Source organism: Bos indicus x Bos taurus, chromosome 3 (assembly GCF_003369695.1).
Source record: "Bos indicus x Bos taurus breed Angus x Brahman F1 hybrid chromosome 3, Bos_hybrid_MaternalHap_v2.0, whole genome shotgun sequence".
NCBI classification, from domain to species: Eukaryota; Metazoa; Chordata; class Mammalia; order Artiodactyla; family Bovidae; genus Bos; species Bos indicus x Bos taurus.
The window spans coordinates 78,453,262-78,706,807 of record NC_040078.1 but is presented as its reverse complement, the minus strand read 5'-3'; the positions used below and the strand labels follow the sequence as shown (position 1 = coordinate 78,706,807).

The window sequence follows — 253,546 nt, the reverse complement described above, 5'->3', positions numbered from 1 at the left end:
GTGAGTCAGCTCTTCGCATGAGGTGGCCAAAGTATTGGAGTTTCAGCCTCAGCATCAGTCCTTCCAATGAACACCATCAGCATGGACTAGTGTAATTCCAAGAGAGCTGCACCAATTTTGTTTTTGCATTTTTTTCCTCAAAATTATCACAGTCTGTCAATTAAAGTTGAATGATACGGGAAAATGTACTAAGGAGATGAGTTTATGGTTTGTTGGGGGTTTTTTTCTTTCTTTTTTTCAAAAGATGATGCATTTGAGCAAAATCTCATTCAATCTAAATGTATTCTTTTTGCTACATAGTTTTCTGATCAGGATTTTTTTTAAATGGAAGCATAATTTTTTATGATATGAAAACTAGGATTATCTCTAAATACTGCTTTCAAAGTTAATGTAAAGTCAACATGATTCTTCCTTAAAATGAGTCAAATTAAATTGTTGATGTGAATAAAAAAAATCAGTCTTTGTTACACTGATTAAAGAGACTGTTCTGGTGAACCACCCCACCTCCTTTAATGTGTGTGCTTCTCTCTTGAGGCTTTCTTTTTTTTCTTTTTTTTTCCCCCTCTTTGGCAAACAGTAGTTAAATGCCATTTGCTCATTGGTGAATCAAGCATGACTACCATTATATTACTTTTTGTCCATTGAATACATGGAGGAAAAACGAGATATGAATGCAATGTTTAAGTTCCCAACTATAAAAACAAACAACAAAACCCACTAGCATTTCTATTTGTTTGATATTCTGTCATCTGCTATAAGCGAGAACTGCATTTTAAATATGTAATTGAATACTAAACATCCTTTTTGAAAGAATGTCAAATTTTAGGGTCTATTGACTAACATTGGTCAGACCTCTTACAGTTGCTCATGTTTAATATCTGATTTTTATCCAAAATGAGTATTCCTAGGAGAGAATGTCACCTCCCTATTTGTTGACATTCACCACAGGGATAACAACTTATTCTCTAACTTCAACTTCTAAAGTTATTTTTCCTTTGTTTTACAGTATTTCTAATTATCTCCTTCTGACTCTAAGGTAGCACATTGCCCATTCTAAGTACATCTTTAACCTTATGACAAAAGATGTTTCAGAGAAAAGCAAACTTTATGTGTCCCTTAACTGGTAAAAATAATAATAATAATAAGGAAAGGGTAATTTTACTTCATTCATCATATTCTGGTATTTCCCAAATCATGTTCAACACTGCTGCTTCTGGCAAGTGTTCATTGTGGTCTGAGAATAAATGATCCTAGACCATAGACCTCACTCCTTGGACATTGTTAATTAATGTTAGTGCTTTAATGAAGCTTAAAGTTTTGAATCAAGAAAAAACAGTTTTCTAAACACATCTTGAAGAAACTTTAGAAAAGTTTTGTTTTACATATCTTTCAGCAACTTCAAATAATATAACCAGGAATTCTTTGAAAAAGATGCTTCTGGTTTTTTGTTTTAACCCTAAGGAAAACTTATGCCACTTTAAATGAATCTACTTTAAAGTTAATTAGTATATCTTAGTGAATTTTATCACCTAATATATTCAAAACAGTAAAATTGTTTCACCATTTAATTTTTTTAAGTATAATTTTTAAGATCTGCACCTATGGGTATCACATCATGCTGCAATCTGTTGAAGATGGTCCAGATTCTTTATTGAGTATAATTAATACTCGTGAACAATCCTTGGTAATACTTTATCTAAACGCTTCAAGAAATTGAATCATGATGAATTGATACTCACAGCATTTTTACATAAGCTTGTTAGAAATTATATGAAAAACATTTCAGTTAAACCCAAGAAAAATGTGCTATTTAGTATAGATTTTGCAATACTCCTACATTCTGTTACAAGCAGAGCATTACATAGTACTTTTTGCTTTGCTTTATTTTGCAAATCAGTTGTTTTCATGAACAAAGTTTCTTTAAAAATTCCTGGGTAAACTGTCTGTGATCAGAGAGAAAAGCATAAAGCTGAATCACTTTACCTTTCTCTAAATACAGTTCAATTTTTAATTCAAAGTGTGTGAATCAGCATGATGGATTATAAGCCATTTATCATTTTTAAACATTCCATTGAATGAGTATATCATGCACATGTTAATTCCATCTTATTTGTTCAGTTGTTTATTACTTCACTGACCTTTTCTTTTGGAAAAACAAATTTTAGTATTTTTCATACGTCTCCACTTTAAAATATTTTCAATAATACAAAAAATGACTAGCACTGGGATCACTGTCCCAAGGTCCAATGTCAGGTTTTTCCTTGTCCTTATGAGATGATAGGATGATAATTTTTAAGCTGTGATTTTGCAGGTCAGTATTTCAGTTTTACTTTCTTAATATATGCATGAGAGAGACTGACCTCTGTTTCATCTCCCTCTCTGTGTTTGTCTCTCTCTCAGTCTAAGAGAGTTGGAACATTGCTGCTGAATAATTTTTCTTGAAAAAGCCAAGTGTTGGTATGATATGTAACTCTCATCCAAAAGCAGGGCTTCACTACAGGTCAAGCAGTCATTTGAAGAGCTGGATTTTAAAACTGTTTGAAGAGTACTGGATTTCAATATACAGAGGATTTTTTTTTTCACTTTGGATGGGAGAAGATCTAAAATGGTCAAATTTTAATTTTTGTGCCTGCTAAGTAGCAATGTAAGGCATTTTTTGTACTTTTAACAGTAAGAGAAACTAGGGAAAGAATCTCAGAGAAATTTAGCTGTATTTCTAAAAGTAATAAAATTCAGTCAGCTGTCTTTCTTAAGGAAAATGCTATTAGTGTATACTTTGAGTTGGTGGTAGCATTTATTTAAAGATCTCCACAATATCTATAGCAAAAGTAAGCAATGTCTTTTTGACCTTGGATGGAGTACATATTTTCACAAAATACCTTGAGCATAAAATATTTATAAAAAGAATTGTGGGCTAAAAGACTCAAATATACTTTGAAAATCAGTTAAAATGTTGATGACTGGCTCTTTTTCCTACATGTGTAATTCAACAGAGAATACTTTATTCTCATAGCCGTAACTGCTTTGTCTGTGATAAAATCTCTATTGCTTCTGTGCTGTGCTCAAGAAAAAACCAGCAAAAGAATCATGGGTTTGTTCCTTTACAGAACTGCCCAAAGCTCTCTGATGAGCAATGGTGATATGAATGTGTAATACTGACTTCTTGAAGATAATCATGAGAACATTTTAATGTTACTTGCCTTATACATTAGAAAAAAATGTGGGTATCATTTTTTGTAAATAATGATTTTTACAAACGTTTTTTCCTTCATAATTTTCCCAACACCCATTTCACAAAATTCTGAATATGCAATTATCATGGCACATTACTGCAACTAGGGTTCCCATTTCAGGACAAAGTTTAATTATATGTGAGAACAAAATCAAATATCTCAGTAAATTGTTATTTCAATGTAATTTTTTCTGGAAAATAAATGAAAAACAAAAATAAATTGAGTTGTGAATCTCTTTTATTACCAGCCTCTTAAAATTTTACCACATTTCTGGAAAAGTTATTGCATATTTAGGGTGGGCATGGTGGGCAGAAGTGGGGGCACAGTGCAAGGGCTTTAGAGTTGGACAAATCTTAGCTCTATAACTATAGTCTTGAGTATGTTACTCAGTGATTCTTCATTTCCTTAAATAAAGTTAATAACCTCTTATCCTGGGGTCATTGAACAGACTAAATGAGATAATACTTACCAGCCACTTAATTCCTATTACAAAGATCGAAGGCAAATGGAGAATTGGGTGGCAGAGGATGAGATGGTTAGATAGCATCACCAACTCAATGGACATGTATTTGAGCAAACTCTAGGAGACAGTGAAGGACAGGGAAGCCTGGCGTGTTGCAGTCAACAAGGTCACAGAGCTGACTGAACAACCACAACAACGGTTACATAGTGAATAGCCACAGTCCTCTCCTGGGCTTAGTTCTCTGTGAATAGCAATTGAGATGGGCCAGAAAATGTGACTGCTCTTTCTCCAATACTATCCTAACCCTTATGTGCTCTATCCTTATCCAGATGTATTGTGATTGACAGGCAGTTCTAGCTGCACTGGGCACTCATCAAAGGACCTGCACCAGGCTAGGTGCTCAGAGGCACCATCTTATTTCTGGCTCCAATGATTGCCCACTTTGTGAGGGTCCCTTCAAGGTCTGGTTTTTTCCCCTTGTGATGGGGGAGAGGTTCTGCGGTTATAAGGGGGATAGTTATTAAGGAGAAGGGTCTAGTGGTTGTGTCAGGTAAGTCCTCAACCCCAAACAGTCTCCGTTTCAAATCTTTTTAAACTTTAAGGGCTGGGGAGGGTGATGTTAAGGAAAGAATAAAAAAGTACAAAAGTTTGTAATGCATGAAAGATAAGCCTGTGAATTCCAAGGGGTCTTGAGCATATTATTTATTATCTCAGAATCTCAATTCTCTAAATCTGTAAAGGAATAACAACCCTTTCTTGAAAGAGTTGTTGGGACGACTGGGTAAAACTAAAGCTGTTTGCCAGTACCTGGTAAATGTAATTATTCCTATTATCAATCACACGGTGGAATGCGGGGTCAGGAGTCAGGGGTCAGGTGAGGGGATGGGGGTGCTTTACTTTCTCGCTATGCCTCGCATTTCCAGTCCTAGGAACCGGCGGCATTTCCCATCCCTGTCCCCGACACCTGCGAAAAGAAACCGAGGAGGGCTCTCAGGGCGGCCTCTTGAGTCCCCGATGTCCCCCTCGCTATAGAATGACCCGGCTCCTCCGCAGCTCGTGGCCACACCCACGGCACAGCCAGGCCCAGGGCAGCCCGCTCGGGCAGTGCCGAGGAGCTCCTTCACATCCTTAGAGGACCACGCCACTACTATGCCTGCCTGGGGCGGGCCAAGGACTCTGTTTTCGAAGGTCACCTTGGAGACAAGTCGCGGAGTCCAGTGGGAGTGCGGGAGTGCGCGGGCAGAAAGGAAGCCTGGGAGGCGGGAGCCTTGCCAGGCGCCCTGCAGTGGAGGAGCCTGCGGTCTGGGAGGCCCCTGGGCTGAGCCGCGCCTGCAACTCCAGCTCCAGACCCGCCTTAGGTAAGTGCGCCCTTTCCGCAGAGCGCCTGGGCAGGAGCAGAGAGACCAAGGCAAAAAGCAAATTCGAGGGTCCGGGGGGCTAAGGAAGGAGAGCCCAATGTTGAGAAATGGCCTGCCTGCCTTGTCCACGACCTCTCTCTCCCATGCCTTATTCCTCCTCCCTCCAAGAAATTAGAAAAAAGTGACCCCAATTTTCAGAACTAGAAGCGTGCCTGGCTTTTGGTTCCCTGCCCGCCTGCATGTCTGGGCTTTAGCGTGATGCCCGTGCAGAACTGGCCAGCCGGGTCGGGCTGTGGAGCAACTTGAGTTCTGAGCAGTCTACCTGAGGTCTGCTTGGAGACACTAGCAGCCTCTGCCTCTCAGGACCTCTAGGTCTGGATTCTGGCCTGCCCCGCAGCTTTGGAAAAAGGTGAACAGACTCAGGTATGTGTGTGTCACTTTAAGAATGAAACCTGAATGACCGTCTTAAATAGGCTCAGTATGTCTTGTCCATGCATACACATGCTTAGACACTCTCATGTACACAGACACACTCCTGCACACAAACGCACACACATGCAGTACACAGACATGTCACACACAAAGGTGCACACACAGACACAGCAACACACGCTCAGGTACACAGATAATCATACGCACAAGTGCACACACACACAGATGCTCACACTGGCTCACATCATGGGGGGACACTCATGTTCATACACATAAGCACATGCCCACAAAGACACATGCTCACACAGAGATGCTCACACGCGTGTACACAGTCTCACGGGTCCACAGTCACACACACATCCCACACTGCCTCTCTTCCTGACGCACAGGCCCTCCATTTTCCTCTGTCTACCCTGACGTTGATTACACTGGGGTTCCAGGTTGTGTTCTTGTCGGCTCTACCCACTTCAATTGCCACCTTTTTGAAGGTAGGGATTGTTTCTGTCCTAATTTAATGCCTAGCACAGTCTATGAGTATGTACATGTAGACAATAGGGCAGTGGAATTCTAGTTCAAGTTCTGGGAAGTCCATTTCTACTTCCAGCTTTTTCACAAGCATTAGTGAAAAGAGGTAGGTTTTCCAATAAATTACTCTGTGAAAAGTTCTGTTTGCTCTTTACAAAGTAAATCACTGCTGCTTGGCTGTGGGGAATACCATTTGGAGAAGCAGTTCATCTTAATTTTTAAACAACAAATATTAATTAGCAAGTTTCATTGAGATTAAATTTGAAGGGAGGCAATAAAAATATTGTTTTCTGGTGTGATGGTATCTTTCTTGTACATATGGCTCTCTTCTCAGTAACTTTAACATCTTTTGCAGTTAAGTATTTTTGCTGCAGCATAATATCTGCAACCCATTCCAGTGTTCTTGCCTGGAGAATCCCAGGGACGGGGGAGCCTGGTGGGCTGCCGTCTCTGGGGTCGCACAGAGTCGGACACGACTGAAGCAACTTAGCAGTAGCAGCAATAATATCTGCTTATGTGAATTAAATATGCTATTGTATAAGTAAAAGTTATCAATTATCATTTTTCCAGCTATACTGACCAGAACAACAATATATACTAAATATCACTCTTAAGGAAACCCCACTTCCCTATTCAAAAATGGTTTAAAAAAAAGCATCTGTGTACTTTATTTAGAATAAGTCTCATGTTATACTAAAGTATTTTCAGGTGTTTTGTTCAATATTTTACAAAAGTTTTCCTCCATAGATTATGATGATGTCAGACATTGCTAAAGACAGAACCGCTCATTTGCTGAAGAAGAGGGGCAGTGTGTCTTCTCTAAGTAATCATGAATTCCGGCGGAAGGAACCTCATGGGCGTACCAAAGAGTGAGTAACTGAGTATCCATTAACAAACTCAATTATTGAATAAAAAGGCTCATGATATTTATCAGGAGGAAAAAAAAAGTGAGAAAAAGGGAGAAAAACGTGCAAGTACATGGTTTATGTCATCTTTGGGGGCCATATTTTTTTAAAAGAATAGTAACTAGATATATCATGGCAGTCATTTTGAAATGTACAGCAATATTGAATCACTGTATTATGCATCAAGAAAAAGAAGAAAGAGAAAAAGACCAAGAAAATTTAAGTGATAAGTTGACACAGCAGCATTTTTATAATTTCAGAGACCATCCCAAAAAGTCATCTACTGAAAAGAATGTCATATGCAGTTTAGACAAGCTACTTCTTCCACTGTCTCCTGAATTTTACTCTTCAATATTATATAAATACATCATTTTTGCATTTTTATAATCTCTCTCTATATACATACAATGCATTTAGCATTATTTTAAACAAATTTTGTAATGTATTGTCATAGTCTTTGCCCATATCCTTTTAAACAGTTGCATAATATTTTTGTCAGCCTATAATTCTGGGTTAGCTAACCATTTTCCAATTATTGAACATTTGTTTGTTTCCACTTTTTAAATTTGTTACTATGTAAGAAGTCTCTGCTTGTTTTCTTCCCAAAAGTATAATTAGTGGGTCAAAAAAATACATTTTTTGTCTTTTGCTTACAAATTGCATTTGCTCTCCTAAAAAAGATGAATTAATTTTTAATACTTTCATGGAATTTTTTTTAACTGCTATTGGGAAGAAAATCAAACAAATTATCCAATGCAATTTGATAATTTGATAAATTATCAAATAATTTATGTAATAGACTTTCCTTCTTAAGAGTTTCCAAGGGATTGAAAGATGTAGCATATTCATTTCCATGATTGTGAAGCGGGAGCTGGTGTGTCTGGTGGAACAAAGCCAGAAGAACTGGAAGAGACTTCCATTCAAATTCTGAAACCAAATTATTCTGCTCTCAGAATGTTCTAATGCACTTACTCAAAATTCCACTTTTCAACCCTGGATTTTGTGAATTACAAGTATTATACAATTTCTCTCTTACAGACAGGAAATATAAAGGAATAGCAACCTCAGTGTACGTTAGACGTAAAGATGGGTGAATAATTAACCTCTATAGGATCTTCTGATCCTAAGTCAATTTGGTTGCTATTTCTAACATTTGTGTAAGAGTTTTAAAAATTATTTTTAAATACTTGTTAGATCAAATTCAATTTTTTAGAATAAAATATTATAATAATAATCTGACATATATCCTGGTGCTATGATTTAAAATACACTATTCTCATCCAAAAACTAAACTACCATCCCTACTTGCATAATTTCATTCACTTCTTCTCCTTCAGAGCAAATTAGAAAGTCATGTAGAATCAGAACATGGCCCAATTTGGAGAATTAAAAATCATGGTAAAGAATCTTCCAGCAATGCAGGAGATGCAGGTTCAAGCCCTGGGTTGAAGAAAACCTCCAGTATTCTTGTCTGGAGAATCCCATGGACAGAGGAGCCTGGCAGGCTACAGTCCGTGGGGTCGCAGAGTTGGACACTACTAAGCAGCGAATACTTCCACTTTTCACTTTCATTATTTTATTGCTAAAGTATAAATATAAATTAAAAGGTAACAAGAACATGAAAAGAGTTTTAGCAACACAGTAGGAAAAAATTTTTACTAACAAAAACATTTCAGTGATCGTTATTTGGATATATTTCAAAGTTAGAAATTGGGACTCTCAAACAAATTATTCAGATTGGATCCTCTAATGGAGCTTTTTATTTCTTAAATAGCAAATGAACAGCTTCCAAGCACTCCTACAATGCAGAGGCCATTCAGGAGGCTGCCTGCCAACCTTAACTCCCACTTACTTTCCATGGTCTTCATCCTTGCAAGGGGCCAGATGTAGGGGTGATTCTTCTTCATGAAATAGGTCTTCAACTAATAGAAAAACTCTGAATGCTCAGTGACTATCAAATGCAATATTGTTTTAAAGTTGTTTTTGGAAATGCAGATGTCTTTCCTTTGAAAGTTATAGCAAAACAGTTTTTTGGATAGATTAATTTCAATAGTATAAAGCATGTGCTGAAGTATGCTGCTGCTAAGTACTAAGTATGTATATAAGTACCACTAAATACTAAGTATGCATATAAGTACTAAGTATGCATGATGCTCTTTCTATGAAAGAGATGCTATTATCATCTTCCTCTTACAAATGAAGAAACAAATGGTTAGAGAGTGTGAGGTTCCCAAACTACAGAATTAACAAGTGATAAAATGGGCTTTTGTTTATAGTCAAAAATTCTCATTCTCTCAAAATTGGCTATCTATGTGTAACTTGCATTAATGAAACTCTTCTACTCATTCACCAGAACCTTCTATTTCCCATCCATGGGTAAGAGTAGGTATTTACAATGACATCTTTCTTTTTGGAAGCAAGCTTTGGCAGCCTTCAACGAGTCCTTGAACAGATGTACTGCTCTCATGTCCGTAAAATGGAAATAGAGGCCTGAGGTTAAGTTACTTTCCCAGGATCATATGACTTGATATCCCAGCTTCTTTTCTCTGAGGCCAATAGTTCAACTGGTAGATCAGGCCTAAGGCTGAAGGCTGAAGAGTATGTCTCTTGCCTCAAACCAAAATTACATGATGTCATGAACCAGAGTTTTGATAGATCCCACATCCTTCTGCTTGAACCCACTGGTGGCATCTAACACACTAGTTGTCACACTAAATTCTTGCACTTATTCATTTATTCAAGGTTTATAAAGCTTCAACTCTGTGCCAAATGTTAGGTACATAAAGGTGACTAATTGTAGGGTTATTCTTCTCTGGAGAAGCTCACTTTTCACTTAAACTGAAAATCACCTGGTAGTCATTTTTCTGCAAAAAAATGGAAAAGATTTCATTCATTTCTTTATTTCAAATAAATGTTTTTTGAGCAATGAGTAGTTAGTAAATCACACATAAATAATCTGGTGGGAAAGGCAATGAACAAACCATTTTAGATGTGATGAATTTATTCTGTGATTCCAACCTATACTACTTGAGTCGCTATATGCAGTTAAAAATTATGTTGCCTGGCCTGTTTCTTCATTCTGATCAGTTCAGTTGCCATCTTAATCAAACTAAAGCTCCCAAGAAGATATGGATGAGACCCAGCTTCCCGCCAAAGAGAGAGAAGTTTGAGAAACTGCGTTGGCCATGTTCCTAAATTAAACTACAATAATAGCTAATATTGGGCTTCCCTGGTGGCTTCAGTTTGATGGCTCAGACAGTAAAGAATCTACCTGCCAATGCAGGAGACCTGGCTTCGATCCCTGGGTCCGGAAGATCCCCTGAAGAAGCGAATGGCAACCCACTCTAGTACTCTTGCCTGGGAATTCCATGAACAAAGGAGCCCGGTGGGCTACAGTCCATGGGGTCACAAAAGAGTTGGACATGACTTAGCGACTAAACAACATCAACAACAATAGCTAATATTATGTTATGCTCAATAGATACATCACATACAATATCCATATGAATCTCAAAAAAATCCTATTGGTTAAGTAAAGAAGATATTTTTATTATCCCCATTTATGTCATTTATTATCTTATTTATCTCAGGAGCAGAGTTGAGTTGAAAATATATGGCATTGCATAGCACATTGTCATCACCAGCATGAGTGGGATCCCTTGTTTCTTGTTTGCCTGATTTTCCCTCTTCTTCCTCATCTTCAGTCCCACTCTCATCTTCCAAGAGGCACCCATTCTGATGTGCAAAATACTCAGTATGCTACAAGACTAGTGGTAAGTGTTAAGTCACTTCAGTTGTGTTCGACTTTGTATGACCCTGTGGACTGTAACCCACCAGGCTCCTCTGTTCATAGGATTCTCCAAGCAAGAACACTGCAGTGTATTGCTATGCCCTCCTCCAGGGGATCCTCTTGACCCAGGGATCAAACCCTCATCTCTCATGTCTCCTGCATTAGCAAGCAGATTCTTTACCACTAGCTCCACCTGGGAAGCCCCATACCACAGACTACAGATGTTTAAATATTATACTGTATATTTTTAAATTTTTATGTGTATTATGACATTTGATGTCTTAGAAAACTTTTCTGGCTAGGGAGAGATGAGACAGTTCAGTTGCTCAGTCGTATCCAACTCTTTGCGACCCCATGAATCACAGCACGCCAGGCCTCCCTGTCCATCACCAACTTCCGGAGTTCACTCAAACTCATGTCCATCGAGTCTGTGATGCCATCCAGCCATCTCATCCTCTGTCATCCCCTTTTCCTCCTGCCCCCAATCCCTCCCAGCATCAGAGTCTTTTCCAATGAGTCAACTCTTCACATGAGGTGGCCAAAGTACTGGAGTTTCAGCTTTAGCATCAGTCCTTCCAGTGAACACCCAGGACTGGTTTCCTTTAGGATGGACTGGTTGGGTCTCCTTGCAGTCCAAGGGACTCTCAAGAGTCTTCTCCAACACCGCAGTTCAAAAGCATCAATTCTTCGGCGCTCAGCCTTCTTCACAGTCCAGCTCTCACATCCATACATGACCACAGGAAAAACCATAGCCTTGACTAGATGAACGTTTGTTGGCAAAGTAATGTCTCTGCTTTTGAATATGCTATCTAGGTTGGTCATAACTTTCCTTCCAAGGAGTAAGTGTCTTTTAATTTCATGGCTGCCATCACCATCTGCAGTGATTTTGGGGCCCCCAAAAATAAAGTTTGACACTGTTTGCACTCTTTCCCCATCTATTTGCCATGAAGTGATGAGACCGGATGCCATGATCTTCGTTTTCTGAATGTTGAGCTTTAAGCCAACTTTTTCAATCTCCTCTTTCACTCTCATCAAGAGGCTTTTTAGTTCCTCTTCACTTTCTACTATAAGGGTGGTGTCATCTGCATATCTGAGGTTCTTGATATTTCTCCTGGCAATCTTGATTCCAGCTTGTGCTTCTTCCAGCCCAGCGTTTCTCATGATGTACTCTGCATATAAGTTAAATAAGCAGGGTGACAATATACTGCCTTGACGTACTCCTTTTCCTATTTGGAACCAGTCTGTTCTATGTCCAGTTCTAACTGTTGCTTCCTGACCTGCATATAGGTTTCTCAAGAGGCAGGTCAGGTGGTCTGGTATTCCCATCTCTTTCAGAATTTTCCACAGTTTATTGTGATCCACACAGTCAAAGGCTTTGGCATAGTCAATAAAGCAGAAATAGATGTTTTTCTGGAACTCTCTTGCTTTTTCGATGATCCAGCAGATGGTAGCAATTTGATCTCTGGTTCCTCTGCCTTTTCTAAAACAAGCTTGAACATCTGGAAGTTCACGGTTCAACAGATGAGACATCCATACCCCAACTCCCCTACCCCTTACCAGTCTAGTCAATAATTAAAAATAGTCAAGTTATCAACAAAGAATGTGCCTTTGATATGCAGATTAACCAGTCTAGAGCCTGACCTCTTCTCTCTGTTCCCCAACACATCCCAGGAGGCAGTTTTCCTAATCAGTAGGGGCTTTCCCAATGGTTCAGAGGATAAAGAATCTGTCCGCAATTCAGAAGACACAGATTTGATCCCTGGGCCAGGAAGATCTCCTGAAGAAGGGAATGGCAGCCCACTCCAGTATTCTTGTCTGGAAAATCCCATGGACAGAGGAGCCTCACAGGCTACGATTCATGGGGTCACAAAGAGTTGACACAACTGAGCATGTACATCCATGCACTAATCCCATTGCCAAGTACCAGGCAAGGAGGGGCCTCTCCTAGAGCTTCAGATCAGATCAGATCAGATCAGTCGCTCAGTCGTGTCCAACTCTTTGCAATCCCATGAATCACAGCACGCCAGCCCTCCCTGTCCATCACCAACTTCCGGAGTTCACTGAGACTGACATCCATCGAGTCAGTGATGCCATCCAGCCATCTCATCCTCTGTCGTCCCCTTCTCCTCCTGCCCCCAATCCCTCCCAGCATCAGAGTCTTTTCCAATGAGTCAACTCTTCACATGAGGTGGCCAAAGTACTGGAGTTTCAGCTTTAGCATCATTCCTTCCAAAGAAATCCCAGGGCTGATCTCCTTCAGAATGGACTGGTTGGACCTCCTTGCAGTCCAAGGGACTCTCAAGAGTCTTCTCCAACACCACAGTTCAAAAGCATCAATTCTTCAGTGCTCAGCCTTCTTCACAGTCCAACTCTCACATCCATACATGACCACAGGAAAAACCATAGCCTTGACTAGACAGACCTTTAGCTTAGAGCTCGCTGGAATTATTCAGACTCTCCAGTCCTGCACTGTTTCTCCTGCACAACTTTGCCTTTCCCTGGGGAACCCCAATCCTGTCTTCTGCTCACTGATCCTGTAGTGTTTTTCCACATGGTCTTGTGTGGCAGGTCATGTCTGTCCTGTCTAGGACCTGTGAATATAATAAACTGTATTTTCATGAACCCCTTCTCTGACTCCCTTTGTGACTTCACCAGTGCTGTGTGCTAATTCACTTCAGTTGTGTCCCACTCTTATGACCCTATGTACTGAACCCCACTAGGCTCCTATGTCCATGGATTTTCCAGGCAAGAACACTGGAGTGGGTTGCCATTTGCTTCTCCAGGGGATCTTCCCGACCCAGCAAGCAAGCCTGCATCTTTTTTGTCTCCTGCATTGCCAGGCGGGTTCTTTACCACTAGCACCACCTGGGACTGACTCTCATAAAACATTACAGAACAAGTACTTAACAAAGACATGAATGGTATTGTGCTATAAACCTCATTTTGTTTTCTCAATCTCATACCTCATTCAACATTTTTATTTTTCGTATTTACCCATGTCACTATGGATATCTAGCTCTTTGCTTCTTAATGCTGCATAGTAGTCCTTGATATTTGCATCACATATGTTCTTACACATTTCCCTAGGGATGAACACCCAAATTGGCTTTCACTCCCTGCCAAGATATACAGTCCCATGTGGGACATCTTTGTGCAAAACTCTGCATTGATATCTTTGTGAAAACTGTCCTGGGAATGTGATTCCAGGTAAAGGCATTCCCATTAAGGAAGATACGAATTACTGCAGAAATAATTCATAGGTGAAGCTGCTTAACACCAAAACACATCAGTAGTTCTCAAATTAATTTACAAATGCAATATATCTCAATCAAAACCCATTTGTACTTTTTGAGAAGCTCAATAAAGCATTTCTAAATTTTATAAATAAGAATTCTGAGTAACTAAGTTAACTTTGAAGAATGAACAGAGAAGAGGAATTTACTCTATCAGATATGATATACCACAAAGCTGTAGTAAGTAAAAATAATAAATGTAGGAATAAACAAACAGGTGTAAGAACAGACAAATAGATCAATGGAACACATAGAAACTTTAGAACTAGACCTATGAATATATAGAACATAGTATGTGAACAAGGAGAAATGCTGGGTTTTTAATAGATTGTTTTGGGAGAAAGCTAGCTTACTCTATGAAGGGGAAAAAATGAAGCTGAATTCTTACACCAATTAAATTGTAGACTCTAGGTGGAAGCCTGAAATGTGGAAAGATATGAAGCTAATAGAAAAAAAGTATAAAATATCTTTGTGTTCTTTGGGAAGGAAAGATTTCTTAAGTTCCAAAGTGAAAAACTAAAACCATAAAGCAAAAAGAGAAAAATGATAAATACAATTATATTAAAATTTAGCATTTCTCTTCAAAAAATAATACAATAGACACAGTTTATAGGCCAGTAAAAGATGTATATTTGTAAATTTATGCACATTAACAATTTAAAAAAAAAAACAGGAAAACAATTTTTAAATCATCAAAAGAGATAAATAGCAATTTACAGAAGCAAAGCCAAAATGGCAAAGCAGAATGTGAAGAGTTGCTTAAATTCACTTGGAATGAGAAAAATGCTTCAAAAAATTGAAACAAGATACCATATTTCACCCATCCAAATGGCAAAATATGAGAAGGTAGACTAATATCAAATGTTGGCATGGCTAGTGGGAATAAAAGCTTATATAGGCGTTCAGAGAAGAAATCTAACATTACTTAGAAAAAAATAGGGATATAAATTCCCTATTTTCCTTATATATTGAGGAAATTAAGGTTTTTGTGTGGTAGAGTGACTGGCCAGAGTATCACAGTTCCCAGATATCAGAGCAAATAATCTGTGATTCTCTGACTCTAGAACTTGGAGATCTCATGAAAGTATTTGTATTTGTTGTGGGCTAAATTGTATACCCCACTACTCCTGCCAAATTCATATGTTGAAGTCCTAGTCCGCAAACCTCGGAATGTGATCTTAGTTGGAAACAGGGTCTTTAAAGAGGTAATTAAGTTTAAATGTGTTCATTAGGGTGGGTTCTAATCCAATGTATCTGGTGTCCTTGTAAGAAAAGGCAACTTGGACACAAACAGAGTTGGAAGGAAATGAGTTACAGGGAGGGGACAGCCATCCACCATCTAAGGAGAGAGGCCTAGAACAGATCCTTCTCTCACGACTCTCAGAAGTCAGCCAACAATCCAGCCAACACCAATTCTCAAACTTCTAGCCCCCAGAACTGTGAAACAGCAGACTTCTGTTGTGTAAGCCACACAGTCTTGGAGGCTGGAAATCTGAAATCAACATGCCAGCTGGGTTAGGTTCTGGTGATGGCCAGCTTCCTGACTTGCAGATGGCCATCTTTTCACTGTGTCTTTGCATGGAGGAGAGAACCCTGCTATATCTTCCTCTTATATAAGGTCCCAGGTTCTATCAGTGTAGGGCTTCACCTTTAAGGCTTCATTTAACCTTCATCACCTCCTTAAAGGCCCTATTTCCAATACATTCACATGGGGGTGTTAAGGCTTCAACCTATGAATTTCAAAGAGACAGTTTCATTCATAGCAGGCACTGCCATCTCTAGCCTGCTGCTGCTGCTGCTGCAAAGTCACTTCAGTCATGTCCGACTCTGTGCAACCCCATAGACGGCAGCCCACCAGGCTCCCCCATCCCTGGGATTCTCCAGGCAAGAACACTGGAGTGGGTTGCCATTTCCTTCTCCAATGCATGAAAGTGAAAAGTGAAAGTGAAGTCGCTCAGTCATGTCTGACTCTTCGAGACCCCATGGACTGCAGCCCACCAAGCTCCTCCGTCCATGGGATTTTCCAGGCAAGAGTACTGGAGTGGTGTGCCATTGCCTTCTCTGCGTCTCTAGCCTAGATTACCATAAAAGCTTTCTAACTGGAATCCCTGTGTTTACAGGGATACCAGCCTGTTCTCGACAGAGCGTTTGGAGTTATTGTAAAATATAAAGTAGATTTTGCTATTACTCTGCTCAAAACTCTATAAAGGCTCCTACTTTATCAAAGTAAAAGCCAAGGTTTTAAGATGACCCACAAAACTACATGGTTCAGCTACCTGACTCATTGGAAACCCCATCCTTCCACCTTCCTGCTTGCTCCCTCCTCGCCAGCTATTCTGGCCTGTAGGCACTTCTTCAGAAATACCAGGCAGCCTTCTGCCTCAAAGTCTGTGCATGTGCTTTTCCCTCCCTCTGACACACCCTTCCCTCCAACATCCACATGGCTCATTTCCTCACCTCCTCCAACTCTTGGCTCAGGGAGATATATCTTGATCATTCTGTTTAAAATAAAACACAACCACCTCTCTCCCATCCGCTTCCAGCGTCCCTTAACAAATATCTCCTTTTCCGTGTAGCATTTATCATCTAACACAGTATATGAGCTTCCCTGGTGGCTCAGATGGTAAAGCATCTGCCTGCAATGCAGGGGACCTGGGTTCAATCCCTGGGTTGGGAAGATCTCCTGGAGAAGGAAATGGCAACCCACTCCAGTACTCTTGCCTGGAGAATCCCACAGACAGAGAAGCCTGGTAGGCTACAGTCCACGGGTCACAAAGAGTCGGACACTACTGAGCGAGTGCTTATGGGCTTCCCTGGTGGCTCAGTGGTAAAGAATGTGCCTGCCATTGCAGGAGACATGGGTTTGATCCCTGGGTCAGGAAGATCCCCTGGAGAAGGAAATGGCAACCCCCTCCACTATTCTTGCCTGGGAAACCCCATAGACAGAGTAGCCTGGAAGGCTATAGTCCATGGGGTTGCAAAAGAGTAGGATATGACTTAGCAACTAAACAACTTGTTTAGTATTTTATTCTATTCTTTCCGTCTCTTCTCACTAGGTTCCATAAGGGTAGAGATCTTAGTTTGATTGTTAATTTGTTTTGTTTATGGGTTTTTTTTCCTGCATCCCAAGGACCTAGAATGGTACCTGGCACATAGCCATCACTTAATAAATATTTTTTGATGGTAGAATGCATAATTATTATATTATTCCCTCGTAGCTCAGTTGGTAAAGAATCTGCCTGCAATGCAGGAGACCCAGGTTAAATCCTGGGTCGGGAAGATCCCCTGGAGAAGGAAATGGCAACCCACTCCAATATTCTTACCTAGAGAATCCCATGGACAGAGGAGCCTAGGAGGCTACACTCCATGGGGTCGCAAGAGTCGGACACAACTTAGCGACTAAACTGCCGCCGCCACCACCACCAGTTCCTGAACACAAACGGGTTAGGTTCACAGGTCCGTGTATGTGTTAAGTCCAGAGTGACAGAGAGCTTTCATCTTGCAGACATAAGATACATTTACAGAAAAAAAAAAAATTTGTTCAAATTTTAAAAACAAGTTATATGTTACTTTCTTGCTGAAACCTTCCATTGTTCACCTATTTAAAAAAGAAAAAGAAGAACATCATCATTTGTATTGAACCTTTGTTGGGTTAGATGATCTCCATGGGGTTGCAGAGGTAACCATGGCACCCATGCTCTCAGCCTCACCTCTCTGATGATTGCCAAGGGTAATGTGACTTTGAACTGTGAACTGTGCATTCATCCAGGAGCTGCATCACAAGTTTCATCAGCTGCTCTTGATCTTAACCTCACCTTCTCTTGGATGAAGGGATTCATCAATGGGCTTCAGACACAAACTCTGACTTTGTATTCACCCACTCAAAATTGTTCTACTTTGTCAGTCACCTTTCCTGGATCAATCACTCCAGAGCTAGAATTTTCACAGGTTGCATGGTTCATTCTTTGTCCTTCAAAATCATCCCTCCTCCTAAAATATGTATCCCTCGGGAACACATACCATGGCATTTTATCTCCTCTTTGATTTTTGGAAATATTTCTTGACTTTTGTCTCCATTATAACCTTTCTCTTGTAAGATAGGACCAATAATGTGAATAAAATATCTCAAAACTATGTAAAAGTCTGGCAACCTTTGTTTTTGTTCAGTCTGATGTTAAGTCATGTCCAACTCTGTGACCCCATGGACTATAGCATGCCAGGCTTCCCTGTCCTTCATTATCTCCCTGAGTTTGTTCAAACTCATTTCAATTGAGTCAGTGATGCCATCCAACCATCTCATCCTCTGTCATCCCTTCTCCTCCTGCCTTCAATCTTTCTCAGCATCAGGGTCTTCTCTAGTGAACTGGCTCTTTGCATCAGATGGCCAAAGTACTGGCAACCTTGCTACAAACTAAATAGCCACACAACTAAATCACCTTAACAGACAACTTGTACCTTCCACTGATGGGGGAAGACTTGTTATGCTTTTGATCTTAAGCATAACATTCATAAAAATATCAATAGACGTTTGAGGTAGAAGGTTCCCAAGTGAGTTTCAATGCATATTTTATTTTCTACATCTTGTTTCTCTAGCACAGGGACTCTCATTTTTTAAAAAATTTTACCAGTACTTCTCACTTTGCCTGCCATGTTATGGGCAATAAATATCTGTTGAAAGAATGAAGAAAATAAAAATGTACACGTTTATACCCTGAAGCCTTCTTTTTCTCTGTGCACTCTGAAATATCTCCACTGGGAGGCAGCACATGACTTTAATAACAGATTTTTTAAAAAGGCTAATGCTATGATACCATTCAAAATATGGTACTTTGAAGCCTTTCACAGTTACAAATTGAAGAACGAGATGATAGTCTGACCTTCTTAAACTACTAAACTAATAACTACAAGGCTGAGCTATCTATTCAAATATTATATCTTACTACAGCTTCAAAACACTTAATAATGTCAGTAGCAACAGCTGGAAATGAATTCTTAATAATAATTAGATGGTATTATAGCTGGTGAGATTTAATTGACATTATTTTTCTATCTCCAATCATCATAAAAATAAGACATGCCTTGTATTCTGTTTAATTCAAGAAATGGTCAGCATGCAAATTTGTAAGATGTCTTCAGGAAAACTGAATTTCATGAAAAATATAAACATTCTAACTCCTTAGCTATTTTGTGTGGGGCTCTTTTCTGCATAATCAGAACGCAGGCTCTTGGGTTGGCATGGGACGTTTCCAACGTCAATCAGTTACAATACAGGAGGGTTATATACAATATGGATTTCCCTGGTGGCTCAGCAGTAAAAAATCTGCCTACAATACAGGACACTTAAGTGACACGGGTTCAACCCCTGGGTAGGGCAGATCCTGTGGAGGAGGAAATGGCAACTGGTTCCAGTATTCTTGCCAGGAAAATCCCATGGACAGGGGAGCCTACAATCTATAGAATCATAAAGAGTCAGACATGACTCAGCTGCTGAGCACACACACACATATACAATGTAGGAGGATTACTTTTGTTACTGTGGACAAATTTCATGCAGCTGTTTCCACATTCAGGCTAATTCCAAGTCTATTCTGAGCAATAGTATATGTGATTCAAAGTATTAACTGACATTTACACTGAATACAAATTGTTACTCTTTTCTCTAGAATAATATTAGTTGATTTCTTCAGTGTTTTTACCAGCAGCTTATTCCAGACTTTCAGTTTTCCTGATTTTACAAAAACCTACCTTCTTTCCTAAAACTTTACAACTCTCGTGGATACATTTTGCCAGTTGAAATCCTTTTCCTCCATAAATGCAACACACTCATGAAACACATAGACAGCAAAAACATTTTTCAAATTAAAAAAATCAACTATAGCATTCCATTTGCAGTGAGATCAGGTATCTAAAAAGATTATTATTATAAACTAGGGAAGGCCTGGTCATAGATGACTGAAATTCATCCTCTTGTAACACTGTGAAATATACACAGTAAATTTGTTGTGCTGTGATACAGTACCGGTAATTAAAGTGACAAATTTGCTCTTTGAAGCATCTCACATTTTTATCTTAAAAATTTTCAGAGGGCTTGAATAAAGCTGTTTACCAACAGGAAATATGTACAAGTCCTTCTGAGTCAATGTTCTGAACTGACATTGATAACAGCAAGTATTTTTAATATTTTATGTCTTCTTTTGTCTTTTTCAAGCAGTAGATATCGTATTTTTTCTGTTCAGCATATTATTCTCTTTTCTCTCTCCCTTTTTCCAAACGATCTCCTTCTAATGTGAGAACTCTCAGGTATCAGTTTCAAAAGATATCATGAATAGGATTTTTTTTAAGTAAAATTTTCCTATAACTTTCCTTGAAGTTTTTGTCTTTCCAGTGTACAGAAATCAATAGACTAATATCTTCCTTCTGCATGATAAAGGAAGCCAGGTTTTCAGCAAAATATCTGAAATCTCATTCCTGAAAGCCCCGTCTCTTTCACAAAATTAACTCCAAGTTTTGTGCTCTGTTAATTATGACATCCTACTTCCAAACTCTGTATCAGTTATATCTAATGCTTCTTATAATATTTTTATAAAAAACATTGGCTTAAACAAAATAGAAATATATTTTCTCTTGCATTAAAAAAAAAAGTCTGGAAAAAATAATTCAGGAACCTAGTTTTCTAGCTTTTGTTCCATTATCCATAAGGTCATCCCAAGAGCCAAGATAGCTCCTGAGCTCTTGACATCATATCTATACACCAGTTATAAACAGGCCCCTGCTGTTTGAATTAGTTGCATTAATTCTCTCAGAATTTTTACCTATAACTTCTTCTGTGAGTTTTTAATATGGTGTTTTGTAGAGAAAAAATAGGGTCTTTATATGTTTGTGCAAGGTAAATTTTAATTGCAGCAATTAATTATTTCAGGAAGTCATTGCCCCTATTTCCATTCTATCAGATATGATCATATGTAAAACTTTGTCACTGAGAGGTAAATAGGATATGTGAAATTCAAGTCTGCTTTTCCTTTATGTATGGCATTAAGCCCTTTGTCTAGTTCTCTTTATCACTGAAATGGGCAGAAAAATGTCTTTCTTACTTACGTAAAGGGAATATTTTAAAGATAAAATGAGATAATTGATGGAAAATGTTTTGGAAAATAAAAAGTAGCATATACAATATTGGGGCAGCCTGGCTTATCTTAGAATCAAGGGGCTTATGCAACATTGGGTTTTCCAAGCAGAAGCTATCACTTTGGTGCTGCCCGCAACACCTGCAGCCAGTGTGGCTAAACAGGTTGGTTGCTACTTCAAAGGGCAGCAGAAAATTGAGGAAAGCAGGTGTTACAAGAAAGAAGACTAACTCTAATCCAGAAATCCCTCATGGAAAAGCAGCCATAATAATGTCTTGCATCACTTTCTTGGGCTAGATGGGTAAACCTTAATTTATTGTGTAAATTGTATTGTATTAAAGGATTTTTAAAATTTAATGTCCATGATTTTCTTAAAATAGCAATTTGCAAGAAGCTCACTAATTCCCAACACCTCAGAATTAAGTATTTAAAACTCCTTGCAGAGAGGAAAAAAAAGCCCCAAAGATTAAGAACAAATATCCTATTCTCATTTAATTAAAGCAAAAATGTAGCCTCTTAGAAAAGTAGTCACTCTGAAAGCACACACGCACACACACACACACACTATTATCTCATCTCCTTTGAAATGACATCTGTTTAACCTCCATTTTCACAGGTGGAGATTATTGGGGTAGAGACCTGAGACTGCCTTTAGTGACAGCTGAATTTCCTCTGATTAAGCAGTGCTGTAGGGCCTTTAGGAGTTCCTCTTCACTTGGGTCTCCTGTTCAGCACCTGGATAAGCTTATATTGCCTTGGTAACCAAGCCAAAACCCTTTCTTACTGTTGAAAGGGTGATTGATGCTTATTGATTATGATAGTTTGGGTGAATTGCGGTTTCTGTCATCATGTAGAGGGGTTTCTCAGTTTTCTTTCTTCTGCTAAAGGGATTTTGTGAGGTACATTTAATAATAAACTCTTTATAATCCCCCATGTATGTAGAGAACTTGTTTCCCAACATTTTAAGCTTCCCTGTATAATCCCCAGTCCCTTTGTGAGTTTTGTCCACTTTGAGGAAAGCCTTTGCACCTGTCATAGAAGTAATTGCCAATAGTTGTTTGTTTTTGAGACAGTCTCCTTTTTAAAAATTTATTTATTTTTAATTGAAGGATAATTTGCTTTACAATATTGGTTTGATTTCTGCCATATATCAACATAAATTAGCCATAGATGTACATATATCCCCTCCTTTAACCTCTCTCCCACCTCCCACCCTTTCCCACCCCTCTAGGTTGTTACAGAGCCCCAATTTGAGTTCCCTGAGTTATACAGCAAATTTCCATTGTCTATCTATTTTACATACAGTAGTATATATGAAGAAGATTGAGAGCAGAAGGATAAGAGGGGTCAGAGGATGAGATGACTGGATGGCATCACCAATGCAATGAACATGAATTTGGGCGAACTTGGGGAGTTGGTGAGGGACAGAGAGGCCTGGCATGCTGCAGTCCATGGGGTCACAAAAAGTCAGACACAACTGGGTGACTGAACGACAACAAAGTGTATATGGAGAGAGTAACGTGAAGCATATATACTGCCAGTAGCTTTCAAAACACATACAGGCATCCCTCGGTATCTACTGAACACTGGTTCCAGAAGCCCCTGTGGGTATCAAAATCTGTGGATGCTCAAGTTTCCTATTTTTGTTGTTTAGTTACTAAGTCATACCCAACTCTTTTGCAACCCCATGGACCGTAACCCACCAGGCCACTCTGTCCATGGGATTTTCCAGGCAAGTATACTAGAGTGGGTTGCCATTTCCTGCTCCAGAAGATCTTCCCGACCCAGGGATCAAACCTGCATCTTCTGCATTAGTAGGCAGGTTCTTAACCACTGAGTCACCAGGGAAGCCCAAGTCCCTTATATAAAATGGTGAAATACAGGTGGCCCTGCGTACCCATGGGTTCCATATCCGTGGATTTAACCAAACAAAATCCATAACTCTAGAATCCACAGATGTGGAGGGCCCACTGTACAAACTCTGTTACCCTGCGAATGGAACAATCCATGAATACTTTCATGATAATCAAAGGCCCCAGGCACTGAACTGGGTTTCTACCACTATATTGAGACTTGTTCCAAGTAACTCTCTACTCCAGTAATATTTCCATCTCTAAAATGTTTTAGACTTTAAATATTTTACCGGGATATATCTACATGAGACTTGCCGGAAATTTTTTTAGAGGAAAAACTTATAACTTTTTTGCTAAAAGCAACATTGTGTGTTGTTACCATTGTGATCATAACTGTTAAAATTTGCTTTCTCCTTGCTTTTAGCTCTGTGAGTACAGTGTCTTATATGGATGAACCTTGCCAGCCTGAAGATGCCTCTCGCCTCACAGTTCACATGGAAAACACTTACCAACTGGGTGTGTTATTTTATTATTCCTTCCAATTTAAAACTTCTACTTTCATGAGTGATATTTACTCAAAATAATATCTGATAACCTGGCATCATCTTCAATACTAGCACTATATAAGGGATCTTAATTAATTGGGTGATTTGATATTGTTTTAATTTCTTCCTCTGCAAAATTGGGCCAGTACCCATTGTTTACTTTTTTTTAATCAGTATTTTCCAAATACCAAGCAATTCATTGGCTGCAACTGAGGTGTAGTGTGTGTTACTGAATTAAGAAGTTCATTGGGTATTTCAAGGTTATCTTGTGGAGTTTTTTGTATCTACTTGAGTTAAATGAAACAGATAGGCATTAAGATTTTATTGAACAAAACCAACCAAGATTGCTAATGGATGGAGAAAAAAGCCTTCAAGGCAAAAGCAAATGATTCCTGGTCCCCTGTTGACAGAGGTGTTTATCTTTTCCCACAGAGGTTTTGGGTCTTTGAAAACAAAAATCCTTGCACCTGCCCCTGTTCTCCAGGTGGAATCCACAGTGACTATCATTCCTCCTCACATTTTCTCACAGAACTACTTCTTTGCTCCAAATGTGTACCTGCCCACTGTTATCTGGACCTATATATAATTATTGCTGTGTAGAAATTCCACAGAGACTTACCAGTAACCCAAGGAAGACGCAATGGGCCAGTGTGACTTAATCTGTGGCCAGTTAACCTTAAGAAAATTATAGACCATCAACACATCCCATTAGACCTTCTGGGCAGTTTTCTATGATAATCCCCAAGATGACATGGATTGTAAAGCTCCATAATTAGCCTGTCCACGGGTATTTTCACAGTGCCTATGGTATACGGATAACATCCTGCCATTCAATATGCCCTTATACTCCACCTGATAACCTTACCTTACCTTTGGGGGAGCACCACCACCACCATTATTCTCACTTTTGGTCCATAGCATCCTGCTGAAGCTGACACTGGCTTCGGAGATGTAACAGTGACTGACCTAGGGATTCGGCCAAGGTCATGAAAGCCTTTGAGAGTCAATTCAGAGAATATTGTTTGGGCTATTGAAGAAGTGGGTCAGCCTCTGAAACCTGCAAGGATGTAAGCTCTATGGCAGCTTTTGCCATCTTGCCCCCACACAAAGCCTGAGACCAAGTCCTAAATACCCTCTGTACTCTTAGGCTTTTTATTTAGGCAAGCTAAGCATGGGTCAACTTTTCTTGTAACTAAAAGATCTTCACTATTCAGTGCCTTGACTCTGGGCTCTGCATGCCAGAAGGGTTTGAATTGAAAGATATCGAGGGAAAGACATCATTTGAGCTAAACTCCCATGAGATGATTTCAATAAGACAGCATTTAAAATATGAAGCCCCACGTTTCTTCAAAAATACGTGCTTTCATAACTTATTTCCTCAAATAAGCTAAATTGTCTCATCAGTTTTAAAAGTACTGAGTGCTGAACCAAATTAGAAAAATAATTTTAAAAATACCTTAGTATAGAAAAAAAGTTTCCATATTTTCTTTCAAAAAGTCAAGCAAATTAGTTTTCTATGATTAGTCTTTTATACTTGACAATCAGTTTTATAAGGAGTCAGGTAGCTATTTTGTTAATAATCAAATATGTGTTTCTACTTCTACCTCTTTCTGGGTTTATTTTGCATCTGAAAGGTACTCTGTAGGCCTTTGGCAAAGATTTTCTCATATCTACACAGTAAATGGAGAAGGCAATGGCACCCTACTCCCGTACTCTTGCCTGGAAAATCCCATGGGCAGAGGAGCCTGGTAGGCGGCAGTCCATGGGGTCATGAAGAGTCGGACACGACTGAGCGACTTCACTTTCACTTTTCACTTTCATGCCTTGGAGAAGGAAATGACAACCCACTCCAGTGTTCTTGCCTGGAGAATCCCAGGGACGGGGGAGCCTGGTGAGCTGCCGTCTCTAGGGTCGCACAGAGTCGGACAGGACTCAAGCAACTTAGCAGCAGCAGCAGCACACAGTAAATACTGACTTGAGGAGTTAAAGCAACATCAGTCACCAGTATTACCGTGTTTAAGTTTTCACATTCTACCCAATAATATGTGCATCATTGAAACATATCTTAAATGTTTAGTATGGTTGTCCTCCCTTTATATGAGTAATTATAGCCACCAAGAATGAGATTAAACATGAGTATAATTAAAGAAAAAAAGAAAAAGGAAGAATGAAAAGATATTTCTTATAATTAAAAGCCCCTTATCTCCTCCCATTAATTGATTACTGAAACATGAGTACAGCAGAAAATACTGGCTGTAGGGGCCAACGTACATGAGTCTGAATACTTGTTTTGCCCATTCCTAAATAAATAATGTTTGAGCAGGGTATTCAGCATCCTTGAACCTCAGTTTCTTCCTCTGTAAGTAGGGATCATAGGTCACACATGGTAGGGATACAATGAGAATTAAATAAAGTATTATATTTAAACTGCTTCTCATTCAGTATGTTATTGCTTCTGACTATAGAACATCACCTTAGATCACTAAGAATAAAAGCCTTCCATGACATCCAATATAACTTCCTCTTAAGTATTGAATGAGTTCTCCACAGGACTTTTTCTGGAGCAATGACTATAGAGGTACCCGATTATTTAAACATTGACTGTAATCCCCACATCACACAGGGCTGCAGATGGCCATCCTTGCTGACACATCAAGACAGCGCACCTGAGATGCAGCCAATATAGTGAAAAACAGAATCGAAAGATGGCAAGAGAAAGGCATCATTTGAGCTCAGCTCCCATGAGATGATCAGGCCCTGTCACCAGATCATTTATTGGACACAGCCTGCCAGTCTCTCACCGCTCCCTCTTTGCTCCACCCTATAGGGGTCCTTCCTTCCTGTGGAGACCTAAACCGTCTCCCGCCTTACACCATTGTCCATCCTGCTGCCTTCTTCTGCTCGCAATGAGGAGACAACAGTAACAGCAGCAACACTATAATAAAGATAACGAGTAGCTTTTTGTGTGGCAGACTCACTATTCTGAGCACTTTAAATACTTCATCGATTTCATCCCAACAAAAAACAGTAGGTGGCAATTCTCATCACTATCCCAAGCTGGGACGCTAAGACACAGATATGTTAACTAATCAAATTTTTATCTATTCTCGCTTAAATCTGTTTTTACAGATAAGTTTTTCTTTCTTTTCTCCATCCTGATCCTTCTTCAGATCTTTGCAATTTGATTTATAAAAGCATTTTTTCCTCCTAAATTAGAAAAAAATTGTTCTAGAAAAGAAAAAAGGTTTCAGTTCAGTTCAGTCACCCAGTCGTGTCCGACTGTTTACAACCCCATGAGCCGCAGCATGCCAGGCCTCCCTGTCCATAAACAACTTCCGGAGTCCACCCAAACCCATGTCCATTGAGTCGATGATGCCATCCAACTATATCATCCTCTGCTGTCCCCTTCTCCTCCTGCCCGCAATCTTTCCCAGCAGCAGGGTCTTTTCCAATGAGTCAGCACTTCGCATCAGGTGGCCAAAGTACCGGAGCCTCACCTTCAACATCAGTCCTTCCAATGAACACCCAGGACTGATCTCGTTTAGGTGGACTGGTTGGATCTCCTTGCAGTTCAAGGGACTCTCAAGAGTCTTCTCCAACACCATAGTTCAAAAGCATCAATTCTTTGGCGCTCAGCTTTCTTTATAGCCCAACTCTCACATCCATACATGACCACTGGAAAAACCATAGCCTCGACTAGATGGACCTTTGCTGGCAAAGTAATATCTCTGCTTTTTAATATGCTGTCTAGGTTGGTCATAACTTTCCTTCGAAGGAGTAAGCGTCTTTTAATTTCATGGCTGCAATCACCATATGCAGTGATTTTGGACCCCAGAAAAATAAAGTCTGCAACTGTTTCCACTGTTTCCCCATCTATCTGCCATGAAGTGATGGGACCAGATGCCATGATCTTCGTTTTCTGAATGTTGAGCTTTAAGCCAACTTTTTCACTCTTCTCTTTCACTTTCATCAAGAGGCTCTTTAGTTCTTCTTCACTTTCTGCCATAAGGGTGGTGTCATCTGCATATCTGAGGTTCTTGACATCTCTCCCAGCAATCTTGATTCTAGCTTGTGCTTCTTCCAGCCCAGCGTTTCTCATGATGTACTCTGCATATAAGTTAAATAAGCAGGGTTACAATATACAGCCTTAATGTACTCCTTTTCCTATTTGGAACCAGTCTGTTGTTCCATGTCCAGTTCTAACTGTTGCTTCCTGGCCTGCATACAGGTTTCTCAAGAGGCAGGTCAGGTGGTCTGGTATTCCCATCTCTTTAAGAATTTCCCACGGTTTATTGTGATCCACACAGTCAAAGGCTTTGGCATAGTCAATAAAGCATAAATAGATGTTTTTCTGGAACTCTCTTGCTTTTTCCATGATCCAGCGGATGTTGGCAATTTGATCTCTGGTTCCTCTGCCTTTTCTAAAACAAGCTTGAACATCCGAAAGTTCACGGTACACATATTGCTGAAGCCTGGCTTGGAGAATTTTAAGCATTACTTTACTAGCATGTGAGATGTGTGCAACTGTGTGGTAGTTTGAGCATTCTTTGGCATTGCCTTTCTTTGGGATTGGAATGAAAACTGATCTTTTCCAGTCCTGTGGCCACTGCTGAGTTTTCCAAATTTGCTGGCATATTGAGAGCAGCACTTTCACAGAATCATCTTTCAGAATTTGAAATAGCTCAATTGGAATTCCATCACCTCCCCTAGCTTTGTTCGTAGTGATGCTTTCTAAGGCCCACTTGACTTCACATTCCAGGATGTCTGGCTCCAGGTGAGTGATCACACCATTGTGATTATCTGGGTCATGAAGATCTTTTTTATATAGTTCTTCTGTGTATTCTTGCCACCTCTTCTTAATAACTTCTGCTTCTGTTAGGTCCCTACCATTTCTATCTTTTATTGAGCCCATCTTTGCATGAAATGTTCCCTTGGTATCTCTAATTTTCTTGAAGAGATCTCTAGTCTTTCCCATTCTATTTTTTCCCTCTATTTCTTTGCATTGATCACTGAGGAAGGCTTTCTTATCTCTCCTTGCTATTCTTTGGAACTCTGCATTCAGATGGGTATATCTTTCCTTTTCTCCTTTGCTTTTCGCTTCCCGTCTTTTCACAGCTATTTGTAAGGCCTCCCCAGACAGCCATTTTGCTTTTTTGCATTCTTTTTCTTGGGGATGGTCTTGATTCCTGTCTCCTGTACAATGTCACGAACTTCCATCCATAGTTCATCAGGCACTCTGTCTATCAGATCTAGTGCCTTAAATCTATTTCTCACTTCCACTGTATAGTCATAAAGGATTTGTTTAGGTCATACCTGAATGATCTCGTGGTTTTCTCCACTTCAATTTCAGTCTGAATTTGGCAATAAGGAGTTCATGATCCGAGCCACAGTCAGCTTCTAGTCTTATTGTTGCTGACTGTATAGAGCTTCTCCATCTTTGGCTGCAAAGAATATAATCAATCTGATTTTGGTGTCGACCATCTGGTGATGTCCATGTGTTTTCTGTGTTTTACATGTGTTTACATGGTGATGTCCATGTTTTTCCACATGATGTCCATGTGAAAAAAGGTTTAGATCTTTGCATTAGTTGACTCTGAAAGTTTTGGGAGCTTGTTTTGGAAGTCAGTGAGTGAATGAAAGTCACTCAGTCATGTCCTACTCTTTGCGACCCCATGGACTGTAGTCCGCCAAGCTCCTCTGTCCATGGAATTCTCCAGGCAAGAATACTGGGATGGGTTGCCATGCCCTTCTCCAGGGGATCTTCCCAACCCAGGGATAGAACACAAGTCTTCCACATTGCAGGCAGATTCTTTACTGTCTGAGCCACCAGAGAAGCCCATTTTGGAAGTCAAGTGCTGATTATTGACTCTGTTTGCATCTCAGCATCCAAGCCTAAGTAAGACAATGGATGATTCTGCTATATAGGTCCAAGGTCACAAAGAAGTGAGAGAAGAAAAGTTGAAACTTTTTTCGGAATTGAATCTGGTTAATGAGATTTTTAAAAAATCTAAGGTAAGTGCAGAAAGGGCATTGGTACAGCTGGACAGCAGAAGCTATTGGAGACTGGGACCAGGTGCAGCCAGGACTCCATCTTTCCAGCCCTAACTGTGTGTGGGCTCCCTCTCTCGCTGTGGCTTGGCTTCCTTCTCACTATGAGGAACAGTTCCTGGGAGTCACATGTCATAACTTTTGACTCCAAAAAGAGACTGACTGACTTTTTTTTACCTAGTTCTAGTTTAGTATTAAAGTTCCAAGAAAGGATTGTAATTGGCCTAGCTTGGGGCAAGTCCACCCAGCGCCAATCAACCATGACCTGGACTTGGATCCTAAAGAACCACATGGTTAGAGTGGGAAGAGGACCAGTCCCTTCCATGTGGGAGATGCTGTTCCCAAAGGACAGGGAGGTGTACCAGGTGGACACAGGCACTGAAGGAACTTACTGTTTTCTGAAAGGACCAATGCTCCCTATGGGTGATACAGGTCAAACTTAGGTAAATGTGATATGAGCGCTTGGCAGGAGGGAATGAAAAGGAGAAGTACCTATCTAAAAGATATAATCTGTTTAATTAGGTCCAACCTGGTAGGAACATCTTTAAAATTTTTTAAACAGAAAGGGAGAAACCACCCTCACATTTAGCCTCATCTCACTATCATAAGCAAATGGAAATCTTCTAAAAGATCCACAGGACAATGACACAGTAGGTGTTTGGCCTAGGGGGGCTGGTGCTCCATCTCTGATCCCACAAAGCAAGAGCAATCAGGACCAACCCTTCACAGATTTATAACTGCTTGTCTCTCTCCTATAGAAGGGGAGAGATTTCTGCCAACTAAATATTTGGGTTAATTCTCATACTCATTGTCTCCAATGTCTCATTTTACTTGTCTGGATTCATTTCCCAGGCTGATTTAAATTTAATTGAACAATTCCTGTATAAGCATCACAATAAAAATACTATAAATTGAGACCCAGGAGGTTGACCTAACTGAATTCTAGGCGCGGGATATCACCTTGTGGTTAAGTTTAGCCACTGGGAAACTTCGGTGGGAAGTCAGAAGGGAGGAAGGAGTGTGAACCCCGCCTAAGGGCTCACCTTGTGCTCTTTGCATCCATCAGCAGAAGGACAAAGGCTGCTGTGGAGGGAGCCCTCTCCACATGGCTCTTCTGGGATCTCTCGTAAGAATTCCCTCCTCAGGTTGGGATGAAAATAACACCTTCTTTTTCACCAGCTGAGGGGGATAGAACATTCCTTCATGATTCCCTGAATCCTGCTCAGACCTCCCTAAGGAGTCTGTTTATTAAATCCTCTAGGAATTGTCCTAACTTTAATGCACGATATATTTCCCTAGTCCCTGACTGATACAGTCATTGAAAATAAACACTTAAAAGATACTGATGACTACTGAAAATAGAACTGGGTAGAATTCTTCATCCATATCAACTCAGCAAATAATGATCAAGCCTCTGTATACCAAGCACTGGGCACATAAACACGTTATTCAGTGACACTGGAAATCTAATTGGGACCACTTTTTTTCCTTCAATAGAGGCCACCCAGAAGATTAAATGTCTCCATGTTTTGATACTCTTTTGATTAAGCTATGGTGTGGGCAGATATGATTTGAAATTACTTCTTTGAAAGAAATTTCATCTGTATTTTCAGGTCCTACCAAACATTTTCCTGTGGTCATTGTCAATCATATTCTGAAAGATGTGTTAACTACCTACCTACAAGAAGAACAGTATGAACCAGAACTCTGTAGACAGATGACTAAAACAATTTCTGAGGTATACGTGTGATTTCCTAAAGTGTTAACTATGACTAGAATATTTGCTGAAAGCACAACCCGCCTATTTTAATGAAAGCAGTTAATTTGTAGTAGCAGTAAAACTGTTTATTTTTATCTTATGAAAATATTTATTAGGTCATATTCCATGTGTGTCTGTGTGTGTAAAAAGCCTTTGTCTAAAACAATTATTATGTGCATCACTTGCATGTATTCTGTTTTTAAAATGTATAAAACTGCCCCATTTATTTAAAAAATGTTATTATAAAAGATACAATATTTTAATGATCATTTTCTCTTCCCCAAAGAACCTTCTTTGAAGCGAAGTGAAAGTCGCTCAGTCGTGTCTGACTCTGCGACCCCATGGACTTGTCCGTGGAATTCTCCAGGCCAGAATACTGGAGTGGGTAGCCTTTCCCTTCTCCAGGAGATCTTCCCAATCCAGGGATAGAACCCAGGTCTCCCACATTACAGGTGGATTCTTTCCCAGCTAAGCCACAAGGGAAGCCCAAGAACACTGGAGTGGGTAGCCTATCCCTTCTCCAAAGCACCTTCTTTGCATGCCATCAAATAAAAACACTGGGGCCTTTAAAAACATTTCTATGTTTATCAACTAAAGTGCTGGCACTCCATCAACTTTTCTCTTTCTTTTTCATCATAATCTATCTAATAAGCATTCACAATTAGTCGTATTACAGGAGACTTCAGATGTATAGTCCCCTAATTAGACATGAACAAGATGGTATAATTGTAACGCCAGCATTCTTTGAAGGGAAGCCATTTCAACATAGATTTTCCAAGAACACAATAAATGCATTGAAAACTCTGCTCTCTGGATTATCATTTTTCCATGTGCCTTAGAAAAGGTACATTTCTTGCTGGGGCTATCATTTTGTCCCTAAATGTCCTGTCTTATGCCTGAAGGAAATTATAGCTACCTTTCTATAGCAATTACTGAAAGGATCCACAAGGTATCACGCTATTTTCCTCAATTAAACCCACTATATTTATGAGAAAAATTAAGACTTTTAAATTTCAATGTGACTAAGTGAGGACCTTTTGTTTTACCTTTTAATTTCTAGGTAATTAAGGCCCAGGTCAAGGACTTGATGATCCCACGATATAAGCTAATTGTGATCGTTCACATTGGACAACTGACTGGCCAGAGCATACTGATTGGAAGCAGATGCCTTTGGGATCCTAAAAATGATGCCTTTGCATCTTTCATTTTCAGAAATTCTTCTCTCTTTGCTCTTGCAAATGTCTACACAGTTTACTTTGAATGATTGAAAACAAGAAATCTAGTTCATACTCTTTAAATCAAGATATAGGGTATCTATGTACACAAGTTTCATTGCCCAAACATTAGAGAAAGACACAACACTAATATTTCAAACAATTGGAAGTTTGGGAACTTTTTCATACTCTTGTAAGAATTAGGGGAGAGAATATGGCACAAGAAAGAATCTTGTTTATCCAAAGGAGAAATGAAGTCTTGGTTCTCCTGGATTGTTTTTTCATAGACATAGATTCTTATTACACATTACTTTGGGTACTAATTATTTTAATTATGCTTTCATTAGAGAGTTAGAATTCCCTCCATTGTTTTTTAATGAAAATCTTTTTAAAAAAAATATGGCTATACACCCTGACCAATAAATGACGGTAGACTATTCAATATGGTATACACAAATGATAAATGTTACTACGTCTCAGTACTGCATATAAAAAAATATTGGTTTTCATTTTGCATTTAATAAACTGAGCAGCATTCATTAACTGCAATTTTTGTTATATGTACCTGACAGTTGAAACTGCTGAGGTAGAATTAATGATTTCATAACAATTATTGTAGTCCCACAGGACTGCAAGCTAAAACTAGACGCTCTTGTGGGTTGCCTGCACTTTACAAAATTGTGGGAGAACTGAATATTAGCTCTTCGATAATGGAAACAACAAATGAACAAAGGCTTTTTAGCACACTGAGGTGGATATTGTGATATTAAATATACATGATGCTTAATGGTAAGTTTGTCTGTAACACATAAATTCACGTATTGGAAAGAGACACTGCTTTTAAATATACACTGCCTGATACACCTTTCAATAGCTTTTCCTGGGCTAACAAACTTTTACACAAAATATATAGCTGGCAGCTTAACAAATAAAACATGTGTATTTACTATTTTGTTCCTATGAATTTAATACTAAAGTGACCCAGTGTGGTTTTGAATGGATGGCACTAAAATTTATAGGGCTGCACTAGCTTATTATTCTGTGGGTTAATGTAGCTTGTACCATGGATCATTTATTTTTATGGGGCTTTCAGCCCTTTGTATGCATGTAAAATTGTGAGTGGCGTTGTTCTTGGATGGTAAGTGGACCGCCTAGAGGACATTTGTTAAAGGTTAAAGACGAATTGTACACATATGGAGAAAATTAGCAACTCTATATTCCTAAGGAAAAAATGATGTGTAATTCATATCAAAACGAATTTAACAAATGGACAAGCAGTCAATGCTTTATAGTTATGTACTGATGTCTTATTTTCCCCTCAAGACAGTGCATATTTTTTAAGTATACTTTTAAAATCCCTTTTCTTCTCTTTGTTCTGGCGTTTAAAGTAGCATTTCAAAATGAACTCGTCAATTTTCATTGTTTTTTTCTGTTAGTGCCTTTTTTTCTGTTAGTGGGAATACATCTGTATAATAATTTATCACAACCAAAATTTGTCAATCTCCATAGCCAGTTTGGAATCTGGATTAGATCATTAAGTATAGTACATAAATGAATTTTCTATTTTCTTTGCCTATTTATGAACATCTCCCCTCTTAGAACAATAGCAGGGGAAATCATACAGCAATTTTGCATGAATAAATCATGTGAAGAAATTTTTTTTAGTATGTAGGAAGTCCACTATAAAAATTGCCTTATTTTTTAAAGTTATAAAATCTCAACCATGAAGTAATTTCTTACCATCTGTCCTAGGCTGTATTAGGATTCAAAACCTTACAACATGATGGCAGTTAAAAAGCAAAAAAGGAAGCAGTTTTCCAGCATATTGCCATATACTGTAACTCAGATAGTCAATGATGAATTTTAGCAATTATTATAACAACATAAGAACATATAGTAAAAGTTCACTAATTGTGACTATCTTGGAGGAATGCTGGTTAGTAAAAAACAGTTTTGTGATGGGAACTTTTGATAGATGTGTCAGCTAACACCTATTCCAATCTATAAATGTATCATTAATATGTTGTTCACCTTAAATTTATACAATGTTGTGTCATTGTATCTCAATTTTAAAATGAACATTTGAAGCCTACTGAACTTTCTGGGTGTTTTTCATATCAATAGACATTCCTAAAGTGCCGTCTCTACCTCACAGTGACATTGTATAGGACATGGTAATCAAAACCATCCCCAAGAAAAAGAAATGCAAAAAGGCAAAATGGTTGTCTCAGGAGGCCTTACAAATAGCTGAGAAAAGACGAGAAGCTAAGGGCAAAGGAGAAAAGGAAAGATGTACCCATTTGAACACAGAGTTCTAAAGAATAGCAAGGAGAGATAAGAAAGCCTTTCTCAGTGATCAATACAAAGCAATAGAGGAAAACAATAGAATGGGAAAGACTAGAGATCTCTTCAAGAAAATTAGAGATGCCAAGGGAATATTTCATGCAAAGATGAGCACAATAAAGGACAGAAATGGTATGGACCTAACAGAAGCAGAAGTTATTAAGAAGAGGTGGCAAGAATACACAGAAGAACTATATAAAAAAGATCTTCATGACCCAGATAACCACAATGGTGTGATCACTGACCTAGAGCCAGACATCCTGGAATGAGAAATCAAGTGAGCCTTAGGAAGCATTACTATGAACAAAGCTAGTGGAGGCGATGGAATTCCAGTTGAGCTATTTCAAATCCTGAAAGATGATGCTGTGAAAGTGCTGCACTAAATATGCCAGCAAATTTGGAAAACTCAACAGTGGCCACAGGACTGGAAAAGGTCAGTTTTCTTTCCAGTTCCAAAGAAAGGCAATGTTAACGAATGTTAAAACTATCGCACAATTGCACTCACAGAGTAATGTTCTCAAACGATAGCAAAGTAATGCTCAAAATTCTCCAAGACAGGTTTCAACAGTATGTGAACTGTGAACTTCCACATGTTCAAGCTGGATTTAGAAAAGACAGAGGAACCAGACATCAAATTGCCAACATCCATTGGATCATAGAAAAATCAAGAGAGTTCCAGAAAAACATCTATGTCTCCTTTATTGACTATGCCAAAGCCTTTGACTGTGTGGATCACAACAAAGTGTGGAAAATTCTGAAAGAGATGGGAATACCAGACCACCTGACCTGCCTCCTGAGAAATCTGTATGCAGGTCAAGAAGCAACAGTTAGAACTGGACATGGAACAATGGACTGGTTCCAAATTGGGAAAGGAGTTTGTCAAGGCTGTATATTGTCAGCCTGCTTATTTAACTTATATGCAGAGTACATTATGTGAAACGCCGGGCTGGATGAAGCACAAGTTAGAATCAAGATTGCTGGGAGAAATACCAATAACCTCAGATACGCAGATGACAACAACTTTATGGCAGAAAGTGAAGAACTAAAGAGCCTCTTGATGAAAGTGAAAGAGGACAGTGAAAAAGCTGGCTTAAAACTCAACATTCAAAAAACTAAAGATTATGGCATCCAGTCCCATCACTTCATGCCAAATAGATGGGGAAACAATGGAAACTGAGACAGACTTTATTTTGGGGGCTCCAAAATGACTGCAGATGGTGACTGCAGCCATGAAATTAAAAGACACTTCCTTCTTGGAGGTAAAGCCATGACCAGCCTAGACAGCATATTAAAAAGCAGAGATACTACTTTGTTGACAAAGGTCCATTTGGTCAAAGCTATGGTTTTTCCAGTAGTCATGTATGGATTTGAAAGTTGGACTATAAAGAAAGTTGAACCTGATGCTTTTGAACATTGGTGTTGGAGAAGACTCTTGAAGGCAGGAGGAGAAGGGGATGACAGAGTATGAGATGGTTGGATGGTATCATCAACTTGATGGACATGAGTTTGAGCAAGCTCCAGGAGTTGGTGATGGACAGGGAAGCCTGGCATACCATATATAGTCCATGGGGTCGCAAAGAGTCGGACATGACTGAGCGACTGAACTGAACTGAACTCAACTCAATTAATGATCCTTATAGCAAAAATAAATACAGCAGGAAGAATTAATACTAAAATACTAAATTTGATTTTGCACTTGTTGAATTTAAGTTAATAACGTAATGTTCAGTTGTACATTGCCTGGGGCAGCTGAAAAAGTGGGGTTGAAGCTGAGCTACAACAAGGTGAGAAATTTAGACTTGGCAGACATCCAAATCGAGACCTAATATCTTCCTCCTGCTTTATAAAATATTTATTAGCAGCTGCAGCAAGTATAGTCAGTACTAGTTGCAAGTTACTGAATATTCAGTTAACTCTAGGAACGTCAGCAGGAAACCTTTCCAAAAATCTATAGAGAAAAATTTTCCCCAAACAAAAATTAACTGATACCTTCCTTTTTTTCTTCATTAAAACAACAAAAAAAATTCTATATGATCCGATGCTGTTGTCAGATATCACAAGAAATACAATGGTTCAGTCCTAAATATATTGGCACCTTAAATCGAAGGGTCAATAATACTGTCATCTGCTGTCATCGTTAGTAAAAAAAAAAAAAAAAAAACCTTAAAGAAAACACATAATAAAAGGCCCTTACAACAGAGTCCAACAGATTACATGTCAGGTAATTGAGCTATCTCAGCTCATTGATTTTCTAAAAAACACTCTTGGGAATTATCCCATGGATAGGTTTAGCTTACCCTCCTTCCCCCCAACCCCCGCGCCCCCCGCCACCCACCCCGGCCAAAAAAAAAAAAAAAAAAGTTGAGAAATCAGAATTTTAAATCTAGCCATATTAAAGAATGAACGTCTTCCTTCTTGGCATTGTGATTTGACCATTGTGATTTGACCATAGATATTATCAAAAAATGCATCAAGAAAACTCAATATTAAATAGCATTGATAATCTACTACACTTTTGTGCTCCTGAAATTCTTAAAGAAGTGGCCTGCACCACTACATCCGGCTTCCTCGGCTGCTTTCCCTTTCACCTCCTGCAATCAGGATCTCAGCCCCACCACTAGGTTGCTTTCCCAAACACCAGAAGTGGTCCCCCGGGTCAAATGCACCAACCATTCCTCCAGCTGCATTCCACCTCAGCTCCCCTATGAATTCATTTCTTTTGAGCCACAATGTGAATAGGTTTGTTTATTTTAAATCACAGATTTCACAGACGTGAATCTCATTTTAGCTTCTAGACTTTATTAGCTGTGTGGCTTTGGGCAAAGTGGCTACTGCCTGGAGCCTCAGCTTTCTCAAAGGTAAAAATGATTGTAATAATGATTGCTACTTATCACAGATCAACAATCAGTGATCACTATTTCTGTTCTTGTTGTGAAGACCAAAAGGGAAAGTGTATATAAAACGTCTGACCCATCACAGAAGGCTCACTGTCCACCCCCAACTTCTTTGTGCAGAAATAAAGAAAGGATCATACGTTTTAACAATTTCTTCTCTCCCCCATAATGTAATATTCTAGATTACTTATATATTCTTTTCAAAGTTTTAATCACCCATTTTGGCTTTCTTTTGGGTCAGAAATATTGAATCATTTCTCCTCAAGTTCACATTTATTATTAAATAATCCTCATCCCTGAATTTATCTTCTTTTTGCTAACTTCTGCTTATTTTTTATTTTACTTCTGATTGAATTTCTTGTCTCCCACTTCAAGACTTTTTTAGTTACTTTTAAGGTTTTTGCTTACTGCTACTTATCTACTTACTTTTTCCTGTATTAGTGTCCATTTGAGTTTACATGGTCTCTTCCCTTCTTCTCTTACATGAACACAGAATACTAGAAGGCTTACTGAGGCTTTAACTATGCTAAAAGTTTTATTGAGGCTTAACTATGCTATGAAATTAAAAGACGCTTGCTCCTTGGAAGGAAAGCTATGACAAACCTAAACAGTATATTAAAAAGAAGAGACATCACTTTGCTGACAAAGGTCCATATAGTAAAAACTATAGTTTTTCCAGAAGTCATGTAACAAGAGTCAGACCATAAAGAAGGCTGAGCACCGAGAAATTAATGCTTTTGAACTGTGGTGCTGGAGAAGATGCTTGAGAGTCCCTAGGACTGCAAGGAGATCTAACCAGTCAATTCTAAAGGAAATCAACCTTGAATATCCATTGGAAGGACTGATGCTGAGGTTGAAGCACCAATACTTTGGCCACCTGATGTGAAGGGCCAACTCACTGAAAAAATACCCTGATGCTGGGAAAGATTGAGGGCAGGAGGAGAAGGGGGCAACAGAGGATGAGATGGTTATATACCATTACCGACTCAATGGACATGAATTCGAGTAAACTCCAGGAGATAGTGAAGGACAGGGTAGCCTGGCACCCTGAAGTCCACGGGGTCACAAAGAGTCAAACATGACTTAGTGACTGAACAACAACTATGCTGTGTCTGACTAAAGTTTCCTGCAATCTCTTCTCAGTTTCTTTCCTTGCCAATTTAACTACTGTGCACAATTTTTTACAATTTTATTTTAATGCAGGACATAACTAGAAACTTGAGGTTCTCTACCCACCCACTAGGCCATTTCTCTACTTAGGGAGGCAGGGAACCAGCATAACCAGTATGGAAAGCTCTAAGCTGCATATTCTATTGGTAATAAAAAAGGATAATCTATCGCTTCCCACAGCGATACGGGTGGATCTCATAACCATCAAAACACAGGATATCCAGCCTGATTTGTGCAGAGGGTGCTTAGAAATAATTTTTAAAATTCATATGAGAAATATTAACCTTAGAATCATTCCATTTAGGAAATAACAATACATGTTAATTATAGAAATACATTATATTTTCCCTTAAAGAAAAATATTCTATAGTAAGAACTTTACTTTGCTAGGACAGCTAAAAAATTAAACATATAGCTGAACTTTTATTTATATCCCAGTTTACAAGCACAAGCAAAAGCCTTCTAAGGACCCACTCTAGGGAGTTGCGTCAACCAGAGGATATTAGAATGTCCTTAATCACAGGTCAGCAAAGCATAAAGGACCAGACAGTAAATATTTTCAGCCTTGTAAACCATGCAGTCTCTGTCACAACTACTCAGCTCTTCTGTCAAAGTACAAAAACATTCAGGGACTATAAGTGTGGCAGCATTCTAACAAAACTTTATCTATAAAACTGAAAATTTGTGTATGCACATGTGGATGCTCGGTCATGTTTGACTCTTTACCAGCCATCTAAAAAGTAAAAACCCTTCTTAGCAAGTGATCCATAAAAATCACACAGTAGGACAGATTTGATTCCCAGGCCATAGTTTAACTACCCTACCTCTAAAGGATTCATCTTAGTGGAGGAGGGGAATTGGAATTACAATAGAGAGAAGTCAAGATTTTGTACATCCAAGAAGAAAGTGGAAAGTAACCAGCAAATGGAAAAGCACAGTAACATTTCTGAATTAACAAGTGAGGAAGGGGAATTGGTTATGCAAACAAAAGAATTAAAATTAAAATAAATACTTTGTATGGATAATAATCAAGATTATATAGAATATAATCAAGTATATTGTGTCACTCATTAAACATGAATTGGCTTAAGCTACCTGTGACTTTAAGAATCCATAATGAAAACCAAAAGACAAGAAAAATAGGAGTTGAAATTCAGTTAAGTTTGAAATTTTGGCCAAAGATATATCACAGAGACACAAGCAAATAGTCAATGTCAGTACTAATATTAGACAAAGTAAATTTCAAGACCAAAAGCATTAAATAGAAAAAGAATGATATCTGCTGTGGACTTAGTTGTGTCCTCTCCCAAATTCATACGTGGAAGTTCTAATCCCCAATGTGATTATGTTTGGAGATACAGATATTAGGAGGAAATTAACATTAAAATAGTGTTATCTTCTTTATCCAGAAGGCTTCCCTGGTGGCTCAGATGGTAAAGAATCTGCCTGCCATCCAGGAGACCTGAATTTGATCCCAGGGTTGGGAAGAGCTCCTGGAGAAGGGAACAGCTACCCACTCCAGTATTATTGCCTGGGAAATTCCACGGACAGAGGAGCCTGGTGGGCTACAGTCCTTGGGGTCACAAAAAGTCGGGCACGACTCAGCAACTAACACTCACTCCTTATCCGTTCACCTGTTGATGCACATTTAGGTTGTTCCCAAGTCTTGGCTATTGTGAACAGTGCTGCTATTCATGATATTCATGATAATACATGAATACAGGAGTGCATGTATCTTTTTGAATTGTAGTTTTGTCTGGATATATGCTCAGGAGTGAGATTGCTAGATCATATGGTAATGCTATTTTTAACTTCCTGAGTAAACTCCATATTGTTTTTCACAGTGGTTGCACCAACTACGTTCCTACCAACAGTGTAGGAGAGTTCTCTTTTCTCCATACCCTCTTAAGCATTTGTTATTGGCAGACTTTTTAATGATGGCCATTCTGACTGGCGTGAGGTAGTACCTCATTGTAGTTTTGAGAAGGTATAGTATATATATACAATGGAATGGAGAAGGCAATGGCACCCCACTCCAGTACTCTTGCCTGGAAAATCCCATGGACGGAGGAGCCTGGTGGGCTGCAGTCCATTGGGTCGCTAAGATTCGGACACGACTGAGCGACTTCACTTTCACTTCTCACTTTCATGCATTGGAGAAGGAAATGGCAACCCACTCCAGTGTTCTTGCCTGGAGAATCCCAGGGACGGGGGAGCCTGGTGGGCTATCGTCTATATACGACTGAAGCGACTTAGCAGCAGCAGCAGCATACAATGGAATACTACTCAGCCATAAAAAGAATAAAATAACACCATTTGCAGTGACATGGATGCAACTAGAGATTATCATACTAACTGATGAAAATCAGAACGAGAAAGACAGATACCATATGCTATCACTTAAATGTGGAATCTAAAATATGACACCAGTGAACTTATGTATAAACAGAAACAAAACTCAGGGAAATAAAGAGGTTGCCCAGGGGAAGGGAGGCATGAGAGGGTTGCATTGGGAGTTTGGGATGAGTATATATAGAATGGTATATATAGAATGGATAAATAACAAGGTCCTACTTATAGCACAAGCTTCCCATTTGGAACAGTGGTAAAGTATCCACTTGCCAGTGCAGGAGACATAAGAGACATAGGTTCTATCCCTGGGTCTGGAAGATCCCCTGGAGGAGGAAATGGCAATGCACTCCGGTATTCTTGCCTGGAAAATCCCAAGGACAGAGGAGCATGGTGGGCTACAGTCCATGAGTCACAAAGAGTTGGACATGACTGAGCGACTGATGTATAACACAGGGAATTATATTCAACATCCTGTGATACACCAAAATGGAAAAGAATATGAGAAAGAATGTATATATATATATGTATGTGTGTGTGTGCATGTGCGTGTGTGTGTTTGTGTTTATATGTATAACTGAGTCACTTTGCTGTATGGCAGTAATTAACACATTTTAATTCAATTATACTTAAATTTAAAAAAGACATTTTTTTAAAGAAATCAGGAGTTCCCAATCCATGGGCCACAGACCAATACTGATCCACAGCCTAGGAACTGGGCCACACAGTAGGAGGTGAGTGGCAGGCAACTGAAGCTTCATCTGCCACTCCCCTACACTCGCATTACTGCCTGAATCATCTCCCCCAACCAATCTATGGAAAATTTGTTTTCCATGAAACCAGTTGATGAAAGTGAAAGAGGAGAGTGAAGTTGGCTTAAAACTCAACATTCAGAAAACTAAGGTCATGGCATCTGGTCCCATCACTTCATGGCAAATAGATGGGGAAACAGTGGAAACAGTGACAGACTTTATTTTGGAGGGCTCCAAAATCACTGCATATGGTGACAGCAGCCATGAAATTAAAAGACATTTGCTCCTTGGAGGAAAAGCCCTGACCAATCGAGACATCATATTAAAAAGCAGAGACGTTACTTTGCCAACAAAGGTCCATCTAGTCAAAGCTATGGTTTTTCCAGTAGTCATGTATGGATGTGAGAATTGGACTATAAAGAAAGCTGAGCACCAAAGAATTGATGTTTTTTTGAACTGTGGTATTGGAGAAGACTTTTGAGAGTCCCTTGGATTGAAAGGAGATCCAACCAGTCTGTCCTAAAGGAAATCAGTCCTGAATATTCATTGGAAGGACTGAGGCTGAAGCTGAAATTCCAATACTTTGGTGACCTGATGCAAAGAACCAACTCACTGGAAAAGACCCTGAATGCTGGCAAAGATTGAAGGCAGGAGGAGAAGGGGACAACAGATGATGAGATGGTTGGATGGCATCACCGACGCAACAGACATGAGTTTGAGTAGGCTCCAGGAGTTGGTGATGAACAGGGAAGCCTGGCGTGCTGCAGTCCATGGTGTTGCAAAGAGTCGGACATGACTGAGCGACTAAACTGAACTGAACTGATGAAACCAGTCCCTGGTGCCAAAAAGGCTGGGGACCATTGGATTAAATGGGATCAAAAGGGCGAGACCTAATTTGATAGTATTAGTGGCCTTATAAGTAGAGGAAGAGAGGTGATTCTTTCTCTCTCTCTTTTACTCTCTCCTTTTTCATGACCACACATTAAGGAAAGGCCATAGGAGGATATAGGGAGAAGATGGCAGCCTGCAAGTTGAGAAGAGAGCTCTCACTAGAAACTGACCTTGTCAGACCTTCATCTGGGACTTCTAGCTACCAGAACTATGAGAAAATGAATCTTTGTTTGTAAGCCATCAGTCTATGGAATGTTGTTGTGATAAGCTGAGCTAACTAATACAATTTCATATAATAATAAAGGATATAGTTCATAAAGAAGGTAATCATCATGCTAAGTTGCTTCATTCACATCTGACTCTGTGCGACCCTGTGGACGATAGCCCACCAGACTCCTCTGTCAATGGGATTCTCCAGGCAAGAATACTGGAGTGGGTTGCTGTGCCCTCCTCCAGGGGATCTTCTCAACACAGGGATGGAACCTGCATCTCTTAGGTCTCCTGCCTTGGCAGATGGGTTCTTTACCACTGCTGCTGCTGCTAAATCACTTCAGTCGTATCCAACTCTGTGTGACCCCATAGACGGCAGCCCACCAGGCTCCACCGTCCCTGGGATTCTCCAGGCAAGAACACTGGAGTAGGTTGCCATTTCCTTCTCCAATGCAGGAAAGTGAAGTCGCTCAATTGTGTCCGACTCTTCGCGACCCCGTGGACTGCAGCCCACCAGGCTCCTCTGTCCATGGGATTTTTCAGGCAAGAGTGCTGGAGTGGGGTGCCATTGCCTTCTCCACTAACAATCATCAAATTTTATATATCAAATAACAACAAGAAAAGCAGTATTGATATAAGGAAAAGCAGATTTCAAAGTTTAAAAGTATCAGATGGAGCAAAGAAAAATAATATTTATTAGTAGAGATGGAAATTGAAGGGGGGGGTATAACAACAGCAAATCTTTATGTACCCAATAATCACAGTCATATATGTAAAGTAAAAATTCCTAAAAATAAAAAACCTGGTAAATAATGATTAAATTAGGAGATTTTAGTATTTATTGTATAGAATCTTTAAAAAGGGAAAAATAAGACATGGAGAATTTTACTAATTTTTTTCAAACTTGATTTAGCAGTTACATGTAGAGGGAATGACATATCCTAAAATAGAAAATAGATATTTTCATTTATTATGTTAGGTCAGTGTTTGGGATTGAACTGTGTCCCCAAAAGATATGTTAAGTTCCTAGCCTCTGGTACCTGTGATTTTGACCTTATTGGGAAATACAGTCTTCACAGATATCATTAAAATGTAAGTTAACATGAGATTATATTGGAATAAGGTGGTCCCTTAGCTTTTTTGAATTATGTCCTTGTAAGAAGAGGAGAAAAGACACAATTCTACCCCATACAGAGAGGAGAACACCATGTGGCAACAGAGGCAGCAATTAGAGTCATGTTTTTACAAGCCAAAAATGTCAAGAACTGCAGACAGCACTGGAAGCTCCCTCAGAGACCTCAATGTGCATGGCCCTCATGGTACCTTGATCCAGACTTTAGCTTCCAGAACTACAAGAGAATAAATGCCTGCTTTTATAAGCCTCTCAACTTGTGGCAATTTATTACAGCAGCCCTCAGAACAGTTGAGCTGAAACATTGAGGAAATGTTTTGAGGAGAAAGAGAGAAAGGAAAACAGCAAAGGAAGGAGCTAAGGAAACACACCTTAATACTGGGAAAGATTGAAAGCAAAAGGAGAAGGGTGCGGCAGAGGATGAGATGGTTGGATGACATCACTGACTCAACGGACATGAATTTGAGCAATCTCGGAAAGATAGTGGAGGACAGGGAAGGCTGGCATGCTGCAGTTTCATGGGGTTGCAAAGAGTCGGATATGACTGAGTGACTGAAAAACCGCAACAAACAAACATATGTTCTCAGCTGGAGTCTAGGTTCAGCCTGAGCCCCGGAGAAGGAGGTGCACCACGTTGCTGGTTCTGCTTTGACAAAAGGGGGCTAGCCCTTTGTCCTCTGTGTAAGTCAGTCATTATATGTTGCTGATGACTGAGTAGGGGAGGGAGGTCAGAGAGAGGGGCACATAAACTCCTTCGTGAGACAGCCCATTTGGCTAGGGCAATTCTCTGAAAAAGGAATAGCTGTGAGCTGTTAACAGCCAATACTCACACTGTCAACTATATATTCTGTACCTGGAAATTTTTTTTTTTTACTGTTTTGGCTCCTAGAAAAACTTAAATAAATTCCAGAAATTAGAGAATTTACAGACCTTAATCTTTGATCATAAACTTCTAAGTTTACAAATCAATAATTAATCGGTGCCTAAGAAAACAGAATTGTATGATTTTGAAATTATGAAACACTCCAAATAATTCTTAAGTCAAAGATGAAGACAAAACTAAAACTGAAAATAATTTAGAACATAGTAAGAAGGTGAATGCTTCATAATCAAACCCATAGCTGAAAAAATACTCAGAAATACATTTTTAGACTTATACACTAGTGAATAAAAAAGGAAAGAAAGAATGTTAGTAATTAAGAAAGCATTTCACAACAAACAAAACAAAGGGGAGATTTATACAGACAAACAGGTGAGGGAGATTTCTACAGACAAAAATGTGAAACATGAAATTAAAAAATTAAAAGCTAATAAAATATTTTCTTTCAAAAGACTAACAAAATAGAAGCATTGTTCTCTCCCAACTATCAGCAAGCTTGATTAAGGGGGAAATAGAACATAAATATATAATATTAAAATATTATATTCATTCATTTATTATTTTATTCATTCAATTGAAATATACTTATTGATTAGAAACTGTGTATCAGGAAGAAAGAGAAAATAGTGATGAGCAGTAATTCTTGTACTAAAGATTATGTACACTGAAATACAAATAAATGCTCATAATATGATCAGAATTTGTGTGTTAAATATAAATTCTTGAAACCAAGGACATATACTATGAAGGAAAGCCTAGTGATTGCTGTCATGCAAACTCCATAAGAAATTCTGAGTAATGACTAGCTACCTAGATTAACCCTCAAAATGATAGACTATCTGAAAAGGTCAATATCTACAAAGGAAACTAGAATAGTAAAGGTTTATCATGTAAAAAATGTCCTCCAGCAAAAAGATACAATGTTTTGAAGAATTTATGCCAATCAATTCAACTTAGATGAAATGGATAAATTAATTTAAAAAACACAATCGCTAAATTTGTTCAAGAAAAAAATACATAAAAATCTTAATATTTCTGTATCTGTACAATAAATTGAGTCTGAAATATTAAATCTTTCTACAAAGAAAATGCCAAGCCCTGATGACTTTGCTAGTGAAACCTCCAAACATTTGAAGAGAAATATGTCTTAAAACATTCAGAAATTAGAAAAAGAAGGAAGAAAGGGACAGAGGAAGGAAGAAATTTTTCCAGCTCATTTTATAGGGCTAACTTAACCCTGAAAGCACAATCACTTATGATTACAAAAAAGAAAATTATAGCAAGATACAAGTTTTTAAATGAAAATACATGCAAAAATACTAAGCAAAATTTTAGCAAATAAAATTCAATGATATGTAAAAATCAATAATATATTATTAACTGAATTTGTTCCAAGAATTCATAGGTGTACAAATAAGCAAAAATGTACTTTAAAGTTATACACTTAATTGTATATGTATTATACTTCACTTCAGCAAAATGTCACCAGGCAAAACATATTATAGCTGTTTTTTTGTTTTTCTTCCAAATGTCTAAGCAACAGGTGATGCTTTCATTCTATGAAGTTCTGTTAATCTTCATTGACAAACTTAGAGATCAATTTTATTTGTGAACACAAACTTAAAAATTCTAAATAAAAGATTAGCATATTTAGTCCTTCTGAGTATTGAAAAACTATTACACTATGATTATATCGGAGAAGGCAATGGCACCCCACTCCAGACGGAGGAGCCCGGTGGGCTGCAGTCCATTGGGTCGCTAAGAGTCGGACACGACTGAGCAACTTCACTTTCACTTTCCACTTTCATGCATTGGAGAAGGAAATGGCAACCCACTCCAGTGTTCTTGCCTGGAGAATCCCAGGGACGGGGGAGCCTGGTGGGCTGCCGTTTCTGGGGTCGCACAGAGTCAGACATGACTGAAGCAACTTAGCAGCAGCAGCAGCAGCAGTATGATTATATAGATTTAGTCTGAGAAATTTCAACATAAGGAAGGCTATCACTATAATTCTTCACCTTAACAAAAGACAGAAAATATTATATGATAAAGTTAAATAGATATTTGATAAAATTTAGAAGCCACTTATAAGTCCTTAAGCATTATGTAACAGAATAAAACTCTTTAAATGATCAACAATATTATTTCTATACATACGTATGCACATATGCACATATAAAGACTATTATTTGTTTATTATTTTATGTATATTTTGAATAGCAATTGTCATATTGAATAAAGAATGCTGAAACCATTTCTAGTAAAATCAGGAACATGAAAGAGATGTCTACCATTATCATCATCATTAAAAATTCTTATAATGATCATCTCTCCATTAAGGCCTTTCCTAGCTACTCTGTCTAAAATTCAGTCCCACCCTCTTTCCAAGCCTTTCTGTCCCCTTTGTATACTTTCTCTTCAGCCTCTATCATTATCCAATATTATCTAATATTTTTTTTGCTTATGTCTGTCTTCCTTAAGAATATACATTTTGTCTGTTTTATTCACAGGTATATCCTTAGCACCCACACAATGCCTGTGCATTACCTTCTCAATAAATAATTTCTGCATAATGAGTTATGTAACAAGACAAGATTATGGAGCAGTAAGCTTAAATATTGGAAGAGACAAAATTAACTTTTTTTATTAGTAGATGATAATATTGAATACCTAGAAAACCCAACATAGACTTATAATGTAACCATTAAATTTAATAAAATAATTGGACAAGGTGGCTGGAGATGAGTATATAAAATCAAGATTTTTTTCTTTGTATTGTAACATGCATTTAGAAATGAAGATGGGGCAAATTTCTCATTCATGGGGACAAATAAAAATTGCAAATACAAAGGTAACATAAAATTAAAAAGTAATGTAAAAAGACAGAACCTATATAATAAAAATTCTAAAAAGAAATAAAACACTATATTATTTTAGTAATATATTTTAGATATGAATTCTTAATATATTACAATATAAATGTTTTCTATATTAGTATAACTTTAAAACAGTTCATACTATAATTCCAATTTTTTTGGAAATTGGATTATAAAATTATAGAAAAATGTATGTCTCATAATATCCATGAAAAAAATTTTAGTCTCAATGTTGGAAAACTTTTATTAAGAGATAGTAAAATTTACTATAAAGTTATTGCAACCAAAATAATATGGGGCTAATTTGAGGAATAGAGCAAAGAACAAAATAAAGGGTCTACACTACCTCCAAACATAATGTGAAATAACATATGACTAAAATGGAATGAAATTTATATGGGAAGAGGCTGGTCTACTTAATAAATTATGCAGGAAAAAAATGTTCTGTTCATTTTAAAGAAAATAAAAAATCAAGCACCTCATACAATACAAAAACAAATATAAGATGGATTAAATTTAAATGCAAAGGATAAAAATTAAATTATTAGAATATAACTTAGTAGACTTTTTCACAACCACACTCACAGTAAGGGAGGTCTTCTAAAGTCAAACAGGAAATCCAGAAAACATAAAAGAAAAGACAGACATTGTATGCAATGACATTATATGCAAAAGACTGAGGCTAAGTGAAATCAATGCATACCAAAGGCTTAGGCTGGAGGATATTTTACTAAGGTGGCAGTCAAAAAATCAATATCTTTAATATTAAAAGCTTTAAATTTTGACAATAAATCTATTATAAATAAGTAGAAATAGCAAAATGGGCTAAGAATATGAACAGACTAATTTACAGAAGAGGAAATACAAATGTCCAATAAATACTAAAAGGCAATCATAGTCATGATAATGCATATACAAAAAAATTATACTCAATATCTTATCTATAAAAATGCAAAGTTTTGCAAGTGTAATAACATCATGGACTGGGGAGAATATAGAGAAACAGTCACTCTCATAAATTTCTAGTAAAAACATGAACTAATACAAACCTTTTAAGTGGTGATCTTTTGGTATGTGTTTAACATATGCCATACCTACTAGGATGTTATTGAAATAGTTCCAAGATGTACTAAACATAACAATGAGTGTGATTGCTTTCTGTGTAAAATAGGATGATAGATTTAGTACATATTGTATTAGAATAGTTTACAGCTATAAAAAGTAGAATCATAAAACAAGTCATATTGCTTGCTGAACTGAGAGGGAGGGAGAAAGACTTGATGGACTAGTCTTGGAAACAGCATGTATCGCTACTGCTGCTGCTGCTAAGTCACTTCAGTCGTGTCCGACTCTGTGTGACCCCATAGACGGCAGCCCACCAGGCTCCCGTCCCTGGGATTCTCCAGGTAAGAATACTGGAGTGGGTTGCCATTTCCTTCTTCAGTGCATCAAAGTGAAAAGTGAAAGTGAAGTCGCTCAGTCGTGTCGGACTCTTCGCCTCCCCATGGACTGTAGCCCACCAGGCTCCTCCGTCCATGGGATTTCCCAGGTAAGAGTACTGGAGTGGGGTGCCATTGCCTTCTCCGCATATCACTACTATTCACATTTAATTAGCTAGAACTCAGTCATGTGACCACATGAAATTGCAAAAGAGACTGAGAAAATGTAATCTCTCTGTGCCCAAGAGAAAGAGAAGAAGGTTTTAATGGACTGTTAAAAGTCTCTGTTATAGATAGAAATATATAGATGATGATATTAATAGATAATAGACATAGGGCAAGCTATCTGACTCTATCTGTAACTATACCACATAAATTCAGTATAACCATAATTTTTATTTCTGGCAGAAATTTTAAGAAATTCTGAATAAGGATTGTGCTATTATTTCAGGATCAAATAGAAGAGAGTAAGAGTTTTATTGTATTTTATACCTCTCTGGAAGTATACTCCCTAAACATATATATTTTTTACCCTTTTTCCCCCCAAAAAAGGGACTACAGGATGTAAGTAAAAAGACAAGATCCCATCTTTCTTCTTTGTTTCTCTATGCATTTAAACTGAATAGATGCATTTATAATAACTAATAAGCACATAACAAAAAATAATTACTAAAAGTATGCTGAAAAAAATACACATATTTTTCCACAAGCAACTTGACAAGCTATCCTATTAAAATGAAAAAGTCAGTATATAAAGATATATAAACTAGGCTGTTTATTGCATCTTTATTTGTCATGGCAGATGTAACAACCTGAACGTCTCTTGATGGAACCTGAAAAATTAGTGGCAAAACATATTATGGAAGAGCAATTCTCAGACTTTTTTGGTTTCATAATCTTTTCACACTTTTAAAACTTATTAAGGACTTCCAAGAGTTTCTGTTTATGTGGGTTGAATTTATCACTTTTTCATATTAGAATTTCACTAAGAAATTTAAATGTTTAATAACATTTGAAAATAAAAATAAACTTACCACATATTAACACATAACATATTTTATTTTAAAATGGATATTTTCACAAAACAAAAACATTTATTGAAAAGAGTGGAACATTTATACTTTTGCAAGTCTCTAATGACTGTCTTTATAAAATACAGCTTCAATCAGCTTTTACATTTTTAATCTGCTGCTGTGTGTTATGTTGGCTGATGTACATGAAGAAAACTCAGCCACACATAGATATTTGATTTCGAAAGGGGAGATTAGTTTAATAGCATTTTCAGATCATTTTTATGTTCTTCTTTGATATTATACCAAAACGTAACAAGTAACTATTTATTAAGGGTTAACTGCAATGTAAAATCTGAAATCTGTGTCAGTGAGTTTTTTGTGCAGTTAGATTAAAATCTTTATTTTGCACTTTAAACAGCTCTTTTACCCTTTTATGATTTTGAAGTATCATGCATTGATCATTTGGGAAATATTGGTTCATTAAGTTATAGCAGATCTCCCAAATGTTGACACATCATTATATAATATCAAAGAATCAACTCTATTAATATACCAGTGATGTTCAGGGTGGTAGATAAAAGTATTCTAAAATCGCTTATAAGCTTGAACTTGATCATCAACCAAAAAAATCATCAGTTGTTTTCCTTGAAGTGACAGGCTCACTTTGTTCATTTTTAAATCTTATTTCATTTAATTTCCAATACCCAGATCTAAATAACCAGTTTTTCAGTCTTTAGTTTTTCTTAAAAACGGTGCTTCCTGGAAAGCGCAGCTGCCTTTAAGCTCACAACTCGATTACAGATGAGCTTTTCCTTGAGGCAGCCATCATACTTCAGTCTGCCAGAAACATGCTTCATGCAGTCTTCTCATGATTCACCAGCCAGAATATTAAAGGGGCATATACTCAAGGGTTGAGATTCAATATTATTAATTTTTACTATCTCATCAAAAGACATTCTTCAGTGAAACTGACTTCAAACAGAGAGAGTCCGGTGGTAAAGAGTAATTAACTGCCAGTGCAGTTTAATGTGACTGCCTTGATTCATGCTAAGTGTCACTAGTGGTAAAGAACCCACCTGCCAATGCAGGAAACATAAAGATTCGGGTTCGGTCCCTGTATTGGTAAGATAGCCTGGAGTAGGAAATGGCTACCCACTCTAGTATTCTTGCCTGGAGAAATTCATGGACAGAGGAGCCTGGAGGGCTACAGTTCATGGGGTTGCAGAGTCGGACATGACTGAAGGGACTTAGCACAGTCCAAGTTTGGATCAGTGATATCAACTCTTTAGCTGTGTGACTTAGGAGACATTTACTTAATTCTAGAGAGACTCGGTTTTTTGTTTTGTTGTTGTTGTTGTTGTTGTTTTTATCTGCAAAAAGCAAAGCAATCACACAATTTAAGTGCCCAATACGTAGTTCACAAATTTCAAAAACAGACTGGAGTATTAATATGCAGCACCTCCGATGAACAAAGACTCGAACAGTTGTAAAATCTACTGGGGAGTTGGCTGGCTGACAGAGTTAGGAATAAAACCATATTTTGTGATATTTACATTGTCTTTTTATCTGTGAAGATATCCAATTATGACACAATGATTTGGCTATCTGAGTTTTAGTAGTTCGGTCCCCAGAATGAGAACAGCATGTCTTTTCATCTCAGTAGTAGCTGAAGGCAAAATCTAGGCTGTCCAGACTATAAGAATGAGGTAAAATACCCAAACATTTTCTGGATTTTGGCTGTTTATGGACCCTATTTGACCCATATATGCACCCAGCTATTCTCAAGTAGAATGTTGAAGAGCCGCATGATAGAAAACATGCATAGAGCACTCTTAAGAACTTTTGAAAAAATGTACTTTGCTTAGATTCTTATACTTGACTGTGAATCAGTTTAAATTTTCAGTAATAATACATAGTAACACAAAAGTAGAGTGGTTAGTTATTTCTAAATGATGAAGTAATCATTGGTTTTTATTTTCTTTTTATGCTTACTTTGTTTTTCTACCATTAGCATTTTTGTTTACTGTTTTAAAGTTATTTAAAATTGTTTTAAAAACAGAAAAATCACAGTGAGCTTGGTTTATGGCAATTTTATTGCAATTTTGCATAACATTTAAATTTTCAAAGGATTAGTTAAAATTTGAAAAGAACAGTGCATTTACCTTGGCAAAGGGAGAAAATAGACTTTGTGTGGCTAAAACGCCTTTCATCAACAACTTTTCGGAAAGAACTGCCTACCCAAAAGCCATTAGTTTAATGACACAATGTAAGTGTTATTCTGGGAAGTAAAGCGCTGTGATTAAACATGTGCTAAATCTCTGCCACCCTAGGGGATTTGCTCCCGTCCTAACAAAGAGTGCTCAAGTCAGACATGGAACAGCCTTCAGTGCAGCACAAGGTTTGCAAGTCTTGTCTTGACATCACCAAATGCTTCTTTGACCTCCAAAGCCCTTCCGTGGGCAGCTGCTCACCCTGAAGACTTTCCTCCCCTGCGAAATCCATCTTCGGAAGGTTGTGAGCTGCTCTTTCCTCAGAAATCTCCTGTTCATTTGGCAGCTGGAAGTGGTTTCCTCTCTCAGCTATAGAGAAGGGAAAAAATAACTTTCTTAGAGTGATCTGACAAAGGCAGCAACCAACTTCTACTTTGGGGGAAATGCATGAAAGAAATTGAATCCTGAAGATGACTTTTACTTTTAACGTTGGTCTGGGGCTTCAGAGAAATTAAATATTTTAGGGAGAACTCTCCTCATTTTACAGAGGAGGAAACGTGGGTGCAGAGAGGAGGAGTGACAGAGCCAGTGTCACTCAGCTAGTTCGCAGCCAAGTCAGGGCCTGACTTCAGTTGCACTGGGTCCTTCCGCATGGTGACCAGCGGCTTCCAAATATATTAGTTATACATTATCAACAAAAAACAATCAACCAAAAAATAACCCTGTGTACATTCTGCAAAGCTGATCAGTAAGGAAGGTAGTGGAGATTTAAATCTCTATATTTGAAAATTAAAAGTGGGTCCCACTGTTTTATCAGTGTTGTTCCCAGAGTCCATGGATAAGCCTCTCTCACTTTAACTTCATTCAGACTTACTTATCAGACACCTTAGCACACTGGCAGGCACCAGAAAAAATTTAGATGAATGAATACTGATTGGGAAGCCAGTAGTGGATTAAACATCTAATGTATGGGAAAGTACTCTGAAAGCCTGTGAAAGGTTAAATAACAGTATTATGAAGTCAGTGGTGTTAAAAGGGAATAGCCTTACACAGACATACATTCCATCGTCCCATGTCTTACAGATACTGAAATGTATATATATATATTTTTTACTGTATTTTGACTTGCTAATCCAGGGATTGATAAAATATAGTCAAAGAGGTAAATTATGTTTATTGTCTTGAGATTAAAAACCATTATTGTTTATTAACATCTAGTAACTATGACGGAGAAGGCAATGGCACCCCACTCCAGTACTCTTGCCTGGAAAATCCCATGGATGGAGGAGCCTGGTAGGCTGCAGTCCATGGGATCGCTAGGAGTCGGACACGACTGAGTGACTTCACTTTCACTTTTCACTTTCATGCATTGGAGAAGGAAATGGCAACCCACTCCAGTGTTCTTGCCTGGAGAATCCCAGAGACGGGGGAGCCTGGTGGGCTGCCATCTATGGGGTCACACAGAGTCGGACACGACTGAAGCGACTTAGTAGCAGCAGCAGCAGCAGCAGTAACTATGAACCTCTCATTATTAAAGTAGGATTGGTTGATTCACAATTTTTCAAGACATTGGCCCACCAAAATACAAAAACTGTAGATCATTTTCCAAAATCTTTTTGCTTACCAAAATCATTTTAAATCAAATTGAAACCTGTAAAGTCTTTATATCAGGTATGTGGTTACAACATTTATTATATAAGCATGCTTTCGTCTTTTACTTTTAATTATAAGACATAACAAATAAAATTATTAAAATAGAATCTTAAATAACATTTACCTCACACTTTAATATAGGATTAGTAGGAAATGGTCAACTTTGAAATTACCTGAGTTGAAAAACAGATAGAGTGAAGTCAGTCGCCTCACTGTTTCTGAAGCACACTAAGTTCACTCTCATCTTGAGACAATATCTACTCTCATCAGCACCTAATTATTACTGCTAGAATTCCCACCCCACTCCTCATAAGTCCTTAGAGCCTCTATCAAACATCACCACCTCCACAGTGCCATTATGTATTACGGCACACACACCCACCATCTTCTCGCCACCTGAAACGCACTGTAAAATAAGGAAAAAACCTCGACTCTTGTAGTCAGAAAGCCCTGGTTTTCTTCCCAACCACACTGCGAACCGGCTGGGTGAACAATTTTGTCCTCAGTAAAACTAAATGGTGGTAACATTACTTACTTCCAAAGATCCTTATCAGAAGATGAAATGTTACACATGAAACTGCCTGGCACATAATAAGTGCTCAATAAAAGTTAGATTATTTCCTCCCATTCTCATTTAGCAGCTGCCTGAATGCCAACTTATTATATTCTATAATTATCCAATGTGAAAATCTTGCTTCTACAACATGGCCCTTGAAGTCACCTGCTCCTCCCTGCTCAACCACCAGGACCTGCCATAGATGCTAAGCTCACCAAAGTAGTCACGCAGTCAACTCATTTCAAGCTGGGGCCTAAAGAATACAATGTCATATTTTTTTTAAACCAGCGGTTCATCTCTTTCCCAAGCCAAATTAAGCTTATTTTGATAATTAACTCCCTAGACCGAAATGGATGTGGCTTAGTAGTAGCTAGAGAAACAGTTATTAAGATAGATCTTCAAAAAAGTAATAATAAATAAAGAAGTCATGCGCATCCACGTTACCTTGCTGACCCTGCAGGAGTGCCCCCGCGTGCCGCCTCCACCTGGAGCTGGCGCAGATGTAGATGACTGTGCGTACGTACTCGGACCCGCAGAGCTTCCTGGATCCTTCACGCCTTGCTTCTGAAATGGCCAGCATAACAGAGAAGGTAAATAACATAAAGATGAAACCCCTCATTTTGCTGAGGACTGAATGAGAGTTTGATATGGTGAATATTGTCAAACCAAGTTTTGAAGTTGCCCTCCCACTCTCGGCCAATTTATATGAACTTTCCTGCCATTTAATTGGTCAATACCTCACTTTAACGATATTTGCTAAGCACATAGGTGATACCATGAAGTTCTGAAAATGAGTTTTTATGATTATTGCTAGTTATTCAGTCATTTCCGAACAGCATCACTTACTATTTAGCTGCATTCATGAGACAACAGGACACTTGGAAGACATCATGGAAAACATGGATTTTAAAAGTAGGCAAGTCTGAGTTTCAATGTCAGCCTTACCCCTTACTGATATAGGGCAAGTTTTAAACATTTTAAGCCTCAACAATCATGTCTATAGGGGTTTCCCTGGTAGCTCAGTTGGTAAAGAAGCCACCTACCATGCAAGAGACCCTGGTTCAATTCCTGGGTAGGGGAGATCCCCTGGAGAAGGGATAGGCTACTCTCTCCAATAATTTTGGGCTTCCCTGGTGGTTCAGACAGTAAAGAATCCACCTGCAATACGGGAGACCTGGGTGATCTCTGGGTTGGGACGATCCCTTGGAGGAGGGCATGGCAACCCACTGCAGTATTCTTGCCTGGAGAATCCCCATGGACAGAGGAGCCTAGTGGGCTACAGTCCTAGGGGTCGCAAAGAGTCGGACATGACTGAGAAATCAAGCACAATCATGTCTATAGAAGGGAAAACCTATCTCATAAGGGTTTTTGTAAGTATTGAAAGCACCATCTATTTCAAAGCAATGAGAATGCACACTTAAGAATTCAGGTTCTCATGTTTTGGGCTTGAATCCTGCTTTCCCACTTGCCAGATCTAGAATCTTAATCTTAATATTTAACATCTCCAAGCATCCTTCACTGTAATATTGCATTGATGACAGTGACTACTTCCTAGAGCTAATGAGATAATGTGTCTCCTGCTTGACAAAATAAACAGTCAATAATTATTGATTGTCTGCTTCTCTTATCATCCAGACAAAGTAGAAAGATAATGTTCCTTTAGAATTCAGGAGTGTTTCTCTGACTAGACGCTTCCTTGTTATCCTTCACCCTATGACTTATGCTAAGTCACTTCAGTTGTGTCCGACTCTGTGCGGCCCCATAGACAGCAGCCCACCAGGCTCCCCCATCCCTGGGATTCTCCAGGCAAGGACACTGGAGTGGGCTGCCATTTCCTTCTCCAATGCATGAAAGTGAAAAGTGAAAGTGAAGTCGCTCAGTCATGTCCGACTCTTAGCGACCCCATGGATTGCAGCCTACCAGGCTCCTCCGTCCATGGGATTTTCCAAGCAAGAGTACTGGAGTGGGGTGCCATTTTTAGGTATGCCTTTATCACCACATGTTTTTATAATAGAAAACTGAATTCATAATCTCAAACAGCTAAATAATGAAATTTCCCTTCCAGGAATCCTCTGAAAGCACTAGCTGTTGCAAAGCTTTTACCTGTACTGAAAATCCTAGAATTTGAGATATTAAAGAATTATTGTCTCCTTCTTTTAGGAAATTGGACAAATAATTATTTAGTTGATTTTGCTGAGTCTTTGTGATGGTGGTAGTATAGTTACTAAGTCATGTCTGACTCTTGCAAACCCACAGACTGTAGCCCACCAAGCTCCTCTGTCCATTGGATTCTTCAGGCAAGAATACTGGATTGGGTTGCCATTTCCTTCTCCAGTCTTTGTAATAGTTGAAAAAATCACTTGAGCCTGTGGATTAAGATCAATTCACCCATAATATTTGTGACATTGCCGTTCTTCTGTAGGGAAGCTAGAGAACATAACAAAATAATCTATGCTGCCACTGGACGCATCTCTGATTCTGAAAAATAGAATACTGTTTCAAAGAAGTGAGGCTTTCTTTGTCTCTCTGGCTGCAGTATAGGTAATGGGTTAAGGGAACAATATTTGAGGCAGGGGAAACAGAAAAAAGCTTTTGCAATACTTTAGATGAGATATAATGGTGTCTTAAACTAAGGTCCTGGTAGAGAGGATGGGGCAAAAGGATAATTAGATAACTGAAGGATTTGGTACTGACTGGGCAACAGAGGCAAGGGAGAGAGCAGCCATAAGTTGTACTTGGGTTTCTGGTGTGCACAGCTGAGAGGTAGAGTGCTTATTTGCTAAGAAAATCACCAAAGGTTCAGGGATGGTTTTGACATCAAGCAGAGCTATCTTATCTTTGATGAGCCAAAACTGCAGCTTACTCTGTGTCATTTGTCAACTCCAGAGGGGCGTCTGCATGACCAAGTCTAATACACTTACATCAGCAATTATCCAGCCATGTATTCCCAACTTTTTCCTTTCTCTGGAGACTTATACAGCTCAACTTGATAAAGCTAGTTTTCACAAAGCACTGCAGTAAAGCTGTAAATCAGTAAATCAGTAAATCAGCGGCTATGGGCTATGCTTCTGCAAAACCCAAAAGAAAATTATTCAGCCAAGGAATGACCCCTACCCTAGATATTCGATATACTCTGTTTTCTCTGAACTCTGCCATCACCCTTACTTGATCTCCTAAGGCTCAAAATAGTCTCCTCTTTTGCCAGCTCTAAAGACCTCATCAGGGCTCTTGCTAATCTGGGATGAAGATGAGAGGCCTGCAAGACCTGAGCTCAGCCTGTGACCAGATGCAGGCAAGCTAACCAGCCATGTCCATTATCCAGGTGAAAAAGCTACTGCCAAGAATGAAAGCCCCAGCTGCAGAGCCTCAAATTCAGGGGCTTACTTTGTTTTCCCCATTTGTGAGTTGACAGAGTAAGATTGAATTACTTAAAGAACTCTTTTGAACTTGAAATTCTAAGTCTTGCTATAATTGGCTGATTCTGTTACTCCCACCCCCAAAACGTTCAGTGGCTCAGCATTACCTGGAGAATAAAATGCAGTCTGGCATTTAAGGCTCTCCACTCAGGTGCCCAAATATGACTCCTTTCATACCCTTCAAGGTCCAATCAGAGAGGAGACAACCCAAATGAAAACTAATCTTTCTAATCTCTTGACCAACAACAGTTTGTTGCTTATGCCTCTAACTAGAGCCCTTACTGCATTTTGTTGGGAAGTTAACACAACTCTTTCTCCTCAGCAGCAGCAGCCTCAAGTTACTATCTGCATGGCTTTGATTGTGTAATGGCTTCTCTGAGCTTTAGTTTCCTCATCTGGGAGAAGATAATAATCTGCACTTTATGTTGTCTTAAGATGGTACCAACTGATATAAGTGAAGCACCTAGCATGATATATGATGTTTAATATATACTCAAGTAAATTAACAATTCATATACAAGAGATCAGAACATGTAATTTTGGGTCACAACTAGCTAAAAAATATAATTTGGGGTCTTTTATGCATAACTCTCAATCTCAAAGTTTATCCATAAATTTGCAGTGTTTTTTCCCCTTCTTTTATTCTTCCCTTTCCTTCTTTCCTCTCCTCTTTCCCACTTATTTCCTCTTTAGAAATAAATTCTAAAAAGGCAGAACCTTAGAGTACTCTTTCCTAAAGTGTTGTCTTCAGGACATGAGTCTTTTCAGATGATTTTTGGAGAAAAAAATACCCCATCACAATATTCCCTTTCCTGAAGATCAGTAAAGCTTACTAATATAGTCAGGGCTCAAACAAGACTTGTAGTTAGGAAACTTCTTTAACTTTGTTTAACTCAATGTTTCACAAATTTATTTGGCTCTAGAAACTTTCACTGTGAAATTGATTAATACCTGGGATAGTCATGAATTACTAGAGTAGATATGTCTCTGTGCTAAGTTGCTTCAGTCGTGTCCAACTCTGGGTGATCCCATGGACTGCGGCCCGCCAGGCTCCTCCATCCATGGGATTCTCCAGGCAAGAATATCGGAGGGCTTGCCATTTCCTTCCCCAAGACATGTTTCTAGTTCCTAGCAAATGGTAGGATTATATTTCTCTGAACTTTAAACTTATTTGTGGCCACGAGACATAGTTTAGCAAATAAAATGTGAGTGGAAGGGACACATGTCACCTCTTCCTGGCATTTAAGGGTCACTGCATGGTTCCCCAGTTCTACCACTCTCCTCCTGCCTTGGTGACCAACAACAATCCTGATGAAGGAATCTGGTCTCTGAGTCAGAACAATATGGATCAGGACCACCTGCTAACCTGTAATGAACAGGTAATATGAAAGAGAAATCCTTATTATTTAAAGCCACTGATATATGGCAATTATTGATTGCAGCAACATCAGTAAAGTAAGATGAATTATTTGGCCTTAATAATTGGCTTTAATTATCACATGCTCAAAATGATCAATTACATGAAGGTCCAGAATTAACATGACCCAAAATTTCAAATTAACAACTAGACAGTGAATTCAGTAAACTTTTCACTTATATACTGCTTATAGAGGAACTGTGGCAAGAATCTTATCCTCTGTCATCCCCTTCTCCTCCCACCTTCAATCTTTCCCAGCATCAGGGTCTTTTCAAATGAGTCAGCTCTTTACATCGGGTGGCCAAAGTATTGGAGTTTCAGCTTCAACATCAGTCCTTCCAATGAACACCCAGGACTGATCTCCTTTAGAATGGACTGGTTTAATCTTGCAGTCCAAGGGACTCTCAAGAGTCTTCTCCAGCACCACAGTTCAAAAGCATCAATTCTTCGGCACTCAGCTTTCTTCTTAGTCTAACTCTCACATCCATACCTGACTAATGGAAAAACCAAAGCTTTGACTAGATGGATCTTTGTTGGCAAAGAAATGTCTCTGCTTTTTAATAAGCTGTCTAGGTTGGTCATGGATTTTCTTCCAAGGAGCAAGCATGTTTTAATTTCATGACTGTAGTCACCATCTGTAGTGATTTTGGAGCCTCCCAAAATAAAAAGTCTGTCACGGTTTCCATTGTTTCCCCATCTATTTGCCATGAAGTGATGGACCAGATGTTATGATCTTAGTTTTCTGAATGTTGAGCTTTAAACCAACTTTTCAGTCTCCTCTCACTTTCATCAAGAGGCTCTTTAGTTCTTCTTCACTTTCCGCCCTAAGTGGTATCATCTGCATATCTGAGGTTACTGATATTTCTCCCGGCAATCTTGATTCCAGCTTGTGCTTCATCCAGCCCAGCATTTCTCATGATGTACTCTTCATATAAATTAAATAAGCAGGGTAACAATATACAGCCTTGACGTACTCCTTTTCCTATTTGGAACCAGTCTGTTGTTCCATGTCCAATTCTAACTATTGTTTCCTGACCTACACACAGATTTTTAAAGAGGCAGATCAGGTGGTCTGGTATTCCCATCCCTTTAAGAATTTTCCACAGTTTGTGGTGATCCACACAGTCAAAGGCTTTGGCATAAGTAAATAAAGAAGAAGTAGATGTTTTTCTGGAACTCCGTTGCTTTCTTGATGATCCAACAGATGTTAGCAATTTGATCTCTGGTTCCTCTGCCTTTTCTAAAACCAGCTTGAACATCTGCAGGTTCACGGTTCACATACTATTGAAGCCTGGCTTGGAGAATTTTGAGCATTACTTTGCTAATGTGTGAGATGAGTGCAGTTGAGAGGTAGTTTGAGCATTCTTTGGCATTGTCTTTCCTGGGGATTGGAATGAAAACTGACCTTTTCCAGTCCTGTGGCCACTGCTGAGTTTTCCAAATTTGCTGGCATATTGGGTGCAGCACTTTCATAGCATCATCTTTTAGGATTTGAAATAGGTCAATTGGAATTCCATCACCTCCACTAGTTTTGTTTGTAGTGATGCTTCCTAAGGCCCACTTGACTTCATATTCCATGATGTCTGGCTCTAGGTGAGTGATCACACCATTGTGATTATCTGGGTCATGAAGATCTTTTTTGTACAGTTCTTCTGTGTATTCTTGCCACCTCTTCTTAATATCTTCTGCTTCTGTTAGGTCCATACCATTTCTGTCCTTTATTGTGCTCGTCTTTGCACAAAATATTCCCTTGGTATCTCTAATTTTCTTGATGAGATCTCTAGTCTTTCCCATTCTATTGTTTTCTTCTATTTCTTTGCACTGATCACTGAGGAAGGCTTTCTTATCTCTCCTTGCTATTCTTTGGAACTCTGCATTCAGATGCTTATATCTTTCCTTTTCTCATTTGCCTTTCACTTCTCTTATTTTCACAGCTATTTGTACCTTCCTCAGACAACCATTTTGCCTTTTTGCATTTCTTTTTCTTGGGGATGGTCTTCATCATTGCCTCCTGTACAATGTCACAAACCTCATTCCATAGTTCATTAGGCACTCTATCTATCAGATCTAGGTCCTTAAATCTATTTCTCACTTCTACTGTATAATCGTAAGGGATTTGATTTAGGTCCTACCTGAATGGTCTAGTGGTTTCTCCTACTTTCTTCAATTTAAGTCTGAATTTGGCAATAGGGAGTTCATGGTCTGAGCCACAGTCAGCTCCCAGTCTTGTTTTTGCTGACTGTATAGAGCTTCTCCATCTTTGGCTGCAAAGAATATAATCAATCTGTTTTCAGTATTGATCATCTGATGATGTCCATGTGTAAAGTCTTCCCTTGTGTTGTTGGAAGAGGGTGTTTGCTATGACCAGTTCATTCTCTTGGCAAAACTCTATATTATCATTTGCCCTGCTTCATTCTGTACTCCAAGGCCAAATTTGCCTGTTACTCCAGGTGTTTCTTGACTTCCTACTTTTGCATTCCAGTCCCCTATAATGAAAAGGACATCTTTTTTAGGTGTTAGTTCCAGAAGGTCTTATAGGTCTCCATAGAACCATTCAACTTCAGCTTCTTCAGCATTACTGGTTGCGGCATAGACTTGGATTACTGTGATATTGAATGGTTTGCCTTGGAAATGAACAGAGATTATTCTGTTGTTTTTGAGACTGCATCCGAGTATTGCACTTCAGACTCTTTTGTTGACTGTGATGGCTACTCCATTTCTTCTAAGGGATTCTTGCCCACAGTAGTAGATATAATGGTCATCTGAGTTAAATTCACCCATTCCAGTCCATTTTAGTTTGCTGATTCCTAAAATGTTGACATTCACTCTTGCCGTCTCCTGTTTGACCACTTCCAATTTCCCTTGATTCATGGACCTAACATTCCAGGTTTCTATGCAATATTGTTCTTTACAGCATTGGACTTTGCTACCATCCTCAGACATATCCACAACTGGGTGTTGTTTTTGCTTTGGTTCCGTCTCTTTATTCTTTCTGGAGTAATTTCTCCACTGATATCCAGTAGCATATTGGGCACTTACCGACCTGGGGAGTTCATCTTTCAGTGTCCTATCTTTTTGCATTTTCATATTTTTCATGGTGTTCTTAAGGTAAGAATACTGGTTTGCCATTTCCTTCTCAGTGGACCACATTTTGTCACACTTTTAATCTATACTTCCATTTAGATTACAGCAATGGCTTCTCACTTGGCCTCACATCCTTCATCAATCCCTTCTCTGTACTGCTGCCAGAACACATGATGATTACCAACATTGAAGATTCTTCTATGATTTCCTGTTTTCCTCAGTAAAAAGTAAAAATTCCTTTCACATGGCCTGCAAGACTTTTTTATGATCTGGCAGTGCTCATATAGGTCTTTGATACCCTGAAACTGTAAATGGTCCATCTATAGCAAATATCTGAGTTTTTGGAAAAGTTTGTGTTCTCTACCTTTCTAGGCCTTTCACATACTATTTTCTTCATTTAAAACTCCTTCTACTCCCCTCTTTAAAACTGGTTAACTGCTACTCTACAAGTATCTGTAGAACCAATATTGAAATACCATTTATCTAGATAACTCTGCATAATCTTAAGGATAAAATTTTACCATTCATTTTAGTGATTTTTAAAATGCCCTATCAGTGAGAATTAAGTGAGCAGCTAAAAATATTTTTATTAGTAATCTTAGAAACAGTAATATATAATGCTTAATTTGTATTGACAGAGAATTTTTATTCTTTTTACGTTTGCATTATTATTTTGGGCTTTTAGAAATTGTTAAAGCAATCATCAGAATATGTGTAATAATTTAGAAAATTCACTAAAACTATTATTGAGTTATGACAAAAGGTCTCTAAAGTGTCCTGGGATCATTTGTTCTTCCTGGTATAATGACATCATATCTTTTAACAGCTGGTTTATCCAAAGAACACACAGACAAGGAGAGAGTACATTTTTCATGAGACATTACCGACGCTACCTGAATGTCTCATCAATTTAAAATAAAAAAGCAGTGCTCATTTTATAAGATTCATAACCATGTTTTTAACGGTTCCAATTTAGTGAGCATGTTCTGCTTTCTATTTAACCCAGAACTAGTTTCATGTAAATTGTTAGCCTTTTAGTTTTATCACCAACTGGGTAAGCCAACCTAAGCAAATGAAGACAAATAGCCTAGTAAATGTTCTATGGATCTGAGGGTGGATTTGAACATTGTACTATATCCTGAACAAACAAGACATGAAGCCCAGATGTTGTATTAAGGAACAAATGAGGTCATAAGCACAATCTGTATTTCCCGCAGGAGGAGTTGGGCCTTGGCAAGGACCCAGCCAGCTGCTAAGAGCAAAGAGGTTCTCAGACAAGAAGTGGGGATGTGGTCTGGGATCATCGAAGTGAGAACGACTATTTCTGAGGACCAACTTCACACCAGGTATCTTGCTAAGTGCTTTATGCTGAAGGAAAACTGCTCCAAATTGTCAGCAGAATACAATCTCACAAGAAGCAGCAGCAATGCTCACCCAAAGAAAGTGATCATAGATTTGTTTATACCTTTTGTCTTAAGGGAGAAGATGCATTTTATCTTGTTGTAGACAAAAAAGACCTTTGATCTATGTTTAGCAGCTTTCAAGGCTCATTTTATAAGTTTTCCACCATTAAAATATTCTTACCCTCTGTGATATTGAGACATTTTGTTAGGATGTTGAAGAAGTCATATTTAAGATATTAGATCATGTTATAATATAGGGAAAGCATGGCCAACACTTCTTACATTCATGTGATAATTCATTTACTCAGCAAATAATTGTGGTAATAATTTCCCTGTGGAGGTGCTGTTCTAGGTGTTGAACATACAGAAGTGAGCAAAACATAGTTCCTGCTCTCAAGGAGCTTACAGTCTAGGGAGGAGGCAGACACTATGCAAATGACCACAGAAATATTTAGCACAGCAGGTATGAATCTCAATTCAGAAATTCAGGAATCCAAGGAAAATATTTTCTATAATTCAGTTTCTAACTTTCATTTCACTCACCTGGCAGAAATAAACAACACACCAAAAAAAGTTAATGTTAGTATCTCTCAGAGTTGGTTTTATTCCATTTCCAGGGCATAATTCTAGCATTTTACTCTATGCCAAGGCCCATCTATCATCAAAGTGCTGCTTCTTGCTGGGTCATTAATCATCCTCTGTTGCTGGTTTTTCAGTTCCAGTGCTTCTTTGCTGTTTCTGCACATCATTCATCCCATGGAGAATGGTTTTTTGAGGTTGCCTACGGTCCCTCCTAGATCTTACTACTTCCTGAACAGTACTTTTCAGAAGTAGAACATTGGCCCCTGCTGCTTTATGAATCCACAGGTCTCTCTCTTTTCTTCATTCCCCTCCCTCTCCAGCCCTGAACATTCCCCTTCACATTAAAGATATTTGGAGCAAATTTAGCCTGGCTGGGTGGCAGGTCCTACAGGAGGGCACCCCAAAGTGTTTCTCCTGAGAATATGAGGTATGAACTGAGATCTGAAGTGTGAGTGAAGAGCTAACACATTGAAGAGGAGTGAGGAGCGAGGAGAGTGCTTCCAGCAAAAGAGGTCCATATGGCAAGATCTAATGACAGGGGATAAAAACTGAGAAAAACTGCTTTATTATTTGGAGATAAAACCTTAATTATAGAAGAATACATACTCTTTTATGTTTTGGTGTATAAGACCTCAGAAAAACCATATAGGCATGAACCACTGACTACACAATAGTGGAAAATGTACAAGAGCTGTTCAAAGCTTTAGGTTTAAGTTCAAGTCTCTAAGTGAAGCTCAAGTTGCCAGATATATGGTCTTTGGCAAATGATATCATCTCTTTAAGCCTTAATTATATCATCTGGAGGGCTTTCTAGGTGGCTCAGCAGAGAAGAATCCACCTGCCAATGCAGGAGACACAGTAGACAGGGTTTGATCCTTGGGTAAGGAAGATCCCCTGGAGGAGGAAATGGCAACCCACTCCAGTATTCTTGCCTGAAAATCCCATGGACAGAGGAGCCTCTCAGGCTACAGTCCACAGGGTCTCAGAGTCAGACATGACTGCGTGACTGAGCATGCATGCACATATCATCTGGAAAATACAGATTATGATAATAATACAACTTCTTGTTCCACCTGTCTCATAGGATCACTGTAAGGGTATAATGTGACAATGGACTTGAAGTTGTTTTGCAAAATGCAAAGAACTTTAACATGCACATTGTTACTGGGTTGATAGCAATCTATTCACAGTAGGGTGCAACATTTTGAGAGACTCCTACTGGGACAAAGTAGCAAATACTAGTGTTTTATCTCTCATTTATAATTGTAAGTAACTACATAGAGGTAGGGTGCTAGAGAAGGAAATGGCAACCCACTCCAGTGTTCTTGCCTGGAGAATCCCAGGAACGGGGAAGCCTGGTGGGCTGCTGTCTCTGGGGTCGCACAGAGTCAGACACGACTGAAGCGACTTAGCAGCAGCAGGGTGCTAGAGAAGACTCTTGAGAATCCCTTGGACAGCAGGGAGATTACACTAGTCAATCCTAGAGGAAATCAACCCTGAATATTCATTGGAAGAACTGATGCTGAAGCTGAAACTCCAATGCTTTGGCCACCTAATGTGAAGAGCCAACTCATTGGAAACAACTTTGATGCTGGAAAGATTGAAGGCAGGAGGAGAAGGGGATGACAGAGAATGAGATGGTTGGATGGCATCACCAACTCAATGGACATGAATTTGAGCAAGCTCCAGGAGATGGTGAAGTACAAGAAAGCCTGGCATGCTGCAGCCCATGGGATCACAAAGAGTTGGCTGTGACTGAACGACTGAACATCACTACCAACACCACCACCACAGAGATGAACCTAATGAACATACTAAGTATGATGTACAACTATATACTAGCAAATACAATCTTCCTTTCTTCCCTACTCAAGTTGGAAGAGCAGCTAACAATTTACTCTCAGAACTCTCAGTAAGTTCTTCATGGCACATGCCTATAGAGAATGACCAAATGAAATGATGAATACCTAGCACAAAAGCCTAAAGTTAGCCCAGTCACCACTCCTTCCTTAGGCCCTTAACTAGGATAAAATGAGTTGGCTAACAATTCTTAAAATTTTATGGTAAACTCTACAATATATCAGGAAGTGCAAATTAAAACAATAATGAGGTATCACTACACATCTACTAGAATGGCCAATATTTGGACCATGATGATACCAAAGCTGGCAAGAATATGGAGCAATAGGAACTCTCATAAATTGCTGGTGGGAATGAAAAATGGTATAACCACTTTGGAAGACAGTTTAGGGCTTTGTTTTTTTACAAAACTAAATACACTCTTACCATATGATCCAGAAATTGTACTCCTTGGTATTTTCTCAAAGGAGCTGAAAACTTATTCTACATAAAAACTTGTGCATGGATGTTTATGGCAACTTTAATCATAACTGCCAAATTTTTAAAGCAACCAAAACGTCTTTCAGTTGGTGAATGACAAACTGTGGTACAGACATTGGATATTATTCAGCCCTAAAAAGGAATGAACTATAAAGCCATCAGCAGATATAGAAAAACCTTAAATTCATATTATTACATGAAAGAAGTCAATCTGAAAAGGCTATGTATTGTATGATTTAATACAATGGAATAGATTCAGTTCAGGATCAGTTGCCTAGGATCCAAGAAGAATAAAATGGCTTTGCTTTTCATTTAGGCCTGATGAGCAATGAGAATAGAATATGTGAAAGTTTTCTAAAATATAAAATAAAAAGAGACACATTTTTTCAATTACATTTTTATTTTGTTATACAAAGTTTTATGGAAAGTCCAAACCTTAAAAAAAAAGACAAGAATTAATGACTTAAACCAGTAGAAAATTTATAATTTATAAATCCTAATAACCTGAACATTTATAATCCTTATAACCTTATCTAAGCTTTCAGTCCACCTAAAAATTGCCTTTCTTTGTCTAAAGGATGGCTCCAAAGAAATGAAGATTGTGAATGGATACTCGTAAAAGGTAATTCCCACTGTTGCACTGATTCCATCCTGTTTTTAATATATATTACTTTTCAGACAGTTTAGTGACTTTCAAGTGCCTTGTGCTCTCCTCTCCACTTAGAATGCTTTATAGAACAGGCTATACTGCCCTATGGTCTCAGTTTACAAACACCAGGACTTTTTAAAACAAACAGCTTGGGACTTTCATGGTGGTCCAGTGGCTAAGACTCTGCGCTCCCAATGCAGGGGGCCTGGGTTCGATCCCTGGACAAGGAGCTGGATCCCACATGCAGCAACTAAGACCCAGTGCAGCCAAATTAAAATAAATAAATGATTTTTAAAATTTTGAGAAAAAAAAATAAAACAAACAGCAAGGAACACACTGTTGCGATCTATATTTGAAGGAGTTGCTGCCTCCCACTCCTATTTCTATAAGGTTGCTCTAGAACTGTTGACAAAATAACATCCCAATGGAAACTATAGACCAGGGACTCTCTATATTTTATCTGGGCCTACTTAAGTCTGGGCTTAAAACCCAGAGCAGATTCTGAAGGATGCAGAGAAGAATGCCCTGATGTATCCCAGACTAATTCTTATCTCTGAATTGGGAGTGTGATGCTTGCTGGCCAAACAATGCAATTCTGACATTGGCTGTCATGTCTTTTGCTAGTCAAATAGTCTAACTCAGTTCTATAGCTGTACCTCTCAGATCTAAGAGTATAAAGTTCTTATTTAAAATTGGGTATGAATATCCAATATTCTCATAATGCTAACAGCCGCATAATTTATAAACACTGGAAAACAGAGTTTGGAAAGCAGAAATTTAAAAGTGTGTGGACCTTTTGTCTTAATAAAGATTCTGTTTTAAGTAATCCTAATACTTTACAAGCTTTGCTTCTAAAGGAATAACAATTTCTAACCTATTTGTATATTTTATAAGTACATATTTGTACTTATAATGTCCTTGGAATATGATGAAGAAAAAGAATAGAAATAAATTTCAAAAATTAAGAAAAATACAGTGAAACTCTTACAGTTAGCTCAAATAATAAAACTAATCACATTTATCTGAAGTAAAAGTTCATAAATTTATATTAACTTTAGATGGAGGTTATACATCAAGTAGTGTTTTCTAGAATAAAAATCCCAGCTTACTTCATACAAACCAGATATTGGTTATTAAACATTGTTCTACTACTGATGATGAATTATGCTTTGACTTGACTTGGGCCCAAGCAAAGACACTATTACATCTCCCTGAAAAGAAAAAAAGTTACACAATTAAAATGCAATAAAATACAAATTAAGAGGTAAAGTAGTGTTTAAAATGCCATTTAAAATTTATAAGCTAGTGATATACATATAAAAAGCATCCGGTAGGACTATAAAAGGAAACAAACCAAGTTAAATTTAAATAATAACATTTACTTCCTAGTATGAATTTGCTCTTTCCTTTGAGAGGCTCTCTTAATGAAGTTTGATAAACAATTTTATAAGGATTCAGTAAAGGGACAATTTTGGCAGCTCTTGTTTAGCTTTAATGCTTAATCCTCTGTTTTTTCATCCGTAAAATCACTTTTAGTCTTAATGGTATCTTAAGTTCTTTGTTGATCTGTAGTGTTTCATTAAAGAGAGTAAAACATCTGAATTTCTGTGTGGATTGGTATTTCATTTAATAATAATGATCTTTGTATCAAAGGGGTAAATGAAACCAAAGACGGGAGGTGAGTTTTCAAGAAAGACACAGTAAAAAGATGGGAACTTGAAGCAGAAGGCTAGGATTTTCTCTATCACATAGAAAAGTTGATCCTGAAGAAATCACTGATATCTGGGAATCTTAGTTTCTTTAAATGCATAATGAAAATATTAACATCCAGTTCCAAAGATTGTTGTAAGAGATGATGGAGCTAATGTCGTTGAAGGTGTTTTATAAGCTGCAAAGAGTTATAAGCACCATGGATAATGTCATGTAAGTCAATTCCTATCTTTTATCTTATACTATCCTCTCTTCAGCACCTCCCTATCCTTTTAAGCTCTGACACACCAAATCAATTGCTAAACTGGAGAGGGTGGGACAAACTGAGAGAGTAGCACTGATATATATACAATGCATGCATGCTGTGCACGCCTTCATACTAAGCCATTTCAGTAGTGTCTGAATCCTTATGATCCCATGGACTGTAGCCTTCCAGGTTCCTCTGTCCATGGGATTCTCCAGGCAAGAATACTGGAGTGGTTTGCCATGCCCTCCTCCTGGGGATCTTCCCAACCCAGGGATAGAACCCACGTCTCTTATACCTCTTGCATTGGCAGGCAAGTTCTTTACCATTGACCCACAAGGGAAGTCCACAATATATACATACCATTGTGGCTCAGCTGGTAAAGAATCTGTCTGCAATGAGGGAGACCTGGGTTCGATCCCTGGGTTGGGAAGATCCCAAGGATAAGGGAAAGGCTACTCACTCCACTATTTGGCCTGGTTGGGAAGATCCCATGGAGAAGGGAAAGGCTACCCACTCCAGTATTTTGGCCGACTCTATACAAAAAGTCGACGTGACTGAGCGACTTTCATACACTTGACTATCACACTATATATACAATATCATGTATAAAATAGATAGCTAGTGGAAAGCTGCTGTATTACACAGGGAGCTCAGCTTGGGGCTCTGTGAGGGGTAAGATGGGGGGTGGGAGGGAGGCTCAAACCTACCTAGATCTAGTTCAGTCTCTCACTTGGGCAGATTAGTAGATCATTACTATAGCTTGTTCACAGTTTTATTTTAGTGCCTAAAACAGACCCTGTCACATAACACATGCTCAGTAAATATTTATTGCATGAATGGTCTATCTTTTCTGCCTTCAATGTCTCTCAACATTAATTTATATATATATATATATATACACATATATATATATACACACACACACACATATATATACATACATACACACCCGTGTGTGTATGTATGTGAATGTGTTTGTATTTTTGAAGATTTCACTTCTCTTTTTGTTTTTCTCTTAATTTGGGGGAAAAAATGTACATTCAAAAGTATTGAGGAAAAGATGCAAGCATTAGCATACTGAAACATAAGAACAGAAACAGTATTTAGGAGTGATTCTCTACAGGCTGCTTCCAGAAAAGGAGTTGGTTCATGCCACTGAAATTGGCTTCTGCCAAGTGCTTAAGCCATAATTCTGTTCAATGCAAGACTTAGGCCCCCAGCAACCAAGCCCCAGTGCACCAAGAGAGGAGCTGGTGCTTCAAACAACAGTAAATGCTAATGTGGTGGTAAGTCCTGTTAACATCCAGCTACGTCTTAAACTTGTAACTGAAAGATTTGGACCCCAAGCTCCTGTTCATGTCAGGCACCAGGCTGATGCACCACCATGAACATGAGCTCTGAGTCAGTAGGATAGGGCTAGAGCCAGTGTCCCGCCATGTCCTATCACAATGATATTCTGACCCTTGGTCACATTGGGAGGGTCCAGAGTTTCAGAAAATTATGTCACTTAAAACCTCCACAGCCCTTTCTCCTTCTGTGCAAGGCCAGAGAAAGTGATGGGCAATGAGAAGATGAGCAGGTGTTGTGGTCCTAAAGTTGCTATTGATCCTTTCTCCATGGGTTTCCCTCAATGAACCCTGTTCCAGTACACTCGATGCATGGGCTGTCTGGTACTTAGCCTTTGTGAACTACATATTTCCCCTAAATCAACAAATGTCATCTTTGCCTTGAATATTTTTTAGTAAAATAAATAAAACTTTAATGATGAAGTTCTCTTTGTACTCCTCTCCAATTCTATTCTTCCTTCACCTTTCATTTCCCAGAGGCAGCCTTTATCATAAATTTGGCATCCATATTTCCTGTATGATGAAATCATATGACTTGCAAAATTTTGATTAACTCTTGGTTAAAATTAACAGAGAAATTGTAGGTCATAATGTTACATGGTAAGATATCTTTATGGGAAATAATGGTTTGACATTAATTACTTTGAGACTTTAAATTACTATTATGATTGCAATTCTTCACTGAAAAGCTAAGGAGGAAGTGTACCAGTTAAGCTTGTGGTCAGTTATAATTAACATAAAATCTGATTAGTGATTCTTTGTTTAATTTCTCAGAAATATAACCTCTTGAACCTTTAAAATTCAATGGCCAAAAAGAATGAAAAACTTATTTGTATTAGGAAACTATATTTATTTACTAAGGTATGAAATATATTTGTTAAAAGAAAACTTTTGCTTACCAGCATTGAAATCATTCACATACACACCCCTTCCCCACCACACACACACACAAACACACACACACACACACACACACTCGTTTTTTGAAAACATTCAGACTCTCTGATCTTAGCTTTCTGCTTACAGAGTATGCTGCTCAAAATAAAAGATGTCTCTAACTGATTGAAATCAAAACACAAAAATGAAAATTTTCTTTCACTTTCTAATCTATATTCTTTTCTTTTACTAACTATATATATAACAAGTAAAGGACATAATTTTGAGTTGTGTGTCTAAGTAATATTACATAAATCATAACATATTGTATTTACCTTCTGACAATTTGCTTTTGTCATGCAACACTATGTTTTTTAAGATTTGTTCAAAATTTGTCAAATTGACATATTGAAATATATATCAAACTTCTGTATTATAGTCATTTATGTGATTATGCCATATTTTATTTATCCAATATCCCACTGATGTTCATTTAGATTGATTCCAATTCATCAATATAGAAACAAGGCTGTTATGAGTGTTCTTTTCTCATTAGCACATCTTTCAGACCACTACCAAGAAATTGAACAAAGCCCTAGGAGATATACAGAATCCAAACAAATGTCATTTAAACATCTAGAACAATTATAGTTCTACAAGATAGGAAAACTGTTGTAATTTAGAATTAATGACACAGTCAGTAAATGAATTGAAATGAATCAAGATGCAGCAACACATTCAGAGTTGCAGACTTCCAAGAAAACATGTGATATGCAGGTAATATATAACCAGACTTGAAGAGAATGGGCTTTGAGACACCTCCATGTGGAGGGTGTTGACAAAAACACTAAAACAGGGCTCAGCATGTAGCCAAGGTAGTCGGGAAAATGCCCTTGAACATCTACTATCAATATGCATCTAGGCCAGTTGAGAAAATAATCTTCAAACCACTTGGGATGTTTCACTCATTTCTTTATTGGGAAAACATGTTTGCCCTGAGAAGAATAAAAACTGAGTATAGACACAATGCAGCAAATTAAACAGGTAATTATAATATTTTTGGATTAAAGCATTTGTACATGCTTGGTATTTTAAATATTCATTATATATAAAAGGATTTGTCATATTTGATTATCTAACAAATAAGTGATTCTAATGAAAATTACCTATAATGTAATTAGGTAATTGATTTAGACTTGTAATCATAGATTGAAATATTATTAATTTGTAAAAAGCATTGGAACATTTAGGAAAATTTAAGATTAAGCATATTCAATATTTTAAACTTATTATATTAATAGGAATTTCTTAAGTATCTGAGATTTGTTTGCCCTAAGACAATTGAAGTATTTAAAATCCAATATATTAAATTTATAAATGTAATTTAAAAGATTCAAAGAAACTTAATTTTTACAAAAACTCACTTAAAAGTATTTATTAAGCTTTCCTAGACTTAGAATAATAAAATATATAATCTAAGACTTTAAGGTGAACTAAGACTAAATTTTTTTTAAATTTTGTAATGTGAATGTTTTAAGTGAACCTGAACTGAGTTATCATCTCTGTCTGAAAGGAACATTAAAAAAAACTCATATTGCCACCTTATATATGTGCCTTAGTACATATGTGCAAGAGGATCTCATGGTATCACTGGCTTACATGATATCTGAATTTTCAGTTTTATTGAATTGCTCTCCAAAGAGGTCATGCTAATTCATATTCCCATGATCCCTGCATAAGAATTCCTAGTTCTCTACAACTCTGCTAATGCTTGATATTAACTAATATTTTAATTTTGGTAAACTTGATCAATAGGAACTGATATCTTGCAAAATTTTAATTGCACATTTCCTCATTATTCATGAGAATGAATGTAGCTTTTGAAGTTTATTTGATAATTTACTTTCCTCTACTCTGAGTTAATCAGAGAAGGCAATGGCACCCCACTCCAGTACTCTTGCCTGGAAAATCCCATGGATGGAGGAGCCTGGAAGGCTGCAGTCCATGGGGTCTCTAAGAGTCAGACACGACTGAGCAACTTCACTTTCACTTTTCACTTTCATGCATTGGAGAAGGAAATGGCAACCCACTCTAGTGTTCTTGCCTGGAGAATCTCAGGGACAGGGGAGCCTGGTGGGCTGCTGTCTGTGGGGTCACACAGAGTCGGACACGACTGAAGCGACTTAGCATAGCATAGCATACTCTGAGTTAACATTTTATATGCTGCCCATTTAAAAAATTGAGTGATTCTTATTGTTTTGTAGGAGTTTTTACATACACTGGATATTAAATGTCTTCCATATATCTTGGAAATTTCTTATTCCAATCAGTTGTTTTTAACTTGGAATGTGAAATCCTGGACAGAAAATATGAATTTTGACAAAATAATTATACAAAAAATAATTGAGATTTATAGAGAGTTTACTATGTGCCAGTAACAGTTCTAACCACTGCTGCTGCTAAGTCACTTCAGTCGTGTCCGACTCTGTGCGACCCTGTAGACGGCAGCCCACCAGGCTCCCCCGTCCTTGGGATTCTCCAGGCAAGAACACTGGAGTGGGTTGCATTTCCTTCTCCAATGCATGAAAGTGAAAAGTGAAAGTGAAGTCGTTCATTTGTGTCTGATTCTTAGCGACCCCATGGACTGAAGCCTGCCAGGCTCCTTTGTCCATGGGATTTTCCAGGCAAGAGTACTGGAGTGGGTTGCCATTGTCTTCTCCTTTCTAACCACTTTGTACATATTAACTCATTCTTTTTTTTTTTTTTATGTAGCAGACTTTATTAAACATTTAAGAAAGTGTTTGGAACAAGTCTGCCTGACAGATATTAAAACAACTTGAAATATAAACACCAGGGTACCTAAAAGGCCATGCTTTCCTTTCCTTTTTATTTTTTTTAACCGTTCTCACCTTCCAGACTGAAACATTTTCATTCTTTCTAACAACCTTTGATTCTAGTGCCAATATTATACCTATTTTACAAATAAAGAAAAGGAAAAAATTTGAAAAAAATTAGATTTGGGGTGGTCATTTTTTAAAAATCTATCCTGACTTTAAATTATTAACACATTACCCTACATTTTCTTTTAGGAGTTTGTTTATTTTCCCCCATAGTCTTCAATCCATTTGCCGTTCACTATTACACAAAATGTGAGATGGGGGTTTAATTTTTTCCCCCTTTGTCACTTCTGGAATTGTAAACCTTAAATACCTTTTAGTCATCTGTATGAAAGTGAAAGTCGCTCAGTCCTGTCGGACTCTTTGTCATCCCATGGACTATTCTCCAGGCCAGAATACTGGAGTGGGTAGCCTTTCCCTTCTCCAAGGGATCTTCCCAACCCAGGGATCGAACCCAGGTCTTTGGCATTACAGGCGAATTCTTTATCAGCTGAGCCACAAGAAAAGCCCAAGAATACTGGAGTGGGTAGCCTATCCCTCCTCCAGCAGATCTTCCAGACCCAGGAATTGAACCAGAATTGGACCGAGGTCCCCTACATTGCAGGCGGATTCTTTACCAACAGAGCTATCAGAGAAGCCCTGGTAATCTATATAATAAAGATCAAATTCCTTAACTTGGCAGTCGTACATTTTCTGGTCCTAAATGGCCTGACTGGTCCTTTTGTTGCTCTTTTCTCAAGCGATCTCTTTACCAGTCAAAAAGTCTACTCACAATGTCCTTAAAATGCCAAGTTCAGTTCATTTCAGTCACTCAGTCCTGTCCAACTCCTTGCGACCTCATGCATCATGGATGGCAGCATGCCAAGGACCTCTTCAATTCTATATTTTTGTTCAAGCCTTTCTCTCAGTCTAGAATAACAGTTCTACTCTCTTGTCTACAGGAAAAATCCTGATCCTCTAAAACATTGTTGAAATTCAGTCTCCTGTGTGAAAGCCTTCCCCAGAGCATTCTTATTTTTTTTTTCTTCTTCCTATTCTCCTTTCAAAAGTCAACTATTTTCCTGCTCTGTGTTCCTATGGGAGTTTGTTTATTATTTTGTTATTACCCGATTGTGTTTCTTAAGCACACATTGTGGTTTCTTTCTTAGAAACCATATGTCTTTTGTCTGTAGGTTTGTTCATTCACACATCTATTCAACATTTGCTGAATGTCTATTATGTGCTAGTGCTATGCTAGATACTTGAATATAAAAGTTTCAAACAGCTCAAATTAGTAAGATGTGTATACAAAATATTATAATTTATATTGACAAATTATTGTAGCATTTGATCGGTACTAGATAAAAATACATGTGATGAAAAGAATCGACATGCTAACGCTTACAGATTTCCCTCCAACCACTACACCAACATATACTAATAAAAATTTTGAAAAAATTCAAGCCCCCCTTCCCTACTGCCCCCAGTTCAGAGCTTGTGGACAAGTTCTTAGCACTGAAAGAATTACAGAGACAAAAAAGGATGGATTCAGGCCTTGAGTTTATATTTAGGATTTGAGAGCTATGGGTGGAAGAAGCAAAAGGAATACTATGAACTATATATTTGGATTCATTTTAATGTTTTTTTGAAATACTTAAATAAATAGAATTCTCTTTTAATTTCTTTTGGCTGTTGAGCTGTATATCTTAAACAAGGTTCACTATGAGCACAAACATCCCCATCCTGTTAAAATATCTTGTACTCAATGTGTAAGAAAATGAAAATATTAAAATAGTTTATATCTTGGAAAAAATAAGGCATTAGAGATGCATTCCTCAGAGCACACTCAAACTATTTTGTAAGGAGACCAATGCATTTATACAATTACTTGATGTACTATAATGACTTGTAAAACAGACAAGTATAAGACTAAAATTCCCTTATGATCCTACCTTTAAGAAACAATGCTTCTAATATGTGATTTTTTTTCTCTAGCTTTTCAATGCGTATTTATTCAAAAGCATTTATTGATAACTACTATAAGCCTGGCTGCCGTCTATGGAGTCGCACAGAGTCGGACATGACTAAAGTGACTTAGCAGCAGCATAAGCCTGACACTGTACTAAGACGTAGCCCAGAACAATAGAGACAAATTCAGTGTTTATGTAGAGCTTATAATCTAGCTGTGGGAGATGGGAAATTAACAAAATCAATCAATCAAAACTCCAGTATTCTTCCCTGGGAAATTCCATGGACAGAGGAGCCTTGTGGTCTACAGTCCCTGGGGTGTCAAAGAGCAGGACACCACTGAGTGACTGAGCGCACGTGTGCACACACACACACATACACACACACACAAAGACCAGTGTTATTAAGAAAATTAGTCATGGAAGAGTATTGAATAGGGAGTGTGGGGGAGAGTAGAGGCTGCAATTTTAAATAAGGTGGCCAGTGAAGACTTCACTAAGAAATTTGACATTTGAGCAAAGACTTGAAGTGAGTAGAGGATCAAACTGTGTATAAAGTCCCAAGCAAGCTAGTATGTATGTATGTAAGTAAGTATTTTCTGTCTGCTTGTTTGTTTATTTATAGTCCATATGGCTGGGTAAAACTCCACCTCTTACATGTAACCCAAATCTAATCAGCACTTCTGACTTGCCTAGTCATATTTCCCTCTGGTTGGATATTTAGATGGTTCCTTTTCCTTTTTTTTCTTTCCTTTTCTTTTTTGTCTCATCCTATCACAAAACATGCTATAATTTCTTAGATTGCCTTTATGAATATTTCTGTAAGATAGAGTTCCAAAAGTCAACAATTCTGGTTCAGATTGCCAAATTGCTCCCAAAGAACTTACACTAATTTTTATTTCAACTGTCAGTATAAGAGAGGACCTATCTTACCAAATGTCTGTCAGTAATAAGTAGTCCAATTAAAAGAATTTCTGTTAATTTGATATATGAGAATTCTATTAAATGAATGCTTTTCATTTAACTTAATTAAATATTTTTTGTTAATGAGGTTAAATTTTAAAATATATTTACCAGCCATATTTTGTGAATGACTGTTCCTGACCTCACTCACCCTTCTATTGGAGTCTTAGTATTTTTTCTTATTGATTCATGTATATTTTTAATATTGTTAACATGTTGATATATTCATGGTAATATTTACTAGATCATTCCTTAAACTAGAAATCTAAACATAAAAAGAAAAAAACTGAAAAGCTATCTTGAAAATAATGGACATCTATATAGTGTGTGTGTATATATATATACATGTATATAGATATATATGGAGAAGGCACTGGTGACCCACTCCAGTACTCTTGCCTGGAAAATCCCATGGGCGGAGGAGGCTGGAAGGCTGCAGTCCATGGGGTCGCGAAGAGTCAGACACGACTGAGCGACTTCACTTTCACTTTCCACTTTCATGCATTGGAGAAGGAAATGGCAACCCACTCCAGTGTTCTTGCCTGGAGAATCCCAGGGACGGGGGAGCCTGGTGGGCTGCCGTCTATGGGGTCACACAGAGTCGGACACGACTGAAGCAACTTAGCAGCAGCAGCATACATATATATACATGTATATATATACACACATATATATACACAATGGAATATTACCCAGAAATTTTAAGAAAGTGAAATTCTGCAATTTGCAACAACATGGATGTATTTGAAGGGTATTATGCTTAGTGAAGTAAGTCAGAGAAAGACAAATACTATATGTTTTCACATATATGGGAAATCAAAAAAGAAGATGAATGAGTGAACGTAACAACATAGAAACAAGACACAGATACAGAGAACAAATCAGTGCTTACCAGTGGGGAGAGGGGAGGAGAGAGTAGCAAGATAAGGAAAGGGGATTACGAGGTACAAATTACTAGGTATAAAATAAATAAGATACAAGGATATAATGTATAGCACAGGGAATATACCCAATATTTTATAATAACTTTAAATTAAGTATAATATATAAAAATACCAAATCACTATGTGATTTAACACTATAAATCAAATTTACTTCAATTTAAAAAACTTGTAAACAACAAATAAGCAAAAAATATATATATAATATTAAAAATAGTGGGCATCTAGTGATGCTGGTTTACTTGTCAAAGTTTTATAACAAAGCTTTGATAGCTGAAGATCAGAGTTAGGGAAGAGGATAATGTCAAACCAGTAGAAACAAATGGCAACCTTAGGAACACCGGAAAACATCTAAAAATATTATTTCCAAAAAAATTTAAAAATAAAAATATTATTTCTTTTTGCAGCCAGTTAGGCTGGCTGTGCTCTTCCTCATAGGGCCCCAGTGTGCAATCTCTGCAAACAGCAGCCTCCTTGGCTATTGCCTGTACAGGTTGCCCTAAGGGATCTTGGAGACAACTCTTTCTACTGGACCTTCATGACTGGCATGCTGTTCTGCCTAGGCTCCAGACAGGTATGCTTGGTGCCTGGGAGCAATGGCCAGAGTCATACGGCCATCCACACCTAACAGCAGAACAATAAGCCTGTGATTGAGGCCCTCCTCAGAGCCAAGTTCAAGTTCCCTGGACACCAGACGATCCACATCTCCAAGAAGTGGGGATTTACTAAGTTTAATGCAGGTGAATGTGAAAACATGGTGGTAGAAAAGCGGCTCATTTAGATGGCTGTAGGGTCAAATATATCCCTAATCGTGGCCCTCTGACAAATGGGTCCTGCACTCATGAGAGCCTTGGCACTGCCCCTCCTTACTCATGCTTACCCATAAATTCTACTTTCTTGACAAAAATAAATAAATAAAAATATTATATCTTGTAAAAGTCTTTGAATATTTGCAGAGAACAGTCACAACCATAAACTAGGGACAGTTTTAAATTATTTCATATAATATTTATAATTATTCTGCTCAACTCATTTTGATATTTGGCAAAACTAATACAATTATGTAAAGTTTAAAAATAAAATAAAATTTAAAAAAAAAGAACAAAAAAAAAAGAACGATGTTTTCATTTAACAGATAAAGACTGTGAGGCTCAAATAAAATAAGCCTACTAGGCACCATGCCACTTTGGGACTTATATATATATATCTTTCCACTGTGCCACACTTCAGATATTTGAGAAGTGTAAATCTCTTGTATGACACAAAACTACAGCTGAATAAAATCATAAAATGACATAAGATTTTGACTTTCAAGTCTTACCCTGTTAGAATCCAAAGTAGTGGGCATATTTTTTAATTCATATACAGCAACTTGTCCATCGCTATCTCCCACCAGAAGGCAATCTGTTTGCTTAGCAAAAAGAACAGTTGTGAACTTGATTCCAGGGTTAGCAACATTGACAATCAGAGGGTCCAAACTGTAATGAAATATTATATTTGTAAATTTAGTTATTGTTAATATATTCTTTTTACATACAGACTAAGAAGACCCTGAGATATTTGTGATTTCATGTAACAAAAACTAAAAGCATCTTTGTGTGTTTCCAAAAGCAAAATAACTACTTCTCACCCTTTATTCAATCAAAGCTTTCATTCTTTCAATAAACTAATTTCAATGAAATAAATTAAAGTATTAACAATTAAGATGTGAACTCATACTTTAAACTCCTGTGATGATTAATTTTATGCATTAATTTGGCTAAGCTGTGGTTTCCAGTTGTTTAGTCAAACACCAGTCTACACACTGATGTGAAGGTATGATATGATTAACTTAAATCAATAGAATTTGAATAAAGCAAATTATCCTTCACAAAGTGAGTCGGCCTCATCTAATTTGTTGAAAGCCTTCAAAGAAAAGACTGAGGTCCTTGAAACTGAATAAATTTCTGCCTCTATATTGCTTTGCACTCAAGACTGCAACATGGACTCCCCTGATGGAAATTCTGGCTTGTTACACTGTCAAGCAAACTTGGGAACTGCCAGGCCCCACAATCATATAAGCCAATATTTTTAAATCTCTCTCTCTCTTTCTCTCTCCCTTCCTCCCACCATCTCTATTTTATGGGTTCAGTTTCTCTGAGGATCCCTAGTACAACTTCTTAAATAATAAATGTCTTTTAAGGGAAGGATGTTTTGATCCAAATGAATCCCTAGACCATAAGTGAATCTGAACAATGAATCTTGTTTTAGATTCATTGAAGAATGAATCTTCTTCAGTGAAGAACAAGAACCTTCTCAACTCTTACTCATCCAAAGCAATCCATTGGCATTCTTATAAAAGAAGCAGTAACTTGCATACTTCTTCTGAAGAAATTTTGCCTGGGAACTACAATTTTACTAGGAAAAAAAAAAAAAGAGATGACACTCCTTTAAGTGACCACTTTCTATGTTAGTCATCTCATAGACAAAAATATATTGCTTTGTGTTGTACTCCTTGAGTTTTTGGTTCAAATTGTTTTATAGAATGAGTCGTGAAAAAATTTTAAAGTTACTAAACTATTAATCTCTAGGAAAAAATTTGCAATTATTAATAAACCCATTGAATTTTATATCATTTATTTCAAACAAGAATGTATTTCCATGCTTCTCTTCCTTAATAACTTGCCTAAAGGTCACAATATTTTCTAATATTGAAATAATGATTGAAGAAGTAGAATCATTAAACACAATTCCAGCACTTTATAAACTTTCATATTAAAAAGGACGGTCTATGGCCCTCTAATAACTTTGATGTAACACTTAAAGAAAAAAATTTTAATTAAACTGCATGTTTCTTCAAATATGTTTTAAAATGAGGTAAGAGAATAAGTAAATATCATAAAAAATACTTATTTTGCTCCCTTTATCTTACTAATAAAAGGTCTTCAGTTAAGAACAATTAGAAAAGTGCCTCTCTGCATTCTTCCATAAACCAGACAATGACAAAGAATTCAAGGTAGTTATGATATCCTATATCAGTCTATAAAAATTTGATGAGGGACTACCGTGGTGTTTCAGTGGCTAAGACTCCATGCTCCCAATGCAGGGGACCTGGGTTCAATCCTTGGTCAGGGAACTAGATCCCACATATCACAACTAAGTTTGCATGTCACAACTAAAAGATCTTACATGCTACAACTAACATCTGATGCAGCCAAATAAATAAATAAAAATTTTTTTTAATTGAGGAGATAGAGTAACCCATTTTCATTCAAATATTTTTAAACTATTAATACATATGATGTAGGTAATTAATATATTATCCTGGCACATCACTTTATTCATAAAGGACTCTCACAGTATGAACTATTACTTGTTTTAAAGTAACTACAGTTCTCTCTAACCAATGTCAAAACCATCAAGCATCATTTAGATGGAACTGCAATTATCTTCTACTTTTATTATCTACAATTATCTTCAAGAAAAATGTTAATATTTACGTGCTGATGTGAAGGTCCCAAATCTCCACTCTGCTCTCATTTGCAGCTGCAAATATGTAGGATGATTTTGGAGACCAGGCAATATCATAAACAACATAAGTAGTTGGATAAAAACTCAAAAATGGTTTGAGATTCTCATGTTGCCATATAATAACACCCCAATCAGCAGAACAGCTTAAGAAAACATCATGGCAAAATGGGTTCCATGCTATTTTATACACTGGTCCCTAGGATTAGAAAAATAAATTAACATATATTGTAAGTAGTATCTAATGTCTTATACTTTAAATTTGACCAACAAACTTAAAATGCTCAGATTTCTAAAAGCTTTATACACCATGCATTAATGTCTAAGTTAAGAATTAGATTAAGAATTAAGAATTAAAGTCTAAGCTAAGAATACTAGGTCAAAGTTGAATCTCTTCCCTAAATTATGGCATACAGAAGCATACAAATATAGTTGCTATAGTACTTACTAAATATTAATATATACTATAGTATTTAAAAATATTTAGGAATATTAAGAAAAATAAACAAAAATAAAGGAGAAAATGAAGAAAACATGGTAGGAACTAGCATTTTAAAATGTAGGGAATGCAAATATGCCAGAGTCAGTTTTACTTTGAGATCAGCATGTTAAATCAGCAGTCTTTCAGAAGCAAATATTGTGTCCTAATAACTTATGAAAAGAAATCAAGGATATCTAGAAGCCAAATTAAAAGCCCCGCATACTATGGGTGTTTTATATACAAATTCAAGCTTGTATTTTTAAATCTGAAGTTATAAATTATTGCATAAAAACACTGTGTCTAATGATACTGTTTTTTCAGAAATATAACAAGATAAAATTTTCCATACCTACTGTAATTAAAACTAACCTTATGTCCTCTGTAGGTATCTAGATATTGTTCATTATATGAACAGGAACACTTGTGAATATGACCTTCTTCAGTACCAGCCAAATAGATATTTGTGTCCTAATAACACCAAAAATCAGATTGCATTAACTTGTGATGTATTAGTAAATGTGCTAAACAGAAGACAGAATTCAAGATTTCTTAAAATATGTTCAAGAACCAAAACTAGAAATACTACCTTGTAGACAACTGACTGTTGTCTTTTTCTTTAGATCATGATTTTATAATAATTAAACTCCCTGAAGGATGGCTGTGCAAAGAAAATACAGATTCTTTTCTTTGCTAAAATAGAGTGTAGAACTTAGTATCCTATCTAGAAATTATATGGACAAACATTCACTTAAAATGAAGAAGAAACTTTCTAACATTTCAAGAGAGAGCTAACAGTCCAGGGAAACAGTATTATTTCACTGCTGCTAAGTCACTTCAGTCATGTCCAATTCTGTGCAACCCCATAGATGGCAGCCCACCAGGCTCCACCGTCCCTGGGATTCTCCAGGCAAGAACACTGGAGTGGGTTGCCATTTCCTTCTCCAATGCATGAAAGTGAAAAGCGAAAGTGAAGTCGCTCAGTCGTGTCTGACTCTTAGCGACCCCATGGACTGCAGCCTACTAGGCTCCTCCATCCATGGGATTTTCCAGGCAAGAGTACTGGAGTGGGGTGCCATTGCCTTCTCCAATTATTTCACTAGAATTAGTCAAAGAGAAGACAGATGACTTAACAAGAACATGATTTTTGCTGAGAATGAGAGATTAAACTAGACGGAGTCTCAGACATCTCAGATGTATGTACCAAATAGGGATTTAAAATGTGTTTTCTATACTGAAGTTATAGTCAGAAAGTCTGAAAGTCAGGGCTCTATGTGGAGCTATGTCAAGTCAGCATCACCTGGTAGTATTATTAGTTCAGTTCAGTTCAGTCCTCAGTCGTGTCCAACTCTTTGCGACCCCATGAATCGCAGCACGCCAGGCCTCCCTGTCCATCACCAACTCCTGGAGTTCACTCAGACTCACGTCCATGGAGTCAGTGATGCCATCCAGCCATATCATCCTCTGTCGTCCCCTTCTCCTCCTGCCCCTAATACCTCCCAGCATCAGAGTCTTTTCCAATGAGTCAACTCTTCGTATGAGGTGGCCAAAGTACTGGAGTTTCTAGAACTGCAGAATGTCAGGCCCGGCCCCAGACCTGCTGAATCAGAATCATTTTAACAAGATTCCCAGGTAAGTTATAAGAACCCTGAAATCTGAGACACATTGCTCTAGCATGTATCAGTACTTAAGAATGCAGTTACTAGATCATGGGGGTCTATGTAGTTTAAATTACAAAATAAAGTCCATTTTTCCCCCAAAGTAGTATTACCAATTTACATTCAGCAGTATATAAAAGTTCCTTTTGACACACATTCTCTTCAACAGTTTGGTTACATCAGAAATCTTAGATTTTGCCATCCTATTAGGTATTAACTTACACTGAATGGTTTTAAGTTTCATTTATGTGGATATTAACAAAGTTGAGCACATTTTTATGTTTATTGGCCAATTGAATCTCCTCTTCTGTTCATATTTCTTGACCATTTTACTAATAATCTTTCTTTTTCATATTCATTTGAATAAGTTCCTAATATATTCTATTACATATGCTTTGTCTATTATTAGGTTGCAAAAATCTTCTCCCAGCATACAGCTTATTTTTTTTTTTACAAACTCTTAGTGTCATTTAGTAAATAAAAGTTCTCATTTTAATGTAGCTGGTATTATATATTTTACATAATTAGGATTTTGTGTTTTAAGAAACTGTTCCTACTTTGAAGTCATAGAGATATTCTCCCATATTTTCTTCTAAAAGTTTTTGCCTATAAAGGGGTAGGGATCTAATTCCTTTTTTATATACGAACAATGATTATCTCAGTAGTATTTATAAGTAGGTCATCTTTCTCTGGGCTTCCCTGGTGGCTCAATGGTAAAGAACCTACCTGCCAATGCAGGAGACACAGAGATGTGGGTTCAATCCCTGGGTTGGGATAATCCCCTGGAGGATGGTATGGCAACCCACTCCAGTATTCTTGCCTGGAAAATCCCATGGATGGAGGAGCCTGGTGGGCTACAGTCCATAACGTCACAAAGAGTTGGACGTGACTGAAACAACTTAGCACACAGATAAACGTCTTTCTCTAGAGCTCCTCAAGTTTGCTGTAAAGCTGGGTTCCTCAGTATATAAACCTGAGATTGAGATTTCCATGCAAGAGGTTTATTGGGAAGTTCTCTCAGAATCAACCTCTTTGAGGGAACTAGGAACAGGCAGAGATATTTAAGTTAAACTATGATGTAGCTGCAACAGAGTGCTCAGTCCAACCTATAACAAGCTTTGGAGCTGGGATAGCCCTTCAGAGTCCTACCTCCAGAAAAAGGGGTGAAATATGTTTCGCATCTCTTTCCAAACATAAATTAGTCAGAAATGATGACAGACTCAAATCAAACTAAATCAACAATCAAACTAAAGGTAAACTGTGTAAATATCACAAAAGTCAGAGATTCTAGGACTGGATAAAAAAGCAAAATTCAACAATATGCTCCCTATAAGAAACATACTTTAACTATAAAGACATAAATAGGTTAAATGTAAAAGAATGTAAAATGATAAACTGTGCTAATATTAGTTAAAAGAAAGGTGCAGTGGCTACCTTAATGTCAGACTAAGTAGATTTCAGAGTAAAGAATGTTACCAGCTATAAATAAGGTCATTGTATAATAAGGGAATCGATTAATCAATAGAACATGACAATTCTAAACACTTACGTACTTAAAGATACATAAAGAAAAAATTGATAGAATTTCAAAGGAAGAAAAGACAAATTCACAATTATGGTCAGACACTTCAATACCTTTCTGTCAATAAATCACGGAAGAAACAGGCAGAAAATCAGGAAGGATATAGTGAACTTGAACAATATCATCAACCAACATAACCTGATTGATATTCACAGAACATTTCACCCAACAGTAGCAGAATATACACTTTTCTCAAATGCACAGGGAATATTTACAAGTAAACATCACATTCTAGGCTCTAAAACAAATCTCAATATATTCAAAAGGATTCAGTTTATAAAAAGTTTGCTCTCTGATCATGATGGAATTGAATTAGAAACCAACAGAAAGATGCTTAGAAAAAACGTGAATATTTGGAAACTAAATAACGTGCTTTATCAAAGAAGAAATCAAAGGGGCAATATTGATGTTTTGAGCCAGCTAATTCTTTGTTTGGGTGGGGAGAGGATAGTGGTTGTCTTGCGCAATGTAGAGTGTTCAGCAGCACCCCTGGACTCTGCTCGAGAGATAAAACTCTCCTCCCTACATCCCACCTCCCACAGCTGCAACAACCAAAAATATCTGAAGAAGACATTGTGAGATGTCCCTGATGGAAAGTACTCCCCTCCCTGCCCACATTGAGAACCACTCTTCTAGAGTCAAGGTGACAAGCAGATTATAGGAATTTGAGAACGAATGCAGTGAGAATATGACTGCAGTGATAAAAGGGCTTCCCTGGTGACTCAGAGGTAAAGAATCTGCTTGCAATACAGGAGACCAGGGTTTCATCCCTGGGTCAGGAGAGATCCTCTGGAGAAGGGATTGGCTACCCACCCCAGTGTTCTTGCTTGGACAGTCCCAGGGACAGAGGAGCCTGGCGGGCTACAGTCCATGGGGTCACAAAGAGTTAGACACAACTGATTGACCACATACACAGTGATAAAAGTGAAAAATAGTAAAAGCCTGAACTATATGAATAGTAGGCTTGGACTAAAAGAAGTAGGATGATAAAACCTAAATATCATTTGGGTGATAGAGCAGAATAGAGTAAGAACTCAAGTTTTGGTTTGCATAAGTAGGTGAATAATGGTATCATTAAAGAGATGATCATATTACATATAATAGAAAATATATAGGAAATGTTTTCTTATAAGAGTCACAGTGGTTGAATTTTCTGATTCCAAAGAGCCTCTAGGTAAAAAGAATTAGAGAAGCAGAACTTTACTAACAGTGCTCTGATTTCATTTTGGTCTTGATAGGCATAATCTGAAGTGGTCTTCCCAATCCCCAGAATCATGAGAGTCACCACTCACAGTGAGATATGGAAGACTATATAGTGGATTTGGTTTCTGTCACTATGACAGAGCAGGAGAGTGCCCAAGAGGGGCAAGGTTGGGCATTCAAGTTAAAATGAGCAATTGAGTAGATAATCCTTCTATTGTTGCTCAGAAAAAACAGGCCTTTCTTCTAAAATGTAGATGAAGGACAGCCAACTGGAAAGTGCCATTTCACCCTAGGCTAATACCTATGTTTGTTAGTTTTCTGCTTACAAGGCACAATATTTACTAACATGCTAACCTTTCATCTTTGTTTTTGGCCACGAGACATGTGTGATCTTAGCTCCCTGACCAGGGACCGAATCTGCACCTCCTGCCTTGGACAGTGAAATCTCAAACACTGGACTGCCAGGGAAATCCCAGCCTTATATCTTAATACACTTCAATGATTAGAAGTTGTATTGAAATAATTTACCTTGGGATGAAAAGCAAAACACATTCCAGGAGCCTGTCGAGATATCAAAGCTTCACCTTTCTTTTCCTTTTCCCCTCCTTTTTTGCTGGTGCTAGCAGTTGTTCGCCTCAAGCGCATCAAATCTTTAAAGAAAAAATAGATAGCTTATCTACCACGTGAAAAATATTGTAGATATAATATGTCCCTTCTTGCAAACAATATGAGTTCTGCCATTCTGTGCATGTCATTAGGTTAAAATAAGCAAATACCAGAGTTAGATGCTTAGCAAAATGATCAAGCCCAGTTTTTCTCTTATTTAGTCAAACCTAAATTTATCACCTTTTATACATTGTTCATTAGGAATTTTTAATTCAGCACATAACAAGAGAAAGATAATTTGTGTGTGTGGGGGTGTGTGTGTGTGAGAGAAAGAAAGAGTGTGAGCGTATTTATTGATTTTACCATGACAGTCCAGTCCTTTCCGTATAACCCATTTAGAGATCCTTCCATCCGCTGATATAGAAACTAGTATTTCTCTTTTGTCATCACCTGTTGTCCCTCGGTCTTGTTCTATCCACTGCAGTTGCCATACAGGTCCCAAGTGTTTTTGAGGTGATTCACTAAAACAAGGAAAATCACTAAGTAGAAAATCATAATTTTTAAAAAGACTTGCAATACTAAGTGATAAGGACAACTCCCTAAAGCATCATGACTTACTTACAGAATGATGTTTTTATTGTTCTGAACTTGACTTCAACTTTAAATATTTTTAAAATCAGGGGGAAAAAACCACTTTTCTAATATTCACTGATGTTTTTCTCATTTCTTACAAAAAAGAAAATTTTATTGCTATCATAATAGGACTATAAAAGCAAATATTTCTTTAAGAATCTACTCCTTTTACTCTATTCACTTACTTTTTCCTAGTTGTGTAAATTTAGTTTATTTAGATACACTGAATATAAGTATCTCCATTTTTACAAGGATATTTCTCATAGTTTAAATAAGTAAGTCATTTCAGTCCTATTCGAGTAAATAGTTACTTCACCCTTCTTCTTATATTTCAGCATTGTCCACTGGCTTGATTCTCTCTAAGGCTGAGATTTAAAATTTTTCTGAAAAATTAAAATCACTTCTCAGATTACTACTTTCCTGACTGATTAATGGGTTGCTTTGTTCCTAGTACTGACTCTCTTGATTTTTTTATGTGAATCCTCCAAAGCAATAGGGCTGAATACTTTTAAATCTAGATATATTTGATTATTTGGTAAAAATTATGAATCTTCTGCCCGGAAATAAACACAAGGCTCACACTTACAAAACTATGCAAATAATTTCAAAATTAAGCTAAAAAACACCTGCTTTAAAGGCTATTTCCAGTTCTTCTGAAGTTTATTCAAACACTAATATGAATATATGACCTCATTTTTGCTCCACTAATATCAGGTTTATTATAAAAACTTGAGGTATCTTTAGATCTCTTTCACTTTAAACTTTTTTTATTTTCTCAATATGTCGCATTAATTATTTCTTTCATTTATAAAATGAAAGTTCTTGAAATCTAATGCACATCATGGTGATTATAGTTAATAATACTATGTTGCATACATGAAATTTGCTAAAAGAGTAGATCTTAAGTGTTCTTACCACACCCAAAAAAAATGGTAACTATGTGAGGTTGTTGTTGTTGCTTAGTCACTAAGTCATGCCTGACACTTTGTGATGAAATAGACTGTGGCCCACCAGCTCCTCTGTCCCTGGGATTTTCCAGGCAAGAATAATGGAGTGGATGGCCATTTCCTTCTCCAGGTATGTGAGATTATGGATGCATTAATTAATTTGACTGCATTAATCATTTCACAATGATACATATATTAAATCATCACACTGTACACTTAATCATGTTGTACAACCTAAATAAACTCAATTTTTATTTGTCAATTATACCTCAATAAAGCTGGAAAAAATTTTAGCTTTTTAAAAAGCAGCAGCATACACCAAAAGAAGTTTGTTGGTGAGCAGGCAGAAAAGATGATAAAGAGATGTTAAAGCTGAGCATTCCAGTTGGAGAGACGTTATGAGGAATTATCAAATGTTTGAAAGATAATGGTATCACTCTCAATAACAGTATAAACATTCACTCAAAACTAAATAACATTAATTTTTTTGTTCTCCCAAAAAAAGTACATGTTATATATTTATCTAATTCTTGGATTTTCTCACCTACTATCCAGAACTGGAAGGTTACTGTTGTTCTGTACATTATAAATGGCGATAGTGCCATTGTGATAGCCAACTGCTAAAAGGTTAGGTGAGCCGATTGAAAAATCCACAGCAGTAACTCCATATGGACTCTGATAAGTACGCTCTGGCCACTGAATAAAAAATATATATTATATTACAATTTAAACTTGGTTTTATAGACCACAGTACAGGAGGGTGTGACAGTGACTAAAGACTAGGCTGACGGCAGTGGGGATGTGAGGAGAGTTAACCTACATTCAGTTACTCCTAACTTCCTATATACATGAGAACAAAACCTCAGTCAGTTCATTTCCTTTATTTTGATGAATCCTCAGAGCTCAGTAATTTTGCAAAATACAGCATGTAGCTCTACAGTAATTATCATTTTGGGTAATCTTCCAACAGGATTTTCCATCACAGGTCTACATTCTTAAAAACACAAATAATAGCCACCAAATAAATTATCCTGCATATATTCCTATCTCCCAGTATCTGTTTCTAATGCTTGTATTATCTAATCATTTCTAAATAAGGATAGAAGAGGCTCTAAAACTTTCTAAGTTACTCTTTTCTACAACTCTGACTAGAGTTTTGTTGTTTTGTTTGAATGTCCAATTCAAATCCTTTCTTGTTTCTAACAACCTATGTGGAAAAGAAGACAACTTGCTGTTGATGAATCCTGTCAATCCTTCCACATGTTTAGAATTGCTTCTTCCTTTCTTTTAGGCTATATAAACCCAACTTCCTACCAGATGAGGGTTATTTATAAGAACTCCAATTATTTTTGTATGCCTTTCTGATCTTTTTAAAGTAGTCCACTTTACATTTCTGTTGTAAAGTAAAAACTAAGGGTAAAGGGACCTCCCTGGGAGTCCAGTGGTTAACACTCTCTGCTTCCACTGCAAGGGGTGCAGGTTTGATCTCTGGTCAGGGTACTTAAGATCCCGCATGGTGCGATGAAAAAAAAACACACAAAAAACCCTAAAGGTAAACCTGTAAGTGACAGATTGACTAGAGCTATTTAGCAAAAAAATAACTGATTCTTGTTCATTTTCTTTAAAAATTCATAACAGTAAGATATTATATGAATCTATTTTACATCTATTGAGGATAACAGAAATCTATCTTATAAAGTGATGAGTTATTCATATACTGAAAAACAATCCAATAGTAAATGAAACAATTTTTAAAATTTGCACTTGCAAATATTTTTCTTTATAATGGGCAGTGATATACAATAATGGTTCAGCCCTGGATCGTCAGATCTAACAGCACATAGTAGTGAATTTACTGTATCCTATAAAGTATCAGAATAAGTTTTAATTATTTAATTGTTACAGATTTAAACCAAAGATAATACAGTCTTACATGATAAAACTTCCTTGACTTTGCTTAATTATCAAATACAACTATCTACTACTTTTCGAGAATTATGTCAACATTTAATTAAATAAAAATAGATCTTATTCCTGCTCGAGTTACCATGGGGTTCTTTATTGACCAACAGCAGGCCAATCCTCTTTTTTGCTCCTTAAATCCAAAGTGTCCATAGCCAACAGCCAAAAGATCCTGAAAACCAGAAAAATTCAAACTAAGAGAGGATAGCATAAAAATATTGGCAAATGTATAAAGATGTATATTAATGAACTGTGTTAAGAAGAGTGATGATATTTTAATTAAGGTTAAAAAAACACCATATGCCATTTTTTCACTCTACATTTCTATCATCCTAAGCAAAATCACAAAAATAATCACATTTTCAGACTAAAAAATAAGTACTCAAAAAGAACCAATTGCTAACAAGCTCTTTTACATATTGAGATAATCTTCAAAAATTGTATTATTACATTATAATCTCCTATGAAGGCAATGGCACCCCACTCCAGTACTCTTGCCTGGAGAATACCATGGACGGAGGAGCCTGATAGGCTGCAGTCCATTGGTTGCTAAGAGTTGGACACAACTGAGCGACTTCACTTTCACTTTTTACTTTCATGCATTGAGAAGGAAATGGCAACCCACTCCAGTGTTCTTGCCTGGAGAATCCCAGGGACGAGGGAGCCTGGTGGGCTGCCATCTATGGGGTCACACAGGGTCGGACATGACTGAAGCGACTTAGCAGTGGCAGCAACATGGGTTTTTTAAGGATGATCTAATTTTTTCAAATGTAAAATAGAAGACATTTAAATTTAAAGTGAGGTGCTATGGACTGAATTGTGTCTCCTCTCCTAAAAGTCATTTGTGGAAGTCCTAACTCCTAATAATATGTGATTATATTTGAAAATAGCTGTGAAAAGAAGAGAAGCGAAAAGCAAAGGAGAAAAGGAAAGATATAAGCATCTGAATGCAGAGTTCCAAAGAATAGCAAGAGATAAGAAAGCCTTCCTCAGTGATCAATGCAAAGAAATAGAGGAAAACAACAGAATAGGAAAGACCAGAGATCTCTTCAAGAAAATTAGAGATACCAAGGGAACATTTCATGCAAAGATGGGCTCGATAAAGGAAATGGTATAGACCTAACAGAAGCAGAAGATATTAAGAAGAGGTGGCACGAATGCACAGAAGAACTGTACAAAAAAGATCTTCACGACCCAGATAATCACAATGATATGATCACTGACCTAGAGCCAGACATCCTGGAATGTGAAGTCAAGTGGGCCTTAGAAAGCATCACTACGAACAAAGCTAGTGGAGGTGATGGAATTCCAGTTGAGCTATTTCAAACCCTGAAAGATGCTGCTGTGAAAGTGCTGCACTCAATATGCCAGCAGATTTGGAAAACTCAGCAGTGGCCACAGGACTGGAAAAGGTCAGTTTTCATTCCAGTCCCAAAGAAAGGCAATGCCAAAGAATGCTCAAACTACCGCACTCATCTCACATGCTAGTAAAGTAATGCTCAAAATTCTCCAAGCCAGGCTTCAGCAATATGTGAACCGTGAACTTCCTGATGTTCAAGCTGGTTTTAGAAAAGGCAGAGGAACCAGAGATCAAATTGCCAACATCCGCTGGATCATCAAAAAAGCAAGAGATTTCCAGAAAAACATCTCTTTCTGCTTTATTGACTATGCCAAAGCCTTTGACTGTGTGGATCACAATAAACTGTGGGAAATTCTGAAAGAGATGGGAATACCAGACCACCTGACCTGCCTCTTGAGAAATCTGTATGGAGGTCAGGAAGCAACAGTTAGAACTGGACATGGAACAACAGACTGGTTCCAAATAGGAAAAGGAGTATGTCAAGGTTGTATATTGTCACCCTGCTTATTTAACTTATATGCAGAGTACATCATGAGAAATGCTGGACTGGAAGAAACATAAGCTGGAATCAAGATTGCCAGGAGAAATATCAATAACCTCAGATATGCAGATGACACCACCCTTATGGCAGAAAGTGAAGAGGAACTCAAAAGCCTCTTGATGAGTGTGAAAGTGGAGAGTGAAAAAGTTGGCTTAAAGCTCAACATTCAGAAAACAAATATCATGGCATCCGGTCCCATCACTTCATGGGAAATAGATGGGGAAACAGTGGAAACAGTGTCAGACTTTATTTTTTGGGGCTCCAAAATCACTGCAGATGGTGACTGCAGCCATGAAATTAAAAGACACTTACTCCTTGGAAGGAAAGTTATGACCAACCTAGATAGCATATTCAAAAGCAGAGACATTACTTTGCCAACAAAGGTCCCTCTAGTCAAGGCTATGGGTTTTCCTTTGGTCATGTATGGATGTGAGAGTTGGACTGTGAAGAAGGCTGAGCACTGAAGAATTGATGCTTTTGAACTGTGGTGTTGGAGAAGATTCTTGAGAGTCCCTTGGAGTGCAAGGAGATCCAACCAGTCCATTCTGAAGATCAGCCCTGGGATTTCTTTGGAAGGGATGATGCTAAAGCTGAAACTCCAGTACTTTGGCCACCTCATGCGAAGAGTTGACTCATTGGGAAAGACTCTGATGCTGGGAGGGATTGGGGGCAGGAGGAGAAGGGGACGACAGAGGATGGGATGGCTGGATGGCATCACTGACTCGATGGACGTGAGTCTGAGTGAATTCCGGGAGTTGATGATGGACAGGGAGGCCTGGCGTGCTGCGATTCATGGGGTTGCAAAGAGTCGTACACGACTGAGCGACTGAACTGAAGACAATACTGATGTAGGCACTAACAATTCATCTGTTAAATGGATGACATACACTTAACAGTGTTGCTAAATAGAGTACAGTACTATAAATGTTGATCCTTTGATCTGTTGATCATAGAAAAAGCAAGAGAGTTCCCTGAAAAACATCTACTTCTGCTTTATGGACTATGCCAAAGCTTCTGACTGTGTGGATCACAACAAACTGTGGAAAATTCTTAAATAGATGGGAATACCAGACCACCTCATCTGCCTCCTGAGAAATCTGTATGTAGGTCAAGAAGCAACAGTTAGAACTGGACATGGAACAACGGACTGGTTTCAAATTGGGAAAGGATTATATTGTCACCCTGCTTATTTAACTTATATTTGGAGTACATCATGCAAAATGCTTGGCTGGATGAAGCACAAGCTGCAATCAACACTGCTGGGAGAAATATCAATAAATTCAGATACACAGATGACACCACTCTTATGGCAGAAAGTGAAGAACTAAAGAGCCTCTTGATGAAAGTGAAAGAGGAGAGTAAAAAGTTGGCTTAAAACTCAACATTCAGAAAACTAAGGTCATAGCATCCAGTCCTATCACTTCATGGCAAACAGATAGGGAAACAATGGAAACAGTGACAGACTTTATTTTCTTGGGCTCCAAACTCACTGCAAATGGTGACTGCAGCCATGAAATTAAAGGACACTTGCTCCCTGGAAGAAAAGCTATGACCAACCTAGACAGCATATTAAAAAGCAGAGACATTACTTTGCTGACAAAAGTCAGTCTAGCCAAAGATATGGTTTTTTCCAGTAATCATGTATGGATGACTATACATGACTATATGAGAGTTGGACTATAAAGAAAGCTGAGTGCTGAAGAATTGATCTTCTGATCTTTTTGAACTTTGGTGTTGGAGAAGACTCTTGAGAGTCTCTTGGATTACAAGGAGATCCAATCAGTCAATCCTAAAGGAAATCAGTCCTGAATATTCATTGGAAGGCCTGATGCTGAAGCTGAAGCTCCAATACTTTGGCCACCTGATGTGAAGTACTGGCTCATTGGAAAAGACCCTGATGCTGAGAAAGATTGAAGGCAGGAGGAGAAGGGGATGACAGAGGATGAGATGGTTGGATGGCATCACCGACTCGATGGACATGAGTTTGAGCAAGCTCCAGGAGTTGGTGATGGACAGGGAGGCCTGGCGTGCTGCAGTCCATGGTGTTGCAAAGAGTCACACACGGCTGAGTGACTGAACTGACTATAAATGTATTTTCTCTTTCTTATTATTTTTCATAATAATATTCTCTTTCCCCTGGCTTGCGTTATTGTAAGATTGCAGTTTATAATACATATAACATGTGTTCACTGACCGTTTATATTTGGTAATACTTTCAGTCAACAGTAGGCTATTAGTAGTTAAGTTTTGGGGTAGTCAAAAGTTACACTTAGATTTTTAACTGCATAAAAGGTTGGCACCCCAAACCCCCTTTTGTTCAAGGTCAACTGTATAAGTACATATGCACAAAAGTTTAATTATCAAACAAACCCAGACTTTTCTTTGTAATCAGAAAGAATACAAAGATAGTCCTCCCACCATCCTACCTCCCAAGCAACATCATGTCGCCACAGTTCTCTCTGTCTTAAAATATTCTTCATCACTACCCTTGACATTGACAAACTCTTATTTATCTCTTTTAGACTCAGCATAGACGTCAATTCCTCTAAGAAGCATTCACAACTCTCTCTTATGTGTTCCCATGGTATTATTTTTCCTTATTAAAGCACATAGGAAACTAGTGTATGGCCAGGGCCTACATGTGACTAAATTACTACTGTATCTCTAGTGCATTAACAGATTTTCTGCACAGAGTTAATACTCAACAAATATTTACAGAATTAATGAATAAATATGATGGATGCCATCTGTTATATTTTTAGCTTCATTCAAAATTAACTTTATTCTAAATAGCAATATATTAATTTTTAGCTGAGAGTATATTCAGTTTCTTAAAATGATTCATCTGTCTTTATTACCCAGTTATTATTGATTTATTAAATTTCACTTATCTACAACATGTTCCCTAATATAGTTTCATAAAGATAAATCCACACTAAAAGTATTTTATTTTATTCAAAATAATACACATAATTTAAGTAATGTGTTATTTCAGTCCAGTTCAGTTGCTCAGTCATGTCCGACTCTTTGCGACCCCATGGACTGCAGCATGCCAGGCCTCCCTGTCCATCACCAACTCCCGGAGTTTACCCAAACTCATGTCCATCGAGTCGGCGATGCCTCCAGCCATCTCACCCTCTGTCGTCCCCTTCTCCTCCTGCCCCCAATCCCTCCCAGCATCAGAGTCTTTTCCAATGAGTCAACTCTTCCCATGAGGTGGCCAAAGTATTGGAGTTTCAGCTTCAGCTCAGTCCTTCCAATGAACACCCAGGACTGATCTCCTTTAGGATGTACTGGTTGGATCTCCTTGCACTCCAAGGGACTCTCAAGAGTCTTCTCCAACACCACAGTTCAAAAGCATCAATTCTTCGGTGCTCAGCTTTCTTCACAGTCCAACTCTCACATCCATACATGACCAAAGGAAAACCCATAGCCTTGACTAGACGGACCTTTGTTGGCAAAGTAATGTCTCTGCTTTTGAATATGCTATCTGGTTGGTCATAACTTTCCTTCCAAGGAGTAAGCGTTTTTTAATTTCATGGCTGCAATCACCATCTGCAGTGATTTTGGGGCCCAGAAAAATAAAGTCTGACACTGTTTCCACTGTTTCCCCATCTATTTCCCATGAAGTGATGGAACCAGATGCCATGATCTTCGTTTTCTGAATGTTGAGCTTTAAGCCAACATTTTCACTCTCCTCTTTCACTTTCATCAAGAGGCTTTTTAGTTCCTCTTCACTTTCTGCCATAAGGGTGGTGTCATCTGCATATCTGAGGTTTTGACAGAAATGATTATAGTTTTACTTTTCATTTAAAAATTTTTATTGGAGTAGAGTTGATTTACAATGTTTTGTTAGTTTCAGGTTGATTATAGGTTTTTAATATCCATAACAACTATCATGTTTGCACACAGTACCTTATAAGGTATAGCGATAAAACAAGGCTAATTCTTAAAACATGCATAAAAAAATACAGTTTAAACAAATTAGTTCTGATGACTTTAAACATACATCAGGGACCTCCCTGGTAGTCCAGTGGTTGGGGGTCCACTTCCAATGCAGAGTATATGGGTTCAATCCCTGGTTAAGAACTGGAATTCCACACATTGTGGGACAACACAGCCTGAGCCAAACAACAACAACCAAGAAAAAGATGCTACAACTAGCACCCAGTGAGGCCAAAATAAATAAATATTTCTCAAAAAGGACTGGAAAAAAAAAGTTATTTCAGAAGCATTAGTTGAGAATCATGTCTTCAGAATCAGTTTATAAATCTCAGGAAAAAATAACTCTCATTACTCTATAATCATTCTTTTTTTTACAAGAAAACATACTGTTCCCCAACTTGATGATTCATCTAATTTTCCTCAAGATGATTTTTAACAGAGCAGTACTAAAGGGCGTCCCTAATAGCTCAGTTGGTAAAGAATCCGCCTGCAATGCAGAAGACACTGGTTTGATTCCTGGGTCTGGAAGATCCCCTGGAGAAGGGATAGGCTACCTACTCCAGTATTCTTGGGCTTCACTGTGGCTCAGTTGGTAAAGAATCCACCTGCAATGCAGGAGACCTGGGTTCGATCCCTAGGTTGGGAAGATCCCCTGGAGAAGGGAAAGGCTACCCACTCCAGTATTCTGGCCTAGAGAATTCCATGAACTGTATAGTTCATAGGGTCACAAAGAGTCGGACAAAACTGACCGACTTTCACTTCACTTTCACTAAAAGCAAGAACTCTGGAGCTGGATGTCTCGGTTTGAATTCTGTTTCACTTACTGGTTATATAACTTCGGGCAAGTTATCCTTTCTGTGCTTCAGTGCAACATAATGAGGAAAATAGTACTGTATTCATAGATTTGTGATAATACAAGTAAAACATTTACAATAGTGCCTGGTACATAGAAGGTGCTATTTAAGTATCCACTGTAGTGTTAGTTTCTTAAGGGATCTCAAAATTATTTTGCACTTTTACAGGGTCACTGGATTAAGATGTTGTAGTTGTTATTTAGTCGCTAAGTCATGTCTGACTCTTTTTCGACCTCATGGATTAAGTACATACTTCCGAATATGGTTTCTTTAAAGAGAATGCAAATTTGGGTGCATGAATTTGGTTAACATGTTAAATTAAATAAATATATATTATTTTCTTGTTCACTTCTCAACATCTGACATAGATTCAGCCATATTCCAAGTACATCTCTTAAAATAAAAATGGCGACATTTTCATATTAAAGAAGAAAAAACATTGTTTTCTAGCTGTTGCATTTCCCCCTTTTTAAAATATAAACTTGTTTTCAGAGGAATTTTAAAACTAGAGGTTATATTAATTTAAATCCCTTGCCTAACAGATGAGAAAAGAAAATCATTAATGTTATACTTGGTAAGTGCCCTTAAATGCTAGAGACAGCATTATTAAAACATTTGATAACTTACTGGATTTGCTTTATTCCAGGCAAGGCTGCTCACGTTAAGGCCTTTGGTTAGGTCACAGGAAAAGGACCAGAGTCGTTCCAAATTGGCTGGTATTGTTGATTGTTCTGAACTTATTTCTAAATCTTCTTCCTCTTCCTTCTTAGCCTCTTCTTCGACCACTTCAAGTTTTCCATCTACTAAAAAGTCTCCGGGCTCTTCAGGTTCTGGTTCTAAAATTAAATCAAATGAAAAGAAGATCATGGTGCTCTACACCCATCTGCTAAAGTTTCCGAAGAACAGCTCTATCTACCACTGATACTTCAGACACCACTGGACCTGCTAGGTCATAACGCCCAAGGGACAGGGCACCTAGAACAGCAGCTTGAACCTGCTGCAGAATCTTCTGTTGTTCTGAGCCCCACTCAAAGCTATTGGCTTTTCAGATCACTGAGTAAATGAACCAGAATAACATCCAAATGAGGAATGTGTTGCTTCTAAAATGCAAAGACGGCTTCCCTTATGGCTCAGTCAGTAAGAAATCCACCTGCAATGCAGGAGACCCAGGTTCAATCCCTGGGTCAGGAAGATGCCCTGGAGAAGGAAATGGCAACCCATTTCCTTCAGTATTCTTGCCTGGGAAATCCAGTATTCCTGCCTGGGAAATCCCATGCACAGAGGAGCCTGGTGGGCTATAGTCGAACACGACTTAGCAACTAAACCACCGCCAATGAAATGCAAAGAGATCCACTAGGAATGCGTCTCTCTCTCTCTCTCTTTTTTTTTTTTTCCGTTGCAGAGGACTCAGATGCAACTGCATATCTTTTACCTTAGAAGGTATATCTTGACATATTCTACTGGACCCTTGAAAATTTCACTGAGGTGGAAGGCCCCTGCAATTTTGTCAGATTTACTTCTCACCATCCGACATGCAAATGTCTTGCCAGTAAGTTTACTTCTTGTTCACTAGGTCCAATCAACATGATACCAGCAATGTAGTGGACCAGTGTGATGTCTTGCTGAAGGGAAAGCTTGCTTCAGACTAAATTATGACATTAAGCAGAACAGTGAAGGTATACTGCTGACCTGGCCAGCTGAGAGCAAATAGCTTTGGTTTTCCCAACAGGTACTGAAGGGAAAAAGCATCAGCATACACACACTGTGTACCACAAGCTGTGTTAGTTTGCTCAGGCAATGAGACTCTAACTGAAACACCAGCTTCAGCTGGAGTCACCCCTGGTTAAGCTTACAATAATCCACTGCTACTCTCCAAGAGTCATGTGTTTTCTGTGTAAGCCAGATAGGTGAGTTGAACGGTGGGAGTCAACATTCCTGCATATTTCAAGTCCTTGATGGTGGTATTAATCCCTCAGATCCCTCCAGAAAGGTGGCATTGCTATGGTTTACTATTTTCATAGGTATAGACAGCTCTAGGGGCTTCCACTTCACCCTTTCTTAAATTAGCTCTCATTCCACAAGCCAAGGATCACATGGGGGCTTCTGCCAGTTTCTAAATATTTCTATTTCAAGTATACATTCTGGAACAGGGAAAATAACTGCAAGATGATGGGTGGACACACTGTAGATGAACCTGAACTAAAATTCTGTTGTTCACCTGATTTTAAATCCTAGTGGACCCCAGTGATGTTTTCGGTCTCCCTGAGTTAGTGTGAACTCAGAGCCAGTGTTCAGTAATCCATGAAATTTCTGATGGTTTCCTTATCCACAGTGTACAGTCCTTCTAATAAAATGCTGTAGATCTTTATGGAGAAAGCTGGGATGAGTATTAACAGTACACACTCTTGGCAATGTAGCGTGAAACGTTCTCAAAGTGACCCAGTCTCCCCTTCATTCAAGACAGTCTGGTTCTATAAACTGGCTCAAGTCTAGAATAGGTTAAGGGGCTGTGACTTTGTTTTTTGGTGTTTCAAATTAGAAACACTTGACCTAGAACTTTATTGTTTATACAGATTAAGTGAGAATTTATAAGATGACTGTCTGTTATAGGATGAATTGTTTCTCTCCAAAATTCATATATTGAAGTCATAATGACTCAGAGGTAAAGAATCCACCTATGATGCAGGAGACACAGGTTCGATCCCTGAGTCAGGAAGATCCCCTGGAGAAGGGAGTGGCTACCCACTCGTCACCACCTGGTTAAGCTGGTGATGACTGGGAAATTCCATGGACAGAGAAATCTGTAGGGCTTCAGTCCATAGGGTGGCAAAGAATTGCACAAGACTGTGTGACACAAGTCTGTGTGACACACAGAGCACACACAAGAATGTAGTATGTCAGAATGTAACAATATTTTGAGAAAGGACTTTGAAGTGGTGATTACATTAAAATTAGACCATTAGAGAGGGTCCCAATCCATTGATTGATATCCCTATAAGAAGAGGAAATTTAGATACACCAAGAGAGACAAGGGATGAACATACACAGAGAAAAGACCATGTAAAGAGGCAGCAAGAGGGTGAACATCTGCAAGCCAAAGAGAGAGGCCTCAGAGGAAACCAACCCTGCTGGCACCTTGATCTTGGACTTTCTGTCTCTAGAATTGTGAGGAAGTAAATGTGTGTTGTCTAAGTCTTTAGTCAGATGTATATATTGCAAACATATTCTTCTAGCCTGTTGCTTGCATTTTTCCCTGCATTTTTTTCCTACTGTTAGCAGTGTTTTTCAAAGAGCAGACATTTTAACTCTTGCAAAATTCTTATTGATTTTTTTCTTTTATGCCTTGGGATTTGGGGGCCTCCCAGATGGCTCAGTGGTAAATAATCTGCCTGCCAATGCAGGAGATGCAGGTTTGATCCCTGGGTCGGAAAGATCTCCTGGAGAAGGGAATGCCAATCCACTCCATTATTCTTGCCTGCAGAATACCATGGACAAAGAAGCCTGGTGGGCTACCACCCATGGGGTCACAAAGAGTTGGACACAAATGAACACACCTGCACTTGGGACTTTTGTGTATGAAGTGAATCTTTTCTTATGCTAAAATCACAAATATTTTTTCTTTTATCTTGTCCTAGAACTTTATAGTTTTAATTTTTACATTTAAATCTATGGTCCATTCTGACTTAATTTATACATTTAATAGGACGTGAGGATTGAAGCTCATTTTTTCTCCCCATAAGGATATCCAGTTCTTTCAGCACTGTTTTTAAAAGATCAACTTCTCTCTATTGAATTACCTTGACATGTTTGTTAAAAATCAGTTAACCATATATGTCTGTGCTTATTTCTGGACTCACTAGTCTGTTTCAATCATCTATGTCTACCCTTAGACAAATACTCAGCTGCCTTGATTACTGTATCTTTATAGTCAGTCACCTGTAATATAGTAAAGTCCTTCAACTTCATTCTTCTGCTACAAAATTGACTTAGTTATTCCACGTCCTTTGCTTTACCATAAAAAACTAGAATAATATTGTTGACTTAATCATCTTTAAAGAAATTTCAGATGGTGGGAAATGTCTCTTACTTTTATTCACATTTTCAAATTCTAGCACTCTCCATTCTTTTCTGTAGATTCTAATTTCTGTTATTATTTTCTATCAGCCTGAAGAACTTCCTTTAACTTTTTTTTGCAGTGCTGGTCTGCTGACAATGAATTCTCTCAGCTTTTGTTTGTCTGAACATGTTTTTATTTCATCTTGATTTTTGAAGGATATTTTGTCTAGATATACAATTTTTAGCACAGTAAAAATATCATTGCATTGTTTTCTGGCTTCTGATATAGAAATAAGGGCATTATTAATTTTTCCCCTGTATGTAATGAATTTTTTCTGGCAACTTTTAATTTTTTTAATATAGTACTTATAATATACTTCAGTGTGCTTTTCATTGTGTTTATCTTGCTTGGGTTTCATTGAGCTTCTTATAATTATTGATTTAAAGTTTTTTCAAATATACAAAATTTCTAGCAATTCTTCCTTCAAATATCTTTCTGTTCTTCCTCTTTATTCTACTACTACAATTCTAATTACATATATATTAAACCACATGACCTTGGGACACAGGTCACCAAAGTTCTATTTTTTTAGACTTATTTCTGTACTTTAATTTGGAATGTTCCTCTTACTTGTCTTTTAGTATTCTGTCAAACCCAAGCAGTAAATTTTTTCATTTCAAGTACTAAGTATTGTATTTGATCTCTACAAGTTCCATTTTGTCCTATATGTAGCTTTCATTCCTATCATCATTGTATTCTTATTTTTTCCTTTAAATCTTTAAGCATATTTTTAGAATTTATTCTTTAAAAGACTTTTTTAAGAGTAGTTTTAGTTTCACAGCAAAACTGAACCCAAATGAAGAGTTCCAATATACTCACACCCAGATTTACACATAGCCTTTTCCAGATCAACATCCTGCACCAATAGTACAGTGTTACAATAAGTGAACTCCCAGTGACAAATTATTAATACTCAAAATCTATATAGTTCACTTTAGGATTTACTCTTGGTGTTGTACATTCTGTGATTTTGGATGAGTGTACAGTGAAATGTACCCACCACTAAGTATTATGCAGAATGGTTTTATTGCTCTAAAAATCGTATATACTCTGCCTATTCATTTCTCCCAACCTCTAATCCCTGGAAACGTCTGACCTTTTTACTGTCTCCAAACTTTTGCCCTTTCGAGAATGTCATATAGTTGGAGTGACAGCATATGTAGCCTTTTCAGATGGGCTTCCTTCACTTAGTAATATGCATTTAGATTTTGTCTGTGTCTGTTCATGGCTTGATAATTCATTTCTTTTTAGTGCTGAATAATATTCTATTGTCTGGATTTACCACAATTTTTTCATTCATTCACCTTCTGAAGAACATCTTGTTTGCCTCCAAGTTTTGGACCTTATGAATAAAGCTTCAATAAACATCTGTGTGCAGATTTTTGTGTGGAAATAAGTATTCAACTCCTTTGGGTTAATACCAAGGAGTTCAATTATGGACCATATGGTTACAATATGCTTAGTTTTGTAAGAAACTGCCAAACTATCTTCTAAAGTGGTTGAACTATTGTGCATTCCCACCAACATTGCATAAGAGTTCTTGTTACTCCACATCTTAGCCAGCATTTGGTGGTATCATGGTTTGGATTTTAGCTATTCAATAGTTGTATGGTGGTATTTCATTGATGTTTTAATTTGAAATTCCTTAATGACATAATGATGAACATCTTCTTAAACTTATTTGTCATCAGTATATCTCTTTGGTGAGGTGTCTATTAGGTCTTTTGTCTGCTTTTAAATTGTTATTTGTTTCCTTATTGTTGAGCTTTAAGAGATATTTGTATATTTTGGACGAGTTCTTTATCAGGTATGTCCTTTGCATATTTTTTTTCTAGTCAGGGACTTGACTTCTCATTCTCTTGACAATGTCTTTCACAGAGCAGATTTTTAATTTTAATAAAGTCCAACTTATCAATTATTTCTTTTAATAGATTGTGCCTTTGGTGTCAAATCTAAAAAATCATCACCATACCCAAGGTTATCCAGATTTTTTCCTATGTTGTCTTCTAGAAGTTTTATACTTTTGCATATTTCATTGAAGTTTATGACCCATTTTGAGTTAATTTTTGTGAAGGGTATAAGGTCTGTATCTAGATTATTTATTTTGCCCATAAATATCCTGATGTTCCAGTATCATTTGTTGAAAAGACTATCTTTTATTTCCTCATTATATTGCCATTCCTGTTTGGTCAAAGATCAGTTCAGTTCAGTTCAGTTTAGTTGTTCAGTCGTGTTGGACTCTTTGTGACCCCATGAATCGCAGCACACCAGGCCTCCCTGTCCATCACAAACTCCCGGAGTTCACTCAGACTCACGTCCTTCGAGTCAGTGATGCCATCCAGCCATCTTATCCTCTGTCGTCCCCTTCTCCTCCTGCCCCCAATCCCTCCCAGCATCAGAGTCTTTTCCAATGAGTCAACTCTTCGCATGAGGTGGCCAAAGTACTGGAATTTCAGCTTTAGCATCATTCCTTCCAAAGAAATCCCAGGGTTGATCTCCTTCAGAATGCACTGGTTGGATCTCCTTGCAGTCCAAGGGACTCTCAAGAGTCTTCTCCAACACCACAGTTCAAAAGCATCAATTCTTTGGCGCTCAGCTTTCTTCACAGTCCAAATCTCACATCCATACGTGACCACTGGAAAAACCATAGCCTTGACTAGACGGACCTTTGTTGGCAAAGTAATATCTCTGCTTTTCAATATGCTATGGTCAAAGATCAGTTGACTATAATTATGTGGATCTATTTCTGGGCTCTTTATTCTGTTCCATTGATCTATGTGTCTATTCTTTCACCAATACCACAATAACAACTGTAACTTAACTAACTTTTGAAGTTGGATGATGTCAGTCCTCCAACTTTTTTCTTCTTCTTCAATATGGTCTTGGCTATTCTGAGTATGATAGCTTTTTAAAAGTTCTTATCTGTCTTTTATCATCTCAGTCACCTTTTTATCTGTTTCTATTGACTGTCTTTTTTAGCTTTAGCTAACATTTTCCTGCCTATTTACACAACTAGCAAATTTTTATTGGGTGCTGTGCATTATAAACGTTACAGCACTGAATTTCTGCATTGTGTTTTCTTCGATACAATACTGTATTGAAGTTTGTTTTGCTGAGCGGTTAACTTACTTTCAGATTAGGTTGATTTTTAAAATTAGCTTTTAAAAATTAAATTTTTTAAATTAGCTAAAAAGTTTATTGGTGGGGAGGAGGGTCTAGACTAGTCTTCATTCTCGGGTTATTCTAGCTCTACTCTTAAGGTATGGCCATTCTGGATATTTACTGAATACCCTATTTCTACCCCTCTGGCCAGTCAGAAATCAAATGTGTCGCAGCCCTATGTGAACTCTGAAGACTTTTTCACTTAGAGCTTCCTGGTAGTTGTTCTTTCCTTGCCTTCTGGAGTTTTAGTCTAACATACACAGCTTATGTTTCAGCCAAAGATTTCTCTACATAATTTCCTAATATCTGATTATTCCAATTACAGTCATCTTAGCCTCTTTGATGGAGAAGGCAATGGCACCCCACTCCAGTACTCTTGCCTGGAAAATCCCATGGATGGTGGAGCCTGGAAGGCTGCAGTCCATGGGGTCTCGAAGACTCGGACACGACAGTGACTTCACTTTCACTTTTCACTTTCCTGCAATGGAGAAGGAAATGGCAACCCACTCCAGTGTTCTTGCCTGGAGAATCCCAGGGACGGAGGAGCCTGGTGGGCTGCCATCTATGGGGTCGCACAGGGTCGGACATGACTGAAGCAACTTAGCAGCAGCAGCCTCTTTGAACTCTTATCTGGATGTCATCATATGAGCAAAACTGCAACACTACTATAGTTCATCAGCCTGTCCTCTCCTATTCTCTCATAATTATTTACATCCTAACTAAAAGCAGAACTACTATTTTTTCTTTTTTAAATGATCAGTGATATGTTCCTGGGCTGGAGGAAGCACAAGCTGGAATCAAGATTGCCGGGAGAAATATCAATAACCTCAGATATGCAGATGACACCACCCTTATGGCAGAAAGTGAAGAGGAACTAAAAAGCCTCTTGATGAAAGTGAAAGAAAAGAGTGAAAAAGTTGGCTTAAAGCTCAACATTCAGAAAACGAAGATCATGGCATCTGGTCCCATCACTTCATGGGAAATAGATGGGCAAACAGTGGAAACAGTGTCAGACTTTATTTTTTTGGGCTCCAAAATCACTGCAGATGGTGATGGCAGCCATGAAATTAAAAAACGCTTACTCCTTGGAAGGAAAGTTATGACCAACCTAGATAGCATATTGAAAAGCAGAGACATTACTTTGCCAACAAAGGCCTGTCTAGTCAAGGCTATGGTTTTTCCTGTGGTCATGTATGGATGTGAGTGTTGGACTGTGAAGAAAGGTGAGCGCTGAAGAATTGATGCTTTTGAACTGTGGTGTTGGAGAAGACTCTTGAGAGTCCCTTGGACTGCAAGGAGGTCCAACCAGTTCATCCTAAAAGAGTTCAGTCCTGGGTGTTCATTGGAAGGACCCATGCTAAAGCTGAAACTCCAATACTTTGGCCACCTCATGGGAAGAGTTGACTCATTGGAAAAGACCCTGATGCTGGGAGGGATTGGGGCAGGAGGAGAAGGGGACGACAGAGGATGAGATGGCTGGATGGCATCACCAACTCGATCGACATGAGTTTGGGTTAACTCTGGGAGTTGATGATGGACAGGGAGGCCTGGTGTGCTGCGATTCACGGGGTCGCAAAGAGTCAGACATGACTGAGTGACTGAAGTGAACTGATGCAACTTTAGAAAGTTTCTATAACCTTCATTTCATTCATTCAAAAATTGAAAAGTTGAATTAAATAATCTCTCAAATCTTTAAAAATATTGTAGCCATAAGAACAGGAAGAATGCCTGTGTAATAAAATTAGGGAGAGGTAATAAAAGCTAGAACCTAGAAAGTATCGATGGCAATGGAAAGGGGTGTTTGACTATGAGAGAATAATTCAATATTGGAACAACAGAGAGGAAAGAGCTTATGAGGTTTTGAATCTACGAGACTATCTCTTTCTTTGGGCTTCCAGGTCTGGACTCTCCTGCTATTCCCTTTTAGTGCTGGAAACTATATAAAAATGTCTTCTGATAAGTGATGTGTGTGTATGTGCTAAGTCGCTTCAGTCACATCTGACGCCTTGCAACCCCGTGGACTGCAACCCACCAAGCTCCTCTGTCCATGGGGTTCTCCAGGAAAGAATTACCAGAGTCGGCTGCCATTTTCTTCTCCCTGATAAGTGATAACTCAGTTTAAAGACTGCATCTAGAAATAATAATACCATTTTATTTTTTTAATTACTTGAGCTTGTCTAAAAGTGATTATATTTAAATATCTTTTTTAAAGTATACAATCTTTATTTCAAAACAACACTATTTTTTTAAAAGATGTTTTAGTATATAATGTGTTAAATACCTTTTAAAATAGGAAGCTGACGATAAGCTGCAAGTTTTGGCTGAAATATATTTTCCATTATAACTCGTTCCATAAAAAATAAGTCCTGCTGAAACTTATCAGATTTAAATACTGCATCTGAGTTGTCTTCTTCTTCATCACGAACTTTAGCCAGAATTACATTTTCAATATCCATTAGAGAACTACCTTCACTAACTGTAAAATACAAATATGATGCAATGGTAACATAATTCAAATATTATAATATTAGCTGGTTTGTACATTCTAAAGATTTATCAATGACATTTTGCCATCACTCTTTGTATTCCTCCAGTATTCACAACAACTTTAATAGTTACTTATTGAATGTCTTGTAGGAACCAAGCACATGCAAGATATACATATATTATCTCATTTTGGAATCAAAAAATGTGCTGTTTTCAGAAAACAAGCAATGATAACTCATAAAGTAATTTGTATCTCCATATATTTTTATTCAAATTTAAATTAAATCATTATCAATCTTCATTACACCTTCAGATAAAGGTTTAATTTATTGCTTTATAGGAATACTACACTACTGTTGTTTATTAATGCTATAACAAATTACCAAAAATTTAGTGGACTAAATTTAAAGTTCTAGATTAAATTTAAAATTAAATTTAAAGTGGATAAAAATTTAAAGTTCTCTAGGTTAGAGATCAACCCAGGTCTCACTTGGCCAAAACCAAAAGGTTATTAGGGTTATGTTCCTTTCTTAAGGCTCTAGAGAATTAATTTCCTTGCCAATTTCTAGAAGCAACCACCAACCCGCCGTCCATCTTCAAAAGACAGCAGCATTGCATCTCTGTGATGGTCCTGCCATTATATCTCTCTCTGACCAGAAATGGAAAAATACTCCAAAGTACCCATTTGATAGGTTTGGGTCCACTCAGATAATCCAGGATAACCTCCCTCTTTTAGATCCTTAATGTAGTCACATTTGGATAGTCTCTTATCTCATGTAAGGTAACCTATTCAAGTTCCTGAGATCGGGATGTGTATATATTTGAGGAACAATATTCTACCTATTACTTAGTTAAAACAGAATGAAGGGGAATCCTGCATCCATGAAGATGGAGTAAACACACTTTTCCCTATTCCTTTGCTAAATACAACTAAAAATCTTGGGACATTAATTTTTTTTTTTTTTTTTTTAAGAGGAAGCCTTTGAAAGCCTTTGTCAGAAGAAGGCAGAGGAAAAAGATTGCTCAGGACCCAGGGAATGACACAGTGGTGCGTTTCCTGGATTTCTTATTACTGCAGATACTCCAGACAAACCTCCTCTCTTTAGCCAAAACCTAGGAAAACAACAACCTTGCAAGAAAGAAAACTTTTAGGATATAACCATTTCTCTCCAAGAAAAACAGAAAAAATTCTAGCCCCACCCATTCCACAAATACCACTAGCCAAGCAGGAAGTCTAGACTTCCATTCTTGCCAGTTCTAACAAGGCTTTCCAATCTCCCAGCCTTCCAGTGGGTGTGGTGTCAGAAAACGCTCAGTAAGGAGCTAGGACTTTCAATCCTACCCAAAAAAGAAAAAAGTGACTGTGCTGCCCTTTGTGCAATGTCAGTTAAGATCTCTTGGGAAACATGGAATTCCACAGCTATTTGGCAGTAACAAGGTTCTTCCCAATAGTCAGAGTTGGACTGGTACAGTCAGAACTTACAGAACTGTCCCAAAGTAAAAAAGCCAAGTTCCAATCCATGGTGTCAGGAAGTGTTAATGAGGTGCTCCTATCCCTCCCAGCCATGTAGGTATCAATGGAAGTTAGAGCTCACTATCTACCTTACACAAGGTTAGAGCTCCCCATCTAACATTACAGAACAGAAATGAGATGATCCCCTCTCTCAATGTAATTGAAGGGCAAGTGAAAAATATGGATTTCTACTCTAGTAATGGGTGCTTCCCAGGTGGTGCTAATGGTAAAGAATCTGCCTGCTGATGTAGGAAATATAAGAGACCCAGGTTCAATCCCTGGATCAGGAAGATCCCCTGGAGTAGGAAATGGCAACCTTCTCCAATATTCTTTTTTTTTTCCCCCAATATTCTTGCCTGGGAAATTCCATGGACAGAGGAGCCTGGTGGGCTACAGTCCATGGGATTGCAAAGAGTCAGAAACGACTGAGTGAACGTGTGCACGTGCACGCACGCACACACACACACACACACACACACACACAATGGAGCAGTAAACCCCACTTTTACTTTCACCTGGTGGTAATGGAGCAGTGAATTTCCCTGTCAAAATAGTGTCAAACAAATCCTGCTAAAAATGAAGTTTAAACAAGATCCAGTTCTCAAAACATAATACCCCAAGTCTCTAAATTTCAACTGAACGTCACTGATCAAAGAACCAAGAAAATCTCTACTTAAATGAAACAAAAAAACACACAAAATCAATAGAAACCAACACTAAGAGGACAGAGATGCTTAAATTATCTGACAACAGATAAAATATATCTAACATAAAAAATATCTGACAAAAAATTCAACAGATGGGCTCAACAGCAAAATGGAAGGGACAGAGAAGAGAATCAGTGAACTTGAAGAGAAAAATAGAAATTACCACATCTGAAAACCAGAAAGAAAATAATCTGCAAAAAAAAAAAAAATATATATATATGAATAGAGGCCCAGAGACCTCTAACAAGATATATAATATTCACATCATTGGGGAGAGAAGAAAAGGATGAGACCAAAAAAGTACTTGAAGAAATAATAGCTGAAATCTTCCAAAATTTGGCAAAGAAAAACATACAGAATTAAGAAACAGTGAATTCCAAAAAAGATAAACCTAAAGAAATTCACACCAAGATACACCATACTCAAGCTTCTGAAAACTGAAAACAAAACAAAAATATACATAGCACCAAGGAAAAAATACTGTCTTATATACAGAGGGAAATAAACTAAAAACCTTCTGCATAGCCATCAATAAAATGAAACCATCAATAAAATGAAAAGACAACCTACTGAATGGGAGAAAATATTTGCAAACCATATATCTGATAAGGGGTTAACACAAAGAGCTCAAAGAACACAATAGCAAAAAAAAAAAAAAAAAGACAGAAGATAAGCTAAAGAGACATTTTTCCCAAACGGCACATGAGATGTTCAATACCACAAATTATCAGGGAAATGCAAGACATTAAGTTAAGTGGTCCTTTTCATCATAGGGGACTAGAATGCAAAAGTAGGAAGTCAAGAGATACCGGGATTCAGGCAAGCTTGGCCTTGCAGTACAAAATGAAGTAGGGCAGAGGCTAAACGAGTCTCACCAAGAGAATGCACTGGTCATAGCAAACACCATCTTCCAACAACACAAGAGAAGACTCTACACATGGACATCACCAGATGGTCAATAGTGAAATCAGATTGATTATACTTTTGCAGCCGAAGATGGAGAAGATCTATACAGTCAGCAAAAACAAGACTGGGAGCTGATTGTGGCTCAGATCACAAACTCCTTATTGCCAAATTCAGACTTAAATTGAATAAAGTAAGGAAAACCACTAGGCCATTCAGGTATAACCTAAATCAAATCCCTTGCATACAGTGGAAGTGACAAGTAGATTCAAGGGATTAGATCTGATAGAGTACCTAAAGAACTATAGACGGAGGTTCACGACATTGTACAGAAGGCAGGGATCAAGAACATCTCCAAGAAAAAGAAATGCAAAGAGGCAAAATGGTTATCTGAGGAAGCCTTACAAATAGCTGAAAAAAGAAGAGAAGTGAAAAGAAAACGACAAAAGGAAAGATATACGAATCTGAATGCAGAGTTCCAAAGAATAGCAAGGAGAGATAAGGAAGTGTTCCTCAGTGATCAATGCAAAGAAACAGAGGAAAACAATTCCTTTGAGAAAATTAGATACCAAGGGAACATTTCATGCAAAGATGGGCACAATAAAGAACAGAATGGACCTAACAGAACCAGAAGATATTAAGAAGAGGCAGAAAGAATACACAGAACTATACAAAAAATATCTTAATGACCCATGAAGGTGTGATCACTTACCTAGAGCCAGACATCCTGGGATGCGAAGTCAAGTGGGCCTTAGGAAGCATCACTACGAACAAAGCTAGTGGAAGTTATGGAATTCCAGCTATTTCAAATCCTGAAAGATGATGCTGTGAAAGTATTGCACTCAATATGCCAGCAAATTAGGAAAACTCAGCAGTGGCCACAGACTGGAAAAGGTCAGTTTTCTTTCCAGTTCCAAAGAAGGGCAATGCCAAAGAATGTTCAAATTGCTGCACAATTGCACTCATGTCACACACTGGCAGGTAACGCTCGAAATTCTCCAAGCTAGGCTTCAACAGGATGTGAACCGAGAACTCCCAGATATTCAAGCTGGATTTAGAAAATGCAGGGGAAACCAGAGATTAAATTGCCAACATCCGTTGGATCATAGAAAAAGCAAGAGAATTCCAGAAAAAACATCTCCTTCTGCTTCACTGACTACACGAAATTCTTTGAGTGTATGGCTCACAATAAAATATAGAAAATTCTTAGAGATGGGAATACCAGACCATTTTATCTGCCTCCTGAGAAATCTTATGCAGGTCAAGAAGCAACAGTTAGAACCAGACATGGAACAATGGACTGGCTCTAAATTGGGAAAGGAGTTCGTCAAGGATGTATATTGTCACTCTGCTTATATAACCTATATGCAGATTACATCATGTGAAATGCCAGGCTGGATAAAGCACAAGCAGAATCAAGATTGCCAGGAGAAACAGCAATAAGCTCAGATATGAAGAGGATGCCATTCTTATGGCAGAAAGTGAAGAGGAACTAAAGAGCCTCTTGATGAAGGTAAAAGAGAGAGGGAAAAAGCTGGCTTAAAATTCAACATTCAGAAAACTAAGATCATGGCATCCGGTCCCATCACTTCATGGCAAATAGATAGGGAAACAATGGAAACAGTGACAGGCTTTATTTTCTTGGGCTCCAAAATCACTGCAGATGGTGACTGCAGCCATGAAATTAAAAGACACTTGCTCCTTGGAAGAAAAGCCATGACCAACCTAAACAGCAGAGACATTACTTTGCCAACAAAGGTCCATCTAGTCAAAGCTATAGTTTTTCCAGTAGTCATGTACAGATGTAAGAATTGAACCATAAAGAAGGCTGTACACAGTGAAGAATTGATGCTTTTGAAGTTTGGTGTTGGAGAAGACTCTTGAGAATCCCTTGGACAGCAAGGAGATCAAACCAGTCCATCCTAAAAGAAATCAACCCTGAATATTCAGTGGAAGGACTGATGCTGGAACTGAAGCTCCAATACTCTGGCCACCTGATGAGAAGAGCCAACTCATTAGAAATAAGACCCTGATGCTGGGAAAGTGTGAAGGCAGGAGAAGGGGATGACAGAGGATGAGATGGTTGGATGGCATCACTGACTCAATGGACATGAGTTTGAGCAAGCCCGGGGAGTTGGTAAAGGACAGGGAAGCCTGGTGTGCTGTAGTCCATGGGGTTGCAAAGAGTTGGACACAACTGAGCAACTGAACAACAATGTTAAGTGAAATAAAACAGAGAGAGAAAGACAAATATTGTATGATTTCACTCATATGCAGAATATAAAAAATAAAAACAAAACTCATAAACAAATTGATGGCTATTAGAGGGGAAGGAGGTTGAGGGGTAGGTGAAATGGCTAGAGAGGGAAGTTTATAGAGTGACAGTAACTAGACTTATTGTGGTGATCACTTTGTAGTGTACACAAAGATCAAATTATTATGTTGCACGCTTGAAACTAATGTAATGTTTTAATTCAATTATCCCAATTTTTAAAAAACTGAAATAAATGAAATCTTACTTTTTTCTAAATTACTCCCTGCCACCGTTTGTTCCCAGTCTTTTGAAGGTACATTTGCTTTACTACTTGAGTCAATCATAGACCGTTTTGGTGGTAAAGATGAAAGTTCCATAGCATTGTAAGAATCATACAAATCCCAAGCCGTGGACATTATACCTAAATAAAGAAAAGGAAGGTAAACATTACTTTAAACCAAATTATAATATTTTAGCTTATATATAGCTAGCTAAAGCAAAATCTAAGGTAAGAATATCTATTGTTCAGGGAAAAAACTATTGTTTTACAGCAATGGCAAGAAATAGTTAATGATGCCCATGGATTGTAGCTTGCCAGGCTCCTCTGTCCATGGCATTCTCCAGGTCAGAAAACTGGAGTGGGTAGCCAGTGATCTTCCCAACTCTGGGATCAAGCCCAGGTCTCCAGCATTGCAGGCAGATTCTGTACCATCTGAGCCACCATGCTAATGCTAAGTCACTTCAGTCGTGTCTGACTCTGTGCGACCCCATAGATGGCAGCCCACCAGGCTCCCCCGTCCCTGGGATTCTCCAGGCAAGAACACTGGAGTGGGTTGCCCTTTCCTTCTCCAATGCATGGAAGTGAAAAGTGAAAGTGAAGTCACTCAGTCGTGTCCAACTCTTAGCGACCCCATGGACTACAGCCTACCAGGCTCCTCCATCCATGGAATTTTCCAGGCAAGAGTACTGAGCCACCAGGGAAGCCCCAATTTTAGTTTTGGTAACATCATTACATTTGTTCATTGGATAAAATATAATTAACCTAAGAAACAGAAAACCTAGGAAATAGGTACTATGTACATGCCATAATTATGTATGTTAGAATAATAAATCAGGATTGTGACTTCCTAATTCTATACTATCATACACAATTGAAATCTTATTTTAGCTACTATCAGAAAAATGGTATTCCTAACTATACCTAAGTTTTGAGTATTTCTGAGTGTAAGATTGTGTAAATAGTTTTTAAAAGTTTTAAAACATTGTTTCTATCTACTGGTTTAATTCAGGCTATAATAACAATTGGCCATATAACATTAATAGAAAAATAATTTTATTTTAGCTGAGTAAAAAGACGTGATTACTGTAAAAGAAAAGGTAAATAAGACTTACATTTCCATAACCTAGAAACAACTGGTAACATTTTCATGCATGTCCTTCCAGATTGACATAAATATATATGTGTTAGCACATGAATAAATACATATGCATTTTTTAATTAAAATGATCTCATATCACACATACTTCTTAAAAGAGTTTTTACTATACTATATAATATACATAGAAAACAAACTGTCTTTATGAAATGTACCAACTTTTAGAATTTAACTGTATTTTAAAAAGTTAGCCAGGAACACTAATACATTCATTGAATTATCCATTTATTTGAAATGCAACTTCTATAATAAAGTATTGCATGTGGACTGTTAGGTAGGAAACTTTTTGTCAGTTTTTCTAAATCTTTACAGAGGCAACTTCAGCTAAATTGACATTTCTGGCTTCTCTATGTCCTTTATTCATACATTACCAGGCAAAGAGAAATGACTAATCCTACAGGAAAGTTTAGGAGATGGAATTACAATTTGGCCACTTCTGGATTCTTTTGTTAAGTCTGCTCATTTGCAGAAAGCATGAATTCTCATCTGTTCTCACCCATGCACAGAAGGTCTGCGCTTTCTAGCTGTGCCAATTATTGTTGGTATTCTTCTGAAGGGAAGAAATAGCAAGTCCACTCAGCTGTGGATGAAAGGCTACATGTTTCAATTAGCTTCATCAGTGGCAAAGGCACTTTTTAAAATTTCCATCTCTTCTATTGATCCATAGTCTCAATATTTACTTGATCTTTGTCAAATTCTTTAGTATAAACTGTAGCATTGGTTTTAAAAATTCCAATTGGAGTATAGTTGATTTACAAGGTTGTGTTAGTTTCAGGTGTATAGCAAAGTGAATAGGTTATATACACACATATATCCATTCTCTTTTATATTCTTTCCCCTTTAGAATTCCCTGAGCTAAGAAAAAAGTACTAATATCATATGAGAAAGAGAGGATGTCCCTGCAGATTCCATGAACATTAAAAAGATAACAAAGGAACACTATGAACAAACTATCCCAATAGATTTGACAATCTTGATGAAACTGACCAATTCCTTGAAAGACACAGTCTGCCAAAACTCACACAAGAAAGAATAGACAACTGTATAGCCCTATCTCGATTAAGGAAATGGAGTCATAATTAATAATCTTCCAAAACTAAAAGCACTGGGCTCAGATACAGGTATTGAATTCTACTAATAATTTAAGGAGAAAATTGCACCAATTCCCTGTAACATCTTTCAGAAGATAGAAATAGAGGGAATACTTAACTCATACTTTGAGACCAGCATTACTCCAATACCAGAAACAGACCATAAGAAAGGAAGATGGCAGACCAATAACTTTCATGAACATAGATGCAAGAATCCTCTACAAAATGTTAGCAATCAAATCCAACAATATATAAAGAGAATTACACACCACAACTAAGTGGAGTTTCTCCCAGATATGCAAAACTAGTTCAACACTGGAAAATTGATTGATGTAATCTATAATATCAGGCCAAAGAAGAAAAATGACTTGGTCATATCAACAGATTCAGAAAAGGCACTTGGCAAAATCCAACACTCATTCATGATAAAAACTTGCAGTAAACTAGGAATAGAGGTGGAACTTCCTCAACTTGATAAAGAACACCTACAAAACCCAATGAGTTTCTTCTAGAAACTAGGAAATATTTCACTAAGATCAGGACAAGGCAAAGATGTCTCCTCTTACCACTCCTTTCAACATCATACTGGAAGTCCAAGCTAATGCAGTAAGATAAGAAAAAGTAAATGCTAATAAAAGAAGTACAGAATGGAAAGGAATAAATAAACTGTTTTTCAACTCAGATGACGTAATCATCTATATAGAAAACCTGAAAGAATTAACAAAAAAACTACTGAACTACTAAGTGATTACAGCAAAGTTTCAGGGTACAAGGTTAACACTATGCAAAAATCAATCTCTTTGCTATATATTAACGATGAACAAAGGAATTTGAAATTTGAAACAATATGATCTACATTAGCACCCAAAAGCGAAGTAGGAATAAGTCTAACAAAATATGTACAAAACGTAAGGAAGACTACAAAACTCTGATGAACAAAATTAAAGAATGAAATAAATGGAGAGATATTCCATGTTTATTGATAGCATGACAACTCAGCATTGTCATGATGCCTGTCCTGCCCAAATTGATCTATAGATTCAATGCAATTTCAATCAAATCTAAGCAAGTTACTTTGTGCATATTAACAAACAGATTCTAGGGGAGACTCTCAAGATGGTGGAGGAGTAAGACGTGGAGATCATCTTCCTCCCCACAAATACATCAAAAATACTTCTGCATGTGGAACAACTCCTACAGAACACCTACTAAATGCTGGCAGAAGACCTCATGCTTCCAGAAAGAAACCAACACAACATTGTAAAGCAGTTTTCCTCCAATTAAAAAAGAAGCGAATTGACAAAAAGGAACTGATTCTAAAGTTTACATAAAGGGACAAAAGACCCAGAAAAGCCAGCACAATATTGAAGACAAAGAACAAAATAGGAGCATTGACACTACTCAACCTGAAGACTTACTACACTGCTACAGTAATCAAGATAATGTGCACGGAACAGAATAGAGAGCTCAGAAAAACACTGACATTAACATAGTCAGCTAATCTCTGTCAAAGGAACAAAAATAGATGAAGCAAAGATAGGCTTTTCAACAAATGGTGCTGGAACAAACCGGACATCCAAGTGCAAAAAAAAAAAAAAAAATCTAGATACAGATCTTACATCCTTCAGGAAAATTAACTAAAAACTTGTTTTAAACCTAAAAGTAAAAGGCAAAACTAGAAAACTCATAGAAGAAAATATAGGCAAAAATTTAGATGACCTTGAGTATGGCAATAACTTTTTAGAAACAACAGCAAAAGTACAATCTATTAAGCAATAATTGATAATCTGGGTTTCATTAAAATTAAAAATGTCTGCTCTGTAAAAGAAAATGTCAAGAGAATAGCAAGACAAGCCACACACTGGAAGAAAACATTTGCTAAAGATATAATTGAAAAAGGACTGTTGTCTAAAATATACAAATATCTTTTGATCCTTAACAATAAGAAAACAAACAACCAAATTTTAAAATGGGCCAAAGAACTTAACAGATATCTCATCCAAATAAAAAGGCATACAGGTGGCAAGTAAGTATAGGAAAATATACTCCTTATCATATGTCATCATGGGAAAATAAGTTAAAACAAAAAATGAGGGGAATTCCCTGTGATCCAGTGGTTGGGACTTGGCACTTTCACTGTGGGGATCAGGGTTTGATTCCTAATTGGTGAACCAGAATTCCCCAAGCCATGCAGCATAGCCAACCCCCACCCAAACAAACAAAAATAAGTTACCACTGCATACTACTAGAATGGTCAAAATCTGGAATACTGACAACACGAAATGCTAGTGAGGATGTGAAACCACAGTAACTCTCCATCACTGCTGGTAATGGTACAATCACTTTAGAAGGCAGTGTGGCTATTAAAAATAAATAAATAAAAATACTGTTTCCATACAATCTAATAATCACACTCCTCAATATTTACCCAAAGGACTTAAAAACCTATATCTACACAAAAACTTGCACATAGATATTTATACCAGCCTTACTGATAAGTGCCAAAACTTGAAACAATCAAGATGCCTTTCAGTAGGCAAATGAATAAATTAACTGTTGGTACATCCAGATAAAGGATAATTAAGAATCTGGCTACCTATGGTTTTATAAGCCTTCTATGAGGGAGGATAGGATTTCAGGGACTCTCTGTGTATAGAATTCAGTATGCATTGGGGGTATTTGTTTGGGGTTTTTTTGTAGTTTTTTTGTTTGTTTGTTTTGCTTAAGTATCCATTGTATAGTCAGCTATGGTTTTTCCAGTAGTCATGTACAGATGTGAGAGTTGGGTCATAAAGAAGGCTGAGAGCCAAAGAATTGATGCTTTTGAACTGTGGAGCTGGAGAAGACTCTTGAGAGTCCCTTGGACTGCAAGGAGATCAAACCAGTTAATCCTAAAGGAAATCCACCTTGAATATTCATTGGCAGGACTGATGCTGAAGCTGAAGCTCCAATATTTTGGCCACCTGATACATAGAGCTGACTCACTGGAAAAGACTCTGATGCTGGGAAAGATTGAGGGCAGGAGGAGAGAGGGGCGACAGAGGATGTTTTTTACAAAACATCACTGACTCAGTGGACATGAATTTGAGCAAACTCCAGCAGATAGTGAAGGACAGGGAAGCTTGGCATGGTGCTGTTCATGGGGTCACAAAGAATGATTCAGTGACTGAACAACAACAACCCATGTCTTGATCTGTGCCTGGTATTCTCCATCTAAAGAGCCTCTATTTTGTCCTCTCCAGAGTAGAAATTTTTGACATATTCCAGGGTAGAAGAGGGGTAGTTTCTCAGAGAAGGTACTTTATTCCTTTTGTGACTGAATTATATTCCATTATATGTATTTACGAGTCTTCCTGATAGCTCAGTTGGTGAAGAAACTGGGGTCTCAGTTGGAGACCCCAGTTCGATTCCTGAGTCAGGAAGATCCACTGGAGAAGGGATAGGCTACCCACACCAGTATTCTTGGGCTTTCATTGTGGCTCAGGTGGTAAAGAATCCACCTGCAATGTAGGAGACCTGGGTTCAATCCCTGGGTTGAGAAGATCCCCTGGAGAAGGGAAAGGTTACCCACTCCAGTATTCTGGCTTGGAGAATTCCATGGACTGTGTAGTCCATGGGGTCACAAAGACTCAAACATGACTGAGAGACTTTCACTCACTTCACATATGTATTTACACACTTTGTCTGTTCATTCATTCACTGATTGACATTTCAGTTGTTTCTACTTTTTGACTGTGGTAAGTATTGCTTTCAAGAACTTGTGTGTACATGTATTTGAGTACCTAGTTTCAATTCTATGAGGTATATACCTAGGAGTGGAACTGCTGAGTCATAAGGAAAGTCTTTCTCATTATTTGAGGAATTACCAAACTATTTTCCAGAGCAGCTGAACCATTTTACATTCCCAGCAGCACTGTATGGGAGCTTCAATTTATCAACTTCTTTGTCAATGCTTGTCCTCTGGTTTGTTCTTTTTAATTATAGCCATTTAATGTGGGAGAAGCAGCAACTCATTGTGGTATTTACTGTATTCTCTAATGACTAATGGTGTTTAACATATTTTCTTCTGCTTGTTGGTCATTTGTTTTCTTCCTTTGGAAAACAAGTTCAAGTTTTATGCCCACTGTTTTATTCTGTTGTCTTCTGGTTCTTGGATTATAAGTGTTTTGTATATAGTCTGGATACTAGACCTTAAGAGAAATACGATTTGCAAATATCTTATTCCATCATGTAAGTTGTCCTTTCACTTTTTTGATAGCTATTTGATGGACAAAGCTTTTAATTTTGATGCAGCTCAGTATTTTTTCTTTTGTTCACAATGATTCCAGTGTCATATCTAAGAATCTACTGTCAAGGCAAAGGCAAAAATATCTACCTCAAATTTTTTAAGAGTTTTATAATTTTGGCTCTTATCCCACGTCCAAGGGCAAAGGAGAAGCCCCAGCAAGACAGTAGGAGGGGTGAAATCACATATAGAATCAAACTATATACTTGCCAGAGACACTCAGAGGGCTCAAACAAAACTTGTATGCACCAGGACCCAGAGACCCCATAGAGACTGAGACAGAACTGTGTTTGAATGTCTCTTGCAGAGGTATGGGTCAGCAGTACATTGCTGCAGGGGTTATGGGTGCAGTAGACCTGGGTATGGCATAAGTCCTCTTGGAGGAAGTCGCCATTAACCCCACCATAGAGCTGCCAGAACTTACACAAGAATGGGGAAACAGACTCTTGGAGGGCACAAACAAAACCTTGTGTGCACCAGGACCCAGAAGAAGGGAGCAGTGACCCCACAAGAGACTGACCCAGAGTTGCCGATGAGTGTCCAGGAGTCTCCAGTGGAGGCACGGGTTGGTGGTGGCCTGCTGCAGGGTTGGGGGCACTGAGTGCAACAGTGCAAGCATGGGACCTTTCAAAGTAGGTCAAAATTATCTTTATCACCTCCACCATAGTTTGGCCTCAGGTCAAATAACAGGGAGGGAACACAGCCCCGCCTATCAACAGAAAATGGATTGAAGATTTACTGAGCATGGCCCCTCCCATCAGAACAAGACCCAGTTTCCCCCTCAGTCAGTCTTTCCCATCAGGAAGCTTCCATAAGTCTTTTACCCTTCTCCTATCACTTCATGGCAAATAGATGGTGAAACAGTGCAAACAGTGGCTGACTTTATTTTTGGGGGCTCCAAAATTACTGCAGATGGTGACTGCAGCCATGAAATTAAAAGACACTTACTTCTTGGAAGGCAAGTTATGACCAACCTAGACAGCATGTTAAAAAGCAGAGACATTACTTTGTCAACAAAGGTCAGTCTATTCAAGGCTATGGTTTTTCCAGTAGTCATAGATATGAGAGTTGGATTATAAAGAAAGCTGAGCACAGAAGAATTGATACTTTTGAACTGTGGTGCTGGAGAAGACTCTTGAGAGAGTCCCTTGGACTGCAAGGAGATCCAACCAGTCCCTCCTAAAGGAGATCAGTCCTGGGTGTTCATTGGAAGGACTGATGTTGAAGCTGAGGCTCCAATATTTTGGCCACCTGATGCAAAGAGCTGACTCATTTGAAAAGACCCTGATGTTGGAAAAGATTTAAGGCAGGAGGAGAAGGGGACGACAGAGGTTGAGATGGTTAGATGGCATCACCGACTCAATGGACATGAGTTTGGGTAAACTCGAGGAGTGGGTGATGGACAGGGAGGCCTGGCGTGCTGTGTTTTATGGGGTTGCAAAGAGTCAGACACGACTGAGCGACTGAACTGACTGATCAGAGGGCAGAAGAAATGAAAACCAGAATCACAGAAAACCAATCTGATCACATGGACCACAGCCTTGTCTAACTCAATGAAACTATGAGCCATGCCATGTAGGGCCACCCAAGATGGACAGGTCATGTTGGAGAGTTCTGACAAAACATGGTCCACTGGAGAAGGAAATGGCAAACCACTTCACTATTCTTGCCTTAAGAACCTCATGAACAGTATGAAAAAGCAAAAAGTTAGGACACTGAAAGATGAACTCCCCAGGTCAGGAGGTGCCCAATATGCTACTGGAGACCAGTGGAGAAATAACTCCAGAAAGAATGAAGAGACAGAGCCAAAGAAACACCCAGTTGTGGATGTGACTGGTGATGGAAGTAAAGCCCAAGGCTGTAAAGAGCAGTGTTGCATAGGAACCTGGAATGTTAGGTTCATGAATCAAGGCAAATTGGAAGTGGTCAATCAGGAGATGGCAAGAGTGAACATCAACATTTTAGGAATCAGCAAATGGACTTGAATGGGTGAATTTAACTCAGGTGACTGTTATTATCTACTACTATGGGCAAGAATCCCTTAGAAGAAATGGAGTAGCCATCATAGTTAACAAAAGAGTCCAAAATGCAGTACTTGGATGTAATCTCAAAAACAACAGAATGATCTCTGTTTGTTTCCAAGTCAAACCATTCACTATCACAGTAGTCTAAGACTATGCCCTACCAGTAATGCTGAAGAAGCTGACATTGAATGGTTCTATGAAGACCTACAAGACCTTCTAGAAATAACACCAAAAAAAGACGTCCTTTTCATTATATGGGATTGGAATGCAAAAATAGGAAGAGATAGCTGGAGTAACAAGCAAATTTGGCCTTGGAGTACAGAATGAAGAAGGGCAAAGGCTAATAGCATTTTGCCAAGAGAATGCACTGGTCATAGCAAACACCATCTTCCAACAACACAAGAGAAGACTACATGTGGACATCACCAGATGGTCAATAGTGAAATCAGACTGATTACATTCTTTGCAGCCAAAGATGGAGAAGCTCTATACAGTCAGCAAAAACAAGACCAGGAGCTGACTGTGGCTCACATCATGAACTCCTTATTGCCAAATTCAGTCTTAAGTTGGATAAAATAGGGAAAAACACTAGACCACTATGATATGACCTAAATCAAATCCCTTACAGTTATACAGTGGAAGTGACAAATAGATTCAAGGGATTAGATCTGATAGTGTGCCTGAAGAACTATGGATGGAGGTTCATGACATTGTACAGAAAGCAGGGATCAAGAATATCCCCAAGAAAAAGAAATGCAAAAAGACAAAATGGTTTTCTCAGGAGACCTTACAAATAGCTGTGAAAATAAGAGAAGTGAAAGGCAAAGGAGAAAAGCAAAGATGTACTCATTTGAATGCAGAGTTTCAAAGAATAGCAAGGAGAGATAAGAAAGCCTTCCTCAGTGATTAATGCAAAGAAATGGAGGAAAACAGTAGAATGGGAAAGACTAGACATCTCTTCAGGAAAATTAGAGATACCAAAGGAAACATCATGAGAAACGCTGGACTGGAAGAAACACAAGCTGGAATCAAGATTGCCGGGAGAAATATCAATAACCTCAGATATGCAGATGACACCACCCTTATGGCAGAAAGTGAAGAGGAACTAAAAAGCCTCTTGATGAAAGTGAAAGTGGAGAGTGAAAAAGTTGGCTTAAAGCTCAACATTCAGAAAATGAAGATCATGGCATCCGGTCCCATCACTTCATGGGAAATAGATGGGCAAACAATGGAAACAGTGAGAGACTTTATTTTTGGGGGGCCCCCAAATGACTGCAGATGGTGACTGCACCATGAAATTAAAAGATACTTGCTCCTTGGAAGAAAAGTTATGACCAACCTAGACAGCATATTAAAAAGCAGAGACATTACTTTGCCAACAAAGGTCCGTCTAGTCAAGGCTATTGTTTTTCCAGTGGTCATGTATGGATGTGAGAGTTGGACTATAAAGAAAGCTGAGGGCTGAAGAATTGATGCTTTTGAACTGTGGTGTTGGAGAAGACTCTTGAGAGTCCCTTGGAGTGCAAGGAGATCCAACCAGTCCATCCTAAAGGAAATCAGTCCTGAATATTCATTGGAAAGACTGATGTTGAAGCTGAAACTCCAATACTTTGGCCACCTGATGGGAAGAACTGACTCATTTGAAAAGACCCTGATGCTGGGAATGATTGAAGTCAGGAGGAGAAGGGGATGACAGAGGATGAGATAGTTGGATGGCATCACCAACTCGATGGACATGAGTTTGAGTAAGCTCAAGGAGTTAGTGATGGACAGGGACACCTGGTGTGCTGCAGTCCATGGGGTCACAAAGAGTCGGACACAACTGAGCGACTAAACTTAACAACACTTTTGAGTTAATTTTTCCATATAATATGAGGTCTGAATCCAACTTTATTCTTCACATGTGGCTATCTAGTTTCCCCAGCACCAGCTGACGGTCTTGGCACCTTCATCAAAAATCACTTAACTATATATCTGAGGGTTATTTCTGGGATCCCTATTCTATTCTTCTGGTTTATATATCTATCTATATGCTGGTACAACCTATTTTGATCATAACTTTATAGCAAGTTTTTAAACCAGGAAGTATGAGGTCTCTAACTCTGTTCTTTGTCAAGATTGTTTTTGCTACTTGGGGATCCCTTGATATTCTGCATAAATTTTAGGATGGTTTTTTTTCCTGTTGTTGCAATGAAGTCTTTGGGGGTACTTCCCTGGCAGTCCTGTGGTTAAGACTCTGTGCTTCTACTATAGCGGGTGCAGGTTCATCCCTGATCAGGGAACTAAGATCCCATCTGGCTTACAGCATGACCAAGAAGCAAAAATAAAAAAAAAAATTTCAAAGTCTTTGGCATTATTCTGGGTGGTATTCATATCTTAATAATCTTAAGTCAATTCATAAATACAGAATGTATTCCCATTTACTTAGGTATCCTTTACATTTTTCAGCAATGTTTTATAGTTATCAGTGTACAAGTTTTTCATCTCCTTAATTAAATTTATTCTGACATATTTTATTATTCTGACATATATTTATTTTTATTTTATTATTCTGACATATATTTATTATTTTGGATGCTATTAGAAACAAAATTACTTTCTTAATTTCCTTTTTGGATTGCTCATTGGTAGTATGTAGAAATACACATGAATTTTGTGTGTTAATTTTAAATCATGCAACTTTTCTTTTTATTGTAACTATATGTTTATTTAACATCCATGTTAATAAACATGCTAAATGTTTAAATAAACATTTTATTTAAATGGATATATAAACATTTTATTTAAACATTAAAAAATAAACATTTTATTTAAAATGTTTATATGTTAAATAAACCTGTTGTGGTACTCATTTCACAATACATGTAAATCAAACCATCATGCTGTACTTATACATTGATGCATATCAATTATTTCTCAATAAAACTGGAAAAAACAGTCTCTTGTTAGAAAACACATAGATGGATCATGGTTTTCTCTTACAGATTTTTTGATGTTTGCTGTCTTTTTTAAATCCATCCTGCCAACTTTTACTCTTTAATTGGAGTCTTTAATTCACTTATTTAAAGTAATAATTGTTTAGGAAGGACTTCTGATGCTTTTAATTTGTCTTCTTATGTCATATACTTTCTATATTGTTCAAATTTTCCATAACTGTCTTCTTTTGTGTTTGATATTTTTTATAGTGTATCATTCTTATTCCTAGTTTTCTTTTCTGCAATTTTTAAGTTATTTCTTGGTGATTACCTTGGGGATTAAAATTAATTTCTTAAAATTTCAACGATCTACTTTAAAATAATACTACCTTACTTCCATTATATAAACTGCTTCTATACAGCTAAATCCCATCCACTTTAAATTGATGTCATAAATTATATCTTTCAACTTTGTATGCCCAGTAGCATAGATTTAGAATTATTATTTAATGCATTTATTCTAAATCACATTGCAAAAACACAGGAGTTACAAATCAAAATTATAATACTGGCTTTTGTGTTTACCTATGTCGCTACCTTTATCAGTGTTCTTTATTTCTTTCTATGTCTTTGAGTTACTTTCTAATAGTGATAAGCATAATATAGTCTTTCTGAATTAGGCAAGAAAAGACAAAAGCCTTGAGTCAATATTCCAGGAAGCTCCTAGACATGTTAAAACATACACGCCAAATTCTTTGAGAATAAGGTCTGCTCTGTTCCTTCTAGAACCAAGGGCCAGGGTCTCACACTAGGAAGGCAGGCTTCTGTCTTTAAGACCACCACTGTATCTGGGAGGGGAGTGGGACAAGAGAAAATAAAGATGCCATAAATCTGCCCTTAATATGTAAAGAGTACAAAGTTCCATGATATAGTTTGTATAAAAATCAAGATTGATAATTATGCTATTCCAATCTTCTGAATCTGTATTTATTACTTATTAACTAAATTGTCAAATTTTGAAAGTTGCAGATCACAGTACCCAGCTATTGTGATTTGGCCAAATCATTTCGTTTTGCCTTATATACTTCATTATAATAGTTGTTAATCAACAGACCCAATGGATGTATATTAAAATATAGTAATTTACCAAGCAGAATATAACATAAATTACCTTTGTCTTCTTTCAAGATTTTGTCACATTGAACATCTTTATTTTTTGGTGCTCCATTAATAGTCTGCATCATCCTTTCTACGTATAAATCATTGCCCAATCTATTTCGACAAAGAGTCTCATAGTTCTTGTTTCTCTGGCTATAAAAAAATAATATATACTCAACTTACTGATAAAAATTAATTTTTACCACACATATCTTTTTATATTATACTTTTCTCAAAATTAATTATTTAATGTAGGTTGCATTAAAAAGTGATCAAAAAGTGAACAATCAAAAATCTTAGGAAAACACTGCATTAAACTACCTCCAAAAGACTCTTTTACACTATACTCCCCAACATCCCTACAACTTTGAGTACCCACCAATAGTGCAATTGGCCTTATACCATTTCCACATAGGTTTTATGAACTTTGATACAGACACTTGAAAAAACCACAAATTTCTCTCAAAGTACTACTTTTGTGTCATTCCATAATATGTATTGCATGTGTGTGTGTGTGTGTGTGTGCTCTGCTGCTGCTGCTGCTAAGTCGCTTCAGTCGTGTCCGACTCTGTGCAACTCCATAGACGGCAGCCCACCAGGCTCCCCCGTCCCTGGGATTCTCCAGGCAAGAACACTGGAGTGGGTTGCCATTTCCTTTTCCAATGTGTGAAAGTGAAATGTCAAAGTGAAGTCGCTCAGTCGTGTCAGACTCTTAGCGACCTCATGGACTGCAGCCTACCAGGCTCCTCTGTCCATGGGATTTTCCACGCAAGAGTACTGGAGTGGGGGTCCCGTTGCCTTCTCCGGTGTGGGTGCTCAGTCGTGCCCAACTCTTTGCGACCCCATGGACTGTTGCCTACCAAGCTCCTCTGTCCATGGGATTCTGCAGGCAAGAATACTGGAGTGGATTGCCATTTCTTTCTCTGGGGTTCTTCTTGACCCAGGGATCAAATCAGGGTCTCTTGCATCTCTTGCATTGGCAGGTGGATTCTTTATCACTAGCCTGGCCTGGGAAGCTCTGTACTATGCATTATTTTCATAATTATTTACTTCTGAGTATGTCTTTGATTTCCATTATGATTTGGTTCATGAGGAATTTACAAAATGCACTTTTTAACTTTCAAAAGTGTATGTGAATATGTCTCTATGTCTTAGTTGAGATTTATGCTATTAATTTTTAACTTCACTCCACTGTGCTCAGAGTATTTGTCAGATATCACTTCTTTGAAATTTTTGAAACCTTACTTCATGGCCTTGTACGTGGGTGAGTTGTATAATATTCCATGTGTGCTTGAAAAGAGTATGTGTCCTCTAATTGTTGAATTCAGAGTTCTATATATTACCATTAAACTATGGTTTGGGTTCAAATTTTCTATAACTAATTTTTTATCTGATTGACATCAGTAATTGAGAGGCATGTTTATATCTATTTTAATACTTACCAAGTTTCCGATTTTTGCCTCATATATTAAGAGGTTATTTTATTAGAAGTTTCATGTTTAGAATTATACCTCCCTTATCCTTATGAAGTGACTCTATCTCTAATAATGCTATTGGTTTATTTCTCTGTAAATGATATGTTCTTTACTGTTTTCTTCTGCTTTTAAAATCTTTTAGGGATTATCTTAGTGGTTCAGTAGCTAAGAATCCACTTTCCAATGCATTGGACATTGTTCAGTCTCTAGTCAGGGAAATAAGATCCCACATGCTACAGGACAATGAAGCCAATAGAGCACTACTACAGCATCTGTATGCTGTAATTGGTGAAGCCTGCACAGTGCAACTACTGAGTCCATGTACTCTAGAGCTCCTGTGCCACAAGACAAGCCCACGTGCCACAACAAAGAGCCCAAGTGCTGCAGCAAAGACCCAAGGTAGCAAAAAAAAAAAATTCTTCTTTTAATATTTGGTATTTTGGAGTATAATGTATCCATTGGTGTGTGTGGATTTCTTTTTTTTTTTTTTTATTCCTATTTCTGTGGAATGGTGTTTTTCAACAGTTTGGGGAAATCCTTACTGTCTTTGAATAGCAGCTCTCTTCCATTCTTTGCATTCTGCCCTTTTGGAAATGATTAGGTGTACGTTAGACCTTTAGCCTATTATCAATATCTGTTTAATTTCTCTCTGATGTTTTAGATATCATTTTTCTCTCCAAGATTTTGTATAACTTAGATCTAAGTTTTGATTTATTACATATCTATTCAATTATGTCTCGTTTAAATTTTAAATGCTTACTTTTTAATAACAAAGATTAAAGCTTTGTTTACTTTTTAATTTTAACAACTATATAAACTAAACTTTATTTTAAAATTCTTTTAAAATGTTTTTGCAATTATCAGTCATCATTTTGATAGTTTCTTAGGGTTAATGATGTTTTAACTCTATCTTATTTTTCTTCTAATATTTTTCGTTATTTTTGACTGTGCTAGGTCTTCATTGTTGTGTGTGGGCTTTCTCTAGCTGCAGCCCTAAGGGTCTTGGTTTAATATAAAAGCCTCTCTTTTGATTCTCTCAATTTGGGAGGGGGGTCCAAGACTTGCCGGTGGGCTCTAGATCCATGTGCTAATATTATCATTTTCCTCTAGCATCTCTCCCTGATTTTAAATCACTTATCTATCCCATTGTTATTCTTTTCCTTTTTCTGGTCCTAGGACTTTTCCCTTATGTCTCATGTACTTTAAAAAAGTATGTTATTCAAGATCTAATTGTATTGTATTTTATAGTCCAAACAATTTTACAATATTTTATATTTGGGTAAAAACAATACCTTAATTATGCTAGTGATGAATTTTTTAGTACTATGAATCATATTCAAATTATACTTGAAGGCAAATAATCTGAATAACTATATAAATACTAAATAATCTATTTATGTAGCTATATTCGGAGAAGGCAATGGCACCCCACTCCAGTACTCTTGCCTGGAAAATCCCATGGATGGAGGTCCCTGGTAGGCTGCGGTCCATGAGGTCGCTAGAGTCGGACACGACTGAGCGACTTCACTTTCCCTTTTCACTTTCATGCATTGGAGAAGGAAATGGCAACCCACTCCAGTGTTCTTGCCTGGAGAATCCGAGGGACGGGGGAGCCTGGTGAGCTGCCATCTGTGGGGTCGCACAGAGTCGGACACGACTGAAGCGACTTAGCAGCAGCAGCAGCAGCCATATTAATTTAGTCAGAGCACGCTTTGGAGCAAAGAAAATTATTTGAGATAAAGAGGGGTATTATATAATGATAAAGGGGTCAAGTCTACAAAAAGATGTAACAATCCTTTATGTATATGTACCTAACAGCAGAACTTCAAAATACATGAGTCAGAAATCCATTTATATTCATTAATAAAGAGAAATGGAAAATCTGCTCTCAATAGTAAATTCCATCATATCCCCATAACACATTTTCCCTTCTTAAGTTTAAGTTGTTTTGAATATAAAACTGGCAGTCATTTCTTTTTAAATTGAAAATAATTCATATATGTATAAAAGAAAAAAATCATTAAAACCTATACTGAGACTTAGAAGCTTCCTTTATTTCTTTTGTTATTTAACTTAGTAGCTCACCTATTTTTAAAGAATATGGTACAGCTATGAGTTACTCCTCTAGGAAGAACATACAACATATATACTTTACATGTAATTTCATGGGGTACAAATATCACTTTATAGGATGCAGTTTCACAAGGCACATATACCACCAGTGTTTATCCGGAAATCCTCAAAGACAGAAACAAAGATAGAGCCCTCTGATTTAGCATTTAAATTACAAAAGCAATGTAAATGATTAAACCACACATACCTTACTTTCTCAGCTTCTTCAGATTCTACAGAAAACATAACTGTTGGTAGATTTAAAAAGTTCATTGTTTCTGTCTCTGTGAGAATTATCTCTACAGTCTTCTCCAGGTCTTCTTTTGTTATAATTTTTCCAGGTGCTGTCCTCATAACTCGTAAATCTAAAATATATAATTTAATGAAAATAATCTATTAACTGCTAATTTTAATCATCACTTCATCAAAATGTCATGATGAGTCATACATTGCAGGTGGCTTTATATGCTCAAAGAATACGTCATGTTGTGAGATGTAGTCTATTTAAACTTTCTGAAGCCAAACTGGATCCTATGGCTCATAAACCGTCTCTGCTGCTGATACATCAAGCTTACTCCAATATCAAGTGTATAGTCATGACTACAAGGGCATCCCATTACATCTATCCCATAATATTAACAGGGAGATTAAGGTAAATGACTGTTGATACAACTCAAAAGGAATATGGACAAGTGTATTTCCCAAATAATATGCAACCCTTCTCCGAGTCCTGAAGCTAATTTCTTGTCTATATCTAATATCTTGTCTATATCTTCTTGTCCTTCTAATCTGTTGACTTTTGATTTAGATGATAGCCCACCTCTAATCATCTTCACCAAGAGCTCAAAAGATTCTCCAATGAAAGTTGTGGTTAAATACAGGAGAAAAACAGACTTAATATCCACACAAAAAATACATTGAAAAGGGTTAATCCCAAGTCTGTAGTCTAGTCAGAAGTCCAAGGTCCTTAAAAAATTTCACTGAGGACAGAGTTTCAGGGCTGGGAGTCTGCACTTGGTTGTGTGGGTAATAAAGGAGCCATGACAAGGATATATAGGTCAGAATTCAATGTTTTATGTTAAAAATTAGGGTGAGAAGCAGGGATCCATGAGATTCTGACATGGGTAAAGCTTGAATAGGCAAAGGGGATAAACTTTCCAGAGATTAAGGCTTAGTCTCCTTAAGAAGGCCCAGAGTATGAGAAAAACACCTTTTTCATAGCTTAAAAAAAAATACAAGCTACTAATTCCACAAATCAATCACCAACATTTGGAACTGATAAATAAATTAGAGTATACTCATCTATGAATATTAAGTAGTAATTAAATATGATATTAAAATTATGAAAATGTTTGTGATAAAATGTTAAGTGACTAAATAGTCCATGACAAAATCCACAGTATGATTGTAACAATTAAAATACTAGTGCCCATGGAGAAGCTGAGGAAACAAAATTTTAAATTACCAATCCTTTACAGTATTGGATAATTCTTTTTAAAAATGTTTTTAAATTTTTATTATTTATGCAATAAATTTAAAATGAGGGAGAAATGATTTATATAAGTAAATCTACCTACATAGCAGATATAGGATAAGTGAAAAAGTAAATAAAGTATCCACATGGACACAACTGGAGATATATCTAGTCCAAACTGTTAGTTTGATCAATGAAGAAAATGAGAGACAGGCTAAGTGAGAAGTTTAAAGTCACACAGGCAGTTTTGAGCTCTTCTCTAAACTTCCTTTCTTTAAGACCACCAGGTCTTCATCCAATATTTAGTTACATATACCTCAAAGTAGCTACGACAAAACTAGACAGCATATTAAAAAAGCAGAGACATCACTTTGCCAACAGAGGTCCATATAGTCAAAGCTATGGTTTTTCCAGTAGTCATGTACGGATGTGAGAGTTGGACCATAAAGAAGGCTGAGCACCGAAGAATTGATGCTTTCGAATTGTGGTGCTGGAGAAGACTCTAGAGAGTACCTTGGACTGAAAAGATATTTAAACCAGTCTATCCCAAAGGAAATTAACCTTGAACATTCATTGGAAGGACAGAAGGTAAAGCTGAAGTTTCAATACTATGGCCATCTGTTGTGAAGAGGCGACTCGTTGGAAAAGACCCTGATGCTGGGAAAGATTGAAGGCAAAAGAAGGGAGTGACAGAGGATAAGTTAGTTAGATAACATCAACAACTTAATGGACATGAATTTGAGCAAACTTTGGGAGATAATGGAGGACAAAGGAACCTGGTGTGTTACAAACAGTCCATGGGGTCACAAAGAGTCGGACATGACTTAGCAACAACCTCCTCAAAGTACCATTATGACACAGATATGCTAATTATAAAAATGAATGATCTTACAGTAGATGGAACCAATAGAGTAACACCTTAGTTACCTACCATGATTGAGGAAAGTCGTAGATTTCTTTTACTTAGTGGCAGAGGATCTACCACTCATAGACAAAACCCTAGGATGGCAGAAAGAATTTTTGTCTGGATCTCTCTAGCAACCTTTGCGTGAATGTTGGTTGAATACGTTATATATTGAGAAACTGCTTCAAACTCCACTATATACCTATAGAATTTGTCTATTTATTGACCAGACACCCTAACCCTAAATGGACTTTAAACCAGATTTAACTACATATCACTCTCCACCTAGAAACACATCACAATATATCAATCTGCCTTGCCTGTTCTTATTTACTGCTAATGATGGAGGGAACATAGTTCCACTCCTGACGATTCTTACAGAAGGAAGAAGCTCTAGAATGACAATCTTGGCTCTTCTCCACACCTTTACTCATGATTCCCATTGAGAGGGTTGCGGTAGGCCTGAGATGGTCTGATGTTTTATTGAATGGGTGGGTAAGTCTGTCAAATTTGAGAGTTTAACAGCAGGCCTTTATTCATAATGTGATATTCTGGCTCTAATATACCATATCTACATTTATTACATTTTTCAATTAATTCAGAACTGCATAGGGGAAAGGGATATCATTACTTGGCTACCTTCAAAGACTCCAGTAGCTAATCATCTATGAAGTCTTCCTTGGCCTCTGCATAAGCTAGAATTGGTGTGATAAAATTGCAGTGCAATTCAGTCACACAAGCATCTTATTCTCACCCTTCCTCACAAATTACATACGTATCAAGACACTTTATGAGTTCACGTAAAAGATAGCTATTATTATTCAATTGTTCTGTGAGACCACCCACAATCTATAGGTAAGACGATGTTTTGGCTCCTACCTTGCCATTAAAATCATAAGCTTTTGTAACCATAAGCCTCCTTTTGGTTGTACAGTAAAAACAATGGTTCTCAAACTTCAGCATGCAACAGAATCATCTGGAGAACTGATTAAAGACTGCTGTGACTCACCCTTAGACATTTTTTTGACATTTAATAAATATTAACTTTAGAATAGTTTTATATATACAGAAATCCACAAGAATATTACGAAGAGTTACTGTATACCCTGTACCCAGTGTTTCCTATTGTTAACATTACTTTGGTACCTTTATCACAACTAATAAACCCAAACTGATGCTTCATTATTAACAAAAGTGAATACTCTATCCCAATTTCCTTAATTTTTAACCAATGTCCTTTTCCTTTTACAGGATATATTGTAGGATATATTATGTACATGTATATACATGTAGGATATATTATGTCTATTGATTGTGTCTTCTTAAGTTTCCCTACACAGTGACAATTTCTCAAACTTCCTTTGTTTTGATGACCTTGAGTTTTGAGGAATACCGGTCATGTATTCTGTAGAATGTCCATCAGTTCAGTTTGTCTGATATTAGACAGGTTATGGATTTCTAGGAGGCAGACTACAGAGGTAAATTGTCATTCTTATCATATCATATCAAGGGTACATGTTATCAACATGACTTACTACTGATGATGTTCACCTTGACCTGAGGTAGACTTTGTCAGCTTTCTCTGCATTAAAGTTACTCTTTCCCTCCCCTTCTATATCCTGTACTTCTTAGAAGGAAGTTGATATGCAAAGCCCACATTTAAATGAGACAGTTAAGCTCCACCTTCTTGAAGGAGAAATATCTATATAAATCATTTGGAATTCTTTTGTATACATTTGTTCTCAATCATTAATTTAATCAGTCATTCACTTGAATCACTATGGACTCATGGATATTTACTTTATACTTTGGATTGTAATCCACTATTACATAACATATTTTGTTCTTGAAATTATTCCACCTATTACCATCGCAAGATGTTGGCTGCTATGTCCTTTTCACATGATTTTTTGTTTGTTTAATGTGGTTTTTTCTCTTTAACACTTATTTCAGTTCAGTCACTCAATTGTGTCTCTTTGCGACCCCCTGAACCGCAGCATGCCAGGCCTCCCTGTCCATCACCAACTCCCGGAGTCCACCCAAATCCATGTCCATTGAGCCAGTGATGCCATCCAACAATCTCATCCTCTGTCGTCCCCTTCTCCTGCCCTCAATCTTTCCCAGCATCAGGGTCTTTTCAAATGAGTCAGCTCTTCGCATCAGGTGGCCAAAGTATTGGAGTTTCTAATACTTGTTTACTTTCTGATTTACCTTATATATTCTCTGTTCCAGTCTAGAAGCAGTCATTTCTCTAAAGACCCCTGGTTCCTTTTATTGGAGAACAGTATCAGAAACCAAGATCTGGGCACTGGGTATGCTTGTTGTTATAGGGGTGTCATTTCTTCTAGGCTTTCTTAGCAGAGAGGGCTTAAGAAATATTTGTCTATAGTAAACCCCCCCAACCACACACATATAATCTACATATACATTAAGCTAAACATTAGTTTACTCTTTCTGACTCTCACTCAGTATCATATGGATAATTCTAACCTTCTCCCTTTGTTTGCCTGCAATCTCCAACTCCAATGACAGTGAAAAAATCTAGTGCGTACTATCTGCCTCCCACTTATTTACATGTTTAATATTAGTGCTGCTGCTGCTAAGTCACTTCAGTCATGTCTGACTCTGTGAGACCCCAGAGACGGCAGCTCACTAGGCTCCCCTGTTCCTAGGATTCTCCAGGCAAGAACACTGGAGTTGGTTGCCATTTCCTTATATATGTACAATGCTTCAGATTGTTAACTCACACTCCAGTGGAAAATGACTCTATCCAATAAGAGTATGGAGGCTATGTGTACCTCCATGCTTTTAATCTTCTAATCTCCATTCAATTTCAATGTTACTTAGAGCTATACCTCCTCTGACATCCCTGTCTCTCAGTGAAGTAGTCATATATTTCTAAAGCAGTTAGATTCTTATGTCACAGTTTGTATTTCATTCTGGGTGCTCTGATCTCTTGAATTTGTTTTTTTTCAATGTAGTATATTAAGGTTGACTCTTTGTGCTGTAAGAGTCTATGGATTTTGATAAAAGTATAATGTCATGTGTCCACTACTATGGAATCACACAGAATAGTTTCACCATCCTAAAAAATCCACTGCACATTTCTTTTCACATGGACTATTTCTTTGATGTTCAGGATTCATTCTATGATAATTAAATCAGAATTCTGGACATGTGATCTAGGTCATCAGTATTTTTAATACTAATTTATAAAAGTGTTATATATTAGAAGCATGTGGGAAATTTTTAAATATACCCAAAAGTGTGTTATAGCAGGACTGAACCAGCTTGCAAGGGGCAATTATTAAATTATCAGGAATTTTGTAAGCTAATCATTAAATAGTCATTATTCAAAATTAAATTATATAAACTTACAACTAAATACATATTAAAAACAAAGATAATAACCACTCAAAAATGACCACTTCCTATGTTATTAAATTTTATTATTCTCTAGACTCTTGAAGTTATTTATATTTATTGCATCTGTATTGTAAAAATACTGAATAACAATGTTTCACTAAGCATGTCTTGTAAGCTTCCCACTCAGAAATTTCATGTTGATAGCTTGAATTTGTTGGGGGTGAAAATATTTATACCACAGAAATTGGCAAATACTACAAATCAGGACTTTCTCTACTTCAGAGTAGGTTAGTTTTATACTTATCAGCACACCACTTCTTATGCCTAACCCCCTCTGCCAGATATTCCTATATTGTTGGCCTAGAGTAAGACATGAGTGTGGGAAATTTTTAAAGGTATATAGATTATGTTACTGTGCATTCAAGATTTAGAAATGTGAATCTAAATGAGTTGCCAGGTCATCAGTTCAGTTCAGTTCAGTCGCTCAGTCGTGTCTGACTCTTTGCGGCCCCATGGACTACAGCACGCTAGGCCTCCCTGTCAATCACCAACTCCCAGAGTTCACCCAAACCCATGTCCATTGAGTGGGTGATACCATCCAACCATCTCATCCTCTGTCGTCCCCTTCTCCTCCTGCCTTCAATCTTTCCCAACATCAGGGTCTTTGCAAATAAGTCAGCTCATCGTATCAGGTGGCCAAAGTACTGGAGTTTCAGCTTCAACATCAGTTCTTCCAAGGAACACCCATGCCTGATCTCCTTTAGGAGGGACTGGTTGGATTGCCTTGCAGTCCAAGGGACTCTCAAGAGTCTTTTCCAACACCATAGTTCAAAAGTATAAATTCTTCGGCACTCAGCTTTCTTTATAGTCCAACTCTCACACCCATACATGACTACTGGAAAAACCAGTTTGGTTTTGCCTCACTTACAGAGGCTTGATTTTGTAGTTAGAATTAGCCAGCAAACCAAGATGATATAAGCATCGATACTATTCTTCAACACTTCTGGAGGTGAAGTTTTGATACTTTTGATTGTTTTTGTTAGAAACAAGTAGAGGTAGTAGCTGTGCTGGGATTCTCCAGGCAAGAATACTGGAGTGGACTGACATGCCCTCCTCCAGGGGATTTTCCCAATCCAGGGATCGAACCTGTATCTCTTAAGTCTCTTACCTCGGCAGGTGGGTTCTTTACCACTAGCACCATCTGGGAAGTTCTTAGAGGTAGGCCTCAAGGCAAATTGTTACATAAAGATTATTGTCTTTTTCTTAAGAGCAATGAAAATTCATTGAAGGGTTTTAAGCAGTGAGAATGAAGTTAGATTGCTAAAAATATCATTGTAATAGGGATAGAGTAGGATAACTAAATGGTTTAGAAATCCCTCTAAAGGATTAAAGACAGAAAGGGAATTTTAAGGGAGTTTGGGGAGACTGTTATAAACTACTGACCACTCAAGAAAAGAATCTACTAATCTAGCAAAAATCCACACTACCTTGAAGAAAGACCAGGTGCATCTAAGCACCAGGCACACTCAAGCCACAAACTCTGATTGTTAAAACGCAAGACAAAATATATATAGGGTCTGAATCTTGTTATTAATACATGAAGTCAGGGAGTTAATGGTTCTTGAAAAGTAGCATTTCTGCATGTAGTCAAGACAGAAACACAGGTGAAAAGGGAAAGAAAGTAGGTGAAAGGGGACATTATACCAAAACCCGAGATGAATTACTATGTGGTGGTGGTGTAGTCACTAAGTTGTGTCTAACTCTTGTGACACCATGGACTGAAGCCCACCAGGCTCCTCTGTCCATGGGATTTCCCAGGGAAGAATACTACAGTGGGTTGCCGTTTCCTTCTCTAGGGGAACTTCCTAACCCAGGAATTGAACCCAGGTCTCCTGCACTGCAGGTGGATTCTTTACTGACTGAGCCACCATATGTCATCATCCTTCTAATAATATAGATCTGATTTAAATAGTGTCATGACAGTCCCCATTAGAACATATAGGGTCAAAGGAAGAACTAATGATGCAAGCCATGCTGTCTACCCAAAAATGAGGAAGAAGATGATCTTCTCTCCTGCCCACTTATTCTTTAACTCTAAAAAAACAAAAGCCCTTTTTGTTCTCAGGGCTGTGTTCCCTTGTTGGCCTGCTTGTAGTTCTCACAGGAATCCTGTGCTTATATAAATCCACTCTTGTCTATCTTTGCCTCACATTGAATTCTTTCTGCAAGGAGACAAAAGAGTCTGAGCTTCATTAAGTCCTGGCACAAGGTGAGCAGTATCAAATAAAAGACAGTGGATTTGAGTTCCCTCTCAAGTTAGGGAATTCTAGGTTCAAGCCCCAATATAAGGTGTGGCTTAGTTTGAGTCGCAACCAAGGAGTGTGGTTTCAACTCTGCATGTAGTTTGGAAAAAATTGGAAGGTGGCAAGAATATATGTAGAGACTGCTGGGGAGGTTATGACAATAATTTAATTCTCTTTCTTCCATCCTGAGAGGATGGGCTTCTTCCTACAACAGACATTCCTAATGTCTCAATTTTCACTGCTAAGCCTTTCTCTCTTCTGAGGCCTCTTTCCATTAATACTGCCTGAAAAATCAAGTATTTGGTTTTTCCAGCCTCTCTTGAAGCTGGTGGTTGCAGTGTGACACAGTTCTGGCCAGTGAGATAAAAGCAGAAATACACAGGAAAAAGGAAAGCTTCTGGGAAACGTTTACTCTCCTGATAAATGAGGGAGATGGTACTGGTGCCCAGAGTTGGGACAGGTATTATGAGGTCCTGTGGCAAGAAACGAGAAACGATGGAAAAAGGATAGCAGAGCTGCCAGTTCTGATTCTGATATAACTATGCCACAAACACAAAGCCAAAAGCTATCTACCTTTTAGTTCAGTTCAGTTCAGTTGCTCAGTCATATCCGACTCTTCGAGACCCCATGGACTGCAGCACACCAGGCTTCCCTGGCCATCACCAACTCCCAAAGCTTGCTCAAACTCATGTCCATCGAGTCAGTGATGCTATCCAACCATCTCATCCTCTGTCATCCCCTTCTCCTCCTGCCTTCAATCTTTCCCAGCATCACGGTCTTTTCTAATGAGTCAGTTCTTCTCATAGGTGGCCAAAGTATCAGAGCTTCAGTTTCAGCATCAGTCCTTCTAATGAATATTCAGGACTGATTTCCTTTAGGATTTACTGGTTTGATCTCCTTCAGTCAGTCCTAGGGACTCTCAAGAGTCTTTTCCAACACCATAGTTCAAAAGCATCAATTCTTTGGTGCTCAGCTTTCTTTATGGTCCAATTCTCATACCCATACATGACTACTGGAAAAACCATAGCTTTGACTATATGGACCTTTGTTGACAAAGTAATGTCTCTGCTTTTTAATATGCTATCTAGGTTGGCCATAGTTTTTCTTCCAAGGAGTAAGCGTCTTTTAATTTCATGGCTGCAATTACCATCTGCAGTGATTTTTGAGCTCCCCAAAATAAAGCCTGTCACTGTTTCCATTGTTTCCCATCTGTTTGTCATGAAGTGATGGGACCAGATGCCATGATCTTCATTTTTTGAATGTTGAGTTTTAAGCCAGCTTTCTCAATTTCCTCTTTCACTTTCATCAAGAGGCTCTTCAGTTCCTCTTCCCTTTCTGCCATAAGGATGGTGTCATATGCATATCTGAGGTTATTGATATTTCTCCCGGTCATCTTGATTCCACCTTGTGCTTCATCCCACCCAGCATTTCACACGATGTACTCTGTATATAAGTTAAATAAGCAGGGTGACAATATACAGCCTTGACATACTCCTTTCCCAATTTGAAACCGTCCATTGTTCCATGTCTGGTTCTAACTGTTGCTTCTTGACCTGGGTACAGATTTCTCAACAGGCAGGTCATGTGGTCTGGTATTCCCATCTCTTGAAGAATTTTTCACAGTTTGTAGTGACCCACACAGTCAAAGTCTTTGGCGGAGTCAATAAAGCAGAAGTAGATGTTTTTCGGGAACTCTTTTGCTCGTTTGATAATCCAATGGATATTGGCAATTTGATTTTTGGCTCCTCTGCCTTTTCTAAATCCAACTTAAACATCTGAAAGTTCTCAGTTCACATACTGTTGAAGGTCTGGAAGGAATAGCAACTCCATGTATATCTACCTTTAACTTCCTTTAATGTGGAAAAACTGTCTTCATTTAAGCTAATAGTAGTTGGGTATTCTGTTACTTGTCAGAAGCACCTGTTACATAGTCTAACACCAGAACAAAGAGTTCATTAAGCACTTTTCCTATAAATAGTTTAACTAATCCTTCATTGTCATCTCAGAGGAAAAGACATCCATACCACACTCCAGTGCAAATGTTCCTCAAGGAAATAGCCACTTCTTCCAGTGCTTTAGTCAACCACTATTTCCTCTTTGATCTTCACTCACATAATCCTTCGTATTATCTCATGTTTTTATCTTCTACCTGGACTGAGTCTCTCCAATTTGTTCTCCTGACAAATTACTAATTATCTTTAAAAACCCAATTCAAAAGTCAATAATGTTCTTTATGAATGTTCTCCTGCTTTTTACTTTCCACCTCATAGTAATCTTTTCTAAGTGTTTCCATCACATTATGTCTCACTATGGAATCGATCACAGTATATCAGAATTATTTGTCTCCTGAGTTAGAAGCTGAGCCTTTTTAAACAGGGTTTGTGATTACTGAGGCTGTTGGTGCAAGGGAGTCACTTGAGAATTTTACAAACTATATAAACATTACCCTGATAATTCTCATGTAGCTGTGGCACAAGCCAGCATTTCGGAGTGATTACCATAGTTCTTCTGTCTCAAACACCCAAAAAATAATGAGCACATTTACAAAGAAATAATGAAGTGTTACTTAAATAAAAGACTGGATTCTCATTACCTGTAAAACTAGACAATCTTTCCCGTTTAAAGGACGGTTCTTCTAGGTCTTCTGCCATTGATTCACTAGTGGATACACTTGACTTAGAAACTGTGCTGCTTCCTAAAACTGACCTTTAGCAATGAAAAACAACATTATTTATTTATTCATATGTCCTTATAGGCAATTAAATGTATAAATGAAAACTATCAGATACACAGAAATCAAATACACTGTAATCATATAAGCAAAAGTGATAAAAATAATTCTTTAAAAATTAAGTTGATGATTAGTGTTCTTTAAGTAAAAGTCTTAGTCCTTTTGTCTAAAGTCTTTCAATGTATTCCCAACAGTATGTTTAGGATAAAAATCTAAAATACAGCCTATCTACCGAGATTCTCCATCTCATCATCATATCACAATTCTTCTTTTTTTTAAAGTTCCTCAACCTTATGGAGCTCTCTTACCTCAGGGCCTCAGCCTGGAATACTCTGCCTTTAATCTTCACCAGGTTTCTGCTCATTATTCAAATCCCATCGTAAATGCACTTTTATTCAATTTGATAAATGTCTTCTCAAGATTTAATTTAAAATAAAGTTTATATATTTGGTGGGAAATCAATACATTGAAGAGTCCAAAAATAATTTCCTTTAAACATAGGAACTTAACATTACTCCATGATATTACATACTTTTTCCTTTCTATTTATAGTTTCAACTGGACTCCAAAAGGTTGGGCTCAGTTTATTGGAACATGCTTTATTTTGCACAGAACTCCCATGGTATCTGTATGGCAATTTGGAGGTAGATTCTAGACAGCATATTTTCTCCTAAAATTTCGTGCTTAGTTAACATCTAGAACTTTTAATTTGTCAGATTGAAAGTTACACACTAAAGTACTTCCCCATGATCTTTTAGATTGTTTTAGGAATACTGTTTTATTATCACAAAGATTGAACTTCTCTATTGGAAGCTCTAAAAATTTTCAATTATGTAAGTATCTGCATATGTAAAAGCAAAACAGATGATTTACCAAAAAAAAGTTCTAAAACAAGACAGAAATCAAAGCGTAGGAGAATAAGGATTTATATGGAAGAATAGGGAGGAAAAAAAGGGAAGCCCCTAATTGCAGCATAAAAGAAACTGAAGAAAACTAAAGAAATATGTCTGTAATGCTAGGTCCCATCTTTTTGGTTCCTCAGGAAATCTTGAGTAAAATCTATATATGTTTTCACAAATATATATAGAATATATATATTGGTAGGAGTTGGTAGGGGTATAGACGTAAGCCCCGCATCTCGTTAAAACACACGACGAACACGAGCGGTGGCACACTAGGATGAGAGAGCAGAGCTGGCAGACAGGACAACTGACATCTAACTTCCACAAGTGCAACTTAAATGGAAATATGTAGTAAGATATAAACACAAAGAAGCATAAAATAGTATACTCTACCTTGTAAACTGCCCTAACATACTAGGATTTATTGTATTTTGATAAAGGCTATAGGAAGCTATGAAGTCTGACGTATGTGATCCGTCTTGTGAAGTCAATAGTTTATTTGGCTTTCCTGTACCAGAATATGGATCTGGACGGTAAAGAGGTTTGGGAGTAACATCAACTCCGTGTATATCAGTCACCTGTAGAAAATAGTGATTTAAAATAAAATAAGTAAAAAAGATGCGGTTTCTGTATAACAAATTCTAAAACTAGGGATAAAAATGGTAGAGAAAAAGATAAAGTGTGTAGGATAGGACAAACATGAAAAATTGAATGATAAAAGATTTTATGTTTAAAAAACTTCTAAACTGAGGTAATAAAAGTTAAAAAAATCTCATTCATGTTTTATCTATATACAAGTAATACATATTAATTTTGAGAAAATTAAAAAATGTAGAAAGATAATTCTGATTGTTAATATTTTGGTATATTTATATATAATCTTTAAAAAACCCACAATTTTTCATTTAACATTTTATTAATATACATTACCCAAGTTACTACACATTTTTGGCTTATATGTTTTGGGCTAATTTTCAATTATGAAATTTAACACATACAGAAATGTAATTAAAACATAACAATATAGTTAAATAATACAAAGCAAACATTGTTATAATTGCAACTAAAGTAAAAAATTAGAACACTTAAAAGAACCTCTAGGAGACTTTGCTCCTTCTAGACAAAAACAGCTCCGCTGGTTTTTGCTCCTTCTGTGTTACTGCCTCTCCTTCCCTCCCAAGTGAATATAATTAACTTGATTTTGGCAGTTATTTTCTTTCTTTTTTTAATAGTTTTTTTAAGTATGCATTCCTAAATAACAGCATTTACTTTTAAAAACTTATATTGAAGTAATATATACATAGACTTATACACATAAATGATAGCTTAATATATTTTCATAAACAGAAGACACCCAGGTACCTACCATTCAGACTTAGAAAATTACCAGCATGTTAGAAGTTCCTTCCCTTAGTCGCCATCTCCTACACCAAAGGTAATGATTATTTTGACTCCATGGATTAGTTTGGCCTGTTTGTAAACTTTATTTTGATGAAATCAGGAAGCGTGTACCCTTGGTATCTGGTTTCTTTTGTTCAAAATTATATCCACATTTGTGAGAGCCATTCATATGGTTAAGTAGAGTTGCAGATGGTTAATTTTCACTGTTGTGCAATATTCCATTGTGTCAATATATCACAATTTATTTATTGTTCACAGATTTTCAGTAGTTCCCCAATTTTTGGCTAGTACAAATGATGCCACTATTAAGATGGATGTGCATGTTTTGCTGACTATACTGTATGAATTTATGTTGGGTGTATGCCTGAGGGAGATCCCTGGGTAGGGAATTATTTTATGTTCACATATAGTAGATACTGCTAAAAGGTTTTCCTCCCAAGTGGTTCCCACCAACAAAGTATGAGAGAATTCTGGTTGCTACAGATTTTGGTTAGCACTTAGTATTTACCTAGTTTGGCAAGGCAATTTAGTTTTTAAAATTTATAATAGTCATATATTATGACTGAATTATCTGACGTCTTCTGTTCAGCAGCTCATTTTTATTTCTCTCTCCATATTGTTGCATGTATAATTGTTTATAATCACCAATAATTTATTGGTGATTGGTTGTGTCTGTTGGATTAGCATATCATATTTTATTTATCCATTTTACTTTTAATTGACACGGAATTGTTTCCAGTTTTTGGCCATCATGAAAACTGTTTCAATAAATATTTATGTAAAAGCATATTGTTATACACAGAATGCATTTCTGTAAGGGACAGATAGATGTGGAATTGAAAATCCCATGGACGGAGGAGCCTGGTGGGCTGCAGTCCATGGGGTCTGGAAGAGTCGGACACGACTGAGCAACTTCACTTTCACTTTTCACTTTCCTACATTGGAGAAGGAAATGGCAACCCACTCCAGTGTTCTTGCCTGGAGAATCCCAAGGACGGCGGAGCCTGGTGGGCTGCCGTTTATGGGGTTGCACAGAGTCGGACACAACTGAAGTGACTTAGCAGCATGATTAGATAACACCAAACTCTTTTCCAAGTTGACTGTAAGCTGTTCATGATTACCAGCATTGTGACAGTTGCTGTTATTCTATATTCTCATCAACAACTAGCATTGTCAGATTTAGAAATTTAAACTAGTATGGGTATAGGTATACAGGTATCTCATTTTGAACTTTTCATAAAGTTGAACTTCTTGTCATATGCCTATTCCCATTCTGACTCCCTTTTTCGGAGGAAAATGTCCCATACATGTCCTTTGCACACTTTTCTATTGAGTTCTGTCTCTTTAAAATTTACATTAGAGTTCATTAAACGTCCTGCAGTCATGAAGTCAAATGACGGTTGCTTCTTGGAAGGAAAGCTATGATAAACCTGCTGCTGCTGCTGCTAAGTTGCTTCAGTTGTGTCCAATTCTGTGCAACCCCATAGACAGCAGCCCACCAGGCTCTCCTGTCCCTGGGATTCTCCAGGCAAGAACACTGGAGTGGGATGACATTTCCTTTTCCAATGCATGAAAGTGAAAAGTGAAAGTGAAGTCGCTCAGTCATTTCCGACTCTTAGCGACCCCATGGACTGCAGCCTTCTAGGCTCCTCCATCCATGGGATTTTCCAGGCAAGAGTACTGGAGTGGGGTGCCATTGCCCCCACTCCAGTGTAAAACACTCATTAGTGTAAAACACTAAGATCAACATTCAAAAAACTAAGATCATGGCATCTGGTCCCATCACTTCATGGCAAATAGATGGGGAAACAATGCAAATGGTGACAAATTTTATTTTCTTGGGCTCCAAAATCACTGCAGATGGTGACTGCAGCCATGAAATTGAAAGACGCTTACTCCTTGGAAGAAAAGCCATGATCAACCTAGACAGCATATTAAAAGCGGAGACGTTACTCTGCCGACAAAGATTCGTCTAGTCAAAGCTATGGTTTTTCCAGTAGTCATGTATGGATGTGAGAGTTGTATCATAAAGAAAGCTGAGCAGTGAAGAATTGATGCTTTGAACTTTGCTGTTGGAGAAAACTCTTTAGAGTCTCTTGGACAGGAAGGAGATCAAACCAGTCAACCTGAAAAGAAACCAACCCTGAATATTCATTGAAAGGACTGACACTGAAGCTGAAGCTCCAATACTTTGGCCACCTGATGAGAAGAGCTGACTCATTAGAAAAGACCCTGATGCTGGGAAAGATTGAAGGCAAAAGGAGAAGGGGATGGCAGAGGAAGATGGTTAGATAGCATCACCCATTCAATGGACATGAATATGAACAAACTCTGAGAGACAGTGAAGGACAAGGGAGCCTGGTGTGCTGCAGTCCACAGAGTCACAAAGATTCAGACATGACTTAGTGACTGAACTACAACAAAACGTCCTATGAATTTTTTCTGTTTTATGCGTTGAAAATGTCATCTTTTACTTTATGGCTTCATTTTCCTTGTTGCTGTTGTTCAGTCACTCAGTCATGTCCAGCTTTTTGCGACCGCATGGACAGCAGCACGCCAGACTTCCCTGTCCTTCACCATTTCCCAAAGTTTGCTCAAACTCATGTCCACTGAGTCGGTGATGCCATCAAACCATCTCGTCCTCTGTTGTCCCCTTCTCCTCCTGCCTTCAGTCTTTCCCAACATCAGGGTCTTTTCTAATGAGTCACCTTTTCACATCAGGTGGCCAAAGGATTGGAGCTTCAGCTTCAGCATCAGTCCTTTCAATGAATATTCAGGATTGATTTCCTCTAAGGTTGGCTGGCTTGATCTCCTTGCAGTCTGAGGGACTCTTAAGAGTCTTCTCCAACACCACAGTTCAAAAGCATCAATTCTTTGATGCTCAGCCTTCTTTATGGTCCAACTCTCACATCCATACATGACTATTGGAAAAACCATAGCTTTGACTATACAAACCTTTGTTGGCAAAGTAATGTCTCTGCTTTTTAATATGCTACATTTTCTTTGTAGTATCTTTTAATAAAAAGAAGTTCTTTTTCTTAGTGCAGTTGAATTTATCACATTTTCCTTTTTGGTTTACATCTTAGATTTTTCATCCAGGAAAACATTCCCAATCCTTAAATTATGAAAAATATTTTTGCTTTTCATGTTTAGAACTATAATACACCTGGAATTGAGTTTTGTGTATACTATGAGAAAGGAAGCCAATATGTTTTTATTCCGTATGAATACCCAATTGTTTCAACAAGAATTTTTTAAAACCCTAATATTTTCCCATTACTCTCTAGTGTACATTTATTATAAAACAAGTGTTTATATGTGCTTGAGTCACTTGTAGACTTTTTGTCTATACCTTTGTTAATGTTACACTTTTTATAAAATTTGTTACCTAGGAGAGTAAGTCCTTTCACATGGTTCTTATTCAAGAGTATCTTGGGGACTTCCCTGGTGGAACAGTGGATAAGAATCCACCTGACAATGCAGGGGACACAGGTTGGATCCCTGGTCCGGGAAGATTCCACATGCCAAGGAGCAACTGAGCCTGTGTTCTAGGGCCCACGAGCCACAACTACTGAGCCTGCATACCACAAGTACTGAAGCCTGCACGCTCTAGAGCCATCAAGCCACAACTAAGGAGACCTTGTGCCACAACTATTAAAGCTTGCGTGCCCTAGAGCCAGCAAACTGCAACTAATGAGCCCACATGCTGCAGTTACCAATGCTCATGCACCTAGAGCCTGTGCTCTGCCGCAAGAGAAGCCACCATAAGCCCATACACCGCAACTAGAGAGTAGTCCCCACTCTCCGCCTCTAGAGAAAACCCATGCACAGCAACGAAGACAGAGTGCAGCCAAAAATAAAAATAAATAAATGAAATCTTTTAAAAAGGGTATCTTGGATTTGCACCGGAGCGGCCGAGAGCTCTCGCAATCGGGCCCTGGATGCCAGAGTGGCCGCGCCATGAGGTCCCTCCGCCGCCGCCTGCTGCTGCTTCTGCTGGTGCTCCCCGCCACCCTCCTGCTCCGAGGCGGCCCAGGAGGCTCATTGGCAGTGGCTCAGGATCTTACAGAAGATGAAGAAACAGTGGAAGATTCTATAATTGAAGATGAAGACGATGAAGCAGAGGTGGAAGAAGATGAACCGACAGATTTGGCTGAAGATAAAGAGGAAGATGATGTGTCAGGTGAACCTGAAGCTTCACCAAGTGCAGATACAACCATCCTGTTTGTGAAAGGAGAAGATTTTCCAGCAAATAACATTGTGAAGTTCCTGGTAGGCTTTACAAACAAGGGTACAGATTTTATCGTCGAGTCTCTCGACGCCTCATTCCGTTACCCTCAGAATTACTAGTTTTATATTCAGAATTTCACTGCTCTTCCTCTGAACACGGTCGTGCCGCCCCAGAGATAGGCAACCTTTGAGTACTCCTTCATCCCCGCAGAGCCCATGGGCGGCCGGCCCTTCGGTCTGGTCATCAACCTGAACTACAAGGATTTGAACGGCAATGTTTTCCAAGATGCTGTCTTCAATCAAACAGTTACAATTATCGAGAGAGAAGATGGGTTAGATGGAGAAACCATATTTATGTACATGTTCCCGGCTGGTCTCGGGCAGCTGGTTGTCGTCGGCCTTCATCAGCTCCTGGAATCTAGAAAGCGCAAGAGGCCCATTCAGAAGATAGAGATGGGAACCTCAAGTCAAAACGACGTTGACATGAGCTGAATTCCTCAGGAAACTGAACCAGATCAATAAAGCTTCACCAAGAAGGTTGCCCAGGAAACGGGCACATAAGAGATCAGTGGGATCTGAGGAGTAAATGTTCCTTTGTGCAACAATTCGGTCTTTACTTAACCCGCCCTAATGTTTTTCGGCCTGATGGGAATTAGTGCAGAGAAGCCGTATCACCATAGAAGGCGGCTACTACTTATGTGTGGACTGAGCAATCAGTCTGTGGTGATCACATTGCTGAAAATGCACTGCATTAATTTTTCTAAAGTAACAAATTTGTTTTTTTTAAAACCATTAAAATCTATGTATGTGAAAAAAAGAGTATCTTGGTTATGCCTATGCTTTAGCAGTTTTATATAAACTTTAGTATTACCTTGATAAGTTCCTGGAAAAAATAAAAAAAAACAACTTTTGAGATTTTGACTGAAATTGCAAAGAACCTATAAATCAAAATTTGGGTAAAACTTATATACTTAGAATATGGGCTCTTATTATGCATAAACAGCTCTCTCTCCAATTGTTTGGGTCTTAATATCTCACAGCAAAATTTATAGGTTATATGTATCTTTGTTAAATTTATCCACAAGTATTTAATGCATTTTAGTACTATTATAAATGGCATCATTAAAAAATATGTAATTTTTGAAATATGTGCGGCTGGTATATACAAATATATATTTTTTGCTTTTGATTATTTTTGTTATCCAATAATCTTGCTAAGCTCTTACTAATTTGATAATTACTAGGTGATTTAAAATTTTATATGTAGATAATTGTGTCATCTACAAATATTCAAAGTTCTGTTTCTTCCTTTTCCATATCTTATACTTTACATTTCTTTTTCTTATCATACTGAAATGCCTAAGACTTCCAAGAATGTTGGATAGAAACGGTTCCTTCTTAGAAATGCTTTACCATTAAATATGATCATTGCTGTAGGATTTTATAAATAACAGTAAGGAAATGTCTTCTGATTTCATTTCAGAAGAATCTTTTAAATCTAGAATAAAATTTTTATCTTATCAAATACTGTATTGAGATGATCATACGCTTTTTTTCCTTTAAGCTATGAATGTGGTGAATTACACTGATGGATTTTTAAATGTTAAACCAATATTAATTCCTTGATATAAACTCAACTTTCTTACAATGTTTTGTCTCTATTGTTATTGAATTTTAATATTTTATTGAGGATTTCTCCATCTATGTTTCCAAGTGAGATTGACTTGTAAAGTTTATTTCTCATACTGTTGTAGTCAGATTTTGATATCAGGATAAGTCTAGCCTCATAAAATGTTTCACGGTATACCCACTTTTCTTGTTCTGTTTTTGTCCTTATGTGTTTGGCATGTATCACTAGTGAAACCATATGGGCCTGGAATTATCTTTGACAAAAGATTTTTAAATTACTCATTTCTTTAATAAAAGCTTCCAATTTTCATTTTTATTTTCCTCTTTTTAAAATGTTAATTTTTCCATTTTATATCAATTTTCAAATCTTTCAAAATTTAAAATTGGCATAAAGTTACATACAATCTGCAAGGATTATCTTTTTAAATAGCTTTGAAAGTGTACATGTCAGTGGTTTTTAGCGTATTCACAGATATGAGCAACCATCACCACAGTTAACTTTAGAACTACCTCAAGAAGAAACTCTGTATCCTTTGATTCTGACTCCCTAACACTTGTCTCTCCCAGTCCTTGTTATTGTTATTCAGTGGACAAGTCATATCTGACTCTTCAGACTGTGGACTGTAGCATGCAGGCTCTTCTGTCCTCTTCTATCTCCCAGAATTTACTCAAATTCATGTCCATTGAGTCAGTGATGCTATCTAATCATCTCATCCTCTGCTGCCCCATTCTTTTGCCTTCAGTCTTTCAGTCCAATCTCCCAGTCTTAGGCAACAACTAATGTATTTCATGTCTTTATAGATTTCTCCATTCTGGACTTTTATGCGAGTGGAATCACAAAGAGTGTGGTATTTTGTAACTGGCTTGTTTCATTTAGTATAATGGTTTCAAGATTCACCCACAATGCTGCATGCATCAGTAGTTCGTTCCCTTTTGTGGTTGAAAAATGTTCTACTGTATGAATATATCACATTCTGCTTAGTTATTTGCCCACTGTTGGATATTTGGGTTGTTTCCACTTGCTGACTATTATGAATAGTCAGGGTTTGAAGTTTCAGGGTTTGAAATATATCTTAATTTCTCTTGGGTGTATATATATCTAGAGGTAGAAGTGCCAGGTCATTTGGTAAGAGTATGTTTAAACTTCTGCTGCTGAGTCATTTCAGTCGTGTCCAATTCTGTGCGACCCCATAGACGGCAGCCCGCCAGGCTCCCCCGTCCCTGGGATTCTCCAGGCAAGAACACTGGAGTGGGTTGCCATTTCCTTCTCCAATGCATGAAAATGAAAAGTCAAAGTGAAGTTGCTCAGTCGTGTCCGACCCTCAGCAACCCCATGGACTGCAGCCTACCAGGCTCCTCCGTCCATGGTATTTTCCAGGCAAGAGTACTGGAGTGGGGTGCCATTAAACTTCTGAGTTACTACCAAACCATTTTCCAAAGTGTCAGGACTATTTTATATTCCTATCAGTAGGGTTCTGGTTTCTTGATATCCTTGCCAACAGTTGTCATCAGACTTTTTGATTCTAGCCATCCTAATGAGTATAAAGTAAAGATCTCACTGGTTTTGATCTGCATTTCTCTGATGACTAATAATGTCATGCATCTTCCCATGTGCTTTTTGACCATTTATATATTTGACTCATTTCTTTGGAGAAATGAGTATTCAAATTCCTTGACCAATTTTTAATTGGGTTATTTGTCTATTATTTTTAGTTGTAATTCTTTATATATTTCATATACAAATCCCTTAACAGATAGATCATTTGCAAATATTTTCTCCCGTTCTGTGGGTTGACTTTTTACTTTCTTGATTATGTTCTTCAAAACACAAATATTTTTAATTTTGGTAAAGTCCAATCATCTGCTTTTTTTTTTTCTTTTGTGGTTCACATTTTTGGTGTCATATCTGAGAATCCTTTTCAAAGTCCAAGGCCATGAAGATTTACCACTTCTAAGTTTTTTAGTTTTAGCTTTATATATATGTCTTTGATTCATATTGAATTAATTTTGATATGGTATGAGGTAAGGGTCCAACTTCATTCTTTTGAATGTGGCTATCCAGTCATCCCTACACTATTTATTGAAGACCCTCTTAAAACAGTCATCAAACCCTTATCAAAAATCAGTTGACCATTGATGTAACAGGTTTATTTCTAGACTCAATTCTATTCATTGATCTGTATGTCTATCCTTGTGCCAATCAATACCACACTATCTAGATTTCTGTTGATTTGTAGTAAATTTTGAAAATGGGAAGTGAGAATCTGCTTACTTTATTCTTATTCTTCAGGAGTATTTTGTCTATTCTGGGTTTCTTGAAATTCCATATGAATTATAGAATCAATTGTCAATTTGTACAAAGAAGTCTGCTGGGATTTCTAATAAGGATTGTGTTGAATCTACAGATCAAATTGGGGAGTACCGCCATTTTACCGATGGTAAGTTTTTCCACTCATAAATTTTGGACGCACTCCCATTTATTCAGATCATTGTTAATTTCATTCAGTAATGTTTTACAGTTTTTGGAGCTGAAGATGTCACTGCTATTATTAAATTTATTTGTAAGTACTTTACTGTTTTGGATGTGACTGTGAAATTGTTTCCTTAATTTTAAAATTATTCCAAATGTAAAAACTATAATTTATTTGTATATTGATCATGTATCCTGCATCTAGCAGAACTCATTGGTTAATTTTAATTGTTTGTTTGGCCATGCTGCAGCTTATAGAATTCTAGTTCCTTAACCAGGGATTGAACCTGGGCCACCACAGTGAGAGGACCAAGTTTGAACCATTAGACTGCCAGGGAGTTCCCTAGTTTTAATACTTTTTGGTGGGTTTCTTAGGAGTTTATGTACATAACATTATGTCATCTGCAAACAGAGATTTACCTTTTCCTTTCCAAACTGGTTGCCTTTTTTTTCTGCCTAATTGCTATTTTTAGACCCTCCAGTAAAAAACTGAATAGAAGCAGCAAGAAAATTTTGTCTTGTTCCTGACATCAAAGGGAAAGCATCCAGTTGCCTGCTAAGTTGATGCTAGTGGGTTTTTCATAAATGTCCCTTATCAAGTTGAATCCCCTCTATTATTAAACATTTTTATCATGAAAAGATGTTGGATTTTGCAAAGTGCTTTTTCTAAATCTATTGAGATGATCATCACTTTTTATTCTACTGATATGAGATACAGTAAATTACACTGATATTAAGATATTAAAGTACTTTGCATCCCTGGGATAAACCCTTGGTAACTGTTATGGGCTGAATTGTCTCTCCCTACCAAAAAATTCATATGTTGAAGCCCTAACTCCCAGACCTCTCAATGTGACTGAATTTAGTGATAGGGCCATTAAAGAGATAATTAAAATGAGGTAATCCAATCTGACTAGTGTTTCTAAGGAAGGGCAGATTAGAACATTGTTTAAGCCATCCAGTTTGTGATATTATCTAATGGCAGTCTTATGAAACTAATGCACTCAAGGCATAAAATTCTTTTTATGTGTTACTAGATTACTAGTAACTGTAGGTTTTTCAGAATGCTTCTAAGGAAATTCTTTCTTTTTCAAGTTAGTTGAAATGGTTTTTTATTAATTTTTTATCATTAATGGATATTGAATTTTTCAAATTCTTTTTATCTGTTGTGATAATCACATTTTTTTCAGTCTACTGATAAGACAAATAGTACTGACTTTTGAATATTAGAACAACCTTGCATGTATTATCTCCGCTTGGTCATGATGCATTATACCTTTTACATAGTGCTGTTGATACTATATAACATGTATGTAATATATAATGTATATGTAATATGTATATAATTATTATGGACTGAATGTTTTTGTATCCACCAGATTCATATGCTGGAACTCTGATCCCAGTGTGATGGTATTGGGAGGTGGAACCTTTCGAAGGTAATTAGGTCATGAAGGTAGCACCCTCACAAATGAGATTAGTGCCTTTACAAAAAAAAACTAGAGAGCTAGCTAAATCTCTTTCCACCATGTTAGGATACAAAGAAAGTTGGTAGTCTGCAACCTGGAAGAAAGTCATCACCAGTACCCGACCATTTGCCACCATAATCTTAGACTTCCAGTCTCCAGAACAATAAGAAATAAGTTTATAAGCCACCCAATCTACAGTGTTGGGGGCCAGAGTGAGGTACTCCGCCCATGGCAAAGGTCATGAAGAAGGAGGCTCGACATACGCAAAGGCGGGACCGAGCCTCAGGAGTCCCCCTGGAACTCCTCGAGCATCTACCCCCATAACCAGAGCCTGCCTACTTTACTACTTTGTGCTCTCACCTACACCTCTGACTTTACGGGGGCCTGTCCCCCACCACCTCTTTCGGAGAAGGAGTTAACTTAGAGCTCCAGTTAATAAAAACTTCTGGGCGTGACAAGAGTGTTTTAACCTACAAACTCCTCTGAAGGTTCTCTAGCCTGCCTGACAGGCTTGTCCGGCCACATGCGATCGCTCACAGCCTCCCAACCGTGAGAGGCACGAGATGCTTTAAACCTTCTAAAAACAGGTTCCTTAGAAAAGTTAGAAAACTATTAGTATAAGTATAATGGGCTGATTAGAAATTGTATTGGTGAAGGGTTTTTCATTTGTTGAGCCAATGTTTGTTGCTAAGTCTCCACATCCCCTGCCCTTACACACATTAATGAATATATAGAAGAAATAAGTATTAACCTTTGATATTAATCACGTTAGACCTTAGGCTAAGTAAATTCTTTCCTTAACTAAAACCCACTACACCCTCACCCTATAGGAATGTAACTTTATTTGGGTGGCGTCTGTTTTAAGAATAATCACCCCTGGAGAAATAAGTGTCCTGGTTGACTGACCGCTGTCACAAGGAGAGGGTCATAATTTGTTAGCAGGCCCCCTGGCCAGAAGATGATGTAACACCCCTAAGACCTCTGTATACATTTGTATGAAGCACCTGACTTTGATAAAAGTCAGGACTGCTGTCGCCACGTGACTTTTGTATAACATCTCAGTGTATAAAAACAGACTCTGGAAAATAAAGAATTGGGATCAGTTCCTCAAAAGACTGGTCTCCCCATGTCTCTCTCTCTCTCACTCTGGCTGAGTCTCCATCTGGAGCGCGGAACCCGCCATGCTTACTTATTATGCCTGGGCTTCTAAGATCCGACCGGGGAGGCCTCAGTGTCTCCTCTCATTCGGGAGAACGGAAGGACGCCTGCGGCCTACGTAAGTGGTGCAAGCTTCTTGTCTTGAAGTTTTATTGGTCTCCCGCGTAAACCAAGCTACTCAGCCTCTTTTCTCCACTGAATTTTCCTACTGAGCTATCCTCATTCTATTACTCTTTATATCTTTGATGAATATTTAAATAGTTGCCTAAGCCGTCTCCCCTTCGAATACCCTGGATCAGCCGGGGCTGGACCCCGGCACTACAGTATTTTACTATAGCAGCATGAGCTGACTAATTCTTAAGGTCATGAGTAGACTCTCTTTATTCCACTCTAATAACAATGATAGGAGCCAACTGCCAATATTATACTGTAAGATTTGTTAGTTATATGGTAAAGACTCTAACAAAATCAATATATCAATATAGGTATACCTCATTTCAGTGGTAAAGACTTCACCTACAATATTGGAGCCATAGGAGTTCGACCCCTGGGTTGGGAAGATCCCCTGGGAGAGGGCACAGCAACCCACTCCAATATTCTTGCCTGAAGAATCCCATGGAAGAGGAGCCTGGCAGGCTACAGTCCATGGAGTCACAGAGTTGGACACGACTGAAGCGATTTAGCACAACACAGCATACCTCATTTTATTGCACTTCACTTTATTGCACTTCAATATTGCGGCTTTTGTAAAGTAAATTGAAGGCTTGTGACAACCTTGCATCCAGCAAGACTACTGATACCATTTTTCAAAAGCATCTGCTCATTTTGAGTCTCTGTGTCACATTTTGGTAATTCTCACAATATTTTAAATATTTTCATTATTATTGTATTTGTTATGGTAATCTGTGGCCAGTGCTCTTTGACGTTATTATGATTCATTGAAGGCTGAGAGGATGGTTGGCATCAGTTCAGTTCAGTTGCTTAGTTGTGTCCAACTCTTTTCAACCCCATGAACCGCAGCACACCAGGCCTCCTTGTCCATCACCAACTCCCGGAGTCCACCCAAACCCATGTCCATTGAGCCGGTGATGCCATCCAACCTTCTCATCCTCTGTCGTCCCCTTCTTCTGCTCTCAGTCTTTCCCAGCATCAGGGTCTTTTCAAATGAGTCAGCTCTTCGCATCATGTGGCTAAAGTATTGGAGTTTCAGCTTCAACATCAGTCCTTCCAATGAACACCCAGGACTGATCTCCTTTAGGATGGACTGATTGGATCTCCTTGCAGTCCAAGGGACTCTCAAGAGTCTTCTCCAACAAGCATTAAAGATTTTTTAAATTATCTATATTGGAATTTTTAGACATAATTCTATTGCACACTCTATTTAGACCACAGTATAACACAAACATAATTTTTATATGCACTGGGAAGCCAAAAGCTATACAAGACCCACTTTATTGTGACATTTGTATTATTCCAACTGAACCCATAATATCTCTGAGGTATGCCTGTACTGTATTAGAAGTAAGTTATTATTTCAAAGCAGCATACTTCCCTGGTGGTCCAGTGGTTAAGACGCTGCCTTTCAATGCAGGGGGCACGGGCTCAGTCCCTGGTTGGGGAGCTAAGATCCCACATGCCCTGTGGTGCAGAGCAAATGGTGCTAGAAAACTTGAATACCTCTATGCAAAAACAGCAACAACAGCTGACCATACCTTGTACCATATACAAAGATTAAGTCAAAATGGATCACAGACCTAAGTGTAAAACCTAAAAAGAATTTTGGAAAAAAAAAAAAAAACAGCATACTTTCTACCTCTTACATTTGAATCAATTTATTACCAGCATCATTTTCAAACAAACTTGGAATTCTAAAGAATATTACCTGTGTGACTGTCTTTGCGGAGGAAATAGTCATTTTTTCCATTTGTTTTGCTTCAGGTAGAATCATCATGTTTTTTGACATAGCCATCCTGCTTTGGTTTGCACCAGCATATCCTCCTTTCATTAGCGCTCCTTTTCCTGGACCAACAAAGCTAATAGACTTCCTTGGCCCTAAGCCAGCGTTTCTATGTCAGGAAAAGAAAATATAACACAGAAGATCCAGGATTGAAGAAATATTAGCCAACAGATAAAAAAAAAAAAAAAGCAACTTTCACTTAGAAACATGGAAACAATCTGATCATATAAACAAGAAAAAAAATAGTAGCCACTTGAGAGCTCATTATATGTAAGCATAGTTCTAGAATGTTTACAAGCACTGTGTCATTTTTTCCTCACAATAATTCGAAGAGGTTGCTATAACATTATTTTATTTAAACCATAAAGGCTTAGAGGGAAGCATTCCTACTAGAGTTGAAATTTGAAAACCAGTCAGATCAAAAGTCTACACTTATTTCTCTGGGTCTGCTTCCTTATCTGTAAGATGGGGGTAGTAACAGTATCTTATACATTACTGGCTTCCCAGGTGGCTCAGTGATAAAGAATTCACCTGCCAATGCAGGAGACATGGGTTCAATCCCTGGGTCAGAAAGATCCCCTGGAGGAGGAAATGGCAACCCACTCCAGTAGTCTTGCCAGGACAATCCCATGGACAGAGGAACCTGGTGGGCTACAGTCCAAGGGGTTGCAAAGAGTCAGACATGAGTGAGCAACTGAACACACACACATAGGTTATTATGAGGATTAAATGTATTCATTTCTATATTATGGTTAGGAAATGCCTGACACATAGTAATCATAAATAGGTGTAGACTGCAGTTATGTAGGCAGACTGAAGCATGAGTAATAAAACCTGGGAAAGAATATCATGTTCCTGCCTAAACAATTACATAATAGATTTTAATAAGAAGAGAAAATATAATAAAAATATTTGCATCCAGGAGAAGAAGTATGATTTCACTTTTGGATCAATTCTCGAAATTCCTTAAGACAAAAATCTAGTCATTCTTTCATTCTAGTACTCTAATTGTGCTGCAGACTTCTTTAAAATAAGAACGATTGCCCCTTAAATGATAAAAAGGCAGTGTGTTTCCAAAGAAAACATTTCAAACAATACTTTTACTTTCCAAATCATAACAAGATCAGACAAGAATACAATACTTGAAAATGACCACAATCTGCTTTTCACATTTTATTTTTCCTCATAGCATTTATTCCTACTGACACTTTGTATGTTGTTGTATACTCCTCTCCTAGAATGTAAGCGTCTTTGGAGCAAGAACTTCGTCTTGTTCATTGCTGTATCACTAGTACACAAGACAGTGCCTAGTATATTGTGGGCACTGTTGTTTAGTTGCTAAGTCTTGTTCGACTCTTTTGCATCCCCATGAACTGTAGCCTGTCAGGCTCCTCTGTCCATGGGATTTTTCCAGGCAAGAATACTAGAGTGGGTTGCCATTTCCTCCTCCAGGGAATCTTCCTGACCCAGGGATTAAACCCTCATCTCCTATGTCTTCTGCATTGGCAGACAGGTTCTCACCACTAGTACCACCTGGGAAGCCCTTAACTTGATGTGTGCAGCTTGCTCAGTCGCACATCAATTCCTCTGCCAGTGGCAAATCCCAGTGCTTTTCCATGTGGTCCCCTCCTCTTGGTATCGATAAGTGATAAACCATTTTTTTAATGGCAATGATATCCTGATCTGTTGTCCTTACTGAAATTTTCTATTAATACACTGCATTTAACTCAGCCTGTGTGGGTAAGTGAAGCTATAGAAAAAACATCTAACCATGATGCCAGGTCTCATTTTAAATTACAGATTGTTAAAGTGGGTCCTTAATGTGACAGCAACCACACTGCATTACCTTGGTTAATTTTTACTACCCCTTCTAAAGTCATCATTTCACACTTCTTGAATATCAACATTTCCTCTCCTGTGTTTACCTTCCGCTAACTAAATGAGAAAGCTGAAGCAATCAGGTAACTTTCAAATACTCCCACTGTTACATCTGTGCACTTGCCTCTCTCTGTGTGTCTATATTCCCTATTTCTCCCATTACTCTGAATGAGTTATCCATGATTCTTGCTTAGGTCAATTCCTCTACATGTGTTCTAGATTCCATTCCTTTTTGCCTATTTACGGACATTGCTCTAGTCATTCTCTCATGCATCATAAGCTTCTCTCTACTGGATGACTTCCCTGGTGACTCAGAAGGTAAAGCGTCTGTCTACAATGCGAGAGACCTGGGTTCGATCCCTGGGTTGGGAAGATTCCCTGGAGAAGGAAATGGCAACCCACTCCAGTACTCTTGCCTTGAAAATCCCATGGACGGAGGAGCTTGGTGCAGGCTACTGTCCATGAGGTTGCAAAGAGTTGGGCACGACTGAGCGACTTCAAACCTAATTCTCTTGCAGTCCTCCCCGTTTTTGTCAAAGGTAATGTTTTCCTTCCAGTTGTTCAGGTGAAAAAAACTTCAAAATGTATCCTGAATCTAATCATTGGTCATCACTCTTTGTTGCCACTATCATGATCCAAACACTATCCTCTCTCTTGAATTACTGCAGAAGCTTTCTAATTGATCTTCTCACTTAATCTAAATTCCCTTAAGTCTATTCTTCACATGGTAACCAGAGTGATCCTTAAAAACACAAGTTAGATCATATCACTACTGTTTCCCATCTCATTCAGAGTAAAAACCTAAAATCTTACTATAACCTAAAAAGTCCTACATGCATCTAGATTGAGCTCTGACCTCATGATCAATACTTTCTTCCTTGTTTACTCTGCTTCAGTCAGTGTCATCCTTGATATTTTTCACACATGCCAGGCCTTTGCAGTTGCTATTTCCTCTGCCTGAAATGTTCTTCCCACACATGTACATGTTTAGCATCCTTTCTGTCTCCAGGTCTTAAAGCCACATTCTTAATGTGGACTTCTTCAGCTCCCCTATCTAAAATGTCAAATACCCCTCAAATACGTCATATCCCCTTGCTTAATTTTTCTCCTTAGTACTTCTAATGTATTTTTACTTATCTAATTTATGAATTAGATGTTCCCCACCTAACCCTCCAGCCCTGAGAATCTAAGTTCCACAAGTTTAGGGACTTTGTGCTCTTTTGTTGCCTGCTGTATCCCTGCTGCTGCTGCTGCTGCTGCAAAGTCACTTCAGTTGTGTCCGACTCTGTAAGACCGCATAGACAGAAGCATACCAGGCTCCCCCGTCCCTGGGATTAGTGCCTACAATAGTACCCAATACACAGTAGCTGTATAATAAAAAAATTGCTGAATGAATTCCCAAATCATTATATCCAATTCAAAACATTCTCTCAATCTTCATATTCAAATGCTTACCAGTCTAATTGGATAGCTCCAGCTAAATGTCTTCTAGACATCTCAAGCTAAATAAATACATAATGAAATCATATCACATTTACTCATAAACCAGCCCTTCCTCTTTTATTCCCTACAGGGACCAAATAGAAACAAATTAGCAATGATGTTGCTTATACCAATTAGGTAGTTACTGTGATCTAATGAGAATCCTCAGTAAACTCTCCCAAATTTTCAGACTGTAAGTTTTATGGGAAGGAGCCATATTTTATGTCTACCATGAAAGCCCCAACTCTTAGTACTCTGCCTGATACAGTGGGAAATTTGACACAGAAAATACCAGTAAATTTAAAAAATTGAAATAAATACTTGTAGTCAACTATGTAGAAATGTATGGTACATATCTATCCTAGCTGTGTTAGAAAACAGATACTTTTAATACAGGCAAATTAGTGGGCAATGAACAGGATGACATTCAGGAGATATTCACTTTGAAAGTTTTGCCTCAAAAATAGTCATGATACAAGAGGTATGTAGCTGTAGGTTCCTGAGTTTCTGAAGCAGAGACCTAATCTATTTTGTTCACCCCTATGTCTTCAGTGTCTACAGCAGTAACCGGAAAATATAACGCATTCTATATAATTGGTATCTATATAATGAACACCTGATGATCACTTCTATGAAAAAAGAGACTAATGACATTAAAGCATGCAACACATACATAAATCTCACAATGAAATAACTGCAGGAGGAAAGGAGGAGTGGCTTAAGAAAAAGTGTCTTTATTAGTCTCTTTTTATTTTAATGAGATGAAGGTAGAAATTTCAATCTAAACCAAATCAATTTCTTTCATTTATCCAACTGTTATTTATAAAATTACTGTGCATAAGGCTACATGCTGGCAGGGATACAATATGAATCAGATATGGGCCCTAAGGAGTTGACAGTCTTAATAAGAGAAAAAACATATATATGATTACAATGCAAGTACAAAATTGTATTTGCCTCAAAAGACTTACACTTAAGATATAACGAAAGTTGCGGTAAAGATTACTTTGGGTGAGAGGAGTACGCAGAGAAATCATGAAAGTGGCATGAGTCAGGCCTGAATGCAGGTCAAATTCAAAAGAAGTGTGTGTGGTGTGTATGTATGTGTGTTTGTGTCTAATGCAGCTGCAGGTGAGGAGGGATGAGGGTATTGGAGCAGGACAGGAAATACACCCTGAGCAAAGCTCACTGTGAACAATAAAAGTAGAAAAGCAGGTGGTATATACAGAGAATCTTATATGATTTGGTTAGATGCATGAAGGAAAATAAGCTTTGAAGAAATAAAATGACCACGCTAAGTCTTTGAAATTTACTAAGCAAGCAAGAGAGTGCTTTTGAGAGAGAAGAGTAAGCTACTCAAAACTATATTTCAGAGAAATTCAGCTATATACAGAACACACTAGAAGCAAGAAGACCGTTAGTTACAATGCTATGGAAATAGGCAAGGTGAGAAGTAATCAAAGCTTAACCTAAGGTGGGGAAATGTAGAAATAAAACAAATCCTAGATAAAGCATGTTTTAAGCATATCTTTTTATTTTCTGTAATTTAATGTTTTGACATCTAGGAATTTGCTGCACCTGAAGGGACTGCCCCTCCCAGAGCTAATCAATTTTTATGCATAGTAAGGGACTTGCCTACAAGTACACCATTTATATTGGCTTCCCAGGTGAAGAACCTGGCTGCCAATGCAGGAGACATAAGAGACTCAGGTTCCATTCCTGAGTCCAAAAGATCCCCTGGAGGAGGGCATGGCAATGTACTCCAATATTCTTGCCTGGAGAATCCCATGGACAGAGGAGCCTGGCAGGCTAAAGTCCATAGGGTTGCACAGATGGATGTGACTGAAGCGACTTACCATGCACACATCATTTATATGCAAACCAATCAATCCAGAGTCCATACCCTCAACCTCCTCCTTTAGCAGGCTCTCAGAGACCTCACTCTCTGGGTCACTATCCACTTGCAGTAATCAGTGCAAAGACAGGAACCAGAAACCTAGGGATAGGCCCAATACCCAGAACCTTTAAAATTATTCAAACAAGCTATTCTTACATCTGCTTATTCTGGTTTGTCCATTCCTTGCCATGGAAACCACAATAAAGCTTCTTGCCCAGGTTTTCCTCTTGCTGGTTCTACATCCTGCCTGGCCCTGGTGCCTCTTCATGTACACCTCTATGTGGTTCAGCATGCCATGCCTCCTGGTTTTAGGGATCTATGAGTATTTAAAAACAAACTAACTTCGTCCTTTATGTTAGTTCTTTCTGTGTCTGTTTCTTAACCATATTCGATTAAAACAGCCCAAATACCCTTAAAACACAACAGACACAGAACTAATGCTTGCATGCATGCTAAGTCGCTTGCCATGTCCAACTCTTTGCAACCCTATGGACTGTAGGCCACCAGGCTCCTGTGTCCATGGGATTCTCCAGCCAAGAATACTAGAGTGTGTTGCCATGTACTCCTCCAGGGAATCTTCCTGACACAAGGATTGAACTTGTGTCTCTCATGTCTCCTGCACTGGCAGGCAGGTTCTCTACTGCTAGCGCCACCTGGGAAGCCCTACAGAATAGGACTTTGTAACTGATAATAACCATCCTGATTAACATTTAAACTTCAAAGTACTTCCACTTGTTTTTGTAATTCAATTTTTTTTACTTATTTCACCCTTTAAAAATAGGAGCACAATATTGCGATTCAGCATTTCTATACATTACAAATGATAACCACCCTAATTCAAATCTTATAATAACTTATTAGATATTTAATTGCCATGTTTTACATGTGAACAAACTTAGGTCAATTTAAATCCCCAAACTCATCCAATAACTCACAGACTATGTGTTCCTCAGCAAGTCTCTTAATCTGTTTCCTTCTTCGTACATAAATTAAAGTTAATAATAGTACTGGCCTCATAAAGTTAAGGTCATGATTAAATTAGCCTTTATTTCTAAAGCACAATAAAAAGTTAAATTGTAGACATGTTCAATTTTAGATATTATGAGTGCTAATCTGGTGGAATTGTTTGGCAGCAGTTGAAAATCAAGAGGAAAGTGAATTTCAAGGAACAGAAGTGAGATACAGATTTGAGAAACTTTCATGGAGATGATAATAAATGAACTGAGTTCCAAAATAAAAAGCTAGAGCCACAAAGAGAGGGTAATGGGCCAAGGAGAGAAACTGGAAGTAGAAAGTAAAACTAGAAAAAAGGCACCTAGCCCAGTAATAAGTGAACCAGTTCAGGGTTGGTTCAGGGTTAAAGAGGGGAAGATTGATATTGTTAAATGCTGTGAGGTAAAAAGAAAGCCCACTGAATTTGGTGACTTTTGAAACCTTTAGGTTACTCATTATTGACCTCTCAGTAATTTTCATACAGCAATGGAGACAATAGAATGCAAAGGTTAAAGAGTAAACACAGATACTTGTGGTTTATGGTCTGACATGTAAAGGCTGCAAAAGACATCGATCCAGTACTCACAAGAAAAAGGTTTAGCAAACTGAAAATCAGTGGGTCTTCTTAGACCCATCAGAGAATTGAGGTTACATGCAAACCCCTGTACTGAAAGAGATGTAGGAAAAACAGAATCACAACTTACTGAAACTGCCACTAGAGCTAACAAGTGGAAGGAAAACCTAACAGGCAATAGCCTAATTGCTGAAAAATGAGTGTAGACTAATTCAAAAGAGAAAAAAATTGCTGGGGGCCCAGCCTTAGAGAGGCCCCCACACTTATCAAGTTTTACCTTTAGGAGCTCCAGCAAGCTCCCAGGATGAAGGTCAGAGTAAAACTCCCTGAGTTTCAGCAGGGGGACAGGAAGTAACCATTCTGAAATATAAACAGAATGTTTAGTTATCCTTAACAGAGGCCTGCCCTCAAGGAAAACCATTTTACCAGAGCCTAAGCAACATGGGGAAAGGGAAATACCTTACTTGAAGTCCACCTAACCTTCTTGTTCCACCTAAAAAAAAAAAATTCTGAGAATTACTTATGAAGGTCATGGCCCAGAGAAAAAGGCCCACTAAAAGATTAAGACCTAATCCTAGGATTAAGGTACACTTCTCTCTGCCTTCCCATTCTCACCCAGCACATCTTACCACATCAACAGAGCTTCTGTATAATAACAGGGGATTACAATGGGAAGAACTGCAAGGCTCAGATTCTAAGCAGGAGTCTCTAGGGAAACCTAAAAACCAGAGGAGACAAAAAACCAGGACACTAGAGGAAAATGAAGTCTCGGAAACCTACAGCTACAGTAAACAGCCTGATTCCTAAGCAAATAAACACAAAACTTCATACTAAGTGCTTACTTATCTCAGTTTATATTACCTGATGCAACATATTTAGCTTTCAACAAAATACATGGCATAAAGCAGTCTGAAGAAACAAGCATTACAGCCACAACAGATAATGGCAGAGATTTTGGAATTAAGACTGGGAATTTAAAATAATTATGATTAATATGCTAAAGATCCTAATGCAAAAAGTGAATAACAAACAAGAACAGATAAAAACTACTCTCCCCCTCTCCCACCCAAATCAAAAGGAAACGAATAAACTGGGCAAAGAAGTGAGATAAAAGCATTGAAGAAAGCACTAGTGCTTTGTTTTTTTCACCACAGTGGAAGACTGCCCTATACAGCCAATCCCCAAACTATGATTTTTCGACTTCACAATGTTGTGAATGTAATACAGTTCATTAGAAATCCTACTTTGAATTTCTTTTCCTGGGCCAACAATATAAAATCATACTCCCACAGCTCCCAATCGTGCAATCACAAGGGGAGGCAACAAATACAACCATTCTGTACCCACACAATCATTTAATTTTCAGTACAGTGGTCAATAAACTATATGAGATATTCAACACTTTATTATAAAATAACTTTGTGTTAGATGGTTTAGTCTAACTATGGGCTAATGTAAGTGTTCAGAGCATGTTTAAGGTAGGGTATGCTAAGTATGCTTCTCTGTTGGCTCTGATGGTAAACAATCTGCCTGCAATGTAGGAGACTGGGGTTTGATCCCTGGGTCAGGAAGATCCCCTGGAGAAGGGAATGGCTACTCACTCCAGTATTCTTGCCTGGAGAATTCCATGGACAGAGGAGCCTGGGGGGCTACAGCCTATAGGGTCACAAATAGTCAGACGCGACTGAAGCAACTTAGCACGTGTGCCCATGATGTTTGGTAGGCTCAGTGTATTAAGTCCATTTTCTACTTAATGATATTTTCAACTTATGATGGGTTTACTGGGACATAACCTCATGGTAAACTGAGGAAAATCTGTATTGTTAAGCCAATAGGAAAAGACCCAATATAGGAAAAACTGGAGTGGGAAAGTGAAAAATTGATAAATACATGTTTCATGAGATCCTTTCTGAGATCAGTATTAAATCCTAAACTGAGAAAGATGAGAAATAATATATGAGGTCAAACCAATGGTTGTAAACTTTATTATGTATGAAATTTTGTTTTTAATTAGATAATATGGCTACCTCAAAAAGTGAAGGTTATACTACTTCCTATCTCCCACCCTAGTTCAGTTTAGTCACTCGGTTATGTCTGACTCTTTGTGACCCCATGGATTGCAGCACACCAGGCTTCCCTGTCCATCATCAATTTCCAGAGCTTGCTCAAACTCATGTTCATCGAGTCAAGTCAGTGTCCATCTCCCACCCTACTCTTTCCTTAATAGGTAATCTCCCATGAATGTGTCATTGTTTCAGAAATCCCCAAGGGAATTTTTCTAACACTCTCTCAGGTACTATGAGAGTTTTATTACTTTTTAAGAATTTACATGAAGTCAACTTAATTTTACTTTGAGATTTCCATACCAACAAGTAAAAAAACCAGACAAGAGGAGCAGTAACCAATGTTACTAAAGTATATATTACACTCATTTGTTTGCTGTCAGCAAATATTTATCATCTTCCGTCTAGGCAACAGCAGTGAACAAAACAAAAACCTCTGCCTTCATGGAGTACATCATAGCTTGGATGAAAACAGATTAACAAAAAAGTATATAATGTACCAAACAGAATAAACTTTTTGAAGAATAATAAAGTAAGTTGAGGAACTGGAAGTATTGGGAAGAGTTTATTATTTTATGTTGGGTAGTTAGAGAAGGACTCTTTGATAGCTGACAGCTGAAGAAAACAAATGAATTATGAAATGACTAAGGGTACAATATTCCAAAGAACAGTAAATGCTGTTGAAAGGCCTTGAAGTGGGAAAAGGTGCTTGATATTGTTGTGGAACAATACAGAGTATAACTAGCCAAGGGGAAGCATCCAAGGTGAGATCCTATGTGGCCTACAGAGGATGAGCTATTACTCTGAGTGAAATGGGAAGAATCAGAGACTTTTGAGAAGAGCCACAGTGATTACTACATTGAATGAAGGTGATGGTAAAGAGACCATTTAGTTTACTGCAATGTGACAGTTACTGACCCTGGAGTGGTGGTCTGGACTTATTTTGCATGCAGAGATGGTAGAATCTACTGGTAGACGGGGGTATTGAGATGTCAAAGGTAAACTAAAGTTTTTTTACTGAGTAACTGGAAGAATGGAAATTGTCATTTACTGAAATGGGAAACTGCAAATTTGATTAGAGGGGAAAATAAGTTCAGTTTTAAATATGAATTTTGAGATGCCAATTAACTTCTAAGTGCAGCTATCTGATTTTAAGCCTGTTTTCTTGGGAGAGGTATTGGCTGGAGAGATAAACTTGTAAACTGTGAGCAAATGGGTAATTTTTAAAGACAAAAAACAAGAGTGAAGAGAAAAGGTTGTAAGACTGACCGACCCCTCAACACTCCAATATTTAGATATGGGAGAGACTGAAGACCTAACAGCAAAATATTTTGAAAAGGAATAGGCATAAAGCAAGAGGAGAATTAGGAGAGAGTAGTGTCCCAGAAACCAAACGAAGTGATTCAAAACTCAGGAAGTGGTAAATTAGATCAAAGCTGCTGATGGGTGAGTTAAGAAACAGAAATGGCCATTACACTTGGCTGGACAGTTATTGCTGACCACACAAGCTGTTTTTAGTGGAGTGGAAGGATGGACAAACCCTGGTGGTTCAGATGGTAAAGAATCTGCCTGCAATGCAGACCTGGGTTTGATCCCTGGGTTGGGAAGATCCCCTAAAGAAGGGAATGGCTACCCACTCCAGTATTCTTGGCTGTAAAATTCCACTGTACAGAGGAGCCTGGTGGCTACAATCCATAGGATGGTGAAGAGTCGGACACGACTGAATAACTAACACTTTCACGTTTCAGAATGGACAAAAACCTGAGTACCATATCCGAGACAAAAAAGAAGATTCTCTCCCAACACCTTTGAAAGAAGTTCTGCTCAAGAAAGATTAGCTGAGCTGGAAGAGATAGCAGAGGGGAGATGCTGAGGGTTTGAGGAGAGAGAACAAAAGTGATCTGGAAGTGTGGGAGAATGAATCAATTAGGAAATTTTAGTGGAATAGATAGACTAAGCGACCATTTGAAGTTTTAAGTGAGACAACTGTAAAGCTGTGGGCTTCTGTCCAGCCCTTAATCCAACTGCTGCAGAACAGAAGGTTGTAAGCTGGAATGAGTTTTAAGGGAGGACGGTATGAGGAGAAGGCGTAAAAAAACCTCGACTACAGAGCATAGTAATGTTCAGTCTGATAGCTCACAGAAGCTGAGAGATTGAACATCTGGGTACAGCTCGAAGGTAACAAGTTGGAGAGAAATAAACCACCACACCAGGAGTGCCAGGAGGAACGGCGGTTCTAAACAAACGAGGTCTTTTCTCAAAAGAGGTTTGGAAAAGGCTGTACTGTGCCAAGGAAGGAGACACTGCCACCTCGGAGGTTACAAGGTTGCTGACTCCACACAGATGAAGCGATAAGTTCTAAAAGGGCTCCCTCCGGGACCCAAGGGGATGGACTAAAGTTTTAGCGTCCGAACTTACACCCCGACGTTCGGCTGCCTGCGGCCGTTTACTGGAGAGATGGGCATGGTGGCGACTGGCTGCGGAATGGTCAACCGCCCTTTTTCCTCGCTGCTTCTGAAGCCCCTGTACCCGAAAGCCGGCGTTAGCGGCTCTGGCTAAGGCACGGGAATGTTTGCCGGGCGTCATGGAGACGGTGGAGCCCTGGCTCAACAAGAGGCCGCGCGGTTGGCTGGCGGCTGGAGGCCGAGGAGGAGGGAGGAGGCGGAGGGGAGGGCAGAGGGTTGGTGGAGCAGGAGGAAGCTCCGGACGACGACTAGAAGAAGGAGGCGGGCGGCCCGGGCCTCAGGCCCCTCCCAGGCTCTGAGTCTCCCGGGCTGCAGGCGGATGGATGGGGCTTCTTCAGGCGGTGGCGGCAGCAGCGGAGGTGGCGGCGGCGGCAGCAGCAGCGGCTGTAAGTGCAGCCTCCATAAACCATCTCTCCTCTCCTAGTCCTGTTCGGGATAAGGGGCTACCGAGGTGTCCTCAGTCCCCTTTCTCTCCTTCCCCTCCCCCACCGCAGAGTACCGCCCGGAAGACCCTTCACTTCCGGGGAGGAGCTAAGAGAGCGCGCCCACCGGGCTGCCCCTCCTGGAGTGGCGCCGGCCACCCAAGGCGCATGCGCAGCTCCTCTCCACCGCCCACCCCCGCCCAACTGGGTCTTTTGCTTTGGCGTTGGCGGCGGCGCGCTGGGAATCCGCTGCGGAGTGAGTTCGCCTCGCCCTGTCCGCTTCCGCCCCTTCCTCCAGTCGGCCCAGGAACCCGGTCGGGGTGGGGCCAAGCTGACCGCCCCGCTGTGGCCCCGCCTCTTTCGCGCTGTATCTCTGGGTCCTGTCTCAGCCCAGGGAGACTCCTGCTCCCACTGCATCCCTGGTGGTGAGCAGGGTCCTCGGCAAACGGGTCCTGGGCAAAGCAGCCCTTTTCGGAAGGAGTAAGGGAGGGAGGAGAGGCCCGAAGAGGGCATTGTTGTGAGGGAAAGAGGTCCTAGCAGCCCGTGGGAGGATCCCTGGGGACAAATGCCCCCCCCCCCCCCCCCCACCTTTGAATGGCCTTGTTTTTTCAGCTTTTGGTGGAAAGATGTCTGGCATGGAGACCATCTCTAGTCCTCGATTGCTGTGTGACCTTGGGCGAGTCACTACTTCTCTCTGGGCCCCAGTTATCCCTAAAACTTCCTCCAACGCTAAAACTCTTTAATTTTGCAGAAAAGCTTATGCAGTTACAAGACTGGCCGATCTACTGAGGCCGCTTAGCCGAGGTGACCCGGACTTGAGTGAACCTTTCTTCAGTCATGGGTGGAATGAGGCGACCTATTTATTGAGTCACTTTTATTCCTTTATCATCAGTTGCAAATTGCATGACTCAAGGCTCATTAATGTTTTTCTAAAATTATCATGGGATTCCTGTCCTAATTCCTGGCTGTCTTTAAAAATTAGAGATGGGTTGAATACTGAGCTTGTAAGATCATTGTCTCCAGTCTCGTTACTACTGAGGCTCTCTTTCCTTTGATCCAGATGGTGTGGTGGCTCGATTCTCCCAGTGCCTGGCTGAGTTTCGGACGTGGTTAAGAACCAACTGGTTGAGGTTCAATGCAGACAAGACGGATGTGATGCTGGTAGGCAGGGGCGCACTTGGAGATTAAGGGAGGGAAAGTCCAAACTCCCTCAAGTATATAAATGTTATATTACTTTTCCAGTGTTTGAGAACGGTTGATGGGCCAATAATTTCCAGAGTTTGGATGAGATTTAAAAATCATGTCAACAATATTATCAAAATACCAATTTGTGATAATTTGATAAAATGGAGCAACTGGATAAAACTGTATGTAAAAATTACGAAAAGGAAAACCAGAACTGTTCTTTGCAGAACCAAAAGGCTATATATGTGTTTTGGGGTGGTGTTAATAAAAATCAAACCAAGAAAAAGATGATGCTAATTGTCGCATAGATGTGGGACTTCCAATGTGATGCATTACTGCTTTGTAATTTACATGCTGCCTGCTACAGTAAAGGTAAAACTATCTAAAATGTCATTTTTAAAAATAGGTGAAGTTTTTTGACTTTTAGGTATTCTCAATCGAATTAGTAGTTACCCATAAATTTTCACCTGCACATCATGTGAAGGCTGTCACTTTTAAATAAAAATTTAAGAAAATGGTCTTAAAAGGGACTCTGAAAATTGTTAGATACAGAATTTGGTTTTAGGGTTTTGAATGTACTGTGTTAATCTATTTCATTCAAACAGCCCCAGAGTCTAAATTGTTGCAAATTATTTTCTTGATGCATTTTGAGAGGTACTTTTTTGAATTGCATAACATATGTATATAATATTCCTTATATCTGAATCAGGTATTGGTCCTGAATAAAAGGATATATTTCTTAGGTACATGTAAATTGCCAGGTTTATTTATTGGTTAGTTTGGGGTACTGGTTGAAGAAAAATTGAGACTTTAAAATGCCTTAGTTGAAAGCAAAATAACTTTGAAGGGTTTGTGTGTGTGTGTGTGTGTGTATTGCAACCTCTATAAAATTGTTAAATAATTTTTTTAATGGAATATGCAGTAAATTGCTTAAAAATAGTTTCCCAATATAATTGCAGTTTTGAATAACTTAATGTGGTAAAAGTTAATGTAAGTTTGCCTGAACACAAGGAAGCCTTTAGGTGGTGGGGAATGGGAGCTAAAGAGGCATTTATTCAGGCTTTGTAGTGATTTTTTTTTGTTTTGGGACATTAGCCACAAATCTTACATATAATTAGAATTAACCACACATTTTTACTTAACTGTGAACATTTTACTACACAATTCTAACAACTACCATTTTGGATATCACAATAATAAGGACTATAAATTGTAATAATTTTAAACAGCTCCTATGTAATGGTGAATTTTCTCATGGCTTCAACTTTGTAATGTGCCCTTTTCAGCTCCTCTAGTATCAGTAGTCTTTAAAGATTTATTTTTTGTTAACCCAAGTATAAATATTGAGTGTTTATATTTGGATACAAAGAAGACATCTGTTGAATTAATCCAAAGTGCTGAAGAACTCAGGGTAAGGGGTGACAATAACAAGGAGGTAGACTCTGGTTTGATAAAAAGAAGAATGTTCCAAACATTAGAGGTTTTTTTTGGAAAAGAACAGCCTTTTTATGAGACGGTGAGTACATTGGAGCTGTTTAAGCATAGGCAGGAAAGCCTGGTAGTGGGGAAACAGAATGAAGGATTCCTACCTAGACAGTTTAGAAATTGACTAAAGACCTCTAAGGTCACATCCAGCATTAAGATTCTGTGACTAATGAATAGTTAATTTATACATATTTGATACTGAAGAGGTATACAAGAGTTTTGAGAAAGACTTTGCCTTCTTTAAGACCCAGGTTCGATCCCTGGGTTGGGAAGATCCCCTGGAGAAGGAAATGGCAACCCACTCCAGTATTCTTGCCTGGAGAATCCCATGGACAGAGGAGCCTGGCAGGCTACAGTCCAGGGGTCACAAAGAGTTGGGCACGACTGAACGACTAACACGTGACATGATGACATGACAAGATGGCTCCTAATTTTTTTTTTTTAAATAAGCATTTTATTTTATTTTTTGGCCACGTGGTACTGCATGCACGTCCTTAGTTACCCAACCAGGGATTGAACCCATGCCCTCAGCATTGGGAGCATGGAGTCTTAACCACTGGACCGCTAGCTAGGGAAGTCCCTCCTAAAAATTTTAAAGATAAATATATCACTAGAATAAGATGGAAGGTGGGTAAAACTATACTGAATTCAATATGTGAACACTGACTTACAACATTGGAGCTGTTTCTCTTTTCCTTTAGAATGTCTGAATCAAAAAAAAAAAATCACTTAACCCACATTTACAAAAAAACAATGTAGAGTGAATTTTTTTTCCTTAAACAATAATGCCACTTAAAAATAGTAAAATTGATGGACAGTATTAATAAACTTGAAGTTTTTTATCAGTAAAATGGATACCCATTCAAGTATGTCCTAGACCCTGATATTCCTGACAATTTCAGTAGCTTAAAGGACTGTGAACCCCAGCTCTTTATCACAATCAGGATTCTTGTTGATAACTGAAGAATCAGAGATTCTTCAAGCAAATTATTCCTATGCCTTGCATTTTGACAATACTGTTTAATCTTCCTTTTGATAACCAGCTAAATTTCATACATTAGCTTTCCCATTTAAATGGATAATTCTCCTTTAATCCAGTTGTTTTATAAAGCCTGAGTTTCTACCTCTAGGCCCCTTATTCTTATCTTTACCCACCTCAGTTCTATGCACATCTATTGTTCTTTGCCTTCACAGCCGTTTCCATCAAGCATCTCAAAGTGAAAAGTGTTGGACTAGAAACTGACTTAAAAAGTCATTTCTGTTTCAAATCAGAAGGACTAAGGTAATTCAACAGGGTAACTCTTAGAAACTATATACCTATGCTAAAATATTTATTCCCCCAAGGAATCCTGAAAAACACTTTTATATAAGTATTCTAAAAAATAAAGTGAAAATTCTGTACAGTACAGTTAATGGTAAAAATTGTTTGTAGATTTGGGAACCTTAAAGTTTTCCTTTCTCTTCTTTCCTTTGCTTTTCTTTCAGTAGAAAATGTGCATCAGATGTTTATGTTTAATTGGTTTACAGACTGTCTGTGGACTCTTTTCCTGTCATATTACCAGGTAATGTCCTTTCACTTAGCAGCTACTTCATATACCTATAAATGCACAAAATATTCATGCACAAATTATTACTGGACATAATTTCAAGTTAAATGTTGAATCTTTGGAAACTACTTAATAGAATCTAGAATTTTAAGGGAATACAAATAATCTAAAACAGTCTTCCCCATATTTCATTGTAAGTTAAGTATTGGTTTAAAGAAAAATTGTATACGTGCACATTTATGTAATATATAGTGCTGGCAAAGCATTATTTGGAGGGAACAAATAAGTTTCATATTTAATTAGTTGATTTTGGAAGTCATTTTTGAAGTTGCATTAAGAAGAACCCTTGAACATTTGGGGGAAAACGGTCTTTATGAAATAAGACTATCTAACTTCTGGTTTGGTAAAATGTGTTAGTACACGTTTTAATATCATGTTTGCATTACCCAGTATCTGCCATAGTAATGTAAGTGAAACACGTTTGTTATTTTGCAATCATTGGCTCTGGCAATCATCAGAATTGGCACCAAAGCCAGTTGGCAGTTCTCGGCCAATACAATAAACTTTTAAATTGCAGGCATTTCAGGCACTGCACATAAGCAAATTCTCCACCTATACAGTCGAGTTGGAGATTATATCTATTAAAGAGCAGCTTTTCAGTATTTCACATTTAGAAAAATTCTCTAGTGCAGAACCATTGCATAATTACGTTACTACTGGCATTGCATAAAGTGTGTGAGGAAAAGCAAATGATACATGAGGATGGCAGTCTACCCAGTACAGTCCCTTTTCTTAATCCCTGCTGTGACCTGTAAAATTCTGTTATATGGGATTTTACCATTTCTGTCGGGAAAGATCCAAAAGAAGTACCCGTCAAGGGATAACCGCTTTCAAAGCGCACTGCTTGACGTTGTTGCAATCAGAGCAACATCCGTTTTTCCAACAAATGGGACTTCAAAAAAGGCCTACACGTTAAATATATCGTATCTTTTCCCCAACGATATGAATGCTGGACGTGTCTCCTTTGGCTAGTTTCCTTCACCTCTAGTCCCTAGAGCCCGCTCCCGGGCTGGGGTCGCTGATCCGCTGGGCTGAGATGCCCACCTCCCGCTCTACACCCACCTTGGCTCCGCCTCCTCCGCGCTCCTCTGGGGGAGGGCTGCCTCGGGGCCGCGCGCGCGCGCGCGTTCTGGCCTTTTCCCTCCAGTCCCGCTGAGCCCCGGCGCCGCGAGGGGGCGGAGTGGGGTGTGGTGGGCGCGCTCGGGCGGCTCCTGCGCGTTCCCGCCGAGGCAGCGGCGGCGGGAGCGGCAGAGGCGGCGGAGGCTGGAGTCCCGTTGCCGAGTCTCACATCCGGGTTCTGGCCGTGACCCAGCTGCGGCCGCCGCGGAGATGTGACCCGTCAGTACGGCAAATATGGCGGAGGTAAGGGAGTGAGCTCCCCCTCCCCGTCCCGGAGCCGGGCGCCCCCAGGTCCGGGCCGGGGAGGAGTGGAGTGGGCCTGGCTAGGGAGGCCGAGCCCTGCTGGCGCCACTGCCCACCTGTTGTCCAGAACAGGCCGCGCTCTGGGCGGGAGCTTTTCGTGGAACTTAGTTGGGATGGGTCTGTGGGTAGGAGAAAGCGGAGGCGTAGTTCGACTTCGGGGGCACTTTAAAGGGTCGAGGGCGGCGTACCCGTGCGTACGGAAAGGGGCGAGGTGGGGTGGGGGGCGCCCGCGGAGTAGGGGCGCCTGTGGCGCAACTTCGCCGGCCGGTGCTAGGGGCCGAGAGAGGAGCTGCTGCTTCCTCTTGAGAAGTTTCTTCCCTCTCTAACCGAGATGCTGTTGCGCCCTACCGCGTCACCCCCATCGGTTTGCTACTGACATTCCGCCTGTGTTGGGGAAAACGTAAGGAAAACGGCCTCTGATTAACTCAGTAATTTTCTTGATGGTGACCAGATGAGCGTGGAGAAATGAACTTGGTCTTTTCGCAATCCATCACTCTAGGTTAGGGCAGCCTCACCATTTCTTCAAACATTCCCCCTTCGCCTCCCCGTAGAACCTCTTTTTCTCTATATTTCAGAAGAGTTGCTTTCTCCCTTTCTTAATCACTTTCCGGGCGTTTTACGCCTTTGCGAATCGAGGCTTTCTATTCCTGTCTTTCTCTTTCAGTTTTTTCCCCGCTTAGGGAAGATTTCCTCCCCTCCCCCTCCTCCCCTCTACCCCCCCTTCCCCTCCTCCCCCCTACTCCCCTCCTCCCCCCTACCCCCCCCCCAACCCCCGCCCCAGTTTGCTCTTTTTCTAGTAAACGAGTTCCCAAAGCCCCCTTTCTTCACTGGCGATTGTTTAAATTTTGGGGCCTTAAATCCAAAGGGCCCTTAAATCATCATGTTGGGGCAGACAACCTCTGTTGATTAATCTGAATTTAGTATATACTACTGGAGATTAAAATTTTTGCCTCTGATGTAAACCTATAAACATTTGACTTTTTAAAAATACATTTTTTCTCCCTTACCATCAGAAGAATTTCGATATCCTTCACTCGCTGGAGTTGAAGAGGTATATTTGGACTTATGTGTCTTTCTTGAGTAGAGCCACTTTAAATGTTGGCAAAGACATTTTTTTCTTTTGAGAATTATCATTTTCATTGTCTCAGGGGTACCTAAAAACAGATTTAGGAAGTAGGTAATTATATTTACCGTCCACCCCCTATTTTTGTCTTCATTATTTGCTAAATGAAGCCAATGGTGAGTACACGTTCATCAATACCATAATACTTCCTTTTAAAATTTTGGAATTCAGAAAAATACGTTTCGGAGAAGAATGTTAATTTGGAGACCTGTTCAAGTACCTGTTGAGTGGAGGGACCCAAAGCTTAAGAGTTTTCTGGAGTGGCTCTTAGGGTGCTCCTTCCCCTTGGTGTATGGAAACTGACTTTATGTTCTGGAGTATTTGCTATTTAAAAGGAATAGCAGGGTTGATTGCTGCCAGTATTTTTAAAATTTTAATATTCTGACAAAAATAAATTTAAATCTTAAGATTTACTTCCGTTTATTTTGCTCTTTGTGATTAAAGAATTGTATTCCAAGGAATATAAATTGGAGAAAACATAGTACTTTGTATTTCACTTAATGTGACTGGATTTATTCCACTGGACTGAAAGATATTTAGTCCTGATGAGGTTCTTAAGGGCTTGTTTCCTTCGTGTGTAAAAGGGGAAGGGATTCTGGGTACCTGGCTTTACATATATTTTGTCAAATAGTCTTCAGTGAATGCCCATTAGGTAAGCAGCGCTGTGCTGTAATAGGTGATGGGGTTTCTTGCCTCGTGGTGCTGCTCAGGATGGTTTGAATTTTAAGTTTTGTAGTCACATTTTTAAAGCAGGATATTACTGAAGGAAAATACCTTAGTGTATAAAAATACAGTGAAAAATGTGCTTTTTTTTTTTTTTTAAACCTTAGAAATTTTAACTACTACCACACTGAAAACAATATGTAAATCATTTTAACATTTTATTTCTTTTAGAATTAAAGATGATTGTATTCATTAGTGATTGAGTCACTGATCGTTTCTTAATAATTGCAAGTGGACATTTTAGTTTCCTTAAAAATCCTATCACTTGGAGAATGGAACTTTCATGTTTTGTAGGAACACACGGATAGTTCAATTTCAAGAAAATTTAAAAAACCCTGAAATTTGTTTCCAATGCATTTTAGTGACCTAGTTATCTTTTAAAAATTAATCTTTCGTGTTCTTCAATTACTTGTAGATGGTTTTATTTATAATAGAATTTTGCGGAAGAGTGGAGGAAACTTCATCTCTGTCCTACAGAAAATCTAGAACCAGTGGAGTAGTGAAAAGTAAAATGAATTTGTAGTTTTCCTATCTCAATATTTTAGTAATTAGAATGATTTTAGAGACTAGTCATTTTAAAAATTAGACGAAGGAGAAATGCTTGATTTATAGAGTGCTTCTACTTTTATTTGAACTCCGAAGAGATTTTTTTTTTTAATGCTGCCAATATAAAGCATGTGATAAAATAATTCAAATGCCGTGCTCTTTGCACTATGGGTTAAGTAGACCTGAAGACTGATGCTAACTGGTGAAATAACAGTACGTGCAAAGTGACAATATGTGTTCATTTGATAAATCTAAAGGGAAAATAGGTCACTGAAGAAACATGTCTCTAGAGAAAAATGTAGGTATTATGCTTCTGGGCTTTTTTGTTGTTTCCCGCATAGAGTGACCCTGATCTTGTTTTTCCAAAAAAATATTTGATTCTTAAATACTGTTTGCTTTAGATGTGTACAGAATACTAAATTTTCATACATGATCTGATTATCTTATTCCATAATAAGTATGTCATGCTTATTAAAATTGTAGTAACATTTAAAACATATATAACGTATATGGAAGTAATGACATATGCTCCATTTCTTAATACTTTCTGGTAATATTTCTCCTTGCTTATTATCCCCTAAAATTATTAATCAACCTTCGAAAAGGAGGCTCTCCTAGTCACACTTAAAGGAAATTACAGAGTAGTGGCAGTTGTACAAAGGCAGTGAGAAAGAAAGAATAAGAGGAAAAAATAGTCAGTCCTTTGGGTTTTATAAGGAATGTGGTATACAGACTTTTGGGAATGAACAATTTGTCTTTTATTTCAGAGTTTGTAAACACATAAGCTACTTCTCTTTCAAGGGAAAAAAGATCATAGCATATAGTTTAAGACCTGTCTTTTCACCTAGGCCATATTGTTGTCTCATAAAAAGAAGAAAATTTAATGGATTTGCTATTTTGTGTTAGTTTTAAGTACTTTAGTATTGCCAAAAATAATACATAGTATTCAGTCACTGTCACATCTATCCCTTTCTGTTAAAAACAGACTCCTTGTGTAACATTTTTCAAGGGTTATTTGGATTTTGTTTCTTAAGGAAATAGGATCATCTTGAATGCTATTCTTGATAGTGTTAATTTCTACTCTAAACAAAACTTGTTTCACTGCAATGAATTCAGACCTAAAATAATTATGCCAGTAATGAAAAAAAATTTTTTTTTAGTGTTTATACTTACAGAGCTATTAAGGATTTATCCAGAGTGCTTAACACCCATGATGAAAGTTTAAAAAGCTTAATTCAGAAGAAATAATAGTCAAAGTGCTTGATAAGGTAGGAAAGATTAGTTGGGAAATAATAAAAGTGAATTTCTTTTAGAGAATTCTGGAGACTAATAATTTTCCCAAATAATTAAAAAATGCAGTATTGCCATTGAAACTTCAGCATGTCATTATGAAAAGTAACCAGCTATACAGAAATTTCTTGCATGAATTTCAGATGGAGTCACTGTATATTTCTAAAGATTTCCAAACGGTTTCAAAATTCATTGGAGTGATTAAGTTCACATACCAGTTGTTACTGGGGACCACTCTGTTTGACTTAGGCTGTGGCTTAGGATGTTATGTTTATGTTGTATGAAATTCATAAAGTAGCAACCTCCAAAAGCTTTTTGCAAATTAGATTTTTTCCCCCAGTAGCCCTAGATTTTAAAAATAATACATTTAGAATAGTCTTAAACATATCCCATACATGAAGCTAAGTACTCCTTAGTAGTGTTACGTTTTTTGAGCAGTTCATAAAAAAGTAAGGAACTTAGATCTCAAAGGAAATTGAAGTAAACCTGAAGAGATCTAAGTCTTTTCATTCTAAAGGAAAATGAAACTGAGAGTTGATGTAGTTTGTCCTGGGTTGTGCTGTTTGTGTAGTACAGTCAAGACTGGAACATAGAAGACTTCTGAATTGCTAGTGCTTAGTAATAGCAGTTCATCCTCTATAAATTATTACTGTTGTTGTAAATTTTCTAATTTTAACTCCAAAACTTTCTTAACCAACAGTTAAGTGATTTAATTTTGTGTGAAGGAAGAGGGATGGTGGGCCCTTGGCACAGTCTCCCTGCCCTCTCTCCACCCTGTAATAGGGCCCCTAAACTCCTGTCTTCATCCCTATCATTGTGAGAATCTAGTATCTGCATTACTAAGTAAATGATATTAATACTTAAATAGTGGTGGAATTGGTTTGTGAGAAAAAATAAGACAGTTATACTCACTGAAAATGTGTTTTTGATTGTCTAGGATAAAAGAATCTAATTACTTCGTGTTTTTACTACCTTATTTATGTTTTAGTAATAGTGATATTCTAGTTTATCTTTTGTTTCTTTGGTATATGGGATATTTCTTATCATGGTCTAAAAATATACAGAAGAGAAACATTTAAACAAATTTGAGGCACTGAATAGTTGTTACAACTATTAGCAGCTTGATCAACTAAATCAAGTATATGAGTGTAGATATAAAAGTTGCCATAAAAGTTAACAGTTCCTTCTGATTCTTTGATTTAGCCGATTCATACCCTGTCTGCTGTTTTCCATCTCAGATAAAACAATTATGTATGTACCTAAAAGAAAACTAGGTTATTTTTCAAAATTATATAAACTTGTTTCTAAAAAATTATGGCAAATACTAAGTTTTCTTGAAAATCTAAAAGAGAAGAAAATGAAAATGGCTCATAGTTCCACTGTATAATCTCCACGGACTTTCTGTTTAAAAAACAAAGAATAATGCTTGCAAGCGGTTAAAAAATTCCAGCAGTACTGAAAGGCATAAAATGAAAAACCTTCTTTCCCCATCCCATGTTCTAGAGGTAACTTGTTAACAGATTTTTGTGTGTCCTTTAGGGGAAAAATTTTTTATGTACCAGCCCAATTTTCCCCTTCCTCTACACTTTTCTTTTACTCCTAATATAGCTATCTGTTTATAGACACATACACATGCACATGTATTTAGCATTTTTTCCCTCAGAAGCAGAACTGTCTCATTCTTTTTAGTGAATTAGTAATTTCCTTTGCTTGGAAAAACTATGTTTCATTTCTAACTAGTTAAATAATGGACTTAAATTTTTTCCCCTTTTTCTATAGACAACTCTGTAGTAATAACTGAGATACACGTATCTTTATGTGCTTTTTTTAGTTATATTAAGTAGGGTAAGTTCATGTTAGCGAGATGATCTGCAGAACGCTTTAACTCCTATTTCTATCAGTAATATATGAGTGTGTTTTAAGTACATTTTAATCCCCAGTGTAATAAATCTTCTTTACTGATTGCATATTATAATTTTAGATTTTTATGAAAATAACTATTGTTACAAATGAGTACCTGTTTAGCTTTAGTTGTAGTTTTTCCCCGTCCTTTCTAATTTACTGTAATCATTAATGGTAGATGTTGCAGGTTTTCTGGAGGGTATTGTTAGATACCAGTTCCTAATGAGACATAGATAATAGTCTGACATGACAGATGACAACTTGCAGTCACATTTTAAACATGCTTTGACTAGATGAAAACCATTTTTTAAAAAAATAGAGGGGAAGGAGGAGAGTTTTTGTTGTTGTTGTTTTGTTTTACATATTTAATAGTTGTTTCCTTCCGAAATATAGAAGGAATTAGGTCCTAGGCTTTACCTTCACCACCTGTTGTGGAACCATTATCAAGTCAGTTTTTCTCCCTGGGTTTGCTAATCTATAAAATGAGGTAGATGGGGTAGGTTTTATTGCCATGTTCATGATCAAGTAAATTTATGCATTTGGAAATATGTAGTACTATATGAACATAAAATGGTCCTCCTATTCTTTTAAATATCTAAATTAAAAATGCCTTCATTTCATACTAAAATTTCCGGTATTATACTAAACTCACGTTTATATGTATTTATATACTACACTCATAATGAAAGATGATCAGTTTGTTTGTTGGTGGGCAAAAGTAATGCTTACAGTATAAACTGTTTTCAAATGCCTGTTTTCCAGAAGCTGATATTTGATTTAATTGGATATAATTGACTTCCCTGGTGGCTCAGTGGTAAAGAACCTGCCTGCCAAGGAAAGGAGATGCGAGTTTGATCCCTGGGTTGGGAAAATCCTCTGGAGGAGGAAATGGCAACCCACTCCAGTATTCTTGGCTGGGAAATCCCTTGGATAGAGAAACCTGGCGGCTATAGTCCAGGGGGTTGCAAAAGACTCAGACACGACTTAGTAACTGAGCGTGTGTGCATGCATGTGTGTGCAGGCGCACACACACACCCACACCCCTTCCTCCCTCCCTCCCCCTCTCTCCCACTCTCTCTCCCTCACCAGTCTCTAGCCTGTAGATATATAGGCAAACCATTCCTGCTTCCCCTCCCCCAGTGCTAATCCAGGTATACCATCCATCAAATCATGTTTCTTAAAACGTCCTAGTATGCCTTACATACCATGATTAGTGCTATCTTTGAGCACTGGGTGTTCTGTTTTATGCCAGCTATACGTATAATTGCTATCAGTCATTTAACATTTGGCATCTTAATGAATAGGACATATTTTAGACTTTTTCAGAGCATTACAGTGGTAACTGTTTACCAGTAAAACAAAACTCAGTATGGTGTTTATTCACATTTAGCACAGTTTGAGGAGTTTTACAAACTATACAGACCCCAGTTGCAATTTAGTCTATTATTGCCAATATCTGATAACATCAGTGAAAGTGTACCTTTTATTCTTAAGTAAAATAACTTATTTTTTTATCAGAAGACTGTTAAATGGAATAATTATTGGAGTGTTCAAAAAGAACCAAATGCTCAAAGAGCTATTTCTTTTAAGCTAGTTTGAAAGATGTGCTGGTTTCTCTTGTTTTAATCCTTTCAAACCTATTTCAGAATTTTACTAAAAAGGAATAACGGCCATTGTAAGGCTACTCTGTGTATAGTGAACCTGAGACCAGATGAAGATAATCATTAACTTTGCTGTAGCCTTGGACAGAGGTTGTGCTTAAACTTGGGAAATAAAGTTTGAAGTGAAAGTGGATTAATATTTTTAAATGTTGATTTGCTGTGTAATATGTGTGGTGGTTTAATCCATTTTGAGCTAGAAGTGAGCTAGAACTGTTCAAAAGATGTTGTTCAGTTTCCCAGTCATGTCCGACTGTTTGTGACCCCGAAAAGCACACCAGTCCTCCCTGTCCCTCACCATCTCCCAGACTTTGGCCAAGTTCATGTCCATTGTATTGGTGATACCATCTAGCCATCTCATCCTCTAACATTCTCCTCTTCAACATCAAAAGATATTAAGCAAGCTAAAAACTCTTTTCTATGGTTACATTATTCTCTGTTACCCTACTCCACAGCTTCCCATTAGAGGAACCAAATTTAAAAGTAGCACTGTTTTGACTCTCTGTGGCAGTTCAAGATGGCGATGTGACTCTTGAAAATGTGTAATACTGAATAATGGTCTTTTGTTAAAATGAGTCAATGCTATAGACAAGAGCCATTCTCTTATAAGAATTAAAAGGAACAAATAGGAACCTTGGAAAAGTATGCTTTAGAACAATGTTAAGTCACCATGTAGAAACTAGAATGTCACACTTACTGCAATAGTGTGATGTAGACTGTTTTCAAAATGGAATTTTTAATATCTCATAAGAATTTATCTTAGAGGCCTAGCTTTTGAAAAATTGGACACTTTTTGTCTTTTCAGTTTTGTTCCTGCCTTTCTGCTCCATATCTTAGTAGAAAGAAAATACTAGAATATCCGTATCTTTTTGCTGGTACTTCTGAACTTGCAGCATCTCTGACTTCTGATGAGCCTGAATAGACAGCTTGGAATGAATAGGCAAGGTTTTAGTTAAAAAGATTTTGTCATTTGAGGCATCATTTGAATTTGTGTTCTTGAATTTATTGTATAGGAGTTGATGTTTCTAGATGACTTGTTGTTTATAACTGTTGAATTAGCTGAATTACAATAAAACACAGCCACAAACTGTCTAGTGGTGGTAACCCTAAAATAATTTGCTAATTTATCTTTAAATTTTCCAGATGGTTGTGGTTAAATTTATAAGAGGTAGAATGGTACAGTAGGAGTACTATAATAGGAAAGTCTTTGTGGTCTTCTATTAGATAACCTTCCTGGATTGACCTTGTAAGATTGCTAACTTTGTGGTAATTTAAAAGTATGTTGTGTGTTAGTAAAGGTAATGTAATGTTTGTACTTAAAGTCACATTTAAATTTTTCCTTCTGCTTTCTTACAATATAGTTTTTATTCTAAATAACATCTTAAATTATTTCTGCCTCCCTTCTCACACTCATTTTAAGCCAGAGAACAGCTTGATAGCAGACCTTGGGTTTAATTTTCCCTGTATTGATGAGAGAGAATATTTTAGAGAATTCAGAGATCTGAAATCATATGTTTGTGCACGTGCTAACTCACTTCAGTGTGTCTGACCCTTTTCAACCCTGTGGACTGTAGCCCTCCAGGCTCCTCTGTCCATGGTATTCTCTGGAGTGGGTTGCCATGCCCTCCTCCAGGGAATCTACCCGACCCAGGGATGGAACCCGTGTTTCTTAATGTCTCCTGCATTAGTAGGCAGGTTCTTTACCACTAGTGCCAGCTGGGAAGCCCAAAATCATATCTCTTGAATGACATATATTATAAGATACATATTTGCCTTTGAAATCTGAATCAGTTACACATTATTGTCTTTGTTTCTAGATTCAGGAATGTTTTAGATTTTTATCTATGTTTAAATAAACATAATGTCAGAGGAGGGATTATGCAGGAAGTTTTAGTTTGTCTTAGTTCAGACGTTAAAATGTAACTAGTTTTTGGTGTCATATCAGTTGTTGAATAATTCTGTAATGTTCATGAAGATTTACTACACGGAGATGCTAATTTTTCTTTTTTCTCCCCCTCAGCCATCTGTTGAGTCTTCAAGTCCAGGTAAGTATTTTCTATATTTTTTATCATCTTTATTTAACTAACATTTGACCTATTAGTTACATAAAGGTTAGAGGAGTTAGACTATCATCTGACTGACTTTTCTTCTGAATGCTTCTTTTCTCTGGGGAAAAAGAAATGGATGAAATATTTGACTGCCCATGAAAGTACAGGTGAGGCTGCTGTGAGTTCAACCTCATGACTTTTTGTGGGTTTCTTCTCTCTCTCTTTTTTTAAATGAATTGCCACATGTATTTTGTGTATTTTGTATTTGCTGTTTGATTTGAAGTGTATTTTTAAAAAGGAGTCTTTAACTGCTTAGAGATATTTGCTTATATAGAAAATTCAAAGTATTTTATTTGTGAAAAATATTGTTAATGCGTTTAATGAGAGAGGGAAAGGTAAAATAAAAGGTTCAACAAATGAGTATTGTAAATTAAAAAGTTATTTTAAAATTTTATTAGAATCAAGTTTTCTCCTCTGACCATGTATCTGACCTTGTAGTCTCTTCCAAACACAATATAGATTTCATTTTTTTCTTTAACTTTGAGGTTGCAAATGTATGATCTTTGGGCCAAATCTGGGCCATTAATGTTTTTTGTTCAGCTAGTGTAGTGAGCTTAAAAAATTAGAATATTGTATTTAAAATCTGGATTTAGGTTTCTTATGCTCAGTTGAAGGTTCTGATACCACTGGGTCCAGCGTTCCTGTGTGTCAGCAATTGATAGAAGCTAAACAGCAGTCAGGAAAGAGTTTGGTATGTGTTGATCTTCCTGCCTCGATGTCCAGGGATTTTACTGAGAGAGGAGACTGACTTCTGCAGTGGGGTAGGCAGGTGAAGGAAGAGCCTAAAGTAGCTTAGGAAGAGTGAGAAAGGGAACTCTCCTGAGGCATGGTATTGTTTAATTTGAAAACATCTCACATTGCATATTTAATAATGATGTATTACTGACCTGTATTACTGACCTTTTCAGATCATTGAAGCAGTCACTTTTTTGTGTTTTAAATTTTAGGAAGTTTTGGAAAATACTGAAAATAATATAAGGCTTTTTTAGTTGTTCGGGGTCCTTTTCTTGAAGACAAATCATTGTTCTCTGTGTCAAGTAGGAGTTGAATTAAAATAACTCTAGATCCCTTGTTAATGATTCAGTTCAGTTCAGTCAGTCAGTCACATCTGACTCTTTGCAACTCTATGGACTGCAGCATGCCAGGCTTCCCTGCCCATCACCAATTCCCTGTACTACAAATTGACAGTTGATTTTATCATATTTATTTTAGCTGAAAATATCTTTCTGATATTCTTGGAAGTGAAGTACATTATTAGGCTTTGTGAGATTTCTGAAACTCAAGGATTTTTTTTTTCTTGTTTATAAATATGTTCTAGATGGAAGTAGGTTGGAAGACGTTGGAAATAATCTGACCTCAGATAAATCAAATTACCATATCCTTTTCAGGACGTGGTATTATTGTGCCTTTATATTTTTTTTCTTTCAAATACAGAAATCATTTTCATTGAAAAGATAAGTTCTAGTTTTTGTAGTGTTGTGAGTTTGCAAATAGATCAAATTTTAAACATTTTTCTGTGAACTTTCAAGACTTTTGTTAGGTAATACATAGGTACATAAAAATAATTACTCTAAAAGTGATATGAATAAGTGGCTTTTCAGTTTCCATTGCATTTAAAACAGCTTAGGGTGAACTGGAAGAATAGTGGAGCTGGAAGAAAACAAATGTCTTTGATAGCTTTTATTACTTGCTGAACGCTTGTATTAATACAAATAGAATGAAGTTTTTTGTTTTCAGAGTAAGGAACATCTTTTGAGGTAGGCAGCATTTGTCGCATCAGTCTTCTGTCCACAGAAATGTTTACTGTTCTTACAAGTAGTGCTAATTGTAGGCAATTTAAAAAATTGGTGGAGAAATTTGAAATAGAAACTTAATGTAAAAAAATTTGGTCCATTGGTGAAATACTGTGTCCTTTGTAACATCTTCACTTTGGAATTGAAGTGAAAATCACTCAGTCGTGTCCGACTCTTTCCGACCCCATGGACTATGCAGTCCATGGGATTCTCCAGGCCAGAATACTGGAGTGGGTAGCCTTTCCCTTCTCCAGGGGATCTTCCCAACCCAGGAATAGAACCGAGGTCTCCTGTACTACAGGCAGATTGTTTACCAACTGAGCTATGAGGGAATTGATGCTAATAATAGCCATGTGACCCAGGCTAAGTAGTTTGTCTGTTGATTCCACTAGTGTAAACTAATTACATCCAGTAGCCATTAGAGGTGGGGTTTTAGGGTAGGAAGGTAATAGAATGATTAAACAAGTCCACACCATATATTACAAACTGAATTTATTTTCTTAGTCATTGCAAAGAGGTAAGGTACTTTTTTAGTAATTTTGCAGTAGGATGGAATTCTGTGATAAAGCAGGGATATTTGCATTAATTCTGAAGCAAAATATTTACACAAAGCACCAGACTCCTTAGCCCTAATAATTTACTTTTGGGATTCTTCTCCCTAGGAGATAACCTAACAATGGGCCTTAGTAATTAACAGAAAGGAATAGGATGGTTAGTTGGTCTTGAAGAACAAGGTAAAAAGAAGTCAACTGAAACAAAGAAGTCAAGATTAAGGCAAGAAAAAAACCTGAAATTGAAAGTTTATAGAGAATGGTGCAGTGTATGTGTGGGGAAAGGAATTAAGAGTGTTGAGAGAAAACGTTCACTTCACTCACACTTTGTAATTTCATATAATGGGAGGGTTAAAATAACAAGGCTTTAAGTATAATTGGCTTTGCAAATAATGAACAAAAATGGGGGACTTCAAGTGTGTGTGTGTGTGTGTGTGTGTGTGTGTGTGTGTATAATACTTGTGATTTGGTACTGTTTTCTCATGTGAGCTTGATTTTTAAGTTGGTAAAAGATTGTAAGTAGTTAGAAATTAGGCATAATTATTTTTAACAATATTTGCATTCAGTAGGAATTATATTATGATTAGGATAATAATATGCAAAATGGTAGCATGAGATTTTTTAGGATCTTTCTGCCAGCAGTGGAGAAAAGTATAGCAACATCTGTGCTGCTGCTCCTGCTAAGTCGCTTCAGTCGTGTCCGACTCTGTGCGACCCCATAGACGGCAGCCCACCAGGCTCCCCCGTCCCTGGGATTCTCCAGGCAAGAACACTGGAGTGGGTTGCCATTTCCTTCTTCAATGCGTGAAAGTGAGAAGTGAAAGTGAAGTCGCTCAGTCGTGTCCGACCCTCAGCAACCCCATGGACTGCAGCCTACCAGGCTCCTCCGTCCATGGGATTTTCCAGGCAAGAGTACTGGAGTGGGGTGCCATTGCCTTCTCCGAGCAACATCTGTAGGAATACTTAATTACTGACTAAGCATCCTAGAAGATTGCTGTGTGAAATGAAAAGTTTTGGGACTGTTTTCTATTGAAAACTGAGAAAGAAGGGATAATGATTGGGACAAAAAAGCTATAACTAAATTAGTAATTCTTAAACTGCTCTTAGGGAACCCTGTGTCTAGTCTTTCACCCAGTTGTAAGATTCCTTTCTTAAAGTGTACCACGTTATTCTTCATTTCTAGAAGAAATTAAGATAATACTTTTCTAAATGTTGTTTTAACTTTATAAGTTGGTCTAAGACTTTGGTAACTAATTTGTACTGTACAAGATAGACTAGCTGATTTAACAGTTATATATTTCGTTATTTTGTATTTAATAGCAATATTTTGTTCTGTCCCTCCAAGAGCACAGTGACTTCTGAGTGCTCTGCCCTCTGACCTAGCTTGCCGTTTACTCATCTTAGTAACCCATAGGTTCTCGTCAAGTATTCTTCGAGGCAGAATATCTACTGCTTCTGAAACTCTTGACTAAACAGGAGCCTTAAAGAGCAGTAAAAGCACAGGCATTGGAATCAGCAGATCCAGAATTAAAGTTCCATTCTTGGCACCTACTGGTTCTGTGAGTTTAAATATGCTACTTAAACTCTTTGAACTTCAAGTTTTTATTTTTACTTCTTAGGATTGTTGGAATATTAAGTGAGATAATGTATGTGAAGGGTTTGAGCATAGTATTTGACGCATAGTAAACACTCAAAAAATGGTTCTTAATGCTAAAAATATTGGTAGGTAACAACAACCCTGGAGTCTTGGGTGCCCCCTTATTCTTAATTGTCTGATTTTCCAAGAAATCAGCATCTGTATTTCTTTGTTTTACTTGTTGGTTTTCTTCAACAGTGAAGTAGGAGAGTAGGTATATCTATTGATATAACATTTAACACTTTAAACTGATAAAAGTAAATTGCTAATTGATTTTTTTGTTTTTTTTAAATAACTCATTTATTAGTTAACAGTCTTTTGCAAACAGTCTTTTGTCCAGGTTTGTCATAGTCGGGATAGTTTATAGATTATATTCAATATATGCCCAGCATTTGCAATCTACTGTTTCAAGTTTTGACCCTATTGAGTTCAGCAATATTCCCCAGCCACAAGGCTAAAAATAGATTTAGTTATACAACAGTTACCTACTGGATTATTTTTAATACCTTTCATAAGACTTTTGTATGCAATTTTAATAAACTTTGCTGTTTATACTCTTTGGGTTACTTCAACTAAGTTAAGGACAGCTATTTTCATATTAAAGTATATTTTTATGGATGTGCTAGTAGAATAATATTTGAGTTCAGCTGTACTTTTCCCTAGCCTATATATTCAGATGATGGTATATTTCATACTCTATATTCATACTTATTGGGTCTATTAAATATTAGTCAAGTAATTAAGAATTGTGATTTTTTTTTCACACAAAAGATCATTTTTATTTGATATAGCCACTATTTACAACTGAAGCTTTGGAAGATTACAGTACTCTTCAGACACCCTGCCCTCATTTTATAGTTGCAACTGTAAATATATAGCAGTAAAACAGGGTTAAAAAAAATCCTTAAAGATGTTTTGTGGGGGGTGATAAGTAAAGGCAGGAATTTTAGAAAACAAGAAATAAAATTTGCTGTGCATAGCTTTTCCCTTGTACTTTTACTTATATCCAGTTTCAAATAACATATACATTAATATTAATAAGGTACACATAATTTGGTTTACCAAACTGTTCAAAATATTCTTTACCAGGAGGTTCAGCAACATCAGATGACCATGAATTTGATCCATCAGCTGACATGCTGGTTCATGATTTTGATGATGAACGCACATTAGAAGAGGAAGAAATGATGGAAGGAGAAACAAACTTCAGTTCTGAAATAGAGGATCTTGCAAGGGTAAATAACAATAAGAGCTAGAGGATGAAGTGGTTATAACTTTTTTATGGAGAGAGGAAACACTTTAAATTTTAGTTTTCTATGTTATTTTGGGGAAAGCGGTATTTTTTATATATATATATAAAATCAATACTGAGAAATTCTGTGTGGCCATAGGTGGGATATTTAATGTTTGGAATGAAAGGCATTTTTTAAAAGAAACTTTATTATATGAATTAGAATTCAGTAGTTAACTTTGATAAGACATCACAGGTACTGGATCAAAAATATTTAAAAAATGGGTACTGAATTTCATCGTACATATCTTCTGTCCTCCCCCAGTTACTGCACCTTTTATTTACTCCCCTTCAGAAGCATGCCACTCTTTTTCTTAAGAGTTGTCATCCTGTTCCTCATGTCTTGCCTACTCTGTAATGTTCCCTTAATTGTCTCTGCCTTTCCTGTAAAGATAACCAGTGATTTCATTGTTATAACCATTGGCCACTTTTTTCTCTACTCTCAAGAGATACTCAGCACAGTTTACCATTCCCTTCCTGCACTGTCGCTTTCCCTATCTTCTTGTTCCTGTTGAGTGGCTTTTGCAGACTTGTCTTCCTTTCCTCAAGGTTTAATTTTGGAATTTCCCAGTTCTCAGTTCTGGGCTTTGTTTTCATCCGTCAGTACTCAGTGTAGTGTGAGAGTCAGCCCCATCAGAATCACCCATGAACTTCCTAAGAAATATGCACTCCTGTGTCTTTCCCCCAGGCATACTAAATCAAAATTGGGGTGGGGTGGTGGACTCAAATCTGCATCATCATTAAGTATGCACACCATGTTTAAAAATGCTCATTACTAGTGATTGATCTAATCTTGTTGTGTCTGTATGCTTAGTATTTCTTAGTTATTTTTCTAGCATTATCCTGTTTGCTGTCTCCACTACCCACCTGCTTGACATTTCTTTTAGGATATCTCAGTAGACATCTTTGAATTTTAAAGGTCTAAAATAGAACTGTTGATTGATACTCTCTTCATTTGCCTGTTCTTCCCTGTTTTTTCCATCTCAGTAAAAAATGGCAACACTCTATACCTTGTTGAGTAAGTCAGAAGCCAGGGAGTCATCTTCCTTCATTCTCAATATCTGTTCCTAAATAAGCTTATCATTTCTATCCAGAAATATCTGACTCTTGTTCCATCTCTACTGCTACCCTCAAGCCCAGGTCGCCATCATTTTTAGCTTAGAATGTACAGTAGCTTCCTAACTGGTTTCTTCATGTCCTCTTTTACCACTTTTCTCCAATGTATTACCACAGTAACCATGATGAACTTTTCAAAATATAAATCAGTTCATGTCAGCCTCCTATTTAAAACTCTTCGTTGGCTTCCTGTTACACCAGAAGAAAATTCAGACTCCTTGCCCTGGCCAGCAGGGCCACCTACATATGGTCCTTTGTTCATGTATTACACTGCCCCTGTCACGGTGTCCATAGCTGTTAGCCGCTTCTGTTCTTAGATGTGCTGGCTTTTTCCTATTTCAAGGCTTTTTACCTCATTCACACTCTCTGGTATGTGCATTCTGAGACTGACTCCTTTTTCTGTTAAGTCTGGGCTTAACGGTCCCTCCTCAAAATGGCTTTTCCTGGCCCCAGTCAGCTATTTTTAGCTGCTGAACCACATCCATTGCTTGCTTTCTGTGTAACACAATTTGTAGTTGTATGTTTGTTAAGTTTTTGTCTATATTCTCCTTAGTTCCATGAGAGGAGGGATAGTCTGTTTACCAGTATATTTCATAGCACATAGCAAGAGTGGTCACTGAACATTTTTGAATGAATGGATAAATCAGTTTGGTATGTTATCGTTAAAAGGTGTTACGTGTACAGTCTGCTGTACTTCAGAACAAAAAAAAGAAGTAAGACATAAGCCAGTCTTTAAGCATTTGGAGTATATAATATCACAGAAAATGAATTCTTATACCCTTATAGTAATAAAGATTAATCTATGCTTCAGAATTTTAGTTCGGAACTTTAAAGAGCTGAAAATAAAGTCTGACTAAGTCAAATTCTGTGAGTTCCATTTTGGATCATGTAGTAATTAAAGCTGGCTTAATCCATAAACCTAAGCAATTCAATATTTTGTTATTTTAAGCCAGACAACAGAACTGATCATAGTGGTAATGGTGTAGAGCTGTTAAAAAGCTTTTCAAGGATGAGTTAAAAAGCACATGAGGAATCTGGACTCAGAACTATTCTTTAGGAGAGGCTAGAAAGCATTCAAAAGACTAGTATAATTTGCTTGGATGATTCAGAACCTAGGCAAACATCAAAGGAAACAGTTGATTTAAATGTCATTCATGGTTGCTTCATGTATTCATGAAGTGGAAAGGCGATTATTTCCAAATATTTGCCTCTGTTTCAAAGAAATTTACCACTTTGGATTATTTTCTTGTTTCTAAATAACCCATCCATGGGATAAAAGGTAAAGGAAGAAAATCTTATATTTTCCATTTTTTCACATTCTATATTCAAGTAATTTGAGTAAGTAAGTACTCAAGAAGAGGTAATCAAGTATGGTCAAAATAGGTTATGAGGTGGAATCATTATTATTTTACTTCAGAAAATGGGCTGCTACATTTAACTAGTACAAAATTACTAAGGGACTTTGCTAAAATTTTTTTTCATGTTGTGGTCTTTTCCTCTTTTTCCCTTTATTCAACCTCCTTCCTCGGTCTGTTACAACCCCCAAATTTGCTTTCAAATGCTCCCTTTTTTGGAAAAAATAATTAGAATTATTTGTAGAATATATACAAAGGGAAAGAAAGACAAGGGAACCAATCTTTATCATTCTTTTCAACCAGACAGTCTTAAACCTTCTCTCAGACTACTTCTAATCTTTCCTGGAGTAATTAAGGCTTAGGTGTAAGTAGCATATAATCACCAATGCTTTCATCTGTAGCTTACAGCTAAGCTAGAGGGCAAGTATATTGGATTTCCTGTAGTTGTAAACTCTTTAGGTCCCAACCAAACTAGCTTTGTTTTTATTTAAAACAAAATGGGCAAGATTTTGTTATTGATGACTGATTTGCTCTTATAGAAGTAAAACATTATAGTTATGTCAGGAATTGGTAGGGTAGTTTATACCTGGTACTTCGGTTGCATGAAAAGGACCTTTGATGTAATGTGGCAAAATTTTGACAGTTGATTCATTCAGGAGTTAACAGTGACTGCATAGCCTGTAGCTTTAAGTTCGTTTAATGTGAATTCTAAAATTTAAGTGAAAACTAGCTTTGATATGTATTGTTAACATTTGTATGTGTGAATCTTACCAATATAAAAGACATTTTAGTTAAGTTTATCATTTAAATGTTTTAAGAGAATTAGTTGTACAGGTTAGAATTTATTGATAATATTAGAAGAGGTGTCAGAATCATTCCCATAGTAAACTTTGGTTTGTAGGAATGGCGATATGCAGGTTTAACGCTGTTTTTCAAATGTGCACTTAAAACCCACCATCTCACTTTGAACAGTAGCAATCTGTTTCGGAGAAAGGAGATCAGGATCAGCTGTATCTTTATTTGTATTTTTGAAAAATCACATTAAAACAATTAATACTTTAAAGTGTTAAGCACATTTTACTTGGTGAATCTCCAGAGCTAGAGAATAAAGATTAAAATGTGAGAGTTTTTTGGTTTTTTTTTAATAAGTATTCACAACACATGAATTATACAGGTAAGAAAAAAGCTCCAACGTGGGTACTATAAAGAAGAGTTCACTGTCTTCATCTCTTCCTAGTTTGTTTTATAGTCAAAGCCCAGCCTAAGAGGTTGGTTACGTTAGGAACTGTGACTCTTGTCTCTTAGGCCTTCTTGCCTAAAAATCAGTCCCTTTCCTTCTTCCCAACTTCATTTCCTGGTAAGTCACAACAGGTATAAAAAGAGAACTATGTCTATCCACCAAATGACCCTTGAACGGCCATCATCTGCTACCAAGTTCTGCTGCTGCTGCTGCTAAGTCACTTCAGTCGTGTCCGACTCTGTGCGACTCCGTAGACGGCAGCCCATCAGGCTCCACTGTCCCTGGTATTCTCCAGGCAAGAACACTGGAGTGTGTTGCCATTTTCAGTGCATGAAAGTGAAAAGTGAAAGTGAAGTCGCTCAGTCTTGTCCGACTCTTAGCGACCCCACGGACTGCAGCCTACCAGGCTCCTCCACCCATGGGATTTTCCATGCAAGAGTACTGGGGTGGGGTGCCTTTGCCTTCTCCGGCTACCATGGGCAGTAAATGACTAATCCCCTGATGTGAGGGAGAGGGAGCCACTTTCTCTGCAGCTAGGAGACAGATACCACTCCATCCTTACAATACTGCTGGTGGTGCTTGATAACTGTACCCTGTTACTTAAAGGTCAAATTTGATTTCAGATACCATGTTTGTCTTTGAAAAAGTCTGTGCTGCTTTCACCTCCAACTAGTCTCCCTTCAGCTTATACAGACATGATTGTCCCTCTTTTTGTTATAATACTTAGACAACTTAATTTTTAAAAGCACAATATGCAAGTATAGTCCACATGCCTGTATTTTTATTCATTTTGTACTGTATCCGGTTTCCTTATTTTTATAGTCTATCAATCCAGCACGTCTTATTTCACTCTCCCTAAGAATGATGAACACTTAACCTAGGGTCGTGTTTTGAGGAAAGGAGTACGTATATGCATATGTATGTAAGGGCTCTGTAAAGCAGTGAGTCAGACAGCCTCTTTAAAAACTCAGCTGCACTGTTTAATCAGTGTGTGACTTCGGACCGGGTATTTAACATGATTAAACTTCAGTGTCATTACACAGATGGTATGTATAAAGCATTCGGCAAATGTCTGACACATGATACTCAAATCTTAATAGTTATTCATAAGATTCTCAAATCTGTAACAAAACTGTAGCCAAAACTGTGGAGAACCCCTGTACTTGATTCATAAGCTTTTTTCACTCTGCTCCTCCCATTTCTTAACACTTGTATGAATGGGAACATTTTATTGTGATGTTTCAATTAATTTGAGGAAAGCCCTTTAATATGTGATAGAACACAGACTTTGGCAGTATAAGCTAATGAGAAAGTCTATGGAACAGGTAGCTGATGGGTCGTAGGATAGTGTACTGTCAGCCAATTTAATCCTCTCTTTTTTTTTTCCAGAGGGGAATAACAACTTTTGCTTTCAGATCAGATCAGATAAGTTGCTCAGTCGTGTCCGACTCTTTGCGACCCCATGAATCGCAGCACGCCAGGCCTCCCTGTCCATCACCAACTCCCAGAGTCCACTGAGACTCACGTCCATCGACTCAGTGATGCCATCCAGCCATCTCATCCTCTGGCGTCCCCTTCTCCTCCTGCCCCCAATCCCTCCCAGCATCAGAGTCTTTTCCAATGAGTCAACTCTTCGCATGAGGTGGCCAAAGTACTGGAGTTTCAGCTTTAGCATCATTCCTTCCAAAGAAATCCTAGGGCTGATCTCCTTCAGAATGGACTGGTTGGATCTCCTTGCAGTCCAAGGGACTCTCAAGAGTCTTCTCCAACACCACACTTCAAAAGCATCAATTCTTCGGCGGTCAGCCTTCTTCACAGTCCAACTCTCACATCCATACATGATCACTGGAAAAACCATAGCCTTGACTAGACGAACCTTTGTTGGCAAAGTAATGTCTCTGCTTTTGAATATGCTGTCTAGGTTGGTCATAATTTTCCTTCCGAGGAGTAAGTGTCTTTTAATTTCATGGCTGCAGTCACCATCTGTAGTGATTTTGGAGCCCAGAAAAATAAAGTCTGACACTGTTTCCACTGTTTCCCCATCTATTTCCCATGAAGTGGTGGGACCGGATGCCATGATCTTCGTTTTCTGAATGTTGAGCTTTAAGCCAACTTTTTCACTCTCCACTTTCACTTTCATCAAGAGGCTTTTGAGTTCCTCTTCACTTTCTGCCATAAGGGTGGTGTCATCTGCATATCTGAGGTTATTGATATTTCTCCTGGCAATCTTGATTCCAGCTTGTGTTTCTTCCAGTCCAGCATTTCTCATGATGTACTCTGCGTATAAGTTAAATAAACAGGGTGACAATATACAGCCTTGATGAACTCCTTTTCCTATTTGGAACCAGTCTGTTGTTCCATGTCCAGTTCTAACTGTTGCTTCCTGACCTGCATACAAATTTCTCAAGAGGCAGATCAGGTGGTCTGGTATTCCCATCTCTTTCAGAATTTCCCACAGTTTATTGTGATCCACACAGTCAAAGGCTTTGGCATAGTCAATAAAGCAGAAAGAGATGTTTTTCTGGAACTCTTGCTTTTTCCATGATCCAGCGGATGTTGGCAATTTGATCTCTGGTTCCTCTGCCTTTTCTAAAACCAGCTTGAAGATCAGGAAGTTCACGGTTCACATATTGCTGAAGCCTGGCTTGGAGAATTTTAAGCATTACTTTACTAGCGTGTGAGATGAGTGCAATTGTGTGGTAGTTTGAGCATTCTTTGGCATTGCCTTTCTTTGGGATTGGAATGAAAACTGACCTTTTCCAGTCTTGTGGCCACTGCTGAGTTTTCCAAATTTGCTGGCATATTGAGTGCAGCACTTTCACAGCATTATCTTTCAGGATTTGGAATAGCTCAACTGGAATTCCATCACCTCCACTAGCTTTGTTCGTAGTGATGCTTTCTAAGGCCCACTTGACTTCACATTCCAGGATGTCTGGCTCTAGATCATTGATCACACCATTGTGATTATCTCGGTTGTGAAGATATTTTTGTACAGTTCTTCTGTGTATTCTTGCCATCTCTTCTTAATATCTTCTGCTTCTGTTAGGTCCATACCATTTCTGTCCTTTATTGAGCTCATCTTTGCATGAAATGTTCCTTTGGTATCTCTGATTTTCTTGAAGAGATCCCTAGTCTTTCCATTCTGTTGTTTTCCTCTATTTCTTTGCACTGATCGCTGAAGAAGGCTTTCTTATCTCTTCTTGCTATTCTTTGGAACGCTGCATTCAGATGTTTATATCTTTCCTTTTCTCCTTTGCTTTTCACTTCTCTTCTTTTCACAGCTATTTGTAAGGCCTCCCTAGACAGCCATTTTGCTTTTTTGCATCTCTTCTCTATGGGAATGGTCTTGATCCCTGTCTCCTGTACAGTGTCACGAACCTCATTCCATAGTTCATTAGGCACTCTATCTATCAGATCTAGGCCCTTAAATCTAATTCTCACTTCCACTGTATAGTCATAAGGGATTTGATTTAGGTCATACCTGAATGGTCTAGTGGTTTTCCCTACTTTCTTCAATTTGAGTCTGAATTTGGCAATAAGGAGTTCATGGTCTGAGCCACAGTCAGCTCCTGGTCTTGTTTTTGCTGACTGTATAGAGCTTCTCCATCTTTGGCTGCAAAGAATATAATCAATCTGATTTTGGTGTTGACTATCTCGTGATGTCCATGTATAGAGTCTTCTCTTGTGTTGTTGGAAGAGGATGTTTGTTAGGACCAGTGCATTTTCTTGGCAAAACTCTATTAGTCTTTGCCCTGCTTCATTCTGTATTCCAAGGCCAAATTTGCCTGTTACTCCAGGTGTTTCTTGACTTCCTACTTTTGCATCCCAGTCCCCTATAATGAAAAGGACATCTTTTTTGGGTGTTAGTTCTAAAAGGTCTTGTAGGTCTTCATAGAACCGTTCAACTTCAGCTTCTTCAGCATTACTGGTTGGGGCATAGACTTGGATTACTGTAATATTCAATGGTTTGCCTTGGAAATGAACAGAGATCATTCTGTCGTTTTTGAGATTGCATCCAAGTACTGCATTTTGGACTCTTTTGTTGACCATGATGGCCACTCCATTTCTTCTGAGGGATTCCTGCCTGCAGTAGTAGATATAATGGTCATCAGGGTAGCATTACTTTTTATTTCAAATATTTGGGGGCAAATAAGAGAAATCCGTTTTGAGCAAGCTTAGGCAAAATGAAGATTTAGTTGTAAGGCTCATGTAATTTCATTAAGGGCAGGGGGAGGTCTAGACTTCAGAGACTCCTGTGCCACCAGAACACTTTTTTACATGGTGGTGTCCTTTTTGAGTCCAATTTTCGTCATATGTTGTAAGTTTTCAGGCTCCAAGATTTATTGCTTGGGATACAGCATATATTCTTTAGCTGCTATTGGTAAAATTCTGGAAACAAATTATGTTCAAGCTTGGATCATGTGCCCTTTTCAAATGAATGGTCAGGGAATGCAGTGATTCCAATTGAGTTAGATGCTGTGAGTCCAGGAGGTAAGCTTTCAGTCAAAATACATGCTTGGAATGGAGGAAAGAACATTTCTGGAAAAATGAATGTAGAAAGAAAGGACTGGATGACAGACAACAAGAAATGGTACTTGAATTTGAAACTGGAGTTTTCTCAGCAAAATTGATTTGGGGTTTTATTGTATTTGTGTTTACTGTTAGGACTTCCCTTTATACCTTAGATATCAGGTAAGATACTTTTTAATACTATGTGGATCATGGTTGTTGCTTCCTAATTTGTTGTTTCTAACTTGCTGCTTACTCGTAATAACTTGATATTGGGCAACAGAAATTAAAAGTTAATTCCTAAGAAAAGCATAATACCACTACATATTCTTTTGTTTTCAGTATTAAGCAAGAATTTTCTTGATGGACTGCTGCTGCTAAATCGCTTCAGTCATGTCCAACTCTGTGCGACCCCATAGATGGCAGCCCACCAGGCTCCCTCGTCCCTGGGATTCTCCAGGCAAGAACACTGGAGTGGGTTGCCATTTCCTTCTCTAATGCATGAAAGTGAAAAGGGAAAGTGAAGTCACTCAGTCGTGTCCGACTCTTAGCGACCCCATGGACTGCCGCCTACCAGGCTCCTCCGTCCATGGGATTTTCCAGGCAAGAGTACTGGAGTAGGGTGCCATTGCCTTCTCCACTTGATGGACTAGGCAGGGGTATTTTGTTGACATGTGATAAAACCAACTTTGACCGAAAGTAAACTTTTTAGAAGTTTGTCAAAACTTTTTTAGACGTTTATTGCTTTTAATATTTTTTAGATGTCATATGAATCTATATCTAGGTCTAAGGAATATCTGGAACTAGAGATTCAGGGTCACAAGGACCTCTTGATCACTCTTAACCCATGGTTAAATCTGTTGATTTCTTCTTTGGGATCCCTTGTTTTTTCTTTACCACAATCACTAATTTAATTCAGATTCTGATTATACTCACATAAATGATAGCAGTGGATTCCAACTTAGCAAACTAAATTTCTCCCTGCCTAGGTTCATCTTGAATAATATGTTGTGTGCGTAGTTTTCCCAAAGCCCTTTTATAGAGTCAGTCACTGTTCAGTAGCTACTCTTAAATGAATGAAAAGTAGACTCTAATAGATGCCTTGAGAAACTAAGTAAAACTAGAGAAAATAGGTTAAAAAAACTAGCCAGCCCTTTTTTTTTTTTTAGTTAACTGCAAATCAGGATAACCTGCGTGTTCATTTTTTGTTTCTGTAGTTGTTCAGTTGTTTCTTTGACTTGTCTTGACTTTTCTCTGCCAGTTCTGTTACTCTTTATCTAATTCAAGCACTTCTCTTTCAAATACACTGATCAGTCACTTCTGACTCTACCCTGTTCTCTGCTTAGTCAATATTGGGGGTGTTGCCAACTTTTTTTGAGAAATGAATTTTTATAAAGCAAGTCACACTTCTCATATGTGTATCCAAGAGAGAAAAATCTTGGACTTAACCATGGAAGTCAGATATTCCACTTTCCAAATAGTGGTTAAAAAAAAAAAAGAAAAATTCTTTCCATGCAGTTGGTACATTACTTATCTTTTTGACATATAACTGAGCTAGATGTCAGCAGTTAGTGACAAGCTTTATTAAGGATAATGATCACAATTTATTACGTTCCACTGAAAAGGCTGGTTTGCAGTTATCTTATCCTAGAACTGATCAGAGTGGTTCTCCAGATGGTCTGATACTAACATCAATATCACCTGGTACTTTAAAAAATGCAGAAACTCACGCCCCACCTCAGCCCTGCTAATCTTTGAGGTGGAGTTCAGTTCTAAGTTTAAATAATCCCTCAAGGTGATTCTGTTGCCCTTGAATAAGACAGATCAAAGGTCCAACTCTTTGCAACCCCTTGAACTGCAGCAGGCCAGACTTCCCTGTCCTTCACTGTCTCCCTAAGTTTGCTTAAACTCATGTTTTATTGGTAACCGTACCTCTTTTGGTGATCTCTCAAAGTATCAGTTAAACATAGTTGTAAAAATTAGAGGTAACAGTAGCATATTAAGATAATATTAAAGACGAAATAAATATTATGAAACAAGCTGTTGGTAAATTCTCAAGGTCCATGTGAATGTTAATTGCCAGCCTACACTAAAGTGTTTTTCTTGGTTTGGCCCTTATTCATAATAGTGACCTCAGTGGCGTCTTGCTCATAGAAGTGACTTCAGTTGCTAAACCTGCTTCTAATTTGTGATGCAGAATGAGTTTATGGAAAATATGAGCTGAGATTAAGAGTTCTAGATATTACAATAAAGTCTCTGTCCGTACATCATGTTTCTCTCTGCTTGGTTTTCTTATTTACATATAAAGGTACCACTCTCATCCGGTACTTTTAAAGATCAAATAAGATAGTATAATATTCTCACTTTGTTTTTGTTAAGAAACGAGAATAAGGTAGTGAATCAAAGCATTTATCACAAATGCCTGGCATATAGAAGACGTGATGGCAGCTATATTGTCATGATTGTTTATTTAACCCATCTTTTCTACATCATATTCTTATTTCTTTCCTGATTTTGAAGTTCTTTTTTCTTAAATCCTGACTCCTAATTCCTAAATTTCTGTTTCTTTGTACCAAATGCTTATACTGGACCAGGTATCTGGAAGGACTAGATCCTTGAACACTTCAAGCATTATCTCTTATTGTACTTTGAAAGTCATAATAATTAAGTCAATTAAGTATACCAGCTGGTCATTGATTTCTTTCAGAAACAGATTCACAAACTGATTTATAACTAGAGTATCCATTTACAATATGAAATATTAATAGAAGTGTTAAACAGCATTTTCTTTCTATAAGGAAATTTTTTTCCACATTATCGTTATTTGCTTTTTACACACAAATTCTGATTGATGGGAGTTAACTGTATGATCTAATTACTTAGTATCAGGTTATATCCTCCAGTTTGATGTATTCATCTTCACTATAATAAGGTATTTCACACACAGGCTAGACTTGTTTCTGTCCATGAGTAAGACTGTGATACTACTGGAGAAATACAAAGTCTTATTTCACGATTATCCTTTTTCTATGTTCTAAACTGACTCAGTTAAGTTTTTCTTCAGAATGTGTATGTGTATGTTATAGGTTCACACTATTTGGGTTAAATTTTATTTTTATAATTTTGTCATGTTTCCCTGATACTCTGTAACACTTAACTACTGATTAGAGTGAGTACCTTCTGCAAAAATCTCATTTCATTTCATAACATGTGGATATTTGTTCATTTCACCCTCAGGAGAGTGTGCTTTTTGTGCTTGGGGGAGGTTCAGGTCCCTGGCTGAAACAGCCTGGTATACTGTTAAGAGTATGGGCTTTTGTAATTAGACTCAAAATCTGTTTTCACTACTTGTAACTTGTGTGGTTTTTGGAGAAATTGCTTAATCTGCTAGCCTCAGTTTCCTCATCTCTGAAATGGAGATAACACAACAGTTTTGTAAGATGTACAGTAAAGATTACATGAAGTGATTTTACATAACCCTAGAAAAGAATATATGGCTGATGTAACCCAGTATCATTCATGTATATTATTGCTGTTTTTGATGTGTTTGGGCTGGGCTCTAAATTTCATTCCGCTTTCTTGGTTTGTTAACTTTGTTTACAGTCTATTTTCTAATTATTCTGTTTCCCCACTCCCAAATTCTGTGTGGCTCTTAGTAAATGTGAACTGACTGTTGGTGTACAGTCGCTGAATTGAAGCAGAAAAGAATAATTAAGATTAGGGTTTTTCTGGTTTCAGAATTATATTGTTTTACTTTTTATGATTTACAAATTCTTGATAACAGTTCTAAGAATATTCTTCTGTATTAAGATTTGTGAATGATAGGAATATGAAATGTCATCTGTTAAAAATTTAACTTTTGTTTGGTCTATTTAGGAAGGCGACATGCCGATTCATGAACTTCTCAGCCTTTATGGTTATGATAGTACTATTCGGCTACCTGAAGAAGATGAGGAGGAGGAGGAGGAAGAGGAGGAAGATGATGAAGATGCTGATAATGATGATAACAGTGGATGTAGTGGGGAAAATAAAGTAAGGTTATACATATATTTTTATCTTCCTGAAGTTAAAATTTTATTGATACATTGATTTTGATTGCTTGTTTTTGTCATTTCTTTTCACTCTTAACTTTAAAGGCAATATATTTAAATATTAAAACTTAAGATATAGACATGTGTAATGCAAATTGAAAGTTCCCTATAATCTACGCCAGAGAGGCAATAGTTTGCTCTGTCATTCCTGTTTTTTCTAACGCCTGTTCTAAATAAATTTGTACAAACTTTTAAAATGCTGTTTTTTAAAGTAATAATGGCTAATTGTACTCATTTTTATTTTGTTTTGAAATAACTTTAGGTTTGCATAAGAGGTTCAAAGATAATTCAGTGCATCTCTCTGAACTCTACTCGACTTCCTCTAATGTTAGCATCTTGTGTAACCATGGTATATTCATGTAGTCTTCTAGTTTTATCTGGAATACTATGACCTTTCATCTGCAACACTTTTTCTTAAAGAGATTTAATGTATTATTCCACAGGAAGAGAATATAAAAGATTCCTCAGGTCAAGAGGATGAAACTCAGTCTTCCAATGATGATCCATCTCAATCTGTTGCTTCTCAAGATGCCCAGGAAATAATCCGTCCACGTCGATGTAAATATTTTGATACAAGTAAGTATTATTAGTTACTGTTTTTTATATGATTTTTGCTGTTTAATATTTTAGTGTTTTTTTTTTCCAATACTCTGAATTCATTGATTTGGAAATCTCGCTCATCAGTAAATGGGATTTTGTTCTAGATTATTAGTTTAGCTGTACTGGTGCTATGTTGCCCATGAATATCCTACCGTAATTATTATGTGTCACTATGATACCTGATTTTGAATGTGTTCCTTTTTTTCCACTTTTGACTGTTCTTTAAATTTGTTGTTTCATGGTCATCTTTTTTATTTTTCCTAGTCTTTTCCTCAGTTTTCCATTTTCTGCTTTCTTTGCCTCTCAGTCTAGATATATTCATAAGCATTTCTTTCTCTAACCAATGGTTCCCAAGTCTAAAGAAATTGTTGGCCCTTGAGATAGGAATATATTATACAGAGAAAGAACTCTGCTGATGTTTCTACCTCCTCAAAGTCATTGACCAGTAGTCGATACAACATTTAACGTATGTATCTTGAATATTTGCATGTGTAACTACTCCATAATGTTTTCATTCTAAGCAGGAATCCTTACCCTAGAAATAAGATAAGAAAAAATTAACCATTAGTGTTATTAGTTTAAATATATAGTTTAAATTTCTGTATTTAAAAAAGAAAAATACTTGAATACAATACAATAACCTCTCCTGAAATGTGGTAAAGTAAAAATTGATTAAACGTGGTTACTGCTTTGTGTGAATGACTTGTTACACATTTTTGTTTAGAGGTCAGTGTAGGGCTGCTGGTGATAATTTTATTGTGAATTTTTCTTTTTAGGGATACAGTCCAACTTAAAAGTATTATCACTGCACAGAGAGATTAATTACATTTAATTATTTGGAGGAAATGTATTTTTCCCCTAGTTAAACCAGGAGCAGGTCCATTGCCAAAATTTGCTTAAAAGTGGGATACTAAGTGACTGTATCTTGAAATAATATATCATAGTTCAGATGTTATTTCAGTATGCATGGGAACTATACATACAGTGCCCATCTTAGCTTTTCTATAGAAAGAATTAATTTCTGTATGTGATGTTACCATTTTGAATTTTGAGTGCCATTGTAGAGTTGAGAAGATGCTGACAATCTAATGGTTTTCAGATTTCCCGCTCCTTTATGTAAAGGCATTCTTAGTCCAGTATGTAAGCAAATAGCAATTTGCCTGCTCTGAATAAAACAGAAGTTGGGGAGACATACATGTGCTCTCTTCCTGCATTCCCCCAAAGTGATGTTATAGCATTCTCAAGTGTTTTAAGGACCACTGTTCAGAAACTATTATTTTGTCCCAGCTCTCATTTAATAAGGGAAGAAACTGAGATCATATAGTTTATTCTGTCACCAGGCTGTTGGAAGCAGGATTAGGTTTAGAAACAGATTGTCTTGACTCTGAATCAATTTTTTCCCTAAAGTTTTTTGTAGAGTATTATTTCATGAAAATATAGTTATCTAAGAAGATTGTCCTGGAAGGTCTATGAGTTTTGTTGTTGTTTTAACTGACAGGGTAATATTTGACTAAAAATATCTTGACCTACCTCTGCAAATACCTTTTGGCATATTTAAGTATTTAATGGTAGATGTAAGAATGGACAGGCTAAGCAATCATTTTATAGTACTATTGTCTTACTTATTCTAGATAGTGAAATAGAAGAAGAATCTGAAGAAGATGAAGATTATATACCATCAGAAGACTGGAAAAAGGTAGTTAGAGCCATATTTTCCCAAAACTTAGATAAATTAATATTTAAAGAGCCAAGTATCTTCTTTTACCAAAAGTTTGATAAAGTTGAAGTAAGTCTTCTTGTGACATATGTTCAGACTTTCCCTTAATACATCCAGGTGAGAAAGAACATAAATTTTCTTATAAATAAAATAACGATATAGAAAAATCAGACTTGGTTGAACAAGTTGGTACTCAAAGCAAAATTACAAATCCAAATTTCTAAACTAGTTAAGAACTAGACTTTTGTTAGCTACACTGTAAAAAGTATCACATGTGATTTTTTCTTTTTTATATATGTATCTACTTGAGAAAACAATTGTGGAGGCTCTGGTATTTGTTAAGTAAATTTTCTTTAATGAGTTAGATTACAGGTTTTTCTATCCCTTATTAATGTTGATACTCGCAGCTCAGAGTATATTGTGTGAAGAGATAGATTTGGACTTTGGTATAACTATCCATAATTAATTTCTAAAATGAGTTTAAAGATAATGACATGGTCTTTAAAAATAAAATTGTATAATAGTGTATAATTAATCTCATGGTTAAACTGAAGAATTTTAAGCTGCTGCCAAACAGTTGACTTATTAGGAAGATGTATCACATTATTATGTAGAATTGATTAGGACAAATCATCTATATGAGGTGATGTCATACTTGTTGCGATAGATACCTGATTTATCTCTTAGAATCTCTGTTGAGGGTTTTGCTTTTTTTTTCCCCCTTGGTGTTCTTTTCCCTAGGTCTGATTCTGAATTTAGTGCATAAACAGTCATTTATGTGGAAGCAGAATTGCCCAAAATACCAGATCGAGTGGCCTTTCTGCCCTTTTTAAGTCATGATTGTTTAATTAGTCAGTACTTTTGATCCTTCCCTGTGTTTTGTTTGTTAGTTTCTTTAAAGTTGTCTGGTCTGGATGCCAGGGGCACACTTAAGAGATAACCCCCTTTGTGGATTAAAATAAGGAAAAATCTGTATATTTTGTAGTTGTAGCTGGGAAGAATGAAGTATTAAAATGACCTTGGACTGTACTACCCAAGGATTATGGGCTTCAGCCAGAATTGATGTATTTATGGGTTTCCAAAGAGATGTTGGCTTCCCTTGTAGCTCAATCAGTAAAGAATCTGTCTGCAATACAGGAGACCTGGGTTTGATTCCTGGGTTAGGGAAAATCTCCTGGAGAAGGAAATGACAACCCACTCCAGTATTTTTGCCTGAAGAATCCCCTGAACAGAGGAGCCTGGCAGACTACTGCCCATGGGGGTCGCAAGAGTTGCACACAACTTAGCGGTTAAACTACCACAAAGAGATGTTTAGAAAAGAGAGACATCAGTGTGGGTTAAAGTGGTAAGGAAAGATTATCATAGTGCATGTATTAATTATTAATAACTTGAATAACTTGAATGATTAATGAATGAATGATGGGACTGAAGACAGAAAAAAAGGATCACAGAAGTTACTATTTGTGTGACTTGTTTGAGCAAGTGTTAACTACATGCAGAAATTAAAATTAGAAAAGCTGGAAACTTTGGTAATCAACTTAAACTGTTATTTTCTACCACATATCCAAGTTTGTTTTTTCTCCAGTATAAATTGATTTTGTATCTGGAGTGTCCCCATAGAGTATTTGATTGAGCCTTGAATTTTTTCTTTTTTTAAATGAAGCAGTACAAACTCATGGGGGAGATAAAGCCCTCATTACTAGGAAGTATTAGTCCCGTCCTCAGGAAAATTATGTAATAAAGCAAATCCAGATTTATATAATAAAGTAAATCCAGATTGTCTTATTTTAGTCCAATTTGTAAAAAGCTGTCAGGATTCAGAGATTAATCTTCTAAGGCTTGTAAGACAAAATTAAATTTTTATTGAAACCTGAGGTAGAGGAAACAGCTTTGAAACCAAACCTGAGTTCAAGTTATAGCCCAGAATTTACTAATAATGTGATCCTAAGGAAACTCATTTTCTTGAGTTTCATCTCCTTACATACAGTTATAGGGACAGCAGATTCAGCCTTGTCGAAGTTGGTGAGGATTAAATAAAAATTTTGCATAGATACTTGGTACATAATGCTCCTAAATACTGTTTTCCTTCATTTCCCTACAGAACAAATTTAAGGTGAAAAGTTTCTGAACGCAATAGGAAAAAGGAGAGGCATCTTTTCTTTATACTAAGCTAGAAATTATCAACCCTGGCTTCATGTTAAAATCACTTAAAGAAATCTTAATGCTGGTTACCATGGCCTTCATCCAGAGATTCTAGTTTATTTGGTCTAGGATAGATCCAACATTGAATATTTTTAGAAGCACCCTAGCCAGGGTTGATAACTTGACTATTCCCTATAGGTGGAGATGAGTTAACTTAAAAGGGACACAAGAAGTGACAATAGGGTATCCTTTTTTATAGTGAAAGATATAAGGAAAATTCCTATGTATGAGTGGAAAACATGTGTGTGTGGTATTTTTAGAAAAACTAACTGGTTTTCCTGTACAGGTGCAGCAATAAATTTATTACATAGACATGTCTTTGAAGTTACACTAGATAAAATGAAGCTCTAGCATCAGTGGGAAACAGTAATAGGAGAGAGGAACTCTTCAAATCCCAGGAGTTATTTAAACTTACTAGACCATGATTTCATACCTTTCCTACGTAAGTCTTTATTCTGAAAATACAGTAACTGTTAACATTTAGCCACAGACAAAAGAGGGCCCATGTAATTAATCTTGGTCCCTATGTCTTATGTTAATAAAATCTCATCAGTGGTGACCTCTAATTGTCATTCTGAACAGCCAGTTTCCCCTAACTTGTGTTTTGACTATATAGATTGATTATCAGATTTCCTAAAATAAGATTGAATTATGTTTGGGAGAAGTTATGAAGAAGTCATCTTACATTGTTTTAATGAAAGTTAGGCACTGATTACCTGTCCATTTGGTTTGAAGTTTTATTTATTTGGCCTCTACTGGGCTTTATTCAAACTGTTTTTGTTATTTCCTTTACCTTAAAGCTCTGGTTCTCAGACTTCATTGTGTGTCAGAATTATATGGATAGCTTGTTAAAATACTTAATTGCTGAGTCCCATCCTCATAGTTTCTGGTTCGGTAGGTCTGGGGTAAGACCTGAGTATTTGCATTTCTCAGTTTCCCAGGGAAGCTGATTGAGAGACCATAGCTTAGAGTGGGTACTCTGAAAATACCTTAATTTGACTTCCTGCTTTTTAGAGTTATCTTATCAGTTGAATTATGAGAATTCATTTTTATTTCTTTTTCTCCATATTTTAAAGTTCATATCCATTGTCTATATTGCATTTCACCTCATCATTATTACTGATACTTTCATCCAATCATATCCAAGCTCTTATCTATTATTAACTCATTCATCCTCACAATACTCCTCTGAGGTAGTTAATTGGTTGTAACTATTTTATGACAGAAACCAGGAACAGTTAACCCAGGAAGATGGTAAATCTAGAAAGTGGACATAAAATCTGTTACTCCATCTTGTTAACATTTTATATTTTTTAAAATAGGAGATTATGGTGGGCTCCATGTTTCAAGCAGAGATTCCAGTTGGCATTTGTAGATACAAAGAAAATGAAAAAGGTGGGTCATTCATATATTTACATAGCTGAATACATGCTTTTAAAAAGCAGGAATTGGTGAACTGTTTTTATAATGGGATAAGAACATGACAGTTCATTTGTTACCCCGTGATTTATGAAAGAAGACCCCTACACCATATCTGTAAGGAATATTTTCTGTTTTCTTCACTTTTGTTCATAGAAGTCTAGCCAAAAAAGAAAGAAAAGTGAATGCTTCTTTGGTATTGTATTATTAGATGACTTAAGACATCCTTTTAATCTTTTTTTATATTTTAAATACTCTGAATATACCCTTTTATAAACCTTATAATTTATATTTTAAAAGGTTATTTTGTAGGTTATTTTGTTTCAGTGGAAGCCATTGACAGAGTTTTTAAAAAACTTAAGTGTAAACAACTGATATAAAAAGCTTATTTGCTCCTGAAATTTTTAATATTATTAATATTGAGTGTTTTGCTGTTTGTGTTATTTAATTTGGAAAGACAAACTTGTGTACTTAAATTTTGCATGATCTTTTGTTCATTTTTTTGTGTAATAGTGCTAAGGTAAGTCATAAAGATTAAGTACTTGAACTTCTGAAAACAGAATACTTGAGGATTTTTTTTTTTAAGTCTATTTCAAATTATCCACTTTGGGAAAGTTCCAGAGAGGGAGAGAGAGAGTGTGTGCAGTGTGACATCACTCAGTGTTAGAAATCTTTCTTCATTTCTTTTATTTCAGTTTTCTTTTCCACATTTCAGCTTACATATGCAGAGCTCTGGGAATTATAAAAGTCTTGTTTGTTTTCTTTTTAACTGAAAACCTATTTTATATTCTAAGCGTCTGTTTTCAGGGCAGAGCCCCAGATCAGAAGTCATTATAGGAATATCACAGGCTCTAGTAAATTGTAGTGACAACGGAAATGTTTTAGCACACTAGTAATAGCTTTCAAGTTAATTTCTGAAACATATAGGAACATTAAAGGTATCAGTATGGAATGACCTTATTGTATACTGAAATTCTGTGCACAATTTTTGTAAATCATTGTAATTGTGTGCAAAAATGAATGATCCATTGGGTTTTCGATTTTTTTGTATGTGGCAAATTAACGTTACAGTTAAAGGCAGTTTTAATTATTTCTTAATATGTTTGTCTTTTAACATTTTTGCCTTATTAGATATCACAGTGAATAGTGATCACAATTTCCAATTTTGGTTTAATGTTTTTCCATTTTAGCTAATTTTAGAAAGCAATTGCTTTCTTTTTGTTTTTGTTTTTTTTTCAGGACCCTTTCTTACTCTGAGAATTTAAGCATGTTACATTGTATGAGGATCAGATGAGATTTAACACAGTTACTGCCTTAGAGGAGTCACTGTGGTTCAGGTCCTTTCCTCTGTTTTTTAGTTCTATAATAGAAATTCATACCTTTGTCATGATATCAAGAACTCATCTGCATTTAGGTTAACCTGTGCACATGAACCAAACTTGTTAAACTGTTCAGTAAACCACACTATGAAATAAAACTGTCAAAGGGATAGTGCTGATTAGAGCCTTTTTTCCTTACAGAAAAAGTTTTGTATTTTTCATCGATTTGGTGAGCACATTCAAAAGGGTGAGCATTTAGTTTGGGTGATTTTGATTTTGATATCTTGGTACCTGCACAGTAAGAAGTTCTTTGGCAGATTGATTAGAATTTTTCATTGCTTAAGTAAACCCTGTTACTGAGTATCCTGAAGAGATATTGATAAAGCTTGTCTCTTAAATTTATGTAAATGATCGTTTTTAGTTAACAGAGTATATTATAATCATTTGTTTATTCAGCTTTGTATCCTTAGTATACCTTGAGTGATCTAAAACATAGACACTTAGTAAACATTTGAGTTACTCGATGGTTGCAGAATAGTGTTAACAGAACTTATATGGAGTCAGTGAACTTGAGGCTATCTAGGCATTTGGCCTTGCACGGATAACTGCTTCTTTTTCTCCTCATCTATAAAATAGCAAATCTTTAAAATAGCAAGTATTTATAGAGCTTTTTCTCAGGAGTTACACGTGATGTTGTTATGTGTGGCACTTAGGGGCACAGTGTTTGGCACATAAAAAATGCTCGATAAATAACATTAATGTCCATTAAATAATTAATCTTATTCTTATGTTTAGGTTTAGGTTTTATTATTCAGATTTTCAGAAAGTATCCATTTATGCTCTTTTGCTTGCAGGTGACAAAGTTTAAACTGAGTTCAGTTAGCTTTAGCAAAAAAGAATTTACTTGATTGCTTTACTAGGAAGTTCTGGCTAATCTGTCTTCAAATAAATCTGGATTTAGGGCTTTTCATAATATTAGATCTCTCCTTTGCCTCTTTCCTTTATTGTCAGACAAGGTAGGATGGCTCCTGGGAGCTCATGACTTATACTTTTCACGATCCTAGTCAGGAACCAGGAAAAATGAGAACTTTCCCATCCCACTTTGCTCCAGCGAAAGTCCTGGAGAGAGCTTCTATTGACTCAGCTGGAATCTTACCCAGCCAGAAGTAATTACTGTGACCCAAGAGCTGAGTGAGTACTCTGGCTCATTTATCTCTTCTTTGGGCTCCAGGGTGCAGTGTCAACCCTGCTCAGACTGTATGAAAAGGGTTTAATTCGCAAAAAAGTTCGCTGGGCATATGAAAACCATGATTGTTTCTCCCATGTACTAAAAACGGAGTAAATGCCGTATCTTTGAGATAATTCTAAATAGTTCAGATGCTTGGTAAACATCTTAAAATGCACAGGACCCCTTTCCCCAAACTCAGAGTTATCTGGCCAAAGGTGTCAGTAATACTAAAACTGAGAACTCTTTACTAGATTAGTTGAGAATTAGATGGGCTACTTAGGGAAAAAAGTCAAAGAAATAAGGTATCCCCAAATTTTCATGCTTGCATGATGTAAGTTTTAGAGTGAACTTGGTTAGCACTAGCAGAGGACTGTGTGACTTGTTGTTTCTAATGAACATTAGACAAATTACTGATTCTTAAGTCACTTACTGAAAAATGAACACATATATTACCCTTAGTTGATAATAATAATACTGTTGAGACAGAAAGTTAAATTAATCTACACGTAGGTAAAGCTCAGCTAGACAACTTAAAATTCATGTCATTAATCACAGTGTGACCTTTTAAGATGTGGAAATTTCTATGGTAAACCACATTATTACATCTTGCTAATTATGTTTTAGCATTTCATCCTCATAATATATTGATCAGGTAGAATTTTTACTTGAGCATTAAAATGTGATGACACAGAAACCAGAGGTTAATAAATTCATTTATTTATTCACATTTATTTGTAGTCACTAGGAATTTCCAAGATTGTCAAAGTTTATGATTTTGTGATAAGTAGTTTCGCAGTTTTCTGCATTAGTCTTTCCCCTTCTCACCCCCAACACACACATAATGAACTTTGTTAAATTATTTTGAATTCATTTTGCCTATGACACACTTAAAAATGCCATAAAAAGCACTTCCCCAATTAACCTGTGTTAATACATTATATGAGCTCTTGCCTTCTGAACTCCTTCACTTATTTATAACTACTTGTAAGTTATTTTTCTGCCGGGGTCCAGCCCCGGCTAATCCAGGGTATTCGAAGCGGGGACGGCATCGGCGACCTATTTATTTAAATATTTTATCAAAGATATAGAGTAATAGGATGAGGATAGCTCACTAGGAAAATTCAGTGGAGAAAAGAGGCTGAGTAGCTTGGTTTACGCGGGAGACCAATAAAACTTCAAGACAAGAAGTTTGCACCACTTACGTAGGCCACAGGCGTCTTTCTGTTCTCCCGAAGGAGAGGAGACACTGAGGCCTTCCCGGTCGGATCTTAGAAGCCCAGGCATAATTAGCAAGCATGGCGGGTTCCGTGCTCCAGATGGAGACTCAGCCAGAATTTGGGAGAGAGAGTGACATGGGGAGACCAAGTTTCGGTGAACAAGGCCCGCACTTTATTTTCCAAAGTAGTTTTTATACCTTAAGTTGTGCATAGAGGATAATGGGGGAAGGGGTGGAGTCATGCAAGAACAGCAGTTCCTGGTCCTAATCGAAGCCAGGCTTTCAAACTTATCATATGCAAAAGTTCAGGTGAATTACATCATCTTCTGGCCAGGAGGCCTGTTAACATTTTAAGAAACTTATCTTTCTCTAAAGGTGATTATTCCAAAGTCAGGCACCAGCCTCCAAAAAAGCACTGGACAAAGCTGCATTCCTATAGTGCAAAGGTGAGGTGGGCTCAGTCAAGAAAAGAATTAACTCAAGGGTCCAAGGTTACAAACATTGAGGCTACTACTTACATTTCTATACACCCATTATATCAATCAATACACTGCCAAGGACATAGTAGATAAGGAGTATGGAGACTTAGCAGCAAACATTGGCCCAATAAGTGAAAAAACCTTTCACCAATACAATTTTTAATCAATCTTTTAACTACTCAAAGGAATCTGTGTTTAGACAGTTTAGAACATCTCCTGCCTCTCACAGTTGGGAGGCTCTGAACAATCACATGTGGCCGGAAAAACCTATTCAGGCAGGCTAGAGGATTTCCAAAGGAGTTTGTAGGTTAAACACTGTCACACCCAGGAATTATTAACTGGAGCTGTAAGCTAACTCTTTTTTCAGAGAGAGGTAGTGGGGGACAGCCCCCCGTAAAGTCAGAGGTGTAGGTGAAAGCACAAAGCAGAAAGTAGGCAGACTCTGGTTTTGGGGGTAGATGCTCGAGAATTTCCAGGGCAACTCCTGAGGCTCGATCCCGCCTTTGCGTATGCGAACCTCCTTCCTCATGACCTTTGTCATGGGTGGAGCTCCTCACGCTGGCTCCTGGCAGTGATAGAATTCCAGTTGAGCTATTCCAGATCCTGAAAGATGATGCTGTGGAAAGTGCTGCACTCAATATGCAATATGCACTCAATATACAATATGCTGGCTACTTATGATTGCTTTTTAAAAGTTCTAATTTAAATTTGATAATTCATTAGAATGAAGAAGTTTCAGAAGATGTTACATTTCAGTGATTGGAATCTTTCAAAATCCAGCGTGTTCATGAAGTTATACTAATTATTTATAATGGAGTATTTTTTCTTTGTATTGCTGTTATATTTGTAGAGGTTAATGTCATATTTATAGAGATCATTCCTCCATGTTTTCTTATGTTTTATCATAGAAGTTGCGTTTCTCTTGGCATTTAGTCATTCTTCAATAGACATTTAATAAATATTAGTTGTGTTTCCTGTTTTATTTAGAGCATAGTCAAAAGTCATATTTTATTTAGAATATAAACTTAACTGCCAAATAATCCATCTACTTCTGGAACCAATTAAGGCAGTGTGGTTTATTCTCTGAGAATTCTAGCTGTTCTCAACTGTGTCATTTAAAAAAACCTTTCTTTTAACAATTTTATATTTTTGTTTTTGGCTGTGCTGGGTCTTTGTAGCTGCATGGGCTTTTCTGTACTTGCGGCAGGTGGGGGCTACTCTTCATTGGGGCGCATGGCCTTCTCATTGTGGTGGCTTCTCTTGTTGTGGAGCACGGACTCCAGGGCACATGGGCTTCAGTAGTTGTGGTTCCTGGGCTCTAGAACACAGGCTCAGTAGTTGTGGCATACAGACTTAGTTGCTCTGTGGCACATGGAATCTTCCTGGACCAGGAATCATTGTTGTTTTTAATATATAGTAATTGTGTAGCATTAAGTGTCATATTCTCAGGGTTATCCTGTCTGACTGAGGTGCATGCACTGGTTCAGTTGCAGTCATGTCCGACTCTTTGTGATCCCATGGACTATAGCCTGCCAGGCTTCTTGTCCATGGAATTCTCCAGGCAAAAATACTGAAATGGGTAGCCATTACTTTCTTCAGGGAATCTTCCTGACCCAGGGATCGAACGTAGGTCTTCTGTATTTCAGGCGGTTTCTTTACCGTCTGAGCCACGTCTTGTGTACTCAGTTTAAATAAGGATGTGTTTGCAACCTGTGACTTGGGACTTCCAGATTGACTCCAGAAGTATCTCTGAGTGTGTGCTTGTTTCATAGGCCCAACATGGGAGTATCTGGAAGAACACTGGGGACTCAGGGACCCACCCTCCATTGTCTTCTTCCTGAACCAGGGTTTCATTGTAAGGCACTGTCCATCTCCCACTCTCAAACCAAGAATACATGGACTGTAGTATGGAAACAGGCTGAGTAGAGCCCAGAAGTCAATAGCAGTATATCCAGATTCCCTTTATCATGGGAGTTTATTGTATTTACAGTTTAGAGAGTTTCAGTAGGATTATACCAGTGGGTTAGAAAAGGAATGCAGTTTACTAAGGAAAAATTTCTAGAGCTTGTCTTTTGATCTATACTCTTTTGGGAAACAAGGGTATAATATTTTGAAGTGTTTGTGTGTAGTGACAGGGGAGTGGGTAGGGATATGGTAATTTATAAGAAAACACTTAACACAGTACCTGGTATGTCTCAAACAAGCAAGTTTGACACTGTCAGCTATGCCTTGACTCTTAAATTCAAAGTCTTTTCTCTAGCTGGCTCCTTTCTAGTGTCATCTAAGTGGTTATGTCTCCTATTTGGGGCTTCCCCAGTGATTCAGGGGTTAAGAATCCGCCTGCAATGCAGGAGCCACAGAAAGACAGGGTCTCCATCCCTGGGTTGGGAAGATCCCCTGGAGGAGGGCATGGCAGCCCACTCCAGTATTCTTGCTGGGAGAATCCATGGACAGAGGAGCCTGGCAGGCTACAGTCCATAGAATCACAAAGAGTCAGACACAATTGAAGTGACTTAGCATGCACTCACATCTCCTAACTTTAAACACCAACAAACAAAACCAAAAAGTTCTTCAGCTATGCTTCTTCTCTAGCTACTTACTCTGTCTTCGTCCCTCATAGTGGGACTTTTTTTCAAAAGAGGTTTCTGCTTCTTCACCTTCTGTTTCCTCCTCAGTCCTCTCCAGTATGGCTTTGGCCATTTCTGCATAGAAAACATTTTTTAAAGATTCACCTCTTCATTAGTAAATCCAGCGCACTTTTAAAATCTTCATCCTGGGGAGAACAAGTTGGCGGAGGAGTAGGTGGATGTGGAGTACGTCTCTCTCCATGGATACATTCAGATATACACCTTCAGACATAGAAGTGCATGCAGAACTCAGGACAGGAGTACCTGACCAGAAGAAAAGAATATATAGAACCACCAAAAACTTGGTAGGATGAAGCAACTAGGGGGAGAAATGGGAGTGTTAGTAGGACTGGACCCGCCCTCAGCGGGTGGAGGAACTGAAGCAGAGGTCTGATCCCCACACTGGGGCAATTGTCTGAGTCAGGGGAGAAACATTTAAGGCTGAGAGTGAAACAGCTGATCTGTGGCAGCCTAAATGGAATGAGAGTCAGACAGTCCTTGCTGGAGCCATACATATCCCAGACAGGGACGCAGTTCTCCTGGAAGATGCAGCAGCTGGGAGCTGGAGTTTAGGGATTGTGGAGCAATCCCAGGGAAAGTTCTGCTGTTGACTGTGGAGAGGCAGATCTAGGGGATGTGAAGGAGGAGATTGTGGTGGGAAATGCCTGTGGAGGAAAGCTGGGCAGCCATGGAAGCAAGGCAGTACTGCTGAGTCACATGTAGGGGATGGAGCCATCACCATAGTGTCTCTCTCCCCACACTACCACCATTGACAGCTGAACAGTAGAGAGGCTGACCCATCAAACGCCTGACGCACTGAACTATAGAGCAGGATCCCAGCCAGGGCTCCCTCTATATGCCTGACGCTCTGAACAGTAGAGAAGGACCCCAGGCAAGAGAGCCCTCTAAGTGCCTGAATGGACAGAGCTACGGAGAAAGACTGGCTAAAGAGGCCTTCTGATTGCCAGCTGCAAGAGGCTCAAAAAAAGACTCTGATAAAGCCATAATGCTTGTGGTGGAAGCAATCAGTGTCCCTGTACAACTTGGCGCCACCAGGGTTCCCGCAGGCCAAGCAGCTGTGTCACCTTCACGCTCAACTCTCACTGGGGCAGAGCTGCCACAGGCAAAAAAGTCTTGCATCTATACATGCAGGGTCACTTCGGTAGTGTCTGACTCTTTGTGACCCTGTAGACTGTGGCCTTCCAGGCTTCTCTGTCAGGGAGCGGAGGTTCTCCAGGCAAGAATACTGGAGCATATTGGCCAGTGCTGGTTGCCATACCCTTCTAGAGCACTATATTTCCTGCTGTTCTAGCTGCCATCTTCCCTCAGTATCTGGTGCTGCCAGAACCCTTGTCACCCAAGCAGCTGCACCACCTCCACACCTGGCCCTCACGGGGGCAAACCCAAGTCCTCCAGGGAAGCCCCAGGAGCAAACCCCAGTGGACGACCCACATCCAGAGGTGGAAATAAAACCACAGTTGAAACCCAGGGGTAGTGTGACTAAGGAAGAAGACCCAAAACCTTCCCACCGGCTGTACAAGCTGCAGATTAAATCCACACAGTCAACTGGCCAGACTCTGTGTCTGTGGAATATATAAAAGGTCATTGAGAGCTGTCACAAAAGAAAACACACTAGTCCTGTTAGCTGTGGACATTGGAGGCAAGAACACACAGGAGTAGGACCAGATAAGAGTCTGAGCTGCCCTCACAGCAGGTCAGAGATCAGCACAGTGTCAGAGGGCATCCTAGGGAGGTGAGTGGACAGTGACTCCCAGTGAGGGAAAGGACTCTGACAGCAGTGACTCAAGAAAAACATGTGTTATTCTTATGTTTTGACTTGTTCTGTAGATTCTTTTGGATTTTTTTGTCTTCCTCACCCCTCCTCTGTTATAGTTGTTGATTTTATTGGCACTATGAAATCTAATTAAGCTTTTGAGTTTTGTGGGTTTTTTTGCCTTCAGTTACATTTTTCCCTCAGTCACATTAAAAAAAAAACATTTTTTATTGTTGTTATAAACCTTTGCCTCTACATTGGGCTTCTGCAGTTCTGTGGAATCCCCCCCCCTTTTTTTTGTTTTCTCTTTTTTAGTTTTAATTTTTTAAACGTACTGTTTTTTCTATATTTATTCCTTTGTTTGCTTTTCCTACTGTTCTTTTCCCCTTGCAGTTAATCTTTAATGTATATAAATCTTCTTTATCTACCTCTTTGTAAACTTGCATATTTATTCTTTCTTTCTTTTCTTTCTCTCTTTTCCACTCAACGTATTTGTTAGTTTTATTTTCATTGCTTTATTCCCCACTTAGCACCTGCTTTAGTTTTGTTTTCCGGTTTGTGCTTTAGTTAGTTTTGTTCTTAACTGGTAAATATAATTTTTGATTTTCTTTGTTCACTGGGTCAGTCTGCTGTTCTTTATTTTTGTTGGACTGTTTTGACTTTGCTCATGGATGGATATGTATATGTATGTTCCATTATTTTAATTATCATTTGCCTGATTTTGTAACTGCCATTTGTCTGGGGTTCATCTTTGGCCTCTCATTCTTGGATATTTGTTTTAATCTCAGTTAATGCCATGACAAATCACTTGTGAAATCTTCGTTCCTGATCAGAGATCAATTTCTGAGCCTTGGGAGTGGGGGCACTGACTATAAGACCCTAGACTACTGGAGAACTAACCCTAGGGATATCACATAGTGAAGGAGAGCACTTGAATACAAAACCTGGCATCACCCAACCACCAGTAGCAACCTGTGCAGGACACCTCATCTAAACAACAAACAAAACAAAAATATAAACCTAGTCATCAGAAGACTGGATTACCACCTCACTCAGCCTTGCCCATCAGAAGAAAAACAAACAAAACCTCAGTACAAATCTCACCCTATTAAGCTTATACAAATCACTGGACCAACCTTAGGAGGGCAGAAACCAAAAGAAAGAATTAATTCACCTTGAAGTCACCTTGGAAAAGGAGACCTCAAACAATAAGTTTGAAGAAAAGAAAGAAAATGCAGAGAAATACTGCACAAATGAAGGAACAAACTAGAAACACAGAAGTGAAAATAAATGAAGAGGAAATAGGCAAACTACCTGAGAACTCAGAATAATCATAGTAAAGATAATCAAAAACCTTGAAAACAAAATGGAGCAAATGCAAGAATCAATTAACAAAGACCTAGAAGAAGTAAAGGATAAACATACAGAGACAAACAACAAAATTACTGAAATTAATAAATCTCAGTTATTTTCTAGGAGGAATCAATAGCAGAATATCTGAAGCAGAAGAACAAATCAATGAGCTGGAAGAAAAATGGTGAAAATAAAGTAAAAGAATGAAAAGAACTAAGGATCGTCTCAGAGACCTTTGGGACAATATCAAACACACCAACATTCCAATTATAGGGGTTCCAGAAGAAGAGGAAAAGGGTGTGAGAAAATTTTTGAAGAGATCATAGTTAAAAATTTCCCCAACGTGGAAAACGAAATAGTCTATCAAGTCCAAGAGGCACAAAGAGTCCTATACAGGATAAAGGGAAGGAGAAACACGCCAAGACACATACTAATCAAACTAACAAAAACTAAAAGAAAGAATTTTAAAAGCAGCAAGGGAGAAGCAACAAGTAACATACAAGGAAAACCCCATACTCTTAACAGCTGGCGTTTCAGCAGAAACTCTGCAGGCCAGAAGGGAATGGCAACAAAAGGGAAAAATCTACAACCAAGATTACTGTACCCGGCAAGGATCTCATTCAAAATTAATGGAGAAATAAAAAAGTTTTTCAGACCACCAAAAGTTAAGAGAATTCAGTACCACCAGGCAAGCTTTAACAACAAATGTTAAAGGGACTTACATAGTCAAGAAATACAAGAGAAGAAAAAAGATCTACAAAATCAACCCCAAGCAGTTAAGAAAACGGCAATAGCAACATATATATCAAAAATTAATTTAAATGGATTAAATGCTCCAACCCAAAGACAGACTGGCTGAATGGATACAAAACAAGATCCATATGTATGCTGTCTACAAGAAACCCACTTCAGACCTCAAGACACATAGAGTGAAAGTGAGAGGATGGAAAAATATATTCCATGCAAATGAGAAGCAAAAGAAAGCTGAAGTAGGAATCCTCCTATCAGACAAAATAGACCTTAAAGAAGATTACAAGAGAGAAGGAAGGTCACTATATAATGATCAAGGGATCAATCCAAGAGGAAGACATAACAATTGTAAATACCTATGCACACAGCACAGGAGCACCTCAATATATAAGACAAACACAGACAAAAGGAGAAGTTGACAGTTAACACAATAATAATAGGAGACTTTTAACAGCCCACTCACACCAATGGACAGATCATCAAAACAGAAAATTAATAAGGAAACACAAGTCTTAAAAATGATACATTAGAGGAGATGGATCTCATTGATATCTTCAGGACATTTCATCCAAACACAGAAGAATACACCTTCTTCTCAAGTGCACATGGAACATTCCCCAGGATAGTCCACATCTCGGGTCACAAATCAAACCTCAGTAAATTTAAGAAAGTTGAAATCGTATCAAGCATCTTCTCCAACCACAGCACTATGAGACTAGATAGCAATTACAAGAAAAAATCTGTAAGAAACACAAACACATGGAGGTTAAGCAACACATTTCTAAATAACCAAAAGGTTACTAAAGAAATCAAAAGTGAAATCAAATTATTTCTAGAAACAAATGACAAAACAATGACAACTCAAAACCTCTGGGATGGAAGTTTATAGCAACGAATAGACAACCTAACTTTACACCTGAAACAACTGGAAAAAGAACAACAACAACAACAACAAAAGAACAAAATTAGTAGAAGGAAAGAAAGAATAAAGATCTGTGCAGAAATAAACGAAAAAGAAATGAAAGAATTAGTAAAGATTAATAAAACTAAAAACTGGTTCTTTGAGAAGATAAAATTGACAAGTCTTTAGCCAGACTCATCAAGAAAAGAAAAAGAGGAGAATCAAATCAACAAAATTAGAAATGAAAAAGGAGAGGTTACAGCAGACAACACAGAAATACAAAGGATTATAAGTGACTATTATGAATAACTATATGGCAATAAAATAGATAACCAAGAAGAAACGGACAGATTCTTAGAAAAGTTCAATCTCCCAAGACTAAACCAGGAAGAAATAGAAATTAATGAACAACCCAGTTACAAGCACTGAAATTGAATCTGTGATCAAAAATCTCCCCAAAAATCAAAAGCCCAGAACCAGGTGGCTTCACAGGAGAATTGTATCAAACATTTAGAGAAGAGCTAATCCCTCTCCTTCTAATACTCTTTCAAAGAATTGCAGAGTAAGGAACGCTTCAAAACTCATTCTATGAGGTCCCTATCACCCTGATACCAACACCAGACAAAGACAACACAAAAAAAGAAAACTTCAGTATCACTGATGAACATAGATGCAAAAATCCTCAACAAAATTTTAGCAAACAGAATTCAGCAAAACATCAAAAAGCTCATAACCATGATCAAGTTGGGTTATTCCAGGAATGCAAGGATTCTTCAATATATGAATCAGTGTGATACACCATATTAACAAGTTGAAAGATAAAAACCATATGATCATCTCAACAGATGCAGAAAAGGCCTTTGACAAAATTCAGCACCCATTTTTGATTAAAACTTCAAAAAAAATGGGCATAGAAGGAACCTACCTCAACATAGTAAAGGCCATATATAATAAGCCTACAGCAAACATTATTCTCAATGGTGAAAAACTTTAAAGTATTCAGCCTATGATCAGGAACAAGACAAGGGTGTCCACTTTCACCACTGTTATTCAACATAATTCTGGAAGTCCTAGCTATAGCAATCAGAGAAGAAAAAGAAATAAAAGGAATCCAGATTGGAAAAGAAGTAAAGCTCTCACTGTGACATAATACTGTATATAGAAAACCCTAAAGATAGTATCAGAAAATTACTAGAGCTAATCAGTGAATTTAGCAAAGTTGCAGGATATAAAATCAATACACAGATATCACTTGCATTTCTATATACTAACAATGAAAAATCAGAGAAATTAAGGAATCCCATTCACCACTGCAACAAAAAATTAAATATCTAGGAATAACCTAAGGAGACAAAAGAAATGTACACAGAAAATTATAGGACACTAATGAGAGAAATCAAAGATGACATAAACTGATGGAGAGATATTCCATGTTCCTGGGTAGGAGGAATCAATATTGTGAAAATGACTGTACTACCAAATGCAGTCTATAGATTCAGTGTGATCCCTATCAAATTACCAATGGCATTTTTCACTGAACTAGAACAAAAATGTTCACATTTCATATGGAAACACAAAAGGCCCTGAATAGCCAAAGCAGTGTTGAGAAAAAAGAATGGAGCTGGAGGAATCAACCGTCCTGATTTCAGATTATGCTACAAAGCTACAGTTATCAAGACAGTATGGTACTGGCACAAAAACAAAAGTAATAGAACAATGGAATAAGATAAAAGCCCAGAAATAAACCCATGCACCTGTAGGAACCTTATTTTTGACAGAGGAGGCAAAAATACACAATGGAGCAAAGACAACCTCTTCAATAAATGGTACTTGGAAAACTGGACAGCTTCGTGTAAAAGAATGAAATTATAACACTTCCTAACACCATACACATCAGTTCAGTTCAGTCACTTAGTCGTATCCGACTCTTTGCTGCCCCATGAATCACAACATGCCAGGCCTCCCTATCCATCACCAACTCCCGGAGTTTTCTCAAACTCAAGTCCATCGAGTTGGTGATGCCATCCAGCCATCTCATCCTCTGCCGTCCCCTTTTTCTCTTGCTGCCGATCCCTCCCAGCATCAGAGTCTCTTCCAATGAGTCACCTCTTTGCATGAGGTGGCCAAAGTATTTGGAGTTTCAGCTTTAGCATCAGTCCTTCCAAAGAACACCCAAGACTGATCTCCTTCAGAATGGACTGGTTGGATCTCCTTGCAGTCCAAGGGACTCTAAAGAGTCTTCTCCAACACCACAGTTCAAAAGCATCAATTCTTTGGCACTCAGCTTTCTTCACAGTCCAACTCTCACATCCATACATGACCACTGGAAAAACCATAGCCTTGACTAGACGGACCTTTGTTGGCAAAGTAATGTCTCTGCTTTTGAATATGCTATCTAGGTTGGTCATAACTTTCCTTCCAAGGAGTAAGCATCTTTTAATTTCATGGCTGCAGTCACCATCTGCAGTGATTTTGGAGCCCCCCAAAATAAAAGTCTGACACTGTTTCCCCATCTATATCCCATGAAGTGATGGGTCCGGATGCCATGATCTTAGTTTTCTGAATGTTGAGCTTTAAGGCAACTTTTTCACTCTCCTCTTTCATCAAGAGGCTCCTTAGTTCCTCTTTACTTTCTGCCATAAGAAAGAGTGGTGTCAACTTCATATCTGAGGTATTGATATTTGTCCCGGCAATCTCGATTCCAGCTTGTGCTTCTTCAGCCCAGCATTTCTCATGATATACTCTGCATATAAGTTAAATAAGCAGGGTGACAATATACAGCCTTGACGTACTCCTTTTCCTGTTTGGAACCAGTCTGTTGTTCCATGTCCAGTTCTAACTGTTGCTTCCTGACCTGCATATAGGTTTCTCAAGAGGCAGGTCAGGTGGTCTGGTATTCCATACACATAGATAAACTCAAAGTAGATTAAAGACCTACATGTAAGACCAGAAACTGTAAAACTCTTAAGAGTAAAACATAGGCAGAACACTCGATGACATAAAGCAAGATCCTGTCTGACCCACCTCCTAGAGTAACAGAAATAAAAACAAAAGTAAACAAGTTGGACCTGATTAAACTTAAAAGCTTTCGCACAGCAAAAGAAACTAAGCAAGGTGAAAAGACAATCCTCAGAATGGGGGAAAATAATAGCAAATGAAAAAACTGACAAAGGATTAATTTCCAAAATATAAGCAGCTCATACAACTCAATGCCAGAAAAACAGACAACCCAATCAAAAAATGGGGAAAAGATCTAAACAGACATTTCTCCAAAGAATCATTCAAGTGGCTAACAAACACATGAAAAGATGCTCAGTATCACTCATTATTAGAGAAATGCACATCAAAACTAAAATGAGATATACTGCCTCATACCGGTCAGAATGGCCATCTTTGAAAAGTCTGCAAACAAATGCTGAAGAGGGTGTGGAGAAAAGGGAATGCTCTTGCACTGTTGGTGGGAATGTAAATTGATACAGCAACTATGGAAGACAGTATGGAGATTCCTTTGACAACTAGGAATAAAACTACCATATGGCTCAGCAATCCCACTCCTCGGCATATACCCCGAACAAACCAAAATTGAAAAAGACACGTGTATCCCACTGTTCATTGTAGCACTGTTTACAATAGCTAGAAAATGGAAGCAACCAACGTGTCCATCGAGAGATGAATGAATAAAGAAGTAGTGGTACATAAACACAGTGGAATATTACTCAGCCCTAAAAAGAAATGCATTTGAGTCAGTTTTGAAGGTGGATGAACCTAGAACCTATTATACAGAGTGAAGTGAGTTAGAAAGATAAATATGGTATTCTAATGCCTGCAAGGCTGCAGTCCATGGGGTTACTGAGAGTCGGACACAACTGAGCGACTGAGCGACTTCACTTTTCACTTTCATGCATTGGAGAAGGAAATAGCAAGCCACTCCAGTGTTCTTGCCTGGAGAATCCCAGGGATGGGGGGGCCTGGTGGGCTTCTGTCCATGGGGTCACACGGAGTCGGACACGACTGAAGCGACTTAGCAGCAGCAGCAGCAATGCAAATACACAGAATGTAGAAAAATGGTACTAAAGAATTTATTTACAGGGCAGCAGTGGAGAAACAGACATAGAGAATAGACTTATGGACGTGGGGAGAGGGGTGGAGAGGGTGAGATGTATGGAAAGAGTAACATGGAAACTTACATTACCATATATAAAATAGATAGCCAATGGGAATTTGCTATATGGCTCAGGAAATTCAACCAGGGGCTCTGTATCAACCTAGAGGGGTGGGATGGGGAGAGAGATGGGAAGGAGTTTCAAAAGGGAGGGGATATATGTGTACCTGTGGCTTATTCATGTTGAGGTTTGAGAGAAAACAAATTCTGTAAAGCAGTTCAGTTCAGTCGCTCAGTTGTGTCCAACTCTTTGTGACCCCATGAACCACAGCACACCAGGCCTCCCTGTCCATCACCAACTCCCAGAGTCCACCCAAACCCATGTCCATTGTGTTGGTGATGCCATCCAACCATCTCATCCTCTGTCGTCCCCTTCTCCTCCTGCACTCAATCTTTCCCAGCATCAGGATCTTCTCAAATGAGTCAGCTCTCCACATCAGGTGGGCAAAGTATTGGAGTTTCAACTTCAACATCAATGCCTCCAATGAACACCCAGGACTGATCTTTAGGATGGATTGGTTGATCTCCTTGCAGTTCAAGGGACTCTCAAGAGTCTTCTTCAACACCACAGTTCAAAAGCATCAATTCTTCTGCGCTCAGCTTTCTTTATAGTCCAACTCTCACATCCGTACGTGACTACTGGAAAAACCATAGCCTTGACTAGACGGATCTTTGTTGGCAAAGTAATGTCTCTGCTGTCTAGGTTGGTCATAACTTTCCTTCCAAGGAGCAAGTGTAAAGCAGTTACCTTTCAATAAAAATTAAATTAATTTAAAAAATTCTTCATCCTGCTTTTTTAACAGAATTTTAAAAGTCTATTATTTTCTGAAGCATTTTTTCCCTTTGCTGCTGTGTTGCCATACTTTTGATATTTTGTCTGTCTTGTGACTGTTCCTTCTTAATTTTGTTTATGTTTTCGTCTTCCTGTCATGTAGAATTCCACAAGGCTTTTGTCTTAAGTTTCTTCTCCACTCCTCTTACTTTAAAGATTTTGATGAAATTTGGCCTTAAGTCTTTTTATAATGGAAATTCTGATGAAACCTAAATGCTTTTTTTTTTTTAATGACTTTTGTTATTATGAAAATGATTTACACTTACAACAATACGTTTTCAAGCATCATGGAAAAGTACGAAGATGTAAGAAAAAATTGTCCCAAATCCCACCACCAGGAAATAAGCAGTGTTGATATCTGGCGAGCATTGTTTTAGACATCCCTATTCAGAAATCATAATTATAGTTTAACATTATTTAATGTGTCAGAATTACTTTAAATTGCTTTAAATCCCTAAAACCTTGTTTAATAGGGTTGTTTTCCCCATTTCACAGATGAGGCAGAAAGAAGGGAAGTAACTTGCCAGGGTCATACAGATATTATTAGTTAAGTGTTGGTAGTGCTATTCAGGAGAAGGCAATGGCAGCCCACTCCAGTACACTTGCCTGGAAAATCCCATGGACAGAGGAGCCTGGTAGGCTGCAGTCCATGGGGTCGCTAAGAGTCGGGCACATGACTGAGCGACTTCACTTTCACTTTTCACTTTCGTGCATTGGAGAAGGAAATGGCAACCCACTCCAGTATTCTTGCCTGGAGAATCCCAGGGACAGAGGAGCCTAGTGGACTGCCGTCTATGGGGTCGCACAGAGTTGGACACGACTGAAGCGACTTAGCAGCAGCAGCAGCAGCAGTGGTATTCAAGTGCTTCCCTTGTGGCTTATTCGGTAAAGAATCCTCCTGCAATGCGGGAGACCTGGGTTCAATCCCTGGGTTGGGAAGATCTGTAGTAGGGCATGGCAACCCACTTCAGTATTCTTGCCTGGAGAATCCCCATGGACAGAGGAGCCTGGTGGGCTACAGTCCATGGGGTCGCAGAGTTGGACACAACTAAATGACTAAGCACAGCACAGCACAGTGCTGTTCAAGCTAAGAGAGCTTGGAATTTGGTAAGTCAGACCAGATCTAAAAGGGGCATCAAGTGGTACCTGTCTGTTTAGGTTGCTTAAATTACTTATAAATATTGCCTCAGAATGAAGTCAAGCAGGTAGTTGGACTACGCTTTACCTCTTAGTTGTCAACATTTTGGCTCTAAGTTATTTGTTCCATATGTATTAACAAAAACTTGTCTCAATTTGGCATTTTTAACATTATATTTTACTAATTTAGTATATGAAAATGATGATCAGCTCCTGTGGGACCCTGAATACTTACCAGAAGACAAAGTGATTGTGTTTCTTAAAGATGCATCTAGAAGAACAGGTGATGAGAAAGGTGTAGAAGCAATTCCTGAAGGATCTCATATAAAGGACAATGAACAGGTACGTGAATAAGAAATAACTTAAATTTTTCCCAAAATACATTAACCCCATATATGTATAAGTGCTGTCACAGTATTTTTCTATCCACCAATGTTCTATACAGATGGTGTCTGACTTAACAAAGGATCAGCCTAAAATTTTTTGACTCTATAATTGTATGAAAGCAATATGCATTCAGTAGAACTCATGCTTTGAATTTTGATGTTTGCCTGGGCTAGGGTTGAATATCTCTTGTGATGCTGGGCAGTGGCAGAAAGCCATACCTCGCAGTCAGTCATGCAGTCACAAGGGTGAACAACTGATACAACCATTCTGAATTCATACAACCATTCTTTTCATTTTCAGTACAATATTCAGTAAATTACGTGAGATAGTCAACACTTACTATAATACAGGCTTTGTGTTGGATGATTTTGCCCAGTTGTAAGCTAAGTAAGTATTCTGAGCACATTTAAGGTAGGCTAGGCGAAATGATGATGTTCAGTAGGTGAGGTGTATAAAGTGCATTTTCAGCTTAACATATTTTCAACTTAGGATGGGTTTTTTGGGACCCCTTGTAAGTAGAGGAAGCTCTGTAATATCATCAGCAAGGAGTCTGAGGTTGTAATCTGCATAATATATGTAGTATTGACAGCACTTAATTTTGGTATTTTAGCCTCAGTAGAAATTTTGATATTTTGTATGTATTTTTTTATTAGGCATTTTGAACTTCCGTTGCATATCCCAGAGAATCTGTGGATATCATTAAGCTAGGAATACTCATCTGGGATAATGTAATTCTTTACCTAGTAGAACAGTGCCTACCATGGACCTAATAACAGCATTATATACTTTACCTTTTTCACCAGTGCTTTTCTTTTCTGATTGTTTAAAATTATCTTTGAATAGGAACATTAAAAATAAAAAAAAGGACTTGTGATTATTATGATTTCCTTTTATTTCTAAACTCCTAGAAAACCATGCCGCTGCCAGAGGTTTGCTTATCCAGTATTTTCTACATATTTAGAGGCAGTTAATTGTCAGGAATGAATTACGTTTGTTTTCCTTTAGTGGTTTTTATGTTGCAGTCACTGGAATTATTTGTCCTCCAGAAAGGATGGAGACACTGGATTCTAGAAAAGCCTTTACTCAGTTAAGAAATTGTCACCTTGAATTGTTCATAGTCCAGGTTACATATTGAAGCCTTTTATTTTTCTAGGCATTATATGAATTAGTTAAATGCAATTTTGATACAGAAGAAGCATTGAGAAGATTAAGATTTAATGTAAAAGCAGCTAGAGGTAAGCATAAATATTAACTTTTTGTTTTCACGATGTAGCAGAAGTTTAAACTTTAAGCTATTAAATTTTTTGAAATTTTAAAAGTTTAAAAAATTTTAACTAGGTATATCCTAAATTTAATAATACTAATCTTTCTGAATTTAGTAAGTATTTGTTGGATAATAGTTATAACTTGTTAAACAACTTGTATGTAACAAGTATTATACAAGGCATTATGGGGAATGGGGTGAATATTGTCCTTTCCTTCATGAGAAAATAAGACCATTTAAATAAAAATACATAATGCCTTTCAGTTTCAAGGCATTTACAAATATTTTCTTACTTGATCTTGGTAATGGTCCTGTGAACTGAGTAAAGTGACAGATGTTACCTTCACTTTAAAATTGATGAGAACTGAGGTCCAGTACTTTGGCCACCTCATGCATGCGAAGAGTTGACTCATTGGAAAAGACTTTGATGCTGGGAGGGATTGGGGGCAGGAGGAAAAGGGGACGACAGAGGATGAGATGGCTGGATGGCATCACTGACTCAATGGACGTGAGTTTTAGTGAACTCTGGGAGTTGGTGATGGACAGGGAGGCCTGGCGATTCATGGGGTCGCAAAGACTCGGACACGACTGAGTGACTGAACTGAACTGAACTGAGGTCTTTTTGCTGAGGCAAGCATGATTCATAAATAATGAAGCCATAGCTAAAATTCTTTTGTTACTCTAAACTGGCTCCCACCCCCACTTCACTAAGAGTACTGTTTATATATCATTGTGTAACCAAGGAAAGAGCATTCATTCAACAAAAATTGAAGGGCCTATTAAATTGTGAGGATTTAACTATAAACAAGGCCCCTGACCTCTCGGTGCTTGGAGCCTAGGTAGGAAAGCTGAAAAATAGTTCTGAGTTCTTCCAAGGAGAATTCAAGGGTGCAGTTCAAACTTACTACAGTAGGACTTTACCTAGTTGGTGAAAAGAGTGAGGCGGTAAAAGAAAGCCTCTAGAACAATATATTTTTACTGGGCTATAAACGAATTAGCTAGGTGAAAGAGGGTATGAGATAAGAGGCATGCAATAACCTCTAGACAAAGGGAAGAGCATGCACAAAGTCTAAAGAAAGAAAGAAAATAATGAGTTTAAGGAATTGAAAGGTGGCTGGTTTAGTTGGATCATAAAGAATAAAGAGGAAATGGCCTAAATTGAGGTTGAAGAGTTAGGGACTAAATCATCCAAAATTTTATTAAATAAGGATGTTTTATTACTTTTATCTTTTTAAGCCATCAATAATAGAACTCAGGAGTAAAATATTTCTGTTGTTACCAAAAGTTATATTTTTATTTACAGTTTTGTTATGTGCAGGATTTGGGAGAATATTGCTTAACAGTTTCCTTCCCCCACTTTCCCCCTACCCTGCCCCAATTTTTTTCAGAGGAATTATCTGTTTGGACAGAGGAAGAGTGCAGAAATTTTGAACAAGGGTTGAAGGCCTATGGAAAGGACTTTCATTTGATTCAGGCTAATAAAGTAAGTAATGATATATGTTGTCTCTTTTTATAAAAATAAGTTTAGTTAACCTAGGTCATATGAAATCTACTATATTTTCTAATGTTAAAAGTTCTGTAGTGAATATATAATATGCTAGTATTTAGGAAATTATTATAAGCATGCCTAGACTCCCTGGCATATATTTGCCAAGTAACTGTTCCCAGTGTGGTATTTATTGGGAACTTTTAAGAACTGGATGTTTTAAACTATGTTCATCAGCTCCTGGATGGGATGTGTGAGTACATATCATGCCATATGAATATCAACTATACAGTGTTAATTTATATCGCCCCAAATTTCGTAATTACTTACAAATTTATTTAGGCTTAATTCTCTTAAACTGAAATCAGGTAATATTTTTAATAGAACTGCACAATTGTAAAGAATAAAAAATTGTGTTCCTAAGGGAAATTAGGACAGGCAAAATTAAAATCTCAAATTTAAATATGGCAAATTAAGTAATGTCTAGGCTTACGAATGTCACATTTTTAGTGAATATAAACGACAAGGAAATTGGCTTTACATGTGTCCTTGAAGATGGTATATCAGATGTGTGATGGCTTACCTAGGGTGATGTTGAAAGTATCTGGGCTTTATGGGCTTGAGTCTGAAGCTCTATAAATAGTCTGTCCTCATCCTCTTTCATATCTCTAGATGTACAGTATCTATTGTATGTTCCATAAATAGTTGCTTACAAATTCTCGATTTTTCTCAATTTTGGTGTTCTTTAGTTTATTGTTGATAATTTTGTTAATTGTGTTATTTGACATCAGACATAACTAATAAGAGAGAAATTTTGCATCTTAGCATTGATATAAAAGATGTAGCCAAACCATGTTCATGTTGTAACCAAATCATTTGATATTCTCCAATATAGTGATTTCTCTGTGAAAGGATTGTATTAGGCTAATGACTACCTATATATGTTTCTGATTTAAAGAAAAGCAAATGATCTCATGGTTGAAAGGGCCAACATTTTGAAAAAGTTTTCTAGCATTCCTGCTTAAATTCAAACAGTACTGACCCAAGCATGCTATGGAGGGGAACCCCTGGGGATGATAAGCTGATGTAACTCACAGGAGCAACACCCATCCCCCCCACCCCCCGCCAAAATCCTTTTTAAGGAGTAAGAACTTAGTAGGTGACTTAAAGCTTTTAGCCAAAAAAAGTCTTAACATGATATTGAAATAAGACCTTGATTTCTTATTTATGAAGAATATTTGGGATGGTGGTATTTCAGTGTTAAAAAAGTCATCTGACCTATACCTAACTCACAAGTTTGTTCCAGTGAACCATAGGGAGGACAGTTCTTAAGAGGGAGGGGAATAGTCCATTGAAAATATTCTTTGTTTTTATACCTGGAATTGAAATTTGGATCTTAATCATAGGTTGTATTATGCAGACTTATTTAATTGACAGTTTTTCATAATACTGTTAACTTTGGCATTCCACATAATGTCTTTTCAATTTTTGCTTTCAGTAAAGTACAGTTGACTTGACAGTTGTCTTCTAGAATAAGATTCTAAAAAGGAAGCAAAAAACAGCTTGAGAAGGTGATTGGGGTTTTTGTTTTTAAAACACTGATAGCTTTGTCTTAAAGCAACATGGGCCAAGTCATGAAGTGGAATCAGAGTGGCAGAAAGAAAAATAGGTGCCACCTAACAAATAGGGATGTCATAAAGTTGACCTTAGGTCTAGTCAGTCCCACAGCAGATACCCAACTTCAGGACCAGAAACTTAGGAGTTAAATCATATCATCTTCCATCTCAAACACTCATTCAGATACACTTTTCCTTTTAAACTCCCAGTATTTTCTATGCAGCAACCCTACCAGCTCTACAAGCAAGGTAGCAAAAAGGAAATTTTGTCAACATCATCTGCCTGTCCCATATATTTAATATGTGTAAGGGGAGCCATTCAGTTCCCAAATAGGTATAACACAGTAAACCACTGGAGTGATTTTGTAAACAAATATTCAGTTCAGTCACTCAGTCATGTCCGACTCTTTGCAACCCCGTGGACTGTGGCATGCCAGGCTTCCCTGTCCATCACCAACCCCCAGAGCTTCCTTAAACTCATGTCCATCGAGTTGGTGATGCCATCCAACCGTCTCATCTTCAGTTGTCCCCTTCTTCTCCTGCCTTTAATCTTTCCCAGCATCAGGGTCTTTTCAAATGAGTCAGTTCTTCATATCAGGTGGCCAAAGTTTTGGAGTTTCAGCTTCGAGCATCAGTTCTTCCAGTGAGTATTCAGGATTGATTTCCTTTAGGATTGTCTGGTTTGATCTCTTTGCAGCCTAAGGGACTCTCAATAGTCTTCTTCAACACCACAGTTCAAAAGCATCAGTTCTTCAGCACTTAGCTTTCTTTATAGTTGGACTAAACATCCATACATGACTACTGGAAAAACCATAGCTTTGACTAGATAGACCTTTGTTGGCAAAGTAATGTCTCTGCTTTTTAATATGCTCTCTAGGTTTGTCCTAGCTTTTCTTCCAAGGAGCAAGCATCTTTTAATTTCATGGCTGCGGTCTCCATCTGCAGTGATTTTGGAGCTCCAAAAATAAAGCCTTACAAATAGCCGAGAAAATAAGAGAAGCTAAAGGCAAAGGAGAAAAGGAAAGATATATCCATTTGAAACAAATATTAACATTTTTATAATAGCTTTTAACTCACTGAAATATTTTTAGCCTTTCTACAATGTAAGTAGCTGAGTCTGGATCAGTGTTGGGATTAGTAAGAGAATCCTTTTTAAAAGGGCATTTAAATTCAGTCTCCCTAGGTGTTCTGTGAGTAAAAGTATTTGCAGATTTCTTGTAACAATTTTAATTCAAATGCCACTGCCAGACATTTTCGATAAAGGAGTATTCATTTTTATAGTAAATGAATATGATACTCTATTTAAAAGCATAATGTTTAGTATCTGAAGACCTGTTGCCAATATATGATTTCTCTGAATGGGAGCTTAGAGTAATTTTTAACACAACTGCTGCTGTATTGTATTTTATAACTGCTATTATTTATTACTTAAAAGTCAGCTAAATTTATTCAAACTTAAGATTTTTTCATGAAATTTACTCCTTTAAGGAGGAAATAATTCTTAAGTATTTGTTTCTTATAGGTTCGAACAAGATCAGTTGGTGAATGTGTAGCATTCTATTATATGTGGAAAAAATCTGAACGTTATGATTTCTTTGCTCAGCAAACACGATTTGGAAAAAAGAAATACAATCTTCATCCTGGTGTAACGTGAGTTCATTTTTTCTTTTTGAGTCATTTTTGCTAAGCTTTCTAAATTTTTCTTGAGAGAATTGTGATTTTTAGACTCTTCTTTCTTTAAAAGCATAAAAGTTGACACCAATTTCAGTTTATCCATTTATTGACATCTTCATGGGGTATTTAGACTTTCAGTGTCTTATAAAACATTGTAAACTACAGTTCATATTATTTGAGACAGCAAATTTATCAAAGTAGATGTTAAGAGTACATGTTTTCAGTAGTATTCCTGAGAGGAGATGGATCAGAAGAGCTGTGAAAGCATGTTTTTGTTAAATTCTGTTCCACATAGTTATATAAGCACATACAGTTTTGATTTAATAACACCAAAAGAGCAGTAAGAATAGGAGAGGCTGTCTTTTCTAAATCTTACAGGGCCATATGCCTAATAGAAATCCTTTAAAGAGGAAGAGAAATTAATATTTTTCCTTGCCCAATCTATTTTAGATCTTGGGAACCAAAAATAAGATCTGGATATAGATGATATCAAAGGGAAAAGACATGGGAATATAATAAATCAGATCAAATTGCATTTTCTTTTTTGTTACAAAATATTTTATAGAGAAATGAACATGTACATGATAAGTTCCCTTTTCCTAAATATTCTGAAGCCTTTTCCTCTAACAGAAATAATATTTAATAAATAATACAACTTTAGCTAACTCCTAGTGATAGAGGGAGTATAATTTGTTATTATATCCATTTTTTAAGCAAAATGCCTCAATATGTCTAATCCACTCCCCATGCACCAAATTCTCTTAGCTTCTTTTAGTCTAGCTGCGGAATGATACATTATCCCCAATCTGACTAGTAATGTGTTACTGTTAAGTACTTAGTAATAGAGTATCAAACCCTTTATTTCATGTATTGCTCTAAAATACTGATGAACTTTACAGTGAAATTCACTTTACCATACTTGCCTTTATTATTCCCTGTATTATGTTTATGGAATAAAAATAAAGCAGAGTTGTGACTTCATTTGGTCAGCCTGCACCAGTAAAATTCTTAAGCCTAGCCAAATAATTGCCTTTGAAAGATGTGCTTATATGCATACTCTTGTGCTTCTCAAACTACTTGACTGGACTGTTTCTTGGTCATGTTCATTACAGGTGTTTCTTCTGGTCACTTCCCTGTTTGGAGTATTCAAACACTCTAAAATCGAAAGCAAACTTATCTGAAAGGGAATAAATGGGTATAATTGTCCTTGGGAATCATGAAACATTGGACTCTGCCTCATTCCTTTTTGTTCAAAGGCCATAATGAGTAGAATTTTATATATAACAGTATTCCAGTTTTTATATAATTGCTTATTGTTATCAATTTATAGTTAAATTTTTTTTTATTGGTAGCATTGAGACATAATAATGTAGAACTACATATAGCTATCCAGTCTTCAGAGTATATCTTAAAATAGTTTTCAAGCTATAGGGAAAAGCAATAGTAACATCTTTCATCTTTTGACCCATTTCAGAAATAAAGTTCACACATGAACTACAGGCAGTCTGTCATCAGCAGCAGTAAGAATATCAGAATTGCCATGCTGGGTCAGACCCATGGCTCATCCAGTTTTCTCTTTCAGAAAGCATCACCAAGGGAAGTGTTGTGGGCTGGCTTAATTGGTCCTCTGTGACGTCAGGCTCAACAGGTTAGGTAGGGATGTGCTGCTAAACATTTTAGTTTTTCTAATAATCTCTCCATAGCTTCTGAAAAACTTTTTGAAGCTACTTATATCTGTCACCTTGATTCTTCTTAAGGTTTAAATATTCTGTAGATGGAGTAGTCATAGTTAAAAGTAATCCCATATCTTCTCTTTTCTCAGGCTTTAAGAGTTAACAATGTGTCCCCTGGTGTTACGGTATGAAGCAAAGAAATGTTTTCCTGCTAGACAAGAACACTGTTTTGTAGTCTTCAACTGTATTCCCTTTGGGTCTTTTATAAAGTTTTGTGTTTTTTTTTAACTGAAAACTTTTTTTTTTTTTTTTTTTACTCCTCCTCATCCCTTTTAGCTGTGTTAAATCTCCTATAAGAAGCCATGTAGACTGTATATTGCAGATGGGGAGAAATTGTGGTTTTCTCTAGCATAGACATATTTTTGTAGTTTGCCTCCAGGACCTTCTCTTTGCATTAACAGTTGCACTTTAAGTGACCACACAAAATTTAAATGCCTTTAGACAAAAACATTAAGTTAATTAATACCTTTAGACAAAAATTTGACCGAATTTTTCAATCTTCCTCTTTAGTCAAAATGTATAGTTAAGAGCAGATTATCCTGAAAGTTATTTGCTTATTTTTCTGTTACATAGTTACCTTTCATTTGTTCACCAGAATGAAGCACATTTGCCGCTTTGCTGCCTGTACATGGCCTTTGATAAATACTACTGCAGAGTCTCTCCATTCACTACCTAAAAGAATTGGTAGCCATATGCAATTGAAGATTTTGCTGTAACAGCCTTGCAAATAATTTTTTTTTTTTTTTTAAGTAAAAAATAACTCGGCATTATTCCAACTATTTGAATGCTGCTCCAACCCCTTGGGTGGTCTACTTACCTCCTCTTTTCCTTAAGCATTCTGGATGGCATTAACCTTTAAGAAACAGTAGTAATAAGTCTTTAACAATATCATTGTTATATGCAGAGATTTAAAATAATTTTGGTATCTCATCAGTTCTAGTTTCCTTTGAGTGGCTTTTAACATCTTCCATTACCCATTCCCACTACACCAGATTTATTTCCAGCAATTCTTCCTAGTGCATTATCTGTTTGTTAGTTTTAATTTCTGAAGTCCCTTTGGCATTGCATTCATCATATTCATTCTGTTTCTTTGTGCCTCAGATTTATTACCTAAGTGTTCTATAATGATGAATGACATAAAGCCAAAGAGATCTTAAAAGACCAACAAATTTAATTCCCTCCGTTTATAAATGAGGAAAATAAAGCCTAAAATGTTAATGAGTGCAGACTGTTACACAGACTTTCAGTAAAGTTCCAAGCCCTTCCATGGTTTCTTTCTTGTCCACATTCTTACTTACCCTGCTCACAAAATTCTGAAAGATTTGTCTTAATATTTCTGTTACTCCTGTTCTGAGGAAATTTAAAAATAAATGATGTATTTAGGTTTTTATTGTACTTCTCTGCACTGTGCAAACTTAGGCATCAATGGTGCAGAGGTAAAGAAAGCAGACTGAACTTAACTGCCTTCACGGGATTATTCAATACAGGTGACATCAGACTTTTCCTGTAAAGAGGGCTTTGCAGATGTTAAGTTCTGTTGAAACTACTTAGGTCTGTTGTTGGTGTGTAAAAGTGGTCATAGACACTATGTAAATGAATGTATATGACTGTGTTCAGTAACATATTATCCATAGAAATAGATCGGCAGCCCACAGGCCTGCCTTTGCTGACCTTTATTCTAGTGACTCGGTAGCACTGCATAGTTCATAAAACACTTTGCTACACATATCCTATACAACAGCCCAGTACATAGGTCATGTATGATTACATGCATTTTATAACTAAAGACACTAAACCTGAGAGAGAGAGGTATTTAGTTCAGCTCTAACCTCAACCCAGTGTCACTTACCACAAATGTCATCCCATGCCGTTGAGCTCAAAAATTACTTAGGGAAGACGTAAACCCACCCCTGATGATACACGGGCAGATGAAGCTAACAGATAAGCCCAGGAACTTTGCCAGCTTAGTATACCTCAGCTCTAACAGAAGGGTGATACAGAAAGTAACAGGAAGTTTCAGGAAAGTATTTCATTATTAGGTCCTAGTTTGTCTTTCAGATACTGCCATAGTCATAAAATAATCTTTGTAAGCTTTACAATTCCAATCTGTGTTCAGAAATTTTTTTGTACTCCTTGTGATTGACATCATCCCTCTTCATTTACAGCCTTTCTGATTTTAGTTGGGCCACTCTGATCATTTGCCTACAATTTCTAAAGTTTTAAAACTGCCTGTAGGTCTGTAACATTTGCTAGGGTAAAGCCCTCACACATTGTTTTCCTACAGACATTTAACCAAAAGGAACTTTCCATTTCAGTGCTCGCACTGGAATGAATATAAAGAAAAATGAGGATATACTTGCTGATAAAGCCTTGTAAATTTAACCTCAGTTTTAATTTTCAGCTGTTTTTAATATAAGAAAATAATTATCGTTTGCCTCAATTTTAAGGGATTACATGGATCGTCTTCTAGATGAAAGTGAAAGTGCTGCTTCCAGTCGAGCACCATCTCCTCCCCCAACTGCCTCAAACAGTAGCAACAGCCAGTCTGAGAAAGAAGATGGCACTATAAGCAATAGTAATCAGAATGGTAAGCAAGCAGAGAAACACTTGTATTTCTTGATAATGATGGGCACTTTTCCTTCAGTAGCCTGGGAAATTCTGTTTCCGTGTCTATTCAACCCCCAAAGCAGACCTAAAGTAATACCAGATGAAACAGAATATCAGGGTGCATATATACTAACACAGAGAATATGTACAAGTTAATTGGAAAGAATTCCCATTGATACCACTAAAAAGTACATTTAATAAAGTATACCATCAACAATGACCATTTCTTGTAAGAAAATAGTATCTATTTTCTTACCAGGTTGGAATGTCTAGATGTAAGTATTCTTATTTGTTAAGTCTTAGACCAGAACTCCAGCCGTTTCACATCAGAAGTACACAGATACTTAATGAAATACTTTGAGTGCTTATAACAGTTTAGCAGGAAACCTCTTTAAGCATATAAATGGAAAAAAGGTAACAAGGGCATCTTTTAAATATTTTTTCTCTGTGATAGCATAATAACCTAGAAAGATAAGAAAAGATAAAACAGATGTGTCCGCCTGTGCATTCATATTGTACAAAAACATTCATTTTTATGCCCATGAAAAAGAAGCAGAGAAACACATATTTGAGATTCAGATAGGTTCTTGCTTAAAATGTAGAGTGGACCGAGGATCAGTAAGGCCTGGTCAGAGAATTTTCTTGATTTCTACTTTAATTAAAATAGTCTTAAGTAAGACCATCTCTAAGCAGAAAGTAATAAATCTCTGATCCTCTTTAATAGGAAACTGGTAAATTAGAGATAAGCTCTGCCCACCTGCATTCTGATGTAACAGCTTTAGGGGAGGGCCAGTGGAGAGCTAATCCCTTCTCCCCAACAGAAACTAGAAGAGGAACATTGAACAATTTGACCTTTTTTCTGCTCTTTGCTCTCACACTGGCATTTAATATACTGTGGTGAATATATTTTTTCACTTAATGATCCCTTTCCATTCCCTCATTACTTCCCCTCTAAGAACAAGCCAAACAAATATTAGGGCCCAGCAGCCATTTCCTGATTCAAAAACATTCAGGTTCACTGACATGATTTCTAATGCCAGTCACAACCATCCTAAAGTAGAATAAGCAGCTGAGATTGGGACTAGGGTGGAAACTCAGGGAGGCAGACGGTAGGTAGTACAGTCAGCCCTCTGTATCTACAGGTTCCACATCTGCAGATTCAAAATACTTAAGGAATCATCTCTAGACTATTTATAATAATAAAATGTAAACACTATTTAAGTAATTGCCAGCACAAAGTAAATTCACGTTTTTGCCTTTTGGAACTTTCTGGAGTTTTTTTTAAGTGTTTTGATAGGCAGTTGGTTGAATCCTTTTAACCATTTGATTATACCATGCAGTTAGCCTAGGAACAGTGTTCATAAGTTACTTACACATTACTCCTCCCAGAGGCCATTCACATGGGATACAATTAAGATTTCTAGGCTTTTCAAGGAAAGGAAGACCTTTCCAACCCAATTCTCTTTTTTCATAAGGGGCTTTAATTAGTGTCTTGAAATCTAATAGTGATTTTTGACCTAATGATCGTTTAACCTAGCTTCTTGTGCTTACTATGGCAAAATCACTCCTTTTATATCATATGGTACATAATCTCATAAGCAGTCATGGTTTGAGTGCATTTTTGAGTTGAGAAAATAGAATACTTTCTTTGACCAAAATGTATATTTGAGGGTCATTCTTATTTTTTCAGATAATTAAATTTTCATTTTCTCCAGTAGCACATTCTGTATTTTACATTAAGCATTCACAAAATTTGTCTTCCATTTTGCAGTCAGCTGTAACATGACCTTTTGTTATGTTATCAATTATGCTATTTCTTTTCTCAATCTATTAGGAAGGAATTTGTGTTTGCCTTTAGCGTTTTCAAGTGTATGCTTGTATAGTGCAGGCATTAATTTAACATTATGACAGATTAATGTTAAGAATGAAAAAGTCATGTCATCTTGCTTTTATATGGCAGTTAGAAAACTCAAGCTGCTATAGAAAGAATATAATTTTTTCATTGTTTTAGAAAGTTACAAACTGCTAAACCTGAATAATTTATGAATATCTTTGCTTTAATTCAGCTTATTTAGACTGCTGGTGGATCCATTGCTTATTTGTTGCCATGTAATACCAGCATGCTATTAATACATACCAAATCCTATTCTTAATTTTTTACATTTATTAGCTTAATCTTCACAGCAACCCTATAAATTTATTATCCTCATTGTATGTGTGTGATCAGACTGAGGTACAAGAGAGTGTAAATAATTTGAGGTCACATAGCTACTAAAGTAAATAGAGCCAGAATTCAGGCTACACACACACACACACACACACACACACACACACTTGATACCTCACTGCCTTGATAAAAAGTTATTTTATAGCTGTTCATAGCACCTTTATAATACACACACACACACACACACACACACACACACACACACACACACACACACGATACCTCACTTCCTTGATAAAAAGTTATTTTATAGCTGTTCATAGCACCTTTATAATAATTTATGAATTTAGCTCTATAATATTAGCAGTTGCTTTCATGTCTTTCATGTCTCTTCCAACCTAGGGGTGTCATCTAATGGACCAGGTGAAACATTAAACAAAGAAGAAGTGAAAGTTGAAGGATTACATGTTAATGGACCAACAGGTGGAAGTAAGAAACCACTTCACACAGATATGGATACCAATGGTTATGAAACAGATAACCAAACCACTGACCCAAAAATCACCCATATGACTGCAAGAAATGAAAATGATTTTGATGAAAAAAGTGAGAGACCTGCCAAAAGGCGAAGGGTAAACAGCAATGGAAAAGAAAGTCCAGGTGGTTCTGAGTTTTTCCAAGACACAATCTCACATGGAAAATTTGAAGAACTTGAGAACACAGATGACTAAACTTAACTTTCTTTGGAGTAAATTCTGGTGTGACTAAAATTTTCAGGGTTGATGGGTTACCTTAAAAAGTTAATTTCCTTGAAGCAGTTGGTTAAAATTTGAATTGAGTCCTAACTTTAGTAAATAAGATTTCATAATTCTGCTTTGCAGATTTTTTACTTTAAAATTGTAAAGGCCCTTTTAAGGAAATAACAAATAGTTTAGTAAATTTGAATGAACTACAGATACATCTGTACCTTCTTATTTGATGTATTAATCCTAAAATTTCACTACAAGGTATTTGCTTAGTTTGATGGCAGAGAAGGAAAAAATAAGTTCAAATTTCTGATTAACATCAATTTTTCTGAGTTTCTTGAAATGTCTTTTATAACAGACATTTTTCTCTCCATACAAATTGAGTATCATTATTAAGGAAACCCTTATGAATCCTGAAAGTTATGCTAGCATGATTTTTTTATATATAGAAGTTTAAAAATAAACCAAGTCAGGTTTGTGTATGTAAAATTGTTGACATCAATGATGTCTTTCCATATTCTTATCTGGGCTTAAGAAATACATTCTGTATTTTTCCAGATTCTTTGTAGCCTTTGAAAGATTTTTACAGTACATATGTCTTGACTGAGCTGTCCTTTCTTAACACAAAAGCTTGTATAATTTTCTTAACTTGTACAGTTGGTAAACTTTTATGAGAGGAGTTGATATTCTGAGTCTGTCAGCTTTCATTTTATTTTGCTAAGGTTTTTCTAATGAATTTTTAAGTGTTTGTGTAGTAACTGAGTCATGTTTCTTATCCAGGTGGTAAAAGCATTCATAAAGGATTGTGAACATTTGTTTTTTCAAGTTTTTACTTAAGGACAAATAGTTTGAGAACTGAAATTAAGCATGATACTTAGATCACATAGTTTGTTTTGCATTTGCTATAATTTTCAAAATTATTTTTGAAGCAAAACAGAAGTTTAATGTTGACTTCAAGTGCTTAAATGTATCATGCTGACCAGAATCCCATTCAGTTATTTTTATATGCTTTATAAAATTTCCCATTTTTGCATTAAATAAACAGGGGAAAAGGTTAAGTGATACTTAGATATTGGCACACACAAGGAGTTGGCAGGCAACAATATTGATTTTATGAGGAAAAAGTGATAAACTTACCTGGTGATAATAGATCACCAGATAATTAGGTTTCCAATTACAGTCCAGCTTTTCATATTTGATAGTACATTTCCAAAGTGAAAATAAGCTGTTGAGTAACCATTGCTCTGTGTGATTACAAATAGGATCATCCATTCACAAAGAGTCAGAGATGACTTGAGCAACTGCACTGATTTGCATCACCTTGCAAGAGTGCCATTTTATTTTTAGTGCAAAATTCTTATTTAAAAAAATGTAGTTTTATACAGCTGATAGACCAACCTATATCCAAACTTTTATAAAAGATTATTAACTACTCTTATCACACAGACATACCCCCAAATACTTCTAGCAGTTCATTTTCAGCCATCAAAGAGCCAGTGTCTTTTTAGAATATGTCTTCTGTGGTCTTGTTTTTAATGGCTCAACTGTCTAATGCAATTGAGTAGAGGTTTGCACTGAGAAATTATGGTTTAGGCCTTATTCTCCATGAAGTATTACTATTAACCTATGTTCAGACTGCTTCCCTCCACCAATGTGAACAACTTTTTTCCCCCAAACAGTGTTAAAAGCCACTTTACAACACTTGACTTTACATGATGTAGATTCACTGTTATTACATATAGATCCAAGTAAATCAAAGTTTTGGGTGAATGTGGTGAGAAGCGTGAGCTCTTTATTGTTTTGTTTTACCTAGAACATTAATTTATCCAGAATGGCAGCTTTAGCAGATGGTCACAATCCATTTTCTAAATCAGATTTTATTATATGAATCCAAAGTATCCTAGCTCTTTTTCAAAGATGGTCTATAGAAATAGTGATGATGTACTTTTTTTAAGTTGTTGCAATATTAGAGATGCCATTTTCACCTTTTCTTAAAAGATGCATTTTGTTAACAGGTTTGTGAAGTTCTTGCAAACTGATATTACAGGAACATTTTAAATAAATTCTCAGGCATGTTTGCAAATACGGCACATGTTGTATACATGTTAGGAAATTTTACTTTTCTTAATATTTTTAAAGTCTGCCTAATGAAAAACATTCCACTATTATAATACATAATGCTCAGCTTTTCATAGAGAAATATTTAATTGTATTTTATGTTTATACAGGTATTTCACACAGTATGTTCTTTATAATGCAGCCACTATAACTTGATAAGTCATTGCACTACTTTAAAAAATTTTAGTAATATCATGAATTTAATTTGCTTAAGATTTAGTACATTTCATAACTCTTGACAAACTGCATTGGGAAAAGAAACCTTCGTTAATAGTTACTTAGTCTCCCTCACCCCATACCTACCCCCTAGCAAAGCACTATCTTTATTTGGAATGGTATTCTGTTTTATGATGTGTTTTCAAATAGAGTTCAAAATTTGCAACTCAGTTCAACAAAACATATCTGTTGAGCTTTAAAACGTATTTGAAATAATATTTAAATAGTCATTTAAAATTATGGATTAATGTTTTTAAATTTATGCATAATAATTTTGCACTGTAAAATAATTCCCTTCCCCGGTTCCCTGTCTGCCATTCTGAATATGCTTATTAAAATATTTTTTTAAACACATTTGCCTACATAATGCTTTGTGAATGATTTTTAGTAGATTGAGTAGGTGTTAATTATAGATTTTAAGTTTGAATGATGCACAGTTTACAGTGTGAATGTATACAATTTCTGTTCTTTTAGCTCCTAGACAAGGGTGTGAAATAGTGTTTTAGTGGCTCCTGATACCTTTTACCTCATGGGTAGATGGACAGATGATGTATTTTGGTTTTTTTGTCCTCCAGAGAGATCCTTAGGTCTGTGGACCTCTATTCACCTGTTTCTTTTTCTCTGAACTACTTAATTAAAAACATAGTTTCCTTCTTTTACAGTGCAATTTATATCACATACAGTTTTGCAAAAAAATTTCACTTTACCCTCAACAGAAAATTAAGAGTGGGCATTTTGAAGAGTGGGGGCTGAAGACTTTTCCAAGCAAGATGTGTGCTGATGACCCTAGGGGTATGTAACTAGCTATCACTGCTAAATACCAAAGCAGAAATAATGGTTTTTCTAACTATAATCCATGTTTATGCAAAGTGCCAGTGAGGAAAACCATATAAATCTCTCCCTAAAAATGACCTTCCTATATCATATAACTTTACTGATTATTTAAACTTTTTATCATAAAATCAACTCTGCTGTTTAATAATCAGGTTTATCCTTTGCAAAATCTTATCTGCCCCATGTTATGGACTGATTTTATTTTTTTAAATATCTGTACTAATCTCTGTCTTCTAATACCAATTATCCATAACCTTATTTCTATTTTACCTTTAGTATTGTGCTGGCATCTTTGACATCTGACTTCTGTGTTTTTCCTTTACCAAACAGGATTATTTTTTATCTTGTTTTTATACTAGGTCCTGTGACTTTTTCAGAATATATAATATACAGTTGACCCTTGAACTACACAGGTTTGAACTGCATGGGTCCATTTACATGCAGATTTTTTTCAGTAGTAAATACCACATGATCCATGTTTGGTTGACTCTGTGGGTGTGAGACATTGGATGACAAGAGGAACACTATACAGAGGGCAGACCGTAAATTACACAGAGTTGCAACTGGGTGGAGGGTCAGCACCCCAGCCTGTGTGTTGTACAAAGGTCAGCTGTACTTCAAGTGTCATTTTGCTTGTTCTAAGAAGTGAACTTGAATGTGCATTTAAAGTTTACTTATTCTGTGAAGAACATTGAGGACTTGCCATATAAACTGGGGTTGAACTTCTAATTCTCCTTTGTCCAAATCGATGGTAAAAACCTTCTTCACATTTAAAAGTCAGTGGTGACAAGTTCTCATCATGTTTCCATATGCAATATTCAACAAACATTTGGGCCTGTACTTGTGCCAGCTGCTGTGCTTAACTTAGGCCTGCAGAGACGTAGCGTGTTGTCCTCAAGGCATTAGGTGAGTGCAACAGTGGAAGTGTATGCTGAGTCCAAGGAGGGCACAAGAAAAGGAAGAGTAGGCATGAGCTCAGGGGAGTAAAGAGCCAATGGCTGTTTGCCCGTAATTCTAGCTACGTAAGATTTCCCTTGAACTTATTGTATTTGTTAGAAATTAGGCAACTATAAGAGGAACTAAACAGCCTCTTGATGAGGGTGAATGAAGAGAGTGAGAAAGCTGGCTTAAAACTCAGCATTCAGAAAACTAAGAGCATGGCATCTGGTCCCATCACTTCATAGCAAATAAGGGGAAAGGTGGGAACAGTGATAGATTTTCTTTTCTTGGGCTACAAAATCACTGCAGATGGTGACTGCAGCCATGAAATTAAAAAATACTTGCTCCTTGGAAGAAAAGCTAGACGAACCTAGACAGTGTATTAAAAAGCAGAGATGTCACTTCACTGACAAAGGTCCATATCGTCAGAGCTATGATTTTTCCAGTAATCATGTATGGATGTGAAGGTTGGTTCATAAAGAAGGCTGAGCGCCAAAGAATTGATGCCTTCAAATTGTGGTGCTGGAGAAGACTCTTGAGACTCTCATGAACTGCAAGGAGATCAAACCAGTCCATCCTAAATGGGAAACCCTGACTATTCATTGGAAGGACTGATGCTGAAACTGAAGTGTCAATACTTCGGCCACTTGATGTGAAGAGCCAACTCATTGGAAAGGACCCGGATGCTGCAAAGATTGAAGGTAAGGAGAAGGGCAGTAGTGGATGAGATGGTTGGATAGCATCACTGACTCAGTGAACATGAATTTGAGCAAATTCTGGGAGACATTGAAGGCATGGGGAGCCTGATACACTGCAGTCCATGGGGTCACAAAGAGCTGAACATGACTTAGCTACTGAACAACAACAAGCAACATTAATGTGTGAGTCCCATGAGAAGGCTTTCGTTTTTACCATATCCTGCAGGGCTGATTATAACAGCTGTGGCTTATTCAGGACTCACCCCCTGTTGTCATTCAGTTTCCGGGAAGCAGTATAAGATGAGGAGACTCTTGATCTCCTGAAGTTTGAGAGAGTTGAAGGCTAATGCACATTTGGCCTGATTAAAATTCCACTTTTTGCTATTATCACTAACACTTATGGTTGACTGTAGAGTTGGCCGAAAATGTCTTTCTGCACACCAACTAGAAAGTGTTTATAGAGTGAGTTCAGTAAGTTTTAAATGGTCTTCCTCCTTTTCTCTGAAAGACAATTGAATTAAGTGTATAAAAAGCTTAAGTGTCTTAAAGAGAAAAAGAAATCTGGACCCTGAATTGGGGTAGTTTCTTTCAGAACCGAAAGAGATCAAGTGGAGAATGGCATCAGAACCGCTTCAAACTCCTGACCAGGAAATCTAGGTTTAGGGAGAGAACTTGCCCTTAGTCTACTCCTGTCCCTAGGATGCTCTAGCTGAGTGAATGTGAGAAACCAGTTCCAGCTACAAGCTAAAGAGGTGCCAGTCATCCTGAGAATGAAGACTCCCATCAATCCCCTCTGAACACACAGTTGTAGACAGTGGAAGTTTATTTGGTTGGCTAGTGGTTCTGAGCTTTAAAACACCCTGAATTACCTGCTTCATTAACTGCTTTGCCTTGTGGCCTCATTATTTGCATCTGCCTCCACTGTTTAGTGGGCAGGCATCTGCATTGTAAAAACACTCTCTATAAAGACAATTGGGCTGTGTCCACAAATTTCATAAGTGGCTAATTTTGTTAATAATACTGAGCCTAAAAGGGTGAAATGGCTTACTTAGCTCTTACCTGCCACAATCCTGTGTCACACCTTTAAGTGAAAAGAGGATATTCCCGGTTTTGTTAAAGGGATATGTTTCATGTAGATATTTGGTTAGGAAAATCAATGAAGGTCATATGCCAAAAATAATAGTTACTTCTAAGTGTTGGGATTATGGTGGTCTTAAAAACAAGTCTTCAATTTAGCGCTTGTCACGGGTGCCATTTTGATTTTGTAGGGTTATCCCCTCCTGATCACAAGTCTCATGAAAGAGGGCCATGTCTGTTTTCTTCACCATATACCCAAATCCAACCACAGTGCCCCTTGCCTTACAGATTTGCTCCCTGGGCACATTACACTGCTTTTCCAATTGCTTATAATTGCTTTTCCCATGTGTTTTTAAAAGGGCCAGGCTCAACTGACCAGACTCGTGGGAGATTTCCCACTCGATTTCCCTGTACCTTTGGGGATAAATCCTAAATTGTACTTCATATTAACCCCCACCTCTCCACCTGCCTTTCATTTTGTGAAAGTGCATTTCATTCAGACACTCCCATCAGTTAATGCCATTGCTGGTAAAGACACTACCACTTTCCTTGGGGCTTTGTTTTAGCTCTGACTGCAGAGAAGGCAATGGCACCCCACTCCAGTACTCTTCTGGAAAATCCCATGGACGGAGGAGCCTGGTAGGCTGCAGTCCATGGGGTCTCTGGGAGTCGGACACGACTGAGCGACTTCTCTTTCACTTTTCACTTTCATGCATTGGAGAAGGAAATGGCAACCCACTTCAGTGTCCTTGTCTGGAGAATCCCAGGGACAGGGGAGCCTGGTGGGTTGCCGTCTCTGGGGTCGCACAGAGTCGGACACGACTGAAGCGACTTAGCAGCAGCAGCAAGAATTTTGAAACTTATTTCCTCAAAAAGTTTCTCGTTAAAATTAAGAAAACAGCATCTCCCATTGCTTTTGTTAACTCTATACTTCACCATAAGGGCTTTCCAGGTGGTGCTAGTGGTAAGGAGGCCTCTTGCCAATGTAAGAGACACGAGATGTGGGTTTGATCCCTGGGTCAGGAAGATCCCCTAGAGGAGGTCATGGCAACCCACTCCAGTCTTCTTGCCTGAAGAATCCTGTCGACAGAGGAGCCTGGCACACTACAGTCCATAGTGTTGCAAAGAGTTGGACATGACTGAAGCAACTTAGCACACATACCTCAATGTTCTCCCTCTCCCTAAAGTCTGTTGATGAGGGGTGGGGGTGGGAAAAAGGATAGGGGGGGCTACATGGGTGAGTAGAAGAAACACTCAACATGAATGTCAGTGGTTACATGGCTAGCCTGCATCACCCTCTGGGCTCCACAGAGTACCCAAGTCAATATTTGTGACTTGACTACTAGCAATATCACAGCCCTTTTTATGCTTTTAGTTGAATTTTAGATTATCCTGTTGAAAAGTCAACTTATTATAGTTAAAAACAATGTTTCTGAAGCAGGGTCAGTTTATATCCGTCACTGACTCAATGGACATGAGTTTGAACAAACTCGGAGATAGCGGAAGACAGGAAGCTGGTGTGCTGCAGTCCATGGGGTCACAGAATCAGAAAAGATTTAGCAACTGAACAAAGCATTTACAAGGTATATCCCATAGGCCAACAGTGAAAGCAATGAACTTAACCTGATGGCTTGGAGCCTCATTAATGTTTTTAATCAGTGCTTCTAAATATTCCTTTTCAGAACAAATAGCTGAAAGCCCCACTGTACCTGGCCTTGTTATTTCCTTATTTCTGTTTATGTACCTCATTTCCACCAAGAGATAAGTCTAAAATATGCACAGTTGACCATTAACACAGATTTGAACTGTGTGGGTCCTCATATGAGGATATCTTTTCCCAATAAATAGAGTATTTGTATTTTCATTTTGCAGATCCTTAAGTGTGGAGAAAAATTTGTGTTTGATTAGAGATCACAATACATGGAATCAAAAGAACTAGGGTTTGAGTACTGATTGTATCCAAACTGGCTCAGCTTCCTGCCTTTGGGTGAATCATTTACTAAGTCCTTTATTTTGAGGCAGACATAGCAGCACTCAGGTTTTCAACTGTTCAGGGTTGGGGTAAGCATCTCTAATAGCTCCATTATTCAAAGGTCAACTGTGCTTAGAATCTTCCTGTTCAAACAGCATTTTTTACACCATGCCACCTCTTTGCATTCTACTCATCCAAATTCAGCCATATTTCAAGATTTCTCCTCTTGATTTTGCCATTACTTTGTAATCTTAAAGCTTCCCTAGTGGCTCAGACACTAAAGAGTACCTGCAATGAGAGAGACCCAGGTTCAATCCCTGGGTCAGGAAGATTCCCTGGAGGAGGAAATGGCAATCCACTCCAGTATTCTTGCTTGGAGAATACCATGGACAGAGGAGCCTGGCGGGCTATAGTCCATGAGATCACAAAGAGTCAGACACAACTGAGTGACTTCACTCATTCGTAATCTTATGCTAAAGAAAACACTAAAACTGCCCATCTGTAAAGCACAATACCCACAGTGATATCACAGAGATGATAAAATCACACATGGGGAATGTTTATCCCCAGAAACTACTAGATACTCAGTAGTTGCACAGGTTTATAATCCCTCATCCAAAATCCCTGTAGCCCTAATTTTTCAGATTTTAAGGAGGTAATATGTATATTTTATAAAAGATCAATAGCAGAGTATAGAACCATATTAATAGAGTATAGAACCATTAATGTCCACAATAAAATGTGTTCATGGCTTCCCTGGTGGCTCAGTGGTAAAGAACCTGCCTGCCAATAAAACATGAGTTCAATCCCTCATCTGGGAAGATCTCACATGCCACGGAGCAACAAAGCCTGTGTGCCACAACTATTGAGCCTGTGCTCTAGAGTCCAGGAACTGCAACTACTGAGCCCACATGCCACAGCTACTGAAGCCTGCATGTCCTGAAGCCTGTGCTCTGCAACTAGAGAAGCCACCGCAATGTAAGTCTGCACCGCAACTAGAGTAGCAGTCTGCTGCAACTAGAGAAAGCCCACGCAGCAACAAAGACCCAGCACAGCCAAATAAAATAGGAAGCCAAAAGTAAACTAGCTCGGTGTGCTTTGCTAGGTACGACAGCTCCAACAGAACACTGTGCACTGGGCCTTCTGCAGAGCCAACAAGAAGCCTATAAATGAAGCAGCAGCTGTGTGAGGGAACCTGCCGGAGCCCAAAGAGTCAGCAATGATGTAGCAACTGGAACCTCCCACTCAATCCTCATTTTATGGAAGGGAACACCTAAGGCCTAAAATGGGGAAATGACAGGTCCAAAGTTCAACAGCCTTAGACTGAGCTTAGATAAGATCAGATCCCTCTCTTCTCTTCCTTCACAACACTTAATAGTTCATGTATTCAAATGGCAACCCACTCCAGTGTTCTTGCCTGGAGAATCCCAGGGACGGGGGAGCCTGGTGGGCTGTCGTCTCTGGGGTCGCACAGAGTCGGACACGACTGAAGTGACTTAGCAGCAGCAGCAGCATTCTTGGCTAGGACCATGGGCTCAACCCTTAGCTTATCAGTCCCTCTGGCCAGAGGAGTGAAGTACTATCAGCCACCTTGCAGGCAACTCATAAGGTGGCAGACCCTTTTGGATTCATTTGGCTAGGATGGTTGGAAGAGCCATTTGTTCAAAAGGAGCACGTGCTGGTCACAGAAGGGTCAGTAGGCGGCTGAAACAACACGATGACAAAAAATACCGTGTACCATATTGAGTGGTTGCCATTCCATGCACTGGGATAGATATTCATAAATCAAAGTCACGACATTGTTTTCCCCAACCTACAAAATGGGAAACTAAGCCACCTTGAGAAGATGAAAGACCTTTCCAATCATTTGGATTTTGTCCACTTTCTATTTTTCCAAGTCAGATCTTTGCATTGCTTTCAGGAAAGAAGTGTGTTATGAGGTAAAAAGCACATGTTGTTCACTAACATTTTCTCCTAGACTATTTCTCACAAGTCAGTTCTGAAAGAAGAAAGTCCCCAAATTGGTGGAGGGGGGAGGAGACGGGGGTGGGCTAAATGGTCCTTAGGCTCTGGGAAAAACTGGAATGCAAGTCTCATCGTCTAGCGAGACATCAGAGGAATGGCCGCACGGGGACAGGACAGGCTGCACACGAGGCATCGGAACAGGAAGAGAAACCACCTCTGCGTCAGAGTTTGGGATCTGTGCTGCCACCTGCCTTCAAAGGACACCGTAGAGTCGGTCACTAAGGGGTGACCGTGAGGGGCTGAAGGTAAGTGACAAGGTGCCCCGTCTATATTCCAGGCATCATACAACTCCCTCAAATCTTGTCTAACCTTAGAGAAGGGCTAAGATTGAATTTCCTGGTAAGTGGCAAGATGGGGACTCATCTAATTTGATTTAAAGGAATAGCTTGACCCTCGCTCCACACTCAAACATTACACTGTACTGCAGCTCTGGGAACTCAGAGCAAAAGGTAGGCCTTACAGGAAGGCAAGTGTATATTCTATAAAGCAAAGAATTTCTCACAATCACCACTGTTCAACAATGGGAACTTCCTGTGCCTGTTTTTTCACCTCTAAAATAAGTTAATATGATACTTTAGAGAGTTAAAATGTATCAATATGTAAGGTGCCCACAGCACGAAGCAAATGCTCAGTAAATTTATTTTTACTGTGGATAGTGCAAGCACTCCATTTCATTGCTACACACCAAATTTACCTTTTTGGAAAACACTTGGAAACCTAAGCTAAATACCTTAAAAATGTTTATGTTTGGTCTCCTGAAGCCAGATTTAGGTTTAAAAAAATACACAACTCACCACAGTTTTACTTATAAACAAAAAATAGAAACAAATTTCATCATCACCTACTAATCTTACCTCCTAAAATAATGCAAATCCTGTTTCTCTTCCATGCTTTCACAGCCACATTAGGACTCCATAGTTTCTCACCAGGACCGTGCATCCTTCTCAGCTGAGGTACTTACCTGTACAATCCCCCTCTTCTTTGAACTTTCCCTGGCAGCATCCTCATCTGACCAAAAGTAGTTCCTTGCTTTAGGCACACTGGCAGCCAGTGGGCCAAAACTGGCTGGCAGATCCGTTTTGTTTTCATTTAAATGCCTTTAAGCAGGTAGATACCACAAGCCCTACCACTATTATAGTGTGGATTGCGTTTATTCAGATTCATAATTTTTACCTGCCTGACCCCTGTAAGATGTGAATTCATCAGTCTACAGTATACAGTCCAAATACTGCAGCTGCCATGATCTTCCTAAAAGGAAGAAAAGGCCATGTTTCTGCCTTGCTGTGCTCAGTAAATGTAGCTACTGACTGGATGTATTCAAGAAATACTGTGTCCCTACAAACATATCCAGCACTGTTCTAGGTGCCAGGGACATCAGAACAAACAAAACAGACCAACATCTCTGCCTTCATTGAGCTTACATTTCATTAGAGGAGACAAGTGCTGTGGAGGTGAAGCATGGAGAAACCAGGGAGTGTGGTGGGGTACCACCACAGAAGGCCCAGAGAGATGGCATGCGCTATAAAGACATGGGGGGAGGGTGGAATGCATTCCAGACAGAAACCGATAGGATGGCCCTGGAATGTTGGAGGCCTGTACCTCCAGTGCTTTCCCAGTGGAATCCTAGTTGTCCCTCTAAGTATCAGCTCAAATGCTCTCCCAAGAGATTTTCTTACCATTCCCAGTTAGGATGGCATTCTTCCTCCCTCCCACAGCTTCTTACATACAGCTCAGGTAGTTTCATGATTCTGTCATCATTTGTAGATATTGTCCTCAAAAATACTCATTGAAAAAAAATAAGTTACCCGAAGGATAAGCAGACACGATGAGGCACTCCGGTGAACTTTCCCGCTGCAGTCTCCTAACACAGGGATGTTATCTGTAATTCTTTAAATAGGCTTTGGAGTCAAAGCTCAGATTTCAGTTTATCTGAGGGACAAAGCCCTCAGCCTTGCTTAAGGTACTATTTTTACAGCAACACTGTAACATGGAAACACATGATATGAAGTTTTAACTCCATGAAAGCATATAGTAGGCATAACATAAATAAGTAATACTGCTTTTCCTTCTTGTAAAACAAACAGTGGCTCAGATGGCAAGAATCTGCCCGCACTGCAGACCTGGGTTTAATTCCTGTGTGGGGAAGAGCCTCTGAAGAAGGGAATGCCCACTCCAGTATTCTTGCCTGGAGAATTCCACGGACAGAAGAGACTGGCGAACTACAGTCCATAGGGTCACAAAGTCAGACACAACTGAGCGACTAACAGTTTCCCTTTCTTCACTATCACATAGCCCCCAGTGGCAGCTGTTACCACAAGAGGGCACCATCAGCACAGCTGAAAAGCATGGCTGGTTGCTTTTCCTTCTCAGATTGAACCAGCTACCAGCTTCATCAGCTTTAAATCCACTGTGTATGAACTCTGAATGAAGAATGCCACCAACAGACAGGCATATGGTGGTGATAAGATAGGTCCCACCAAGTTTATTACAGGCAGACTAGGAAAAACAAGAATCTAGTTTGAGAACTTCTCTGGTTGTCCAGTGGTTAAGAATCTGCCTTGCAACAGAGGGGATGCAGGTTTGACCCCTGGTTCGGGAACTAACACTGGGGGGTGCAGTGGGGGTCATGGCAGCTAAGCCCCAAGTACTGAAACTGCATACTCCAGGGAGCCGTACACAACAAGGAAAGATCCCACATGATGCAACTAAGACCCAACACAAATAAATCAGTTCAGTTCAATTTAGTCACTTAGTCGTGTCTCTTTGCGACCCCATGGACTGCAGCACACCAGGCTTCCCTGGCCATCACCAACTCCCAGAGCTTACTCAAACTCATGTCCATTGAGTCAGTTATGCCATCCAATCATCTCATCCTCTGTCATCCCCTTCCCCTACCACTTTCAATCTTTCCCAGCATCAGGGTCTTTTCAAACGAGTCAGGTGTTCGCATCAGGTGGTCAAAGTATTGGAGCTTCAGCATCAGTCCTTCCAATGAATAATCAGGACTGATTTCCTTCAGGATGGACTGGTTGGATCTCCTTGCAGTCCAAGGGACTCTCAAGAGTCTTCTCCAACACCACAGTTCAAAAGCATCAATTCTGTGCTCAGCTTTCTTTATAGTCCAACTCTCACATCCATATATGAACACTGGAAAAACCACAGCCTTGACTAGATGGACCTTTGTTGGCAAAGTAATGTCTCTGCTTTTCAATATGCTATCTAGGTTGGTCATAACTTTTCTTCCAAGGAATAAGCGTCTTTTAATTTCATGGCTGCAGTCACCATCTGTAGTGATTTTGGAGCCCCCCAAAATAAAGTTTGTCACTGTTTCCATTGTTTGCCCATCTATTTCCCATGAAGGGATGGGACCGGATGCCATGATCTTAGTTTTCTGAATGCTGAGTTTTAAGCCAACATTTTCACTCTCCTCTTTCACTTTCATCAAGAGGCTCTTTAGTTCTTTGCTTTCTGCCATAAGGGTGGTGTCATCTGCATATCTGAGGTTATTGATATTTCTCCTGGCAACCTTGATTCCAGCTTGTGCTTCATCCAGTTCAGCATTTCTCATGATGTACTCTGCATATAAGTTAAATAAGCAGGGTGACAATATACAGTCTTGACGTACTCCTTTCCGGATTTGAAACCAGTCTGTTGTTCTATGTCCAGTTCTAACTGATGCTTCTTGAATTAATTAATGAAAAACAAAAAGAAACTCATGTGGTGGTGAAGAGCAAAGACTGATCAGGATTGGAATGTGGGTTCCACAACTCCAGTGCACAGCTGTTACCTCCCTGAGCTTCATGTGTAAAAAGGTTGTGCCAGGCCTCTGCTAGAGGCTGGGTGCTAGTCCCAGTGAGCTCAGTCTTACTGCACAGATGGATGGATAGACAGAAGAAGATGCCTGTCCCTTTTCTTCTATAGGGAAGAAGTCCTGAAGGGCCCTGGTTTCCACTTACCTGCTGTGGATACACAAAAGCCCCAATTCTGTGCTCTGCCCCAATAACTGACAGCCCTCTGAGTGGAAGCTGAGCAAGATGATAAACCAGTAGAGGAACGGCTGCGTGAAAGAGCACATATCTCAAAAATTAGAAAGAAAAAACTCTGATAAGACATTAAAAGTTGATTACAACAAATGCCTTAGGGACAGTCTCTCAAAGCAGGATATTCAAGCTGAAAAAAAAAAAAAATGGAATTGGAAGTAGAACCATATACAAAAGCTAACTAACAATAGACCTAAGATGTAAAATTATACAACTCTTAGAAGAAAATACAGAGAAAAGTCTTCATGACAATGGACTTGTCAATTATCTCTTGGATATGACACCAAAAGAATAGTCAACCTAAGTAAAAATAGACAAATCACACTACATCAAAATTTAAAACTGTACATCAAAGGACACCAGTCAACAAGAAGCAAAAGGCAACCTACAGAATGGGAGAAAATAGTTGCAGATAATTTGATAAGGGGTTAAAATTCATAATACTTTATAACTGCAGTTATAAAGTTCAAGCACCAAAAAATCCAATTAAAAGCACCAAAAAATCTCTACAGTTCAAGCACCAAAAAATCCAATTAAAAAAAAAATGGACTTGAATAGACATTTCTCCAAATAAAGTATATTACGTGAGCAACAAGCATATGAAAAATGCTCACTAGTTGTTAGAAAAATACAAATCACAATAAGATGATATCATCTCACACTAAGCAGGATGGCTACCAATAAAAGAAAATAACAAGTGTTGACAAGGATGTGAAATTGGAATCTTTGTGCACTACTGGTGGGAACGTTAAATGGTACAGTCACAATGGAAAACAGTACAGCCATTCCTCAAAAAATTTAAAATAGAATTATTATATGACCTAGCAATTCCAAAGAAGAATCAAAAGCCTATTTGTACAGCCACTCCTATAGATTTTGTGTCCCATCCCCTGCTCCCAATTCATCTGTTAAAACCCCAATCCCTGACAAGATAGTATTTGCAGATGTGGTCTTTGGTAGGTAGCTAAATCATGAAGGTGGAGCCCTCAAGATTAAGAGTCCTTTTAAGAAGAATCAAGACAGCTTGCTTCCTCTCTGCTCTCTCCCACGTGAGGCTTTGAGAAGATGGACATCTGCAAACCAGGAAGCGGACTCTTAGCAGCTGCCACATCTGCTGGCATTTTGATCTTGGACATTCCAGCCTCAGAGCTGTGAGAAATCAATGTTTGTTATTTGCCATCTATGGCCATTTGTTAGAGCAACTCAAAGTGACAGCTTGGCATGTTTAGCAATTCTTATTCACAATAGCCACATGCTGGAAGAAACCAGTGTCCAGCAGCGGATGGACGGATATACAAAAGCTAGCATATACATACAATGGAAAATTATTCAGCCTTGGAAAGAAATGCTGACACGTGCTATGACACAGATGACCCTCAAGGACATTATGTTAAGTGAGATGAGACAGTCACAGAATGACAGATACTGTACGATTTTACTTACAGGAGTTATCCAGGGAGGCACAAAGTAGAATGGTAGTTGCTGGGGTCTGGGGGCAGCGGGGACTGAGCTCTGTAATGGTTACGGACTGCAGTTTTACAAGATGGAAAAGGTTCTGGAGCCTGGCTGCAGAACAGTGTGAATATACAGTATTGGTCCTGAACTGGACACTTCAAAAACATTAAGACAGTAAGTTTTACATTATGTATCTTACCACAGTTCTTTTTTAATGCCTTAATGTACTTCTACCTGTTTTTGCCAGTACCAATAGCTTCTTGAATAGCATGTTTTATATTTGGGGGTTATTTCCTAATAAAGTTATTCAGAGTCTTAAGCACCTGATTAAGGAGATGAAATGTTTTAAAGGCAATTTTTATATGCATTTCTTTCCTTTCAGTTTACCACAAGTACACCAGTCACTGAATATTGAATCATATGTGCTATTCGTGCAAAGGATTGAATGGCTGTAAAGGAAAAACTGCTCCCAGGTCATCTTCTCTGCACTGTACTCACATTTCTGGTTACCAAACGTGTGTTTTTGCCCCATACCAAGCCAATCTGCTACATGGGCTACATGAGCTACAATTCAGTTCTGATACTGAACTTGGAGTTAGTATCAGATCCCGCAGCAAAAGGCTGAGTCCCACAAGACTGTTCCTTCAACCCATTTCCAACACAAATCACAAATCCAGATTGCCACCTGTGCTTCTGACCAAACAGCTATAAATCACACTCTTCTCAGGTTCGATTAAT

The 253,546-nt window shown here is 37.8% G+C and overlaps 4 protein-coding genes and 2 pseudogenes across 22 annotated transcripts; 4 read left to right on the top strand and 2 right to left on the bottom strand.

Moving 5' to 3' along the window:
• Positions 1-4,764: 4,764 nt before the first annotated feature.
• TCTEX1D1 (Tctex1 domain containing 1) lies at positions 4,765-34,634 on the top strand. 3 transcript variants are annotated; one of them, XM_027536974.1, is made up of 5 exons: positions 4,765-5,054; positions 6,759-6,880; positions 23,401-23,492; positions 31,183-31,307; positions 32,389-34,634. In XM_027536974.1, the coding sequence occupies exons 2-5, from the start codon at positions 6,762-6,764 to the stop codon at positions 32,590-32,592; spliced, it is 540 nt and encodes a 179-aa protein (XP_027392775.1). In that variant the 5' UTR covers positions 4,765-5,054; positions 6,759-6,761; the 3' UTR covers positions 32,593-34,634. The 3 variants fall into 3 exon arrangements, with proteins under 3 accessions (XP_027392775.1, XP_027392776.1, XP_027392777.1); XM_027536975.1 differs by lacking the exon at positions 4,765-5,054 and adding an exon at positions 5,082-5,477; XM_027536976.1 differs by lacking the exon at positions 4,765-5,054 and adding an exon at positions 5,880-5,974.
• Positions 34,635-52,569: 17,935 nt separating this feature from the next.
• On the bottom strand, positions 52,570-55,818 carry INSL5 (insulin like 5). Its single transcript, XM_027536973.1, has 2 exons — positions 55,352-55,818; positions 52,570-53,067 (listed from the first exon to the last, which is right to left on the bottom strand). The coding sequence occupies exons 1-2, from the start codon at positions 55,524-55,526 to the stop codon at positions 52,835-52,837; spliced, it is 408 nt and encodes a 135-aa protein (XP_027392774.1). The 5' UTR covers positions 55,527-55,818; the 3' UTR covers positions 52,570-52,834.
• An 11,712-nt stretch (positions 55,819-67,530) lies between these two features.
• On the bottom strand, positions 67,531-167,106 carry WDR78 (WD repeat domain 78). Its single transcript, XM_027536954.1, is given in 18 exon segments — positions 67,531-69,009; positions 80,046-80,202; positions 82,204-82,430; positions 83,082-83,180; positions 87,681-87,802; positions 88,122-88,279; positions 89,883-90,034; positions 91,386-91,472; positions 98,628-98,836; positions 107,561-107,755; positions 113,409-113,564; positions 126,066-126,205; positions 129,848-130,004; positions 140,280-140,392; positions 141,713-141,897; positions 155,559-155,742; positions 166,939-167,055; positions 167,057-167,106. Coding segments are annotated over 18 exon segments (2,571 nt in total). The 3' UTR covers positions 67,531-68,946.
• LOC113890597 lies at positions 79,126-79,245 on the top strand (annotated as a pseudogene).
• On the top strand, positions 146,576-147,555 carry LOC113889759 (annotated as a pseudogene).
• MIER1 (MIER1 transcriptional regulator) lies at positions 167,078-240,122 on the top strand. 17 transcript variants are annotated; one of them, XM_027536955.1, is made up of 16 exons: positions 167,085-167,371; positions 168,468-168,568; positions 171,566-171,639; positions 182,369-182,393; positions 182,527-182,563; positions 187,526-187,671; positions 199,824-199,979; positions 200,482-200,614; positions 202,270-202,334; positions 205,880-205,952; positions 223,945-224,096; positions 225,295-225,376; positions 226,794-226,888; positions 230,030-230,157; positions 234,362-234,501; positions 237,091-240,122. In XM_027536955.1, exons 1-16 carry the CDS (start codon positions 167,089-167,091, stop codon positions 237,417-237,419), a joined length of 2,019 nt encoding a protein of 672 aa, XP_027392756.1. In that variant the 5' UTR covers positions 167,085-167,088; the 3' UTR covers positions 237,420-240,122. The 17 variants fall into 17 exon arrangements, with proteins under 17 accessions (XP_027392764.1, XP_027392756.1, XP_027392757.1 ...); XM_027536956.1 differs by having other exon boundaries at positions 167,086-167,371; positions 171,605-171,639; XM_027536959.1 differs by lacking the exon at positions 167,085-167,371 and adding an exon at positions 167,571-167,663.
• The last annotated feature ends 13,424 nt before the right edge of the window (positions 240,123-253,546 follow it).

Excerpts from the sequence above, each read along its gene's own strand:
- TCTEX1D1 (XM_027536974.1), top strand. The coding sequence starts at position 6,762 with ATGATGATGTCAGACATTGCTAAAGACAGAACCGCTCATTTGCTGAAG. Across the intron at positions 6,881-23,400 it reads CCTCATGGGCGTACCAAAGA|CTCTGTGAGTACAGTGTCTT; the intron begins GTGAGTAACTGA and ends CCTTGCTTTTAG. Across the intron at positions 23,493-31,182 it reads GGAAAACACTTACCAACTGG|GTCCTACCAAACATTTTCCT; the intron begins GTGTGTTATTTT and ends CTGTATTTTCAG.
- INSL5 (XM_027536973.1), bottom strand. The coding sequence starts at position 55,526 with ATGAGGGGTTTCATCTTTATGTTATTTACCTTCTCTGTTATGCTGGCC. Across the intron at positions 53,068-55,351 it reads ACTCCTGCAGGGTCAGCAAG|CTGAGAGAGGAAACCACTTC; the intron begins GTAACGTGGATG and ends CCTTCTCTATAG.
- MIER1 (XM_027536955.1), top strand. The coding sequence starts at position 167,089 with ATGTTTGCCGGGCGTCATGGAGACGGTGGAGCCCTGGCTCAACAAGAG. Across the intron at positions 205,953-223,944 it reads ATACAAAGAAAATGAAAAAG|TATATGAAAATGATGATCAG; the intron begins GTGGGTCATTCA and ends TTACTAATTTAG. Across the intron at positions 234,502-237,090 it reads AAGCAATAGTAATCAGAATG|GGGTGTCATCTAATGGACCA; the intron begins GTAAGCAAGCAG and ends CTTCCAACCTAG.